This window comes from Cavia porcellus, unplaced genomic scaffold (assembly GCF_034190915.1).
Source record: "Cavia porcellus strain 051 isolate PalLab524CR breed Dunkin Hartley unplaced genomic scaffold, mCavPor4.1 scaffold_7, whole genome shotgun sequence".
In the NCBI taxonomy this organism is placed as follows: Eukaryota; Metazoa; Chordata; class Mammalia; order Rodentia; family Caviidae; genus Cavia; species Cavia porcellus.
The window spans coordinates 73337074-73625431 of NW_026947490.1; the positions used below are offsets into that span (position 1 = coordinate 73337074).

At 45.8% G+C, this 288358-nt stretch overlaps 2 protein-coding genes and 1 pseudogene across 7 annotated transcripts; 1 reads left to right on the top strand and 2 right to left on the bottom strand.

Annotated features, from left to right (window-relative positions):
* Positions 1–13549: 13549 nt before the first annotated feature.
* Fam120b (family with sequence similarity 120 member B) lies at positions 13550–119127 on the bottom strand. Of its 6 annotated transcripts, none has more exons than XR_010048918.1 (12): positions 103266–103369; positions 91137–92642; positions 84642–84822; positions 54522–54626; positions 41625–41797; positions 37916–38008; positions 24402–24556; positions 24238–24298; positions 22604–22712; positions 20016–21949; positions 19519–19611; positions 14375–14407 (listed from the first exon to the last, which is right to left on the bottom strand). XR_010048918.1 is itself a non-coding variant. In XM_013148966.2 (11 exons), the coding sequence occupies exons 1-11, from the start codon at positions 118969–118971 to the stop codon at positions 14367–14369; spliced, it is 2532 nt and encodes an 843-aa protein (XP_013004420.1). In that variant the 5' UTR covers positions 118972–119127; the 3' UTR covers positions 13550–14366. The 6 variants fall into 6 exon arrangements, 4 of the variants coding, with proteins under 4 accessions (XP_013004420.1, XP_013004422.1, XP_003466514.2 ...); XR_010048917.1 differs by lacking the exon at positions 103266–103369 and adding an exon at positions 103071–103259; XM_013148966.2 differs by lacking the exons at positions 20016–21949; positions 103266–103369 and adding an exon at positions 118957–119127 and having other exon boundaries at positions 13550–14407.
* A 613-nt stretch (positions 119128–119740) lies between these two features.
* Positions 119741–127492, top strand: Dll1 (delta like canonical Notch ligand 1). The gene is made up of 11 exons (XM_063253847.1): positions 119741–119906; positions 120013–120312; positions 120941–121001; positions 121230–121487; positions 123317–123377; positions 124181–124311; positions 124442–124611; positions 124723–124939; positions 125759–126560; positions 126649–126766; positions 126850–127492. Exons 1-11 carry the CDS (start codon positions 119853–119855, stop codon positions 126853–126855), a joined length of 2178 nt encoding a protein of 725 aa, XP_063109917.1. The 5' UTR covers positions 119741–119852; the 3' UTR covers positions 126856–127492.
* Positions 127493–134241: 6749 nt separating this feature from the next.
* On the bottom strand, positions 134242–145568 carry LOC111755826 (zinc finger CCHC domain-containing protein 8-like; annotated as a pseudogene).
* Between the last annotated feature and the right edge of the window lie 142790 nt (positions 145569–288358).

Here is a 288358-nt window from a genome sequence, read left to right on the forward strand (position 1 = left end):
CCTGGCCTCTGTCTTAGTCCCAGCTGCGGACAGGCTGGGCAATTGGACCACAGCTGCCGCAGCAGGGTGGCCTGGACCTTTGCCCGGGTGATAAAACACTAATGTGATCCCTGTGGTCACAGCTCCTCTGCTGCTCAGCTTCCATGTGGCCCTCACGCTGGCCCTTGGGGCAGCGCCTCACATGGATGGGCAGCCAGTGGGTGGGGGATACGCTGTGTGCACTCCGACAGTGCAGAACAAGAGGGGAAACAGAATCTAAACGGGGACGCTAGATTCCCAGGACTCGAAAGAGAAAAGAGCAAAGGGTTAGTCTGACCCGGCTCATGTCAAGGTCTCCATCCCATGCGGGGCTGACAGCAGCCAGAGGAGGTGGTTTCCAGGAAGCGCTTGCTCCTACCTCCTTCAGCCAAGCCCCAAGCCGGACACCGCCCAGAGCCACCTCTCTGCCACTGAAAACAACTGATGGATGCTTCCCAGCACAGTGGTGGAGAGCAGTTTATTTGTTCCTCTAGCCCAGCTCCAAACAGCATGGGGTTGGACAGATGTCCCTCCATGGGCGGGGTGCTGGATGCGAGAGGTTTGGGATGTCAGATACCTCCTGAGGTCGCCGAGAGGGCCCCTGGGTCAGGCCCGGTGCCTGGCTCCCAGATTCACCCGCTTCACCAGTACATGCCCGGCGTGGGTGTGGGTGTGGGGTCAGGGTCGAGGGGTGCGGAGGACGAGCAGGCTGGAGCGCTGAGGAAGGAAATGTGGAGGTGGAGGGGAAGACCCCTTCCAGCCGATCCCCAGCCCGGCCCGCAGCCCGCCCCTCCCCCAGCCCCATTCCAGAGCACAGATAAAAGTGAAACCTGAGTAGCAAATGTTTGTGCTGCAGCCGCCAATCAAGGGCCCATCTCCATGGGAACAGGCGCACTTCACAGCCCTGTGAACAGATGGCCAGTGAGCAACAGGCGGCATATGTTCCCGTGAGCCCTGACACGGGCACAGATGGAGGGTGGGTAGGAGGTGGGCCCAGGACATAACCTGACATTTCCTTCTCCCCCTTCCCATTAGGGGCTGCATTGTTGGCGCGCACAGAGATTAGGGGAGCCTGAATAGCCTGGGGGTGGCTGGGCGCCGATTACTAACACTCCAGTGCAGTTTTAGTCCTACTTACTTAACCATAGTGCAACATTAGCGACAGCCAGGAGCCGCACAGACCCTGGTAGCAGCCCTGCCCCCTGTGCCGTCTGTGTCCCAGGCCTCTGTTGTCTGTGGCTTTTACAGCAGAAGCCAAAACTCCCTGCGTGGTATCACGGGGGAAAGGGACGTCTCCAGGAGCACAGTCACAGGTGCAGGTGGGCAGAGACTAGAAAGTGGAGGAGGGGCCACGGCTCAAAGCTGGGAAATGCGTGGGCATCACCGCTGTCCCCATCTTGTGTGCCCAAGCCACTTCACCCCACCAGACTCAGATCGTCTCTGCATTTTGATTGTCCCTGAAATAATGGCTAGCCCTGCCACCAGCCTGAGGTGATGCTTTCTAAATTCTCCTGCTGGGTCAAATGCAGTAGAAGTCTACCTGCAAGCCCAGAGGAGCTGTCAGTAACCCTGCTTTCCCTAACAAAGCAGGTTAGACTGTGAAAGACACCCTTAGGGACCAGAGGAAGGAACGAACTCAGTCTGTACAAAACAAATGTCCTAGTTGCACTGGGGATTCCAGGGGGAAGAGAAAACTTCTGGGTAAGTTCAACTACCAGGTCCAATGCCATCAACAAACAAGATTCCTCACATGCCTGGGGATGGGTGCCATCTGAGAACGCGGGACTTCTTTACTCCTTTCTCATCCTCTGGTTTAACACACAGGTGTGCTCCTTCTCCTGAGGTAACCTCGTGTGGAGACTTTCATCTGCCTTTGCCACCCCCATGTGAAGGCAAGAATAGAAATCTGATCACTAATGCCTAATCCCAAGAAGCATCCAAAGAAGCACCCCATAAGCCATGTCTCCCCAGTGACAGGCAGGGAGCTGTTTGTAGGAATGTGTACGTTAATGACTGTTACAGACTGAGAACTCCAAGCAGGAGAAGGTTATGCTGGTTCAGTTTTAGAGGTTTCAATCTATAGTGGCTGGCTCCATGGCAGGGCAACCCAGCAGAGAAGTGTCACAGAGGAGAAAGAGTCCCTGACATGCCAAGCAAGAGGCAGCCAAGCAGCAGCACCTAGCCTCTCCCTTTCCCTTATTCAGTCATGCTACAAACCTATTGTTTGGTGCCACCCATTCCCAGGGGATCCTCCCCATTATCCACACCCAGAACTATGCTAACCCAATCAGTACACTGTCTTAGTTAACTATCACACACCTTAATCCATAGTTACACACCCAAATCAGCTACCTCCAAAAAGCCCTGCCTAGGAGGCAGCCTAGGAGGCTTTCAGGGTCATCTAGACACAAGCCATAACACAGATCTGGCCAACTCTGAAAAAACAAACTCGCTGGGCCTGGCCTCCCACCACAGAGGCTGGGTCCCCATGTCCTTCCTGCTCTGAGCTTAAACTTCTCGGGAGGTCGATGTCTGCCGAGCACCCTCTCCTCTGCTGTCTCCTGTGGCTGCCTCCCACCAGTCACTGGGAACCCTGAAGTACGGTTGTTTTGTAGCTGTTTTGTGGTTCACTCTTAGTCAACTCCCTTCAGAAATGATGCCTGATTAATGTGCTCTGGTACTGTGGCAGGTGCTGCACCGGATTTTTGCAACTACAGCCTGCAATGTGGAAAGAATCACTTTTGGAACAAAACCTCACATTATTTTTGCAGTTTACAATAGCTGTGGGCTTTTCTTGGGGCTAGCACTGCTGTCTGAAGCTTCTTTGGTCTCTGCCATGTGTTCCAGCAACTCTGTGTCCCACCAGGGCCTGCTTCTGCCTGTGTCCATCCACAGTGGCTCCCAGTGTGAGTGGAGCCGCCCTGGTCAGAGCATTTGTGCAGCTGTTAGCATGGCCAGGTACAGCCTGTGGCTGGGCTGGCACAGTACTGGGCTGCACTGGGCAGTGCAGAGTTGCCGGGGCCAAGTGGGAATGCAGGAGGGAAACATGAAGCAATCAGGAGGAGGGTGCCATCTGGGCCATCCACGGGAACACAGGGGTCATCGCTGCCCAGTCTGTGCCCAGCCTGCAATTGGCTTTCCCCACAGTCTCTGTCCAACGCATCCCCTTCCGTGCTGCACTGCCGCCATGGTGATGTCTTTACAGTCTGAGGAGACATGCTTTGAAAGCTCACAGTCTCAAAGGCCATGCTGTGCTGCAGCCACCTCTGCATCCTGGAGTCACAGGAAGGGGAGACCAGAAGGGTGCCTGGGCACTACCTAGGCACCACCATTGTGCCAGAAACCACTGCAACTGCCCTTGTGGTGGTGTCAGGAGCCCAGGAAGAGCCCAGCTCTTGAGCCGAATGTGTCTGCTCAGGCTACTGTCCCCAGGCTGCATCACCCTCCTCTGTCCAGCTGGCATTGGCTCAGGAAACATGAGCTAATTTTAAAGTTGGCCTAGAATAAACACTACTGGGGAACTGAATCCTCTACCAAGTAACCAAGCACATTCCAAAGTCAAACGTGGTGCTGACGGGAGGTATCCCCAGAGCGGCCACTGCCAAGACCACATGTTCTGGGCCTGTCAGCAGGACAGCGCTGGGCTCAGCTACACGTCAACACTGCGGAGGTATGAGAACAGGCTCCACAGTCCATCTAAATGGACAGTGGTGCTGTCTCAGGCCTGGAGAGCCAGGCCCACCATGTAGGACAGACTCTAGCCTGTGCTAAGAAAATGGAGGACTGTCCAAATTGCTCCCACTCGCCACGCCACGGTTGGTAATGCCACAGCAAAGTGGTTTGCAACACAGAGTGAGTGTGACAGGAAAGCACATGGGAGAGAGCCTCCGGGACTATAGGAGCCTGGTCCTCAATGGAGCGGTGACAGGAATGTTTGGCGATTGACCAAGGGTCCTGGAGAGAGCGTCAGCACAGACAGTAGACAGCCCATGGGGCCCACGGTCCCTCCCTCACCCACATGATCTGACTCAGTCTTGCTGCTTCAGTGTGGTTGTAACCCAGCCCTGAAGGGACACAGAGTATCTCTCTTTCTTGCACAGGAATAGCCCAAGCTGGCTTAGATCTACTCCACTGCCCAGGACCCACCTCTGCCTGGGACCTTTCTTTGATCCCAGGCAGAACTGCTTGAACTGCGCAGGGGCTAGAAGGGTGGTGGTCACTACTACAGTGAGCTCCAGGAAGGCGGTGGGAGAAGCCAGGCCCACACCTCCGGCAGCACCTGCCTCTAGCTCTTCCACACTGTGAGGGAGCCAGTGAGTTTATGAATGTCTAAGCTATGGCCTTGAGTGTTAAAAATTGTCTCCATTTAAGAAGTCAGGAAAATCAGTAATACCGGTTTTTGTATTACTGAGTTTTTTTTTTTTTTGGAAATATCCTTTACATCCAACAAGGTGATGACATTTTAATAAATGCGAGTCCTGTATTACTATCCGGAATGTTTCTGCCTATTGGGTCCCTCCTGCATTCCAGCCTCATAGATACCCTGCAGTGCTCCCCCTGGGTGCTAGAACCCCAGCCACGTCATGCGTCATTTCTGATACTGGTAATCTCTTTGTTCTCCACCAGTCTTGCTAATCTTTTCAAAGAACTAGTTTTCAGTTCCATCATAGGTACCTGTGTTTGCTGTGTTACTTCTTCCTTGTCAGGTGGACCCTCACATTTTCTTCTTTTTCTAGTGTAGGCTTTCAGGAATGTCTGCTCCCACTAAAGAATGGCTCATCTCTGTGTCTGTATCAGAAATGATGGAAAGCATGTGAAACTTCTGGCTATAGTTTATACCTATATGGCCCCTGCCCCGCCGAAGCCTCCTGTGCTCACATGTGGGATCTGGTAGAAGAGGTGGCCACACGGCAGGCTGTAGTTGGAAAAATCCGGTGCAGCATCTGCCACAGTACCAGAGCACATTAATCAGGCATCATTTCTGAAAGGGGTTGACTAAGAGCAAGCCACAGAACAACTACAAAACAACCGCACTTCAGGGTTCCCAGTGTCACCTGCCTGCGGTGACTGGTGGGAGGCAGCCACAGGAGACAGCAGAGGAGAGGGTGCTGGGCAGACATTGACCTCCCGAGAAGTTTAAGCTCAGAGCAGGAAGGACATGGGGACCCAGCCTCTGTGGTGGGAGGCCAGGCCCAGCGAGTTTGTTTTTTCAGATCTGTTGGCCAGATCTGTGTTATGGCTTGTGTCTAGATGACCCTGAAAGCCTCCTAGGCTGCCTCCTAGGCAGGGCTTTTTGGAGGTGGCTGATTTGGGTGTGTGACTATGGATTAAGGGTGCATGACAACTAAGACAGTGTATTGATTGGGTTAGTATAGTTCTGGGTGTGGATAATGGGGAGGATCCCCTGGGAATGGGTGGCACCAAACAATAGGTTTGTAGCATGACTGGAATAAAGGGAAAAGGAGGCAGGTGCTGCTGCTTGGCTGCCTCTTGCCTGGCATGCCAGGGACTGTTTCTCCTCTCTAACACTTCTTTGCTGTGTTGCCCTGCTGTGGATCCAGCCAACTTTTACAAACTGTGAGCTAAGATAGATTTTCCTCCTTTACCTTGTGGGTATCAGGTATTTTGTTCCAGCAACAAGAAAGTAACTAAGACAGTCTGAATGTGACAGTCTTAATTTTTTTCCTTCTTTTTTCCTGTTTTTGCTTATTCTTTTGTTACCTTTATCTAATTCCATTAATTTCATTTAACAACTTAATAAGATCCTCTGTCTCACTTGCCCCCTTCTCATCTTTGTTTGTTAAGTTTTCAAAATTTATTTTTTTCCCATTCACTACTCTATCTTTAATAGTATAAACATTAAGTTTTATTAATCTTCAGGTACTTAATTCTATGCTATTACTGTTGAATTCTTTTTTATTGTTAGTGAAAGCATAGTTGCTGCAATTAATAGGTATTTCTGTATGTCAAGTATTGACTGTATATCAATACTCAGTGTTTATAATTATAGATCTCTTTTCCATGGTTAAGAGTGGTACATTTTGGTTCTTATGTATGTCAATAGCCAGTCTGCTTTTGAGATTATTGTTTTTGATTTATTTGCTATTTCCAGAGTGACAGAGTTGTTGCTATTAGGTTTTCTCTGTGTGCTAACATCTGGATTGTGCTTGTGTTATTACCAATATTGTGGTTCTGGACAAGTGGGTGCTAGGCCAATTACACTGCATCCTCCAATGCCAAATTTGAGGTGGTTGGATCTTGGGATGCAGGCAAAGGCCTATATCCAGAAAGCAACACTGAAAAACAGACATTATCTAAAGAAATACCCAGATTACTCACAAAGTCTTTCCAGTATAAGTGCCTGAAAAAACAAGAGAAGAGAAAACAAACAAAACAATAAAGTAAAAACATGAGACAAGGGGAAAAAAATGCCTCCCAAAACACTCAACTCTCCCAAAGCTGATCCCTACGGTGGAAGAAGCATCAAAGTGGAGGAATTCAAAAGCTACTTAGTTGAACTCTTTAAAATAATAAAAGAAGACAAAGTAGACTTTAATCCAAAATTGATCAAAAGAGGCAAAAGTCACTATATTAAAAAATCAATAATGTGCTTGTTGAGTTCAAAGAAGATATAACTAAACAGATAGTGGATTTAATAAAAAATCAGGAAGTTTACAGAATATGCCAAAAAGAAACCCTCATGATCTACACAAAATGATGCAAAACATTAATGACCAATTTAACAAAGAATTTGAGTCCACAAAAATGTATGACACAGAAATCCAGGAGATTAACAACTCTGCTCAAAGAATGGGCAGCAGAAGTGACCAATGCAAGGAGAGTGTCAGAACCAGAAGTTAGGGCTGAGGGGGACCAATTACTCAGGAAAACCTTAAAAACAACAAGAGAACATTAAAAATGAATTAAATAGCTGCTGGATGATGCTAAGATGACTAATCTAAGATTAACTGGAATTAAGTAGAAAACCAGAAGATAGCACAAGTAGCATAAAAAACCTCTTATAGAAATAATACCAGAAAACCTCACAAATATGGGGAAAGAAATAAATATAAGTGAGACATACAAAGATCCAAATAGCCATGATCAGAAAAGAATGTCTCCATTACATTTTATTGTCCAAATCCCAGAAGTCCAAACAAAAACACAATCTTAAAAGTGGGTAGAGAAAAGCAAAAATGGATCACTTTTCCAGGCAAATCCATTGGAATTACAGCAGACTTCTCAACACAAACTTTAAAGGCCAGGAGAACTTGAAGCACTTTCAAGAAAACAATTTCCAACCCAGAAAGATACATCCTGCAAAACTATCTTTCAAAATTGATGGCAAAATGAGCTATTTCTATGACAAAGAACAGGTAAGAAATTCATGACCACCAAACTGCCATTCCAAAAAATTCTCAAAGAAATCCCAGAAAGAGATAATGTAGCTGACCATGCCAAATACACTAGTAGAATGAGTAGACCAAGGAGAACAAGCAGTTAAACAAGAAAGGAAAAAAGGGAATCAGCAACAGGAAAATAATAGATGACAGAAATAAGCCAATATGGTCTCAAGTCCCAGTCAAAAGCACAAACTGGCAAAATGTATCAAGAATGTGGTATACAAGAAACACATTAATCCAAAAGGAAATTTATAGACCAAAAAATCAAATGATGGGAAACAATATTCCATGCAATGGGATATGGAAAATACGTAAGAGTAGGTAACCTATTTTCAAACAAAGTGGACTTCAAGTCAAAATGCATCAGAAGAAGCAAAGGTCACTACATACTGGTTAAAAGAGCAATTAAATAGGAAGAGGTAACAATTATGAGCATATATGAGCCAAATACGTGCATATCCAACTTGATGAAAAAAACACAATTAGATTTTAAAAAAGAGCATGGGAACAACACAATTATAGTGAGGGGATCTCAGTAGCCCCCAGTGTCATAAACAGATCCACTAGACAAAAACAAAAAAATCAAAGAAATATCAGAGTTGAACCAAATCTTCAAAGAAGTGGGCTTAATAGGCAACCATATTATTCTCAGCACTCAGAAGCATGAGGGAGGAGGATCGTCCTGAGTTGAAGGTCAGCCTATATTACATAGTGGGACCCTATCTCAAAAAACCAAAACGGGGGCTGGAAATTTAGCTCAGCGGCATAAGTGCCTGCCTTGCAAGCAGGCAGTTGTGAGTTCGATCCCTGGTACCGATAAAAAGGAAAAAAAAAAAAAAAAACCCAAAATGAAACAAACAAAAAATAGATATCCTCAGAGTGTTGTACTCAACAGCAACAGAATATACATTCTTCTCAGCAGCACGAGACTTCCTCCAAATAGACCACTTACTAGCCCAGAAAACATGCTCAAATAAATGAAAAAGAGCCCTGAAATTATATCATGCATATTGTTGGCTCACAGTGCAATGAAACTAGAAATCAATAGCAAAAGAAACCATAGAATCTATGTAAACACATGGAAATTAAATATATACTTTTAAATAATCAATGGCCATAGAAGAAATCAGTTAATTCGTTGTACCCATGGATAACTCTTCAATGAACAACACAGGGGCTACACCAACTTCAACAAAGTATCACAAGTAAAGAGCTGTGACATCAAAATTCTACTGATGTTCATATATCAACAAATGGTCACAGGATACACACTGGGCCAACCACTGAGAAATACACAGGCAAGCAATTGCTTCTCACGCATCATGACATCAGGTAGCTGCCAGCAGACACAGCCCTGGAATTGTTTCAGACTCAGCCTGTCCCTTCCTTCCCCAAACACAGCTGTCCTAAAACAGTCCTGCTGACTAGAACACAGCTATGTGGAAGTTTATTCTTCTCTGAAAATACATTCCCCTGTGTGTCTATGCACTAATACATTGAACATGACCCCTGCACTTAGAAGTACAGCAACATGTGTGGGCAGAGTCGCTTCTGAAGGGCCCCTGACCAAGGTGTTGTGTCTGCAGCTCTGTATTTTGACTCCTTGTGCTTTCATGGCACTGGCCTTTCTCTTATGACTGCACATACAGGCAAAAACCATCTAACATGCACATGGCATCCAGCCTGCCATCCATGTATCAGCACTGAACAAGGTGTGCAACATGGCGCTTAGAGTCCATGTGCTGGACAGCATCTTTGGCCACCAGAGAGGCCACTCCCTACCATGACACGGCCATTTGAGTCCAAGTCATCTCGGGGACAAGTGAAAAAACTAGTCTCTTCTATAGTCCTGCTGAGGGGGAGGCACTGGGCACAGGGAGGCCAGCTTTGTACAGACCAAGCGCTAGATCAAGGGCGGCACTGCAGGCTGGTCTTGACTCCAGGTGGGTTCCAGGTGTCTGCATGTGTGCAGCTATAGAGCTACAGCCATGTGAAAGCAGATGCTGAGATGCACTGGGAGAGCTCAGGCTTTCACTGGATTGTGCCCTGCCTACTCTAGGACAAGCGTCTCCTGAGCCCTCAGGAGAGCTTAAGTGGAGAGCTGCAGCCACTGCTGAGGTCAATATAAAAATTACCTTAAAAAGTTTTGCCAAAGATGCATGTAACTCATAGAAAGAATATGAAGGGCCAATAAATATGGGGGGGGGAGGAAACCTCAGTAATATTCAGAGAAATGCAAAATAAATCGAACATGTTTTACTCCACGGGTAAAAATTAAGATGATGAAGTTCATGGACAGTGCAGTGACAGATACAAGTGGTCAGCACTCACGCAGGCCTGAGGCACTGCCACCATTTGAAAGGTGATTTCATAGCATCAGTCAAACAGGTAAACACACTATGTATTCAACTTCAGTGTTTGCCGTACATAATGCTCACATCTCTCATGGGGAGTTGGTACATGTACACACCTGTCTTAATGCTTGTATTTGTCCTCTTCCCTCCTTCACCCCTTATTCATCTTTTGTGAAAGATGTATCTGCCTATTTCTTACTAGCTATCTTTTGTTTTGCTCTTTATTTTTTGGGTATCTCATATAAAAGCCATGTGATGTTAAACTTGTGTGTCTGATTTATTACACTTAACATCATAAGCTCTAGGTAGACCCATTTCCCCACAAGTGAATCAAATTTATCTTTTTATAGCAGAATATTACTGTGTATAAATGCCACATTTTATCCATTCATCTGTTGAGACATAGGCAGGTTCCAAAATTTCGTTACCATGAATTGTGTTGCTATAACCATGGGTACACACATATCATTATACTATGACGTCTGTCACTCTTGGAGAAGGAATTAGAAGGGATCATCTGGGTCAAATGAAATGCCTTTTAGTTTTTGGAGGACTCTCCATACTCATTTCCGTATCTGCTGTACTAGTGTACATTCCCACCAATGTAGAAGGGCTCCTTTTTCCTCCTTTGCTTGTTAACTGATATCTTTTTTTTATACTGGGGATCGAACTCATGACCTTGTGCTTGCCAGCCAGGCACTTTTGCCCCTGAGCTAAAATTCCTGTTACCTGATTTCTTGGTGAGAGTCAGTCTTTCTACAGATAACTCTAGAAAGATGGTACCTCATTGTTGTTTCGATTTGCATTTCTCTGCTGGCTAGCAATGCTGACCATTCTCTCACGTACTTACTGGCCATATGTACTTCTGGAACTGTCTCTTCACTGCAGTTGCTGTTTTCAACTGGGTCTTTTATGTGGGGAGGGCTCTCATTTCTTTGAGTTCTTTATATATTCTAGCTATATTAAGTCCCTGACTTATGAACATTGGAGTTGCAAACTTCAACCAGATCTTGCTTTACAGACATTCGTAGATGTGCACACATCACAGAAGTAGGTCATGTGTCTCCAGACGCTGTCAGAATTGTTCCACGGTGTGCACACTGTACAGTGTGACTGTGCAGCAGGTGGTGCAGTAGCTGGGAACTTACTGCACTGTCTGGTTAATGCTTTACACTGCATATTTGCATCAAAGGTGTATAACTAGGCTTTGTCAGACTTAGGATTGGACCAGATTTACAAACAATTCATTTGTAAATTGAGGACTTGCTGTATTCCTTTCAGGAATAATTGGCAAAGTTTTTTCCCATTCTGTAATTTGTCTCTGCACTGTTGTTTCCTTTGCTGGGTGGAAGCTTTTTAATTTGACAGAATCCCATCTGCTGATTCTTGATGCTTTACCTGTGTAACTGAAGTTGCTTACAAAGTCCTTTGCCTACACCTAAATCTTTCTATATCTGCCAGTCTTACCTATTTTATGTTGCAGCAGACTGCTTCTGCTTTAACATTCAGATCTTTCATTCCTTCTAACTTTAACTCATGCTGACAGATAAGGGTCTAGATTCAACCTTCTGCATGTGGATCATCAGTTTTTCATAAGTAAATTTATATATGTATACTTTTCAATCAGTTTTTATTGGTATATTTTAGATACAAAGAATGACCACATTCATCAGAGAATTTATACCTGTACATAATACAACTTTTTTCCTATTCCTCTATCCTCCCTTCAACCCCAAATTCTGTCCCCATTTATAAGTTTTTCCATTTTTTCTTCTCGTTTTTCACTTTTTCCTTCCTTTCCTCTCTCCCCCCATTTGAACATTTCCTTCCTGACAAGTGTATTTTTGAATTAGTAATTGTATCTGTTTTTATCAATTTGCACAAATAGGCATATATTATAGATGTAGCATTAGGGAGTTCCGGTAATAACAGTGGACAAAGAAACATTTTCTATGTCTTTGGTCTCTCCAACAAGTTAACTTTATCCTGACTCTAAATATGTTCTTAAACAGCATAAATGCAGAAATGAAGTCTCCTGAAGCATTACCCAGCCTTCGAGACACAGTGAAGTCAGCTTGAAGCTACTGACTCTGCTGACCCAATGTCTGGGTAACTGCTGTGTCCCCAAGCAAAGACATCCAGGTGTCTTTCCTATCCCTGATGCTTTTTACAAAAATCCTGGTTCACTTGAAATGTCTTCCAAGTAATGAAAGAAATGTGAAATTAGAGTAATAAATGCATCTTTTCACATGTAAACTGATCAAGAGAAATTCTAACAGATTTGACTGCAGAGGTAACTTATAAGCAATATGAAACTTTTTGTTTTGGGTACCAGAAATTGAACTCAGTACCTTGTTCTTGCCAGGTAGGTGCTGAGCCACTGAGCTATATCCCTGTTTTTTTTTTTTTTTTTTTTTTTTTGGTGCTAGTAATACTGTGAAAAATTCAATGCACTGGACTTTCTAATGTAATACTGATAACATCAACACAATGCCTGCTTAAGTTTTAACTGAATAGAAATACTTTAGTCACTTTTTTTTTTGAGAGAAAAAGGGTCTCAATATGTAGTTCAGAGCCACCCTCTAACTATGCAGCCTAGGCTGGCCTCAAACTCATAGCAATCCTCCTGCCTCAGCCTCTGGAGTGCTGGGGTGATAGGTATGCACCGTGATGCCTGGTGAAGAGGCAAGACCACTATAGGAACTATGTTTATAGAGGAGTTGTCAGCCCACGCATTTTCCCAATCGCAGATATGCAAACTGGGCAGGACTATGTTTAGAGGCTTACTTTGATTTTAAAGTAGCAACAACTGGAAGGATAAAGCCTCTAGCAATCAGGAACAAGCATATCTTAACCTGGTAGCTTCAGAATGGCAGTGTGGCTCAGAAAAGACACCAGCAGGCACAGCCAACTCCCAAATGACAGACAGAGACAAGATGTTAGAGTAACAGGCAGCATACACACAGAACTCCAACACCCCCGGGCAAAAAAAAAAAAAAAAAAAAAAAAAGGGGATAGAGTAATGATCAAAGTATATTATGGGTATGTACAAACCTGACAAAATGAAACTCACTAATCTGTATATACAATGAGTCGGGGAAAAAAAGCTTCCAAATACATGCATAGCAAAATGCCTGGAGGACCCCTTCCTAAGATGTTCTTAGCGTTTGTCTTGCTGGGTGGGAGGTTGGGAGTGTAAGATACTTGTCTTCCTCTTTATACTTTCTTTTTAAGCAGTTTTATTTGCAATTAACAGTTTTTATAATAAAAAATTCTTGTCTTCTAAGCGAACCCCAGTACGTTTCCCATTATTAACACCCATAGGTACAGCTCAGTTTAATGTGAGGATTAAAGTTTCAACTCTTGGATTATCTGGAAATTGCTCCGTGGTAAGGATTACTCTGAACTTGGATTCATTTAAAATGTTTTTTAAGAAACAAATGCTCTTCAGTATTCACAGATAAAGAGCAGCAAATGTCCCATTCATTAGCAGCATTATAAATCAGGCTTCTTGGCAGCTCGGCTCCTGCCTCCTCTCAACATGTACGCTGCAGGCTTCCTGTCTGATCGCACTGAGAACTCTGGCCTTTTCACAGGGACTGCCATAAAGCACGGAGCCGAAACCTGGCAAAATAAAAGGGTGATACCACCAACAGGCCCACACTATATTCTGCCTCAGGCAGAACCAACCCTTCCACCGGGAAGGTGAGAACTCAGTTTCTGCTTATGTTTCTGTTCAAGCACTTAAGAGAACCAGAAGGAACAGTTGGAAACTTGGTTTTTGAGTAGAATCTTTAATGACAAAACTTATGAAATACTAAATGTGGTTATATCGTTCAATGATACGGGAAAACATCTTCACAATGCAGTGTTGAGTTTAAAACTATAGGACATAGTTAAGATTCCAATGTATTTTATTTCATTTATTTTTTGGTCCTCGTAATGGGACACAGTACCTCGTGCTTCTCAGGCAGGTATGAGGCTGCTGAGCTGTACCCCGGCCCTTCTAATTTATTTTTTTTTAAAAAAAATCAACAATGCCTCATACAAAGGGTACAAAGAACGAGATGACACACATGACATTAATACTGACTTTTCTGGGCAATGGACTCAGACACAACCCATGTAAACAGGCTTCACCTGACTCCAGGGCAAACCCAAGGCACAGGGCATTTCTTTTTCTTCTTTCCTGGCTGCTGGTTGCTGGCTGCTGTGGCGCTGCACATGGAATGAATTCAGAGAAAATGGATTCAGACAAAGCGAGCACACACAGATCCAGGTGATCCAGGGGTACATCCTGAGAGGAAGGACACAGGTTGAGCCCAGCCACTCTTCCCTTCCGGATGTGGAGAGGCAGCATCATTACGGACTCTTCTATGGAGGAGCCAGCAGCTAGGGCTGTGTCCAGCTGCCACGTTCTCCTTGCCACACTTCTTCTGGGCAGCAAACTGGTCTTCCACCAGGGTGAGTCCAGTGAGGAGGGTGCAGCATGTGACCCTGTTAGGACCTGCTCCTGGCGAAAGCCTCGGACCATACAAACGTCGTCTACTGGCTCTCCTGAAGACACAGGTGAGGGGCTCACTGCTAGATTCTAGTGCCTTTTCCATTGGTCATGCTCATGCTGTCTGCTCCCTGCACCAAACAGACAGGACAAGCGACATCAAGATTAACTCTTTCCAAATACTCAAACAAACCGGCGCACTTCTGGACTGCATGAACATGGCACATGGACTTGTGTACGGGAACAGAGCTTTGTTCTTTCAGCTGCGGCCACCTGCCATTAAAATTTCCTCTATAATTATTCCATTAAAGTGGAAGCAATTAATTAGGAGCTGGTGCTGTGAGTGGAAGGAAACTGTCAAAACTGTTCCTCTAACACCAGTTCCAACCATCTGCATGATATCTAGACATTTATTACTTGCTAATGATTTTGGAAATGGAAATTCATATGCAGATGGCTCACAAGAGATTTTCTACCAAGCATGGGGGAAAAGAAAAAAACCATGTGTGTGGCTTTTCCAGGGCTAAGCCAGACCTTCCTTCCCCGGTCCATGGCACGGTTGGCCATTTTCTGCCTTTCTGATAGACGGGGATATTGGGAAGACTCAGAGTATAGACATCCTCTTAGCAAAAAAAGGTGACAGTTTATCACACCTTAAAAAGAGCACTTGCACAACCTTTCTCAGCTCTTGTTTTCTACAGAGCATGGCCTTATGAAAGCACCATGCCTGATGACCCTCAGAGGTGTGAAGACTCAGGGCTCCAGCAGGAGGCAGATGGCCAGGACAAATTAGCATCGTGATTCCCACACCCGTGCTATCCCAGGTGATGAAAAGTAGCTCTCTGGCCTCTTCAGAATTACCATGGAGAGGGAGAATGTCAAGAATCCCAGGCAAGCTCACAGCTCCCAACTGTGGAATCTAACACATCATTCCTCCTGGCTTGGGAACAGCATTAAGGGCGAGGCCTTGGTGCCCAATTCTTCTTTGTGTGGCTGTCCCCTACTTCTTTGAAGCTGACCACCTCAGCAGTGTACTCCCAGGGAGGTCTCCCAGAGCTCCTGGTCCCCCCACCCTGGCCCACACGTGTCCAGGCTCTGGAACCTTGCCAACTCTGGCAGGAACAGAACACTTTCATCAGGAGGCACTTTTAAGTTTGCTACCAAGAATTCTGCCTTTTGATTGTACCTGGGAACACAAAATACAAACATAGGACTATGTTCACTGCAGGCAAAATACAGCAAAAAATGTGCTGCCTCAAGTCCAGCTGTAATAATCAACAGTGACAAAGTCAACTGTTGAACCTTGAAAACATCCCACTCCTTGGGAAAGACCACAGTACTTTACTAGAGGATCTAGATCAGAAAACTAGCACCACCCGCAGTGGCCTGTGGATTCCCCTCCACACAAGGCCAGCTGCAGTCACTGTGCACCCTGCTCGCCAGCACCTGGCAGGGGCACCACTGCCTGGGTCCCAGGACCCTCACCAACACCAGTCCAGCATGCCACAATCAGGCCAGCCTTTCACCTCCCGACCCTGGAGCCTCCCCGCGCCTGGACTATTAGGGTCGTCTGTGTTCCTATCCTGATCTGCCTCACAAAGCAGGGCTCTCCTGCTTTAGGAGATCTAGGTCCACAGTGAAGGGAAAACCTCTTAGCATATTTCAGGCTGTATTTGGGCAGCAGTTTTTTGCTTCCAAGTAACCAGGACAGCAGTGGTTAAGCACACCCCTGGCCTTGCAGCCAGCGAGACCCACACCTTACTGCAGGGCCCCAGATACTTCCTGAAATTCCAAGTGACCACGTATCAAGGGTTTGTAAGTGCAGCCTGGGCAGCCAGGAGTGAGGAAGAAATGCTGATGTGCTCCTGCAGGCTCACTTGCTTGCTAGGACCGACAGTCTGCAACCCATGTGCCCTGGCACCGGTGTGTTTATGACTCACTGGCCACGGTCCTGTCACTGTTCCTTTTGGGTCAGGAAGAAATGCATGCTGTTTTGGTTATCTGGCTGTTTATATACATACATGGTACCCTAAAGGAATACCAGGAATGAAATGCAAACTAACTGGCAGTTATGGATGAATGCAGTGGATTTAAAAGCAAAATGCTGGGGCTCACAGTAGAAAGCCTGGCACTGTCTACCTCATCACAGCATGTGGACCTGCTCAGGAATCATCTGATACCCACAAGAATGTGCACTGGTATTGGGAAACCCACAGCTATCCAGGCTGTACTCAGTGATTCCGTTTCATTAAGTTAGTAATTGCTTAGTTTCTGCAAGGGGTGGAACCACGACCAAGAATTCAGGCAGAACCAAGTGCTGAGGATAAAGCAACACTGCAGGCAGACTTGTCTCCACAGACTTGGCTAAGGCTCTGATCACTGATGCGCATGAGAGAGAACTGGAGAAGGGCTGGACTAAGGACTAGAGAATCAGGAGAGGCACAATGCGCGCAGACTCTGTGGAGTCTCAGATGTACACCGGGGATACAGCCAGCATCCCTGTGCATCAACCATGCCTGCCTGCGGGTAGGATCACTGGGAACCACAACCACTTGAGCACTGCAGAGCTGGAAGCACATGCACCAACTCTGCATCATGCTTCTAGCCTGGGCCTGGAGCCGTTTTTTCCTGATCTGACACTACATGCCTCAGGGCTAGATCTGTGGGAGGCCCGAAAGCTCTCGCCAACCAGCTGGTAAGACACTCCGGCTGGAGGCTCTTGGCCTGACATCACCTGCCACCCAAGTAGGGCCTTGGGCTGCTGGCCACGTTGTGCGTGGATAACCCAAGGAGTTCCAGCATCAGATATTTCTGCTCTGGTATGGAAGTGGGAATGATGTGAACACTGACTTCATGCTTTAGGGAGAGTCACGCTATTATTTAATCTGCACGGGAGAAATTTCTGGACAGTATCAATGTTTTCTAATAGAATTTGAGAAAACCAGCTTAAGCTTCCTGCCAAGCCGAGGAAAAGGGACTCTCCTCGTCTAATGTAAACCACTGCGACCCACCAAGGAAAAGCATGTGGTAATGAATGTTCAAGAGGTTCTTCCGGGCCTACAGGCCATGCTGTAACAAAAGGCTTCATGCTGACACAGAGAGCTCAAGGTCACGGCCAGGCCTCCATGTATTTTCTTATTTTACTTTATTTTTTAAAGATGCAATTGATAGTGTCTGCTTTTTGTGGTACTCAAGATTGAACCAGGGCCTTGTACATTCTACATAAGCTGTCCCCATACCCCTTCCACATTTCCATTTTGCGACAGGGTCTTGTGAAGTTGCCCACGCTTGCCTTGAATTTCAGACCCTCCTCCCTCAGTCTCCCAGGTTAATTGGGATTACAAACTTGCCTCACTGCACCCAGTGACACTGTTTTCTTTCTGACAAAAAACAAAACCAAAAAAACCCCCATATACACACACACACACACAAACTTCTATAAACACTCACATAAATAATAAGAAAAACGCTAGAATGCCAGGAGAGTAACATGAGTAAGCTCTGGTATGAAGATGCAACGAAGACCCTGGCTAGATACTGGTTCAGCACCAATTTAGTGCTGTAGGTACAGGACCAGAATGACCTGCGCGCAGGGAAGGAATGGGAGGTGGGGACTGGAGCCAAAGTCAGGCCTGCCTGTGGGAGCCCATGGAAGGTGCCAGAGTGTGGGAGAAGCCTGCAGTTCTCACTGTCTCATGTGGTTTCAAGGCCAGGTACCCACAGGCCCCACACTATTTAGCCTGAAAATAGGGTAAGGCTGGCCTCTTCCAGACGATGGTTTTGTCAACAGCAGCCTGGTTTGCTTACTTACCCTTAGGTATTGGTATTTATTACTGTCTACCATGACAAAACAGAGTTATGGAGCTAAGGGACACAGAGGTGGTCCAAGCCAGCTGCCTGGCACAGGGGAGGCAGCATGAGAGAAGTCCAGGAGGATGTCACTCTGGAGACTTGACCCAGTGCAGGTCAGTGCACCCCTCCAGCTGGGAAAGTGTCAGTGAGGTGTCCTCTTCTCTAGCTGAGGGTCAGGAGGCTCTCTCAGCTGCGTGACTCGGTGGCCAAGTCTGCAGAACTGCAGGCCTTCCTCACTCGGCTGGCCCCATCATCGCCCGGCCTCATCTCTGGTCTCCAGATGGAGGGAGGAAGGAACAATCTCGGGCCACAGAAGGTGAGCACAAGTCACCTTGCTCACAGCTGCAACCCCTGAGTGTGGGCACTGATGAAGGAGAAACCAGGGAGAAGCAGCCACTTCTCAGTGAGTAAGAATGGCTTCTGAGAGGAGCCACCTAACGCAAGAAAGGCTGCCAGCTCTCTCAGGTTGCTGGGAGCCAGGGGAGAGGAGGCTCAAACATGGCTAGTGTGGGATGGGCAGAAAGGTGGGGTGGCCCCTCGCCTCCCCGCAAGTGACCACTCCGAGTCAGACACCAGCTTGTATTTCATGCTATGTCAGGGGCCACAGCCAGCCTTGTAAGGAAAGTCTGGAGGCCTTCAGCACATTGATGGCCTCTGGTCACTATGGACAATCTCCCGCCTTCACCCTGGTCAAGGGTCTCTGTGGAGTCAACTCGGAGCTCCATGGTCTCCATCCCACCACAGCCCGGGCTGTCCGGCTGGTCTTTCCCACACACTTGGTGCTGCTCCCAGGCGTCAGTCTCCGTTTAAGCAGCACCGCATCACAGAGCCCTCAGACCCCTTCCTTCGAACAGCAGGAGGGAGGGAGGCCCCACTGTCAGACGTTGCCCCAGAAGACTTAAAAGGTGCCCCACACTGTTCCACCTGGCGGAGCGACCTCATCACATGGCTGCAGGGCACCCTCGGCTCCAAGGTGGCCTGTGGTCGCTGCCTCAGCGCCCTCACCAACCCGTCTGCCCTGGCCATCCCCCCTAGTTCCAGGCGACTCATGTCCTTCGGGTCATTTCTGGCCTGAATCCCAGAATACTCCTGTAGCGATGTCTTCATCAGAAGGAAGAACCTTCCACACAAAACCTTTATAAGAGCCTTCTGCTGAGCAAATTATAATCACTCGGTTTGGAGGAGATGACTGAACTGACAGAAAACACAGTGGCAAGGGGCAGATGAGCCGGAAGCAAGCAGGGAAACAAGGAAACACACCATGTAGGGAATGAGACACGCCAGCACGCCGCCTGCCCGCTCCACTGTGAACTCGGGACCTGCGTTTGAGGCGACAACAGGATACGCAGGAGTGCAAGTGAAGGGCCGGCAGTGCGCGGCAGCCTCTTACCTGGCCCCTGGTCTCTCCACGGCTGTCCCTGCCCGGAACGGCTGTAGGCAGAGCTCGTCCTGTGGGAGCCAGAACTCTGTCTCCCCCACCTCCCTGTGGGAATACGGCAAATGCCAGCAGACATTACTCACGTTACCCTGGATTTAAAAGCACAGCAGGTCCCACAGTACCAAGGCTCACGGTGGCATGGAGAGCTTGAGTGGGCCACAGCACAGGCTGGCTCTCAGAGGGAAATGCAAACCTGCACTTTCCACCTGAAGGGGAGAGTGCACCTTCGGCCCAGGGGCAGAGAAACAGAAGCCCTGCAGGCTGCTCTGCCATCGCTCATCAATTCTACCCTGGGGGAAATGGGTCAGAAGCCATTAACCTGGAAAGCAAGGAGGGGCCCCGCCTCTGGTCCCCTCAAGCCAACTCATCCCCCACCAGACTCCTGCTCTGAGCACACCCCTGGACTTCATGAGCTCCTCCCAATATCCTACAAACTCATTAACACAAACCTTTTGCACTGTAAAATTCTTGTAAATTTCTAAATGTATCCTCTGTCTCCACTGGAAGGCCGACTAAGCACTCATAGATGAATTGTTTTGTTTTGAAAAAAATCTTGGTATTTCCTGGTGCTTCCACAAAGAAAGCAGCCCTAGACGGATGAGCATCTGCCACTGGTGTACAGACACACAGGGTGGGTTGGCTTGGTAAAGTGGCTTCAGTCAGTGCTCCTAAAGGCAGGCGCACACACACCACGCTACCTCCTATGCAGTCTCTTCAGTCTGGAGCTCTGTGCAAAGCCAAGGGATAAGGACCCACCCAGCACGCACAGGCCACAGGAACTTTAGGGCTGAGGTGCCACTTTGTGCTGTGCTGAGCAAGCCCTGTACCTCCTCCCGGCTGCCGCTCACACAAGGCTCATGATGGCCTCTAGCTGTCCCCTGGCCCCACTTTCTTCCACTGTCTGTGCAGTCGCCATCCTCAGAGCAGGTTTCGGAGTACAGTGCCCCCAGTCTGCAGTGGACAGAATGATCAGTTTCTGCACCGAGTTCCCACCTCCCTTCCCTGGCTCTTCCTCCACCACAGCCCCTTCCCAGACCTAACTGATGGCTTCCTCCACCTGCTACACTTCCCTGCTGCGGCGCTCTCAGGTCCTTAGTGAAGCCCCTCTGTGACTGCTGCCCGCACAGCGGAGCTTCTACATGGTGGTGTCAATCATCAACAGCTGCCAGCACACGGCACTCACTGCGGTGCTGCAGGTTTCTGCCTGGGTAGATCAGTTCTGATGCCCGGCACATGAGCTACCTGCAACCCCATCCTGTGGGCAGCTGTAAATTCAGGTGTCTACTCCCTATGCGAACTCAGGGAGGGAGGGTGGCTTTGCCCAGCCTCCGCCAGCAGCCCACAGGAGCGGGCACCAGCAGTCAGCACTTGTGCAGCTCTGCTAAGTACTACAGGACACCTGCGAACGGTGTGCCCACAGGTGTCTGGGCACGCAGGTGCCAGTAATGATGGCCATCTCAGAACCACCTGCATGGAGCCATCGGCAAGCCCCTCACCATCAAGCAATCACGATGAGGGATGGGTGCAGAGGGCAGACACTGAGCCCCAGGTGCCAACCAGTGAGGTTAGCAGGCAATACGAGCAGCAGGTGGTTTGTTTGCTTTGTAAGGAATAAACCTTTGTTACTTAAAACTCTATCTGCAGTTGGTAGGAGAGAGTTACAATGGAGAAAAAGGTTGGGAACAGAGAAAAGAGTGTTTTCTGTCAGTCTGGGACCAGCTCCACACCCTAGCTGAGCTCTGATAACAGCCATGCACGTGGCCCAGCAGGACAGGCTCACCCATGGGGCCAGGAGGGGACATACACAAGGGGACTGCCTGGGGCTTCTGGAGATGGTCTGGTGGGTAGGAGTCTAAAGTCAGTTCTCTTAGCTATCAAGAAAAATAATGGGGTCACTTACAGCTATAAACTCTAACCAGAGGAGGACACGAAAAAATAATTACAAGATTCTCATTAGTAAAATAAGCATATCCACCTCCACAAAAAACAAACATTCAATCAGTGAAATACAATTTTTCATCTACCAAGTTAGCAAAAACAATTTGTTTTAAATTGAAGGCCATCAAGGTTATCATCAAACGGATTCTTACTGCTGGCAAAGGAAACAAGGACACGAAACAAGGATTTCAGAAAACAAGCTGGCAACATTTACTAAGTGATTACATTTTGATCTATAATTCTACAAACTACACAGGATATTTAGTTTAAGGAAATAATGCAGAAGAAAGAGATGAGAAAACTGTTTAGAGCTGCAGACGGCACAACAGGCTCCATGGTAAATCCGAGGGTCTGTCTAGCAGTGGGAGAGTCTGGCTACCATTGGAGAGCTTTCGCATAACTGTCACGGGCGGAAGTTCAGTGGGACCGGAAACAGGGTTCAGAACTGTATCGAGAACCAACCATGATATAAAACCACAAGAAAATACTCCAGGGGAGTAACAGGGGAAGTACATCCCCTGTTAGCACTTGTCACCTGTAGGCAACAGATTTATAGGCCATTTGTACTGCCTTTTTCATTATGTTCTTTGTACTCTAAAGCTGTCTAACATGACTTCCTTAGGAAAAACTAAACCCAACTTTCGTAAAGTTAACAAACACTGCCAGTGGCCTCTGCACTTTGGAGGACTGTAAGAAGTAGGTTATACACACAGAGAAAGAGCATAATTATTCAATAAATAATGTAATCTTCCCTGAAAGTCTGTTTCTAAATGGGACCGGGATTTAAAGTACTAGGTAGCACTCTACTATATTAATCCTTTCTTTCCATTTCATCACCTTCCTCTTGGAGTTTTTTCTTTTCCTTTTTATTTAGTCAGGGTCTTACTATGTAGTTCAGGCTGACCTTGAACTCACTATGTAGCCTAGGCTGCTCTTGAATGCACAGAAATCCTCCTGCCTCAGCCTCCCAAGGGCCGATACTGCATATGAGCCATCATGCCTGGCTCTTCTGGAATTCTTTACCAGGAAACCTCAGGAAAGACCTGGGTCTACCAAGAACACTGCGTGACCAGGAAGTGAGCTGTCTGGTCTTGCCCACCTGTGTGGTGTGAGTTCCAGTGCGTTCGGCCCACGATGCGGCGGTTCTCCTTCATGCAGGCCTTACAAACCACTGCCTTCAGATTGTGAAATCTGGTGAGCCACGATCTCTGCAAATAGATCGAATGCTAGTGAGAGGTGGCCACACATTCTGGGAAGAGCCGGCCAGCACGTGCCAAGCGGCGTCGGACAAGGAAGCGACGGGACACACACCATGATGGGTCTGCCCCCCCTTCTGTACCAGCTGAAAACACTGCACAGCACTGCTCCCTGTGATCACACGAGGGTCTCAGAAGACTTTCCTGAGTCTCCAGAAAAGCGTCTTTCAGCAAATATGCCTACCTTTCCTGTGGGTTAAGTGGTCACTGGTGAAAAACAACCTGTGTGACTGCCACATTACCTCCCTGTTACAAGCTATGTATCTTCTTATTGGCATTCCTGGTTATGTGATATACTGAGTCCACAAACAGTAGCAGAACCGGCCAGGGATGCAGCTCAGCGGCTCTGGTGCCTGCCTGGCAAGCGCAAGGTGCCGAGTTTGACTCCCAGTACAAAAAAAAAAGAAAAAACAAAAAGAACAAAATGAGTATGTGCCAGGTGTGGTGGCAAATACCTATAGTCTCAGCACATGGGAAGCTGCGGCAGGACTGCCATGTGCTCAAGCTCACCTTGACTATACAGTGAGTTCAAGGCCAGTCCGAACTATACAGTGGGACATTATCTCAAAAATAAAACCAACAAGAAATGAACAAAAACCCAGAACAAAACAAATGAAACAAAAAAACAAAACAGCAATAGACGGAGGGCCCTGGGGGCAGCAACCCTTTCCTGTCAGCTTCCTATTTTACTGGTGAATATTCTATCCTGTGAGCTTGCCTCTTTTGTTAATCTGTTATCACTGTGGTGCGCAGTAACGATCAGGCATGGAAGGAGAGAGGCCCACAAGGGCTCACAGCTGCGGCCTGACTGTGCTGTCTCCTTGAATCACTGCTGCAGTACCTGATCTGCAAAGTGCACTTACCTTACTCTTGCTGTCCGTGCAGAATTCAGACCTCTCCTGAGCTCTGAGCATGGAAGCCCTGTGACACCCTGGAGTGTTTTTCCTTTGTGAGAAATGGCTGTGGCAACACAGCACCAAATGTTGCCTGCTCGGAAAGTGTGGGTTGTTTTCTCTAACAGGCAGCAGGTTCTCTCGCAGGCACAGCCTTCTCATCCCCGTAGGTATAAACGCTCCAAATGAGCCTGGCCTGGGCCTTATTTGGAAATCTTCCAGGAACCATGTAGTGACTACACTGGGACACTGGAGCCACGGCCACACCCTCACAGACACAGGAAGCCTCCTGAACATTCTTAAGTGTCCCCTCAGTGGCCTGGGGTCTACAGCAGCCCTTCTGCAGCCAGGAGAACTCTCTCATCCCAGGCAGTGGGTCTGTGCCACACAAGGACACCACGGTGATACTACTGGTAACAGGGTCCTAATGTAACAGAGTTACTGGACCTTTTGTCAGGAAAATGATCGTGGGAGTAAAACTAATCTTAACAGTCGTGGTGTAGATATTTGAAGCCTAAGACAATGAAGGCAAGTGTTTGTCTTTGTAGAGCTAAGTGGCTGTTAGAACAGATGGTCCTGCTCACCTGATGTCCAGCCCAGAACTCTGCATTTTCAGATGTGCGACAGGTGCTGCCCAAACTGTTTCTGAAATGTGCAAAGCAAAACAAAATGAATAAAAAGAAACCCTGAGCTCACATTTTGCTCCAAAAGGGCCTCCACAGCATATCCCTTTTCAGACTGCAGATACTTCTGGTGAAACAGCTTCCCGTCAAACACGTTCCAGGGCATGAACTCATTTGTCTCCCAGGGGAAGCCGCATGCGCTGTTGACCAGAGCCAAAGTGGTGAGGCCTCGGACGAGGAGGGATCCAAGCTGCACAGCTCGGGGGTTGATGTATTCAAGCTGTGGAGACAGACACACACACAGAAATTACACAACAGTGTCTCTGTCCAGAACCTAGATACCATGCTGGCCTGAGGGATGCTGCGGGTGAGTTCGGCTGAGGGAGAGCGAGGGGACCTCTTGGAGAGCTGACAGAGGACAAGCTCGCCCAGGCCTGCTCTGCGGATGCAGTTGGCCTGTCCTTATGCTAATTTACAGGGCTGGAGTAACTTTCCTTCCCAGGACTGCTTCCAGCTTCACTGCACAGACCTGACGGTCAGCATTTCAGGGTCACTCAGGACACCTGACAGTGCCCCTGCATTTCCCCTGCACACTGGTTCTCAAGTGATTTGCATGTGTTTATCGCTGCTGCTCTTTCTCCCTGCCTCTAACACGGCCTGAAAATGGACTGACAATTTCAGTGCTCTGAAATCTCTTGAGGTTTGCTTTGCAACCCGCGCCACATTTGTCCCTGGCGAGCTCTTCACCAGCACCTGACAGTGTGCACACTCTGTTTGGTCACGCCTGCGGGTCACTCTCCAAGACCCAAGCTACAGTGATCGCTGCTTGCTCTTGTGAGGTTGTTCAAGCGAAGTGCTGTGGTTTGACAATTCATGCAGTTCAATGCCTAAAACTAGAGCAATCAAGAGGGTAGAAACTGAACTCCCAATGGTGTTTTGGGTCTTTGGGAGGTGATTAGATTAAGCCATTAGGGTGGACCTCTCCAAAGGAGCCCTGGAAGTTTTCTAAGAAGAAGGAGACACAGACTTAGAATACCCACACTCCTGCCAGGGGTCCTTACCAGAACCAGGCATTGCTGCATGTCTTTCAAAGTGTGAGCTTAACAAACCCTTTTTCTTCATAAAGTAGGCTGAATAAGGTATTTTGTTACAGTGACAAAAAGCTGACTTATACACAGGAGTCAGTGAACTTTTCTTTCAAAGCAAGACAGTGAACAGTTTAATTCAGTCTGTTACATATTACCTATTCTTCCTTTGACCAACACTTTAAAAACATAAAAGCCACCCTTAACTTACAGAGGGGCATTTTGCTGAGCCAAGCTAAAATCTCCCTGAAGGAATACAGAGGCACTTGTTCCTTTTTTTAGTTCTCTCATTTCATCAAATATTTTGAAGTTGTGGAGGCTGATCAGCATTGCAAAGCAACCCTCTTCCACATTGGCTTATTTGGCTTACTAGCTGGACAAATCTTTTTTGTCCCTATACTTCTAGCTTCCTGGAATTCTTAGACCTTACATGCATGTCTGATAGGCAGCATCTGGTTGGTGGCTGGTGTTTTACTTTGGACTTTTTAATTTGAAGTGATTAAGGATCCACGGGAATGTGCAGAGAATACAAAGGGTCCTGTGGACCCTCTGTCCTGTTTCCCCACGGGTAAATCTGGCACACTACAGCACAGTATCGAGGTGGCCAGGAGGCACAGGGGGGGCATGGCCCTTGAAGCAACCCCAAGACACAGCAGTTCGAGGCCCACAGGACCCGCTTCTGAGACCCGTGCCAGGTATTTCCAGTGTCGGTCTTCCTTCCTATTACTGAGTTTCCACTGCTGTGTTCTGCAGTGAGGATGTACAGTCTCTTTAAACCTTCACCCAAATGAAGATGTCTAGGCTGTTTCTAACTTTTGCTATTACGAATAAAGCTGCTATGAATATTCATGTGCGGGTTTTTCAATGAAACTAACTTTCCATTTCTCTGGGATAAACAAACGCTGAGAAATGTGACTGCTGGATCACAGGGTAAAGGTACGTCTAGCACTTTATGACTCTGCCAAACCTTTTTCAGAGCGACTGCACACATTTTATACTGCCACCAGCAAGGGATAAAGCTGAGTCTGAATCTCACATCCGTGCCAAAGTCAATCTCTTCAAATCTACCCCTTCCCTCCGTGGGGTGGCATTTTGTGATTTTCATTGCACAACTCTCCATGTGCTTATTTACCACCCACGTATCTGCTCTGGGGAAATGTCTGTCTCGGGATATCACTATACCACTGTTGAGGTTGAGATTGTATTTCAAGATAATAACTTTGTCAAGTGAGTGGTTTGCAACTACATCTTCCAGCAGTAGCTCACCTTTTTCTCATCTTGAATAAGAATGTTTAATTTTGCTGAGGTCCAAGTTATTCCTTTTATGATTGTGATTTGGTATGAAGTCTGAGAACTCTTTGCTAAGCCCTGAGCCTCAAAGATTTTCTAAGGTTTCCCAAAAGTGCTACATTGAATTCCACATTTTACTTGAGTTTGCTTTTGTACCAAGTATGGAGTCAAGGCTTTTGTCCTGGACGTCTGGCTGTTCCAGCACCACTTGCTAAAGCCTCTCCTTCCTCCAGTGAACCGCTCTTGCACCTGTCAATCAGCGATGAGCTTGCGAGTGGCTTCTGCACTCTGTCCCACTGGTCATGTGTTTTCCCTTTACCAACACAATTCTGCTTGATTACTGGATCCCTACAGGAAGCTATAGCACCAGTACAGAAATTTTCTTCCACTTTCTTCTTTAAACTGTTTAAAGCTACTTTTATTCTGCTGCCTTTCCTTAAAAAGAATAATCCTGTCCCACGTTTTCAAAAATCTTGCTAGCTTTTGCTAGACGCTGCATTAAAAGGGCACAATGAGCTAAACAGAACCAACCTCTTTACCAGCCCACAGTGTGGCATTCCATTCAGTGTTCTTTGGCTTCTCGCTCCCCTTTGATTTCAGCTTCCTCAGCTAACTACTCTGTTCTAAGGATTTCTCCGCTAACCCAGAGCTGGTTAGCAGAGGAACTGGAGGACAGGAAAGGCAGTACAGAGCATGTTCCCTGCTGACCTGGAGCTTTCCTTCCTGCCCAGGGGCTACCCATGCCCTGAGCCAAGCATGCAAATCTGGAACCTTGCCAAGCAGCTGGACCTCTGCACCCTGCTCACACTCCAGCCTAACTGCAGGTCACCTCGGGTCCCACCCAACAGACTGCAAGGTCTTCTGGTCAGTGCCCACTCACACTCCTGGCAATCCTCAGCCATGAGCAGGGACCTACCTAGCTTCAGGTCTATGTTTAAAGCTTTTCTTACACTTCTCTGAAATAGCTGACCCTCCCTAAGATGAGACATTCTCTGCCCCATAACTTCTAATGACACTGCGTTCGTGGTGTCTTCTGCACACCACCACCACCTGCACACTCCCTTTTCACACTCTCCTAGTGTCCTACGCATCACTGACCACCGTCTGTCTTCCGAATAACGCTGCCACTCCACTTAGTTTCTGCCCTGATTTTTCAGTAAAGGGATACCCTGGCCCAAATGTCACCCTTATCTATGGACAAACAGGCATGATCTTACGATTCCCACATTTATCTCCAGTGCCAACCCTTCTCCGAGGGCACAGACACGCATCTTCAAGTGTCTGGAGATGGCGATCCCACAGCGCCTTGCCAACTCAAAGGCATTGTCTTCGCCTCTCCTTGCTGCTTACCAACCCACAGATCTGAACAAGAGAAACAGGGTCCACCCCATGGCCCTCACCTCCATCTCTGTGCACCAGGTTTCATATGCCAAGCATCTCTTCTAGCTTTCCAATTCAGTCTACAGTTTCTCTAGCTAACCGCAGATTCTCATGGCCCCGTGCATGCCTACCCTGTGGCAGCCTCTGGTGATACATGCTACCACACAGCTGTCCTTGCAGCTCCCCACACCACAATGCTCTCTCTAGTCACCTACTGGTGGTTCCCCCATCTCTGCAGAATTTGCTTTCTTCTGCAACACTACTTTGACTCACTGGACACTTCCCAACTATCAGAAAGCCAAGCCAGGGTCATGTCCCCTTTACACTTCTGAGACACCTGGCTGCCAGCACGATCCCTTCCTGGCACCTGAGGGTGTACTCCTCACACATCACCTTCATTTTACCTGAGACCGGCTTCTTTGATGGTCCCTGCTTTCACCTTTGTAGACCCTGACAAGTCTGGCACACAGCAAGAATTCAGACTCAGCAGATTGAATCTGCTGAGTTCCAGAATGCAATCTAGCTCCTCAGTTCTCCATTAACTGCCGCAGCTCAGTCAGTGAACTGGCAAGAGGAGCTTTTTAGAGAAAAACCGTGAAATACGTTTTCTAATGTGGTACTTGTTCACAAGTACACTGTCTACTGTGTAACTCAAGCCAAGATCTTGGCCCATGGCTCATTCTATCAGCAAAAGCTGACCAAAGTGGCCCGCCACAAGATGCACGCCAGAAACTACAAGCCTGAGTGCTACACTTAGCTGACATTTCCACAGCAGAGGAGCCTGCACCTGTGCTGTGCGCTGCCACTGTCCCACCGGGCTCTGCTTTGGTGTGATGCCAAAACTGCACAGGCCACAACGCCGAGTCCAGCAACACCCACAGACCCCACCCCCTGCACTGTGACCCTGTGCCCAGACATAGCACCCAGTGTCACAGCAGGAGAGCCCGAGTTAGATGTACCACTCTGCAGTGCCCAGCCAACTGACCACAGGCAAGTCATACCACTTCCGAGGGTCTCTGTCACTGCGTCTGCGCACTGAGGATTGATTTGATTCCATTTATTACCGGTGCCAACAAGTTCCCTGTCCCCTGCTAAAGATTCAGGCCAGGTACTGAAGTGCACATTGTGTCCTTGAGGAAAGAAAATCTACTGGTAATAATCATCACTAGCATCTTCTTCAACTTTTCAATGTAAAGCTGAGTTTGAACTATAAGGTTGCTGTGCACTACAGCAAGGACAGGAAAAGGACAGTGGTATGGATACAGTTCACCTAGCAGACAACTCCTGGGCTAAAAACTAGACTGGCAACCCCTACGCATGTCACTAAACACTGGCAAGTTTGTTCTTGGAAATACCCCATGTGAATCTGGAGGTTAGACCGTCTCTGAACGTACGTGATATCAGCAATGGTTTAGAGAGATAAAGCCTCATCCCTCAACAACAAATGCCACACTGAGTGACTGTGTGACGGGTCACAGATCATGCATGAGAGGGAATTCTGAGAGGACAGAGCCATGGCTGGGACACAACAAGGGGCCCTTCCAGGTATCCGCTCTTCTGCAGACTCACTGTGACCTCAAATTCACAATTTATCCCTGTATCTCTCTGTTCTGAAGAATTAGCATAACATCTAATCCAAAACAGCCCAACCAGGCCCAGGACTGGGGGCCACCGGTGTGGGCAGCACAGCTTGCAACACTGCCCCCAGGGCAGCAAATGGGCCAGGTGGAAACATCAAAACTTCTATAAAACCTTTCATTTAAGAAGCTTTGTGTAGATGTTAATTCAATTTGCTAAATACAGTTTTGTTTTGGCCCTACTCTCCCCATAGGCAGGGCAGAAAACCCCAAGAACTGGGGGATAAACATGCCGCTCCTTTCTTCATCAGCACTCTGAACTATGCCCAGCACCTTCACCACTCCCTGCACGGCCTCTCATCTCTGAGACAGCGCCACGGCTGCGAAATGTTTACATTCCAGGATGTGTTTAAACGTGCTTCCCAGGCACATCTGTCCTGTGCTAGGGTGCATAAAATAGACTACACTTCTCCTCCTCCTTGGGGAATTGCTGAACCCAACTGCCTGAGAACAGGTGGTTGTGAAAAGTGGGATGGCTAAGACCAACTTCCAAATTACTCATCAAACAGAAACAACACTACTAATTTAGGCCAACAAGGGCTACATGGGGAGACGGCAGCACAGAAGGCCACAGAGCAATTCTGCTTTCCTCAAGGGCACCTGGCATTCAGGGGGAGTCCCGGAGCCCCAGGGCTGGCTGGACCCAAGGCTCAAAACATCTCCTTAGCGCCAAGCACTCAGTGTGATCCACAGATATGGTCCCTGGCTTGTCCAACTCAACAAATAAAATAAACAAAAGCAGCCTGTATTTGGAAAAAGGATTTAAGGTGCTTTGGAATGAAAAAGAAGGAAAAGCTGAGGTAACGGAACCTTGGTCCCCAGCACTGGGCAGAAACAGAAACCAGAAAAACTAGTCCTTGGTGTTCCAAGCACCTCACAGTAAATATTGAACAGTAAGCAGCTCCACTCTGGTGTTTGCACGCAAAGGCAGACCCATTTACTCAAGCCTGCTGGCAGTGATGCACCATGACCTTCCACAGAACAACACACTACTAGGTTGTGGTCACTGCTCTGTCCGTGTGCCCATCCTGCAGCAGTGTTAACACCACACATTCATGACCATTAGCAAACAAAACAGCAAACATAAACTTACTTTCTTTGGTCCCAAAGTCCTAGACTGCCTTTAGAGGTGCTATATTTAAACTGTTTCTCCTTCTCAGAAGTCTAATTAGAGTCTGGCATAATCTTACAAAACAATCCACAGAGGAGCTGCTCCAATGGGTACCAGGCAGCCTGTTTCCTGCCCTTCCTCATGTCTAGCCTCTGCACCTTCTTGCATCAGCACAAAGGGACATGGAAGTTGTTAAAAATGGTTCAGGACAGCAAAGACAACCTAAAACATGGTACTTCCTACCCAGGGCACTCCAGTCACCTGCCTCTAAAGGCTCCCTCGTCCCACCTGACACCTCACCTGTCCTTTGCCGTGTCTTCCTGGTCCGCTGTGAAAAGGAAGGTTTCACCTGCTCAAGAGCAAGGGTACGTGCGTATCTGGTGAGATGATCTTGCTGCTCCCTCATCAGGGTTTTAACCTTGGCTTAGAAAATACCACTGGCTTCCGGCAAACTCAAATCTTCCTCGGCACCCCATTGGCTCACTCATTTTAGCTTGTACACTGCTCACATTAACTAGTTTGTGCATCAAATACCGTATCCGGTGTGCTATCCTGTGAGGAAATATGACATCAGACAGAACTTGGACTCCTGGACAGAACTTGGCTCAGGGCAAGAGAGCTGTGCAAAGGAAGTTTCCTTGAAGGACATGGAAGGTGTCTCAGCATTGATAGTGACAACTACTGACAAGACACTAGTGCTGGTCCAAACGCCTGGGCAAGAGGGACGGAAATTAGTCAGTGGGCAGACAGCCTGCCACTGTGTAGAAGGTGAGAAGCCCGAACAGCAGGGCTCTGTAAGCAGACCAAGAAGATGCCTGTCTCTGTATGGCCGTCGAGCAGCAGAGTAAGCCGCCTCGATGTGCCTGAGAGAACACCACGGGCTGTGCCTTCAGTGTCAGGGAGCTGCTTCAGTGTCAGACCTAGCAAACAGCATTTCAAAAAGTTGGTGACCTTGGAAGTAAATAAATGAGCACCTTTCAAGGCTGCATGGAAAAACCTACCATTTTCTGGTCCTTTTCAGAGGGGAAAAAAGATGAACAGGGTGTGAGTTACCAACAAGAAATCCAGAGAGTACATTCTGAAACCCTTTATCTCTCATAAACCAAAGACGGCAGAGTGGGACTCGGGCCAAATGGGACACTATGAAAGTGAGTTTCAAAGCAGACTTTGCGATTCCTGTCCCCAGCAAGTTAAACATGAACAATATTTTTCCTTTACTTCTTACCCACAGGCAAGGAAGGACATCTTTTTATTTTACTTTTAAACCATGCACAAACTGACTTGTGTTGAAATACATCTCTAGAATTTTAACTGACACAAAGAACAAGAGCAACCTACTAGCAAGTGCGATTTGGCAAACCTCAGCAACTTGCATACCTGGATTTCGTATGACCTCTGGAGTATCACCTAAGTGTTCAAACAAACAGGTGGAAACAGAACATTTCCTGCACTGCAAACACAGGAAAACAATCCCTACCTGGGCAAAGACGGTGTGCTATCCAGCCTCTTGGGCTTCCCAGGCCTGGCCAATCATGCCAGTATCCCTGTGGGATGCTGGGCTCTTCAAGAGGGCATTCCTGGCTGAGGCAGCTTTCACAGCCCCAGTGACTTCCAACCAGACTCTCACCTATGTCTAAGGATAAAACTGATGGACAAAAATCCACTAGGAAAATAAATTCTCTTATATTTATTCAGACGACTTCTGGCAAGGACCCCAAAATAAAAAAATGAAGTGTGCCTTGGTATAAAATTAGCAAATGTGGGAGAATTCACATGGACAGAGGAGTAACAGCACATGGCATCTTTGGGGTCTGCTGGGTGGTGCCTTGCAGAGCTAGGCAACATCCCCTGTGGAACTGAGCATTAAAGTTCCCACCTACCCTTCTCCCAAGTCATCTCCCGGATGGCGCTGCATCCTTGTAGTGACTCCTGCAAGAAGTAGGGACACCGTAGGGCCAGACCTTCCTCTACAAGGCCAGGCTACCTCAGGAGCCAGGGTGGACATTCCAACAGGAAGGTTCAGAGAGCCCAGGCACAGAAAGTACTCCTTGTGTGCAGCTGCAGATACACAGATGCTCTTACTAACTCCAAAAAGTCTGGCTTTCAGGGATACTTAATAGTTTCACACACATGTGCAAGAGTAGCTTCACATACACACACGCAGAAGCATATGTGCGTGTCTGCTCAGCATCCCATTCTTTACCATTTTAGTTCTGTAGTAACAACTCATACAAAGGCACCAGAAAGAAAGAGAATGCAAATGAACAAGAAAATTAGAGTCATTCTTACTTATACAAAAGAGCAGCTACTATTATTGACTGAGTATTTTCTCAGGAAAGCCCTAGACTTTGGGATGCACTCTCCCAAATAACTTTTATGAACTCTCTCCCCCAAGTCCTCTTCCGATCCCTACTCCAGGGAGTCCTCTCCAAGGTATCCTGGGGCTTACCCTACATCCTCCAGTGGGCATACAATCCAGGGCTAGTCAGAGAAGCCCATCCTGGAAAGTGCTATCTGATTCAGCAGTGTCCTCCAGGGTACGCAGCAGTTATCCAAGAGCACTCTCGCCCCTATTACACCTGCAGAGTATTACCCCAGGATGAGGCGAGGACAAATGGCAGTCCCCTCGTCCTGTGTCTTTTGCCCCTAAACATGTAATTCTTTTCAAAAATTCAACTGGTGGGCAGTGTCTCTAAGAAGGGCCTGATCTCTATGATCTCTATGGCAGTGTCTCTATGGCCTGATTTTCCATCCAACTCCACCCAGACACTGGTGTCCTGGCTATTAAAAGTAAGACAACTGAGCCAGGTGTGGTGGCACACGCCTGTAATCCCATCACTTAGGAGGCTGAGGCAGGAGGACAACTGTAAGTTTGAGGCCAGTCTTGGCTATAAAGTGAGTTCAAGGCCAGCCTGAACTGCATGCTGAAACCCTGCCTCAAAAAGACCAAAAAAAAAAAGATAACTGCGAGCAAATGAATTTGTGATGCACTACACTGGTGCTCCCAGGGAGGGCCAATTAAACATGGGCGTGCCACCCACAAGGGTGGTGAAAACCACGAGCATGTTTACGGTTTACCTGACAGACAGGCAGGGCTCAAGAAACCTCGGTGTCAGCTCACAGCTCAACGCACTGCATGAGGCCCAGGCTCCAACCAACTTCCCGTGGAGCGTCAGCATTTCCCCTTAACAGGAACAGGGACAGAACGTACCCACGTTCGGCAGCCCAGCCCTTCAGCTTATCAGTGAACCAAGTCTTCCCAAACTACCCTAATTGCCTCCTATGTCTTGTTGGCAAAACTGAGCAGACACCCCTGACCTTCTAAGGAAAGGCGCAAGGGAGCGGCACAAGCGACAGCCTCCCCGCTGCCACAGTGGTGTCTCAGTGCAGGAACTCCGTTCTCTCACCACGGAACTGGACGGGAACTGAATTCAATTTCCCCACCAGGTCAACACTGAACCTAACCACTGAATTTCATTCAGTTCCCATCCAATCTGGTTTTCAACCAGAATCACGGAAAGAATAAAGTTAGTGAATCGAGATGTTAGATAGAACACTGTACTGAGTTACAACCGTCAGTCTGTCTATCCAACCATCTAATTCTAAAAATTGTCTCATATTCACCAAGCTGAAAAGATATTCAGGAAGACCTAGCCAGTGTTCAATTTAAACCATCTTTTAAACAATACAATCATTTAGAATAATTTAAAGCAGTCAAGTTGCTTTTGTTAGGAGCACTGAAAAACTAATCTTAGTGACTTCTGATAAAAGCTTAAATGTTCTTTCAAACAAGAATGTTATCATAATAAATAGTACTTGAATTAAGGCTGTCTTACCACTCTTGACAAATCCACTATAAGGAAATAGCATTCTTTAAAAATACCCGAAAAATGTTTGGTAAAACTGGCATAAACATTAAATTACGAACAGCCTCTTAACTATGCTCTTATTAAAATGATACAATATGCATATATATAAATGCATAATGTCTGCATTATTCCTAATAAAAAACTTTATTTCACTTACATCAGTAACTCCTTAAAAATAAATGAATAAACTTGAGAATCAACTAACTACCTAGCTCCACACTTATCTTCTCTTTCTTTAGTCTCTCTGCTCAACAGAAGGACCACAAGACAAGCTGGACTCTGCCCAGGGTCACACTGACCGGTCTCCCATCCCGACATTTTTCCCTGCTGCACTTTCCTGGCCTCCAGGCCCTTTCTCTCCCAGTGTCCACTATCTCCTGCTTCCTGGCCTGTGCAGTCAGCACTAACTGCAAGGCTCTTGACCGCAGTGACTTGCTGAGGCTACTGGATACTTCTTATTCTCCAAGTACTCTTTCTTGTATCATTTGTTTTTCTTTGCTTTGTATCATAAAGTAGAGAGCTTCATTCAGAGTGTTTTCGGTATATAATTCTTAATCTTCTAAACTTAATAATGATGATCCTTCTGGCACATGGGAACTGGTGACAGGGGAAGGTTTCCATCACTGACATCTGCAGGGAACTATGTTCCACATGCACAAGGTATTCCCTAAGCAGCCTTTCACATTTTTACCCACAGATGCTCTTGGTCTATTACTCACAGAGCTGAGAAGGAACAATAACCCAGCTGTCCATCAACTGACAGACAGCCAACCATGTGGTCTACTCACACTGGAGAGCAGGAAGTTCTGACATGCTGCAACATGCATGACCTAGTAAACAAGGTGCTGAAAGAAGCCCTACACAGAAGCCCACTAGTCATGTCACATCATTTATACGAAAAGTCAGAACAAAAGAATCTACACAAAAAGTAGATGAGGGTGAGGGAGTATGGGACAAGAGAGAAAAAGGAACAAGGGCTCTGAGTACACAATGTATGAAGGAAGGATTTTCCAGGGTGGTGAAAATGTTCCCAAGTTGAAAACTTTGAAGTTGTGTTGAGTGAACTGTACTGCACTGCACCCTTTAAATGGGTGAGCGGTACACAGAACTAGAGGAAGAAACCAAGCCTAGAACATCAAGGAAAACAAGACCCTGAAGGCATGAAGAGGTTCATCTTTACGAGGAAGCTATGGAGCAGTGGGTGTGAACTGCTACCTTCCCTTCATGCACTGTGCCAACCTTTGCCACCCAAGACAGTCACTGGCGGTGGCAGACACAGATCCTAGTGAAAAAAAAAACATAAAGAAAGCTCTCTATGGGGTGTTGAGGTGCACGGGACCTCCCCTGGTTCCCCCCGTCCAGTGTTTGGGAGGCCTGGGCTGACTGAACCTGGGGGTCTGGGGGACACCTCAGTGGTGAAGTCAGTGAAGCCCTGTACCACAAAGGGCCTCACAGCCTTTATCCCTAGCTATGTGAGGTCCTGTGATGAATTCTCTTGGTTTATAGAATGGGAGTTCAAAAAAAATAAAAATATTCTGTTTGGGAAAAGAAGGTGCATTTTTCATAAAACTGAAATTATATCCTGAGGTTTGCTTCTACTATTGGAAATTAAGCTATATATGAAAAATTTTTATTCATGAAGACAAAGTACATTCACTAGCACGATTGCCACAACGTGTACAGTACTATCAACAATGCAGGCTGGGGATTTAGCTCAGCAGCATGAGTCTTGCCTGGCAAGCACGTGCTTGTGAGTTCAATCCCTGGTACCAAGAAAACCTCCAAACAAACAAACAAACAAACAAAACAATGCAGCAAATTTCAGCCATATAAAGCAAATCCCTAACTACTTAATGAATATTTAAGAAAACTCACCCTGCACCCTCTGGGAACTAACCTCTCTGGAGTCCCAGGAATACCTCATTTCTAAAGCTTCTCCAGGTTTCCAGGAACCCTCCTCCTAGGAGCTAGATGGGGGCAGGGGTGGAAGCTGCATGTCCAGCCGCACAGGCGGCGGCTGTTCCAGCGATGCCACAGACTCCCATTCGCAGACGCCTGGGGCTCAGCAGTGGTTTTCATTTCTTTACCAAGAGGGGTCCTTCTAGTTCCTCTATTGATTCTCTCCACACTCTGCTCTCCGTTCTCTGTTTCGAGTTACCCACAGAGATCATACTTTCTATGATATAGAATGAATTTCTATTTATGTGCTTTATAATTCTAAATTTCCATTTAAGAGTTTATAGCTTCTCTTTCATTTCTGCTTAAGTGTATAAAACTTTTTGGCCAGAGGAAAAGGACAGAATGGTGTGAGCTCAGCTGGGTGGCTTCTCCTCATCGTTTCCTCCAGGTCCTGAACAGGACATAGCAGCCGGGGGAAGAAAGCCCCCTCACAGCACCTGCAGTGTCAGTAGTCAGGTGAGCATGGCCTGCAGCTCCCACCCAAACACAGGTCCACAGCCGACAGAATGAGGTATTACTTAGGAAATAGAAAAGAAAAAGAAAAAGGTCTGTACATGTTCAGCACAGATGCAATTTCAAAAAAAGCATTTTCAATTCATGATCAAATCTGTGGATGAAGAAACTATAGATGCAGAGGGCAACCATATCCATATATACACTATATTATACAGCATATATATGTACTATTAGCATGTACCTTCACATATAAATCTAGTCCCCTGAATCCTAAGTATGTATGGAAGTGCATATGCAGTATAAGGCTGAACTTGAGCTGCTGTATGTTCAATATCAGCAGCTTAAACAGTAGACCCAGAACCACTCACTGCCCAGGGCTTCCTCATTTGTACACAAAGGACAGAGTGATGAGACAACAGGCTTCAGTGTACATTTGAAATGCCGGGCAAGAATACAGGAAGGGTGTCAAGACTTTGACTTCTTGTGCACAGAGCAGGTGGGACAGGTGAGCACGGGATGAACTGCTAACACCTGAGAAGCCACTAGCTTCTCTGCCACCAACGAGGCTGATAGGGAATTAAATGATCTCTCCTCTTCCAATTGTCATACACTGAGAACAAGACCGAGAATCACTGGACTGCCTCAGAATTGAAACAGAGGCAGTGGTTGTCAACATCTGACCTGGTGCCTACCTGGAGCACTTTCAAAGACAAACTACCTCCTCATGAAGAGACCTCAAATAGACACACTTTCTTGATCCTTTCTGTGATATAACGACTATTGTGGAGGAAGGAAGGAAAAACACCTGACCCTTTATCACATTATGGCTGTACTAACTGCTCCTATCTGTACCTGTAAGTTCATGAGCTGTGCAGTTGATTTTCCTTGCAGGCACAAGGCCTGAGCAATAAATGCATGCAAATCCTCCAGGCAAAGGGTGTCCACCTGAAAGTGACAGAGAAAAAGTCAGAATTAGGCTACATTTAAAAACTTCATTACTTCTTATATCTTGCTGTAAGCTTCTAAACATGGACACACACATACATAGGAATCATGTGGGCACGCGCAGAGCTCAAGTGCACGCCATGCATGCACAGTGCATCAGACCTGGGGCAGTAGATGGCGTGCACAGGGAAAACGCCGAGCCTCTCCACTTGCCCTCCACAACTACTGGCTATGAAGCTCTCCTTGCTCCCTTTGGCTATGCATATAACTCACAGGCCAAGCTGGTCAGGGGGACTTGGGCTCCTATTAAAGTTCCTTGCTAGTAAGGGAGTCATTAAGAGGTGCCAACCAGGTCTGAGTCTTGGAGCAATATAGGCGATCACTGCTGGCATTAACTGTATGAAGCAGACGATTTCTAGACAAAGAGCACCCACAGCTAGGCTGGGATGGTCAGGGCTAGGAAACATTCACTTTCAACAACCTGGGATGACACTTGTATCCTTGTATTCCAGTTTAAAATAACTCAGGATTCTACAGAATGAGTCCCTCTTATCCTGTGTGAAATCCAAAGACTTAAGGAAGAAGTGGCTAAGAAACAAGGAGACGGAGGGGATGGCGATGGCGGGGGAACAGCTGGGTTTAAAATGAGTCATGGGCATGAGAAGCCTTACAGAGAAGACAGACTGCACACCCCTTGTCTCCACACTCCTGAGCTGCCCCTGTCCTTACTAAGCCACTACATTTGCCACCCAAATGGAATGGCTATGATGGCCACTTGCCAAGTAATCCCACTATCACACAAGAACACACAGCTCTTTAACAAGTAGAAGGAGCAAGCTATGGTGACAAAGGCGTAGAGAAAATAAACAAGAGAACAATGACAAATCTATCAGTATCAGTAACAGTTTCACCGCTCCATTCCAAGTAATAAAATGCTAGCATGTCTACCAGTGATAAAATGACCCACTATAATCAGAAATCCCATTTATTGTAGATCCTTCTGACCTCCACCTTGAATCCCTCTGGAAACATTTTGCGGAGTGCTTCAGACCTGACCTACCTCCCAGGGCCACTAAGCACTCCTACCTACCCATCACTACCTGCTGTGTGTTTATTTAAAAGGATAATGAATCTAACTGTGGGGGTGGGGGAGTGTATGGGATTCATGACCAAGGAAAAAGATCCTAATTACAGAAGGAGGACTGAGCATGAGTATGTTTTAAAATCTCTAACTACCACCGCTCTGCTTAGGCTGATGCCTGCTGGCACATAACTGTACTTCTTGCCATTAGCGACCTTTGAAGAGAGCTGATCTTACACCACCAGCCTAGCAGAAAAAGCACCATGTGTCAAGTTTCCTCACAGGTAACCAACATCACACTCGACCACTTCTGCAGTGGACAAATTCAAAACATACCAGAAGTTGCCAGAGACTCTTAGTAATGTTCAATTCTTTATATTTTTAAAAATGGCCATCAATATATATAAAATGTATCTATATATATAAAATACGTATCATTTCTATAATGTAAATTTATCCTTCCAAAGGGTTTTTTCATATTAGTACTACCTCTTTTGTTTGTAACTTAAATTTGGGTCTAATGAGAGTATTGAGTTTCCCTCATTTTCGTCCCACACTGCATATCTAAACATCTAATTTAATCTTAACTATATGAAATTATATATATTTGGGTGCTGAGAAATGAACCCCTCACCATGCACATACTAAATAAGTTCCCTAGCTCTTTTTAAAATTTATTCTTCATCTTTTTGAATTTTGGGACAGGGTCTTGCTAAGTTGTACAGACTGGTCTTGAGTTTGCAATCTGCCTCAGTCTCATGAGCAGCTGGTATTACAGGTGTGTGTCACCATATCCAGCATGAATCTATAGATTTCTCTTTCTAGCTATATTAATTCTGAGAATAATTATCTGTACGAATCAAGCACAGCACCTTCTCACCCTAACAGATACCACTGGCTCACTGACTTGATTTCTGTCTGTAGGACTGGCTTCTCATCTCCTTTGAACTCAAACCAGCGTATCTATTTGTGCCTGCTTACACCGAAGAGTTTCCATTTACTTTAATAAATGACAATCTCCTGCATGATGAACAAAGGAGTAGAAGAGCTACACCCAGTGATCATGGAGGGCTCTATAATTCATCTCCACTGTTGGAAAAAGCATTCACCATACATGCCTCAAGGGTGCTGAAAACAGCATTCCTATGGCTACATAGGGCACTAAGAGCAAAGCATTCATTTTTCTGGATGAGAAAACTTCACTTTCCAGCTAACCACCACTTCTCAATTCCCACCTTCAATCACAGGCATTCGGAGATTAATAAGCAATGGACAGAAAGACAATAATCGCTAATATATGCATGCATATTAAATATGTACTAGCAAAAGAAATATGGTCTAATATTTAAATATTACAATTCATGCTGTTCTATATTCACTTATATTTTGCTATACTAACCTACAGTTTGGTACAAATAAAGTAGTCTACTCAATACAGTAATGCAAAAACTACAGTTTATACCAGTCCACTGAAACCAATAATGAAGAACTATTTAACTGTACCCTATTTTTACCAAAGCAAAATGTAGAGTGGCTACAGCTGGCAGAGCCAAGCAGACACCTGGAAAGTCAGTATTCACATGGAATTCCGTAACAGGTGAGATTTCTCAGACAACCAGAAATGACATAATGATCTGTTTCAGGCAAATGAAAGCTGAATGGCCATGCCAGGGCAGACCCGTTCTGCGGAGGGAGGAGAGGAGAGGACAAGGAGACCTGCAAGGTCTAGTGGATGGGTGAGAAAACCTCAACAGGCCGTAGAAGAGATATGCAACAGCAATGAAACAAATGCAGCAGAACAGGAGTGGGAAGCAACAGGCAGAGAAAGAGGGCCTTTCACAATCCTTAGGATTTTGTTCTCTAAACAAACTGTAAATCTCACAAGGAAGGAACAGATCAGCTTGGTGAATGATCCAAAAGTGAAGAGTTTGGTGCTGCGATTGTGAGTGCACAGGCTCAGCAGGGTGGGCGGATGCTGGGGCAAGGGCAGGCACTTCGCCGAGCACCTCTGCACAGTACTTCACATGCTCCAGCATGTGGCTGACCAGTAACCTCGGAGCTGGCTGTCACCGGAACCTCACTTTCAGACTGCAAGCGGAGGCTCAGCGCTCAGGAAAATGCTTCTGGTGAAGGTGTGAATATGACTAGGATAGCTGAAGTGATCTGCCTAGAGGGTCAGAGCTACTGACAGAAAAGGATGAGGAGAGCCCAAGAGCCTGGGGAAGCTCAGCCTAAACAAGGCAGGTCCTACACCTGCACAATGCCCCAGCCTCTCTGCTGAGGCGCACTGAGACCAAAGATGGACAGATAAAGCTGTCAGCCATATGGTACCACAGCACCTCCACGCTTCTAGAATATCTTGAAGGACTAACACTGGCTACTGTTTTCTAGAAGCGTACTGTAACACAAGAAAGGGATGCTGGCCAGAGATGATCTGGAAATCAGCCTGCCTCTCCACCTATAGCATCCTAGGAAAGAAGGGGCCGGAAGCAAAGAATGTTTGCAGCCACAAGAACAGAGAGCTCAGTGTCACACCTGGATGAAGAGGTAGATCAAGAGGCAGCACAGAGCTCTCAGTGGGCTGTCCACGGCCTGCAGCTCTTCCCTTGAGGAGGAGAGATTGAAACAGGAGAGTAGTATATCCAGGCGCTGTGCCTGCACGGCCGGCTCCTCACTCAGCCACAGGATTTTCAAACTAGGTGTTCCTCCTAGTTAAAAAGGATAAAGAGGTTCATGCATTGTTATCCTTTACAATACAGGTATAATATGCTTCTAGGAAACAATAAACAAACAAATCCCTTCCCTTCCTGATATACTAGGGGCTTAAATCTTAAACTAGAATGCAAACATGAAAAATACTCCCTAGTTCAAAATATAAAAATCCCTAAAGGGCCAGCATGCCCATCTTACTGAAAACTTTCTTCTTGCTTCTTTGTAGAGCTGGCTGCAGAATCCAGGGTCTCATGCTTGGGAGCAAAGTGCTCTACCACTGAGCTATATCCACAGCCCAGCTCTTTGTACTTTGGAGATGGGGGTCTCACTGTGTTGTCCAAGCTGATCTACAATTCATCATCCTTCCATCTGTAGCCTACTGAGTAGCTGGAGTTACAGGTGTATACATCATACCCTACTCCTCTTTTTAATGGCTACATTTTGAGGGAAATTGGAGGCTTTGCTTCTACCCAAGTTTTGCTCTTTACTGTTTGGAAGATGTCTCAGTAGAGATATCAATATATCAGTAAAGAACCAGGCATGGGGACACGTGACTGTAAGCCTAGCACTCAGAGGCTGAGGCAGGAAGATCCCAAGGTCAAGATCAGCCGGGGCAACTTACCAATTTAGTGAGATTCTTCCTCAAAATTAAAAAGTATTTTTTTAAATGGCTGGGGATACAGCTCAGGGCAAAGACCCTGGGACCTCAGTACCAGGGAGGGTACACACACACATCCACACACACACCCCACACTCAAATGTACTCCTCTCTCCAAAACAGAGGACTGTTATGCTGGAAATGCAGTTCATTTAGCCCTTCCACAAAATCAGTGTTTTTTTTTAGACTTCTGTCTACAAATGAATCAGTCAGAGATCCAGATGCATTTTCCTGGAATCCATGTGAATCTTTGGATTCAGAGTGCTGTATACTGAAGTCTACATTTTAACAACCCTAAAACCATTTCCCTATAACTACAGTACTTGACAAAATGGAATCCTGAACAGTACTTCTTAGTATTTTATATATACATTTATGTGAACAAAGTCAAAAGAGAAACCTTACTTAGAGGAGAGAGTTTCTTAAACCAAGTAAAATGATGGGTAACTGGGCAGGACGCCACGTAGGCAAGGGTGGTCTGTTCTGAGCAATGGGAAGGTGCTGGAATGAGACCCTGGGTGTAACACCTCCTGCGACCAACAGCTGCCACTATCTGTCAGGTCACTGGCTGCATACCAACACCAAAGCACAGGGATGGTCCACATTCCCTGGAATGCAGGTCCTGCTAACCAAATGGTATGGGAACCCAGGAGCTCAGAATCTAAGAGTTCTTCGGCTTTCTCCTTTTGTTGCTGGTAATGTCTCTCACTACTCTCAGTGGAGCACTTCCCACCTTCAAAGTTAAACAACTCTGCAAGTAACTCACACTTCTAAAAAGTCCGCAGTGCTCCCTTCACAAGAAGAGCCTTTTCACTAGTGGAGAGAAAAAAATTTTCTTGAGAAAGAAATAAAATGCTAACCACAATTAAGATCTCTGTGGAGAAAGAAAAAAAAAAAAAAAACACCTGTAGGACTAGTGTTTAAGATACAGCTACTTTTCCAGAAAATTCAAGTGCTGGCAAGTACATGTCAGAAACACACTCCGAGGGAGACCACAGACCCACAGGGACCTGCTGCCTGCGAGCCAGAGCAAACCTGTTCCTATTTTAATCATTGTCATGATTTTAAGTCATTGGGAGAAAAAAGAAAATTCGCACTTCTTAATACAAGAAAATGATAGGAATTCACAATTTCAAGTCTTCCAAAGTTTTAGTGAAATGCTGCTGTGCTTATTTATGTTTGTATTGTTTATGGTTCCTTCCACATTTTTAAGACAGAGTAGTGAAAACTACAAGACTTGCAAAGCCTAATATACATATTTACTAACATATTATTTTTAAAGGAAAGGTTTGCTCATCTCTGATCTGAGAATCTTCCACTATCATAGTTATTTCAAATATAAAAAGTACTTAGGGTCTTCTGGTAAAGATGGCGGATAGATAAGAGCACATTACAGAGGCTCCCTGAGACAATCAACTTAGATGCCAAAATAACACAGCATGGGGAGTCCCGTACAGAGGGAGATGGATCCTCTCAATCCAGGAAGAAACTAAAGTAAAAGAACCAGTCAAACATGCAGTCCCAGGGCTACTGTTGGAACAGCTAAGATTCGGCGCTCCTGCTGCAGAGCTTGAACTCGCACGGCCACAACTCATCGAGGTGCCCGAATTCTCACCACTTTGACTCGCTGGCACCACAGTCATGCTGAAGTGCAGTTGCATTGAAGTCGGAGGTCGGCAAGCCCAATGGAGAACAGAGCTAGCAAGGGACCTGCATTGACCTGTGGTGAATGTGGGGAATAAAACCCTTCCAAGGAAAAGGGGCACCAACGAGATGATATTTTGGAGCTGGGCAGGACTGGCAAGAACAAGGAACAGCAGCAGTGACTTCAGTCAGTTGTTCCCTTCTCAGATGAGATTGGTGGGGTGTGCTTGGCCTGGGACATGGCCCTGACTGAGACCCAACAAGTTGTCCCAAACCAATTCCCTACATGTGGTGCACACTAATGCAGTGAAGGTCTTAGCAGACTGACTGACCCGAAGGGGAGGAGCCAGCATACGCCACCCCTGTTTGCACCTCAGTAACACATTGGAGTGGGCAGGATCACCTAGCCAACGCGCTTCAGAAGAACCATAACCAACAAGGAAAGGGACTGGGGACTGGGATCTCCTCTATGTGCCTGTATGGAAAAAAAATAAAAATATGAGAAGAGGAAGCAACAAGAAAAAGTCCCCAGCCCCCAAACCTGAGAACATTGATCCATGAAAGGTAAATACAAAAGAGATTGAGGCCAGCAAACATGCAGTATCAGACATGGCACCAGTGGACATAAAGAGATACTTTTGGGATCTCATAGACGAGTTCAAAAGTAAAATACTTAACCAAGTAAAGCAAGATATAAGTAGATTAATAAAAGAAATGCTAAGCACCTCTCAAGAAGACACAGACAGAAGAATGGAGGAGCACAAAAAAAGGAGAGAATCATTTGATGAAGAATATAAAGAAAACCCAGAATTGGGGGAATTTCGGAAGATGCCGGCTTGCTAGGTAGCTGGGTGGAGAGCCTCTCCGGGAAAAACAACTCAGATGCTGGAATTTGACAACATGGAGAGGGCCGGATGAGCGGAGAAGAACTCTCACAAACCCAGGAGGAAACTGAAGGAAAAGGAAAAATAGGAAGAGGAAGGAAAAACGTGGGTGGAGGGCTGGAGCCAGATGCATTCACTGAGATCCATCCTGTGCTGTGCTGGGAACACCGTGGGGTTGCACGATCCATGGTCGCACTGAAGCCGCCGATAACGGGAGTTGGTAAGTCCCAGGCCCTTGGCAGAAGGACGCTGCAGCTTGGAGTGGGACCAAGGTGGAGAGCTGCATTAATTCTTGGTGAGTCCTGGAAATTGGGTCCCATGGCAGGTGAGGCCAGCTGGAAGATATGTTGGAGTAGGGCAGAATCTGGCACCAAGGTGGCGTCAGCCAGCCACTCCTGGCCCAGAGAGGACTGGTGGGATCAGCTTGGGCTAAGCCACATCCCTGGTTGGGACCCAATAGCCAGGATGAAACTATCTTGACCCTGTGATGTCTGCCACAGCACAGCCTACGTTGCTGAAGGCACTCGCCAGCTGACTGGCTCAGAGAGGGGCCAGCTCACAGTCCTGTATGCACCTCAGATGACAGTAAACTGGAGAAGGCAACAAGCCCCCAGTCAGCACACTTCAGAAAAATCATAGGCAATACAGAAAGGGCCTAAGATCTGCACCACACACCTATCTGAAAGAAACCAGAAACATGACAAGAAAAGAAATAAGAGAAAACCTCCAGCTGCTGACCATGGGAAAATAAGCCCAGGAGAGGTAAATACAGAAGAGAACCAGTGCAGCAATCATACAGTATTGGCCACAGCATCAGCAGACATAAAGAAATACTTTCGTGACCTCATAGTTGAACTTAAAACTGAAATTCTAATCCAAGTGAGGCAAGATATAAAAAGATTATTTAAAGAAATGCTCGGCCCCTCTCAAGAAAACACAGATGGAAGAATGGAGGTAGGGCTGGGGATTTAGCTCAGTGGCATAAGTGTCTGCCTTGCAAGCAGGCAGTCGTGAGTTCGATCCTTGGTACCATAAAAACAAAAAAGACCAAAAAAACAAAACAAAACAGAATGGAGGAACCCAGAAAAGGAAGACAAACCTTTAGTGAAGAATATAAACAAAATCTAGAATACATGAAACAGATCCAAAGAGATTACCAGGAAACTAAAAACTCCATTGACAGCTAGCAAAATGTCTTGACAGAAACTAAAGTTAGACTTTCAAAACTTGAAGAGAGATTTACAATGTGTGATCCTGAAACAAAAGACTTCTTAAAAATAACAAGGAACCGGGAAGTAACAATACAAAGGCTAGAAGATGATAAGAGGATCTATAACTTAAGAATAAAAAATGTGAGCGAAGAAGCAGGAGTAACCACAAATGAATTACAAAAGCTATTCACAGAAATAATTAAAGAAAACTTCCCAAGCATAGGAAAAAGACATGATATCTAGATAAATGAGGCATACAGAACTCCAAGCAACTACAACCAAAACAGATCCACACCCAAGCATATAATAATCAAGATACCAGAAATTCACCATAAGAACAGAATATTAAAAGCAGCCAGAGAAAAGAAGCAGATCACCTACAAAGGAAAAATCATCAAAATAATGACAGACTTATCAATACAAACTATCAAATTGAGAAGAGCGTAGGGGGGAAATAGTCCAAGCCCTGAAAGAAAATAACTTCCAACCCAGATTGATGTACCTTGAAAAACTCTCTCTCAAAATTAATGGAGAAATAAGATATTTCCAAGACAAGGAGGAACTGCGGGAATTCATGGCCACCAATCCAACCCTACAAAAAATACTGAAGGACATTCTAGAGAGAGAGAGAGAAAAAAAAAATACCAAGATTCCAGCAACAGTGGCAGAGAGGCCTCAATGAATGGGGCAGACAGTGGAATGAAGGAGCAAAGTACACAGATAGGCTATAGTCTTTTTAATATAGATAGCCCGATACACTAACAAAAAGAAACACAGGCAGAGTAATTAGGAGGCAGGATCCATCGAGATGCTCTGAATAGGAAATACTCAACCTGAAAGAGGGTTAATAAACTGAAAGTCAAAGATGAGAAAACGATGCTCTATGACAGGGAACCAGAGAGAAAAATGGGTAACTCATCCAGCAGCCGCAGATAGGTTGGAAAGTTACGACACTTTTGTGTAGTGTAGAACTACACAGCTAGAAGGAAGGAAAACCTTGTGGCTTTAGTAAGTAAAGGAGTACAGCTCAAGATCCAGCTCAGGGGTAAAAAGGTTCAGCACCACTCAGACAGATAACGGGTTGACCCCCTAATCTAAAAACTAAAGGAGCTAGTAGTACCCAAAATTAACTTTCCAACTTATCTGCAGCTGCTGGACGAGTTGTCCCTATTTCTCTCTGATTCCCTGTCACACAGAACATCATTTTCTTATCTTTGACTTTCAGTTTATTAACCCTCTTTCAGGTTGAGTATATTTCCTATTAACTTCAACTTAATTTCCTATTAACTTAAACTGAAGCCCTGTATTACTAACATTGTCTTACTATGACTGATCTTACTTGAATCTGGTTTGTTAGACCACTGTTTTACCTTGACTGATTTTATTCGAATTTGGTATGCTTGATAGTATCAAGTCTAAGAGTAGAGGCAACTATTCTGAAGATGACAAGATATAATAAGATACTCATTCTGGTTTGATTATTAACTGCTTTTGAAGTCCTACAATGTCTCCAAAGTTGTGTTTTTATTAAAATAGCAATGTAATGCTATGTTCAATTATAGTATGTTTGATGATGTGGATAATTCTATTGAGAATAACAAGAGATAGCATAGTAACTACTGTAGATCACCTAATATTGTGATTTTATAGGTCTTTTTCATTTCATATTTTTCTAGGAATTTGTTATGTCTTGTTATGATCTGTCTTTCCCTATTATACAGAAAGGATAGATACACATGTCAAGATTCACACATGGGGAGAATTTCTAAACAGTTTACGGGAACAGATTGTATAATGCACAATGCAATGATCAGATACTCTGAATAAGAAGAGACACTAAGAAACCCAGTGCCAGTTCTATAGCATTATGATATAAAATCTAGCAATACTATTATTCACTGTTCAGAGTGATAGTCTAGTCTCTTACGTTCAATTTCAGCATACGTAAAGATAAGAACAGCTACTACGAAGAGAATGAGAGACATTATGGCAGCCATTGTTGACTTCCCCAATGTCAGGTCTTGAAGACCTAAAATGCCTTCATCATCCTATTATGACTAGATTAGTTCTATAAGGTTCAGTACATATTCAATGTATGTGAAGACAGGGACAACTATTTGGAAGAAAACTAGAGACAGTAAGATAGACAGTGAAGATCTCCAGTGGACTTGCTTTCAAATCTGTGTTTCTTAAAATTATTTCCTTATGATCTGTTTTGTTCTCTTTTGTTATGTTTTATCTTACCCTCTTTAAAATAAAATTTAAAAAAAGGAAAAAAAAAAAAAAGAAAACACAATACATGAAGCAGGTTCAAAGACATTACCAGGAAATAAAAAACTCTATTGAAAGCTGGAAAAACTTCTTGAAAGAAACTAAGGATAGATTATCCAAACTAGAGGACAGGTTTGCAATGTGGGATCACGAAAGGAAAAATTTCTTAAAAATAACAAGGAAAAAGACTAGAAGACGACAAGAGGATCTATAACTTAAGAATAAAGAATGTGGGGGCTGGAGATTTAGCTCACTGGCATAAGCACCTGCCTTGCAGGCAGGCAGTCGTGAGTTCGATCCCCAGTACCAATAAAAAGGAAAAAGACAAAAAAAAAAAAAAAAAGAAAGAAAGAAAGAAAGAATAAAGAATGTGAATGAAGAAGCAGGGGTACAAACAAAGGAACTACAAAGGCTATTCACAGAAATAATTAAGGAAAACTTCCCAAACATACGAAAAGGAAATGATATTCAGATGTATGAGGCATACAGACCTCCAGCTACCTACAACCAAGGCATATAATAATCAAGGTCCCAGAATTCCATATAAGAACAGAATATTAAAAGCCATCAGAGACAAGAAACCGATTACCTATAAAGGAAAACCCATCAAAATCACAGCAGACTTCTCGACTCAGATCATCAAATCAAGAAGAACCTTGGAGCGAAGTATTCTAAGCCCTGAAAGAAAATAACCTCCAGCCCAGATTGATGTACCCTGTAAAACTCTCTCTAGAAATTAATTGAGAAAAAGATGTTTCCAAGACAAGGAGGAACTGAGGGAATTCGCAACCACCAATCCAACTCTACAGAGAATACTGCAGGACATTCTAGAGAGAGAGAAAAGTACTAGGATTCCAGGAACAGTGGCAGAGAGGCCTCAATGAATGGAGCAGAAAGCAGAATGAAGAAGAAAAGCAGACAACTAATGGCAGAAAAAGAGCACAACAGAAATGAGGCAGAGAAGGTTAGCTATAATCTCTAATATAGATGGCCTTGATACACTAAAAGAAATAAAAAAGAGAAACAGGCAGAGTAGATCAGGAGGCAGGGTCCACCAAGATGCTCTTATAGGAAATATAATTAACCTGAAAAAGGGTTTATAGCCCAAAAATCAAATATGAGAAAACAATGCCCTATGTGACAGGGAACCAGAGAGTAATAGGGGCAACTAGACCAGTATTTATGGATAGGTTGGAAAGAGAGGCTTTAATAGGTAAAGGAACACAACTATAGATCAAGTCCAGGAGTGAGAAGGTTTGGAACCACTAAGGTAAACAGCAGGTTTCCCCCCACCAATCTAAAAACCGAGGGTGTTCATGAGACTCAAAAATGCACAGTGTACCCTGGGGGAGTGAAAGGGGAGGAACAGTCTTAAAAAAGATGACAGAAGATATTGTTAACAGTGTATCAGGATTTAAAACCCGTATTACTTACACCCCTCTGCTTAAGATAGATTTTATTCTGTCCCAGTTCGTCTACTTGCACTAGATCTGAGGGCACAGACAGCTATCCCAAAAATATGATATAGTACAGTAATCATCTTTAACTTCCTATTAACTTAATCTGAAGTCCTGTATAATTTCTACTGTTTTATCATGATTGATCTTAGTTAAATATGGTTTGATTGATTGCTGTTTGGTATCGACTATTAGGATGGATAGTATCAAGTCTGAGCATATAGGCAACTACACTGAAGATGACAAGATTCACTACGATACCCATTCTGGTTTGATTACTACCTGTTTTTGAAGTTTTACACTATCTACAAAGTTGTGTTTTTATTAACATTGTTATGTACTGATATATTCAAATATACTATGCCTGATGATATAGCCAATTCTATTGAAGATAACAAAAGAAAACACAGGAACCATGGTAGAACTTGTACAACGGTTTTATATGTCTTTTTTGTTTCATGTATTTATAGGAATATGTTTTGTTTTGTCTTGCTTTATTTTATTTCTCCTCTAATATAGAAAGCATAGAAATACATGTTAAGACTCATGCATGCGTAGAACTTATAAACAGTTTATGAGAACTGATCTTATGACACATGATGAAATGAACAAATATGGATTACTGCATGTATGTTTAAGTGTATACGATTGATAACCATATTACTAAGTTTTTGATAGATAGTTGAACAGAACTATGTGCAGTCTCGCTGTTTGAATCCCCACTTTGTATGTTTCACTTTTGTATCTTGAACAACTATTTGTAAGAGGACAATAAGTAATCATCACCTAGTGATTTCTTACTGTTTATTTTTTCTTTGAAAATATGTATTATTTCTACCCATTTTGTTTTGTGTAGTCTTTCTTTAAATAAAATTTTAAAAAACCTTCATAAACAAACAAACAAAAAAAAGTATTTAGAAAACTTTTTTTGGACTGCAAAAGTCATACATTGTAAAAAAAAAAAAAAAACCTCTAAAAACAGAAAAGCATAAAACAGAAAAAGAATTACCTCCTACTCAGTCATCGCCACAGTCTGGAACAAAGCTTCTACTCCCTTATCAGTACGTATAAAGCACCTGACAGCACGCTAAGAGTGCAGGTCTCAGCCAAGCACAAGACAGGTGGAGGGAAACATCACTGTGGCTCCATCTGCTTATACATGGAGGTGTGACATGAAAATGGAGGACAGTGAAGTACGTTCCGCCAAGTACTGCAGAGCAGGACAGCTGAGGTGGGGTCAGAGATGCTGCTAGTTACAGTCCCTGTATCCGTTCCCGTAGGGACGAAGATGCCCTTAGGTTTTCAGGTAAAGATTTAAGCATCTGCCTAATAATAAAAGAAAACTAGAAGGAAACACACAATCAAGCAATTGTTTACCAGCTTCTTTTCACCTCTTGTCCCAGAAGTTTCTATGAAGGCTAAGACCTGAGGACACCCTCACTTACTTCCAAGTACTAATTCTCCACCTCAGGAGCCTGCCTGCTCTGAGTGATCCACAGTGGGAGATAAACAGCACTGCCCTGGGAGGTTTTGCAGAAGAGAGGCACACAAACAGATAACAATTCAAGAATGCAAAGTTTCGCTGGAGGAACATTGAAGGTCACAGGGAATAATGAACAAATTGGGGCAGAGGCCCTGTGAGGGTTTTATGGAGAAACAGACACAGGAGGGGCTGGCTCTGCGGGCCGAAAGGCACTCAGGACTGAAAGGAACCAGGAAGTAATTCACAGGTGACACAAGCCTCCTGCCTTCCTCTCTGCTGTCCACCAACCAGTCATCCTATTCAACCTTTGTTTCTTCGGAGCTCCCAGTGCCAGACCCACAGCAGGTGCTAAAAATACGAGGAGGAATGAGGGAGGCTGAGGGTTGCCTTCAGAGAGCTCACAGTTTAGGGGAACGCAGGGAAGGAGCCCAACAGTCACGCTAATACAGCTGTGGTAAGAGCGTACCATGAGACGAGAGGCAAGCCAAAGTGGAAGAGAGGAACTAGCTAAGATGAAGGGGATATCTGGAGAAGGGAAAATTATCTGGAAGGTCTTTATCCAAAGAATAACAGGAAGAAGCAGAGGGTGAGCCTAAAGCAATGTCATGATCAAGTCTGTGCTCTGAAAGGGGACTCCAGATGTAGCGAGAACTGACCAGAGGAATACTGAAAAGCAAATGGCAAGAGGGCAGGTGAGAAGCAGCAGACTTGTCTCCAGAAGATAAAGAGAGGCTGAGGAGGCGTAAGACTGGATTTGCTGCACTTGGACCAAGAAGGTGGGAGGGCAGCGATATTCACCGCAATGGAAAACGGTGCCATTTCACAGCACAGTTCTGCAGCAGGGCCACTAGCTAAGACCCCAGCACGCAGGCAGCAGCACACAGACTGTCAATGCCCTGGGAAGGCAGACTGGCTTTTTGACTCTCAGCCCACAGAGGTTATGACACTTTAGTGACACATTTGTAAACAAAAGAGCTGGAAAACAACTGATGGAACTGACAGTTTTAGTTTTCTTTCCTTCATGTCTTTTATTAGACCAACTGCCACCATATCACTTGGAAACTTAGAACTACAAACCCTGGCCCCATCCCACCATCCCTGATCAGAAACTGTGGGGAGGGAGGCACAACTGTGTTTTAACACATGGACCGGGAGATTCTGATATTTACCAAATCGGAGGACCACTCAACATCCTTAAAGACAGGGTAAAAAGCACAAGGACAAAAAACAAGAGCTTACCAGTAATAAAGCAACTGGCCCCCTGCGAGGCCTAATGCTGTAACAGTTTACAGAGAACACACGTGTGAGAAACTACACCCTCATAAGTCTTTTCATAAGGGAAAACTGACCTCAAATGCAGTTGCTTAGTCAAGAAACAGAAGAAATGGGCACCTTCAGGTTCCTGGTAACAGAACGTGCCACATCCCAAGTTCTCGTCTCCTGACATTAAGGGGGAACACCCTGGGACCTGTGATGCCCCTGCTCACTCCACAGAAGGCCTTGTTGTAAGTCATTTTCTTTTCTAAATGCAGTAAAATGTCAGCTCCTCATGAATACAGAGATTTATTTCTCAGCTGACAGATTTCCAGTGACCTTCACCAACGTGAAGAACCATTTAGAGTGAGCACACTCTGAGAAAGTGTAGTCCCAACATGAAAACCAAGGCTGGCTGAGTCTACCAATGAGGAAACTGTCGGTAGTTCCAGGCTAAAAGAAACATTTTTTTTTTTTTGTCTTTTGATTTTTATCGGTACTGGGGATCGAACTCATGACCACCTGCTTGCAAGGCAGCTGCTTATGCTGCTGAGCTAAACCCCCAGCCCCTAAAAGAAACATTTTAACTGTAACTGAAAGGCAGACTAACTCAAGTACCTGACCTGGAAATGAACTATATGAACACAAGCTTATTCACACACACACACCTTCTCACCAAAACACTCATTCACACTCTTGTACATACACTCACACATTCACCAGTATGGCACACTCATGTTTGCATGCACATACACACACACACACACACACATACACACTTTCCCACGTGCAAGCATAATCACAATCATACGCACTCGTATACTCACGCTCAACCACACATAACCATTTTACTCACCCTCACACACACACAAACTTCTGTTTCATTTACCCATGTACACTCACATTCTGATAAACACTCATACATGTGTGCTCAAATGCTCACAGACACACTCGACTCCTTCTAATAGGCACACAGCCTCACACAAGTGCACAGGCAAACCTAAACCCCACTCTTGCACACATGCATGTACACTCACTCTTTCATACTCGCTTCTCACATTCTCTCCCCCACACTCAGGCATACATTTCCACTGCCATTTGTACAGTGCACAGCCTCACTCACTGACACAGGCACATACACACCCAGTGACACAACTCTCTCCCTTGGATACATAGTTGGTCTCAGCTAAGCTGTGGGAAACAAGAGACTGTCGACAAAGACCACAGCCTGTGTGGCTAACTGAGACATTTCAAACAAGCATTCAGAAACCCAACCGGGTGGTCTGCTAACCTATGCCCCATCTAAAAATCAGCTTCCAAACTCTGATTATGCAATCCGGTTACAGTCTGGTGAAGCCTATGGGGGCTCTTTGCTTTTTCTTTTTTCTTTGAGAAAGTATCTCACTATTAGTGTCTCTCTATGAGTACAGGATGGTCCCCAACTCCTTCTGCCTGTTTCCCACGTGCTGGGATTACAGATGTGTACCACCATGCCTGGTGCCTATGGGGCTTTTAAAGAGGAATGGAGCCCCAGAGGCCATCAAGGGGAATTACTGTCTTGAGATCCAACTGGAAGACTACCTGGTAGGGATATGGTGATGCTGAGGACATGCCTCAGTAACAAACCAATGCCCCATTCGTGTTTTTACAACTATAAACTAAAGTGAATAAATGAAGACATGCTAGATGGTAAGTCATGGTACTAGTACTTTTTATATGTAAGTATTTTAATAGTTTTGAAGTTATCTTCCGATTATTTTCTGTGCATACACCTACGTTGAAAAAAAACCAACAGAACCACCCAACTTGCCTCACTCCTGAGATGTATCCTATAATGAACAGATGGAGGCTGCTCTACCTGGGACAGTCATCTGCAGAGGCCTGACGAGGTCTGGGTGCCTCAGCGGGTTTCCAGGGTACACGAACCACTCCTTGACCACTGGGTAGGCTGTACTGGTACCATCTGAGGAAAGAGAGCAGGTCAGTAGGTGAGAGCTCTTGGTCCACGAGTGCTGGTCAGCCACTTGCATGCATACTTTCCCAAAAGACTGAAGTGACATGTTGTCTTGTTGCTTTCTGGTCACCAGGATAAAGTACCTGATAGGAACAAATGACTTTAAGAAGTTTACTCTGGCTCCTGGCTTAAGATGACTCAGTCCAGGTGAGTTGGCTCTAAGGCAGAAATGACCTTGTGGTAAGGTAGGACAGAGGGAAAAGTGTGGAGAACGTCAGAACTGAATTTTGGGGGAAAACTGCAGCTTCTAAGACAAGTCTTTTCCTTTCCAGGAAATTCATTCAAAACATAATTTCTAATGGTCTTTTAACAACACACTGTAAATTAGGGCTCTGGCCTTGTCCTTTTCACCTGTAAATTGTGCTTCCTTTATCCTCTAGCAGGAGCAACACTGGAAGACAATGTCTCTCAACTTCAGACACATGCAGATGGCTTGTACTGTAACCTGACAGAGAGCAAGAATACACAGCCTGGCTGACCTGCGGTCAAGACACTCCTTGAAATACGCTGTTTCATTCTTTGAGTACATTCTAAAATAAACCTTTTTTATGTTTCTTTTTTAGTGGCACATACTGAAAATTTCTTTTCCATTATTAGAACTTGATCAGCAAACCTGCAAACTTATTTAACCACTTAACAGACTATCATTTCAACCAGTTAATTTTTGTTTGCACAAAATACACTCATGTCTGTTTTGTATACTATTTCTTGCACTTTTTTAAATTTGGAATGCTGTATTCCCTTTTGATTTTGTTTCTAATGAAATCTAATAAGTTCTGGTTAATTTCTTTTTTTTTTTTTTTTTTTTTTTTTGTCTTTTTCATTTTTATCGGTACTGGGGATCGAACTCACGATCGCCTGCTTGCAAGGCAGGTACTTATGTCGCTGAGCTAAATCCCCAGCCCCTGGTTAATTTCTTTTACGAATTTGTGTTTATTTGTGAAAAATCATCTATAATTTTTTGCTAATCTATAAAAACTCTTATCGTAAGTATATTAGACTTTTTATATGTCTCCAGAACTCAGTGACATTCTTTTACAATACAAAACCGACGGACACGATTGTGCCACTACAACTGAATAGGAAGGTAGTGTCTAAAGAGCTGCACAAGTAGAAATTGAAAAAGGGGGAAAAGTCAGTGTGTCAGAGAACAAACTTAGGAATTGCACAGATAAAAAAGACATCTCTTTATTGTTAATTACTCATAACACAGAAATCACAGAATTTGCAAGAAGAAACAAAATAAAAATTCCAATAGTGGTCAATAATTGTAATAATTCTATAGGTGGTTCTGACAAAGTTGACCTCCATCTAACAAGCTACCCTATAATCAAAAAGCCAGAAAATATGTTACCATAAAATATTTGTGCACCTTCTAGACCAAACAGTATGGAACTTGTCTGTTACTTATTCAAAACAAAGGGGTTCAAAAAATCATTTACAACTTAGACTTAGGTCTAATAGACCAAATCATGAAAAAAATACGAGAGCGAAACGCCTATCAACATGCCCATCATCAACATCCTCACCGTTCTGTTTAGTGGGTAGGGATTTTACCGAAGTTATGCCACCCACAGAAAAAAAGGAATGGCCAACATGACAGTGTAAAGTGTGTTGTTCGTTGTTCGAGAAAGATAAAGTAGACGGCGGCCTTTTCCCATGAGTCAGCACCATTCGCGGACTGCAAGGGAAGAGAACAGGAAGTAAACAAGAAGCAAGCCCTCCTGTGAGTCGGCGCCATGAGCAGGCCACTAAGAGGAGAACCAGATGCCAGCCGATTCCAGCACGCAGGCTTGGAGACAAGAAGTGCCAACACACCACTACTACCACCACCCCCGCCATAAGCGATGACTGATCTGGAGAAACACAGGCTGCGATGATAGCTATTGAGGTAAAATACAACTTAATGCTTGTAGTGTTTAGTATTTCACTGATTTTGCAGTCTAAAGTCTGATCATCTGTTCAGATGATAACAATATGCCATCTAGCATATATAGGGGATCTCCTCCTGAAGGAGGTGGCTTTTGTTAATTCCCTGTTATCTTGTTTTGAAGTCCTGTATCATTTCATTGTTTTAATGGGTTGAGCTTTATTCTGTTTTGTATTGTTTGTTTTTTATCATATCCAATAGCATGGGCAGCTATTTCAAAGATAACAAGATATACTATGATAGACATTTTGGATTCACTATTATCTTGCTTTGAAGTTCTTTATTGCATTCATTGTTTTGTTTTTATTGGTTCTATTCTGTTCTGTTTTGTTTGATTTTTACTATGTCTAAGGGTATGAGTGGCTATTTTGGAGACAACAAGAGACATTATGGTGACTATTGTTGATTTCCTATTACTTTGTTCTGAAGTCCTACATCATTTACACGGTTTTGTTTTGACTGGCTTTATTCTTTTTTATTTTGCATGATTTTATTCTCTTTAAAATAAAAGATAATGCAAAAATAATTCACAAAGAGACTAGATACTACTGTCCAGTCTGTGACATTGCACTGTATACTGAATGTCTTAAGATGTGCCAGACACAGAAAAATTATTGAATAAATTTGATTAAATTATCATTTTTATACTTCCTGTAATTTTATAAAAAATTAACAAGAAAAATATACAATTTTTGATCATACTATATTTAAGTAATTGGACTGGTAAGTGGCTAAAAGGGTGAGACAGGTTCCTTATCTTAGTTTTGGGTACCTCACAGACCCAACCAGGTGACAGGGGAAGAACACGGGAGAAGAAAGCTCTTCACTCTAGAGGATCCAGGAAAGAGAGGCAGGGGAAAGGAGCTGTGGACAAGAATCTATGCACTGAGGTCATGCCTCCAGTGACCTACCTGTTCTGAGGAGCGTCCACCTCTGAACAGCACATTCAGCTATGAACTCAACAATGAATTTACCCAAAACCTCCACCACTGTCTGAAAACAGGCGAGTCCCGGGGAACACTGTAGATCTAAACTGTAACACACAATCATAAACTGTTTCTCTGAACCTCAGGGTGCAGAGTATTATTCAAGCCAATGAAGCTAACAACCAGAGCTGATTCAACAGAGGCTAGGATGCCTCATACTGCTACAGAAAATACTGAGAGAAAACTGCTAGGATATGAGACTCCATTCTGGTTTGGAGCTTACTATCCTAAACCATTATTAGCGCTGAGATCATTTGTGGTGGATTAACTAATGGTCATCTTGTAACACACAGCCGAACTAGAGACATGGGCCTGGAGCCCTAGGCAGTGCACCAGGGCATGGCTGGCATTTAGAGACTGGCAAGAGGAGATCAGCTCAGTCAAGAAAAGGGGACCAGGTAGAGTGGAGCCCAAGAAGGACATGGACATTTACAGGCAGAGGCCAGAGAGACTCCACAGTGTAACTGTAGGTATAGTAGGCCCAGCTGAGGACTGTTGCCAAGAACATAAAAAGAGAACTGGATGAGATGATGATTCTCTCCTGCGCTGGCTTTCCTGCTATGAACTTGGCTGTTCTCATCATCAGAGTTGCTGAGGACCTTGCTGTTGTTGAGGATGGCTGCAGTTCTTTTTAGGGAAGCCCTGGTCTTTATCTTGAGCGTTGCTTCCTGGATCCTGCTTCAGCCTGCTGGCACAGAGACTTCATCCTACTGGTGCACTTTCTAGCTTCTACCACTGACCTTCAGGCCTTCCCAGTGTACATCCTTGATATGGATTTGCTTGAGACATTGTTGTGGGCTCTAACCCTCCAGCTGGACTTGTAAAGGACACTGTCATGAGCTTGAGGTCTTCAGCTGGACTTGTGCAGGATGCTGCACGGGATCCAGGCCCTCAGTTGTACCCTTGCATCTCTAGAGTGTGGACAGATCTCGTGTGCTCTTCTGCATTTGACTTTTTGGGTGATTATAAAATAATCTTCTAAATTATGTGTCTTATATTAAAGTCTTGGACAGCTCTCTGTAACTACTGGCTGTAATCCTGTCTCCCGAGCCTCTTACCTTGGCTCCTCTGGGCTCAAGCTCCCCAGACCCAATACTTCTCTGTAGCCACTGCTTTTCTCCTGCCTTCAGTTCCCTGACAACTGCTTCCTTGCTTACTCCTTCAAATCCTTTATCTGGCTTCAGCCCACACTACTCCACCAGGATGGCACTGCCAGGACTGGCCACAGCCTCCTGTCCATGAAACCCAATGGATGCCACTAAGCCTGTCTTTCCGGCCTCTATCTGTGAATGTCCATGTGCCTCTTGGGCTCTACCCTACGTGGGGACACAGTGGCACTACAGTGATGGTGAGGCTATCTCCTGCCCAGACTGGTCAGATTCCTGATCATTCCTTGTCTACCATCAGGTTCCCAGTCAAGCCTATCTCTAAGGTAAATACTAGGAGGCTTTCTGTTCTTCAGTTTAGTTTGTTTTTGTTTGTTTTATTTTTCTTTGGAGATAGGGTCTCCCTATGCAGTTGAGGCTAGCTTTAAACTCACTATGCAGACCAGGAGGGCCTGAAACTTGCTGTGATCTTCCTGCCTTAGCCTCCCTAGACCAGAGATTATATATAGGCAAGCACCACCATACCCAGCCCTCTTTAGTTTTTTTTAAAAATCTGCTCCTTAGTTAAGACCTCTCAATAGCTGTGCAAGGCCCTCAAATATAAATGCAGGTCTGCCCTAGCAGCTCTCACAGCAGGCTGAAGGAGTCCCTAGAGGCTGTTTCGAGGCCCATTTCCAGCACTCCTGATTCCTAGGTCTGTGCCAGGGAAGGCATCTCTAAGCCATACCCAGGCAATATGACACTTCTGGTCTGGAGACCTCACTAAGAATATACCATGTGACTTCCAGGAGAACTTGGTGGATAGATAATAGCAGCTATGGAGGCTCTCTGAGATAGCTAGCTTAGATTTCAGGAATGGTGTGGTGTGGGGAATCCTAAGCAGGGGGAGATATACCCTGACAACCCAGGAATGAACTAAACTGAGAGAAACCAACTGGAAATCCAATCCCGGTGCTATGACTGGAACAGCTAAACTCTCAGTGCCAAAGGTGGAACCCATGCCTCTGGAAACTGCAGCTTGAATTTCCTGTTGCTGCTGCTGCATCTGAATCAGCACAGCAGGGATAGAGACACGAAAGCTCTGACAGCGGGAATTGACGAACTGAATTGAGAGCAGAGCTGGCAGGGAGCCCTGCATCGACCTACAGTGAGTGAGAGGAATGGGGACCCTTCCATAGTCTAGGAGGCTCCAACACAGGACATTCTGGGACCGGGCAGACTAGCCAGAACAGGATGCTGCAGTGACTTCAGTCACATATTCCCCTCTCAAGTGGGATTGGTGGGGAGCGCTTGACCTGGGTGACGCCGCGGACTAAGACCCAGTAGGCTAGCCCAAACCAGGTCCCTGCGCCTGGCAGTGCACCCTAATGCAGTGAAGCCTTTAGCAGGTTGACTGACCTGGAGGGGCAGGCCCAGCATAGGCTGCCCAGATCTGTGTCTCCTTAGTACACTGCAGTGGACGGGAACATCTAACCAGCACAATTCAAACAAACTGTAACCAACAAAGAAACTGGGTCTTCTATATATCCTTATATGGAAGGAACAAAAAGTATGGGAAGAGGGAGCAACAAGAAAAGGTCCTTAGTCCCCAATCCTGAGAACACTGATCCAGGAAAGGTAAATGCAAAGGAGAATGAGGACAGAAAACATGCAATATCAGGCATGGCACCAATAGACATAAAGTAGTATCTCCGAGACCTCACAGACGAGCTCAAAAGTGAAATATTTAACCAAGTAAAACAAGATATAAGTAGAATAGTTAAAGAAATGCTAAGCACCTCCCAAGAAAAAACAGATGGTGGAATGGAAGAACAGAAAAAAAGGGGAGAATTTTTTGATGGAGAAAATAGAGAAAACGAAGAATACATGAAGCAGGTTCAAAGTAATTACCAGGAAACTAAAAACTCTATTGAAAGCTGGCATAACAGCTTGAAAGAAACCAAGGATAGATTATCTAAACTGGAGGACAGATTTGTAATGTGGGAGCATGAAAGGAAAAACTTCTTAAAAGTAACAAGGAAAAAAGCAGTAACAATACAAAGGCTAGAAGATGATAAGAGGATCTATAACTTAAGAATTAAGAATGCAAAGGAAGAAGCAGGGATACAAACAAATGAACTGCAAAGGCTATTGTCATGGTTTATGTTTGTTCCCCAGGCCTCATGAGCTTGCACTGTGTATTTGTGATGGTTCACTGTCTAGTGCTTGGATTGATGGTGTCAGTGCTCCTCCCACATAGGGGTGGAGCCAGGATGTGATGTAATGGCAGGAAGAAGGTATGTCTTTCTCTTTGCTGGTTCGAGTTTGCTGTTTGCAGCCACCATGAAAGGCAGCCTAGCCATGCCTGCCTGTCTTGGAGCCAACTGAGTGTGGACTGAAATCTCCAAAAACTGTAAGGAATAAACCTTTCCTTTCCCAACTTTGGGCATCAGGTATTTTGTCTCAGTGACGAGCATAAAGTAACTAAGACAGCTATTCACAGAAATATTCAAGGAGAATCTCCCTAATATGGGAAAAGGTAAAGGTACTCAGATGTATGAGGCACACAGGACCCCAGCCACCTACAACCCAAACAGAACTACACCCAGGCATATAATAATCAAAATTCCTGAAATCCAATATAAGAACAGAATATTAAAAGCTGTCAGAGACAAGAAACAGATCACTTACAAGAGAACACCCATCAGAATTACAGCAGACTTCTTGGCACAAACCATCAAATCACAATGAGCATGGGGTGAAATAATCCAGGCTCTGAAAGACAATAACCTCCAGCCAAGATTGATATATTCTGCATAACTGTCCCTAGAAATTAATGGAGAAACAAGTGCTTCCTGGATAAAGAGGAACTAGGAGAATTTGCAACCACCAATTCAACTCTACAGAGAGTACTGCAGGACATTCTAAAAGAGAAAAATACCAAGATTCCAGAAACAGTGGCAGACAGGCCACAATGAATGGAGCAGAAAGTGAAATGAAGAAGACAAACTGACAACTAATGACAGAAAAAGAGCTCAACAGAAATGAGGCAGAGAAAGTTGGATGGTAGGAACAGCTATTCTGGAGAAAACAAGACATCATAATAGCTAGTGCTGATTTAATATCATCTTGTTTTGAAGTCCCATCAAGCTTTTGTTCTTCGGTCTTCATCGGTCTTAACATGTTGTATCTTATTGGATTTTATTATATTTGATAATATAAGCAAAACTTTTGTAGACAAGGAGATTATACAGAAACCATTGTTCATTTTCTGTTAGTTGGTTCTAAATACCCTGTAATACTGTCATTCTCTTGAATGGTTTTACATTGTCTTGATATGTTTGATGCTACAGTATATGAAGTTATACTCAAAGATTTCAAGGAAAGAGACACTATGGTAACTACTTTTATGTTGGGATATCTTGTGGTGAAACACTATTTTGCTTAAATGGTTATGTTTTGACCTGTGTGCTGTTTTGTTGTTATGTCCTCTTTTATCTCAATCTCCTTTTTTTATTATTTATTTTTTTATCTTTATCTTTTTAATTAAGGGAAAAAAGAAAAAATAGCAGAATATATTACAGTAACCCACTTTGATTTCCTATTAACTTGATTTGAAACCCTATATTGCTCTCATCATCTTGTTTTGACAGATTTTACTCTATTTTGTTTTGCTTGATAGTACCAAGTTTGAGCGTATAGGCAACAACTGTGAAGACAGATTCACTATGATGCCCATTCTGGTTTGACTGTTATCTCCTTTTGAAGTCCTATAATGTTTCCAATGTTTTGGTTTTATTGGTTTTGTTCTTTACTGTTTTGTTCAATTTTATTATAACTGATGTTATAGGCAATTCTTTTTGATAGCAAGAGGCATTATGGTAACCATTGTTGATCACCTTGTATTATGCTTTTACATTATGTACTATGTCCATCCTTTTGATTTGACTGACTCTGTTTTGTTATGTCACATTTGGTTTTATTCTCTTCAAAAAAAAAAAAAGTAGTAAGAACTGTGGGAGTACTAAAACCCAAAATGTGTAACTGTCATTGTAAAAAAGAGAGGAAAAAGAAAGTGCTCTAAAGGATATAACTGCATGTATATTTAAGCGTGTAAGATAGATAACCATATCACTGAGTTTTTGTTGGATCATTGAACAGAACTGTTTGCAGTCTCACTGTTTGAATGTCCACTTTATATGCTTTAATTTTGTAACTTGAACAACTATTTCTAAGATGGCAATATGTAATCCATTAACTAGTGATTTCCTACTGTTTTTTTTTTGAAATTCTGTATAACTTGTACCCTTTTTCTGTTTTTTTCTTTTTCTCCTTAAATAAAATTAAAAAAACAAACAAAAAAAAGAACATAACATGCTCCAGCCACAGGACCTTTAAACTCACAGTTGTCAACCTGGCCTCTATATCTGGTGAAAGAGTTTCTCTGGTTCAGAGCTACTATGACCTTGTTATGGATTAAGAACTGCTGATCAACTTAACACTAGCTGGATTACATCAGCATGAGGAAAGTTACCAGCATAAATAGAAACGTGGAGAAGCAGAAGAAAGGCGCTGAGGTGTTGAGGCATTGTGAGTTCTCTTATATGCTGCTGTTTGAGCCACTGGTTTTCCTGGAGAAGCTCTGGTCCTCACATCAAGCATTGCTTCCTGGCTCCAGAGAGGAAAACGTGTGCTGCTTAATCTCCATGTTGAACTTGTCATGCTAGCTTCCTGGCATGTACTTGATTGTGCTTATCGTGGGAAGAGCTCAAAGCTTCCACGTTGCTGAGGATGGCTGTGGTACTTTTCAGGACAGCCTTGGTCTTTGCTGTGTGACTTCTCAGCTCCAGCATAGAATCCTCAACCTACCAGCATTGCTCCTTCATCCTGCTGGCATAGACTTACTAGCTTCCACCACTGACCTTTGGGCCTTCCCAACATGGATCTGTAAAACAGACTGGTGTGAGTCCTTCTCGTGGGCTCTAGACCTCCACTGGAGTCGTAGGAGGCACAGTTATGGGCTCTGGGTCTTCATCTGGACTCATATAGGACATTGCTGTGGGATTTAGGCCCTTGGCTGAGTACCCTATGTCTTTAGTGTTGTGGACAGATTTCCTGCATTTTCTTGTGTTAACTCTGGGTGACCATCATAATGTCCTGATTCTAATTGTTTTCTTCACAACAGACCTGACTACAACAGACCTTCACTTGGCTGACTACAACTCTTCTTTTAAGTCTCCACCAGAAAGCAGTCCTCAAGGATGGTATTTTCTTAGCTTCCCCAACCTCAGGGCTCTGGTTGGCTGTGAAAATGCTGACTTATAACTTGGTATGATAGCACACACCTGTAATTTCAGTGCTCTGGCAGTACAAGGCAGAAGAATCACAAATTTGAGTACAGACTGTACAACTTCACAACTTAGTGAAATCCTATTTCAAAATAAAATTTAAAAGGGCCTCAGATATAGCAGTGTAAAGGCCCTGGGTTTAATGTCTAGTACAAAAGACAAAGCAAAGTAAAACAAAACAAAACAACTGACTCATGTACAGGACACCTATCCCAACTGTGAGCTCCTGCAAGCAAAGACCCTGTTTTTAGCAGAGGCCAGATAGGATGCTCACAAAGTGAACTCATTTAATGAACACATTCACTTTGGCCTAAATTTCACTTACTGGAGGAAAGGAGAAGGTTGCTTTTGACAGTCCCTGAACACATGATCTCCTAAACTAGTAATGGCTCTGCCAACTCACCTGGAAGGACACTGTCAAGTCTTCCCTTGGGAAAACGTTGTAACTAAAATACACTGTTGAGAATTCATTCTTAATTGCTACATGACATACAGACCTTTGCACAGGAGAAACTCCTAGTTTCCACATGCAAAATGATAAAAACTGAATTACACTGACCTGAGTTTTCATTGCCTTTATGACATTTCATCTGAAACTGTGGTAAATACCAGGGAAGGATACAGGGTAAGAACCAGATTAACAAATACAAAGAGATATTTAAAAAACTGTACTGGGGGGCAGGTAAAAGAGGCATTTTAATAAAAACCAGGAGCTACAGTGTCCTACAGATCCTGCATCCCCACCTCACCTTTGTGACTGCACAACAGGTGTGGCTGTATTTCTTTCTACCCAGAAGGCTGGAAAGGTCATTTCCAGTGTAGAAAGCATCTACACCCGTCCCAACTTGAATGCAACTCTAACAGACAGCTAAGTTAGGTAAAAACGTCATAGGCAGGGGCATAGTAGTTCTGAGTATTACTGGAGGCACAGCTGTCAAAGGTCAGGCATCAAGACAGAGACAGAATGACCAGGTCTACATGCCCCTCAAGGGATAAACAATAAATTAAAGATTACACTATAATTGGTGTCACCTTGTCCAGTGATATCTGGATAAACACCAGTCACCCAGGTGGGTGACAAAGACCTCCTGATCCATCCCTTCCAAAAAAGGTCTGTGTTCTTTCCATTTATTTTTGTTATATGACCTCTTCCCCACTGAATCAATATTACCTAAGCAGCTATAACTGGTATCTTACTGGTTGATCACAGTTTCAACCCATGTATGATTTTATGCCCACCTCATGATTCTGCTCTATCCTTTGGGAAATGGGCTCATTGGCAACCCACTTTCAGGTCCCCTCCTGTCTCTCAGGATCTATCTCAATAAATTTTTCTTATTCTTAACTTCTGTTGTTCCTTAAAATTCATTCCTCAATTTTGGGAAACATGAATTTGGCAAATCTGACATCTAACAAGTTGGGAGTTATATTATTTCCCCTATATCATACCTTCTCACCACTATCCCAAATTCTTGCTTCCAGACAGTCACATCTCTCCAGTACTCCTTTCAAAAGCCAGAAGCAGAGGCAAAGCATTACCCGAGACTTGCTTAGGGTAAGACTAGAACTTTCCTTCTGCTGGGCTCACCACCTGAGCTGCTGTGCAACCCTCTTGTGCGATCACATCTTAAAGGGCAAACAGAAAACATCATTAAGCTTGTTCTGTACTAATTCCAAAGGACAAACACATGTTTCCACTTTGAGAAATCTTTTCTATTCAACTAAGACTTGTTTTTACTGTAAAAAGAATCATGGAACCATTTCTACTACAAGCCTGTTGTCCCTAAACCTCTGTCTAGACCAAGTGAAGAAAACACAAACTCCAAATGCCACCTTCCTCCCTCACAGCAGGAGGAAACACTGATTTCACTCAAGGAAGGAAGCAGGACTAGGGATGGAGCACAGTGAAGGAGCAACAGAAATGCTGGTTTAACCCTTTCATTATGGGATATTCCAATTTGATAACACTCCTCCTGCTTTTTAAAAAATGTTTTTCCTGTGGTTCTACAATACTGTCTTATTTGTGGATTAGTCACAATCGTGTGATTTCAGTTCTTTCATTCCTTTTGGACACATTTGAAAACATAACCCATTAACACATTCATGACAGGGCCATAATCATGTCTTGCTGTCACTAGTGGTACATGCATGAATGTTCTGTCAACCGGCTTTTATATTAATGTTACTAGTAAAAAGATGGATAAAAGCTCTAGATCTGTTTGTACCACCAGTGGTATAAGCACCAAGAACAAGTTAAGCAGACACTCGGGGGGGCTTTGCTGAGCAGGCTGACGATGGCTAGCCTCATCACGGTGCTGCCTCCGAGTCTCCTTAAGTTCCAGTGAGGTAGGACGTCAAACAAGAAAGCACACAAAACTGTGCAAGTGCAACCGGACCAAGAAAAAGGATGGAAGTCATCACGTGCTTAGACTAGGAATAAGAACCGGGTGGCACTTGTTTTAAAAACTTGAGGGAGAAACAGATATGACCAGGCAAATTCCAAGTGTTCAGAAGAAAGGTCTAAGTCAGAAAAACAGGTTTTTTATTTGCCAGTATAGATTCCATTTATCGGGCACTGGCCAATGTGTGGAGGTCATCAGAAAACCAGAATCCTAGAGGAAGAGGATACACTGTAGCCCCAGAAACCACATCTGCATGACTCCAATCAACACGCAAATGTTTGCAAAGAGAGCAAAGGGCCTTAGTGAAGAAATGAGAACAGCAATGGACTTAGTGTGCGAGGAAAGTGAAAGTGAGCTTCGCTAGGGAGAAGGAGAAAGGAAACTTCTATATGAAAGAGTTGAGAGATGAGGTTAGTGAAATCTTCCCATGATGCAGAACAGAAAAACAAAACCAGAAATTAAAAGACAAAGAAGCCATATAAATCCAACTAGTTAACACTGACCTGTAACTATATGCCTAAATAAACATCTTTTCCTTTAAGTTATAGGTGCTGGCTATTCTGTTTCTGCAATAGGAAAGTGACTAAGACAACTCAAAACCAATGGTTTATTCTGCCTGGAAGGTTTCACAGGATTTAGTCTACATATGGTTGACTGATTCCAAGGCAGGAACAGTGGTGGAAGAGCATGGCAAAGGGAATCAGCTCGACCTATGGCAGCCAGGAAACAGCAAGGGAAGGAAAGGACAGAGACAAGAATATGCCCTTCCCGGTCATGTTCCCAGTGACCATGCTCCACTTCCTAACAGCACACATAGCTATGAACTCATCAATAGAGCCAATCACCCTCCAAAAGCTTCATCTGTGGACACATGAAACTTTTAGGAGACATTTTAGATCTAAACCATAACACTGGCTGAAGACAAAGCAGTCCAAGTGCAGAACACAACAACTACTGCAAGCTGACCGACCATTGCCAGGTGTACACAACCCGAGAACAGTGGTGTTCTCACCAGCCAAGACCTGGACACAGGTGACAGCCTAGGAAAGCCCTACCTGAAAAGTAGGACACAAGTTTCATAATAAAAGTGACAACAGGAGTGAAAGCTTAAAGATGAGGCTTGGAAGGACCAGGAAAATTAACTTGACACTTCTTAGTATCCAAATGATATAGCACATAATAAAAATAGTATGAGAAAAAAAGCGTGCATCCTTTATAAAGAGAAGTCAAAAAAGGCCCAGGAGAAGATGTGAAACGAACTGAGGCAGAAAAAGTCCTTGATGCAATACAGCTCAAATTACTTCAAAAATGACAGAAAATACCCACATAGCCAAGCAGTTTAAGAGATCCGCAAAGGAAGAGACAGCAATCTGCAGCAAAACTCAACCAAACCGTGACCAAAAGAAAATCTTACAGATTGCCAAGAAAAGATGCACGACATCTGGCAAATGATGGCAAAAAAACAAAACAAAACAAAAAAACCCCCAAAAAACAAAAAACAAAACCCACCATAAGAAAGACAAAAGCCAGAAGAAAACACAGTAACACCTTTAAAGTGCTCAACTACAAAACATACCTAAAATTCCCGCCCATCAAAATATCACAAAAATAAAGATGAAAAAAAGGCATTAGGCTTGGGGCTTTTAAACAGTTAGAAAAACAATGTGTTATGGAGCCTGGGATTTAGCTCAGCGGCATAAGCACCTGCCTGGCAAGTGCAAGCTTGTGAGTTCGATCCCAGGTACCAAAAATAAATAAATAATTAAAATAATACGTTACAACTCAAGTTCTGCCATGCGGGAAGCTACGTAAAGGCTCATCGGTGTACAGGCACACTCACTCAACGCTATCTGTGGCCACACTGTACACGACCACAGAGCAGAGCAGTGGTGACAGGCTGCAAGGACCTTCACCTGGTGGACCTTCACCTTCTGGTCTTACACAGAAAGCCTGCCAACTCCTAGTTTAAATGGGAAATGACAACCATGTAACAAGGAGTTGAAAGTGTGTGACCTAAAAGCCTACATTTTCCACGCTGCCATTTACCAAGTGTTCCCAACACCGACAGAAACAGCGGCAAACTAGAGCAGCACCTGCAGCACACAGGGAGCAACAGACAGCCGGAGGGTCTGCAGGAATTCTAACATGAAACAAAAAGGTCCCGCACGTAAAAATGGTTATGGATGACTGAAGTCTGCAGCCTGGTAGACGATACCACGCTGAGTCATCTCCCGTGCTGATGCTACACTACAGCCCCAGAATTCATCTGCAGGGGCACCTGTGTGACGGTATATGGAAATCCATGGGCTGTTTCTGCAACCTCCTATGAGTCTGTAATTATTTCAAATTAAACGGAGTTTTAACATACACATTAACCAATAGCAAAACTACTGAAAAGAATCAAAGTACACTGATAAAAGGTTTTTAAATTCCCGAAAATGTGGCATATTATGTGAAGATAAATTGTGATGTTAAGACCTGTATGTTAAGACCTACACACCTAGAGCAGTAGGGACAAACCTTTTAGAACTTTCAATGACACAGCCAGCTGAGGCACGCACCCCATAGATTTACCACCATCAGTCAGTAACACTCCAATTAAAAGCAGAGTTATTTTACATGTTTTTTCTTTTAAAGACATTGTTAGACTGGATATACAATTTAAGAACAGATGCATTTTTAAAAAGAGATAAAAGATTAAAATGAAAAGCAGAAAAACTAAACGCTATGCAAACACTAAGTGAGGATGCTGAAGCATATATTAGTGTCTGGACAAAACCAACCTCAGGACAAAGAGTATTCTAGAACTCTTAAAAAGGGAGTCTTGAGGACTAGGTCATGGCAGACAGCACTCAATAAGCAGCTCCAGGATAGTCACCCAAACCAAAAGGCATGCAGCTCTCTGAGGACGGAAGGAAACCACGGAAATGACTGCGCAGTCTGAGTGAGCAAGCAACCAGGCACAACCGAGACATGGACACTAGAAAGCAAACTACCACAAGTAAGGCACACTGACACTGAGTGGCAGCTCAGTGAGGGAGGGGAGCCTCCTCTGTAGGATGTGGAGAGAAAACCTCAGCTCCTGCTTGTGAATACTGAGTTTGCTACCAGTCAAATACACATCCCAAAGAGAGGTCACGGGAGCTCATCAATAATGACCAAGGCAGGAGTGACAATTCTCACTGTTTCCTTGCATTCAGATGCACTGTCAGGTATGGGAATCACCTCAGATGATTGCTCTGCCTCTGCCTTAGTAGACTGTGCAAAGGATAAACTTACACAGAACATGGGTGAAAAGCCATCCTAAGTAATTCTGCCTCAGCAGGCAGTGTAGAAAACAGAGAACCCCTACTTTTTTTTGTATGTCCAAGTCACAACCGCCATTTCCCTCCAGCTAGGCAGTGCCCAAGTAGTTTCGTTTATGATAACTGTGTGGAGAGAAATTCAGTCTCTAGGCTGCCCTACATGATTTCTCCTCTCCACACAAAGGCTGTGGAGAACTCTGCACTGAGAGATTTTCACATCCTTTTTTCAGGTAACATCCAACAGAAGTCTGGGGGGAACCAACTGTCTTCAGTGTAAATAACCCCACAGTGAAGACAGTGTGATTGTGCATACTAAGAATTAAATAATACTAAGGAGCTCTTGGACAACTCTAAAGGAACAAAATTAAAGCTTACTGGACTAGGCTGGGTATCATGGCACATGCCTGTAATTCCACTACTTGGGAGGCTGAGGCAAGAAGATCACTGTACATTCAAGGCCGTCTTGGACTACATAATGAGATCCTGTGTTATAGTCTGTATCTAGATGTCCCCCTAAAGACTCATATGCTCATAGATGAGACTTTTGGGTGGTTGGATCAACCCAAATGCTGCAATAGGGTGTATGATACTGGGATTAAACTTGTATGATACATAAGTTGGTTTAGCATAGATCTACAGGTGGCTAATAGGAAGGCCCATCTTACATGTAGTTGGAACCACCAAAAAGGCTTGTAGCCTGGATGGGATAAAAGGGAAAGGGGAGCTTGATGCTACTGCTTGCTACTTCCTGCCTGACTTCTCCGCCATGGACTGTTTCTCCTCTGCTATGCCATCTTGCCTTGGAGCCAGCTGACTATGGACTAAAACCTCTATAAACTATGAGCTGAATAAGCCTTTTCTTTTTAACTTGGGCTTTGAGGTATTTTGTCTCAGCAACAAAAAGACTAAGACACAGCTACGAATTTTGTCTAAATGTCCCCTTAAAGCCTCATGCAGTCAGATGGGGCTTTCTTAGAGGTGGCTGAACCTAGAGTGTAATGCTAGGATTAACAGTACTAGGGTTAAGGGTGGGTGTATTAGTCAGGGTTTAATTAGAGAAAACAGATATAATGCAAGATGTACAAAAGTATAAGAAATGCTAAGATTGGCTTATGATGGTCAGTCACCGAATCAGATGAGGAAGTTGCAGAGGGTGTCTGTACACTGGAGGCCTAAGGATTCAACCCAGGATATGGAGTTCACCCCAGTGTCCAGTGCAAGTCCACACAAGCAGGCTGATGGGTCTGTGAAAGAAGGCTGAAGGCTCTATAATGGAAAGCTGAAGAGTCTACACTGGAAGCCAGGAGACGACCTCCAAACCAAGGTGAAAACTGGAGCTTCTCCCAAGAATGGAATGCATTCATCCTTCCTCCCTCTCTTTTATACCATCCAGGGGATGAGCCACTCTAGGGTGGGTCTTCTTCTACACCCTTGGGTGTAGAGTTGCTAAACCCATTTAGTTAAGCTTCCAAATGTCTCAAGTTGACACAATCAATCCACCACTACAATCCACCCCTTATCAACCAGACACACCTCTTTAAACTAGTTCCCAGACATGCATATAATTGTGCCTAACATGTTATAACTGTCCTTTGTACAAATGGAAGTGCCCTAATTCCCCTACCAGAATAGAATGTAAGCTTTCTTTGGTTGATTCTTACTTCTATCAGTTTATAACTTTAACATTATAACACAGGTTTTAATAATTTCCAACAACCAGCTTTACATCTATCAACATTATATTACATTAGAACCACATTTGGGGAGAAATAGTAATTACAATCCTCATTTCTATAACTGATCACGGGATCACAACTGGTATTTAGAACTTCCTTCTTCCACTACCCATTCTGTATTCCCTTGGCCTTCAGTGAGCACCTCAGCAGGTCTCGATTTTTTCCCTGGTGGAGTGACCCACACTCTCATTCCTGAGGGCTCTGGACCACTTGTCACTCTGTCTGGATTAGGTTGTAATTTTCCACTGACCTTAACAATAGGGCATGGTAGTACTAAAAGGCGCCCTAAGGAATCTCATGCACTCCACGTGCATTCTTTCCTCCATTGCGGTGTAGTAGTCCAACTTCCCCTTGGTAGTCTGGGTCAATCACCCCTGACAACACTGTAACTCCCGTTTTAGCTTGTTTCTCAGAGGCATAAGGAGACCTAAATGACTAGGGGTGGACTGTTACGGATTGAAAACTGGTGGTCAACTTAACACCAGATGAATTAAATCAGCATGGTGCTGCATATAGATAGCCCACTTGAGGAAACTTGCCAGCATAAACAGACATGGAGAAGAAAAACAAGGTTTTGTGGGTTCTCCCAAGTGTTGCTGTTTCAAGCTGTTAGTTCTCCTGAAGGAGCTTATCATGGCTTGCTTCCTCAATATGAGTTCGACCATTATTATCAGAGGAGCTAGTTGGTGAGAGCAGTTATGGCTCACTTTGGGAGAGCTCTGGTCCTTACATCGAGCATCGCTTCCTGGAAGGGAAGATGTGTGCTGTTTAATCTCCAGAAGCTTGCCACACTGGCTTTCTGACATGTACTTGACTGTTCTTGTTAGAGGAGCTCAGGACTTCCATGTCGCTGAGGATGGCTGTGGTGCTTTTTAGGGCAGCCCTGGTCTTTATTTTGAGCGTGACTTCTTGGCTCCAGTACAGAACACTCAACCTACCAGCACAGCTCCTTCATCCTACTGGCATAAACTTTCTAGCTTCCACTGCTGACCTTTGGGCTTTCCCAGCACAGATCCATAGAACAGACTGGAGTGAGTCCTTCTCATGGGCTCTAGACCTCTACCTGGACTCATATGAGGCACTGTCTCAGGCTCTTGGTCTTCATCTGGACTCATGCAGGATACTGCTGTGGGCTTGGCTGAATATTCTGGCCCTTGGCTGAATATTCTGGGTCTTCGGTGTTGTGGACATATTTCCTGCATTTTCCTGTGTAACACTGGGTGACCATCATAAAATAATATAAATTCTGTGTCCTGATTTTAGTTGTTCTCCTCACAATCCCTGACTATGACAGTGGGTGATTACTAAATTGGTCCACTCATTAGTCTGGCCTTGCCCAAATCTTGGTAGCCTTTATACAACATACGGGACATGAAGAGGTTTGTCTTCTCCCTTTCTATTCTGTTTTGCTACATTCTGTCTGCCATGAACTGCTTCTCTTCTGTGAAGCCTATCTGCCACACAGGCCTTGGTAGTACAAAAGTGCCCTACGGAATCTCCTGTGCTCCACATATGTTCTTCCTTGGAGGCAGCTGATTATGGACTGAAACCTCTACAAACTGTTATTTATTTTTTATTTGGTACTAGGGATCGAACCCATGACCTTGCACCTGCCGGGCAGGAACTTTGCCTTTGAGCTAAATCTCCCGTCCTACAAGCTGTTATTTATAAATCTTCCTCTTTAACTTTGGATGTCAGGTATTTTATCTCAGCAGCAACGGATACCCTCTCTTGAAAGCTTAAACAAAAAAGTGGCAAAGCACCGGCTAATGGCACAGTAAATTTATTTTTTTTCTAAAAATACTTTAATGAGAAAGTCATCTTTCCATAAACATTGCATTATACCACAAATGAAACATTCAGATCCTTTACAGACCACCTCTGAAGTCTTAGAAATCAGAAAACACTGAAGCTTTTAAAGTAATTCTGAGTATTCAGACAGGCTAACCAATCCTTACATTACCCTTGCACATTAGCATGCTTTACTTACTACTTTGTGACATTAAACTCCCAGGAGACAGCACCAGTAGAAATATTTCAAATTTTGATTTATACTGAGCTCTCAAAACCAAGCCTATCTCTACATAGTCTCCTGACAAATTATTTATTGTACCACAAAGCAGTGGCCTACAAATGTAATGAAATTATCTTATGTTTGCCCCAAGCATTTCCAGCTTTCCTTATTGAAAATATATTTTTCAAAAATGACAACAGAACTACTTTAAATAAAATAATTTTATTTCACAAGTAAAACAGAACAGAAAGAATGCTCTTAAAAGAAAAAATGTTTCTGTGTTAGGAAATTTGATTTACTAAAACTGATTTATCTTTTTAAAGGCTTTGGCCTTACTAACACTGTATTCTATGTATAGAAATTCAGTTGTGGTAAAGTCAGCCTTTTACTGTTCTACAGAAACCAGTCATCTGAGTGTCCGCCATGTGTTACTTTATCATAAAAGTGAATTAAATCTCAATTTTTAATATGTCCTGTTGGAGCAGCAAAAATAGCCCTTATGAAGAATCAGCAACTAATACAAATAGTAACCAAGTAATTATCCTTTGGGAAAGACACCGTTTTATATAGGCCCATTCGTGTAATCAGGCCCTTACTGCTTCTCTTACATGCCAAAATGAACAAAACCAAAATTCACCCCATCAGTCCAAATTTCCTGTTTGTGACAGCTTACGAGACCACTTGAATGAAGACAATTTTTGTAATCTGTAATTGCATGAGTTCATTTGAAGATGTTTTTCCTAGTACAACTGGCAATGTAATGTTTTATAAGTCATGCTTATGATAGAAACAGTTTTCAAAGTTGAGGTTACTCTTTCTCTTACCAAAAACTGACTCTACCCTAAAGATAGTATGAGTTTTATTCATTAAAAAAAATGGGAAGGCCATTCCTCAGGAATTTTAAAAACTGCCTAAAGCTTAAATTATGTCAAACATGGTACCACTATACCTTTCAGCTTAGTAATTTTGCCAGTGTATCTACTAGAAAGACTCGTATTTTGAAGTATATAATACAGATTTTTATGGAAATAATGGTATCAAATATTACTGTAAGCTATAAACCTTATCCAATCAGAAACATTTAAGATGCTAGGAAAGACATTCCTACTAATTTAGGCAAGTAGGGTTCTTAGTCTCCATTTTGAGACCGGACTCACCTCTTCCAATTCGAGTTCAATATGGATAGTAAATTTCATACTCACTGAAATTATAGTCAAAGTTTCCCAGACCTGGGAAACAAAATGAGTATGCAGGTGCTGGAGGCATTCAGAATCCCCAGTAGACATGACCAAAAAGAACCTCTCCACAACATACCATGGTCAGATTGCCAAGAGTCCAAAATGAAGAATTTTTAAAGCTGTTAAGAGAAACACTAAATCATTTACAATGGCAACCCCATCAGAGTAACACATTTTCCAACAGAAATTCTAATGGCCAAGAGGGTGTGGAATAATATATTTCAAGCTCTGAAAGAAATTAATTCCCTATCTAGATTACTATCGTCTATTAGGCTGTCCTTTAAAATCAAAGGAAAGACTTCCGGGAGAACATGGCAGACAACAGCAACTACCGGAGGCTCTCTGAAAGGCTCAGCTCAGAGGCCAGGAATGATGCGGACTAAGGAGACATGAACCGGTAGAGATATGCTCTGCTGACTCAGGAATGAACTGGGCTGAGAGAAACCAACTTAGAATACAGTCCTGGCGCTAAAATAGGAACAGAAAAGACTCGGTGTTGAGGCTCGACCCCGCGCCATTGGAAACCGCGATTTGGGTTTCCTGCCGCCCGGCAGCTGGCTGCCTCCACAGCGGCTCGGCAAGGAGAGAGACGCGCGGAAGCTCTGGGAACGGGGAGGCTGCGAACGGAGTAGAAAACAGGACGGACAGGAAGGACAGGACAAGGAGGCGTACACTGACTGGTGGCGAGGTGAGTGAGAGAAACTGACCCCCTACCACAGTTTGACTCCAGCAGAGGACTTTCTGGGCTCGGGCAGTCCTGTAAGAGCAGGGCGCGGTGGCGACTCCAGCCACACATTCTCCTCTCGGACGGGATTGGTGAAAAGTGCCTGGCCTGCGTGACGCTGCGGGTGGACTCGGTAGGTTGGCCTAACCCAGATCCCAGAGCCTGATGGTGGCCCGGAGGAGCGACTGACTCCCGCGTAGGCTGCCTCCTCCGCAACTCCCTGGTGCACAGCGGTGGGCGGGAACACCTAGCCAGCGCAATTTGATCAGGCTGTGGCTGACAGGCAGGGAAGCCGGGCCTCCTATGTAAGATTGCATTTTATAAGGAACAGAAAATATGGGGAAGGGAAGCAACAAGAAAGGCTCCTCGGCCCCCAATCCTGAGAAACAGGCAATAGTGGACACCGCACCAATATACATTAAGCGCCATATAGAGAGCCTCATAGACCAATTCAGGAATGAAGTTATCAACGACCTGAAGCTAGAAGTATGCAGAATAGTTAGAGAAATGCTAAGCACAACCCAGGAAAAAACAGATGGTGGAATGGAAGAACAGAAAAAGAGGGGAGAATTGCTTGATGGAGAAAACAGAGAAAGCATTGAGTATGTGAAGCAGGTTCAAAGGGACTATCAAGAAATTAAGAAGTCTATCCAAGACTGGCATAACAGCTTGAAAGAAACTAAGGACAGACTATCTGAACTGGAGGGCAGACTTGTAATATGGAAGAATGAAATGAAAAACTTCTTAAAAATAACAAAGAAACAAACAGCAATAATACAAAGACAAGAAGATGATAAGAGGAGCCATAACTTAAGGATTAAGAACATAAAAGAAGAAGTAGGGACACAAACAAGTGAACTACAAAAGCTACTCACAGAAATAATCCAGGAGAATTTTCCTAATTTAGCAAAAGGTAAAGATACTCAGATGTACGAGGCATACAGGACCCCAGCTACCTACAACCCTAACAGAGAAACACCCAGGCATATAATAATAAAAATTCCAGAAATTCAATACAAGAACAGAATATTAAAAGCTGTAAGAGACAAGAAATAGACCACTTACAAGGGAACACCCATCAGAATTACAGCACATTTCTCTGCACAAACCATCAAATCACGAAGAGCATGGGGGGAAATAATTCAAGCTTTGAAAGATAATAATCTCCAGCCAAGATTGAGATATCCTGCACAACTGTCCCTGGAAATTGATGGAAAAACGAGGTGCTTCCAGGATAAAGAGGAACTGGGGGAATTTGCAACCACCAATTCAACCCTACAGAAAGTATTGCAGGATATTCTAAAAAAAGAAAAATACAAAGAACCCAGAAATAGTGGCGGGGAGACCACAACGAATGGAGCAGAGAACAAAATGAAGAAGACAAACTGACAGCTACTGACAGAAAAAGAGCTCAACAGAAATGAGACAGAGAAGATTGGATGATAAGAACAGCTATTTTGGAGAAAATGACATCTTAATAGGTAATACTGATTTAGTACCATCTTGTTTTGAAGTCTCATCTAGCTTTAGTTCTTCTGTCTCCAATGGTCTAAACAGGTTGTATCTTATTGGATTTTATTATGTACGATAGTATAAGCAAAAACCTTTTAAAGACAAGGAGATTATACAGAAATCATTGTTCATTTTCTGTTAGTCGATTCTAAATACTCTATAATGCTGTCATTCTCTTAAATGATTTTACATTGTTTTGATATACTTAATGCTACAGTATACGAAGTTGTACTCAAGGACTTCAAGGAAAGAGTCTATGTGGTAACTACTTTTGGGTCGGAATTATCTGGTGGTGAAACACTAGTCTGCTTAAATGGTTATGTTTTGATCTGCCCTATTTCGCTGTTATGCCCTCTTTTTTCTCAATCTCCACTCCATTATTTACTTTTTTATTTTTATCCGTTTAATTAAAGGGAAAAAAATAGCAGGATATAATATAATAACCCACTTTGACTTTCTATTATCTCGATTTGAAGCCCTGTATTACTCTCACCATCTTGTTTTTGACTGAGGTTCCTCTATTCTGTTTTGCTGGATAGTATCAGGTTTGAAAGTTTAGGCATCAGCTGAGAAGATAATGAGATTCATTATAACGCTCATTCTCGTTGACTTTTATCTACTTTTGAAGACCTACAATGTCTCCAATGTTTTGGTTTTGTCGGTTTTGTTCTTTACTGTTTTGTTCAATTGTATTACAACTAATGATATAGGCAATTCTATTAGAGATAGTGGGAGGCATTATGGTAACCATTGTTGATCACCTTGTATTATGTTTTTATATTATCTATTATGTCCACCCTTTTGACTTGACCGATTCTGTTCTGTTATGTCACATTTGGTTTTACTCTCTTCCAAAAAAGCAATAAGAACCGTGGGAGCAATGAAACCCAAAATGTGTAATAGTCATTGTACAAAAGAGAGGAAAAGAAAGTGCTCTAAACTATATAACTGCATGTATATTTAAGTGTATAAGATAGAAAATGATATCACAGAGTTTTATTGGATCATTGAACAGAACTGTTTGCAGTATCATTGTTGGAATGTCCACTCTACAAGCTTTAATTTTGTGACTTGAACAATTATTTCTAAGATGGCAATATGCAATCCATTAACTAGTGATTTCCTACTGCGCATTTTTTTCTTCTGTAAATCTGTATAACTTGTACCCCTTCACTGTTTTTTTTTTCTTTTCTCCTTAAATAAAAAATTAAAAAAAAAATCAAAGGAAAAATACAAGACCTTCCAAGATAAGTTTAAAGAAATTCATGACCACTAAAGCTAAAACCTACAGAAAATCTGTAAGGGAAGAATCTTATACACAGAATAATAAAACAATCAAAACCACAGGACCATGAGAAAGAATAAATCTCACTGGGAAGACAGTTAAATTACTAAGAATCAGGAGTGATTCAAATACTAAAGAAAGAAAGAAAGAAAGAAAGAAAGAAAGAAAGAAACAAAGAAAAGCACATACCTCTCATTAGTAACACTTTTAATATATAGCCATAATTCTCCAATTAAAAGACTAAAAATTTGTATCAAATAATAAGACTTAGCCATATGTCCCCAGTAAGAAACACACCCCATCTGCAAAGACAGATACGCATCTAAAGTAAAAGGATAGAAAATGATCTTCAAGCAGTTGGAAATCGAAAGCAAGCGGGAATACTACTTCTATGAGGTGTGATGTTAAAATACAGTGAATGCTTAAATGTAAAACATTTTTGTAACAGTAAAAGACACACTGCCACCCATGCCCTTCAAAGTATTCTCCACTGCTCTGAACACACTTACCGTCCTTGTTCTTGCTGCCTTGTGAGGTAGTTCTCAAAGTTCTCTTTCCAGTGTTTTGTTGCACTACTGTGGTTGGCTCCATGCCCTGGGGTGATTCCAAGCATTCACTTTTTTGTTTTGTTTGCTCATTTGCTTTCTTGAGACAAGGTTTCATTGTGCATTCAGGCTGGCCTTGAACCCACTCTGCCGTCTAGACTAGCCTTAAACTCTCAGCAATCCTCTAGCCTCAGTCTCCCAAGTGCTGGGACCACAGGTGTGCGCCACATGGCCAGCTCGTTTGTTTGTTGAGCCAAGGTCTAGCTATGTAGTCCAGGTTGGCCTTGAACTCACATGTACCTCAGCCTCAGCCTTCCAAATGCTGGGTTACAGGCATGTGCCAGCAGATCCAGCTAAACATTCACCTTTCATGGGAACAATTCACCAAGAGAAGGTAATGATTGTACATACATGTACACAAAATGTTGGTGTACCCAATTTCATAAAACAGACATTATCTGACATAAAAGATAGGTTTCAATATAATCCTGATAGAGGATTTCAATACCCTCCCCTCACAAACCAATCGACCAGATTTAAAGAAAAAAAAAAGAAACAAACAAACAAAACACCAGAACTAATCTGTTTAACACTGTTTCACCCAACAACAGCAGAATATACCTTCTTTTTAGGAGCCTACAAAACCTTCTCTAAAACAGACTAAACAGGCCAGAGATAGTGAACCTTTTAGAGCGTTCAATGATACAAACAACCCACTGCAGCATACATGCCCTAGGTTCCTCACCACTGATTTAGGCATAAACCAAATTTTGATGAATAGCAAAAAACTGAAATAATATCATACATCCTATCAGATAACAATGACATGAAACTAGAAGTCAGCAGCAACCGAAACTATATGGACACATGGAGACTAAATACAGTAACATTTCTAAGCAACCAGTGGGTTACTGAAGACATTAGGGAAGAAACTCAAACATTCATAAAAATAAACAATGGAAACACAACACACCAGAAGTAACGGGACACAATGAAAGCAATTCTAAGAAGTTTATAGCTATGAGTGGCATTAGAAAACACATTAATACCAAATAAATAATCTAGTGACACATCTCCAAAGTCCTAAAAAAAAAAAAAGAGAATCAAATCCAAAAAAAGCACTAGAAGGAAAGAATAATGATTGAAGCAAAACATAATGAAATAGTATCTAAAGAAAAATTCAAAGCATCAATGAATTAAAGACATGGTTCTCTGAAAAAGTATGGTTGACAAATCCTTAGGCAAACTTACCAGAAGAAAAGGATTCAAATTATAACTAGAGACAATAAAAGCAAAATTACAACAGATGCTACTGATATCCAGAGAATTAAAGAAACTGTCTTGAAAACTTTCATTCCAATAAATTGGAATGAATGAAATGGATGGCTTTCCAGACATGCCAAAAACTGTATCAAGGTGTTTAAAAAGCTAAGTATGTCTATTACAAGCAATGAGACTGAAACGGTAATGAAAATGCTCCCAAATAACAAAGGTCCAGGACCCAATGGATTTACTGTTGAGTTTTACCATGTAACAGAAAGGAAAATTTTGATTCTAATCTAATGCAATGTTGATTCGCTTAATACTAGTTCTTAAGGATCCTTAAACCTGTGTCACAATATTCAAGTTGTTAAATGCTAAGAATAGGCAAGCCTTTGTAATTAGAGGTCAGTTTAATGAAGTATGTCTGTTGCCAAGTGGACAAAGGGTGGACTGTTATGGCTGATACATTGTGTCAACTTGAGAAGTTTAGAAGTTTTTAACTAAAGGATTCAGCAGGGAGCCAGGCTTCTTACTTTGTAAGTATCCCCATGTTGTACAAGAGGAGGGCAAGAAGATTTTGTGAGTACACTGGCCCTGGAGCGCAGTGGTGTGTGCACAATATAAATGAGGAAAAGAGGCTTGCCCTTCCCGCCTTTTGCTCTGGCTGCTTTTCCTGTCTGCTGCTCTGAGTGTTGCCCCAGTGCCATGTGCCACTGATTGGAGCCAACTGACTACGGACTGAAACCTCCACAAATAGCGAGTTAAATAAACCTTTCCTTACTTCATGTTGGGTGTAGCGCATTATGTCTCAGCAAGGAGAGAAAAATAACCAAGATAGGAAAGGAACGCTTCCAAATTCATTCTACAAAGCCAGCATTACTATGATACGAAAAGAAAGAAGGAAAGAGAGGGAGGGGGAGAAAGAGAGCAAGCGAGCGAGTGAGTGGGACATCAACATCCAGAAAGAAAGAGATAAAGAGAAAGAAAGAAAAGCAAGGAAGACAGCAAGGAAGCAGGCCATCAATATCCTTAATAAACAAGGCATAATCAAGAAGCCAAACCATACCTTCCTGTGAACCAGATAAGGTATGCATCTTGTTTTGAAAACCCATATGGCTATTATTGTTTTTGTTGTTGTTTTGGCTTGCTTCTTGATTTTTTCTTTTTCTCTTTAAAAAAAAAAAAAATCCTCACAGCAGTTCCCATAAACAGCATTCAATACTACATTGCAAAGGTCACATGCCCGGGCCAGGGATATAGCTCAGTGGCACAGTATCTGTCTGCCAAGCATAAGGTCCTGAGTTCGATTTCCAGTACAAAATAACAAAACAAAAAGTCATGCTCTCTCACCACACTGGCTTAACCCCAGGGATCAAGGATAGTTCAATTTACATAAATCACTAAATGTAATATACAACATAAAAATAATTTTAAAAACCACAGGATCTTCTCAAAATATGCAGAAAACAAGAGAAAGAGAAAGTTGGCAAATTTCAACATCCTGCCAGGATAAGAACCCTGAAGGAAACAGGTATAGAAAGATCTTTCCTCAAACTGAAAAAAAGCCAGATACCACAAATTCACAATCTACACACTGACTAGGGAGAAGCTAAAGGCATTTCCTCTAAAATCAGAAACAAGACAAGGCTGTCCACTCTCACCACCATGTTCAATATACACTTGAAACTTTAGCTAGGGCAGTTAGGCAAGAGAAAGAAATTTAAAAAAAAATACAAACAGGAAAGGAAGAGGCAAATTATATTTTCTGACAATGACTTTTTTTTTTTAGAGACAGAGTCTCGCTATGCAGTTCAGGCCGGTGTTAGGCTCACTTTGTAGCTCAGGCTGGTCTCAAACTTGCAAAGATCCTTCTACTTCAGCCTCCCAAGTGTTGGTATTACAGGAGTAATAAACAAATCTAATAAACAGGTTCAGCAAAGTGCCAATACAAAAACCAATACATAAAAATTCTACTCAATGAAAATGAACTCATGAAAACAATCCCATTTGTATCAGCTATAAAAAATTAAATTAAAAACCTAGGAATCACCCTAACCAAGATGGTAAAAGACCTCTATAATGAAAATTACATAACAATGAAGAAATTGAAGACATTAGAAAACAGAAAGTCTTCCCATGTTCATGGATCAGTTGAACTAATAATATTGTTAAAATAGCCATATATGGCCAGGGATTTAGCTCAGTGGCGTAAGCGCCTGCCTGGCAAGCACAAAGTTCTAAGTTTGATTCCAGGTACCAAAAAAATAAAATAAAATAAAATAGCTATGCTACCAAACATGATCTATAGATTCAATGTAATCCTACTGAAGTAACAAATATTCTACACAGAATAGAAATGAATCCTAAAATTCAGAAGGAAGCACAAAAATCCAGAGGCTAAGGTCATCCTGAGTAAAAAGCGCAACGCTGAAGGTACGGTAATACCCAGTTTCAAACTACACTATAAACCATACCTAAGCTCACAGTGGGGAAACTCACAGAGGTAAACTTGGAAACAGCCACAGCACCTGTCAACAGGTGACTGGGTAGAGCAAATGTGATACATACACACAGCGGAGTCTTATTTGACCGTAAAAAACGGAATCATGACATCTGCAGGAAAGTGGGTGAACCAGAGTCAGGTTCAGAGAAGCGAGCCACATTCAGAAAGGGGAAAAGCCAGTGTTTTCTCTCCTGTGAACAACTAAAAACAAACAAGTAAACAAAATAAAGGAGCGATGACTAGAAATTAGAAGACTAAGAGTCAGAAAAGGGGAGAGGAGAAAACGGGGATGAAAAAAACAAACTATGACACATGAATGTATCACAAAATGTGTACCAGTAGTATGCACTAATTTTAAAGGAAATCTCATAATTCCAGTTTTTCTGAGGTCAAATAAGAAACTCAACCTCAATGTATATACACTGTACAACCGATGTTTAAAATAGCTGATGCAAAAGCTGATAAAACTGAAGGAAGAAACTGAAAAATTCACAGTCCTGGAGATTTTAACTCCTCTCAGCAACAAGACAGAAAATCAGTACACTGTTGATATTCGTGGAACACTGCACGACAACCAGAATACATAACACCTTCACATACACATGAATAATGAACTAAACCAAGCATGTAACACAGAATATGCTCCATTATTATCACCACAAATCAACCAAGAGCAAGGTTTTATTTGATATCCTAGTAACATAAACTTCCGGTTGAAAGTTACAAAGTTGAGGAACTAAAGATCAATTTTGAGGTAGGTTTCAATTTGAGTAATTTTTCTTATAGGTGTTTATCTAAAGAAGTTACCCATACAGCTGTAAATCAATTACATTAATAAAGTATCAAATTTAAGTTTATAAAGCTTAACCACATTTAAAGGAATAGTTTGAGAACAATTACAAGTAATTATTCCACAATGTAAATTTTTTTTCTGAAGAAGTATCTTTTTTCCAAGTTCTTACAGCCAAGGTACACTTATTCAAGTTAAGAAAGAACATGGTTAGAGAGCTGTGTAATAAATAGGAAAAAAATAGAAAAAGCAGAAAACATTTATTTAAATGTATAAACAGTAAACCAAAGTTTACCACACAGATTTTCATTTTTGTGTTTAAACCAAGATTAAACTCTTTCGGGTACGCAGTGTGTGTGGGAGGAAGATGTACAGACTGGGGTGCACCAGGAATCTACTAGACACCACATTCTGTGAACCCCAGCACCCCTAAAAGAATGGTAGCTTTTTAATCCAGTGATATCACCACCTCTAGGTTATAAGCGTTTACTTTCGGAAATAACAGACCAGTATTAATATACCAATATGCTTAGAAATAATAGTGCTTAATCAAATGAACCCCAGACCCTTTCACCAGTACTCAAGCTACTCTTAACCTGATCGTACCTTGCTGGACCACATTCTTACCAAGCCTGTCTCCAGTCTGGGAGAAGGGACCTCAACGGCGTCTGCCCAGTGTGAACAACACCTCACATGAGAAGTAACGAAGTGCGTTACATACACCACGTGGCTCTACTGAGGTTTGGAGTCTTCTCCACCAGCCTAGCAGCGAGTCATGAAGTCCTGGGTACCTGCACATGTGCGCCTCTTTGTTGACTGCTCGGAACACTGATGTCCCTTCCTCTATTCTTTGTGTTAAGTACACAATGAAAGCAATAAACTTAATTACCAAAACTCAAAAGGAAATTTTAACATGTGATGCATGCACTACATTTGGTAAAATTATTTTATGAACATCACATTTGAAGGTTGTCTACGGAGGCATTATCTTCATCTAATAATAAACACCCTAAACTCTGACACCAGTTTTCTCATTGCTTTAAAAAGCACAAATCCTAAAGCACAACAATATGACATTTCACATAGAAACAACACATTCCTCATTAATGACCTCTGCTTGACAGCTAGATATACAGACCCTGAAACTAATCCTTGATTTTCATAGATGTGAGTGGTATTCAGAACTACAGATCTTATGGAGAAAAAATCCATTTGTCTCCTGTCCTGAAAGAACACACGGTACTTCATGAATTCAACTCCAAAGGAACTGTCACAAAGAAAGACTGAGCGGCTCTCACCTTGGCAGCCCCTCAGTAAGACAGAATAGACGCGCTGGCGGACGGGGCGGTAGATGAAGGCCTGGCTGGGCAGGGCTTGGTCCAGCTCGTCTTCCAAGGTGTTGCTGCACTCGATCTCTCCACTGCTCATGATGTTGTACACCAGGTAGCTTTCTGCATGGACGTGATGGTTCCTCGCAATCTGTTCAAAGTGAAAATGCAGCGGGTTTTTGCCTTCAAACTCAGGATAGCAGTAGCGTTTGTGTTGCTCTTCCTCTGCTGCCTCCCTCCAGCCTACGAGTCTTGTCATATCCAACACTACAGCATCTCATCATTTGTCTGCTCGGGGCCTCTCAGTAGTGTGCTAGCTAATTCCACCAGGGCTGCCACCAGATGCTCCCACTGACTGCAGATCCAGTTTCTCCCTTCCCAGCTATCTTTCACCACCACCAAGCTGTCTTCTTGGAAACAGGTCCACTGCTTCCCTCCTTGAGATGTCTAAATGGCTACCATGAATTCTTCACTGTGATATTACAGTCCCCCATCTCCTATCTCCTTAGACTGTACCTCCCCATAGAAAACGCTGCACTGCAGTCTCAGCATGCTTCCTCAAAAGTTCCATGGAAACTTCCTAAAGTTTCCATGCTTCCTCAATAACAACACTCTTCTTCTTCCCCTTGCACTCCAGGAAGCTCCTCCATGATCCTCTTACATTTACCAAAAGTATCACTTGCTCCATGAAATTTCTACTCCTCTCCCATCTAGAACAACCCAACTGCCATCTTGTCTAACCTCTCCTGTCAAACTATGAAAGGCTAGAAATGATGCTGGATTCATTGGCTTGGTCAGTCAACAAGATCGCTTTGTAATAGGGGGCCTCACTGTTTCTAGGCCAGCCTTGAATTCCTGGCTCACCTGAGCACTCTGCCTCGCCCTCCCGAGAAGCTGAGATCGCAGGTGTACCATCACAACCAGCTCACTGGCTGTTCACTGAGCAAAAGCCACAAGCCAGCACATGTCCTTTTTCATGCCACACAGCAGAAAATAAGATGTGTGTTTAAATCAATTCTACTTCCTCATTAAATAAGCAGTTAAGATCACAGAATCTGTAATAATATACATATAGGTTTTATTTTCCTGTGGAGAACATACATTCTTATTACTTGGGAGTAAATTAACACATATAGTACTACTACTCAGAATTTAAATCCAAACAACCTCCCAAAAGCATTTAAACTGTGCTGTGAGGATAACTCCAGCTATCATTTATGTACACTTAAGGTGTTTTTGTTAAGAGGCTTCAGCCAATTTTTCCCACCATACTTTTCTTCATGTAAACCAGGGGTTTAGTGAAAAATGCCAGATCACAGGGTTACGTGAAGGTGAAAGAAATCAGTACTTGAAAAGCACGCAACAGGAAACTTGGAGTCCCACTCAATGGTCAGGAGCGAACCACTATTCAAGAGTGCCGAACGCCTGGCTCTCTCCAGAACCCAGACCGTGACATGATGCCTGCAGCACTGCCAGAAGGACTTCCAACTAAAGGAGACCTGCTAATGGCTTTCCTGCCAGCAAGCTGTTTTAAGAAAGGGAGGGATGCATTAAAAGAGGTGGTAATGCAGCCCCAAAGGTCCTTGCTCGATGCTCTGACCAGGTGACAATGGCACAACTGACCAATGCCTCTGGCACTTTCCATACAGACTATTTATGATGCTATGTATTTCACATATGTCAACTATGTATTTCACGATCCTTTCAGGGCAGAAATGTTTCCAAGTTGTTTCTGTTCCCCGCTCCACTTCTGCTTACTTTTATTTCAAAGAAGTTGACATTTTTACAGCAAGATGCACCAAGAAATATTTAATTTTGACACCCATGAAGGATTTGAGATGTTACATTGAACACTGGGGACACAGAGTGCTCAGTTAAGTTCTTCATAATTAATGATTTTTAATTCATCAGTTAGGTTAATATAATCTAAGTGCTTCTGTTTCTATCCTTCAATATTACACATACAAGCATATTACACTTGCAAAAATCGTATTCACTTTATCTAAAAACTCTAAAGCAAAATTAATGTAGCTGATCAAGCATTATGAAAACCTTATCATTTTCTCTCCAATTCTGTATTTCCAAAATGCTTTACAGAAAACACAGAGGTGTGATCAGGCATGGGGGTGCACGCCTATAATCCCAGTTCTTGGGAGGCTGAGACAGGTGGATTGCCATGAGTTCAAGGCCGGTCTGGGCTACATAGAGAGTTCAGGGCCAGCCTGACCTACAAAGTGAAATCCTGTTTCAAAAAAAAAACCAGAAAACACAGGGTGAGGCTGTGCACTGCTTTATACTGGGCCTTTCTAAGGCATCTGGAGTAACTGATGGGTCAACCACACAGGCTGAATTCTAGCTCCCTGTGAGACAAAGTTGTAACACTCCACTGCAAAAAAATTTTAATAAAGAGATGCGAGGGCAACTTAAGAAGCTTCAAAATTGCCTCCAATGATACAATTAAATTCAGTAAACGTGGACTGACCTAACTGACTTACGGTGTTACACAGCACCAACTACTGCCCACAGGTAGGCCTCCGAGGACCTTCGGAGGCTCATTCCCACTGACACCTCCTTAAGCCACTGGGAGGTTGGTTTAAGGCCTCTGCCCTCCACCTGGCTGCAGCACTGTCTAGCACCAAGGCTGCTGCACGCCCACCTGCCTGTCTAAGCCAGCCCAACTTCCTGGCCTCTGAATCCATAGCACTTATACTTCAAGGCCACTCTTCTCTTCTTGAAAGCTGCCTTCATGGGCTTTTGCTAGGGTCATTCTTTTCTCTTGGTTTCTTATGCCTCTATTACACATGCTCTTCTACCAGGATCCTGAGAGATGTAAAAGAACACTTCCCACACGCCTGGCTACTGCCAATAAAGTATTCTGAGGCCTCTATTTCACTGCACGGACATGTCAGAGTGCCACACACCCAACTCCCTTGAAGTGGGGTTCAGCTAACTGCCCTCCTCCTCCCTCAGCTAGTGAAACTACATTCCTGGTGCCCACAGAGGAGCTCCATTCAGTGACCCCTTACTGGCAGTTTTACTTCTGAAACACTGTGAGGCTGTTTGCTGGAATTTCCACCACCATTTTCCTAATTCTCGCTCTTTTGTCTTTCACCTGGGCTTCTGCAATTGTTGCTTTAAAGCCATCCCCTACAGTATAAACAACCAATGTTTCACGAAACATCTGGTCACATCACCCTGCTGAAAAACAGCCAATGCTTCCTTCATGCATACTGAAATGAGGCCAAAATTTTCCTGATTCCCAGGAAGCCCTCTGTGGTTTGACCCAATCTGTCAGGCCTCAGCTCCCCTGGAGGAACCAGGTGAGGTGAACATGAATGGGACCCATGAAGCAAGTGGAAGAGCAGTAGCACAGACCTCAACCAAAAAGAATGTGTGCAGAGCCACATGCAAATGAGATAGGAAGGAAAGTTAAGAAATGGAAAGAGAAGCCTGGCACGATGGTGCACATCTGTAATCCAAGCCCTCAAGAGACTGAGGCAGGAGGATCACCATTTAGTTCAAGGCAAGCATGGGTTATATAGTGAGTTCAAGACCAGCCTGGATTTCATAGTGGGGGTGGCCAGAGGGAAATGGGGACAAAAGAAAGCAGAGAGGGTGCAGGAAGACAAGCCAACACTTTCTCCCCACTGGATAACTCAGGGACCACGCAGCCCTGAGCTCTATCTCAGAAGTTACTTCTACAGCCAGGAATCTGTCCACATTCGTGCTTCTGGACCATGGCCAAACCATCTTCCCTTCCAAGGTGTCAATGAACTTCCACTCTAGCAGCAAAGGTAAACGTGACCTTGTTAAGAGTGTGATGGGCAAGGCTCAGGCTCAGATCCTGTCACTACTGAGTGCCACCTCTGTGACTACAGGTCATCGCTGGCCTTGACACATCTCTGCCATCACATGAGAAGGTAAGTATCAGTCGCCTCTTAACAGAACTTCGTGATGATGGAAGGGGTGCATCTGATAATTCCAAACCACAACACACACACCTCTAAGGACAATCATCTCTGTAGGGTCTATATTTAACAGTATTTCTGTATCCAGCCTGCATCAAAAGGCGGAATAAACTGAAGCAGTCAGATTCGGCTTTCCGCCCACTTTCCACACTTCTTGCCATGACAACATGGTTCACTGCCTCAAACGTCTCTTCTGCCTGTCAGCACCAGCTCTGTTTCCACGCTGTGACTCACAGCGCTCCTGCCTGCCAACGCTTCTGTCTTAAGGTCCAACTCGCCCTTCCTCCAATTTCTAGCCCAATTCTTTTTTCCTCCTTTGAAGTACTTATACAAATGCTTTCATGACATTTCCATTTGCAACTCTATTAAAAGGGGTTGTAGATCTCACTTGCAGTTACATTTGTGTTTTTTGTAAGTTCGTTTATCTGCTAAATGTAAGCAACACAGAAAGAGGTTAACAAGATCAATATGCAGCAGGAATGGAAGAAGTCACTAAGAGAATTTAGAAGTATGAGAAAAAGCAAGTAATTCAATCAATAAAATAGTTAATGAGCCACTCTAAGACATATTATGCTAGGCACAAAGGACACAGCATTGAGAAAATGAGACGAGACTGTCCTCAGCACTGACAGTCTAGCAATAAGGCATTTATCACATTGGAAAGTTCAGCTGGAGGGTGTGCTATGAACACCAGGTATACACAACACGTGTGGTGTTTAAATATAACTGTCAACTTGATTGGCTTAGGAACTTCCAAGGGATTTAGTAAAACACGTTCTGTTTGTCCAGGTGGGTCACAAAACCATGAGCTTGGTCTCTGGCCCCTTCATCTCCGGCACTGTTCCCCTGCTCTGCTTTTCCCAGCCTCCGTGAACTTAGCAGGTTTACCCCACCAAGCCTTTCTAACCATGACATTTCTGCTTTGCAGCCAGCTAACTCTGGAAAGTGAGCAAAAATAAACCCTTCCTCCTTTAAATTTTGTGTCAAGTATTCAGTTACAATGATGAAAAGCTGACTAATATACTACTGACCAGTGCTTCCCTGAGTGACTCCAACGCTATGTCAGAAAACACTAGTAAGTGTTGACTACAACAGTAGCAGGAGCTTTTCAGGAGGGAGGGCATGCACAAGGCTGTAAAATTGAGGGAAAAAATCAGTGACACAGAGGCCAGGTGCTAAAAGCCATGGCTACACTGAGACCATTGTTTTTGTACTACAAGTGATAAAATGCAAATAAAGAAGACTTTAATTTTGAATGCAGCATGAGAAGTGGATTGCAAGACAGCGAATTCTGCTCATGAAGTGTTCTTAGGGGGCTGGAGGTTTAGCTCAGTGGTATAAGTGCCTGCTTGGCAAATGCAAAGTCATGAGTTCGATCCACGGTACCAAAAAAAAAAAAAAAAAAGAAGTGTTCTTAGGGATCATGACCATCATCTAGACAAAACAGCAGGACTAGGATGGTAGAAATGGACATTGCACAAATTTGTAATTCATTTTATAAAAGCAGTAAGACCCACCAATATTGTTTATATAAATATGGGAAAGAATCCTTAGGACTATTGCTTGTATAACTAGATGAAACGTGTTCATACAACACTGTGAAATAAAAAGTCTGTAGGTAAGAACATACTTGATTCTGAACATGTGGAGATGTCACTAGACATTCATGTGGATATGAGCCTTACCTGCTAGGGTGTGACCCTAGCAGGGGCTAGGGTGGGACTTAGGTAATTTACTACGTACGACACCATGGTTGTGATCTGCAGTACTGCAGCAGGGGAAACCAAGGCAATACCTATCTTATAGTACTGTTGTGATCAAAGGAGCAAAGATAATCACTGTGCCTAACGCGGAATCTCATATAAATAGGTGCCTCATAGAGATCTTCCATCAAAACTCTTTAAAGGTTCTGGAACAGGCTTAAAATTATTCCTAACTCCTGGTATGACATTTAATAACCTTCACAATGTTCAGCATTCTACCGCTTTCAATTTCCTCCCCTAAAATTCCATGTTCCAACCTGAATGCTCCACGGTGACAGATTACAACTGGCACATGTTCAGGGTTCCCACCGCCCGAGCCTTTGCCTATGCAGAGCAAATGCTGGCACCATAAAGGTACAGCTCTGAAGCTACTTTTTTTTTTGGTACTGGGGATCAAACTCATGACCTTTCACTTGCCAGGCAGGAACTTTGCCGCTGAGCTATATCCCCAGTCTAAAGCTACTTCTTTGAGGAACTTCAAAGAAGTACCTTAACCCACAACTTTCTCTCTCCTTGGAATTCCTACTCATTTTACTCATTTGACAACACCAAATGTGGGTTCTACTATAATGTGTTTTCATATGCACAACACTATCCTAGACTTAAGAGGTTTTTACGCTATTATCCCCCACAGTCCCTTAACCATGACAGGCAGTAAATCTTCACTAACAAACCCATTAGTGGACATATTTTCAATTATGACATCTTAGATTGGGGTGGATACATCCACCTACCTTCAAGATTTCAGGATCTGAAACCATAGTTACTTGTTCTTTTATTTCAGGCCCCATAATCATGGGATCTTCTTGTGTAACTTCAGGGTGTACACACATGGGTGCTTCTAGATTACATTTAGGGTCTGTTCCTATAGGTAATTTATGGTTTACTTCAGGGTCTGCATGTATAGGAACTCCTTGCTTGGGTTCAGGATCCATATACATAAGAACTTCTTGCTTAGGTTCAGCATCCATGCACATGGGAACTTCATGCTTGGATTCAGGATTTATACACATGGGAACTTCTTTCTTAGATTCAGAATCTACACACATGGGAGTTTCTTGCTTAGATTCAAGGTCTGCACATATAGGAACTTCCTCCTTCAATTCAGGATCTGCACATAGGAGAACTTTCTCCTCTGAATCAGGACCAGCACACATGAGAACTTCTTGGTTGGATTCAGGCTCAGTACAAATGGGAATCTCTTGCTTGGATTCAGGGTCTGAACTCATGGATATTTCTTGCTTGTCCAACACTGTTACACCTTCAGGCTTTTGGAAGAACCATGGAGATTTCTGTCCTGGCAAGAGATACGATGTCACTCCCTTATAAAAAAGAGCTTTGTTTGGTCCCAAAGGTAACATCTCTTCTAATTTTTTCTCACCTTGATGCAAATGAAGAACTTTGGATATGTAGTCTGATACAGCTAAAATAACATTACCTTTTTTGTCGAAGTTCCTTTTCAAGGATGTATAGGAAGACAAGCATTTGTACCGAAAGCTTTCGAACATGCCCTCTGGGATGATATCATTGCCCAGCAGACAGGCCAACAGAGGCAGGTCAGCCACGCGGAGGCCCAAACTCTCGCAGAGCTTTTCTCGACACAGCATGACTGTGTCGAGACTCTCCAGACAGAGCTCACTAATAGAAAAGTAGGGACAAGTATCATAAATTAAGTAATCAGTGTCTTCCCCAAGAATCCCAAGACACTTATGCTGGAGACCATAGGAAGCCACCTCGTAGTCAGCCTCCTGTAATGAACACAAGGTTTCCTGACCCAGCGCCTTGAGAGCAAACCGTGTAAATATGGCCAGTCCAGAGGGGATAAAGAACATGTTTCTGCCTGGCTGCTCCCTGCGTGACTTTATGTAATGGAAAATCTTGGAAATCTCCCTGTTGTTCTTAAGCCTTCGTTTGATCCACTCATCTCTCTTATTCTGCTCCACCATGCCATCGAAAAAGAATATCAACTTGATGCCAACAGATTCAAAAGTTTTAACAAAATCTCGCAAAGCAGCAAAGTATTCTCGCCATTGGCCACCACAGATCCAAGACTCTGGAGTGTACCAGTACCGGAGACAGCACATGGCATCTACCACAATGGTCGGAGTGCAGTCTGGGTGCCTGCTGAGGTGGTGCTCCGCCATCTCTTTGAGGTTGACTACTGTACATACATGTGGGCAGGTACTTCTCACAAACCCCTGCAACCCTCTCACACCCATAACTGGTCTCTGGAAAGGAACCTGCAAAGAAAAATAAATCCATAGTTAGTAACTATGACCTTATTAGACGTATAGAACTTTCAAATCAAACATGATACAATAGCTAATATCCCAAAAAACTTACCCTGATAAGCTAACATAACATACGGGCTCCTAGAAATTTTCAATTAAAACACATGAAGCACTTTACTTAAGCATATATTAATTACTAGAGCTGCACTTTTCAAAGACAATAAGAGTATACAATCCTTTTAAGCTTCTCAGTGAAACTTATTTATTTCAAAAACACATTCAGCAACCGATTCAGAGTTTTCAAAAAATAATTGTTTTTCAACTGGGAATTTAAGTTAGAGTTATAATATACACTGAACCAAGCAAAAGGGATAATACTATAAATGCTTTTGCTGACTGAGAAAACCAGACCAAGAAAAAAAGAACACACATCAACTTGCTTGATAAAATTCTAGCTCATAGACAGATAAGCTAATCTGTTACCTACAAAAAGCAGGTAACTTGTATGTGGAACAAGGGAGGACAGACAGGATGGATCCCCGATGGATAATTTGGAGGTGAAAGATGTGTGCACTACTTTGATTTTGCTAATAGTTTAATGGGTGTGGGGTATGATAAAACTTACTATGCTGTACATGTAAACACATGTCAAGCATCCCTCAATAAAGGCATTGACAAAACTACATTAAAACTCACTATGTTACATTTGAGACAGTGACTAACCAAATGGAAAACTGCCCACTCTAAACATTTAAGATACAAGAAGCTCAAGAGTTAGAATTCAAAATTTGGGAAAAACATACAGCCAAGCTGGGAGGGGTCATGCACATGTATAATCCCAATATCTGAGAGCCTGAAGCTGGAAGATCACTGTGAGTTTGAGGCCTACCTGGGCTACATAGTGAGTTCAAGGCCAGCTTTAACTACAAAGTGAGACCCTGTCTCAAAAAACAAACCAACAGAAAACCATGGCCAGAAAACTCTACTTAATAAGATGTCCTTATACATAAAATGTTCTTCAGGCAAACTATAAGGTCCATCAATGATCAGAAAAAACTTCCTAAGTATATCTTGCAACCAGGCATGGTGGTGCACATCTGTAATTCCAGCACTCACAAGGCTAAGGCAGGAGGACAGCCTAGAGCTAGAGGCCAGCCTAAGCCACATAGTGAATTCAAAGCTAGCCTGAACTACATAGCAAGATCCTGTCTCAAACAAACAAAAGTTATCTTGTATTTCAGTAGTCCATTTTTTCACTATTGTTTTCTCTGTATCATCAGTGTGTCTTGACTAAAACATAACAAAAAAATCCTTAATATACAAATAGCAACACAAAACGAATCAGCCTTCCTAAGACACAGGGCAGAGGACCAGGCACATACATACATACACAATCTTTAATCTATTAAAACTCTGACAAGACTCTAGTTTAAAAAACAAAAAACAAACAAACAAAAAAAAAACAGAGGTCCCACTGTTCAAACAAAGAAACTGTAAATGAACTCTCAGGTTGAGAACAGACACTACTTTTTCAGTGCTGACGATCTAACCCAGAGATCTAACTCACACATACCAACGTAGCAGTTCTGCTGAGCTCACTCTCAGCCCCAAGGAGCTCAGCCTGTTTTTTCCTCTGTCTCTCTCTTATTTCTCAAGAATTTACCGACTGCAGTGGACCCTGCCCTCTTATGGTAACAATATGAAGGTGTTCATAATAGCCATTAATAATGAAAATATACAAAAGTTAGGCAGCTCTATTACATTTTATGTTGAAATTTAGAGAAGTTGCACTCACTGTTATTAAATGGACTATGCATACACATATCCCAAATCACCACTGTTATTACTGGTGTAAAGTTTACTATAGAAACACTGCCGAAGTACCCATTACTGCAGCAGAACTGGGATTCATAACACGATTACTTCAGCTACCAGGAGACTTGGTGAATTCCTGGGCACGGAGCCTACGTTTAGGAAGGTTACACTTTTTCCCCCCAATGCTGAAGACCTGACCCAGGGCTTCACATATGCCACGCAAGCAGGCCTACTACTGGGCTATACTTCCAGACTCAGGGAAGTTAGCCTCTTATTTCTGAAAGGGTGATTTTTGTCCCTTGATGTTAACACAAGTGGAAAGGGACAAGTTTTGGAAAGGGTATACCAGAGTATAAAGGTTGACTGGAAAGAGTAAGAAACAACACGTGGACTATCATTCTATAATTAGCACTGAATTAAGCAGGCCAAAGGTCAACCTGCCAAATCTGGCGACTCAGTTTCTATGTTCTCTCACAGCTCTTCCCTGGGTGCTGGGGTCCAAAAGAGCTCACAGCCAAGCCCTGTGGATCTGGTCTCTACAAGTTCTTAGGCACAGGCAGCTCCCAGGTGGACTGGCTGAACTGCTCATCACAGAAGCCAACATACACACAGGGCAACGGAGCAAGGTGGGTCAAAGCAAACCCCTGCCGTTCATCCCTGATAAACTTGACCAGCCTCAGGTGCCATCTTCTGCCATACTGGAGCGGGCTGCCTGCTTGCTAACAAAGAGGCTTATTTTGGTTTTTGTTTCAGGCACTTTCTACTGAAACTTCAAATGACAACAAAGAATTTCTCAAAATATTTTGTTTTTTACAAGAAGTCAGGCTCAGCCCTCTGCTTTAATTTTATTGGTATTTTTGCTGCTTTCTCATCTCAGTAGTGAAAATCTTTTAACTAAGGAGACCCTGGCTTTTCCTGCCAATTTTCTCACATCCTGAATCACAAATTATCTCAGGAATGTAGAAAGACAATGTGCTCTTCTGTGGCATTAAACAGTACTTACTTGGTATGATTAATGTGGTACGGAAGAAAATGTCCAGAAGATAGAAAACTGGGTATTACGTCAAATAATTATTCTTTTATGTTTTCCTTTTATTTCTGAGAGTACATATAGAACATTTCATTCTTTAAAGGTAATTATTATAGAATAAATGAAAAAATTAACTTTACCTATAAATTATACAGGAAATTTTCATATCTAAATAAATGTTATTAAAAAGAAAGCATAAGTTCATGTCCCATCAGTAGACATTTCACTGCCCAAAACATGGTCTGGGATGCTCTGGGTATCTACACTGTGAAGGTAAGGCTCTAAGACACCATCATCTGTCCTATCCCAATGCCCAGCACAGTGTCTCACATGTGAAAGGTCCAGTAAATATTTTAAAGAATAACTGAATGATCCAAGGATATCCTAGGCAACTTGTGAGACCCTGACAAACAAAAAGGGCTGAAACGTAGCTCAGTGGTAGAGCACTTCTCTAGCACACACAAGGCCCTGAGTACAATCCCTAGTATCACTAAGTAAGCAATAAATCAATTCAAGGCCAGGTCTATAAAGAGAATCAGGAAACCAGATGTTCATGAACCAAAAAGTATGACCAAAGATAAAGTACAAAATCTGAATCACTATCTTCCCAGCCACTTCTGATAGGGCTTGGGAAATAAACATCAACGTAGGAAATTCCAGGAAGGAGAGAAGGCATACAACATAGCAGGAGGCTACCGCACTTCTAAGCATGGCTCCACTCTACTCTGATAGAGTTCCACCAACTCAGTTACCAGCGGATAGGATGATGGGAAGGGGAGAGAAAAACGCAGGAGACCCTTTCTTCCTGTCTTTTAATTTACAAACCACTATAGAAAGTAACAGTGCAGTACCCCTCAGTCAAACAAACCATTCCTGATGCTGATGTCAAGGCCCAGGAACAATGGACAATCCACGTGAGCACCATCTCTGTACAAGGATGACAATATTTGGCAGCCCAACCTAATGACTACATCCACAAGGTAAACGTTCATGGAGTTCTTACTAAGTTCTACATCCCTGCTAGGACTATGGATAAAGCAACAAACAAGATCAAGTTCCTAATCACATGATGAATCTTGGAAGGAGATGATAAAGCCTCAGAGTACTGTGAAGTAAAAAGTCCAGAAGTGTACACATATATCAAAATGTGGCCAGGTAGATACCTTAATACGTGCAGTTTACTGGCAATCACTATTGGTGCTGTTCAGCCACTTTATCCAGTAAAGAACATAGCTGCTACTACTAGCATAACAGAGTATACTAGCAGAAGTCACATGCCCAAGGTCACAGACAATCACAGGACTGATGGGGTTAGACACTGGTGTCCTTCCAGCAGGACTCACCCCTCACTAGACACTGCTGCACTTGATGACCTATTCCCTGCACACAGGGAGGCCACAGCCTCCTTCCCATGGGTAACGCCCACTCATTCACCGGGTCCTTAATAGGATGATTGGGAGAGGAGGGTCTGTGATTTTTCCCAAGGGCTTTTTGGTGCCCTTGGTCTTCCCCTGCCAGTATAGAGAAAACATTACCACTATACCAGTGTAAAATCTTTTAGACGCTATGGAAATACATTATGAAAACTACAGTCACTGAACACAGTAAAAAAAAAAAATTATGCTGACACATTTATGTCTAACTTATCTAGAATTCAGGATAAAATCTGACATAAATCAGAGTTCACAAATTAAAGCTAAAAAGAAACCCCCTCCAGCTCTTAATGTCATCTATGAACTATTTTTCCTACTCAGTTTTCGTAATTAACTCATGAACTCAAGGTTTAAAAAGAAATATATGGAAAGGGCAGCTTTGGGGAGGTACATTGACAGTGCAAAGTGCTGACACGGAAAAACAAAACTCCAAAGGAACAAGGGAAACCACAGCACGTGCCTCTCAAGTCTAACATCACTGCTTGCATCTTCAAAAATTACAGTGGAAATGCTTAAGATCATGAATAACTGTTTAGATCACATTCAGCACACTGTACCTAACTCGGAAAAAATGTACTTCTAGGAAGTTGCCCATTCCAAGTTATCCTGACATCATGATAGGATGGTAAAACCTAAACTATCCTAAAAACTATTCAGATAGCTAACTTCTTGTCTGTGTTGTCATGTTTGCGAATGATTTTGTAATAATTTGCATGAATCTGTACTGAACTGCTCAAATGAGCTGCCACCTCAAGACAATACTGCCTACACCCACTATTACTGAACCTAGTGTGTGGATGTGGATGTGCGCAGATACACTTAAGGGTTCACTTGATATTAAATGCTTCATAATAAGAAACTTGGATTTCTCCTTCACTGAGTAGTATTTATTGATGCTTAGACTGTGGTCTATTCACTAATAAAGGTAGTGATTTACTGTATAAACAAAGGTGAATCATTTAACTTCTAGACTCCACTGATTTCTTTATTTGTGAAAATAAACAATTTAAAATTACAAATCCATGTCAAAGGGAACCTCCAGTACGTCATTAACACGTGGAAATTAAATAGCACACTTAGGAACAAACAATGGGTCACAGATTAAATTAAAGAAGAAATTATACAGCTTTTACAGTTGAATGATAATGACCATACAACATATCAGAACTTGTGAGACATAATGAAAGCAGTCTTAGGAAAATTTGTAGCAGTAAATATCCATATCAAGAAAACAGAGCAAGTGCATATAAATAACTTAATGCTGAACCTCAAATTTCTAAAAAAAAAAGAAGAGCAGGCTAAGCCAAAAGCTCCTAAAAGGGAGGAAGTTATAAAGAACAGAGCATAAATTAACACACTGGAGACTAAAAAAATATACAAATAATCAATGAATTGAAATGTTGGTTCTTTGAAAGATTAAATAAAATTGACAAACCCTTAGTCAACCTTATCTAAACAAAACAAACAAACAAAAGACTTAAATCCATGCAGTGAAGAATGAAAAGGGTGAAATCACAAGCCCTGCAAAAAATCATCTGCATCTACTTTGAAAACTTGTATTCTAATAAGATGATACAGAAGAAATGGACAGATTCCTAGGTACATATAAATTATCAAAGCTGAATCCAGAAGATACAAAAATCCTAAATAACCCAATATCAACAAATAAAATCAAATATGTAATTAAAAACCTATCAACAAAGAAAAGCCTAGGCCCTGACAGATTCATTGCTGAATTCTACAAAAAATTTAGAGAAAGGGTAACATCACCCTTCTCAAACTCTTAAATGAAATTGAAAGGGAATCAATACTTTCAAATCCATTGCTAGAGGAAGCATTACTCTGGTTCCAAAACCAGAGAAGGACCCAACTAGGAAAGATAAGTATAGGCCAATCTCCCTAGAGAACACTGATGAAAAAATCCTTCGTAAGATACCGGCAAACAGACTGCAGCAAATCGTCAAAGAGATTATACACCACAATCAAGTGAGATTCATTCTAGGAATACAGGAATGGTTCAACATATGAAAATCCATAAATGTAACACATGGTATTATACAGCCAACCACAAAAATCAAATGATCATCTCAACAGATACAGAAAAAGCTTTTGACAAAGTCCAGCACCCATTCATGATAAAAACCCTACAAAAAACTGGAATAGATGGTCTTTATCTCAATCTGATAAAAGCAACAACCTATGACAAAGCAAAAGTCAGCATCATACTAAATGGACAAAAACTGAAAGCTTTCATTCTAAAATTAGGAACAAAACAAGGATGTTCAATGTCTCCACTTTTATTCAACACAGTCCTACAACTACAGCTGGAAGAGAAAGAAGTAAAAGAAATAAAGATAGGAAAGAAAGATGTTAAACTATTGTTATGTGCAGATGACATGATATCCTACTTAGAAAACCCCAAAAACTCCACCAAAAGACTTCTAGATTTAATAAGCAAATTCAGTAATGCAGCTTGTTACAAAGTCAATACTCAAAAATCAATAGCCGGGCTGCCATAAGCGTCTGCCTGCCAAGCATGAGGTTGTGAGTTTGATCCCTGGTGCACACACACACACACACACACACACACACACAAAATCAATAGCCTTTGTATATACAAATAATAAACTCACTGAGAAATCAGAGAAACAATACCTTTTACAATAGCCTTCCCCCAAAATGAAACACCTATCAATCTAACGAAGGATGTAAAAGACCTCTACATTGAAAACTACAGTACTCTGGAAAAGGTAATTGAAGAGGATATGAGAAAATGGAGAGATATCCCATGCTTTTGATTGCGAAGAACCAATATAGTGAAAATGGCCATACTTCCAAAACTCTTATACAGGGTCAATGCAATTCCAATCAAAATTCCAATAGCATATCTCACAGAATTAGAAAAACAATCCTAAAATTCATCTGGAACCAGAAGAGACATAGAATAGGAAAGGCAATCCAAGGCAACAAAAATAATATGGGGCATCACAATCCCTGACTTGAAATTATGCTATAAAACTCCTGAGATAAATACAGTGTGACACTGGCAAAAACCCCCCAAAAAAACAACAACAACAACAAACCAGACTCAAAGATCAATGGAACAAATTAGAAGATGCAGAAACAACTCCAGACACTAAGCCACATTATCTTTGACAAAGGTGCTAAACATATTCACTGGAAGAAAGACAGCCTCTTTAATAAATGGTGCTGGAAAAATTGGCTCTACACATGCCCAAGATTAAAACTGGATGCTCATCTTTCACTACGTACTAAGCTAAAATCATAATGGACCAAAGATTTAAATATTAAAACAGAAACATTAAATCTGCTAGAAGATAGCATAGGTATAACTTGAACACAGTGGTGTAAGCAGACTTTATGAACAAAACCCAGATTGCAAATAGACTATCATAAAGAACCAATAACTGGAATCTCACCCTACTGAAAAGTTTTTAGCAAGAGAAACCACTAAAATAGTGGAGACAACTCACAACGTGGGAGAAAAATGTTTGCTAGCTGTACCTAAAACAAAGGATTACTATCAAGAACATATAAAGAACTCGAAAAAATCAGTCCTCCCAAATTTAAAGACCCAGTCCAAAAATGGGCACCTGAGATGAATACACACTTCTCAGATGAAGAAATACAAACGGCAAGTAAATATGTGAAAAATGTTCAACATCACTGGTCATTTGAAAGATACAAAGTAAAACAACACTGAGATTCCATTTCACTCCAGAAAGAATGGCTACTATTAAGAAATCAAGCAATTAAAAAAAAGAAATCAAGCAATAACAAACGTTGAAGGGGGCTGTGGGGAAAAAGGAACCCTTCTCCAGTGTTGATGGGAACGCAGACTGGTGCAACCAGTGTGGAAATCAGTGTGGAGATTCCTCAAAAAACTAGGATTGGAGGTCCTCTTCATTCCAGCTATTCTCCTTCAGGAAATCTTCCCAAAAGAGTTAAAAACATCATACCACAGGAATATACATGCACCCATGTTTATAGCAGCAGAGTTTGTAATAGCCAAATCTTGGAAACAATCTAAATGCCCATCAACTGAGGAATGGATAAAAAAGGTGTGGTACTTTTATGTCTTGTTTTGTTTTTTTTAAAATCAGTACCAGGGATCGAACTCATGACTGCCTACTTGCAAGGCAGGCGCTCATGCTGCTGAGCTAAATCCCCAGCCCTGATGTGGTATTTTTATACAATGGAGTACCACTCAGCCATAAAGAAGGATAAACTGGAGACTTTTATAGGTAAATGGATGTGACTTGAGAACATACACATTAGTGAGCTAAATAAGACACACATGTATAAACCACATTGTCTCATTATTAGTGTGAGAACCTGAAAGGAAAAAAGGTATGTATATGTATATGTACATAAAAAAGTTAAAATTTTTTTGAAAAAACAAGCAATTTACTTCTCAAATTTGATAGATTTTAAAGTTACTTGTAAAAAACTCATTTAGAAACACTTTATTTACATTTATGTAAATAACTTCAACTTTAGATGTCACGTTTTAAATCCCCATAGTACAAAAACGGCTGTCTGAAAGAGAATCAAAGTTATTTATACTTATTAAGCGTTATAAAAATAACTGCTAGTGCTGGTGAGAATGGCATCACTCAAGAGTCTGAGCCAGAAGGATCACCACGAGTTTGAGGCCACTCTGGACTACTCTCGAGACCTTGTCTCAAAACCCCTCCCAAAGAAAAGGGAGCAGCACAGCTGTCTCATTTTTAAAGTAATAAAAGAAAGGCTGCAATAGCCAGGTGTGGTGGCTCACATCGGTAATCCTAGCACTAGGGAAGGTGAGGTGGGAGGATCGTTGCGAGTTCGAGACCAGCCTGAGCTACAAAGTGAGCTCAAGGCCAGCCTGAACTGCATAGCGAGACCCCATCAAAAAAAGGGCTGCATTAAATTCTTTTGAACAGATTCCCATAACGTATAACTCTAGCTAAAAGTGGTTTTATGATTTCAAATCCTTCAGTGGACTATCTTGATCATCAATCTCTTCTCAAAGTGGTGGGGCCACTCAACAGTCAAATGACAACCAAGACAAGTGAGTTCAAGGCCAGCCTTAAGTGCATAGTGAGACGCTGTCTGGAGAAAAACAGACAGACATTTAAGCAAGTTAAAAGGCTCTGCCCAATGGGCTGAATTACCTCCTGATCAGCTCCCTTTGCTACAACAAGCACAGCTGGGAGAGGGAAAGGATGGTACAAAAACACGATCTCAAGATGGAAAGACAGGACTCCCATAGCTTGAAATACACAATCTGGGGCAGCATGTTTTTTTTGTTTTTGTTTTTGTTTTTTAAACACAAGTTATAAACACAAGACTAATGAGCTTCCAGTGCAGTGGTCAAGCGAGAAACCTAAAAGATCGGATTTCATGAACTTTTGGTAAATCTGCACATAAATGATACCTAAATTCAGACATAGAATTTGAACGCTGAAAACTGCCAGTGACTGCAGAGATGTTATTGTAGGTTTGTCAGTAGGCCAAAGCTTCAGTATGTTTGGAAGCTTAGATGCTTAGAAATTTTAAAACCTGGGAGGTAAGGGGTCAAGATGACTATCAAGGGGCTTGACACAACCAGGTTTTCGTTGCTTTCCAAGAATGCAACAGATGAGATGAGCGCAATGAGCAAAGGAGTGGGAACACCAGAGAAACACTAACAAGATCAAAGAGATGGGGGAAATAGGAAAATCGAGAGGCTGGGACGTGAAAGAGCTGTGAGCCGGTGGAGATGGGGGCTGATAACACGGCCCAGAGATGGGAAAGGGAGGGCGCAGTGTAAAAGAGTTAAAAACAAAAGGCTGACCGTGGATGAGGGCGCAGTGTAAAAGAGTTAAAAACAAAAGGCTGACCGTGGATGTACCGCGCGCTTCGCCACCCCGGCTGCCGGTCGCGCCTCTACGGCCACAGGCCCCGCGTCCCCACCAGCCCGCGCGCGCCGGCCCCAGCCCTCAGCCTCTGCCGCGCCCTCCCGGGGCGCGTCGGATCCCACTGCACGTCCCCGAGAGGACCGCCTCGGAGGACAGCATCTGCCGGGCAGCAGAGCGGCGCTCGCCGGCTCGAGGGCACACGTTGCGGGACCTGCGCGGAAAGAACGGGAAGGCGCGACCGCCAGGAATAACGGACCTGACCCTGGACGACACTCGGAACGGGCGCACCTCCAGGGAGCACCGCGGTCAGCACAGGCGGCCCGCTAGGCCTCAGCTCGGGCGCGGCAGCGAGGTAGTGGCCCACGACTGCCGAACCTAGGATGCACAGACACTCAATAGGGGCCGCCGCTGCCCCCTCAGCTCACCCCCGCCCCTGCCCAGCCGCGCTCACTTCCGCTTCTGCTCCCGGCCTTTCCGCCAGAGGCCCCGCCCCCGTTTGCGTCGGCGGCGGGGTGAAACCTAGGCGGCCGGGGCCGAAGAGGCGCTGAAAGAGGTGCGCTGTGCGCAGGCGCCCAGGAGAAGGTTTGAGTCGGGGGAAGTGTGTGGTGCGCACGCGCCGGGAAACGACGCTGGCCATTGTCTTGGCAACCGCGCGACCGCTGGGGAGACTAGACCAGCTGTCCCTTAGCGTCCTTTTTCATTCAGTGGGCACCGCCCTTGTTGTCTCTTTTGTCCCACGGACAAGCTCCTGAGGAGTTCAGTAGTAGCGAGGAGCCGGTACACGCTTGTCCTGGGCACTCTGGATATCCTGCTGTGGTTTCTCGGTCTGCGGCGGAGCGGGCAGACACAGACTGGCACCCGAAGTCCCCACCCGACTGACGGCAGTCCTTGCACCCTCTAGCCGCTCCCTTGTACAGGCAATCCGTGAGCCTCCTCCGTGGACGTCAGCGCGGGCACGGACCCTGAGAGCCTGAGTGGGTCCTCCTCGCTCGCTCTCGTTTTTTCCGCCGCCCAGCAGTGTGCAGAGCAAAGCTGGAGAAGGTGGCGCTTCCGAGCCGGAGTGGCCGCAGGCACACCGCTGTCCCCGCTCGCCACCTCGCGCGTGGAAGGCATGGGCTCTGCAGACCGAGCCGGCCCTTTCCCTGCGTGGGAGGTCACGCTCATCTGCAGTTCTGATCCTTTCTCTAGTTTTCATCCCACCTTATACAGCCACATTCTGATAGCCACATGGAAGATGGCAGAATAACTTTGAGACCGATGAGATTTATTTTTGGATGTAAATTATTGACACATTTCAATTATCAGTATACCACATTACAGTTCTTAAGATGCATCCCGAACCCATCTGAATGCCCGTTCCACCAGAGCTTTGGTATATGCTGATGGGCTATGAGGCTTCCATCAGGGAATTAAAGAACTCAAATACGGTTCTAGGGAAAACGTCCTGTTACTTCCTTCAAAATCTCTGACGAAGCACTTAACAGAGCACTCAAAATGCATTACCAGATTGAAGTGACCCCGCGGATGCAGGATGCATTGAAGGATTTGGAAAGAAATAAGTCCATTCAGTGTACAAGGGTTGCAGTTCCATGAACTTTTGGGGGTACTGGATCGAACTCAACCTTGCGCTTGCCAGGTGGGCGCTTTGCCGCTGAGTTATATCCCCAGCCCCTATAAACCTTTTTTAGTGGCCACTGCCTATTGCTGGTTGAGAGTTATGGGTTCCACCAAAAAGTATGTGAAATGGCCTCTCTTCCTGAGGGTGACATTGTGATTGCGGGACACTAGTATACACTAAGAAACAAGTGAAGCACAGGTTTGTCACCCCCACAAAATTCACATATTGAGATCTAATTCCCACAGGGAAGATATTTGAAAATAGGGCCTCTAGAAGATGATGGTCTTGAAAGCAGAGCTTTGGGAAATCTAATTAGTCCCCTTACAAGATAGGCTAGAAATGGTCAGGTGTGTTGGTGCATGGGCTGTGCATGGTGGCACATGCCTGTGATCCTAGCACTGGGGAGGCTGAGGCAAGGGAAGATTTGCTATAAATTTGAGGTCAGCTTGGCCTACAAAGTGAGTTCAAGGCCAGCCTGAACTTCATAGTGAAACCCTGCCTCTAAAGAAAAAAAAAATCTAGACTAGAAAACCCTCTTTCCACCATGTGAAGATTCAAGGAGAAGACAGCATGCAACTAAGAAAAAGGCCCTCAGCAAAACCCAAGCACATGGCACTCTGATTCCAGACTCCAGTCCCAGGACAAGGAGGACAAAGGAAAGATTTCCAGGCAGTAGGCACAGAATTAAGAAAGAGATGGGGGCGAAAACTCAGACGTTAGGATGGAGCACCCAAGAAAAAGGCACTCAGAACAAGTGTGGTGTGGAGAGGCAGTAGGTATGAGTACTGGATGGTGGAAGCTGGCAGGGTATGGCACCTGAGCAGCCTAGCAGCAGGTCCAATCATGTTCCACTCCCTGTGTGCCATACAGAGCGCCCAATAACATTTGCCTCCTAAACGAAAACAGAAACATTTGAGGAAGACAGAAAAAAGGAAAATCGAAGATACTAAGAAGAGGCTGGGGATGTAACTACTAAGAAGAAAAGGAGAAAAAACTTTTTAAAATCTTTATTATTTGCAGTATCCGAAGATAATATTACATCCATGAAAGAGAAAGGACAGTCACAGAATAAAAAAGAGCTCTTGAAAATTAAAACAATAAATGAAAGAAGAAAAATTTGATGATGACATCAAATGATAGGACAAAAAAAGCCATGTGGAAAAAAAAAAAAACCAGAAGATTCAGAGGTCTGACATCTGAGAAACAGGAACTATGAGATAATCGAATTTAAATATGGTAGCACACATCTGTAATCCCAGCACTCTGGGAAGCTGAGGCAGGAAGATCCTAAATTCCAGCCCAGTCTGGCAATTTAGCAACTTAGATTCTATCGGAGACCCTTCCACAGTGCCAGTTATCAGGCAGTCCTGCAGTGAGTCCTCAGTCACCTGGCGAGTGTTCTGCTGCATTGAGTGAAGAAGAAGAAAGAGGCACATTAGGTTTGCTGGCAGGGATCTGGGATGACTAGTGGATTTCAGGGAACAAAAGGCCACAGGTACTCAGAACCTCAGTATTTATTCATTACATCTGAGCTGAGGACAAGTAAAGGGCAGGGGGTGTTTCTGGGAATAGTAGTGGTGACTACAGTGGGCTAGGAAGAAGGACAAAGCCATCTTACAAGGACAGGGATGAGATGGGGGAGGGGCACTGAGGAAACTGTAGTTTCCCCTGGCACGTTATCCTCCTCGACAAGTCTTCTCTTGCCCTGTGAGGACCACAGCAGTCACTAGCCCGAGGCTTTCCTGCTGTGACCGGAAAAGAGTGGGGAGTTTCCTCATTCCAGTCTGACCCAAAGCGCAAAACAAGGATGAGCTTTGGACATCTCCTAGACTCCAATTATAATTTGTGGTCCCCAACATTTTGAAACACCTTTGTTTAATTGCAGAGTTTGATCAGAGTGAGTTGTGGGTGCAGAGCTTCTAAATGCTGGTTGGCTTGAGTTCATCTGCCACAGACTAAGAATAAATAAGACCAAAAAACATGAACAAATCACTATGAGTATAGCAACATAAAACCGTGAATGAGCCTTGAGATATTTAAAAGGATTCATCTGAAGGATGGCATCAGAAAATTTATCCTGCTGGGCGTGGTGGCTCACGCCTGTAATCTCAGCACTCGGGAGGCTGAGGTGGGAGGATCATTGGGAGTTCGAGACCAGCCTGGGCTACAAAGTGACCTCAAGGCCAGCCTGAACTGCATAGCGAGAGCCCGTCTCAAAAAAGAAAAAAAATTTACCCCAATGGTGTATTTGTTCATCAAAATTTTGAGTTTGTTGAGACATAGACAATACTACTTTTTGTAACTTCTCCTGCTTGAATGCAATGACTTAAGGTACGTTTTATACATGTAAAGGAAGTTTCATTCCAGACTATGGTTTGTTAAAAACAATGATTATGAATACATATTGAAGTTCTTTGGCTGTCACTCTGTTCAGACACCATAGTAACAGTGTCCTTAGTGGGGACATATTATGATCTCTCCAGTTTTTTGTGACAATATAGGGCTGAATAAGTTTCCAAAGAGTAATTTGTGTAGGTCCAGGCTGGCCATTAGTCAAAACCCGAGGGGTTGGTGTGCTAAATCCTGTACCCTCCCAGGTAAGTTCTCCTTCAGGAAGGGTCTGTATGGCTAACATGTTAACTTATTTCCAAAATGCCAATCAGAAATATTGTTAGCTCCTCCTTGTAGGGATCCTCTAGGTCCTCAGTTAAAAAAATTATATTGGCCCATAGACATTTTTTCATTCCTTTTTTCCTGTGCAAAGGTCCCAAGAGGAGGGGCACCTTTTGCATAATTATTCCAATAAGTATGATTTTCACAGAGAGGGACAATAGAGAAAAAAGGAATTGATTTCTTCACCCCTTTTATGGATTGAACGGAGGGTCAAAAGGATTTATTAATCATGATTATGCAAGAGCCGATTTTGGATATCACTGGGAAGGCAATAATTGTACCATACTGTCCTATGTTTTACTCACAATGGAAGGGGTAAGTGAAATGAGAGGTATAATTTATGACAGACTTTATCCTGCTTCTCTTACAATGATGAAGGACCAGGTATCCAATTGACTATGATAAGCTTTTGGTTTATGATAGATTTCAGGAGGAAAGATGACCCACGTGCTTGGTCTGAGCAGGGTAAATTAGGCGCCTATGCCCAATACTTCTGTCCTGTTATGGGGGTTGTACATCCAGTTCAGGCTATGATAACCATCATAGCAATGAATATATTTTCAGGGGCACATGGACAGCCCTGTGGTGTCACCAGCATCCTAGCATCTTGTGCTATCTTCCTCAGTTATCCCTTTGTTACTGGGCTCACATCTGGAGGAGCAGGCCATGGAGGGAGTGAAGTTGGGGCCTTCTCCAGCATGCTTGATGGTCACATGCATCAGGATGGCAACCTTAACACTTCTTCATTATCTAAGGAGATACAAGCAAACCCCTCTCCTCCACCCAGGTTATCAGCATGAGATCATTTCATTGACCTGTCTGAAAATCACACCATAGGACTCTGGGCCTATTGCCTTCCACTAAAAAGGAAAAAGAATATTGCCAGTGAAGCAATAAAGGATCTGGGAGATGGATTCAAGAAATTTAGAACACAAATTGCTAAATCTAGTTGTATCTGTGGTGACATCTGGATTATCTGGATTCCCCCTTTTTGTTTTATTATTTGTTGTTTTAAGGTTAAATGAGATCTTTCAATAATTGCTTACCCTGAGGATTGTAAAGAATTCTGGTCCTATGCTTAATTCCCTAAAGCTGAAAAAGAATTGTTGAGCAGACTTGTAGTGCCCCACGTTGGGCACCAGTTATCAGAGACCCTTTTCATGATGCCAGTTATGAGGAAGCTCTGCAGTGAGTCCCCAGTCTCCTGCCAAGTACTATGGTGTACGGTGGAAAGAAGCAGCAAGAGACAAAATAGAGATGCAGCGGGGGTGTGGGATGACCAGTTCATGGGAGCAAAAGGTCACAAGGTACCCAGAACCTTGGTATTTATTCATTACATCTGAGTCACAGACAATAGGAAGGGCAGTGGGTGTTTCTGGGTACAGTAATGGTGACTTGGTGGTCTAGGAAATATAAAGCATTCTTTCAGGACAGGGATGAATTGGGGGAGGGGCACTGAGGAAGTTGTAGTTTCCCCAGGTGCTTTATCCTCTTCAGCAAGTCATCTCTTCTCTGTGAGGACCACGGCAGTCACTAGCCCTAGGACTTCCTACTGTGACCAGAAAAGAGTGGAGAGTGGGAGTTTCCTCGTTCCAATCCAGCCCAAAAGGCAAAACAAGGAGGAGCTTTAGATGTCTTCTACATTCAACTTATACCTTGTGGTACCCAAGAAGCCCCTATTTCAAACTAAAAAACATATGCATGGGGCTGGGATGAAGCTCAGTGTGAAGGCACTAGATTCAATCCCCAGTACTGAAAAAGAAAAGAAATTTTTACTCAATATTCAACAAAATATCCCAGATCTAGAAAACATGTTCTTCTATTGGGAGTGCAAAAGTGCCTAGGCCCTAGCACAACAAACCTTCTAAAAAGAAGAACATGAATGCGCATCCCCACAAAGGCTCAAAACACTAGAGAACAAAGAAAAAAATATTTTGAAACTTTCCAGAAGGAGAAATGAAAAGTTCACATTTAAGGAGCTGGAAATGTGAATAACATGAAAATTCTCCATAGATTTCCAACAAGTTGAAATACAGTAGAACATTAACTTCAGACTTCCAAAGAAAATAATGCTAACAGAATTGGACCCCATCAAAATCTTAATTGTGAGTAGGATAAAGACATTTTCAGATGTGCAATTTCAAAGTTATTGTCTACCAAATGCCTTATTTTATTTTATTTTTTTTGTACCGGGGATTAAACTCACGACCATGCACTCGCCAACAGCACCAGGCAGGTGCTTATGCTGCTGAGCTAAATCCCCAGCTAAATGCCTTATTTTAGAAAGCTACTCTGGAGGATATTCTCCAACATTAAGAAGGGAGTCAACAACTGAAGTAAAGGAACAACTTAGTGCTTGTGCTGTTTGGCTGACCTCGCTTACCTGTGTCTGAAGGCTTAAGCATGTATTTAGAGGATACCAATGTGCATTATAATAACTACGGTTGATTTCTTACTGTCTTGTTTTTGAAACCCAGTATCATTCCCATTGTTTGGTTTGGTTTGGTTTTTTTGTTTTGTTTTATTTTATTCTCTTTAAAATAAAAAAAGTGAGTCAAGAAGAGGAATATTTGAAGACCATAGGAGTCAAACAACTAGAGGAAAGAAGGCCAGTCTTTTAGGGTCTTCTGTGTGATTCAGGCTGGCCTTGGGCTCACTTTGTAACCCAGGCTGGACTCCACTTGCAATAATTCTCTGACTTCAGTCTCCTGAGTGCCAGGATTACAGTAGTGTACCACCAAGCCTGGACTTTTCTTCCCTCCCCTCCTCTCCCCTGCCCCTCCCCTCCCCCTCCCCCTCTCTCCCCTCCCCCTCTCCCTCCCCCCTCCCCTCCCCCTCCCCCTCCCCTGCCCTCCCCTTCCCTTTCCCTCCCCTTTCCCTTTCTTTCTTTTCTTTCTTTCTTTTCTTTTCTTTTCTTTTCTTTCTTTCTTTCTTTCTTTCTTTCTTTCTTTCTTTCTTTCTTTTTTTGATGAAGGCAAGTCTTAGGGTAAAAGCTACAACTGTTACATTTTAGAAGACCCAGGCCTTAGCCGGGCGTAGTGGCTCATGCCTGTAATCCCAGCACTCGGGAGGCTGAGGTGGGAGGATCGCTGCGAGTTCGAGACCAGCCTGGGCTACACAGTGAGTTCAAGACCAGCCTGAACTGAACAGCAAGACCCTGTCTCAAAAAGACCAAAAAAAAAAACAAAAAAAAACAAAACAGTTTAGAGTGGGATTTAGCTCAGTGGCACAAACATCTGCCTGGCAAGTTTGAGGTCTTGATTTCGATCCCCGGTACCAAAAAAAAAAGTTATAAGACCCAGGCCTCAAGCAGAAAAACCTCCAGAAAACAGTGAGGCCCACAGCCACCTGTTTGAATATTAAAAGAGATATTTTCAGCTTGGTAATGATAAATAATAGCCACAAAGAAAGTCAATAAATTTGTCTACCTCACAATTTTTTAATCCAGTAAAGGCAACATAATGTCAAAAAAGAAAGAAAGAAATGTAATCATGGCCCATATCTCAACTGTGAATGAGCATTACATATTATCAGACATTATCATGTGAAGATTGATCAGTAATTTGCCATAACTTTTTGAAAAAGGAAGGTGACCCTATATGTGTGTTCCCACATGGAGCTCCAGGAAGCAAAGATTGGACAGCTGGAGCCGGGAGGTTCTGAGGTTCTGAGAAAAAGCACACGTCTAGCACAGAAAATACCTCTCTGAAATATGAACCAGCAGCTCTCAGATAAACCTGGAGGAAGGAACTGGAGTGGTAACCTGTGATGTGGGTGAAACATACTTTGGCTACAAACCTAAAAGTACTATTCATATTGTTAAATCTGTAAACGTATTACTTTAATAGAAGAAATTTAAGTTTTAAAGTGTGGTGGCATAACTAGAAAAGGGACAGTGAGTGGCACATTTACAGTATTACACTCCAACTTTTCTAAACTCTAAGGGCTTTTTAAAGCTTTTTAAACCATACACTTCTCTGCCATGCAGAAGGATAAGTGAGTCATTTGTAGAAAGTGGATGCCCCTTAGACAACAAGAAATAAAGGCTGCTGCTGCTGCTGATGATGATGATGATGATGATGATTTTGCAGTACTGAGAACCAAACTGAAAGATACTCTTCACTGATCTGTACCCCCAGGACTTTTTATTTTTAGACAGGCTCTAATTAAGTTGGCCAGGCTGGCCTCAAACTTGCTATCCCCCTGCCTCAGCCTCCTGAGTGCTAGGATTACAGGAGCAACACCATACAGACTGACTAGGATTCCCAAAAGAACAAATGGAGTAAGTCCTTTCTACCTAGATCAATAGAGGAAATCAAGTGAAGCAAAAGATTGGTTTCTCAATAAGATCCATAAAGGAGACACACCTTGACTACACTGATGGTGATGAGAGCCGTTCATCACTACCAATGTCATTTATATAAAAGCACAGGAATATTTTAGTAGCTTTAGATAAAAACAGAAATTCCTTAACCAATGCAAATTAATAGGCCTGACCAAAGAAGAAATAAAAAAAACACATAACTTCATCTGTCGAAGAAATTATAAGTTTAAATACAAAGTTGATCGTCTTCCGAATTCTGTCAAGCTTTTAAGGAAGATTGTTAATCTTTCACAAACCGTTTCAGGATACGGACTTGCAGGAGTGACTTCTCTGACTTACTTTAAATTTTGCATGGTGGCAGAGAGCAGGTTCAGTTTCAACTGGCTCCCCAGCCCTGCAATGGGTTAGAATGAATGAAGGAAGGTAGAAAGGAGTGAAAGAAATAATCCACTTCCCAGCATCTTTGGTCACCTCCTTACTCTGAGTCACTTGTGGTTTCCCATTTGCCTGGACATTGGCTGATTCCTTGGTGGCCCTGGCACTACATCTAGTCTCTGAGAATGAAGGACCACTTGTTGGCTTGTGACAGGGTGGTTCCTGCTAACACGCCAAGTGCCTGGGACGGGCACAGCTGGAGCCACATATCTCTCCTCAATTATCTAGCTAGCAGGAGCAGCACCCCTGAAACAGCTCATAGTTTGTGGCCATTTCTTGTAAAAGACCAGACCTGCCACCATATCCTATGTGCTACTGGTGCTACAGTGCATGCCCTCTGAAAGCACTGTGTGATCTTAGGCATGGTGACTGATAAACATGCCACCCTGTCCCTGCTTTCTTAAAGGGGAGGGGGCATATTGTACTTTGAAAACAAACGTTGATGGTGACCCAGTGTTGTTCCCCTTTTTCTGGAAGGAAGCAGGGGAGGGGAGGGGATGAAAAGTAAAAAGGAAGGAATCCGAAGCGCAGAGATGCAAAACTAGAAAGTGTGTTCTACATTTTGAAATTTCATGTATTGACTTGAAGGGGGGGGGGATAGCTACATTTGTCTCTTCCGTTTCCTCTCCAATACTTGGACTATTTATCGGGGTCCCTTTCTCCCCAGCCGTTTACTGCAGTGGGGCTTTGCAAAGCTGGTCTCCTAGCAGCCGCATGCAGAAGGCCCATTCATATGACAATAGATGGAAAGGAAAGAAAGCACTTGGTTTGTTTAAACTGCCTCTGTCTTCATTCACGGCCTGATGTCCATGTGCATTGTGACATCCACAATGGCACTAAAGGTCTCATTGTAGCTGGAAACAAATCAAGACAGAATACGGGGTGCTAAGATAAAAGAGTTGTGCAACACAACTGCTAAAAACAATCTAAGTCTTACATCTGAGATTTATGTTACCTTTTGGCTGTGTGGCCCCTCGACTAGTATTTATAATAACCAAGAGGGATTGATAAACAGAAAGATAAATGGGAACTTTATATGCGTTTTTAGAGGCACTCGCACAGGCTAAGTTTGCTGTGATGCTTCGGAAGCTGTTTAATAATTATTGTTCTTTGTTTGCACAACATTCGGGGCCACACTCCACATTGGTGTTTACTTTTCTCCTGGTAAGCACGCCCTTCCCGCCCGCATGGGGACCGCTCCCCACAGCCCCCTACTCACCCCCTCCCCCCACCCCGCCGGAACCCACATAGCTGTTGCGGCGACCCCGCCCAGTTCGGCAGGCAACAAGTGGAAAGTTGAATAACTTCACACGTTTTTTAGGGAGGGGGTGGGCTGGAGGGAAGGCTTTTGGGAGCCGATTTAAGGATTAGATCAGATGTTATTGCTAGTGAAAAATTAAACAGCCCGGTGCTCTGGGGAGTACAGATTAATATATTTAGTGACTCTCTGCACACAAAGGCCGCTCATTGTAGCCACGTCTGAATGCCTGTGAATAGGACCGAACATATGCAGCCTGTCACCGCAGGTGCCCACATCTGTTCTTCCCCGGGCAGATGCTCACAGAAAGGGGGAAACAGGGAGGCCAGGGGAGGACACCGCGCTCCAAAGCCTCCACGGTCGCCTGGTCCTGGATCCTCAGGAGTGGCCTTGGGAGGTGTGCATCCAGCGGGAACGCTAAGCTGGAACCTGGCACCCCACCTCCCGCCCTAAAGGCAGGGCGCGGTGGGGGGAGACTGGCGGGCACCTTGGGTCCTGGGCAACAGGTGCCAAGACCTCTCCAGGGTGGGGGCGCCTGGCCGAGGAGGACTCGGCCCGTCGGACCAATCGTCTCAACATTTTCCCTTGTCCCCGGTCCCTTTTGCCAAAGTCGTGCGAGGCCTCAGCCCGGGACAGAGCGGTGACAGGGTCCCCACAAGCCACGCCCCTCCGCGAGGGCGCCCAGGTTCCCACGGGTCACCAGACGGGGCACGGCCAGCGGGTTCCCACGACCCTCATGCAGACCCACACGGCAGGCCGCCGAGGCCCCCAGCTTCCTCACTCCCCACTGTCGCCCCCCAACCCGCAACCGGCTCGGCGCCGCCGCCGCCGCCTCCTCCGGGAAGCCCTCCGGGCTCCCGCCGCCCGCGGCGAGTCTCGGGCTCCTGCGCGCGCCGAGCTCAGCGCCGCCCCTCGCGGCCACGCCGCCCCACCCCCACGCCGGCGGGGCCCGCGCGATCGGCGGCGGAAAGTTCCGAGGGGCCGCGAGCAGCTGCCGCGGTAATCTGATCCAGGCACAAAGGCGCGCCCGCCGGTGCTGCGGCCGCAGGTAAACACGCGCTTTGTCATGGAGATGAACGCAGTACAGCCCTGAGCAGATGACCCGCGGTTCCGAGGGGAAGGCGGCGGGCGGGCGACCCGTCATCTGCGCCCTGGCCGCCAGCTGAGCCACGCGACTCGCCCTTTCTCATGCAAATCAGCACATGCCTTTGCAACTTCCCGCGGACCTGCCGCGTCCACCTCCGATCCACGCACCAGAGGCGAAGTGGCCCCCGCATACAGTGGCTCAGGGTCCCCACGGCCCCCAAACGGAACAGGAAACCATCGGGTGGGCGGGAGCAGGCTCGCCTTCACGTGGCCGCCCGTCCCATGAAAACGGAAAAGGTCTAGGAAGGACACGACGCCTCCTAACCCTGCAGCTCGGGGAAGTCGGGACTCCGGCCTCCGCGTGGGTCCGCGGGCGCGTCCGCAGGAAAGGCTAGTGGGAAACCCTGCCCGCGCCCAGGGGAGGCGCTGCGTGCAGTGCGGAGTACTCGAGTGTCCCTCACCTGGTGACTGCGAATTCCAAGAGCAAAGCTCTCACCTTGTAAACATTAGCCCAGAGCCGCGCTTCTTCCTCGGCTCTGCAGAAGTGGATGCCTCAGATGAGAAATAAAGGTCCAGGCAAACCACAATCAAGTGTGAACTCGTTTGTGTGCGCATTCGAGTGGGTCCTGCCGGTTAATGGAAGCCCAGAGGTGTGTATGTACCCAAAGATGGCCTTGAGCACCTAATCCGTCACAGCTAGCCAGACCCAGGGAGGCCAAGAGACCAGGGTGTCCCGGCTTCTCTTGCACAGCTAGCAGGGGATTCCTCTGCTATTGTAACTACTTTCGGATTCCAAAACTGTGATCTGCAGAGACTGGGAGTGTGGAGATGTGATACCAATACTAATTAATAAGCAGGCTTGCTGTCCCCCTCTTTTTCTTTGGCTTATTCTTTTTTCCTTTCCTTTCCTTCCCTTTCTTTCTTTTTGTTTTTGTTTTTGTTTTTGTTTTTCATGCAAGCTGGCATGTTTGATCAACACCAGATTTGCTGTCTGGAAGTTTTTCATTTTGTTGTTCCGAACAAGGACCCTAATTCTTCTTGGGAATAAGAGAACCTCTCTGTTGGGTATACAGTATTCAGTTGGTCTAAGAAAACACAGGCTCCACTCAAGTCTCCAAATTTGTTTACACAGAAACTGAACCTATGCCGGGCTGGAATCTGACCTGTTTTGGGTGCTGTTTACTGTGCTCTGCTGGGCCCTGCTGCCTACCACAGCCACCCACCATGACACACACACAGAATCGAGACTTTGGGTGGAATCAGTGTTAGCTTACATGCTGCAGAGGATGGGCCCATCTAAATGGAAAAGATGATAGCAGGAGCCATTATCATGGTGGGTGGCTGTGGTAGGCAGCAGGGCCCAGCAGAGTACAGTAAACAGGGTGGGGAAAATACTGGAGGTCTCTCACAGAGAACTCCAGGTGTGGTGTTTGTGGCCATGGTTCGGACTCTTGCACAACCTGAGCCAACCCTAACCACTAGAGTTACTCAGAGGATGGGTTGAGAATGCCTGGGGGGGGGGGGGAACACTACCGCCACTCCACCAGGCAGCAAATTCTTCCTTCTACACTTGTGTCTGATATATTGGGTGCCTTCTAAGCCTTAATGAGCCTCACTTTGTACAGTAAATTTGCTGAGACATCAAAAAGTATTTAAAAGAAAGTTTCCTGCTTTCTCCTAATGAGCAAGGTGAGGATTTATGGTGTCCCGGGAGGAGGGAATCTGGCAGCCAGGGCCAACAGTGAGGCTGATCTATTTAACATCTCTAGCTTAAGCTCCCTCCTGCATTTGGGGGGTTCAGAGTGCTTAGTTGTGGGAGTATAGAGACATGCAGTTAGGGAGTGAAAAAACGCCATTTGGTTTGGAGCAGATGGCTGGCTAGGGGGCTGATGGCGTCTAAAGGCGTGTCATCCCCCTCCAGCTCAAATCCCTAAGGGCTCCCCTTGTCTTCCCAATCAATGAAAATTAAAGTGCAAAGAAAGGATGAATAGTTGGACCTCGAGTCTCTCCTTTGTTCATCCCAGCTACTGGTGCGCAGGAGTTAAACTACAACAGGCTCCTATAGAAACGCTGAAGTTAAACAGTCTCCCCGTTAGCTCAGCTTTTGAAAGAGTGGAAGAGGAACTAACTTAGGGGTGGGAGATAGAAAAAGGGAAGAGAAGAGGAGGAGGAAGAGGAGAAGAGCAGGAGGAGAAGGGAAAGATGGGGGAGGAAAAGGAGAAGGAGGAGGAGGAGGAGGAGGAGGAGGAGGAGGAGGAGGAGGAGGAGGAGGAGGAGGGAGAAAAGGACTTTCTGCTTGATTTCCCCAATACAGAATCGCGTGGCATAAATTAAGTTGGAAAAGAATGAAGGCTTTGGGGAGGATTCTGATGGATTTTACGATGCCTTTCAGTTCCGCTTTGCCGCTGTAATCGAGAAATCTGTGCCATGTCAATTTAACAAATACTTGATACTAAGGGGGGTTTGTTAAAGATTTGGGGCAAGCCTTTTTCTACCCCGAGGTTTAAGCCCTTGCGCGTGGTACTTTTTATTTCCAGTTTTCTAAACAGGCATTCAAATGAGCCTGTTTCCCACTTCCATTTTCTAATTAAAAGGTTCCTGATATTTCATTTCTTCCTGAAACCTGCATGGTCTCAGGGACACTCAGGATTCTGCATTCTGACCTCACGTTCCTTTCTTCATTTGCATCTCCCTGTTCTGGGAACCCTCTCACTTCTCCACAGGGAACCGCATCTGAGTCACAGGGAGCAGAAACCCTGAGAAAGTGTCTTTGGGAGGAACCATCACCCTAGTGAAGAAAGGATGCCGACACTAGGTGGCAAGATTAAATTAGGATTTGAGCTGGCTGGGCCCTGTGGCAATGCAGCTAGTCCACGCTTGCAAAGGACAGGGACACTGGCTTTGACACTGTCCTACAGGGTGGCAGTACCTTCTGAAGTCTCCATTTGTTCTGCACAAAACAGTAGGGGGTTTCTAGTGGGTCCAAGCCTGCCTTTCCCACCTCAGTCTCAGGCACTGTGTGCACAGGGCTTTTGGCTAACTCTGGTTTTCCACCAGACGGCAATGGGACATTTAAATGCACATCTCTGCGATCCTGAGACTTTAAAGGTATTTGGGAGACGTGGTAGCAGCACACAGGTCGGATCACCTGAAAAGCAGCCATGGTATGGTGATCCCAGTTGTAGATAAACAGAGGGATCACCCCAGATGGCTTCTCAAGGTGATTGATCCTTTAAATTGACGCCCTCAGAGTGTTTGAGGGGTCCCCTCTTTCAGAAGAGCATCATAAACACTGATAGAGACACCAGCCTTGGATGATGGTGACATTCTATGCAGTTGTCTCCGGTAAAAGCTACTGCACTTACCGCAAGACGCTGCTAGAGGCCCTCTGGGGGCTGCGCTGGGCTCTCGCCTTGCATTCTAATGGAGCTTCTTAGGTGCTGGGGAGGCTGCAAGGACCAGTAGTAAGGGACAGGACAGACAGCAGAGTGCACGCCCTGTGAAAAGCTAGATGCCAAAGGAGGAAACTGCCTCGACTTACTACCCCCCGGCCTGTAGGCAGGAGAGCAGTCGAGGTATTCACTGTGGTGCATGTTCTCGCCCTCCCAATAAACTCATTTCCCATAAAAAATGAATACAAAAGTTCTAGTGTCTGCCGGACATGTAAACCCTAATAAGGTGACGGTTGTGCAAAGGTTGTGGGCTGGGGGGCCAGGCTGGAGGGGTCTTTGGAACATGTGCCGGACATTGTCGCAGAGGCCGCGGCGCGCGGAGGGGGCTTTTTCTCTCGGCATTGTGCGGTGAGCAGGTGCTGTCTGCATTACCATACAGCTGAGCGCACAAAGAGCCACTGATTCAGCCTCGCACAATAACAGACTGCCTTAATGACAGCCACGCGAACGACACACACCAAACTCACTTTTTACCAAGCGGAGGGAGGCCGAGGGGGCAATGCCCAGGAGAGAGGGGCCCGAGAACCAGGGAAGGTGGTGGCGGCCGAAAATGGTCCAGGGGAGGGTGTGCGTTTCTCGGGGAGGGGGTAGCTCAAGGCTTCTGGCTCTCCTAGCTCGGGGGATCCGCTGCTCAGACCCCGACCCTCACCCTAGTGGCCGAGGGCGACACAGGGTCACTTTGGGAGGAGGACGCCGGGGTCAGCCCCTGGCCCCGCGCGCCGGATCTGCGCTCTCCTAGGTTCAGTGGCCATCCGTGGCCGGGAGTATCCGGGTCCAACCTCCCCAAACTTCTCAAAACTGCCGCTGCGCACCAGCACCCCCCAACCCCCCTCCGCCCGCCCCTTCCTACCGCGCCCCCGCCCCGCCCCCTCTCAGAGCCTCCGCCTAAGGAAGCGCCCGCCGGGAGGAGGGGCGGCCGGCCGAGGGGGCGGCCGGGCCCCCAGCCCCTCCCTCCCTCCCCACGCCCCCGGGACGCGGCCCGGGCGAGGACCCCCGGAGGCGGGCGCCTGCCCGGAGCGTTCTGGAGGAGGGCGAGTCCGGCGCTGGGCCGCGGGAGGAAACGCAGGCCGCCCCGCGAGGCACGGAGGGTCTGCGGGTCTCAGGCCGGGGCCGAGGCTGCGGCACCAGCTCCGGGCGCAAAGGGACCCTTTCTGCGAACATTTTGCAGGCATGTAAATGAGTGCGTTCTGTGCGGTGCGGGAGGAAGGCGGAGGGGCTGGGGGCGGGGGCAGGCAGGACCGGGGGGCGGGGAGGTGGGGGCGGGGAGGAGGGTTGCACATTTTACAGCTCACTGACCATTTGGCGATCCATTGAGAGGAGGGTTTGGAAAAGTGGCTCCTTTGTGACAGCTCTCGCCAGATTGGGGGGCCGTTCATTTGCATCTCATTAGGCATGCGGCCGGCCCGCGGAATATAAGGGCGGCGGGCGCCGGCCTTCGCCAGATCCTCGGCGCGCACCCGCGGAGCCCTGGCCTGCTGAGGGCAGTCGCCCGGGAGGACAGGCGGCCGCGCGGAGCTTCTCGGCCCGGGCCTCGGGTCCAGTGCGGGCTGACTCGAATGGCATTGGCCAGATTCGTCGAGAAGACGCGAGGCTTGGCGCTGGCGCAGCAGCCGCGGCCGCGGAGCGCTCCCGGAGCGGAGGCCGAAGAGTGACACCCGGCTGCCAGTGACACCGGCCGCGAGCGCAGGGCGCGCGCCGCACACTCCCCGCGCGCCCGCCGTCCCCTCCGCGCCCCGCGCGGCCCCGGATTATCGCCTCGCCCGTGGGATACCCAGACCACCGCGTTCCGATCGGCCTCCGCAGGAAGCCTCCGACGCTCTCTTGGGAATTAAACTGAATCTCTGGACGCTTGCGCGCTCTCGCTCTTTCTGTCTCCATCTCTATCTCTGTCTCTGTATCTCTGTCTCTATCTCGAAGACGCTTCCAACAAAACCAGGAAGCAGACGACCCTCACCTGCTCTTGGCTTGGAAGAAAGGAGAAAACCGCAAATTGCGTCCCCGCGCAGCCAGAGCGAGCCCTTTCTCTCGCGCATCGCGGAACGCGGCTCCCCGAGGCGGATCCATAGGACCGAGGCCCCCGAGAGGGGCCGAGACCACCCGGGGCAGGAGTCCGGGTCACCCCACCTGCCCACACCCGGCGCCCCCGCCCCAGAGGAGGCCCGGGAGGCCCAGAGGGCGCGCGCCGCGGGACCATGGGCCGTCGGAGCGCGCTGGCCCTCGCAGTCGTCTCGGCCCTGCTGTGCCAGGTAGGGGCCCCGCGGGCGGCGCGGCGGAGGGCGGGGGCGCGCAGCTGTCCGCGGAAAGCGGATCCCGCGAGCGACGGCCCGCGCCCTCACGCCCTTCCCCGTGCAGGTCTGGAGCTCTGGTGTGTTCGAGCTGAAGCTGCAGGAGTTCGTTAACAAGAAGGGGCTGTTGGGGAACCGCAACTGCTGCCGCGGGGGCGCGGGCCCGCCGTGCGCCTGCAGGACCTTCTTCCGTGTGTGCCTCAAGCACTACCAGGCCAGCGTGTCCCCCGAGCCGCCCTGCACCTATGGCAGCACTGTCACACCAGTGCTGGGCGTTGACTCCTTCAGCCTGCCGGATGGCGACGGCGCGGGCGCCGACTCTGCCTTCAGCAACCCCATCCGCTTCCCTTTTGGCTTCACCTGGCCGGTGAGTGCCTCGCCTGCATTTTCCTCGGGCCAGGGATATGGGTGGGGGCTTGCAGACGAAGTCTTAGGGCACATGAAGGACTGGAGATCCTGAGACAGATCGTGGGCCTGCCTGCTGCCTCAACTTCTGAAAAGGCCCTGTGGGCACTGAAGGGTGACACTGGCAGTGGTGAGGAGGCAGGCAGGACCTGAACCTGTTCCAAGTCCAGGACATATCACGTGCGTCTCTGTACTTGTCCCTTCAGCCAGACCCCTGACGCTGGAAAGTTGTTCTCAGTTCCTAGGCCCTGGCCAAGTCCCATCCCGGAGGGCTAAAGACAGCTGCCCACCATCCTCTTCCACCACCTCACCCTGACTGCTTGAGCTCTTCAGCTCTCTCTGTCTCCCACTCCATGATATCCTGTACTAACAGGCTGAAAAAAACGCACCAGGAAACCAATCTTTTAAAGTTCTTCTAATTCCTTAACCAAAGTGATACCAGGGAGAGATGTTCAGACCCTCCTGGACACCCTGGGCCAGCAGGCCTTGGTCCTGACTTGCTTGTTTCAAAAGTCTTTGACTTTTTTTTTTTTTTTTTTTTTTTACAAATACCCATTTCTGGTTTGTCTTATGTCCACTCTTCTCTCCAGGGCACCTTCTCTCTGATCATCGAGGCCCTGCACACAGACTCTCCTGATGACCTTGCAACAGGTAACCACAAATTACACCCCGAGACTGGGCAGACAGCTTCCTTACCTAACATGTATCTGACTTTACCTCCATCAAACTCTGATGGCTTTCATGATGCATATGTGTGCAGGTAGTTCTGGGTCCAGGGTGCTTGGCCTTCTTCCCATGCAGTAGGCATGCCCATTACCTTCCCCTTGGTCCTCCAGCTCTGTTTCCTGGTCAGAGCTAACTGGAGCATCTTCCCTTCAGAAAACCCAGAAAGGCTCATAAGCCGCTTGGCGACACAGAGGCACCTGACGGTGGGTGAAGAGTGGTCCCAGGACCTCCACAGCAGCGGCCGCACGGACCTCAAGTACTCCTACCGCTTTGTGTGTGATGAGCACTACTATGGGGAGGGCTGCTCCGTGTTCTGCCGTCCCCGGGATGATGCCTTTGGCCACTTCACCTGCGGGGAGAGAGGCGAGAAGGTGTGCAACCCGGGCTGGAAAGGCCAGTACTGCACAGAACGTGAGTCCTGGGGGAAGGCTGCTTCCTCCTGTTGCTGCACTTGGTGGTGGTATTGGGGCTGCTAAGGAGGCCCAGGGTTATGAGCTTTAGTGCAGGAGGCAATCTCAGAGCTGTTCTGTTGGGGAAACTGATGCCCAAAGCTCAGGGGTGCCTTTCTGAGATGTTACAGCCAGTGGCAGGGTCAGGGTCAACTTGGGCATTTTCACATCCAAGACAGTGTTTACTCACTATAGGAAACTGCCTTTCTTCATCAGGGAGGAGTTCAGAGACAAGGCCAGGGGTCAGGAAGCAAGGCTGTGCTACCCCCAGGGTGTGTGCATGTGGAGGGAGGAGAGGAAGGAAGGGAGGAACAGAGTCACAGATCGGGTTGTGCAGGGCACGCTTTCCGCCGTCCTGCCTGTGACGTCTCATCTCTTCTCTTCCCTGATTTTGGGTTGCTTGACCTGACCACAGAAGAAGATTCCCTGTAGTGCACACTGTTTATGCTGTCCGGGGGGGAGGTCTTTACTCCTGTGGATCTGTGCTATGGACAGGAGGAGTGAGTGCGTTGAGGCCATGAGGGTCACGCCTTCCCCTGTCAGGTCTGAACGCTTCTGGCACCTTGCCTTCAAACGAGGATACTGATGTAATGGCCTGGCAGGCAGGGAGCTCCTGGCTCTGCTGTGGTTCACCTGGCCCTCAGGGAGCCTCTCTGCAGCTCTCTGAGGCCTTCCCTGAAGGCTGGCCACCCTTGCCCAATGGCACAGCATTTCCCCACAGTCAAGGGTTGGTGTGCTGCCCGAAAACACCCCCACCCCCACTGCACCCTGAACTTTCATTCTCCTGCCCTGGAGCAGGTGAACTTTGGACTCTGTGAGGCCTACAACCTCTGTGGGGGGATGGGAGTGGCTTTTCTCAGCTCTGATTCCTGGGTGGAGGTGAGAGGGGCTTCTTGTTCTAGGAAGGGCTAGTGTCATTGCTGGTTAGTTTCCATAAGGGCTCCAGGGAGGTCCACTGAAGCTCCACCCTGGCCCAAGCTGGTTCTGTTTTCTTAAGAACTGGCAGAGCTGCTCCTTAGTGAGTTTCATAACTGGGAAAGTCAGCCAGCTTGAAACCTCAGCCAGCGTCCCCCCACCCCTTGGATACCCCTGACCTCCCAGACTGCCTCCTACCCGAACTTTCCTCTCTCTTCATCCATGGTTCTGGGGTAGCCAGAAACTCCAACTTTTTTCTTATTCAAACACCTAGTCTCTTCCTGCCCAGCTCGCGCGTGCCATAGATTAGATCTCCCTGAGGATAGGCGGTGGGTATGCCGCCTGCTCCCATCTGCAAAGTGTGTGTCTGTGCGAGTGTGTGTGTGTCCGCACACATACACACATGCTAGGGCTGTGGGGGGAGCATGGGGGGCGGCATTGTTGCGCTGGGGCAGCTGCCGGGAGGGAAGAGACAATGGAGCAGCTGTCCTGCCCTGGCACCCTGCACACCAGCTGTCCACTCTTATCTGCACACACACTTTCTGGGATATTAAGAGGTGGGGCTTTGTGCATAGAATTGGGAAGTGGGGGAGGAGGAGGGGGAAGACTTCTGACCCTCTCTTAGAAGAAAAGGGGATGGGGTGGGGGTGGGGGCTTCCGAGAGCCCTTTTGTCCGGGAGCCACTGTATTAAGAAGAATGCTCATTCTAAGCTAAGTGAAGTCCAGAGCTCCCAGCCAGTGTGGGCTAGTGCTCCACAGCCAGGGTGTGCTCAGCTGGGACCTGCAGACTGGGTTCGGTTAGCTTTGACCCATTCCCACCTGGAGATTCGAGGGAAGCCCTGGGGTAGAGCTCAACCCGTGTTTATCTGCCTGCAGCAATCTGCCTGCCTGGGTGTGATGAACAGCATGGATTTTGTGACAAGCCTGGGGAATGCAAGTAAGTCTCTAAGTCGTTTTGCATTTTGTTTTCTGCCTTTTCTTGTTATCATTTTACACCTGGAGTACTGTATTTGTAACCATCCCATGCTTTACAATCATCAGTTGGAAAACTGCTAAAACGAATTGAGTGAGGGGAGCGTTATCTTGGTGTTTTTGCTTAGTGAAGGCTTGCATATGTACAGTGGTACTTTGGTTCACAAATTTAATTTGTTCTATGATTTGGGGAAAAAAGGACATGTTTGTGTTTGTGTTTATGCTGGGAGATGGCTGCACTCATGTTGGTCACCTAATGCAGAGTTTGCAGACAAAAATAAAATTTTGACAAATGCTTCTATTTGGGAACCAAACTGTTTGCAAACAAAAGCTGAGACACCACTGTATATGGGCATGGGTCTCCATTCAGCTAATGTAATGATTATGAAGATGTATATGCAGCAGGGTAAAAAGAATTGTTACAAGGGCCAGGAATATAGCTCAGTCGCACAATGCCTGCCTGGCAAGCACAAGGTCCTGATTCAATTTTTGGTACAAAAAAAAAAAAAAAAAAAAGAACTGTTACAGAAAGTGTGTACATCCATGATTCTCAAACCTTGCTCATGTTATAACCATGTAAAGAGCTTTAAAATGTCTATTGTCAGAACCTCTGAGGTGGAATGCACTTGGATATTTAAGCTTTCTAACGTGATCTAGTGTTCGGCACAGTGTGTATTGCTGGTACTGCCAGAGATGTAACGTGCAAAGTGTCAGTATGAATCCAGGAATGGGCAGCAGCCATCTGATTATGTGCTTCTTTTTCCCAAGGTGTAGAGTGGGCTGGCAGGGCCGGTACTGTGACGAATGCATCCGATACCCTGGCTGTCTCCATGGCACCTGCCAGCAGCCCTGGCAGTGTAACTGCCAGGAAGGCTGGGGGGGCCTTTTCTGTAACCAAGGTAAGCCCCGTGACCCCAAAACTGCCCCTCCAGAGAAGCCTGGGGCTTACCTGTCTCTTCGACTGCTAGAAAAATAAAAGGCTTCCTGCATTTCATTTGTTTCCCTCCTTTTCTGTCTCCACCCCAACAGACTTGAACTACTGCACACACCACACACCCTGCAGGAATGGGGCCACCTGCACTAACACAGGGCAGGGGAGCTACACCTGTTCCTGTCGGCCTGGGTACACAGGTGCCAACTGTGAACTGGAGACTGATGAATGTGCCCCTAGTCCCTGCCGGAATGGGGGGAGCTGCACGGTAAGTGGGTAGCACCAGGGTCTCACCAAAGCAGGAGCCTTGTTCTGAAAGAGAGAGTGAGAATTCCCGGGAACACCTTTGGAAAACCTCTTTGCCTCCTTCCCCACACAGGACCTTGAGAACAGCTACACCTGCACCTGCCCACCCGGCTTCTATGGCAGGGTGTGTGAGCTGAGTGCCATGACCTGCGCAGATGGCCCCTGCTTCAACGGTGGGCGATGTACAGACAACCCCGAGGGAGGCTACACCTGCCGCTGCCCCGTGGGCTACTCTGGCTTCAACTGTGAGAAGAAGATGGATCACTGCAGCTCTGCACCCTGTTCCAGCGGTGAGAGCAGCTGCGGTTGTTCAGGCACTGGCCTGGGCACTAGGAAGCATGCATATCCCGTCTCAGTCAATGTGGAGCCACATGAGCCTCCTTGAACTTTTGGAGCCTTCATCTGTGTGTCATGGTAGAGACTTTGTCCTTGAGTCTGGAAATGCCAAGAAGGAAGAGGGCAGCCTGGAGCTTCCCCTGTGCATCCATTCCTCAGGGCCACTTGTGGTCCAGTGTGCTCAGGGGTCAGGGTTTCTCGAAGGCCCTCCATAGTCCAGCAGGGCAGGTCCAGATAGCAACACAGCCTCAGGGTTTCCTGAGGGGATTTAGCTGTCCTGTCACCCAACGTCATCGGGGGTAACCCTACGTGAGGAGGCGTGTTCTGTGGACTTACTGCTGGAACATGACAGGTGGGGTGCCTGAAACAGCCTCCCAGGGAAGGCTGAGCCAGACAGCTCCCCTCCCTCCTGTTTCAGTCCCCTCCTCTCATTAACAGTGTGGCTGTGGGGCAGGGTTGCACCCCTTTTTAAACCTTTATTGCTCTTCTGTAACTCAAGTCTAGTAGTAACGCAGTAACCAGGCAAAGCATTTTGCGTGATACCTGTCAAAACATACTGGCCAAGAAATACCAGTCCTTAGGGCTGATGCTAGTGCGCAGGACCAAGTGTGGTCTCCCCATGGCTGCCATTTAGGGCCTTGGACTATGTGGCCCTATGTGGGCCACAGGCTGGCCTGGGGTCTCTGGTGACCCCCAGGGGCCAAGTCAGGGTATCTGTGAGGTGAACGTACCTCATATGGATACACATTGACCGCTCCTGTCCTGTGTTCCAGGTGCCAGATGTGTGGACCTTGGTGACGCCTACCTGTGCCGGTGTCAGGCTGGCTTCTCTGGAAGGCACTGTGAGGACAATGTGGACGACTGTGCCTCCTCCCCGTGTGCCAACGGGGGCACCTGCCGGGACGGCGTGAATGACTACTCCTGCACCTGCCCACCTGGCTACACAGGCAGGAACTGCAGTGCGCCTGTCAGGAGGTGCGAGCACGCGCCCTGCCACAACGGGGCTACCTGCCACGAGAGGGGCCTGCGGTACGCATGCGAGTGTGCCAGGGGCTATGGGGGCCCCAACTGCCAGTTCCTGCTCCCCGAGCCGCCCGGCCCCGTGGTGGTGGACCTTACAGAGAAGTACGTGGAGGGCCAGGGTGGGCCGTTCCCCTGGGTGGCCGTGTGTGCTGGAGCAGTCCTAGTCCTGGTACTACTGCTGGGCTGTGCCGCCTTGGGGGTCTGCGTCCGGCTCAAGCTGCAGAAGCACCGGCCAGCAGCAGAGCCCTCCTGCCGGGGTGAGACAGAAACCATGAACAACTTGGCCAGCTGCCAGCGTGAGAAGGACGTCTCGGTCAGTGTGATTGGGGCCACGCAGATCAAGAACACCAACAAGAAGGCTGACTTCCATGGGGATCAAGGGGCTGACAAGAATGCTTTCAAGGCCCGCTACACAGCAGTGGACTGTAACCTGGTACAGGACCTCAAGGGTGATGAAGGTGCCATCAGGGACACCCACAGCAAGTGTGACACCAAGTGCCAGCCCCAGAGCAATGCAGGGGAGGAGAAGGGCAGCGCAGCCACACTCCGGGGGTATGTGCCATGGTGGGTGGGCAGGTGGAGGCCCGGGCATGTCAAGTGTGTCCCTGCGCTTAGCCTGCTTCTCTGTCTTCCCTTTCAGTGGAGAAGCGCTGGAGAGGAAAAGGCCAGAGTCCATCCACTCCACCTCTAAGGACACCAAGTACCAGTCGGTGTACGTCATCTCTGACGAGAGGGACGAGTGTGTCATTGCCACTGAGGTCAGTTGTGGCACCCAGGGAGAAGGGGGCAAGGCGGCTGTCTCTGTCTGCAGCTCACCTGCCGTCTGTCTTTGGGCCTCTAGGTGTGACACGGAAACGGAATGGCACAATGCCTGGTGCCCCTAAGATGAGTGAAATTCCAAGGATCTATGCCCCCACGAATGCTGCTGAAGAGGAAAGGGAGCCCGGGACTGCTGCTGAAACAGCTCGGGCGAGCTGGTCTCCTCCCGAGCAGCGCGCCGGCCGCGGCCGCGCTGCCCTGCCTGCCAGGCGCCCATTGCACTATGGACAGTTGCTGTCAGAGTATCTATTTAGCGTGGACCTGAGCACTGCAGAGAAGCACTCCTTACCCGGCGTGTGGATCTTGGGTTCTTACGAGCCAGTCTTCTTGAACTAGAAACACAACTGCCTTCATTGTCCTTTTGATACTGAAACGTGTTTTTTTTTTTTTTTTTTAGATGAAAAAATGTGTGTTATTTTTTTGGATTTGTAAAAATATTTTTCACGATATCTGTAAAGCTTGAGTATTTTGTGATGTTCATTTTTTTATAATTTAAATTTTGGTAAATATGTACAAAGGCACTTCGGGTCTATGTGACTATATTTTTTGTATATAAATGTATTTATGGAATATTGTGCAAATGTTATTTGAGTTTTTTACTGTTTTTGTTAATGAACAAATTCCTTTTTAAAGTATTTTTCCAAAATAAATATTATGAATGACAACCAGCAGTGTGGTTCTTTGTTACTGCCTCTCGGGCAGAGGTAGGCCCCACGTAGCCACTGCAAGGTCTTTGGGGCATTCAAGGCTTTCCCCTGGCCTCACCTGACGCATTTAGGGTGTCCCTTGGTCTCTTGTGTCCAGGTCCCAGGTGTGTCAGTGAGGCAGCCACATTCTCGTGGCGCCACCGCACATGCTTCTCGAGGTACTGAGAAGGACTGGCAAACCAACCACCGCCTCTGAACCTTAGTATTTTTGGAAGGCTGCACAGAACCTCATATGGGGTCAAGGAGGCACTTTCTCATCAACATTGCAATGGCTTTTTATCTTAGAGCGATACTGGTTTGTAAGCTTAGTTTAAATTCAGAAAGTTAGTTGGTTTGTGTTTCCTGCACAGATAACAGCAACACACGCTCAACTGAGTGGATGCTGTGTGCTGGGCCCTGTCGACTGTGTTATAACCACCACTCTTCGGTCCTGCTGCCTGTGGTGAGGTTGTCATTCCTCCTTACAGGTGCACACCAAGGGTTCGAGGTCGGTGGTCTCAGGTTCATAAGTGGGAGTGACCACATTCAAATCGAGGCGGCCTGCCTTAGCCCTTAGTGCGGGCATTAACTGGCATTTGTCAGGAACTCAGCTGCTTCTTGGTAAAGGACCTGGCAATTTAATAGAACCCATCGCCGGTGTCATTTGGTGGCTCAGGACAGTGTAGATGATCTGTTAGCAGAGAACAAGTCCATGTGGGGAAGTAGGGCTGATTCTGTGGTCCAAAGCTGGCAGGTACAGGGGTGAGGTCTCCTTGGCATGACTGAAGAGGCAGGTGGGCACACTGCCCTGTTTCTCGGTGTGGTAGAGGCCCACAAAATCCAGGGCCAGAAAGGACGGAACACTGCTCAAGGAGCCCCAGTGTCCCAAGGGCACTTCTGTCTCTTAGGATGCTCAGTGCTGTTCTGGACCCCATGACTAACCTAGGCTGTTAATTTGGACTAATGCTTACCAGCAAAGAACTTTGAAAATTAATTTCTCACACCCAGAGAACAGTGGCAGGGCAGCCCCTCTCCCTCCTGGGTTCTTCTCTTGCTCACTTTAGAGTATGGTCCTGTTGTAGGGGAGTGGAGGAAGGCTGCCACACTCCCAGTGTCTGGGAACCTGGTGAGGATTAGGGTGACCTGATGCATTGTCTGCTCAGAAAGGACTCGTCCACTCTTACTGAGGGATGGTTACTAGTTCCACTGTCCCTTCCATAAGGGCTCAAATTGGTTCCAATCAAATGACCTACCAAATTTTAGGAATTTGTAGCATTATGGGATCTGTGACCCTCAGGGCACAAAAGACCTTAAAGTGCCCCCAGATTATCTCCTTTTCCTCTTCCCAATCTTCTGTTAAAATCGGGGAATGAAGTTGGGTGTGGTGGTGCACACATGTAATGCCAGAACTCTTGGAGGCTGAGGCAGGAGGATGAGGAGTTTGAAGCGAGCTTGGACATGACAATTTAGCGAGACCTGTCTCAAAAAATAAAAAAGGGCTATGTATGTAGCTCAGTGCCAAAGCCCACTGGTTAGAGACAGGCAAGTCAGCATGGCTACACACAGGTCAGTGATAGCAAAGCACACTGAACAATGTCCAGCCCCAGTCAGCTTCTGGGTAACACTCCCCAAGACCTATGCTGCTTTTCTCTCCAAGAATGCCATAAGGCACAAGGAAGGAAAGAACAATGAATTCACTTCGAATGAGGAGGTAAAATAGCACGTTGTCTCAAGGGAAAGACATTTGGCTAGACCTCGCCACTTGCCAAATCTGAGAAGTACCAGAGTGTGCCAACACAGGCCTCGAGAAAGAACTGTCCTGACTCAAGCCACGGCAGAGACAGGAGGTCCACAGACCTTCAGTCATCAGATTGTCACTCCTGGAGCCGGAGTCTCTAAATCAGCAAGGCTGTTCACCAGTGAGAAGGTCAGGAGCACATATTCCCTTCTGCTTCTTTTCCTTTGGACATAATTTTGTACATCCAGAAGTGGTGCAAGAATAGTACAAAGAATCTCATTATTAAAACAGTTTTTGGGGTGAATTTATAATTCCATTAGCCATCCATGTATACCACTCGGCTTTCCACAGTAAAGATGAGAGTGTTCCCATCTTAGCAGCTCCTTCAGAGCAGTGCAGACTCCTGGGTAGCTGTCCTCTGGAGAGGTGACAGTTACTATTGTCACTGTCTTGATGTTCAGGAGTTACAGAGCTGGCAGTGGGAGCTGTGAGGGACTCATCTCCAGGCCCGTGTTCTCTGAGCACTATCCGAGACCCAGGTTTATTGTGTGTTCTTGGATACCTGTCTTTCCCCAGCAAGCCCTGCTCCTTTGGGTGGAGTAATGGGAAGCGCACAGTAGGCTGTGCAGATCATCCTCGGAAGTACTCAGTGCATACACTTATTAACCACCAGCTAGGACTCCTCAGGAGAGCTACAGTCTGTGCCTTAACTGAAGGTGCATTCTGCACAGCTCACTAACAACAGCATCGAAGTATTTTTGCCTCCCAAACAGAACTTGTAGCTGATCATGGCTCTTAACCTTGTTACTGGTTCTGGGGACATGATTGAGAACATCTTCAAGGATACCAGATTCCTTGGGAAGCTTTGCAGGTCAGATAAACTGCCAGGTAAGCTAGGAGAGAGATGGAGGAACCTGTAGATTAACATATGATGTATTGACTGATTGCAATGCTCAGGCCTCCTTCCTGTTTCAAACAGTTTAAAAATACATGAACCAGCTGGAGAAATTTAAAATTTAAAAGGATATCTTGCCAAAGGTTTTAGATGTGATATTATATTTATTACTATTGCATTAAACAAACAAACAAATGAAAAAGCCCTTATCACTTAGAGAAAAGTTTTGGAGCATTTATGCATGAGGTCGTAGGAGCTGTAGAACTTATCATCCTCTACCCCCATTGGCTGGCAAGTGGGCTGAGGCAGGCAAGGCAGGGGCGGCACAGAGCGCTGAGTGGGCAGTGCTTGGGACAGCTGCTGACCTCTCTTCTTCTTTTGGGAGCATTCCGTTAAGACGAACAGCACCATGAGCACCCAGGCACAAGCGCTCCTGGGGATGAGTTGCTATGACCTGTAATAGCGTAGATGAGCTCTGCCAGGAGGGCACACATGTGGGCACATGCACTCACACACATACACACACACGCACATCGTGGCATGATGTACGGTGATCTGTGATGATGTCTACCCCGTGGGACATGGGGTGGCAGATTTGCAGGGGGGTGCATCCTATCACGGCATAGCACATTTCAGATGAGAAGTTCTTAAGACTCCAACAAGTGAATTAAGCAGAGGTAGAGCAGCTCAGACAAAACTTTGTCACCGGAGAGCGTTGAGTACAGTTCGAGGCTCTATTATGTGCTAGCTTCGCATTGGTGACAGCCCACACTGCTGAGCCTATTATAGAAAAAGAGCATAGCACGGATCTGGTAGGCTGAAGGAGGCTCCCTCTGTCCATTGTCCCCACTAGGTACTTTTCCAAACATTCATTTGAGCATGTTTCTCAACTGACACTAACTAATGGCTTCCGAGTGCTTTTAGCACAAAGTTTAAAATCCTTAACTTGGTCTCTCAGGCCCTTGCGTAATCGGCTCCTGACATCCTTGCAGCTGATTCTATGTTATTCTCTCTCTTGACCCTTTAGCTCTTGGCTCCCACCACACTGGCTGCTGGCAGCATGGCTTTCTGCCCGCTCCTCAGTTCTGGGACTTTGCAATAATCCATCTCCCCAGATGCTGTGTTCTGTTGTCACTCTGGTCAATTCCACCATGAAAAGGCTTCGTGGCTTGCAGTCAGGAAGCCTTCTCTGGACACTGGATCATGGTCCATGTTGGTAACCGTCATACGACTCCACACACACAGATTATCTCAGCAGATGTTATACTATTTTGTTTTTATTCTAACTAGTTTCCAGACACAGTCCACAAGTATGGGTGCATGTTTGCTTGGTATGTGGTTAGCGCACTTTAGTTTCTGAACTTTATTGAAAGGGCAGGGAAGGTCAATGGTTTTCCCCAGGTGTAGCCGTGCCTAGAACTGTCCAGTAGCATGCATTAACTGAACACATAGAGCTGGAGTGCCAGAAACCCGCTGTGCTGGGGCAGTGTCTCCTGCCACAAGTATGAGAAGCAAAAAATGCTTTGAAATTCCAGGCATTTGTCATTTGAAAGCAATTGAGGGGTAGCTGTTTAAAGAGGATATGTGTCAGTGCAGTCATTATCATATTTTCCCAGAAAAATTTTGATTTACATTTATTTGTTCAAACAAGTGAATGTTTCGATTTTGAAGAAAACTGGCCTGCCTCACTTTGCTGATTGGTGGGGAGCAGAGAGGCATCATTGTCTGTTCCTGTTAATAAGCCTTGAAAAGGCTTAATAAGCTCTTTCTTAGTTTTCCTGTGTGTTAGGGAACATCACTGCTCTGCACTGATCCATTTTCTAGAGATTGCAGTTTTGGTGGGAATTAGAGGGGCCAACAGAAGCAACTGGAAAGCAGGCCAGAATTTTTTCTTCAGGGAGGACCATCAGGATTCAACCACAAACTACATGAAAAGGATATCAAGATCAGTCTGAGAGAAAATAGGGCAGAACACAGGCAGGTTGGACTTCCAGCTGAGAAGGATGGAGATGGTCCATGATCATCAAAAGGCTAGATCTTCTGTCCATGACCCTCAGAAGGACAGAGGTGCTGTCCCTGATTGTCAGATGGGCAGTTCTTATGTTTTCTGTGACCATAGGAAGTCATAAATTCTGGCACAGAGCAGAGATGTTCCATGGAAGGAATGGTGGGCTAGGGTGGGCTTTCAGAATTTCTGGGCTCTCTGTATCCACAGACCACAGCGTCTACCTCTGCACATTGATTCTCACATTGACCAAACTTTGGTTATTGTTAAAGATTAACTTAAGCTGGGTGTGGTGGTGAAAGTATTTAAGAGGTGAGTTCAAGGCCAGCCTGGGCCACATAATAACTTCAAGGTCTGCCTGAACTACAAGGAAGACCCTGTCTCAGAACACAAAACAGAAAAAAATGAAGCAAATCAAATGATAACTTGAGCTTTTAATGCTTGAGTTTTGGATACTTTATGAAACCTTGAGGATTTAGTGACCCTGCTTACTACTGGGTGTTGCACATTTGACTAATAAAACTGCTTTTCAGAGAAAGAGCAGAATTGTGACTTTCCAGTCCTTGGCTGCCGATCTGGCCCTGGGTGACACCAGTATGGACACTGCAGGTCCTGAGCAGAGCAGACGTGCTTTGCACCCTGATGTCCAGGGATGCGCTCATTTTATTTTGTATTTTATTATTTATTTGTTGAATATGAAAACTCATTTATTAAACCTCTGTACATGAAGGTGAGCATATCTGCACAGTAAACTGATATAAATTAAGTTTCAAAAAGTGCTATTAAAATCAACACATGTAAGTCTCACAAAAATACTGCAAATGTGATAGAGCTGCTCATCCCTGGTTTTTCACCTTTGGTTGTCAGAGTTAAGATATAAGTTTAAAATGGCTACAGTTTTTAAAAAGTGATATATCCTGAGTGTGATGACCCATGCTTATATCTCTCCCCTGGAGGCCGAGACAAGAGGATTGCCATGAGTTCAAGAGCAGCTTGAACTACACATATACCCTGTCTCAAAAAAAAAAAAAAAAGATATATTAAGTTCCTATACAGGATAATTAATAAAATTTAGAAAAGGAAAGTAATGTACAAAAGACAGACAAAAACATCAGTCTTGAGGAATAAATCACAGTCTAAATATAGTCTGAATCTTATCAAAGTACTTTGTCTTTGAACCAGCCCATATGCCCCTGACCAGCCTCAGGTTTCTGTCAATAAGAATGAAAGCAGCAAACTAGTGAGCCTGGTCTTCCCATCCTTTAAAATGGGAGACTACTATTAAACCTTGAATAGTTTTAAATGTAGGAGGGGCAAACAGGATAAAAACTTGATCAGTCCAGTTGGTACCGAGGAGCTAACACAGTGCTGTTGATGATTAAGTAGCTGTCAGTGCAGTGCCAAGTAATTATTCAGAAGCAGTTTTGTGTTTCTGAGGGTTTCAAGGAGAGTTCTTTAGCACGTTTCTGATCCTGAGGTACATTCCAGGTGATTCTGTCATATTCTCTGATTCCAAGGTGAGATTCCATGTGCAAGTTTGTACATTCGGGGACAGGGAGTAAAGTTCGGGGTCATAAGGGCCTGGTGTCCACCTGAGGGAGCATCTAGCTGCCTCTGCTCCTTCTGCCATGGTTTGTCCCAACACTGCCCTTCCTGAGAAAGGTACCTCTGTGGTCTGCCTGTCTAGACGCTTCTTTCTGAGAAACGAGGGAGGACTCGTGGCTGGACTTCAAGGCTATTCTCCTTCTGCTGGCTTTGTGTGAATGTCTGCATCTTAGGCCTTTCCACTACTGGTTTTTGGTGTTTTCTCTCTGGGACAAGGTCATCTGCATATGGTGATGTTTACAAGGTGACAGGGTTTGCAGTTAGAGGCGTGTCTACGGCAAGCCCCAGTTGCTGTTGATAGGCTACCTGTCCCCCACCACCCAGGTCCACCTTAACTGCCTTTCGAGCTCCGTTAGAATCTGTGTGTCTTTGTCCACCGCTGTGACTGTGGCCTGGGTCTAGGGCCAGTCATGGAGGTCAGTGGTGGGTAGCCCCTGGGGAGCAGAGTTTAAAGATGAGCAGAAAGGGGTCTCTGGGGTAGGGTGTCAGGGGCCACTGGAAAGTTCCTCCTCTGAGAACCATGGGCGTGTCCACACACGAATGCAGTGCCGCGCTGGACTACCAGAACTGGACTGTGGTGAAGATTGCTCACTTCTGGACTTTACCCTCAGCACTTGGGAGTTAGACTTGAGCTAGCTGGCAATCAGGTCCTTCAGCTGACATGCCTTCACTGGTGTGTAACAAGACATCTTCACTCATTTGGAGCTCCTCTGGGAGGAGGTAGGTTAGAACCGGGATAGTTTACCAGTTTCCAGAGACTGTAACACTTTTTGTTTTTCATTTACAAGTGGCACTTTTATTCTGTTACATTTCTCCAGCTCCTGTTTCTCCATCAGCATTATCTTTTCTATCAGAGAATAAAAGCCCAGATTCTCCACTTCAGCTCTTTGAGCTACGCTGGTAGGTATCCCAGCTGGCATACCAAATAGATAAAGGGGGAAAGATTCTTTATAACACCCAGTGTGTCTTGACGTTCTTCACTTGGCTTGAACCTTCAAACTCTTTCTTCTACTTCTCCTGTATCGGACCACTGCTGCAAATTCTGACTGCTGGTTTCATTGCAGGTCTCCACATACTATTTTCTCTTTTTTACTTATTTGAGCAGCATCTGGGGGCTTTGGGCCACCTCTCATCTGATGTTCTTCAGACCCACAAGTGAAACAGTGAGGCTTCAACATTTATGCCTTTACTAGTATTTCCTACTTTTCTAGAGAAGCAATGTGGGTAAAGATTTGCTGGTACTTGGGTGTTTGGTAAGCTGAGAGTTCTACTTTACTAGTGGTTACTCTTCTTCTTCAAGGCAAAAATTAGCAAAATATAGGACACTTCCTACAACACTAAACTCTCCTTTGCTCTTCTAATGGTGCAGGACTATTAAACTTTATGATTCTTTTCTAACACCATACAGGATGGCAGAGGCAAATAATTAGAGGAAGTCTTTCACAACAATTTCTGCTGTTTCTCTTATCTTTTTACCAAATTTGATACAAATACTTCTATTTCTTTATGATCTTGTTTTGAAATAATGTTCACAAATAGAATTGATAAACCAGCAGTGGCGGTGCTCACCTGTAATTCCAGCACTGTTAGGCTGAGGCAGGAGGTTCACTGTGAGTTCATGGTCAGCCTGGATTACGTGGTAAGGTGAAGACAAGTTTGAACTATGTAGTGAGACTTTGTCTCAGAATCAAAGCAAAACCAAAACCGAAACAAAAACACAAAGCCTGAAGCAAAGCAAAATAAAACATCCCCCAAAACAAACAAACAAAAAGGAAAAAGAAAACAAAACAAAAATCTACAGTCAAGTCAGTCTTCGGTTTTCTTGGTGAGATGTTACGTGATGGTTTTCCTGCACTGCCGAATCCACTCTGGCATCTCTGGCATCCTTGCAGTAGATGTAAACATGTCTTGGGGGCAACTCCTTGGGAATCCAATTCCTTGGACAGCTCCAGCTTACAAGAATCCACTTTTGCTGCCATTTTGGGCTGTGGGAAAGATTTGAGGAGCACTTTCACTTGAAAGGAAGTGAGCTGAGACATCCCATTTTTGATGGGATTAGCGGTGTTTCCAGAGGTGCTTCTCTCTTTGCTGTCCTGAGGAGTGAGAAGGGAAGAAGATCCACTCAGTCCTTTCCATCTCTGGTTCTCCCGCCCCTCATTTCTGAGGCAGTGCCTGATGGCTTCACTGGCAGGTGGTGACCGCTTTCAGACGTGTATCGATTGTGTGTGCGCACACATGTATGTGGTGTGTGTCTCTGTGTGTGAGTCCACATGAGTGCATGGGGTATATGTGTGCTTGTATTTGTTCAACACTTCCCGTAGTGACCTATAGGATTCGTGAGACCTGTGCCTGTCCTGAAGAGGGGTGAGGATGTGTATACTACTGATGACCGCAGGGTCAGCTCTCCTCCCTTGGAAGCACAGAGGGCTTCACATAATCCTCTGACTTTCCTGACCAAGATCAGAAAACTCAGGTTAGAGCACAATGTGTTCTGGGCTCTCTTCACCCACCTGAAAACTCTGGCATTTCCTTTGATCTTTTGCCTTGGCCTACATCAAGCCCTACAAAAAGACCCTGACTTTAAAATTTGCCATTCAAATCAACAAAAATAAATAGAATGGCTCAATATTTATAATGCTGCTGGCAAAAATCTCAGTTGGAGAAAGATTGTTAATAAGCTATTCTTTAACTGTATCCCAACAAATTTTTCCATCTCCCTATTCAACATTTAGATTATTTCCAAAGATTGCCAATCTAACAATTGAACATACATGTAGTTGCATTAATTATCTCTTACTTTTCATTGTAACAAGTTTTTAGAAGGGCAGTCACTTTATCAAAAGAAATAAACATTTTAAAGATTCGTGATCTACAATAATGAACCCCTGACAGGAAATTTGTATCAATTTATATCTTCTCAGCTGTTCTTCATCATTCTGTGATTTAAAAATTCATTTGCCAATTTCATAAGTCAAAGTTGTCTTAATTCTGTTTGACAGAATGGAGACCTTTCTGTCTGTTTAGCTGGTGTCTTCCCAAGGGTTCCCTAGAGGAACAGATTTAATATTATATACTGTCTTGGTTACTTTTCACTCATTGCTGAGACAAAATATCTAATGCCCAAAATGAAGGAAAGAAAGGTGTATTTAGCTTACAGTTTTTGTAGGTTTCGGTCCACACACAGCTGGCTCCAAGGCATGAGAGTGTGATGAAGGGGCAGCCGTTCATGGTGGCAGCAAGCAATGAGTGAAAAGAACAAAAAGGGTGAATCACGTCCCTTTCCCTCCCTTACACTGTATGCCAGCACCCACCCCAGGGCAGGTGCAGCACTCACACTGCCAATCTCAGCACTAGATAATAAATCAATCACAAATGCTAGACTCAGCAGCCCTAGATAGGTCCACCTCCCATGACTGCATGAGGCTTTGGGGGGACATTTAAACAAACTACAACATATAGAATGTATATACGGGCTTACAGTGGCCATCTATGGAACCAGGGGTGGGGGAATTCAAAATGGCTGTCTGTGCACTGGAGAGCTGGAGGGTCCAGTCAAGAGTTAGAGGCTTGGAGCTCACTGCAGGGCCTAGTCTGAATCTATCTCAAGAAGCCAAAGAGTCTGTGTCGGGAAGCTAAGGAGTCTGTACTGGAAGCCAGAAGGAACTGGGGACCAGTGTCCAAAGGCAAGGGGGAAGATCAGAGCTCTTCTGAAGAAGCAAGGGGGAGAGTCCTTCTTTCTCTTTTTATTTCGTTGAGGCTGCTGGTGTGTTGGCTGGCACCACCTGAACTTAGGTGGGTCTTTCTTCCTCAGCTATTGGTCCACATGTTAATCATCCAGAGACACATCTTGAACTATTCTCCACTAATCCATTCAAGCTGACATATCACAATTAATGACCACAAGTTTATAATGCACTTGGATCAGTGTAAATGATTTCCTTCTTAGGAGGCACAGAAAGACTGTATCTTTGCATGCTTAGGTAAAGGCTTGGTCTTGTTAGAGCTCTGTTCCTGCTCCCAAGAGCTGAAGAGCAGCTACCCAGAAGACAGACTATCCCTTCATATCCCCTCCACAACCCCCTCAAGCTATTTGAAGAACACTGTTTTGGGATTTCTTCATTTCTAGTTTTGTTTTTATTTTTGAAATCAATGCTATTTGAGGCATGATTTATTTACAGTAAGATGCACAGATGGTAAGTGCTTGGAGGGATGGATTTGGGGAAATTCGTAGACTTGTGAGACCTGCTCCTCCATCAGGGCAGCTGAAATCATGCTTGAGGCTCTGGACAATCTCCTACTGCCCATGTGATCACAGATGTAATCTCCACAGCCAACAGTACAGGCTCGCATGTGTGGCAGGATTGTCCTATGAACTCCAAAGAGCAGGACAGGTGACAGGGACTCTCCCACCTCATCTCTGCCCATTTGGGAAGATGGGACCTAGTCCACACAGTATATCTCCTGTCTATTTTGAAGGCTGATTCAGCTTCCGCTGGAGAAATCCCCACTGCAGAAGCTACTGGCTTCCATTATTTTCTTCCAGCTCTTTCTTCCTGAGCCCTGAAGCCTACATTTTCACTTTTATTGGACTCTTCTCCCCTTTAAGGCTGTGTGTAATGGTAGACAGTCCACAGCCACCTGCTGGTGTGCAGGCTCCCACTTGGTTGAAAGCAGGAGGCCAGGGCTGGTGGAGCTGGGAGTCACTCCCCAACAGCTTCTAAGAAGACCAGAAAGCAGTCCCTTGGGCCCTCCTCACCCACTGCTACTTATTTGTGAAGTAGCAGTGATGAAACTGTCACCATGGGCTGACACCTAGGATGGAGAGTATGGGTGAATAGGGACCAGATGGGGGGAAGACGCAGATACTGAGGACATGGCTTAGGCTCAGTGGCCACCGACATGTGACCATAGTGATACAGAGGACCGTGTGTATAAACTTGTTCCTGTCCTATCTATCTTCAAAATACAGATGCTAGACAAAAAATATGAAGTAACTTACCTCAGCACTAATCAGTATTTATTCTGGGCACAGTTTCTAGCATTTCCTCTTCGCCTCACTGCCCTTCCCTTCCCCGCCTGCTTACCCACACCCCCACCCCTCTATGTGAGTCAGAAAGACCATCTGGCTGGAGGAAGTGCTGGGACCTGACTCATTTCACCTTGGTTATGTTTAGATCCCAGCCACCATGCCCACTCCTGCTGGAGGGTGGTGCTTGTTGCAGTGAGCACCTCGAAGTGGGCATTAGTGTTATGGAAAGGCCAGGAGGCTGGACACCTTGGTGGGAATGCTGGTGGTCAATTGGCATCCCTGCAGCTCATGATAGTGGTTGTACTGTGAGCTCAGGCTGAGGCTCCGTCTTCTCCCCCGAGGCTCCCAGAAACTAGCCTCGTTTCTCGTGGAGACACACCCGCACAGTGTCAGCCCTGGCTGAAGGACCCCCATGCCCCATGCTCAGCGCTTCTCACCTGCATGACCAGCCTGTATCTCCACCAAAAGCCAGGCTTCAGGTCCACTTGAGCTCAGCCTGAAGCATGCAAAGTCATGGCTGAGAGAGGAAGCTGAACAGACAGAGAAGTCTCCTGGACGTGACCATCAGTGTCTGCAGACAATTAGAGGCAGCACTGCACACTGTTACCAGCCAGCAAATCGGGACAGGTGTGTCCCCAGCAGACTAGGGATGCAGCTTGGTCAGCAGTTACCTGTGATGCAGACCATCACTTGTTCTTGCAGACAGAGGGAGGGGAACTTGTGGAGCCATCCTCACTGCCGTCGTGGACAGAAGAGGTGGCTGCATTTCCTCCTGTGCTTAGCAGGAGCTGGCAGGGCTTCAGGTGGGGCTGAGGCATCCATACCCCATGAAGGCATCGATGACCTGTGTGGCCAGCACTGTTGCATTGCTCACCTCCAGGTAGGAGCTGACAACATCTCACAGGGGCCACAACTTCAGGTCCATCTACAGAGACTGACCCAGGTCTGGGCCATCCCACTTAGTAATGTTGGTGCCCCAAACTGAACACCTGCTCCTATGCTATTTCCACCAGACAAGAGGGACGACAATGACAGCCTGTCAGAAATCTCCACAAAGAGATTTTAATTGTGACCGCATGCTAGTTCCACAGACTCTCTATGCTTTTGGAGCTCTTGTTGCAAGCGAGGGGGCATCTCGTCAATGGTGCTGCTCAGGCCAGGCCTCGGATTGTGCACCTCCATGTGTTTAGCTTCCCTGCCTCTGCTTTGCTTGTTTCCCAGCCCTCGGGAGGGTTTCCGAGCCTCGAAGGCAGACTGATGTGTCAGCCTCTCATTGCATCCACACGCCTGGAGAGACCCATGGGTGTTGAGCATCATGCGGCTTCATGGTCATCTGCCCTCTCCCAGCCATGAACCCTGTGCTGCCCTTTAGTAGGGCCAGCAGTTGTGGAGGGGCAGAGGACAGGCACTGAGGTCCACGCACCCTCTGCTGCCTGCTGCTGGTCTTCCTGTTGCCTGCAGCAGCATGGTCACCACCTCGCCTGCACTGACCTTCATGTGCCCCAGCTGGGCACCTGCAGGTGCGTCTCTGCCAGCCCTTCTTTCCAGCGTGTAAGCCACGTGGGTCTAGCAGGGACTTAGTTCATTCATCGCACAAGAGGCCGCTGTGATTCGTACAGAGAACTTCAAGACTCCTGTTGAACTGGTTTGGTCTTTTTTGTTACTATAATTATAGAAAAATCTGTGGCAGAGTAAATTTATTAAACAAAAAGAGAGATTTATATTGATTCATAGTTTTGGAGGTCAAGGTCAGGGTCATATTTCATGATGGAAGTATTGCTTTTCTTTTTGAATCAGTGTCTCCTTAAGTGGTTCAGGTTGGCCTCAAACTCGTGATGATACTCCTGCTTCAGCCTCCTGAGTGCTGGGGTTACAGGTGTGTACCACAACACCTGGCACTTCTCTTCCCCCCTCCCCTTTTCTCCCCTCCCCCCTCTTTTTTTTTTTCTTTTCTTGGCGTGTGTTTATTTTTTGAGACAGGTTGGCCTTGAATTCCTAATTCTACTGCCTAGCCGCCTCCTGAGTTCTTGGCTTACAGGCATGCTTCATTACGCCCTCCTGACAGCAGTACTTTAAGTATGGCCTGAGTGTTCCCCAAGGGTTCGTGTACCTTTGTTTCACTGCCTCCGCATGGTGACTTCCCCTGCTCTGAGCTGGGCCTGTACCTTCTCAGTCCTCAGCACAGTGTGTCAGGTTAGTAAACCCTTCTCCAAGCCTACTGTAGAGCACATTGCAGGAAAAATACGGCTGAGAGGGACTCCCCATCCCACCCATTGTGCACAGTTCTGAAAGACTGTAACCTAGTAAAGGGGTGAGGAAGGGGTGATGGGACAAGATGGCAGGAATGACTCCATTTTGAGGAAATTAGCAAAACTGCACGCTGCTCGATGGCATGTAGAGAGATGCCTACACCGTACCGCTTGAGCTGTTGAACAAGTTCCTGTGGTTAGCAACAGCACTTGGCAGGTATTATGAAATTGAGGACCTTGAGATGAGGGCCTCCCCTGGTCCTCCTGGTGGCCCAGCACAGTCACATAGGACCGGGTGGCACAAGGGCCAGAGTGGGAGATCGAGGCATGAGGACAGAATCAGGGCCAGTATGCAGAGGCAGGAGGGGCTTGAAGTGAGTTAAGGCGCAGAGCCAACGGCAGTGGAAGGCAGAGGCCCTGCCCTGGCGCCGGTGGGCTTCGAAGCCAGGAGGCCTGTGGAGTTCCTGGCCTGCGGAACTCTTGCCCCAGGGCTTCGCATTGCTTGGTGCCACAGTTGTGGTGATGGGTCATAGTGGCATGGTACTGACAGAGATGGCAGGCAGGGACTTCGGGTGCTGAACAGAGAGAGGCCTGCCAGGCTGGCCCTCACCCAGCGTGTTGCTGATGTCAATGCTTGGCTGTGGACCTGTGCTTTCGGTGCCTTGAACATGCTGATTCCAGATCTCTCAACTAGAAAATGCATTGAGGCTCAGCACGGGCCCTGCTGATGCCTTTTCTTTTCTAAGTGGTCTAGGGGTGCTGGTTGGTGGCATTCTGGGGGCCAGTACTGCTGGGGAGTCCTGTGTCCCTTCATCTCCTTCAACTGCACCTGAATCCCAGGCATTTCTCAGGAAAACTGTGTGACTTTCTCCAAAATGGCAGGGGAAATAGCTAACAGGTGCAGGGAGCAGCTGCGGCTGATTCACAGCTCTCCTTCTGTCAGATATGTTTTCTGTGGGGAAACCAAGGATTTTCAGAAGTATTTCGCTTTGCGATATCAGTGGTTCTTTTTTTAGCTTTGCTTGTTGCAGGAATAGCTTTGGAGTTTGACAGCTGAGTCCAGGGCCCACAGAGCTGATCCGCGGCAAAGCAGAGGGAAAACTGTAGCCACCCACCCCTGTAGCGGCTTTAAGTAGCATCTGGTCCCTGCTGGCATCATCACTGTGGGATGCGTTGTAGGCTCCTCTGCAACCTGGGCTGGGACAGGCTCTCAGGGGAGTGTAAATTGTACAAACCTCACATGGCATCCCATGGGGTGGATAAGGGTCAAGGTGGAGGTCCAGACTCTGATGGGTGACCTTGGCTCCTAACCTGCTCTCAGATGGCATTCCCAGCATCACTGGGGGCCATGCTCTGAGCAAGCCGTGACACACGGCAGCTCCTGGGTTGGTCGCGGTGCTCACCTCACTCACTCCACAAATATTTATTGAATTACTTGGGCTGGGCCCGTGCTTGCTCACCGCGGAGCGGTTATGGCTCACAGACAGGTGTGCAGTGTGCCGATTCCCTCAACGCGAGATAAAACCAGGCTCTGTGTTTGCAAATTGCAATCTGTACCATCAGCAGGGTTCTGGGGCCCCACACCACTCAGATGTGAGCTGCCAAACACCAAGAACTTGTGCTCTTGATTTTCACTTATGCTTTGCACCTGCTGAAATGTCTGACTTAAGTCGGAGAAGCTGTTTCTCCAGTGAGAGGGTGACAGACATGTTCACCTACCATAGGCAGCTGTGCTCAGGTACAGGCCCTGGGATGTGCGTGCCAGTGGAAGGCCAGCCTTGTTTTTTCAGCGCTGTAAGAACAAGTGCCGAAGGACCGACTGCGGGAGGGCCATGCAGGACCACAAGGGTCCAAAATGGTCACAGGCATTTTGAAGACCCCAAAACATATTACCTTCATGGAATAAGAGCTTGCTTTCTGGAAGTCTGCCTGTCACACCCCTAATCTCAGCTATAATCTCTATTGGCCTTCTCTTTATGCAGACTACCAGCAGGGTGGTCTTTATGTCCTGCAGCCAATAGTGGGCCAGTTCTCCAACTGTGAATTCTCCTGGCTTCTTGTCTTTTCCTGCTGTTCACTCACTTGAAGTGAGGTGAGAAATTTTCCAGTTAATTCAAACAACCAGAACTGGGTCTGCCCAAGGACACATGTGACCTCAGGAACCCACTGGGTAGGGGCTGGGACAGTGGAAATTCATTCTCCCATCATTCTAGAGACTAGACCCCTGAGGTCAGGAGTGGGCAAGGCTGGCTCTGAGGCCAGGAGAGGATCTGTCCCATGGAGGCTAAATCTTGGTCTTTCTTGGCTTGTGGATGCACTGCCTCGTCTTCTGCCTCCACCTCCATGGGGTTCTTCTGCGTCTCTTCTCTTTTTATAGGGCTACTTGATGGATTTAGGGCCCAGGCTAGTCCAGTGTAGCTTCCTTTCCCTCCTTAAAACTAATTGCAAAGACCCTGTTTCCAATGAGGTGCCCGACGAGTCACAGGATGGTGTGATGTTTGGGTGACACAATACAACCCACATTGGCCCTTTTGCCATCAGTCAGATGGACCTTTCAAAGCACGTGTGAGGCAGGTTCTCCTTTAGCCAGTGTTTCCCAAGGCCTGCTTTGCTCACAGCACAGGAATGAGGTTGAAGGTGGTACTCCTAAGCCAGGCTGCAACACTGCTCCTGGGACCAGTGGACATTCCAGGACAGTTAGTGTGGGAGGACACAAAGGCTTCAGACAAGAATCCAGTTGTGCCCCATTATGCAGGGGTCACAGGTTTTGCTGGTATCGTGCTGACTGACACATAAACTTTTCCTCTACTGTGCCTCTGAGGGCCAGGGGAACCTGAAGCCTACCTGGCAGAGCTGGCATTGTGCCTCAAACCCTGTCCCCAGGACTGAAGCAGTCGGGGAGAGGGGGTGTCACCTGCCTCCCGGTGTAGAAAAATCCAGTCCACAATTTTCCCCATCCCTGATCGACAAACAGGATTTTAAATCCCTTTATCTGGGGACAAACAGAAAGTGTGTGCTTGTGGTGAATAATTTAAGCTGATATTCTAGACAGCTGTTAAGGGACACATGCAAAAAAAAAAAAAATCGGTGACATCTGGTTGGCATTGATGTTTTGTGACAGAAGCATTTTTTTTCCTAGGGTGTTTTCCAAGAAACTGCATCCCAGGGTCCCTGGTCTCCTCATCTCAATTCCTTTGGCCTCCAGCCTCCAACCTCTGTCCTTTTTGAAAAACAGAAAGGAAAATTACCACAGTGTCCAGAGCAACTGGAGCCCAGATCACAGTCCCCCAACTGGACAGAGTGGCATCATGTCTCTCCAAAAGACCTGGCAGGCAGCAGACCCAATTCCAACTCTGCAGGCCAGCACTGAGCTGGAAAATGCTCCGCCCTGCCACCTGTGGCCCAGGCTCCTCTTCCTTCCCAGCCCCCTGGGCTCTGGGCTGCTAGGGTTTGACCCTTACCTGAGTAAACAGCATAAATGTGTGTGTTTTCTCTGTTCAGCCTTTCTTGTCTGATTTGTCTGAGAACTCCAACACAATAAGTTTGTTTAGGAGGGAAGTTGAGGCAGACACTTTTTTTCCAGACTGGGCTGCTCTACCACTGGCTCGCTAGAGAGGCTTTTCTTGAGGGTACAGAGGACTTCCAGGAGCCCCATTGGTGCCTATTCAATCTGCACAAAGGCGCCCCTCACAGTAGGAGAGGGCCCTGATTGGATGTGAGGGGGAAAACTGAAGCCACGTTCTTTTTCATCAGGTCTCCTGGTCACCCTGGCCACCTGGTCAGCTGTGTTTCTCCTGTATGGAGCTGGGCGTCCCTGCAGGTCTACGTCGAGGACCTGGGTAGCAAGCTGTGTGGAGGGAGTCCTCCTACTTGCTCAGGCTCAGCTCACAGCCAGTTCTGTAGATAACCCAGCGCCTAGAATGGAAGCACAGGAAATAGGCTCTTCCCTGAGGTCAGCGTGGGGCTGACCAAGTCCCAGAGGCCTGATTTCAAGGAAGGGCAAGGCCAGCCTGTTCTGATACTTCTTATGTGTGGACCCGTGCCTGGAGCTCAGTGGCAGCACTGTGACACTATCCAGGACCCCAAAGGCAGGTACCTCACTGTGTGGCCATGGGAGGACTGCCGTGAAGGCGAGGAAATGGCTTCCTCACTGGAGCGCCTCCTGTGGGGGACCGAGGTGAAGGGGTCCACATGGCTGAACTCCCTGAGGCTCCTGTCATGCTGGCACTCTGGACTTCACAGATGTAACACACTGTCACTTCTTGTGCAGGTTCCCTTCCAGCGTCCTGATGAGGTTCTGAGACAGGAAAGCCACTTTGTGTGGATGAGTGTGGCATGATTGGGTTTAGATCCCTGAGAAAAGCCCCAATTCTTCCTCACAACAGGGCATCCAGGTGTTTAGGAAGATTAAAATGTGCAAGCAGCTGAGGCTCAGAAAGGTTGTGGGCCTGGTTTAAGATCACACAGCAGCTGTGGCACTGGGACTCACACTTGGGCCCTCCAGCTGTTCCTCGAAAGTGTTTACAGGAGACATCGCCAGACATTTGGGTGAAGACAGGCTTCAGTGGGGTGGTCTCATGGGCTCCCTCCATGCTGCAGGGACCACTGTGTACCTGCTGGCGGCCACAGTTCTGTGTCTCTGCTGGTCTTTGCCATGTGCATCACTTGGTTCTCACTTCTGTCTGAAGTCTGCTGCTGTCAGTGCTGTGGGTTTGGGATACACTGCTGATTCAAAACTGCTGTAAATATGTGGCAGACAGGCCTGCAGGACAGAGGATGAGGCCCATGCTCAGGAGGACTGGGTGGGCTTCAAGTTGAACCGGGAGAAATGTCTCCTTTTCAGGAAAAGGAAGCCACGGGTGCTCAAGTCTGCGGCCACTTCCTCTGTGGAGGGCAGTGTGTGCACACTGCTACATGCAGGGATGGTTTGGGGCTGTCCTTGCCCTTTCTTACCTCCGGCCCTCGGGACTCAGGCGTTGCTTGGAGGTGTGTGGCCTGGTCCTGAGCCCAGCTCCTGCTGCTGTGTGCTGACCGCAGGCATCTCGAGATGCTGTGCCATGGGCTGTGGCAGTGTGGACCCCTGGGCTGCCTTCTGGATGCCTGAGCTGTGCAAATGCAGCATTCAGCATCACCCTGATGCACCAGGGCTCTTGAGAATCTGATTCAGATGAGTCAAAATCATGTGGGTTTTGGGGCCCTCTGAAGCCATCCCTTAAAACTACCGAGAGGAAAAGCTTGAACTCTTCTTTGCTTGTAAAAAGAATTTTAGTTTTAAGTTCCAAGTGGATCAAGCCGTGCTAATGCGTGTAAAAATACAATATCAATTCTACCATTTTAACTAATGCCATTCACCGTGTCTCTTGCATTTTGCTTTCCTGTGTACCTTTTATACAAAATTGTAACCATACTGTATGAACATTTATTCTGCTTTTGAAAAACTCAATGTTATTTGTAATTGCTCTGTTGCTATATAGTTTAGAAATCATAATTTTAAAAAGTTGCTTTGAAGGGTGCAATATACTTTAAAAAGTCTCAATACTATAAAAGATAATGGGATCAGCAACATCCCAGATACCTCCTTCTCCCAGAATGCCATATGGATTATGGAGTTTAAGGGCATGAACATGACTCTGCTCTCTGACATACTTTTACCCCAAACTGAGCCAATTTCAGCATCACCAGTACATAACCTGTTTCGTCACTACTCACTATGAAGATTTCTGTAACATTCTAGAGTAAGGAATTATTTTAAATACACTGTTTGATTGTGAGCAAGTTTAAGGAATTCTTTCTTGGTTATTGTCTTGTTGTTCAGACAAAATACTTGACACCCACGAGTTAAAGAAGGAAAGTTTATTTTGGCTCACAGTTTGTAAAGCTTTGAGTTCATAGTTGGTGGCTCCAAGGCAAGAAGGCAGAGGGGCATCACAGAGGAGAAGCAGTCCATGGCAGGCAGGCGGAAAATAGCAGCATCTCGGCTACAAGCCTTTTGGGGTCACTTGCTCCCAGGGTGGGTCTTCCCATTCTCCAAATCAGAACTCTGCTAAACAAATTAGTGGACTAATTATTTATCACACATCCATGATCCAGCCACTCCCAAAATCTCCACCTGGAAGCACATGAATCTTCGGGGAACATCTTCGTTATAAACTATAATACACTTTTTTAGGTTCAGAATTTCTCGTTTACCTTTAATAGACTGTGGACAGTTTCCCATCTATTTGTTTGATCTTGTTACTAATAATCTCTTTCCAATATAGTGAAGTTTCTCTTTAACTCTCCAGGTTTATCAGAATGCATCAAGAATATAAAGGCCTTGTGTGTTGTTTTCCTCATAGAAACTTATTTTTACATTAAAATGTTTTACTGTTTTGTGAATCGGGACAAGTTTAGCTGCTGCAGGGAGCAGCTTTTGAGGATTATCAGGCGAAGGCACCAGTTAGATTCAGGACTTGGTCAACCAGGCTCTGTGCAAAAGGCTGCCTGACCACGGGGGTTTCCCACCACGGGCGGCTGGAGCAAGGACGGGGGAGCACCAAGCCTCTTTGGTTTTGGGGCATTTATGCAGGGTCTGGTCTTCAGCAGTCAGAGGTTTTTTTCTCATAGTTCTTGGGCTTGGACACATAGGCACCTCCATGTGCATCTTGATGGAGCATGTCGGGCTGGGGCCCTGTAAGCCGAGACTGGGTGTCTCTGGACTCCCACCACCTGTGTTCTGATGGACTCCACTGCTCATTCCTCAGTTAGATGATTTAGTGTTGCCATGAAGGACATAGGAAATAAACACATGTAAAGCACTTAATAGAGACATGCCCAGGATCTGTTCTCACTGATCGCATTCATGTTGCCCAAAAAACGTGTTATTTTTGAGTCAAGCTTTATCTATTTTTTATGGCTATGATCAAATCATATCAGTGAATGAGTTTATGGGAAGCCCAGACAGCGGCTCCTCCTCTCTGGTGAGACCTTTGAGTGATCGTGGTCTGCTCCAGTGAAGGTCTTCCAGGGCAGGATCCCTATGCCAGACATCTAGAGGAATGTCGGTAGCATTTCCACAGAGATACTTGCGTGTTGGCTCATTGGCATGGCTAACAACTTCAGCCCTGAGGCTGCCTTTTGGGCAGAGATCACACACGACACGAACATGTTAGCCCTTCCTAGGGTCGGCTAGGACAGGATCCAGGGCTCTGAGCACCTCAACTAACTTAAGATAAGTCTTCGTGTGGCAGCAATGCACCAAAAAAAGAAATTCTATTTATTATTGGCATGAAGTTTTATTTTTGTCCCACAGTAATGACAAAGTCGGCTGTGCTGACTACAGCCCTGGGGAGGCCCCGGGCTGGGCCTCATCCTTGGGACCAGCAGGAGCAGCTGGCTGCAGATAGGACTTCAATTTCTGGTGCCTGGAAGCATGCCAGAATGCATGTCCTGGCTTCCATTTGGAGTTAGCATCCTTGTCTTCTTGCAGGTGACTAAAGAAAAGACTCTGCCCACATCCTCAGTGGGAGCCTGGCTGACGTGTGTCACATCTTGCACGTGGTTTTCTGTGAAGATAAATGTAAGAGAAGGAAGAAGTAAAGGGAGAAGAAAGAGTTACGAGAATGAGGAATGAGATGTGACTCCTGCTTCTTGTTTTTCTCATCTTGTGTTCTTGAGTTTTGTGTAGTTTTCCTGGCTGGGGCTGAAAGTTCTTTAGTAATTTTTTTTTTTTTTTGTCTTTTTCCTTTTTATTGGTACCGGGGATCAAACTCACGACTGCCTGCTTTCAAGGCAGGCGCTTACGCCACTGAGCTAAACCCCCAGCCCCTGAAAGTTCTAAAAGATCATGGATTCACGATCCCAGCTCCTGACCTAGACCCCAGGCACAAAATACCCCACAGTACCCTTCAGCAACACAGGCATTGTGCCCAGGTGGCTCTTGTGCTCTTGGTTGAGAAGCCCTGCTGTGGGCCAGCTGATCTCAATCCAACTGTGAATCGAGTCAGGGCTGGCCGGAGAGTGACACACTGTGACCCTAGGAAAGTCCCATTCATCCTTGAGCCCCAGTGCCTCCTCCTAACAGGAAGTGCATATTCCGTGGTGCAGTTGGAGGCTAATGCCTCTTCACCAGGACTGCTGACATGCTTGTCTCTTCTTCACACTGAGCCCACCAGGCCCATGTGACATCTTTAACCTGTTTCCTCTGAGTCTTTGGTGTACGCTTGGCACTCACTGGATGTGTGGGAAGCTGATTTAAAAGTTGGGAAACATTAAATTACACTGTTAGGATTTTCTCTATTAGATTTATCAGATCCCTGCCCTCCATCATGCACAAATGAATGAATTGTTAAAATGCATACTGCCTCCCTTCCCCCACCCAGCTTTCAGAGGCTGAGATTTCACACTGTCATGAGCTTAGCCTGTCTTTCCATGAGTTATTATCCTGGTTGCTCAGCTAAACTGCGGGCCCACCTGGCTCTCAGTGGTATCTGTCCTGCCACAGACAAATGAGTGGCAGATTCCCGTGACTTTTCAAGGGTAATTATGTGCTGCTGACTTGCCTTTGCTGGCCAGTGGCGCTCATGGCTGGAGACCAAGGGCAGTAGCGGGGGTTCTGAAGTTCACAGCTCACATAGCATTATGGCTGTGTAGCTTCTTACACCGTGTTTTAGATTCAGTACCCAGAAAGGTGACATTTGGCTCTAGTTTACTTGGAAATTTCAGCTAAGAATCCAAATTTGTTTTTCAAGGCGCATACTGGGTCGCAGATTTAGATTCATGCTTTTGAGATACAGTAATGGCGGAGTCACATTGCTTGGATGTCAGGGCACGTTGGCCTCTGGTTTCTGACTGCTTGCCAGGGGCCCATCTCTGATCTGTACCATCAGAGATGTACTGCCCATAACAGCAGAAAGCACAGGACATGTAATATATAATATTACTTATGGATTGCTTCGGGCAGCAATAGTCTTGGCCTAATAGATTTTTCAGTGTGATCATTGTTCACTGCACCCTAGGTACAGATGGTTTCCATGCTGTGGTGGCGTCTCCCTGCTATTTCCTGGTTAGGGCACTCTGTGTAGGTGAGGTGGGAGATCAAGCTGGGAGGTATCTGCGTCTCTAACCCAGCTGAGGAGCACCCATCAATGCTCAGGAAGGCTGAGCTTCCACAAGATGTCATAACCTTGGGGATTCTAAGCTAAGCTTGGATATGGCAGGAACAGCTCACAAAGCTGAAGGACACACAGAGTTTTTAGGGAAACCCAGTTTCCAATTGACCCACAGTAAGGTTTCAACATTGGCCTGGGACTTTAATATTCAGGATCTGAATATGTGTTGGACATTCTGGAGCCACAGGAAAACAAGTAGGAGACCTACGTGGTCCCCACCAGCCTTCTGCTGCTGGAGAGGAGCCACGGTTGACCTTGGCCCTGAGCTTTTTGAGCCGGCTTTGGGCACAATCTCTGAAGTACTCTGGGCTTCCCAAGAATGGTTCCCCAGTTGTGATCAACAGCAAACCACCGACTTGTTCCTTTCTTCCTTTGTTCAAAGTTTCTCCTGCTGCCATGTGAGTGCCTTGCTATCCACACAGGTGCACATGTGTTGCAAATCTAAGCTCCAGGTAAGTCAACTTATACCTAATTCCTCGTTGGTATAGTGCTCACTTACGATGCCAAGTTTGCTGTAGACCAGACAATAGGTAGAGAAAGGCCATCTTTCGATGTGTGTCTTAAAGTCATTTAGATAATCTATGAGGCTGCACCCAGCTCTGTGCAAAGCAGTTTTGGTGAAGGAAGGGCCAGGTCCCAGTGTGCACTGCCTTTGAAACTGTGTGAATCTAGCTGCACATTCCTACTGTGACAGGAACCAAGACATCTCCGGACATGGTTTCATGAAGATCACAGAACATAGTGGTATAGAGTGCTAGGCCCAGGCTCAGTGCAGGAGGATGAGAGAAGGGCCCTTGTGGTCCCTGTGGCTTCAGTAAAGATACCCTTGCATCATGTCCCTGGAATTTAAGGCCTGGAGGAGAGGTAATGCTGCAAGCTGGTGATTTGTGTCATGTAGCTTCCAGTTGCTGTGTTCTGTGGCCACCCAGTCCCAGGACTCCTGAGTACCTCTTCCATGTTGGGGCCATTGTGTACCGTCATCCTTAGGACACTCACTTCCTTAGGAGACAGCCTTCCCACCAGTCCCAAAGCAGGTGGATCTGTCAAGGTCACTCAGCTTAGTGGCAGAAGGAGGCATGGCAGAGGTGGCACTGTGGCTTGGTAGAAGCATCACAGTTTCCAGGCTGCTCAGATGGCTTTCCAGGGAAGGCAGCGAGAACATTTTGGGACTCTGGTGCTTCTGAGTTCTGGATCTGCAACTGGCTGGGTGCCAGGAGCACGTCACTTGTAGGAGGAGGTCCCAGTGGCTGGAAAGGGTGACTTGATGTCTGCCATAGTGACAGAGCCACAGCACTTCTGTAATGTTGCAGAGCTAAGTGCACACTGATGTTCCTCCCTTCAGCGGGCATCTAGCCCTCTGGGTTGGAGCTGCATCCCCCAGTGGAGAGGACTGCATCCTGTCTGTGGAGGTGGGTGGGGCTGTCAGGAGCATCAGGTAGGGGACCTTGCTTGTTCCTTTGTAATGTGGACGTTTATCTCCAGACACTTGGCATGCAGCCTTGGTTCTGCCACCTGAGAAAGGTCAGGCAAGCAATGTCCTCTGTGTTCTGCCCCAACAAACACTGTTACTCCATTTTCCAAGCATCTCCTGAGCATTTGAAAAGCATCTCAGGCCCAGTGGGCCACAGGGAGACCCTCTGCAAGGCATCTGGGCCAGGCTGGCAGGGCCTTCTGTGTACATTAGCCTCAGCAGTGTTTCTATTTTCCCTGAAACAAGGGGACCATCATTTCTGGGTCCCCTATACCATCCTCATAGTTAAAAGTCCCCTATACCATCCTCATAGTTAAAAGGTACTGCCGAGCAAGGGCAGCCCACCCTGCTCCTGTCTGAGGTCCAGAATTATTTTGGGGGCTGTCTTTTGGGTTTCAGGGATCAGTGTTTTCCTCAGGTCTCCCCCTTAGCAGCACTCAGTATTTCTCTCTTTTCTTTCCTACCTTGGACTTTTCAGCTCATCAAGTCAATTGTCTGAGCTAACAGCCTCTGTTTGGAAGGACATGTCCTCTCTTGTCATGGAATGCTGGAGCCAGGACTTGCTGGCATCAGAGCAGCCGAGGTTTCCTAATTAAAAAACAGCATGCGCAGAAACGAAAGTGCCAGGTCTCACAGGAACCAAACCTTTTCTTCCAAAGTCAGTTTTGTGACTTTCCATCAGGCCTTCAGAGGCGTCTTTGCCTGTGCCTCAGTTACTCCACTCAAACACTGGTTTTGCAAAACTACTTCCTTCCCCACCCCCTGGAAGGCACAAAGGTGAATCAGGCCACTTTACAAGCAGTGCAAAGTGAAGCTGGAAAGGCGTCTGCTGCTGTGTGCCCAGCACTGCCACTTCCCCAGCTCAGACACCACAGTGGCCCAACCTCTGCAGGTTGTGACAGGAACATGTGGAACCCTGTGGCCAACTCTGAGCCTTGGACTTACAACTCTCCAACCATTCTTTTTAAAGCAAAGTATGCCCAGCAGGAAGTTTTGAAAAATTATATAAGTGAAAGTTTTTTTAAAGATGAAGTTTGGAAATCCTTAAGGAGCATTAGCAAGCTCTGTGCCTGGGGCTAGGCCAGCAGTCTGATGCGGTAGTGACCTCTTGCTCTGTACAGAAGCTGGTCCTCACGCTGCTGGTCTTCTTTGGGCTGGAGAGACTCATTGCTCCCTACTGCCTGACATTTCCACGTGTGCAAACAGGGTGAGACCATGAGCAGATGGCATTTGGGTTTTGGATTCCAAGTGGCTAAGGACGAAGGTGCTGTGACAGTTTGCCCTGTGGCAGAGTTGCTGTTGCAGGGTGTACATTTCCACAGAGACGAACATTTTTAGGAACTCCTGTTTCAGGTGTTTCCTAAAATACAAAAAGGAGAGGCAAGGAGAAACTTACCAGTACCAAATCCCTCCTGATCTTAGAGTTCTACTCTCTTTCCACAGCTTGGATTGAAGGCTAGTTTCTGAGTCTGGCTGTGGGTTTGGTCAGTACTTTCCTGGTTAGCTTGAAGGGCTGGACCCTGACCCTGAGCTGAGGTCTCCTGTTGTGGTCACCTGTCCTACCTTGGGGACTTCTGTGGTGTCAGGGCGAGGACTAACGGAAATGTAGGTCACATCCTGTTCCACTGGGGAAGTGTGGACAAGAGAGAGGGATGTCTGTGAAATCCAAGATGGGCCTGCTGGCGGTGGTGGACCTGCTGTGGGGCCTGAGCAGAGACAGAGGAGGAAGAGGAGCTGACCCATCCTCAACGTGGGGAGATGTGCGAGAATGTGAGAGACTGCAAGACAGTGAGTGTCAGTGAGTGTGACAGTGTGTGTGAGTGAGAAAGTGTGAGTGCAAGTGTGAGAGGATGAGAGTGTAAGAAGGGAGGGGAGTGTGAGAGCGTGAACATGAGAGTGACTGGGTGAGAGTGGCCTGAGTGTGACAGTGTGGGGTGTGTCACAGTGAACCAGAACTGAGCCAGTGTGGCTGTTAGAGGGTGAGAGGCTGACCACGTGATTGTGTGGATGTGAGGGTGGGAGAGGTGCTTGTGAGTGTGACAGGGTGGGCATGAGTGTGAGAATGAGGGTGTGAATGTGAGGGTGTGTGAGTGTGAGTGTGGGTAACAGCATCTGCACCTGGAGGGGGAGGCCCCACAGGACGAGCTTGGTTCTGGGCCGTCACACTAGTCCAGGCTGCCTTTCCCTGTGCAGGCTCCAAGGCAACCCACGTGTCTCATTGTGTACTAACGAGAAATAAAAATGAATCAAAAATCTAAACATTGTAACACAGGTGCACCTCTCAAAGACCTAGGCGTAGGCAAGGACTTTTTGAATAGAATCTTGATGGCATAAAGAACAGTACCCAGAATCAATAAATGGGATTATATCAAATTAAAAAGTTTTGCATAGCAAAAGAAACAACTAACAGATCGACAAGACAATTTAAAGAATGGAAAAACAATGCCATATATTCCTCAGATGGAAGACTAATATCAAGAATATATAAAGGACTAAAAAAAAGTTAGAGCCCCAAAATAAACAACCTGAAATGAACAGACATTTCTCAGAAGTACAAACAGCCAGTAAACATGAAAAAACACTCACCATCTGTGGGCCATCATGTACTAGGAGAGCTCTTTCTACCTGGGCTGAGCAGAGGATGAGTGCCTGCGATCCGTTGCAGACCCAACATCCGGGTGCATGGGTGGTCGTGACCACCATCTGCTGGTAGCCTAGTTGCCTGGTGTGTTCTGGACCCACCACCAGGTCCTTTTGTGCATCCGACAGCATATCTTCCCATGGCATTTTCTGCCCTGGATGCTGCAGTGCTGGCTGAGGAGGGGGCCAGGGAAGCAGCTGCCCAGGGAAGCAGCTGTCCAGTTCCTGGATAAGGGCAGTGCCCAGTCCCCTCTTGCCCACTCTCACAGGCTTCTGGAGTGGAACCCGGAGGAGTATGTGAGCTGAGGCTGTACACAAGAATAACAGTAGCTTCAAGAACCCCACACAGCTAGCACGCTTGGGCGCTAGAGCTGGGAGATGGTGAAGAGGGGCAGAGACTACGGGTTGCAGAGTGCAAATTGTTCTGGCTTCACTATTCCAAGGTTCCTGTAACAATTCCCAAGCACTGGCAGGGCAGCACTCATGCCCAAGCTCCATTAGGTGGAGGGGCCGCCTCACTTGAATGTCATCTTTTTTTGTGGCTCAGATCTGTCCTGAAAGCCACATTCTGTTTGTTAGCCATATGATTTACAAGTGGCAAAGGGGATCCTTGCAGAAGGTCGAGCAGTTTGAGCACCAGAGACCAGAGTGTCTTTTCCTCAGGACCTTCAAGTTGGGGGCAACGGTGAGACATGAGTCCACTGCCACCACTGTGCATTTCCTACAGCAGTCACATGTCTACTGGGACTGGGCACACCGTGAATAATGATACATAGGGTTGCCATATGGGCTGGTTTCCCAGGCAGACAACTCAAAAGCATAGCTCATTGCCCATGGCCTCACAGGAAGAGCTGCAGTGAAATCTGAAGAGGACCTCTGCTGTGCAAGAGGCCTTGGTTGGCATGAGATTTGGTTGTGTGATCAGAGGACTTCACAGAGGTGACCATGGGTAGGAATCACCTCTGGGAAACAGCACTGTGGCACTTCAGCCAGCATGCTTACTGTCCTGTGCGCATGCTTCCCTGAAGAGAGATGTGACATGCATGCTGCTTGATAGGGCTAAGCCCTGCAGGTGAGATAGTTAACCATGATTCCATCTCTGTGTTTCCAGGGTCTGTTTTTCATTCTTGTTTTGTGATTGCAGGTTTGGAGCAGGGCTTGGGCTAGGGATGGGGGCTGTTCTATGCTGAGACTGCATTTGCAGCTCATGTGCAGGCTCCAGGTGAGTGGATGGGGATTTAATTATCCCTGTGTTGGGTATTCAGTAAGTGTTCTTGCTCAACGGATTGCCTGCGATGTGTAAGTCCAGAAATCCACAATTCTGAGAATGTGATATGTGATTATTTATGACTATTATACATATTTTTTAGTTTAAGAAAATATTTTCTTCCTTAATACTTACTTTATACTTTATCATTGTCTGTAAAGCACCTAAGTGACCTTGGAGCCTCAGATCTAAAAGCTGCCACACACATGTAGACAGGAATATCTGGGCAGCCACAACCTTGTTCTTACATCACCCATGTCCTGTCTTGCAGAGACGGAGCTCAGGGCTTTTTGGACTCAGATCTGTCCCAGAGCAAGGGGGCATCGGGACCTGGAGTGCAGCCAGGGGCCATCCTCACGCCTGGCCGTTTGTCTGAGACATTTGCCCCTGCAAGTTATTAGGTGACATTCCCGAGGCTCCCCGTAGCTGACCTCTGCCCTCTCTTTTGCCTCTACAGTCTTCTCATCTATGCGGTGAGAAGCAGCTTCCAGGAGGAAGGGCAGATGCAAGCGCTAGAAGCTCCCACCAGAAGCTCCTGAATGTGTGGGCCGACAGCAATGGTGGCAGCTTGCATACTGCAGGCATCACCACCAGCTAGGTGGCACCCAGGTGGCAGTGTTTAGTGATCAGACTCTTGAGTAATGGCATTCACACATGAGCTTTGTGATGGTGCTTGATGGCCAGGTCAAGAATCTGGAGAAAAACAGTATCTTTTTAATAACATTTTACATTGAAATATAAGAGATCCAGAAAAGTATGTCCCTGCTGAGCCCATGTCTACCTCTCTGGAAGTGAGTTCTGTCCAGGAGGACAGCCATGGTGGGCGCTGCCTTTAGAACTGCCCTGAGCCTCCGGGCACCCTGGAGCAGGCACCTGGCCCAGCAGACAGCCTCGCCAGGCTTGCCTCTCCCGGGAGCTTCATTGAGTGTCCTGATGCATAGGGAAGAGGCTAATGGCCTAACTCAATCATACAGAATCTAGGGTTACAGACAGTCAGCACGCCAACCCCGGCAGCACGGCAGGCAGCGAGCGGCCGTGGGAACAGGCGGCGGACAATGATGGGATTGATGTGCGTGCGGACGGGCCACCTTTGGGAGAAATCGTATCTCACAGCATGCTGGGGGAAGGCGAGAAATAGTAGCAGATGCTGCTGGACCGTGAGCAACAGATGCCTTCTGGCTGGGCCAAGCAGCCAACCAGAGCGCGTGCAGCCCCACCCTTTGTTGGAGGGAGACAGCAAATACAAATATTGCAGAGGAATTAAAAACAGCAGATGGTGGCAGCAGGGTTTGATGAGGTCAGGGTTAGGTGTAGGCACACATTTGGTGGTGGCATTAATCACCCCTTCCTCTGGGGGCTGAGAGTTCAGGCCTGCAGAGCAGCGTGAAGCAAGCCACCTTCTGTGTCCTGCTGCGGCCGCCCCACGGCCCCATCTCCCTGCCTCAGACCTGGTGCGTCAGCTTTTAGAGGTCTCCTCGGATTTAGCAGCGTTTAAAGAGAACATATGCTGAATATTTTGTTAATTCAATTTGTGTTTAAATAACTGATGTCAACTAATGCCAAGTGTGAAATTCTGAAAGCCTTGATGCTTGCTTTGATATAGTATCTACCATCCAATGTGCGGAGTCGGCAGGTTTCATCAGACGACAAACACTGGGGCCTTTTAGTGTAAGTTAGAGCTGCTTCATTCTTTTCACTGCTGGTCTTTGTAAGGGGCATCAGCTGAGAACTGTGTGTTTATGTCAACATCCGTGTCCAGAAGGAAGTTCCTGTATGCTGCCCAGATTCCTGAAAGCAGTCAGTGGACAGAGAATAGGATCTAACTCTTCATGACATTTAGGGACTGGGAGCTCAACTTGGGAGACTTTCTTAAGATACCTCCTTATTTCAATTGAAAGGACCAAAGGAGACCGCAGTCGAACACGGCTGTGTGTGTCTGGGTGTGTCAGTGTGCCTCGGCGTGTGAATGTGACTGGGTGTGTTGATGTGTTAGGAGTGCCTGTGTCTTTACATGTATGTGGGCTGATTTGAAGTACTGAGTGTGAACTTGTGGTGTGTGTCATGTGAGCCCCCCAGATACCCTTCAGTGGTGAATCTCCCTCCTGCAAGGGCTTCCACAGGGCCGATGTCTTATGTCCTCCTCTGGGTCTGCCCAGTCCTCAGCTGAGGGGCGCCACAGCGCTGCGGGCTCAGGAGCAGCCTTGCTGGGTGCAGGCCCAGCTCAGCGCACCTTCAACAGTACAGTAGGAGCAGCCGTGAGGGATCTGAGGTCTTTGACTTTAAAGAAAACATTTCTCTCCTAGAGGTGGCAGGAAATCTAGACACGATTTTTGTACTCATGAACCAAACTTACCATTGGTTCCAGTTAAAAGCTGTTCATCCTGGAAAGGCCAGAAACAGACACCAGTGAGAAACCTGCGGTCTTCCCGCCTAGGTCTTCTTGCATTTGCCAGTGCATAACATGGTTGCTGTTAGGGCGAAGGATTATGTGTCAGTTACCATGTTTTGCTTCATATTGTGTGCGTGTTTCTATTTCTCCCAAGCATTATCTTGTGGCTACAATATGCTAGTGACTTGATATACCCTCTACTCAACATCTGTTCCCTTTTTAATATTTAGTTGAATATTTGAAGTAGTAAAACACTTTTACGGATAATGCTGAGGTGAGCTCGTTTTGAAATATTTTCTTCTGGAGTCAAGTTAGTTTTATTAAACTAGCTTTCCAGGAGTATAGTACAGGAGCACAGATGTAGAATGTAGTGTTACACTACTGTTGCTGTGTAAAGCAACACATCGTGGAAAGGTCTGGAAAAGAGACACCACAGAAGGTGCGAAAGACAGGAAAAAGCAGCAGTCACACTGTGCGCAATGCCACGTTCATTTATTATTATTGCTAAAATGATTCTGAGCGGTCTAACCCAAATCTCTCATCCCTTTTTATTTTTTACTTTTGAGGCAGGGTCTTGCTAAGTTGCCCAACTAGGTTGACTGTGGACTTTTGATCCTCTTGCCTCAGCCTCCCAAGTGGTCGGGATTCCAGGTATGCTTCTCTGTACTCTGTTTATTTGTTATTACTGTCAAATAAAACTTTAATGAGTGTCTTGACATAATAATTGTTTAATTATTTAAAATGAGGTTTGGGAAACAGAATTATTGGTTAAAACAACAAGCAACATGAAACTTTTCAAGGTTTTTTATTGCTGTTTTGCAGTGCTGAGGATCAGACACAGGGCTTCCTAAATGCTAATCCAGGGCTCTACCGCTGGGTCACACCCCAGCCCTCGAATTCTTGATTATATGTTCACTGTCCTCTAAACATGAATACATGTGTGTCTCCCCAGTACTGTAAGACTCTGCATGTTTCCTACATGCTTGGTAATACTCTGCTAAGTGTAGACAGCTTAATGTTTTTATAGACTTGATGGATCGTATTAATTGACGTTTTTGATTGCACGTGAAGCTGAAGTGTAGAACACACGTTCACTACTTGCTGGGGTTCTCCTGTGAACCACCAGGAGGTCCTAAAGCCTCCTTATGACCTTGAGACTGGCGACAGTGACCAGCTATGCCGGAGCTACTTCCTCTGTGGTGGAGCCCACTGCAGACTTCAGCAAACAAGCTTCATGGGCATTGTGTCTCCCTCAGCAATGGAGTCATTGTCTCTGCCTGATTGGTGCTTTGGACTCTCCCTTCCTTACTTAAGTGAGGGTCAAGGGATCTTTTCTCCTCTGTTCACGTATTAAAGGACTGAATGTCCAGTAGGGAATTCTTTGTGTCCTGTGCTCTCCAGACTCCAGGCCCTTTGTGCCTCCCCAGGGGCCAGAGGATTAGACCACTCATAGCTCCATCATCCGGACTGAGGCCTGGGGAGACCCAAGTGTGGGGATCATGATCAGTGTCTGGGAAGAAAAGCGGCTTGGCTTTGGGCTAGTGTCACCCCTGATGGCCAGATGGGCTGAGGCTCAGGAGCCTTTGTCTGTGCTTCTGTCTGGACAGGGACCCAGGAGCACTGAGAGTGTATTAGGGTTAGGTTGATCCTGGGCAAGGTGCTGCGTGTTTGAGTGCTGCTAGGTGCATTTCTTTTCCTGGCTTGTCCCAAGGCTCATGTCTCTCAGATCACTACTTTTCACCCTAAAACAGTGATAGTAAAACTTTTAGAGATTGAATGTGAAACCACAAGCCAGCACTCACTTACTTATCGCCAGGTGCCAACACTGTGATTAAACACGAACACTGAGGTTTTAGTTTAGGAAAAAACCTCATACATTAACATCTTTTGTCTTAAAAGACAAGCACAATAGCACATATGCCATAGATTTGCCACTGCTGGTCTAGACGGAAAAAGGGATGGAGATATCAGGAATGTTTTGAGACAGAGGCTGTTTAGTTACAACACAGAAAATCCACAGAGGCTATGCCCCTCGGGCAGGGTGTGCTGTCTGTTTCCAACAGCGGCTCTTCTTGTTCAGCTGGGCCAATGGGCAGCGGCGAGCAGGGTTGATGTCTGAAGGGCGTGTTGTCTGCATGAACCCTGGGGTTACTCAGCCAGCCCTGGTCAGTTGGGCATTTATGTTCTCTCTGTATTTTGTGATCATCAACTTATATTTTTGTGGCTCTTTCCATGCCTTCCTCTTCTGGCTGTGTCTATCTGCCTGACACTCACATTTGCAGGCAGTCTATACCTACCTGGCTTTCCTTCTCTCCACCCCAGCATCTGAGGCTGCTTTGGGGAGAATCACAGGGGCTTGATGTTCTGAGGTGGTCCTGCTACCCAGTGAAGCATGCCACTCTGCCTCCGGGGAGGGCGCACAGCTCCGCAGACCTCACCAAGGACTTTTCTGGTCTTGTCTCATTGCTTTAAGGCTGCATAGAAAAAGTGTTCCTGGCCCTGTGGACAGCCCTGGTGCCTCCTACACCAAGTCCTTCGGGTGCTTCCACTGTGCACTTGCGTGTCTGGGACCAGCTTGGGGGCCCTGGGAATCAAGTAGCATCTGGGAGATGTGCACATCTCACCCAGGATGACTCTGGAGAGGCTGGCAAGGTGGGACTAGGGCTCCAGAGCTGTCAGCAAGTAGTGTGGTAGCAGGTGGCTTCCGTGGCAAAGTGCACCTGGCTGGCACCTGGACAGCCACTGGCCCCTGCCTTCCACTGCCTCTCACAGGGCAGAAGCCAATGTGACCTCTTACTGTATGTTCCCAGGTGGTGTCTGTGAGCCCCATCTTTCTGCAGGTCACCTTCACTGATGAGACAATGGACATCCCCGGCAGGGTGACTCTGTCCTGTTGTGAGTTAGCCTGCTGCAGTCTTCCCCAAAGCACAGACTGTTTCCCATGAAGACATGGGGGGACTACAGTGAGGCCTTCCTTCAGGGGTCCTTCATGAGCCTCTTGGTGTCACGTCTGTCTCTTTCTGCTGGACCAGATGCTCTGTCACCCAGGCCAGGTGATGGGAGCTGGGCATCCTGGACTGAAGGATGGAGGCAGGAAGGAGGGACGAAAAATATGTGGTGAGAAACACCAGCTCCAGAGTAACATCTACTAATGAACATCCCACTAAGGGGACAGGTGTCCCACGATGCGAGGCCGTCCTTAGGTGGAATGGGTTCCTGAGGAGGAAAGCCAGCCTCCAGTTTTTGTGATCTTTCTTTCTCACTGTTACGGGTTTTCCATGCTCGGTGCTAACTGCGTGGGTTTTAATGTGTGCCCAGTTCTGTGATACCCAGGTGTTCCCAGGCCCCCTCTCCTACCCACAGAGACTTGTGCCTGTTTGGGACCCCTTGGGACCCTCTGATCCTACAGCCTGAACTAATGTCACATTCCTGGGTGTTGCTTCCGCTGTCTTTGCTCATTGGTTCTTTGGCTGAGGCAAAGGAATCCAAGGGTTTTCTTTTGGTCCACTCTGGCTGGCGGCAGAGTAGGGAGGAGCTGAAGAGAGGGAAGGAGCGATGGGCAGGCTCTGCACCCCATTTCCTGCCTAAGCCACACGGAGCTGTGGGCAGAGAACCAGTGGGGCCCAAGACAGGTGCGAAACTTAGGTTCCTGTGGAAAGAGCTTTCAGCATCTACCCTGCTCCTCTCCTCTGTCACTATTCTCCCATCTTCAGGCCTTGTGCTGCCTTCAGAGCATCCACTCTGTTGATTTTATCTGGAAACCAAAGGGCTCTCTACTGACCAGGGAAGGGGTCACTGGGGAGAGAGACGCTCCCCGGATGTGGTTTTAAGGGTCAGTGTAAGACACTGTTTGATGGCAAATGATTTTTCTGAGCTTGTCAACAACCCAACAGAAACAGCTGCATGTTGATTCCTGCTGGACTCTGCTCGCCTGCATCTAGGAGGACGCCTCTTTGTTTCAGTGTTCCCTGTCCAGGAGCCAGTTAACCACAGCTTCTTTAAGCACATGGATCCAGATGCCAACCACCGGCTTCCACCAACCCCTGTCTTTGTGAATAGGAAATTAATCAGCACCATTAGGGGAAAAACTCCCTCTCAGACACAGAGCCCTTTCTCTGGGGGCCTGATGGTGATTTCATACCTTTCATGTTAGGCAGACTTCAGAGCCTTCACCTATTTAAGGAATTTTTCAATTAACATTTCTTTCCCTCAAGAGAGTCCAGGGCCTTTGGTTCTCCACAAAAGGCTGGCTTTACTTTTCCTATAACAAATGTGTTCAGCTCATTCCCTCTGGGCTGAAGGCCTATTATTTGGCATTGATGATTTAGTTTAACCCCCCCTCCCCCTAATCAATAGCTGATCAGTGCACAGCAGGGAAGCCCCTGCTTTCAATCTGTGCTCTCAAACTGAAATGGTCTCTTTTGAATAAAAAGATGCCTAGGTTGAATTTTAAATCCATCTAATTGGCAGTGTGTGTGAATACGTGTGTGCGTGTGTGTTTGTGTGTTTTAACAGAATAGAAAAGAGATATAAAGAAAATGCAACAAAAGCTTGGATAGATTCTGATGGATGATACTTCAACTTTTTCTGGTATTCTGTGTTTGCTTTCAGACGTATATTTTTATTTCCACAATTTTTTCACTGTTTTATTAACTGATTAATCATTTTAAAGGAGTCATCATATACTTCAGATAAAACCCCACCATATCAATCTTTTATGGATTTCAGAATCTATCAGTCTATCAAATCTTCTGGTGAAGATCTGATACGAACAGCATCTAGTCTGACAAGGAACTTCACCGGGAAGTCCAACAGATTGTGCTGAAGCGTCAGTTGGGCTGCTTTCAGGGTGAAGTGTCTTTGATTAGTTTGGTCAGAGCCAGCAGATTGGTGAGAGCCATTACACAGAAACCGAAGGGCCTGTGGGAGAGTCAAGGGGTCCAGGGAGCTGCCGGAGTGATTGGTGCTCCTCAGGAAGATGGGGGTGGAATGAGGTGTGGGGTGGGGTGACGCTGGTGGTGATGATGGGATGGTGATGACGGGGCACAGCAACATGGTGGGTGGAGGTGGCTGCGACAAACCCCAGCGACGCTCTGCAAGTCCCAGCAGAAAGGAGCGCAGCCTGCTATGTGAGGGCAGCAAAACTTGATGCTCAAATACAGGTGCTTCTGCATATTAGGGACTTGTACAGCCTTACATGAAGTCAGTTTGATTTTTGGAAATTGATCAAGCAGTGAGCTGTCTTCCTGGGAGTTTAGGGTTCTGCTGATGGTCATGGAAATGCTGGCTCCTTGGTTGTAAAGAAAGGCACAGAGCTTTTGCACATGGCAAAGAACCTGCTTTTGTGCGACCTTGGAGCCCACTCAAGATGACAGTGAGCTGACCTGCCATTCCATTCCAGTTCACTTTGGTTTCTGTGACATGTGAGCGGTTGGTGTGCGTGGTCATGCAGGGAGTGTGTAAGGTGAGTGGTGTGCACTGGGATTCCTGTAGTGCCCATCGCTGGGACTCACAGGGGATTCTGTAAAGCTGCTATTTTAGCATGAGACTGTAAAAATGAGGGCAAAGTGTCCTGCCATGGGCCAAGGAATATCCACAGAAAAACCCAAATTGTCAGTGAACACAGATCTTTGACCTCTCATCGTCAGGGTCTGCTACGTTCTGGAGGAGCCCTGGACTTCTTCCCATGTCTGACCTCTTCCACGGGAACCTTGCCTTGGTGTTTTTCATTTCTAGAACCACAAAGAAAATTGCTTTAACTGTCTTTGAGCAGGTTGTAAGATGGACCACCTTTTTTTTTTTAAAAAAAATTATTTTTAGGAATGCATGCGTGTAGTACATAGATAGTACATTCATTGTGGGGGGGTTGCTGTATCTACATAGCACATCTTTTTTTCTTTTGGAAGATGAGTCCCTTTTGTGTGCAAAACACCAACGTCCAGGGAGGGAGGGTCTGTTGGTTCCCCGTTGAGCCTGGTGGTCTCTGAACCTGGGTTCATCTTCTCTATAGGTCAGCTCCACTAACGTTTCAGGTATCTGCTAATCTTTCCTGTCAGATTTTTGAAGGCCCTGTCATGCCCTTGCCAATGTCATATTACCCCAGATGGGGAGGTGGCCCTGAGCCCACGTGTCAGAGAGAAGGTTGCAGCAAGGATCCACCAGGCATGCCCCCATCTGACTCATGAGTCAGAGAGGCTGTGGAGCAGCACCTGGCCGATCCTCACGATGGGGAGCACATCTTTCCATCCGTACAGACGGAAATCTTGGGTCGGGAATGAAAGACCAAGGGCAGCTCCCGGCGAGTGCATATGGACTGACGCACACCAGAGGAGCGCAGAACATAAGAGCTGACTCAGACACTTGGAATGTCAGGTGTGCAAGACTGGGTCAAATGATGAAGCAAGGGTTGCATCAGTCAGCTGGATGATGACAACAGTTTTGTAGGGTGCACATTTGTGAAAGTGTCACAAACTGCAATCTCAGGGCCCCACCCAGCCCCTGCCACTATCTGGGGTTAGTGGGAGGGGAGACTGTCCACAGGCTGAGGGATGACTGATTCTGTGGCTCGCACCCAAGCAGATGCACCCCTCCCTTCTGCTCAGAGGAAGGAGGGGCTGCTAGCTAAGTGGACAGGTAACCCTACATTGGATGTGATCTCAGTGGCTACATAGCTAGGTTCCTAAATCCAGAGGATGCTGCTGTGGTAGTGGTCAGCCTCCTGCCAATTTCAGGTAGCCATTGCCTGAGTCTGGGCATTCTCTGGTTCATAACTCTCCCACTCCCTGCCCTATGGCAAGCTCAGAGCTTTCAGGGAAAGCTAGTCAATCTGGCAGTCACCAGACTTCAGTCAACAGGTGCACAAAAAGGATTTTGCAAGCAGACATAGTGTTCTGGGGTGCTGGGAGGAGCAGAGGGGCCAGTGTGGTCTTTCTGATCACTGCCTGTGACTGGAGGGTGACGTGGGGCTCTGATGATCTCGGTTGCTTTGGGACAAGGAGCTGGGTAGATGGAGCCTCATGCTAGGGTTTCACAATGTTGTTTCCAGAAGAATTAGAGTGTCTTCCTTTAGGAATGGGTGAGTACCACAGATTAGCAAGGGACCCCAACTGTTTTTATTTTTTATTTCCTAAAGACCTATTACTTGGCAGAAGTACCAGCCAACAGCTTATTGGCCAAGTGGGATTAAAATTCTGTTTCTTTTTCCTGGGCAAAGTGGGATATATTATTTAGCTTTGTTTCACCATGACAGAATACCTGGGAAAGTCAACTTAGAGGTGGAAAGATTTATTTTGGCTCATGGTTTCAGTCCATAGTCAGCTGGCTCCAAGGCTTTTAGGCCTGATGAAGTTTGAGTCCTCAGGACCCCATCCAGAAGTTCCAACTTCTGAATACATGAGACTTTGGGGATATTTTAGATTGAAATCATAAGTGGGGATCATGTGGAGGCTGGATATTTGACTTCAAAATAAGGGGAAAGAACTAAGACCCAGTAAATACAGGCAAGTAGCAAGAAGTCATCTTCTAATCACATGAGCTTCTACATGAAGCTTTAGGGAGTTGCTTGCCAAACAGAAAGTGAATCCTGTTTTTCTCTACCTCTTTCTCCTTTAGGAGCACCCTCTGCCTCCAAACACTGGAGACATTTCATCTGGATTCTATGAGTGGTTTCAGATGGGGCTGAAATGGTCCCAAGAAGACTGTCAGTTCTCCCTGAACCAGAATCCGGGGTGGCTGGAGGACCTGCAACTTTGGTAAAGCAGACAGAAGCACATATAGTCACATTGTGTCCAAACACAACACTTTGCTGTTATCTAGAATTTGCAAATCTTCCATTATTCCAAACTCGGATCTCCCACCCTGGAATGACCAGGGCCATCTGACATGGGTTGAACTTTGTCTCTCCTCATGGAGGTCCTCACTAGACAGCTCAGTACTCTCAGCCCTTTGGGGAAATTTATTGTGCACCACTGCAACCTGAGCACAAACTATTTATTCCAGACACGCAAACTCTTCCTGGTGGTAAACGTGCCAATTTCTCCTCTGCCTGGTTTGCAGGTAGGAGGAGCTGTATGGCCCCCATCAGGCCCCGAGCTATCTGCAGCTCAGTGCACCCCGTTAAGGGTGCCCAGTGCGTGAAATGCAAATACCTCTGACAAAGCAGCATTCAGGCATTTGCCTTTGCATTGTGCTTCATTTCTGTGCAAAATACTGTCTGCGTTCCTGCAGTCCCTTGCAGGCTATACGGCCCCACATGGCAGGTACAAGACTCAGTCTGGAGTTGAGACACTAATCTTGGCCAGGACTGCCTGCTTTCTGGGGTCAGACTGCAGTCCACACCTGCACACTCGTGTAGCAACCAGCACAAGGCCATGGGGTTAGCTCAGTTCTTGTGGCAGCCACCAGCTACAGAGCTCAGGTTGTGCCTGTAACAGTCTTAATAGTGACTTCTGTCAGAAATCAGCCACCTGGCAGCATCAGGTGACCTACCATGGACTCCTACTGCTTCTGGGTGCTGTACCCCCAAGGCTATTCGCTCTCTTTCAGAGTTAGTGGACGAGGCTGCCAGGGGACGGTACCTGTGGGGCAGAACCCAGGAGGACCCACCTGTCCTTGGTGGGCCGGTGAAGATCTCGAATTCTGTCAGTGTGGGCTGCTGCTCGCAGCTGAGTTCTCCAAGACCAGCGCTGTTAGCCTGCAGGCTGTGGACATTTCTCGTCCAATCAGTGGAAGGCCTCATAAAGTCTTGTAGGGTCTCCACTGTATCAGGCATTTGGCTCCTGAACAGAATTCATGGGGGAAATCACCACTGTAAACTCAAACCTCAGCCATTTCCTCAGGGTTCCTTTTGTGTGTGCATGTCATCTCTAGTGACAAAAATAATATGCCCGGCACTGAATCGGAGAAGCACTGGGAGTGTCAGTGGCCACCCTCCGTACCCAGATGCCTAAATGATAGACTGAGTAGCATGGGAAACCCATGCACAAGTGTGCCTGATTTTTCTCTGTCTTTTCTGGTTCTCACTGGACCAGAAGTAGGATCCCTAGTGCTATAAGTTACCATGGTTGTGAGGTTTTCAGTCTCTTCCCTTGATGTGGTAAATTTTTAGATCTGAGATGACATTGAGAACTTGGAGCAGTGATGATTAGAGATTCATGGGTGCTGATCTGAGATCCAGTGTGGCAAGAAGGGGTGGCAGGGACCCAGCACAGCTTGCAGCAGGGAAGCGTAAACAGGACATGTGAACGAACCTGACAATGCACTGCACTTAACAAGCTTTTATTTCCCGAGGGAGTCTTTGGCTTCTAAAGAGCCCCTGCCATCTTCTGTTTTGATATAAGCACCAGGACTTGCACCTCAGCTGTGGTCTGCAGTGCCTCCCCCCCAAGGGCATATGTCTAAGGCTTGGGTCCAGCTTGTGGCACTGAGAGGTGACAGATCCCCTAGTGGGTGGGGCCCTCTGAGAGAGTGTGAGGTCACTGAGGCGTTGTCTTTGAAGTGGGCATTGGGATTCCAGTCCCCTTCCTTGCTTCTGTCTGCAACCCAGATGCCACGAGCTGAGCAGCCTCCTTCCAGGTCCTTCTGTCCTGATATTCTGCCTCTGCACAATGGAGCCAGCTGATCACAGACTGAAAGCTTGGAAACCGTGAGCCAAAACAAACCTTACTGACTTTTAACTGGTTTTCTTGGGTATTTTATCACAGTGACAGAAAGGTGACTAATACACAGGTGTTCAAAGGACAATAACTAAAGGATGCAAAAATGCTTCTCTGGCACTTGCTGGAAGGTTAGTGGCTCCTCTGGCAGTGGACTCCACAGTGTCATGGGTCTGCAGACCGTCTCCTTACTGACTTCTCCTTCAACGATGATCGATGAGGAAGTTTCTTTACTTTTTAATCGGCTCTGGAAATATGTGACAGTGAACACCCACCGTGACCTCTCTTCCTTTCCCTTGTGAGCGTGTGCTTTACAAATGGGGCAGGGGATCATTTCATGTTTTCCTCTGCATCACTGAAAGTTGTGTTCCTATGTTGGTGGCACTCTAGAACAAGCTCTAGTTTTTGTGATTGTGAGTTCTGTGTCTTTAATGAAGTGAGGACACCCAGAGTTGCCCTCTTAGGGGGTCCTGTGGGCAGAGGTACATCAGGCTGTGAGGGTGTGGTCAATCTTGAGTCATGGTTTTCTCCGAGTGTGTCCAAGCAAGGTTTGGGCCACCTGTACCCTGGTGTGGACATTCAAGGAAAAGCCAGTGGTCTCTTTTCAGCTTGACTCTTCTTAGCAACTTGTTAGCTCCATGTTAGAAATAAAAGAGGAATCTGCCAGGTCGGAGCAGTGAAGAGAACGTGAGCCCACTGCTGCCACCATTGGCCCAAGCTTCCAGGTGGCTCAAGCAGGTGGAAAACCAGCTCAGTGGGCGTCCTGTCAGGGTCACGGGATGGAGAGGTGCATATGGCAGTGATCCTGCTCCAGCCTGCAGAGAACAGTTTCTTTCTGCTTTTGTCCATATTTTTCAGGGTTTTTTTGGAGACCATTCCTTGGGCCTTACATCCTCTCTGTTTTCTTCTTTGCATAATAATTTCCCCATCTTTCACCCTTTGGCAGTGTCTTGCCTTCCTTCTCTTCTGTGATTTTTTGCCTGTTATTCTGAAATCCCCGTGGCCATCTGCTTTCCATTCTTCCACTGCCCTGGCACCTGACTCCTCAGCCACTGCTGTGCAGATGTGTGTACACGCATAAGCACATGTACATGTGTGTGCCTGAGTGTGTGCACATTTCCCCAAAATATTGATTTTCTCTCCATCCAAGATCAGAGTAGTTGTAGGAGTGAACTTTAGCCAGACCCTCCCCAGGGTCCCTGCCACCGGCGCCAGCGCTCTTGAAATGAGCTGGCAGCAGTTGTCTGATGCCCAGATGGCCGTGTGCCCTGCGAGCCAGCACCAGGCATTGTTATGTCCTGCCCTGGAAACTGGCTGAGTTGGCATCTTCTCACCCTTTGGGATGGCGTGCCAGCTAGCACCCTCTGGGGAAGAAGGCGACAATGGACCTGTGGGGATGCCAGCTGGCCAGGCGGGCTCCTGTCCCATATGCCCAGGCCAGGCCCTGCACTGACACCCAGGATATAACCGGGCCCAGAATCCCAGCAGGTGCTGACCTGAAGTGGGGGACAATTAGTGGTGACACTTAAGGAGGAGCTTGGCCCTTTCTGTGGCCCGCTGCCTCTCTGTCATTCCCCTGTGGTTACATCTGAGGAATGCAGAAGGCAGACCTGTGGCATCCTCTTTTCTCTCCTTGACCTGCTGACGATATTTTATACGCAAATGAAAGTCAGCTTCCTGAAGAGGGAGGGGCCGCCGTGAAGGAAAGAAGTCCTCATCTTTGTCCTTATGCCTTCCTCGAAAATCCACACGCCTCAGCCCTTTCCTCTATTTTCCCCTGTCCTTTGCTAAAAATTGCTTGTAAGTTAAAAAAAAAAAAGGTTTTATGTTGTAAAAATTGTTTGCTGCAGGAAAAGTTAAAGGAATTTATTTGGGGGGGTTGGAGTGTGACCGAGGGTCTGGGTTTGCCCTGCTGAGGCACCGCGAACGACCGGATGCTGGCTTTCTGTCCGGTACCAGGGAAAGCCTTGGGAAAGTCAGCATGTTGGTGACCCCAGATTGGGGTCAAACATGGGCAGGAAGTAGCAGGCAGGATGCTTTGGACAATCAGATTCTCACTGTCAGTCCTCCACTGCTGATAGTTTGGCGAAAGTGTTTCTTGTAAATCGAAAGTAAAGACCTCTTTGGGTTCTACTCAAAAAATGTAATTGTCACTCTAGGAGGCTGAGCCAGGAAGAGTGTAAATTAGAGCCCTACTTAGGGAACTTATTGACTTAATCAGACCCTACCTCAGAATGAAACATTAAAAAGGTTGAGAGTAGTTCTGTGCAAAGGCCCTGGGTTCAATACCCAGTACAAAAGAGAAAAACAAAACAAAACAAAACACCCCAACCCAAACATCAACTGGATACTACTACTGGAAACATGGGGATAGAGGATTTGGGGATGGAGCATATTGTGGGGTAGCAGGTGTGAGAGGGAAGGATTAGAGCTGTGTCCTAAACCATCTCAGACCTGTTATGAGACATAGGGCACCCATCTCCGTGAATTTGGCAAACACAACTTCTACCAATTCTGTCTTTCAGGGCGCTGACCTCAGGCTGCAACTCCTTTCCCGACAGAGGGCACAGGTAGCCGACCTGCACGCGCTTCTCATGGTGGTATTTCCAGGGCTCTGTGGGTGCCAGGCGCAGTGATGGTCTGGCAGGAAGTTTCCAATGGCATGTGCAAGCTTGTTTAGGGTGTAGAAGGAAAGGTTATGAAATACGTGAGATTCTGATTTTAAGATCCACCCCCACGCCTGAGCCAGGCGCTTTCTCCTGTGGACCGGCTCTCACTGGTGTGCCATGGGCAGGCTGGACACCACAATTAGCGAGTGCAGCCCCTGGTGGAGGCCCACCTCTGGTTTGCTCAGCAGGGGTGCAGGGAGAGGAGCATGGTCCTCTGATCACAGAGGCGATACTCACCCCATGCGTGTGGCCACCCAGGGCCTTTCTGGCTCCAAAGCCTGCATTTTAGTGATTGAACACAGTGGCTTCTGGCACTGAGGACCTGGGCATGGGAGCCAGGTGACACTAGTAAACAGTGTCTGGTGAGAAAAGCATGATTTAGATGGCCCTATTTTTTTTTTTTTTTTTTGTATTCAAGACCTCATGTTTGGCAGGCAGGTGCTTGTGCTGCTGAGCTAACCCCCCCCCCCCCCCCCGTCCTGGATGGTTCTATTTGTGTGACTGGACAAAAACCTAAATTAAAAAGCAAACTATGTTTATGAAGCTCTCATTGTATTGGGTTCAGAAGTTCAAAAGCTGCATAGGAATCCCCTCAGGAGTCCCTGCCAGGCTGCCGGGTGCCCGTTGCATTCAGGGTTGGTGGGTGCGGGTCCCTGGGCTGCGTGTGGTGGGAGGACTGGTCAGGCTGGATGCTCCGCAGGGCTGTCGTGTGTGGGCGAACATTAGCGAGCCCCAGGGCTGGGCGTGACCTGCACGGTGACTCCTCTTGTTCTGGCAGCAGTCCCCACCCCACCCCCAACGTGGTGATTTTGCAGCTGGTCCTCTTGCACAGCTACATCATTTCATGTCATTTTGAGCCTGCCCAGAAGACAACGTTCCTGCCAAGTGACAGCACTCCTCAGGCCCATCTGGCAGCTCCAGAGTTGAGGTCTGTGGCACACACTTGGGGACACACTCCAGACCTGGCGATTGACTAAGGGACAACCATGTCCCACCAAGTCCCTGTGCCTCCATCTTGGACAGGAGCCTGCAAGCAATGAATTCTTTCTCATTTGGTTTCAGAGCAGGGCATCATTGCTCTCTTGGGTCCAGAAATCAAAGGTCTTCAGCCCAGAGACTTCCCTGTTCTGAGTCACAGCCTGTGTGCCATCTACCTGGTGAGCAAGGGGACTCATGCTGGTCCCTGCAGGCCCTCAGGCTCAGGCTGCAACAGGTGGCAAGAGTGAATTCCTGAGCAGCATGCATCCTGCCTCCAGGACGGCAGGAATTCGGGGCTACAGGCCAGGACCAGGAATGCAGGGCAGAGGGAAGCGGCGAGCAGAAGGAGAGGCGGGCATGGGCTTGTGTCAGCCCTGTCCCTGCGGGCCAGGAGGAGGTGTGGTCAGCAAGCCGTGGGCTGCCCGTGACCTGGGCTGACGGGTAGCAGCCTGTCTGCTTGCAAGCTGGCTACAGCTTGCTTCTGCCTGGGGCGGGGGGTCATTGCTGAGTGTAGGACAGGAGTCTGCAAGAAACTTTTTCAGAAACGGCTGCATGGGGAGGCCCAGACCCTGGGCTCAGACTGACGGCAGACAGGCTGCCCATCTGCCAGAGTCCTTGCCAATCTCCACACTGGCTGTGGGGTGCCGAGACCAGCAACCCAGGAGCTGGTCCTCAAGTGGCCAATAGGCCCATTGTGTGGAGCTCCAGCACCTGAATGATGCAGTCACACAGACTGGACCACGATGGCCGTGGGCCCTTGGCCTTGGCCCAGGGAGAAACAGGGGGAGAGAGACCAGCTGCAGTGTTTAGCTTGGGGACAGAAAGGGGGTGCAGCAGGAGGGCACCATGAAAAGAGCAAGGCACAGAGAAAACCTAGCGTCACAAAGCAACCTTGGGGCACTGTGCTTAGCACCACCAGGACCAGCCAGAGCTACTCCGAGGCCTAGCCTGGAAGTTCTGAGTTTGGGTCCTAACCCACTGCTTCTGCATTCCCAAAAAGGGTTTTGCCACTCCATGGCTGCTCTGTTAAAGGGGACCCTGCAGTGTTAATTACAATACATTTTCACATCATTAAAATCTGTGTGTCCCTAAGAGTGCCATTGACACAGGCTCTGCTCACCCAGAGCTCCCCCAAATCCTGCATTTGGTGACCCTGGGGCCCTGGCTTCCTGTGTACCTCATGGCCCGTTTGTGAGCAGGGTCTCTAAGCTACTTCCCAGTCTCAGCTCCTTGCTGGCATGCTGGGAAAATGCCTATTCACAGGTCCCCCTTTGCTGATAGCAATGCCCATCCTTTTGTGGTTTTCTGGGGATGCAAAAGCAGTGAGCTGGGACCCAAACTCAGAACTTCGGGGCTAGAGCTCAGGATAGCTCTGGCTGGTGCTGGTGGTGCTAAGCACAGTGAGTGCCCCAGGGCTGCTTTGTGACGCTGGATTTTCTCTGGCCTTGCTCTTCTTATGGTGCACAAAGCGCTCCTGCTGCACCCCCTTTCTGTCCCTATGCTAAACACTGCAGCAGGTCTCTCCCTGGGCACGGCCCTCACACTGAGTTTCCTGTCGCGAACTTACTTTCTCCTTGTTGAGACACAATGCCCGACCCCACAACTGTAAGGTGGGGTTTGCTTTTTCCGTTCACAGTCAGCTGATTCTGAGGCAGGGTGGCATAGCAGAGGGGTATGGGAGAGGAAAAAGGACTCATGGTGTTGTGGTGGGAAGCAGAGAGATCAAAGGAGAGGGAGAGAAATAGACCCTGCTGTTGTCAGGTAATTCCTTTTAGAAATGGCTCACCAATTAAAGGCTTTTTGGGGTGCTTTCCTCTTAGTTTCCAGGTCTTTCTTGGCTCTTACAAAGAATTGAAAAAAAAAAAAAAACCAAGCAAAAGACAAAAAAGAAATGATACCAAAGGTTATTTGCAACATGCTGGTAATCCCAGCACATGGGAGGCTGAGGCAGGAGAGCTGTGAGTTCGAGGCCAGCCTATGTTACATGATGAGTTTAAGATTAGTCTGAACTACATGGTGAGACCCTGCCTCAAAAAAAGAAAAAAACAAAAGTGAAGAGTAAAGGAGAAACCAGCTCTGCAGAGTTGAACTTGGGCCAAACAAAAGAGAAGAAAAATCAAAAGGGAAAACGAAAGTACACCCTGGGGGACACAGGGTGGCTACTGAGAAGGGACAGGTAGTGCGCTCTTCCTGGTGAACCATGTATTGTCTCTCCCACGCACTGTGGGAGCCTTCAGGAGGCCCATACATGGGGCCTTGGGGATTATTTGGTGCGTGAAGCCCAGAATCTGGTCACATGTACTTCCCCAACCAGCTTCGGCTCCCCCACCTTTCTGCCTCACTGCTGGGTCACACTCCAGAGAGCCCCCTCCTCGACCAGGCTTCACCTCTCAATGCTGCAGTTAGCTATAAACTCACCCCAGTCACCTTCCCGAGCCCTACCAGTGGACATCCAGATACAAACCATGATGGCTGCAGGCTGGGCTTGAGCTTGCAACCCCCCTGCCTCAGCCTCCCAGAGTGCTGGAATGACCAGCATGCACCACCACGTCTGGCTTTGTAAGATTTTATTTTTCTGAATCCTAAAAAAGTCCCTGAGAAGTGAGGAACAGAGACCGTTACATGTGGTTCAGACATATAACAGACAAGACAGACCTGCTTCTGCTTTCCTTGGCTGTTCCTGACACAGGACAGGCTGTCCCTCTTGGTGTGGAGTTCTCCATGCTTTTGTCTAAAACACGCTGAGCAGAATTTGTGCTCTGCATTCAACACCTCTCTGTCTGTGTTATCCTCAGTCTCTTGGTTAGAACTCTGAGAAGTCATGAGTGCCAGTGTAGCCCTGGCCTGCACCTCTCCACCCTGCGTCCCCTCTGTGGCCACAGCTTTGGGGTTGCTCACACCCCTTACAGTCCCCAGCTGGCCCAGCCTGACTCTCCATGGCTGTCCTGCAGCTGGAGCCCAAAAGCATGGACCGTCCGTCAGCCGGTAAGCCCAGGAATGCAGGCTGCAACAGCATTTCACCGATCACTCCCCATAGGGTCCTGGGGGCTTCCCTTCCTCTGGCTGCCTGCCTGAAGTCCCTGTTCCCTTCCGCCCTGGCCAGTCTCTGTGCCCCGAGCGGTGCTATTCCAGGCTGAGGGGATGTGTCGCTACCCCTCTGGTCTGCTTCCTGCGGTGTCCCAGCCCCTCGTCAGATCCACATGTGGCCTCCATGCCCCATGTGGAGGCTCTGGGTTGTATTGCGGGCTGCTCAAGAGCCAGACCTCCCTCACACTCCTGTTGCTGGGTGGATGTCCCCACTATGTGCAGCCACACTGACCTGGTCTGAGCTGGGCTCCTCTTCCCTTGGAGTAACCTCCTTCGCAGCTTTGCAATTCCTGCCAGGGAGCAGCATCCTACACCCCCAGTCTCACAATGCGTACTCAGTCTGTAATGTTTATTAAGTGCTTTGCTGTGTGAGTCTCCAGCCTAGGCTGGGGGCCAAACCCAAGCATTGAGGCAATGGAGCTTGCAGCATCCAGGAGAGGTAGGTGTTGGCTAGGCGATGGCATGGAAGCACACTGACGCTCTGGGGACACTTGGTGCCCTGGGGCCTCCCTATGGGAGCTGAGCTATGGTGCAGGGAGAAGGCTGGTGCCCTAGGGCTGTGCCAGTGTGTTCAAAGGCCTGTGGCAATGACGACACAGGTGGAACATGAGTAAATGTCCAGCAGGGGGACAAAGTGGGCGAGAGAGAGGGCAGCCATGATGAGCTAGTAAGGTGGCGAACATGAAGGTGTCATCAGAGTTAGGCTGGTGCTGCACCAGCCCTCCCGCCTTGATGACAGCATCTCCTCACGGAGCCCTCCTCCTGTGTGGCCTGGATTCTGCCTTGGGGACAACCTATGGGCATAGAATGAGCATAGCAGATGCTTCTGACACCATGTGACCAACAGAAGCAACTTGTATAACATTGCCTGGCCAGGCTGGAGACCATCCTACGGCAGGTGCTGGGGTGGGGACAGTGTCTCTGGTGCTGACTCTCTTCAGTGAGCCTTGGTGTCTTCACAGGGCTAAGAGGGACATCAGTACTGTGCACGTGGACTGCCAGTGCAGACTCCTCACAGGAACCCTAAGTGCAGGGCCGCCCACCCTACCTAGCAAGTCCAGCTTCTCTGCTGTTCAGGACACTACACTACACTTGTGGAGCTGGTGACACAGATCCCACTTCTCCACAGCTGCAGTCCTCTGGCTGGTGCCCACTTGCCCAAGGCCCTTCCTCTGTCTGGAGAGCTCCGTCTGTTCCTATCACCTTCTTCAGATCCTGACCAAGAAGACTCTCCTGGGGAGCTGCTCCTGGTGCATGTGATCCATACTGAATGCTTCTCCAAGGAGACACTCAGGATGAAAGTCAAACTCTGCTCACAGCTTAGGCTCCCCTGTGCTGGGCAGAAGGAAGGACCTTTGCTAATGCTTGTGCTGTGTTATGAATGGAGAGCAATGTCCAGGTGGTGCTCAAGTCTACTGGGAGAAACAGTGTCCGTGACAACATGAGACAGAAATTGCAGATCCTTGCAGGGACCAGTGAGGGTGGCAGGAGCAGAGGAGACAGCAGCCTGTGCCTTAAAGCCTGCTCATTTAAGTCTCCTGGCCAGTTAGGGGGATCAGGAGCAGCTTTGCCCTGCTGTAGTCACTGACACTAGGAAAGGCCCTGGCTTGATAACTAGTATCAATGATAAGTTCCCACCTCGAAGAGTAGCCTGAGTTGTGTGAGCTTATAGTAAAGTTTTGAGTCTTTAGTGGATGAGAGACTTTGGCTTATTTGGGGAAAGGCTCCCTGTCTCCCACACCCACTCCCCAGTGTGAGGCACCCTGCCCGACCAGCCTGTTCGCCTCAGTGATGCTGAAGTCTGTCCTGTATCTTACTTTCTCACTGCCAACGATTTAGTTATGCTGATCCCACTGGACACTTCCTGTGGCCCTGAACGTCCAGGAGCAGAAGGCAGTTGTCCTTCCCCCATTCCATCCTTCAGTCTCCTTCCCCAGCTGCTTGGGTTCTGGGCCTCGGGATTTCCTCACCACGGCAGCTCTTTGGGGCCTTTCCCCTGATGCAGCCTCTTCCAGAGTGGAGAAGCCCAGGTGTCTGCTCACCTGCCTGCCAGTATATGCGGGAGCTGCCTCTGCCACACGCTTCCTGGGCACCAAGTAGCACACCGTGGATGTGGACCTGTTCAGGGTTCGCTGCAAGGCTCACGTGATCGGCTACTCCATGTTTAGTCATTTAGGCATGAGGAGGCTCAGATGTGTCTCAAGTCAACGGTCTCTGCACTGCCTTGTTCTCTGTCCCTCTGGACTGCAGTTTGCAGTCTAGGCTGCTTCACTGTCCAGCACTCATCTCTGCTCCCTGGACAGCACACAGGAGTCCACAGGACCCAGAGGGACCCCCTGGAAAGTCTGCTTCCTGCCAGCCCCAGTGCTGTCCAATTGGGTCTTTCAGCCTGCGTGAGGGCAGGGCCTGGCCCAGTACTAAGAGGAGAACAAGTACCCCCAGAGCCACTGGTGATGACGTCCCTAACGGACAGTGCCCGCAGGTCTGTCTCTGCGGTCTATGAGCTGTGCTTACGTCGGGATCTTGCCGAGGGTCCCCAGAGTCGAGGTGCTGTGTTCATGGGAGACAATCCTGTAAGTGTCTACAGGCCCAATCACGTGAAGAAATGCTCCTGGTACCAGTGAGGGGCTGGGGTCACCAACATGGAGGGTCATAATCCCTTTCCTGATGGTGGGGACCGGATGAGAGAACACTCAGTTTTTCCCCAAATGTTAACAAAATCTTGTCTCCAGGGAGAGACTGGATTTCAATGTTTCCACTTTCTTACCAGGAACAAAAGCCACAGGAAACCCGAGTGAAGGGTGCTGTGTCCCGCGGGTGGCTGTTGGGAGGCGGGTCTATCTTGATTTGTTTTCAGTGTGACCTGGGATCTTTCTGGAAAAAGTGATCTGTTTGATCTTAGTGGCGGTCATCATGGGGTCCTGTTACAGGAGAGGTAACTGAGCCATCGCCAGGGACACGTGGGGTCAGACATTCACCTACAAATGGGGCACTTTGGCAATGACTCCCGTGATCCCCACCCTCCTGAGGCACAGGAAGGAGCCCTTGGAAACCAGAGAAGGCACCTTGAAGACACTGAATTCCCTGGGCTGAGCCTGAGTCCTGGCTGCTCAGATTTCCAGGTCAGGAATTTGGCCCTGACCCCTCTGAGGAGGGTGTGGCTTTGGGGATGGTGGAGACGGACACTGCAGGTCCAGTTCTCCTGATGACAGTTGTCCCCACACGTAGCATGTGTGCCTGCTGCTCCATCAGCATAGAGTTGGGTCACATACAGGCAAAAGGAAGAGGTGCAGCTTGCTTTGGTGGATATATTCGGGACAAATTTGCTTTCCAAGGCTGCCAAGAAAGTGACTCCAGGGTGAGTGTCCACAGATCAATATGCTGCAGGTTCCAGGGCTGGGTGGGGATACACATGCCATGGCCTCAAAGACACCAGGGCAGACAGGGTCCTCAGACCCCTCTCTGAACCCTCTAGGCCTGTGACCCCTACTGGGACCAAGTCTGGCATGGGCAGAAGGTCTTTACCCACCCACTGTGGTCTGGCAAGGAAGTCCTGTTGATCCTTTGGCTCCAGGCTAATTGGCTTAAGTCAGAAAAATCCCAAGAACTTTGCAGATGCCACCAAATGTATGTGGGCCATGTGTCCATACCTGTGCAGCCTATGGCTTCCTCATAGTGAGGACCCATGGTTGGCCTTTAGCAAGGACAGATGAAAGCCCAAACCAAGAGGACAAAGAAAGGTATTGTTTGGTATCACAGCCAGCAGGGGGTGAGGAGAATGATCCACACCATGCACATCTGAAATTTCCAAAACCAGGATGCATGTGAACCATCACACAGCATCCATACATGCCTGTGTGTGTTCACACACACATGCTTACATGCTGAGATGTGCTAATGTATGTGATCACCCCAAACACGTATTTCCACTGTGTGATCATGTACTTACACACTCCCTGTACCCCCACACATACACATACTTTCACAGTCTTATGTAGTCACTCACATGTGCACACACGTATGCTTAAATGTGTGTGCACACAAACACACTCTCACACATACTCACATGCAGTCACACCCTCATACTTACAGGATCACACACATGCTCACACAATTATGTTCACTCTCACACTTGCTGAAATGCAGTCACACACTCACTTACATAGTCATACACACCCAACACTAATGATCACAATATGTGATCACATGTGTGCACATCCATATTTTCACTAACACACACAATTATGCCTGCATGACTTCACACAAGGTCACGTCATGGCAGACATTTTCACACATCACTCTCAAGATGATAGTGTTTGGGTGATTCCAGGGAATCTTAGTAACCTCTCCCTCTTCCCTTAGTGATTTGTCCCTCTACTCTTAAGTCAGTGCCTGCAGAGGACTTCTCCCAAACCTCTCAAAGTGAGCTCAGTATGAGTGCCCAGAGTGGGGCCAACAGACTTTTGTGGGTTGCATAGAATGAAGGTGGTGTTGATCACAGGTGGTGGGTGCTGAGGCACGAGGCCTGTGTGTATGTGGGTGTGGACACCGTGTATAGATGTGTGTAGAATGCATGGGTATACACGGATGTGCCAGCAATGAAGGAGGTGGGTCTCCCCATGGATCTTTGTTTGCTTGCCCCCAACAGAGCTCCCTGCATCCCCCAGAACAGCCAAACTATAGGGTTGGTGAGGATCTGAAGGTTTGGTTTAACCTCAAATTATTTGGTGCATTGTGTGGAGCTGATAGCTGCCACCTGGGACAAGCCCACATGATAACTCAGATGGGATTTAAAACTGATTTTACCTCACTTTTGTCAGTGTCTAGGGCTATGGAAATAACACAGTTTAAACTGCCTTCTCATGATTTCTTCTTTTAGTTGAGCTGTTTGGGAATTGGTTTGGCATCTTCTCATGTGAAAGTCCATGACTGTTTTCTCCCAGTGGGCCTTGTTAGGGTTTATATCTACATGTCCACCAAAGTTCATGTGCTCAATCATGGCAGGGCTTTTGGGATAGATGATTGCAATAGATGATTGGATCATGAAACCAGTGGATTAGTCTTTTGATGAATTTTTAGTTAACCGTGACACTGGGAGGTGAAAGCCGGTCATAGGAGGTGGGTTACTGTGGGCATGGCTTGGAAAGGTCTGTCTCCCTCTCTCCTCTCTTGATTGTTCTCTGCTTCTTGCTGCAATGCTATGAGCTGTTTTTCCTTACCATATTCCTCTGCCATGTTGTCCTGTTTTGGAGCCAGCTGAAACTGCTGCAACTGTGAGCCAACTTCTCTTCCTTTCACTTATGGATATTGTATGTCTGTGATGAGAAAATAACAAGACAGATTTTGGTACCAGGAGTGGGGTCATCACTGTGATGCTACATAACCATGTGGTTCAGAAGCCTTTGGCCCTGGCTCATGGGAGAAGTTTGGAAAGGCTTGGAGGTGGTGGCAGCAGAAGCAGCCCTAGAATCTCTGAGTCAAGCTTCATGGAATATTTTGATCAGCACTCAGAAGACCAGAATGTTGGCATTAGGGCTGCTGGGAAAGACCAGGCTCAAGAGGTTTCAGGTGGGAAGAAGGACTGCATTGGCAGTTGGACACTCAGTCACGTGTGCCTGCACTTTTTTCATGTCCTGTGGCTTTGAAGCAGATTGAGATTAAGTGTGACAGAGTAATTCATCTGGCAGGGGCAACTTTGAGGCAACCTAATATTGAGGTTGTGCCATGGGTACTGCTGGGAACTTTTAGCCTGATCTATAATGGGACTCAAAAGCAAATGACCCAGCAGAGTCATTTGAAAAGTTTTGCATTAGGCCCAATGGGAAACTGTGGTGCAGTTGGGGCCTGCGGAAGGTGGTGCAGAAAACAGTTTAGTTGCTAAAAATATTAGCAATAAAAGGGGATCGAGTACTTTTTTTTCTTTTCCAATTCATTTTATTTCAAGGAGAAAAATTTAAAAAAAGAAGAAAAAACTCCAAAATTTCAAAGCATATCAACGGGGGGCAACAATGGTACATACATTGCACACTGTCATCCCAAAATCATTCACCCAGAGCACAAGACATCTACATTGAATTGTGCAAACAATATCAGTGAAAATTTTTCTCTTCAGTGAACTCAGAGAACTCAATAGCAGAACTGTCTTAATTATTTTTTATATACACATACATATACATATTAAGCTTGTCACACTAATGAAACAATATGATGTTTACACATGTGTGTCTTATTTATTTCACTAATCAGTATGGTTGCATCCATTTACTTATGAAAGTCTCCAGTTTATCCTTCTTTATGGTTGAGTAATAATCCATTGTATAAAAATATCATATCTTTTTTTATCCATTCCTCAGTTGATGGGCATTTAAGTTGTTTCCAAAATCTGAATATTACAAATTTTGCTACTGTAAACATGGGGGCACATATATTGTTGGGATATGATGTTTATAATTCTTTTGGGAAGATACCCAGAAGGGAAATAGCTGGGTGGAATGGAACCTCTAATCCTAGTTTTTTGAGGAATCTCCACACTAATTTCCAAAGTGGTTGTACCAGTCTACAATTTAACCAACAGCAGAGGAGCATTCCTTTTTCCCCACAGACTTTCCAGCATTTGTAGAAATGATGATAACTATTTTTGATGATAGATATTTTTTCTGGGGAAATCCCAGTGTTTTCTGAGGAATCCCATTGTTGTTTAATTTTTATCTCTCGAATGACCAGTGATGTTGAACATTTTTCACATATTTATCTGCTGTTTGTATTTCTTCATCTGAGAAGTGTGTATTCATCTCAGATGCCCATTTTTGGGTTGGGTCTTCAAATCTGAGAGAACCAATTTTTTCTAGTTCTTTATGTGTTCTCGATAGTGATCCTTTGTCTGAGGCACAGCTGGCAAACATTTTCTCCCATGTCGTGGGTTGTCTCTTCACTCTGTTGGTGATTCCTATTGCTGTGCAAAAGTTTTCATTATGATGGGATTTCAGCTGTTGATTCTTTGAGATAGTTCCTATACAATTTGGGTTTTGTTCATAAAGTCTTTGCCTACACCAGTGTCTTCAAGAATTTTTTCTACTCTATCTTCCACAGATTTAATGTTTCTGTTTCAATATTTAGATCTTTGGTCATTCTGATTTTAGCTTAGTACATGGTGAAAGACAAGCATCCAGTTTTATTCTTGGGCATGTGTAGAGCTATTCTTTTTCTTTTATTTTTGTACTGGGGATTGAACTCATGATCTCATGCTTGCCAGGCAGACACTTATAACACTGAGCTAAATCCCCAGCCCACGAGCCAGTGTTTTCAGCACTATTTATTAAAGAGGCCATCTTTCTTCTGGTGAATGTGTTTGGCATCCTTGTCAAAGATAAGGTAGCTAGATGTATCTGGAGGTGTTTCTGCATCTTCTAATCTGTTCCATTGATCTTCAGATCTTTTTAAAAATTTTTTTGCCAGTACCCCACTGTATTATCACAGTAGCTTTACAATATAACTTCAAGTTAGGGATTGTGATGCCCCTGTCTTATCTTTGTTGCCCTCGATTGCCTTTACTATTCTAGGTCTCTTCTGGTTCCAGATGAATTTTAGTATTTTTTTCTGTAATTCTGTAAGATATGCTATTGGAATTTTGATTGGAATTGCATTGAATCTGTATAAGAATTTTGAAAGTATGGACATTTTCACTATATTGGTTCTTCCTAACCAAGAGCATGGGATATCTCTCCATTTTCTCATATCCTCTTCAAACTCCTTTTTCAGAGTACTGTAGTTTTCAATGTAGAGTACTGTAGTTTTCTTTTACATCCTTTGTTAGATTGAGTCCTAGGTGTTTCATTTTTTGGATGTTACTGTGTTAAGATATTGTTTCTCTGACTGCTCTCTCAGTGAATTTATTATTCATGTATAGGAAGGTTATTGATTTTTGAGTGTTGACTTTGTATTCAGCTACATGGCTGAATTTATTAACTCCATTTATTAACTCTTTTGATGGGGTTTTTGGAGTCTTCTGTGTAGAGTATAATGTCATCTGTAAATAGTGATAATTTAACTTCTTCCTTTCCTATCTTTATTCCTTTTATTTTTCTCTCTTGTCTGATTGCTCTGGCTAATAGTTCCAGAACTATATTGAATAAGAGTGGTGACATCCTTGTCTTGTTCTTAATTTTAGAGTGGAAGCTTTCAGTTTTTGTCCATTTAGTATAACATTGGCTGGTGGTTTGTCATAGATGGCCTTTGTCAGATTGAGGTATTTACCATCTCTTCTGAGTTTCTGTAGGATTTTTATATAAACAAGTGTTGGACTTTATCCAAAGCTTTTTCTGCATCTATTGAGATAATCATTTGATTTTTGTCTTTTGCTCTATGTATATTAAAGCATCACTGCATCCCTGGGATAAATCCCACTTGGCCATGATGTATAAATTTCTTGATTTGCTGCATTCCATTTAGCAATATTTTGTTGAGAATCTTTGCATCAATGTTCATTAGTGAGACTGGCCAATAATTCTCTTTTTTGGGTGGGTCTTTCTCTGGTTTTGGTATCAGAGTAATACTTGCCCCCAGGCATGAATTAGGGAGGATTACTTCCCTTTCAATTTCATTGAAGGATTTGAGGAATATTAGCATCAAATCTTCTCTAAATTTCTTGTAGAATTCAGCTGTGGAGGGGCTGGAGGTTTAGCTCAGCGGCATAAGCACCTGCCTTGCAAGCAGGCGGTCGTGAGTTCGATCCCCGGTACCGATAAAAATGAAAAAAGACAAAAAAAAAAAAAAAAAAAAAAAAAAAAAGAATTCAGCTGTGGATCCATCAGGACCTGGGCTTTTCTTTGTTGATAAGTTTTTAATCACATTTTTTATTTCAGTAGGTGATACTGGATTATTCAAAATTGTTACATCTTCTTGATTGAGCTTTGATACTTTACACACTTCTAGAAATCTATCCATTTCTTCTGTGTTTTCCACTCTATGTGAGTAGAGATTTTCAAAGTAGGTATTCATGATCTTTTGAGTTTCCATGGGATCTGTAGCAGTTTCACTCTTTACAGTCCTTATTGCATGAATTTGAGTTTTTTCTTGATAAGGTTGGCTAGAGGTTTATCGAGTTTGTTTATTCTTCCAAAAAACCAGCTCTTCGATTCATTAATTCTTTGTATTGTTTTTTAATCTCAAATGTATTAATTTTTGCTCTGATCTTTATAATTTCTTCTCTTCTATGAGCTTTGGGTTTGACTTGCTCTTCTTTCATTAGAAGTTTTAGAGCCTGTTGTGCTGCCGCACCTGGCCATCGGTGTGCAGAGGAGGAGCTGGGCAGATCTGGGGTTCCCTCATCGGCCTCTCTGCGTGTCTGGAGGACTCTGTTTTAGATGTAGCATTAGGTTGTTTATTTGTGTTTATTCTGTTTTCTTGATATGACAATTTGTTGTTATCTGTCTCCCTCTTAGGACTGCTTTTATTGTGTTCCACAAGTTTTGGTGTGTTGTACTTGCATTTTCATTGAGTTGTAGGTATTGCTTAATTTCTTCTTTAATTTCACCTGTAACCCATTGATTGTTCAAGATGTTGTTATTTAATTTCCATGTATTTATGCTGGTTTGCAATTTCTTTTGTCATTTACTTCCAATTTAAGTGCACTATGGTCTGATAATATGCATGGGATAATTTCAACCCCTTTACATTTATTTAAGAATGTTTTATTGGCTAATATATAGTCTATTTTGGAGACTGTCCCATGTGTATCTGAGAAAAATGTGTGTTGTGTGATGTGGTTGGTATGGAAACATCTAAGTCCATTTGCTTACAGGATTGGTTGAGTTCTGTTTTTTCTTTGCTGACCTTTTGTCTAGTTGATCTATCTCTTTGTGACAATAGGGTATTAAAGTCTATTAAAATTGTGTTCTTGTGTATTTGGTTTTTCATGTCCATTAGTATTTGTCTTTTTTGTTATTTAAATAACGAAGAAAAAATAAAGCAAAACAGAAAAAAGGGTAGAAATAATGCAGAATTAAAAAAATATTAACACTATGGAATTACTAGTTGATAAATTACATATTGTCCTCTTAGAAATAGTTGTTCAAGTTACAAAATCAAAGCATAGAATAGAAAGTGGACAGACAGTCAGACATTGACAGTTAAATTATCAGTTAAACCATTCTGTTAAATTATCCAATGAAAACTTAGTAGCATGGTTATCTAGCTTACACACTTAGACATACATACAGTTATATTCTTTAGAGCATTTTCTTTCCCTTTCATTTTTATAATATCTATTATGCATTTTGGATCTTATTACTCCTTCAGTTTTTATTATTTTTTACACAAGAGAGACAATACAATATGTACAAATGTAAGTCTGATTTATTTCACTTAGGAGGATAGTCTCAAATTGCCTCCATTTATCTATAAAGGCTTCAAGATCATCTTTTTTTCAGTATTTGTCTTATATAGTTGGGTGCTCCTGTATTTGGTGCATATATATTTATATTTGTTAGTTCTTTCTCTTCAATTTTCCCACTAACAAGCACGTAGTGACCTTCTGGATCTCTTTTGATCATTTTTGCTTTGAAGTTCATATTGTCTACAAATAGAATAGGTACCCATGCTTTTTTCTAGGTTCCTGTTGCATGGAATACTGTTTTCCATCCTTTGATTTTTTTCATGATCTAAGTGAGATGTTTTATTATTTTGCTTATCTTCTACAGTCTCATACTCAGAATCAGTAGGAAAGACCTTCTATTGGACAGGTCAATTCAACTTTAACTGTTCACATTGTGATTGTCATAATTTTCTTTTTCCTTTATTTTAAAGAGATTAAGACAAAAGAGGACAGAACAAAGCAGATCAGAACAGAACAATGTAAGCAACACAGCACTTTACCATAAGACAACCAGATATTAACAGTAGCTACCATAAAGTCTCTTTCTTTGAAATAGTTGAGCATACCTTCACATACAATAACATCAAACATAACAATATAGTATAAAGCCACTCAAGAGAATGAAAGTATTACAGGGCATTCAGAACAAAATAACAGAAAATAAACAATGGCAACTATCTTATCTCATTTTCCATAAAAATTTGTTTATACTATCACATATATTAAAATCCAATAAGACACAACGTGATAGAACCAATGGAAACAGAAAAACAAAAGCATGGTAGGACTTCAAAGTAAGATGACATTAAATCAGCAATGGCTGCCATAATGTCTTGTTTTCTTCAAAATAGCTGTTTATATCATCACACATAATAAAATCAAACAAAACAGAATAAAACCATTTCAACTAATGAATGAAAACATTATAAGGCTTCAAAGCAATGTAATGAGGAATCATGATTACCATAAAATCTTATGTACTTTTACCATTTCTTACACTAGGGAGACTATACGGTATTTATACATGTGAGTTTGATTTATTTTGCTTATGAGTATGGTCTCAAGTTGCATCCATTTATTTATAAATATCTCACTGTGATCATTATTTATAGCTGAGTAGTACTCCATTGTATAAAAATACCACAACTTTTTTGTTCATTTCTCAGTTGATGGACACTTAGGTTGTTTCCAAGATCTGGCTATTAAAAATTGTGCTGCTATAGACATGGGTGCACATATATCACAGTGGTATGCTTTCAGTTCTTCTGGGAATATGCCTAGAAATGAAATAGCTGGGTCAAATGGGATTTCCAATCCCAGGTTTTTGATGAATTTCCAGACTGACCTCCACAGTGGTTGTACCAGTCTACACTCCCACCAACAGTGCAGAAGAGTTCCTTATTCCCCACAGCCTCTCCAGCATTTGTTGTTGGTAGTTTTCTTGATCCTGGCCATTCTTTCTGGAGTGAGATGAAATCTCAATGTTGTTTTAATTTGCATTTCTCTAATGACTAATGATGATGAACATTTTTTCATGTACTCATTTGCTATTTGTATTTCTTCATCTGAGAACGATGTATTCATCTCAAATGTCCATTTTTGGATTGGGTCTTTGAATTTCAGGGTCCTGACATTTTTAAATTCTTTATGTTTTAGACAGAAGTCCTTTGTCTGAGGGACAGTTCGCTAAGATTTTTTTCCCCCAGTTTGTGGGTTTTCTTTTCACTATGCTGGAGATTTCTTTCAACATGCAGAAACTCTAATAAGATGTGATCCCAGTTTATCGATTCTGGGAATTCTTTCCCGTGTGGTTTGATTCCTGTTCATGAATTGTCTACCTACCCTTATGTCTGCAAGATTTTTACCTAATTTGTCTTCCAACAGATTTAGTATTTCTGTTTTAATATTTAGATCTTTGATCCATTTAGATTTTAGTTAATACATGGTGATAGGCGTGGGTCTAGTTTTAGTTTTTGGCATATGGGGAGTCAGCTTTTCCAGCAACATTTATTAAGGAGTCTGTTGTTCTTCCAGTGAACATGTTGGATTCCTTTATCAAAGATAAGGTGGTTGAGTGTGTTGATAGTTGTGGTTGTATCTTCTAATCTATTCCATTGATCTTCAGATCTGTTTTTATTCCAGTACCATGTTGACTTTATTACAGTAGCTTTGTAGTATAATAATTTCAAATCAGGGATTGTGATGCTTCCTGTCTTGCCTTTACTGCTTAGAATTGCCTTTGCTATTCTAGGTCTCTTCTGGTTCCAGATGAATTTTAGGAGTGATTTGTCTAGATCTGCGAAGTATGTTAGTGGTATTTTCATTGGGATTGCATTGAATCTGTATAACATTTTTGGGATAATGGCCATTTTCACAATATTTATTCTTCCTATCCATGAACAAAGGTTGTTTTTCCATTTTCCGAGATCCCCTTCAATTTCTTTTTCAGGGCATTATAATTTTCCCTGTATAGATTCTTACTTCTTTTATGAGATTAATTCCTAAGTATTTCATTTTTTGGATGCTAGTGTAAATGGTGTGGCTTCTCTTATTTCTCTCTCAGTGATTTTGTTGTTAGTGTATAGGAATGCTATTGATTTTTGAGTATTGACTTTGTACCCAGCTAGATTGCTCAATTTATTTATTATATCTAGTGGAGTTTTGGGGGTCTTCCATGGAGAGTATCATGTTGTGTGCAAATAATGATAATCTAACTTCCTATTTTCCTATCTTTATTCCTTTTATTTCTCTCTCTTGTCTAATTGCTCTGGCTAGTATTTCTAGTATTATGTTGAATAGGAGCAGTGATAAAGGACGTCCTTGTCTTGTGCTTGATTTTAAGGTACAGGACTTCAGTTTTTGGCCATTTAATATGATTCTGGCTGTTGGCTTGTCATAGATGGCCTTTATCATATTGAGTAAAGACTGTCTATTCCAATTTTCTGTAAGGTTCTTATCATGAATGAGTGTTGGGCCTTATCAAAAGCTTTTTCTGCATCTATAGAAATGATTAGGTGAGTCTTACTTTTGGCTCTATTAATGTGGTGGATTAAATTTATTGATTTACGTATGTTAAACCATCCCTGCATGCCTGGAATGAATCCCACTTGGTCATGGTGTATAATCTTCTTGATGATTTGCTGCATCCTGTTTGCCAATATTTTATTGAGAATTTCTGCATCTAGGTTCATTAGGGAGATTGGCCTATAGTTCTCTTTTTTAGTTGGGTCTTTCTCAGGTTTTGGTACTAGAATAATATTTGCTTCCAGGAATGACTTAGGATGAATTGCTTCCCTTTCAATTTTACTGAAGAGTTTGAGGAGTGTTGGTATTAAGTCTTCTTTGTACTTCTTGTAGAATTCTGCAGTGCATCCATCTGAGCCTAGGCTCTTTTTTGTTGGTAAGGACTTAATTACAATTTCAATTTCATTAATAGAAATTGGTTTATTCAGCAGTTTTACATCTTATTGACCCAGCTTTGGTAGTATACATATGTTTCTGCCCATTTTTTCTGTGTTGTCAAACCTATGAGAGTAGAGGTTTTTGAAACAGGTCTTGATGATCTTCTGTATTTCCAGAGTCTGTAGTGATTTCACCTTTTTCATTTCTTATTGCATGAATTTGAGGTTTTTTTTTTTCCTTTTTAAAATAAGGTTGGATAGGGGCTTATCAATTTTATTTATTCTTTCAAAGAACCAACTCTTTGATTCATTGATTCTTTGATTGTTTTCTTAGTCTCTATTGCATTAATTTCTCTCTGCTCTGAATTTTATAATTTCCTCCCTTCTTTTGGTTTTGGGCTTGACTTGCTCTTCTTTTTCTAGATGTTTGAGGTGTAGCATCAGGTTGTTTATTTGTGTTCATTCTGTTTGCCTGATGTGGGAACTCAGTGCAATAAATTTTCCTCTGAGGACCACTTTCATTGCATCCCACAGATTCTGGTAAATTGTATTTGTATTTTCATTTGCTTGTAGATATTGTTTAATTTCCTCTGTGACCCACTGATTGCAAAAGAGTGTATTATTCAGTTTCCATGTTTTTGTGGGGTTTTTGCAGTTTCTTTTATCATTAATTTCTAGTTTCATAGCACTGTGAACTGATAACATGCATGGGATAATTTCAGTTTTTTTGCATTTACTTAAGTATGTTTTGTGGTCTAGTATATCGTCTGTTTTAGAGAATGTCCCATGTACTGCTGAGAAGAATGTATATTCTGATGTTGTTGGGTGGAACACTCTGTATACATCTGTCAAGTCCATTTGTCCACGGGTATGATTCAGTTTTGTTATTATTATTATTATTTATTTTGCTGATTTTCTGTCTGGGTGATCTGTCTCTTTGTGTTAATGATGTGTTAAGGTCTCCTGTTATAATTGTGTTATTGCTTATTTGATTTTTCATTTCTGTTAATACTTGCTTTGTATAGCTGGGTGCTCTGGAACTTGGTGCATATATATTTAAGATTGTTATCTCTTTGTCTTGAAGTTTTCCCCTAACTAGTATGTAACTTCTTTATCTCTTCAGATCATTCTTGGTTTGAAATTCACATGGTCTGAAAACAGAATAGCTACCCCGGGGGTTCCTGTTGCATGAAGTATTGTTTTCCATCCTTTGATTTTCTATGAGTTTCCTTTTGGGTTAGATGGGTTTCTCGTAAACAGTATATGATTGGATGTTGTTTCTTGATCCATTCTGCCAGTCTTTTTCTTTTAATTGGTGAATTGAGACCATTTACATTAGTGGTTATAACTGTTATATATTACTTTATTGTTGACATGTTATCTTTCTGCTGTTTATCTTTTACTTTTCCTTTCTGTTTAATTGTCTGCCTTGCTTAGTGTTTTTTTCCTATGTTTATCTAGAATGTCTTTCAGTATTCTTTGCAGGGTTGGTTTGGTGATCATGAAATTCTTCAGCTGTTCTTGGTCATGGAAGTATCTTATTTCTCCATCCATTTTGAAGGACAGTTTTGCTGGGTACATCAACCTGTGTTGGAAGTTGTTTTCCTTTAGGATCTGAAATACTTCCCTCCATGCTCTTCTTGACCTTATTGTTTGTGTTGAGAAGTCTGCTGTGATTCTGATAAATTTTCCTTTATAGGTAATTTGTATTTTCTAACAGCTTTTAATATTCTGTTCTTATGTTGGATTTCTGGGATGGTGATTATTATATGTCTGGGTGTAGTTTTATTTTGGTTATGCTTATTTGGGGTTCTATATGCTTCACTAATCCACATATCAGTTTCCATTCTCATGTTTGGGAGATTTTCAGCTATTACTTCTGTAAATAGCCTCTTGATATCATTTGTGTTGTCCCTTTCTTTTTCCTTATCCCTATCAATCTTATGTTGTTTTTCTTGGCATCATCTTGCAGCTGTTGAATTGTTATTTCCTGATTCCTTGTTATTTTAAAAAGATCTTTCTTTTCCTGGTCACTAGCTGTAATCTTGTCTTCGAGATCTGAAATTCTATTTTCAGTTTTGTTGAGGTGGTTTTGACAACTTTCAATGGAATTTTTGATTTCCTGTCTATCTCTTTGAATCTGCTTCATGTATTGTTTGTTTCTTACATTGTTCATCCAGGGATTCTATCTTTTTCCACTGTTCCTTTAATTTTTTAACCGAATCTTCTTTAGATGTGTTCAGCATTTCTTTCATAACATTTATAATTTATTCTTTACCTGGGAAATTATTTCTAATTTGAGTTCCTTCATAGCTTCCTAGAGGTTCAGGTGTATGGCTTATATTTTCTTCTACGTACATGGCTCCTAGGCTTTCTTGGGATGGGCTGGAGTTTTGAGATTGCATTTTGGTCTTTCATCTTGTCATTTTCCTATATTTCTGTGTTTCCAGCAATGTTCTAAAGCTTCCCCTGTGCATGTTGGAAACCACTTTCTAAGCCCTCGGCTCCTGGGACTGAATGGAGTTTGCTGAGTGTGGCCCAGTCAGGCCTGAAGGACCTCCTGTGTCATCTCAGGTGTTCCAGGAAGCTGAGTGGGCTCCTAATCAATGTGGGTGATGGTCCAAAGCTCTCCCTGGGCTAGCACTGATGCATTGGAACTCACCTCATATGCCCTCAGCTCCCTGGATTGAACGAAGGTCACTGGTTGTGGTCTAGTCAGGCCTGCGAAACCTCCTGAGCCTAGTCCAGTGTGCCTGGAAGCTGAGTGGGCATTTAACCACTGGGAGCAATGGTATTAAACTCTCTCCAGACCCATGCCATTGCACTGAAACTCTCATCCTTTGACTTTTAATCTGTGAGTTTACTTTTGAGTCAGATGTGTCTCTTGTATGCAGCATATTGTGGGATCCTGTTAGTTGATCCATTCTGTCAATCTATTTCTTTTAATAGTGAATTAATTCCATATACATTGATAGATATAACTGACATGTACTGGCTCAGCTTTGCCATGTTATGTTCCTGTTGTTTGTTTTCTGTTTTTCCTCCTTGTTTAATTGCCTGCCTTGTCTGGTGATTTCTTTCTGTTGTTGTTCTGGAAATTGTGATCATTTTTATCTCTGTCTAGTATGTCTTTCAGTACTCTTTCTAGGATTGACTTGGTGAATGTGAATTTCAGTTGTTCTTTGTCATGGAAACATCTTGTTTCTCCATTAAATTTGAATGAAAGTTTTTCTGGGCACATCAGTCTGGGTTCAAAGTTGTTTTCTTTCAGGGCTTGAAATACTTCATTCCGAGCTCATCTTGACTTGAGGGTTTTTGCTGAAAAGTCTGCTGTGATTCTAAAGGGCTTTCCTTGATAGGTGAGTTGTGTCTTTTCTCTAACAGCTTTTAGTATTCTGTTTTTATGCTGTATGTCTGAGATCTCAATTATTATATGCCTGGGTGTAGGTGTATGTTGGTGTGACTGTTTGGCATTCTATATGCCTCACTTATCTGCATACCAGTTTTTCCTCCCATGTTTGGGAAATTTTCTTCTGTTACTTCTGTGAATAGTTTATTGATGTGATTTGCATTGACTCCTGCATCTTCACTGATGCCTATTAGTCTTATATTATTTCTCTTAGCATCATCTTGAAGCTGCTGAATTGTCATTTCATTCTGCTTTGTTATTTTTAAAAGTTCTATCCTTTCATCATTACTAGCCATGATCCTATCCTCAATGTCTGAAATTCTATCCTCAGCTTCATTTAAACAGTTTTGCCAGCTTTCAGTAGAATTTTTTATGTTTTGGTTATCTCTTTGAATTTATTTCATGCATTCTACTTGTTTTATATATTGTTCATTCAAGGTTTCAATCAGTTTGCCATGATCCTGTAATTTTTTGTCTATTTCTTCTCTAGCTATGCTGAGCAACTCCTTTTTTAAGGTTGTTGTTTCTGTCTTTATGTGAGAAACTATTTCTAATTTGATTTGCTCTATAGTCTCATAGATTTGTTTCTTTATTTCTTTATTTCCCTTGCTATCTTTTCAGAGATTTCATTTTATGACTATTAAAGTCCTCTATTTCAATGTCTCCTGTGGACTAGATGTTTGAGATTGCATTTTACTTTTTTGTTTTGTCATTTTCACGTTTTGGGCTAATATTTTGTCTTTCAATCCCACTAGTCTCAACTTCAGTAGTGTGTATCATAGGGTCCTACTGTGTGGTTGATGTTTGCCTAATTCTGGGTATCACAATGAAGAGGAGGGTCAGTCACTGGGTGAATCCTATATTCCTCCCATGCTGAGTAGCCTAGGAGTACTGATGTAAGTCAACTCTTAGTTCCCACTGTTACTATGTCTTCAGGTTGTCGCAGGCCACCAGATCTCCCTGTTTATAATGTTTGTCTCAGCTGGGACCCTGCTGTGTCACTGGGTATCTCATAAGCCCTTTTGATTTCCTCCAGGTTGGGGGAGGCCTTATTGGCACACTTCTCGCCTGATGTTCTCTGTATGGAGGAAGGACTCACCCACACTCTTGCCAAATTCGCCAAGGCCCTAAGCTGGATGGAACTTCACTACTGCTCCTGTTTACCCACTGAAGACCTCTATTGTAGGGGCAAACTCACCACACTGACAGCAGCCTGCTGAGGTCCTCAGTTTGGATGAGGGGTTACTGAGTCTCCCATCAACCCAGCAAGGTTAATCCACTGCAGTCCAACGTTCTGGGAGAAGGAGGGGCAGCTGAAGATCAACAGTAATACTTGGTCCTCGGGTGGGGGGTCCCCGAAGGCTGGGTGGGAGGGTGGGCATGGAAACCACCTGCCTCCAGGTTGGAAGTCTGGGATCCAAAGGCTGGGGGGGGGGTGGATGGGTGCAGAAGTGGCCTGCCCTCCAGGCTCTGTGGATAGGTTTTTAATTACATCTTTGATTTCATTTATTGATATTGGGTTAGTTAGGATTTTTATATCATATTGATTCAGCTTTGGTAATTCATATGTATCTAGGAATCTGTCCACTTCTCTGTATTCCATCTTATTAGAATACAAGTTTGCAAAATAGGTATAGATGATTTTTCTGGATTTCTGCAGGGTCTGTTGTCTTTTTACCCTTGGTGTGCCTAATTTTATGGATTTGAGTCTTTTCTTTCATTTTTGTTGATGAGGTTGTCTAAGGGTTTGTCAGTTTTATTTAATCTTTCAAAGAACCAACTCTTCAACTCATTGATTTTTTGTATATTATTTTGGTCTCCAGTGTGGTAACTTTTGCTCTGCTCTTTAAATTTCTTCCCTTTTATGAGCTTTTGGTTTAGCCTGCTCTTCTTTTTCTAGAAGTTTGAGGTTCAACAGTAAGTTGTTTATATGTTCTTGCTCTGTTTTCTTGATATTGGTATTTGCTGCTATAAATTTTCCTCTTAAGATAGATTTCATTGTGTCCCACAAGTTCTGGTATGTTGTATTGTCATTATCATTCAACTGTAAAAACTGTCTAATTTTTTCTTTAATTTCATGTGTGATCCATTGGTTGTTCAGTAGAGTGCTATTTAATTTTCATTTTTAGGAAGTTCTTGTGGTTTTCTTTGGCATGAATTTCCAATTTCATTGCCCTGTGGTCTGATAGCATGCATGGAATAATTTCAATTCCTTCATGTTTACTTAAGCATGTTCTGTGACTCAGTGTATGGTCTATTTTGGAGAATTTCTTGTGTGCTGCTGAGAAGAATGTGTATTCTGATGTTGTGGTGTAGAACACTCTATAGACACCTGCTCATTCCATTTGTTCTGAAGTTTAATTTATTTAATTATTGATTTTTGTCTAGTTTATCTGTCTTTTTGTGCCAGTGGGGTATTGAGATCTCCCAGTACAACTGTATTAGGGCTTATTTGATTTTCCATTTGTTAGTAATTATTTTATATAGTTGGGTGCACTGGTATTTGTTGCATATATATTTATGATTGTTATCTCTTACTTTTGGATTGTGCCCTTTAGAGGATGTAGTTTATCTCTCTTAATCAGTCTTGGCTTGAAATTCATTTTGTCTGCAAGTAGAAGAACTACCCCTACTTTTTTCCAATTTCTTGTCATATGAAGTATGGTTTCCCATCCTTTGACTTTCAGTCTATGTATTTCTTTTTGAATTAAATGTGTTTCTTTGGTGCACTGTATTGTTGGATCTTAGCCTTTGTTCCATTCTGCCAGTCTATGTCCTTTGACTGGTGCATTATAACCATTAACACTGGTGGTTATAACTGATATGCATTGATTCATCCTTGTCATTTTTTTTACTCTTGTTGGCTCTCTCACAATTGTTTGCCTTCCTTGGTGGATTCATTCTATTAGGGTTCATGGAACTGTAATCCTTACTGTCTCTTTCTGGAATGACCTTCAGAACATTTTGGAATGCTAGTTTGGTGGTCATAAATTTCCTCACATGTTCTTTGCCATGGAATTATCTTATTTCTCCATCAATTTTGAAAGATAGTTTTGTGGTGTACACCAATCTGTGTTAAAAGTTGTTTTCCTTTAGTACTTGGAGTACTTCACTCCAGCCTTTCCTTGACTTGAGGGTTTGTGCTGAGAAGTCAGCTGTGATTCTGATGGGCTTTCCTTTATAGGTGACTTGTTTCTTTCCCCCAACAGCTTTAAGATTCTATTCTTGTGTTGAATTTCTGAAATCTTGACTGTGTTATGCCTGGTTTAGATTTTTTTGAACATTGCTAAGTGGAGTTCTATAAGCCTTGTTAATCTGAATATCAAATTCTTTTTTCTCTACCAGGAAAGTTTTCTGTCATGATGTCTGAACATTTTCTAAATGTCATTTGTATCTTTTGCTTGTTCGTTGCCTACAATTAATCTTAAGTTATTCTTTTTTGTCTCATCTAGCAGCTACTGTATTGATTTCTCATGATCCCTAGCTATTTTTGAGAAATGTTTCTTTTTCTGGTCACTAACTGTAAGCCTGTCTTTAATATCTGAAATCCTGTCCTCACATTGGTCTGCTCTGTTTTGAATACTTTCAGTGGAGTTTTTAACTATCCTGGATATCTGCTTGAATATGCCTTATGGATTCCATTTTTTTTCCTATGCTGAGCTTCCATAATGTTTTTCAGCTTGCCTATATTTTTGTCTGTGTCTGCTCTAACATTGCTAAGCATGGTGTGTATTCTGGTAATCTATGCAGTTATCTAGGAGATTATTTCTGATTTATTTTTTTTCCAGAGCCTCATTTAATTGCTTTGTTGTTTCCACTTCAGAGAGACCTGGCAGGGGCTTTGAGATTGTCCCACTTCATTGTCCCCTGAATTTGCCTTTGTTAAACTGGATGTCTGGGGTTGCATTTTGCTTAAGTATGTTCTCATTTTGTTTTCTCTGTTTTTTTAGTTTAATTTTTGGGGTGATGCTTATAAGTTACCTATGGTGGGTTGCTTTATTGGGAGTTTTAGGACCCTTAGATGATGATTGCCTCTCTGAGGTGTCTTCAAAGTGTAGCTGATTTTTGGGTTTTGAGTCTGTTGGAAGTTCTTACTTCTTGAGTTTGTTGGTGATGAGAAGCTGTTGCTTGTTTGGCCTAGTCCCTGGCTCTTTGGCACTGTGCCACCATATTTTCTGTGACCTTTAGTCAATCTCAGTCATGGAATGCCAGGACCAACAGCTGTTTAGAACAATTATGTCAGTTTTGGCTATAGTGGCTATAGCATGAAACACAGCCTAAAAAACAACAAACTGAGCTGACCAGTAACTTGCAACTTTTAATCATATGAACTAGATTCATGACTATATAAAAAATGTGAAACAAATTAGGTAATTGTATGTAATATACAAGTCTCTAATGTGTCAGCTTTGCCCTCAGGGTTCAAAATTAAAATGGATTAAGGAGAAAATAGAGAAGTGGAAACAGAGAAAGAGATTAAAAGGAAGGTTGGAGGACAAAGAGGATCATGCCAACTTGGGGAAAGTGGTGCTAAAGACTGAAGGAAAAGAGAGGTAGAAGAGACAAAAGGAAGAACAGAACAGAAACACACCACAAAGAGAATAGGAACTCTTCACACTCATGTAAAAACAATGAAGTTGAAAGAGAAAAAATAATGAAAAAGAAAGGGAAAAACAAACAGCCCACTTCCAGAATCTTTCTGGTTTCACCAGTAGACAACCTGTGAAGACAGAATCCCAAAGACAGAATCATGCTGATGTATCTCAGCAAGCCAGCAGTTGCTTTATGGCAGAGTGGTGGATAATCTCAGCGGGCCTGCCCTGAGAGCAAATACATCAGGCTTGCCACAGTCCAAGCAGTCTCCATGGGTCTGCTCCCAGCTGAGAGCTGGTAGACAGAGCTGGCGGCAGTTCTGGGTTCTGAGCTTAGCTGACCCATCTCCAAAATGTCCCCCAGGCAATTGCTCTCACCTTGCAGGAGTCCTCTGCACTCACTGCCAGGCAGTGTAGTCTTCCACATTGGCTGATCCCCCCACTGCTGTGTCTCTCTGCAGAGAGGCCTCCAAGGTCACAAGCTATCATTGTCCCTGTGACTGTGTGTCTCCAGGTTCATACAGCTCTTTTCCCACAGTGAGTCCCATCTCTGGGCGAAGGTGCCACCAGCTACCACCTTCTTCTTTGAAGTCTTTTTCACTCTTTTTAATAGGCTTCATTTACCCTTCAGATTCTTCCTGGGTCCAGGGAACTCACTTCCTTCCTTCTTGTCTTCCAGCATCTGGACTATGACTCCCAGAGAGGCTGTTCTGTGCTATTTAGCACTTTGTCATCTACCCAGAAGTCCTAAAAAAGGAGTCAAGTACTTTGTATTTGGAAAATATAAAAAATACCTTGAGGGAATGTGAAGAGCTGGCAGTGTCCTACCTATACAGGCTCAAAATTGCTAAGGTGAAAGACTTTCCTTTCAGAAGAGAACCCTAGGGCACCATGCTGGAGTAGTGTTAGCCTATCAACTGGGAATTGATTACCCAGGATTCAGTTTACCATTCTCAGCAGGCAGGCAGGGGCCTCTGCAAACACTGACAAAATATAAAAGGGTTCAGCTACTGCTCCTGCTGGCAGCAGATCTTGGTGTCATCCATGTGGTGCTGGTTTTATGGACATGCAGAATAAGAATTGTGGGGTCAGGAAGACTTCCATGCAGATTTCAGAAGAAGGGAGGCCAGGCAATGGCCCCTAAGAAGGCAGTATGTGAAGCTCTGAATGTGAAGCTGAAGCTGAAGTGGAGACTGCAGAAGGTTGGAGAAGTCGGGAACATGGAACATCTGATGAAAAACTCAAGGTGTGAGTAAAGCCAGCCCACGACAGAAGCCAGCAGAAGCCGACAGAAGCTTGCAACACTGGCAGTGCTGTAAGAGGGAACATGCGCATGGTTTGGAGTTCATACGTCTCCAGGTTCAGCCTGTTGTCACAGTCTGTTCTTTTTCAAGGTTAAAGAGTGTTCCATTTGCTGCATGTGTACCACATTTCTTTAATCACTCGTCTGCTAAAAACACATGGGTTAGTTTTGTGTTTTGGCAGGCAGGGAGAGAACTGCAAGAATGTGAGAGTGAAGGTGTCTGCAACAAACAGATTTCAGTCCTTGGATAAACAGCCTGAAGATGGTTTCCTGGCAGGAAACATAACCCTAACCTTAACTCTAGCACATTGCCAGTGGGTGAGTGTTGTACCCACTCTCCGGGTAGGGTTTGCACACAATCCCCAGACAGGATGTGCACACAGGCTCCCATGTTGGGTGCCACACAGCTCTTCCCAGCCTTCACATCTGTGGACTTTCTACTCCACTGGCATCTACTTTCCACCCCTGTACGCCCAGAGACAATCTTGAAATTTTGTGTTTTCATCATACGGTGCCTGTAGGATGAGCTTGCTCCTGGCGATGTTCATAGGTGTTCTCATAATTAAAGACTGGGCAATAAATACAGAAAAAAAGACAAATTCAGAAAGTAGATTTTTCTGCACAGATCTGCCTAGGTCCTTGATGAATCCGTGTCTGGCACCTTTCCCCAAAAAATTTAGATATGGAGACTTCTCATTCATGAGCTCTGATCAATATGTCAAAGGCTGCTGTTATGTCAGCAAACCCAGTGAGGGGAATCACTGAAGCCACTAGTTGGGGTGATCGCATTTGTTCATAAGTGCAAAGTTCCAGCCCATGGGCACTCATGATCCCTGGGTTGTGAGTGTAGCTGTAGCCATAACAGGACTTAGCATGTACGGCCCACAGAAGGGTCTATCCACATCACCACCGGTGCGTCTTCAGCATACCTGGCCAGGTCTCAGACTTCTACCAGGTCTAGAAGCAACAAAAGGGAGTACAGACACATAACAGAAAACAGTTTATATTTCCATGCATGTGAAATGCTGTTATCAACAGCAGCATTTAGTTTTTATGGGGCACAAGGCTGAGGCAAAGTTTAACTGCCATTGCTACGAGCACTAGTGTGTGCAGACATCTTTCAGTCTTCTCCCCCTCGCTTGGGACAGGAAAATCCCTTCGAAGGCTGGCAATGCCTGTGTCCATCACACACAGGTGTAGCTTCCCCAGACCTCTTCTCCACCAACAACACCTCGTACTGTCACCACACCGGTGATGACCAGAAAAGGTCCTCATTTTGTTTTCTGAGGCAGTCACTGTGTGCAGTAGGACTCCCCAGGCTTCAGGGAAGTGGGGTCACCAGTCAGCTTGGGAAGAACCAGCTTCCTGAGTACTGAACTGCGCGACCTCCAGTGTGCTGTATTGAAGTGCGAAGTGACTGCCAGTGATGCTTTATAAATGTTTCTTCTGAGGGTCATTCCTACTTCATGCTGGACTTGGTCTTAGTTTTCTTCCTCTCTTTTTGAAGACTTTGTTGCTTCTGTGGATCATTTTTCTATTATGTCTATACCCTCTGTCTCCAGCTTATCTCCTGAGTCTGTAGGGCTCATTGTGAGGACCCATAATCCATCTGCAGGCTCGTGGGACTGAGTGTAGACTGTCAGTATGGTCAAGACCCTGGGCTCCGAGCCATCCTTCCCCTGGCCGGACTCTGGCGCAAACGTCTGTGGGTGCAACTGTGGTGTCTCAGCACTGTTTTGCCTCTCAGCTCCTGATTGTTCCTGCTCTTTTTAAATTTTTACTGTTCAATGTTAATTTTTAAAAACACATTCTAATTTGAGATAAATGTATTAAATATTTATTTCCTCTTCCCACAAATAACAAGTTTGGATGACCAGTACCTCTTCTTCCAAATTGTTATTATTGGCTAGATGTTTACCTTAACTTTATTAGAACAAAAGATATATTTTTATAAATAATTTTTTAAAACTTATATTAATGACTTAAATAATCAAATTCCTTGTACAACCTAATTTCTCTGCCTTTCCTCCAGTTCAGAATAGCTGGCACTTTTTCTTTTTAGTGAAAATATGTGGTTTGTTAAATGCTCTTAGTCTTTGAGGATCCACAGTGTCTTTATTTTTCCATGACTCTTAAATGACAGATATAAATCTCCTAGGTAAGATATTCCGTCTTAGACTTGGAAGGTGGTACCCTGGTACCCTTGGTCCCTTTCCTTGATGATGAGACTTCTGCCATAAGTAGTCCCTTCGGAGGTAAATGTTTTTTCCTCTGAAAACTTCTGTCGTCTACTTGCCTGGACCCCACAAATCATCTTGTTCTGTGCTCAGGGTAGGCTAGTGTTAATCACTGTTATGTGTGAGAGTGTGTGTTTGCCATAAGGGTCAATGTCCTTCCACTCTGGTGGAATCTTTTCAAATACTAACTCTCTGCTATTTCTATTTTTAAAGAGCTTAATAATTTATTGATGCTATTTAGGTATATACAATAATCATGTGCATCATACTCTCCTTTTCTCCTTCCTTCTTTTCCCTTCCTCATCTTCCCTCTTCTTTTGTGCCTGTGCAGGGCATGAAAATCTTGTGATACTCAGCAAGCGCTCTACCCTTCTGGGTTGTTTCCTGGGGGGAGTTAACAGAGTCGGGAGGTGTCCTTGGCTCAGTGGTGTCAGGCTGTCTCCATGATGCAGACAGTTGCTGGCTTCAGTCCTAGAGAAGCTGAGGAGGAGGTGGCACCTGGGGTGTGGCAGCAGTGACCCCACAGTGTGTGCTTCAGCTCTGCTCTCCTTTGGGTCCCCCCAGTACATGAGGCCACTGCCATCTTCCAAAGTGGCAAGACTTGCATGTCATGCTCTGGGTAGGTGGGGATCAATTGGATCCCAGCTTTCCTGGACCATCAGAGCACCAGACCAGGGAGAGCAGCACATGAGACACCAACCTTGTCAGAAGAACGACAGGTTCCATTAGCCCACTGCCTGCATCCTACCTATTGGTGGCAGATGATATGTTTCACAGAGTTCCTCAGATTTATGGAGATACCATCTGGTCTGACTTCTGCACAATCAGATGGCTATTTTTGGCCTAAGACTATTCTATTTCTTATGCAAAAGAAAGCACAAAGAGGGCTGTTGAAAACGCAATATTTTCTATAAAACAATACCTTATTCTGCCAATGCTCACAAGCCTCTACTGAGTCTATTTTTCAGTTTCCACTTCCATATTTCTAAACAGATATATGAATCTACTTCCCATTACAAGCTTTCAAGGAGATCAGCACCTCAATTATCCCTTGAGGGCAAACAGAAAACCAGGCTCGCTCTAAGTCACGGTGTTCTCTCCCTGCTTCACTTGCTGGGAATTTAATCTCATGTTATTGTTTTGAAAGATCATTTTACTTTATTTAAACCAAACCTACTGAAATATTTTAAAAGACAACATTATTTAGGGAACGATAATTTTAACAATTTTTTGTTAACCATTGCTTTGCGTTGGATTTATTTTTCTTGTTGAGAATACTTCCAGGTTCACCACTGCAGCTCTGCAAAGTGCTTTCCCCTTCTCTAACCATCGCTGGGATGGTCCATTGGCCAGATTCTGAATTCTAGATCCAAAATAGTCTTCCTTCAGTTTAGCACTTTGAAAATCACACTCCACATTTCTTCATATACTTAGGGATGCAATCGTAATGTGGTTTTTGTATTTTTGGGAAAATTTTTACTTATGTTGCTCCACATTTTAGGGCACTAGGAGAGGAGTTCTGCCTTTGATGACGATGTCTTTCTTTGTTTTCCTCTGAAGGGGTTGAAGTGAGCGTGTGAAATAAACTAGTGTTTCACCCTTCCAGAGTGATCCTGCAGCTTGATCTTGGAGTTCATTTAGTGACACTTCTGTTCTGTTCATTCTAAAGCTCAAAGCATAATTTACATTTTAAAATTTCAACAAACAGTTCTTAATTTCCAGAATATCTAGTTGGTTTTTTTGTAGTCAAGGGTAATGCTGAGAACGATTAGAATCAGGACATGGAGTTTATATTATTCATGATGGTCACCCAGAGTTAACACAAGAAAATGCAGGAAATCTGTCCACAACACTAAAGACATAGAATATTCAGCCAACGGCCTGAATCCCACAGCAATGTCCCACATGAGTCCAGATGAAAACCTAGCGCTCATGACGATGCCTCCCATGAGTCCAACTGGAGGTCTAGAGCCCACAAGAAGGACTCATGCCAGTCTTTTTTATGGATCTGTGCTCGGAAGGCCCAAAGGTCATTAGTAGAAGCTAGGGAGTCTATACCAGTGGGGTGAAGGAGCTGTGCTGGTGGGATAAGGGTTCTACACTGGAGCTGAGAGGTTACAACAAAGATCAGTGCTGTCCTGAAAAACACGACAGCCATCCTCAGCAACACAGAGGCCCTGAGCTGCTCTGACGATAAGCACAGTTGAGTACATGCCAGGAAACCAGCATGACGAGTTCATCCTGGAGACCAAGCGGCACACATCTTCCCCTCTGGAGCCAGAAGCAATGCTTGATGTGAGGACCAGAGCTTCTCCAAGAGAACCAATGGCTCAGACAGCAACATGGAAGCGAACCCACAAGGCCTCAACACCTCAGTGCCTCAATGCCTTAACACCTTCCTTCTTCTTCACATCTGTACTTATGCTGGCAACTTTCCTCAGGTGGAGCATCCACGCTCAGCACCATGCTGATGTAATCCAGCTGGTGTTAAGTTGGCCATGAGTTTTTAATCCATAACAGTTCTTTTTTATAACTCCCACCCTGCTTCGAGGTGCTGTCTGTTTACTGTACCTGTCTGTGGCTCTGTCTCGCCTTGCTTTGGTTATGCAACTTTTGGTCTTTCCATGGTGCATACCTGACTACTTCGGGCTGACAAGCTCCTCCTAGGAACACAGAGTACGTGTGAGGCTTCACTGGAGTGTGTCCTTTGGTTTATTCTAGGGAGGGACAATGGGTGGCCTGAGGTTTTGTTCTTCACATACCTGCTCCTCCCTGGCATAGCCCTTTGGCCAGTCCCACTTGGATCTGGAATTTCCCACCAGGTTTCTGCCCTGGCCTGAGGGATCCTAGGGTTTAGATGGTCGGGATCCTTCCTGTGGGATCCCAGGGAAGACCCCACTTACTTCCTCCCCTGGGACGGGGCCTCCCCATTGTGCTGGGTTCCTCTGGACTCTGGATCAATGTTGGTTGCAATTACATCTTTAATCAGACCTTTCTAGGTTTGCTGCTATCTGTGGATTTTTCTAGAACCAATGCTCCTTGCTCTTCACCACGACCACATCTCTCCTTTCATTTACTTTTTTTTTCTTTTGTTCTCTCTTTCCTTGCGCTTCCTTTCTTTTTTCCCACCCTCCTCCCTTCCTTCCTTTTTGAGGTACTAGGAATTGAACCCAAGGCCTTCACACTGAGCTACACCCTCAGCCCTCTTTTATTTCAAGACATTTCTCACTAAGTTGCTGAGGTGTCCGGGTTACAATCCTTCTGCCCCAGCTTCACAGAGTTCAGAGATACAGGAGAAGAATATGATTGCCAGCAAGATTTACAGACGGGAGAGACTCAGCATATGCTTACCTTTCAGTCTTAAGAGTAGAAGCATCTCTAATGCTTTAAATGTAAGTGCAAAGCTGTGCTCTCTAAAGAGGGACATGCCCTGTAAAAATGGCTTTAGCTCTCTTTACTTTGGAGGCATTGATTCTGGGGTTGTCTGAGGCCAATCATCTAATTTATGTCCTTAGAAGGAGATACACTCGTATTGTGATAGCAAGTTGAACATAAAATTGTCTTTTCCTTGAAAGAGGATCTTTTGGAGGAAGAGAGAGATCCCTGGAGAGTGATTCATAATTGCTATTTGTGAGGAACCTGGCTGGGTTCTGCGTTTCTTGACATTTTTCTCTAATTGTGTTACACTTTAGTAATTCTGGTGATTTGGTTGCTTAAGGGATTTAATAAAAAGAGAAAAACAGAAACAATTGGGTGAAATGCCATGCCAACATTTTAACTAGTGCCAAGCACAAATATTTGTCTAGTGAGCGAGCAAGACACACTTGGGAAGGGCTCTAGCTTGGTCACTGAGGCGGTTCAGATGTACCTTTGCACTTTTCTCCGGCTGTTAACTTAGGTGGCAGAGTGGTGATCCGGGGACTGACCTGTGTCTCACCTGGCCAGCACCGCACTGTGCGTGCTGCCCTGCGCGTGCTGCCCTGGGCTGCACCCTGGCGGGGTGTGCCCCTCCCACTTCCACATAGACCTCGCGTGGCAGCGCTTGGCAAGCTGCCAGCCCTGCTTGTGTAGGGGAAGAGTGTGGAGACATGGCCCCTGGAGCACACACACGCTGGGTCTCCCGTCCCAGTTATTCCTGTCATGTCAAGCCCCCTTGTTTCCTTCATTTTGAGTCTCTGTAATTACGCCTCTGTTGCTCTCTGATCAGTTGATCACTGTTTACAGCAGGGCAGGGTGTGGCAGCTGAGTGGGCGGCCCGTGCTGCCTGGAGCTGTTGCTGCTCAGGGCTGGGAGAGGACCATGCTCTGTGGGCACCACAGTTTCTGCCAATTCCATGCCCCTCAGTGGACTCCCCCTCTGAGATCACTTAGAGCCCTAAGCTTCTAGGTCTGTGCCCGCTTCTTGCCAATGATGGCTTCTTGTTAGAGTTGTCAGGCAGAGTCCCAGGCACAGCCCTCCTGTTCTGAGCTGGGACCCAGTGAGGTGCTGAGCTTCAGTGTCCTGTGTGGGGCTTGGGGACATTGGCTAGCCCCTCCTCCCCTGGTCAGCTCTGCCTCAGGGCTGAAGCTGCCGGAAGGGCCCACAGTGGAGCGCCTTTCTCACCCTTGTGTCAGGGTGCCACCTTGGCGGCAGCTGCTGAGGACCGCTGGGCCTCCTGCCGGGGTTTGGCATGCCCCTAGCTTGCCCTGGGGCCTAGCCAGGCTTCCCTCTGACCATGCCCCCTTGCTCGCTCTCAGCCAATTTCCTCAGGGAGAGAATGTGTGTGCTGACACTGCAGGTGTGCGTTACTCCTCGTGCGGTGGCCACCAACGCTAGCTGTACAAGAAGGCCCCTGCCTCCTAGGTCTCGTGGTTTCCAGTGATTGCCGGGGGACTTCGGTGTGACAACTGGGCCAAGTGTCATTGGACCATCCCCCACTTCCTCTTGATAGTTTCCAGCCAGCGTGTGTAGGACTTAAGTTCCCCACGTTTCCCTCTTTCTCCTCTTCCTCTTCTTCCTCACCCCTCCATTTCCTCCTTTTCTGTAATTTTCATTTTCTAAGTACAAATACTTCTTGAAGAAGAAAAGTACAGCAAAGAAAACAGAGCTCCATGTAGAAACGATCTTTGCTAGCGTGGGCTTGTGCCTGGAGGTTCCTGGCTCTGCACACTTGTGTCCCCGCAGCTTCCTGGGGCCTGAGGGCCTCTGCCCTGTCCTCCCTGGTGTCATGCCGGCTCAGGGCTCAGCTCCTTCTTTGGGTCTCCTCCTCCTCTAGGCTCACATTTTGAGGTCCCATTCTGTTTCCTGCCTCAAACACCTGCCGTGCTGACCCACGCTGACCCCATTCTGAACGTCCACTTCTAGCAGCACCTTGTGTGCTCAGCTGCCTTCTGGACATGTCCACTGGGGCAGCAGAAATGTGCAAGTGCTGAAACGGCCCCCAGAATTGGACTCCTACTTGCACATCCACAGGGTGCTTCCCGTGGACTCTTCCCTCACACCAGCTCCTCCTGACCTCCTGAAGTGTGAAACCCCTCCTCTGGCTTTTGTGTTCTGTCTCTTCCAGCTCGCCCTCATCAGCACCACAGCTGGAGCTGCCTTCTATGCCTGCATAGATCAGATGGTCCTTCAGAGCCCTTTGGGAATCCTTGTGACCTTTAGAGCCATGGCCAGTGTCTCTGTGATCGGGTAAGCCCATGTGCTCCTCTGACCAGCCCCACTGACCATTTCATCAGGAGCCTCTGTTCTGTCCAGTTCTCTCCACGGGACTTTTGCACTTGCTTTTCTTACTGGAATACCCATACCCTCAACATCTGCACCCACAAAGGCCTGGCTCCACACAGGGAGTCCCCAGCCCCCTCCATATTCCCGGTATTTCTTTACAGTGATGAGCCACAATGTCCCACCCTGGTGTTTGTTGATTAGCTGTGTGACCTGCAATGAAAGAGGGCAGGCATATTTGGTGTTGTGCTCCCGGCCCTCTTGGGATCCTCTGAGAATTTCTGAGAGGGAACCCGTCACTGCCCCAGGATGCACAGATACTGAGATATGAACTCATGAGTGAATGTGAAGTTAACTGCCAGAGACACAGCAGGCTGGATAGTCTCTAGCTGTGGATGAGATGGGGCAGCAGGACATGCTTGAAGATGTTGGACTCTGGGGCTTGAGGAAGGGATGGCGAAGTCCACTGATTCCATCAGCTCATTTAGCATCTTCCATGGGGCCAAGGATATTAGTTGTATCCACCTGCTGCTCCCCAGAGCCACCTAGAACTTAGGGCTGAAAGAGCCTGTGTCCTGCAGGAGCTAAGCTGCAGACTCCAGCACCCAAGGCAGAGCTGTGCCCTTAAGAAAAGGTCTGAACCTGCATGTGAAGTCTGAGAGGTGCCAGTCCCTCGGCCTGTCTAGGAAACACTTGTGTTGCAGCTCGTTTATCCACCAAGAAGTCCTAAGGTCACGAAGCCTTCCAGGAAGTCACTGGGAGCGGTTGGCAAGACAATGAATACAGTGTGGGCAGGGCTAACTCCATCTTCCAGAGTCCTGTGCTCTGAGAGCTCAGGGAGCCCCTCAATGCTGGCTGACCAATGCGGATGAGGTCACAGGGGTCCTGATCTAGTTCCGCTGTAAACAAGGTTATACAGTCACCTTCGGCCAGTCTGACTCTTACCCCTTTTGTGGCAGGGGACTGTCAGCTTCATTGGTCTGGGAGTCACCTAGGAGATTAGGAAAGGACACTTCTGAATTTGCTATGGAGACATGGCCTTAGGGGTCTATGTCTGGTCCTTGGCCCCATCCTCTCTGCTGCTGTCCGCCATGCATCCCACATCTATAAACTCAGAAGCTTTTCTCCACCATAGCTTTCCACCATGAAGCATCTGTCTTGGAGTCACCCAATCAAGGACTGAACCCTCTGAACATGTAAGCCAAATTAAAGCTCTCTTCCCTTGGGCTTGCATATTTGGTGTTTAGTCCCAGCAATACAAATCTGACTAATACATGGAGTCATGGGGTGGCCTGGCCTTCATCCAGGTGCCACGGTTGTCCCCATAGGTGGGGTCACAGAATGGCCCTTGTCCAGTGCAACTAGTATCTCTATGGAAGGAGAATTTGGACAGACTCACTGAGAGAGAGAGAGAAGATGAACCTAGCAGGTCTGGAGAGGGGCTGAGATATCTTTCCTGGCATGGTGGGCAGGCTGGCACAATGGGGTACCCCGGTTTAGCAGTTCAACTCTGGAGCTGGAAGCATGAGGAGAATCAGCTCTGCATATTTGCCAGTCCTGGGGGCCCAGTCTACCACCCCACACACGCCAAGCAAATATCTGTCTACATACAGACTCTTTAACGTTTATTTATCTCTCAGGCTCAGGAAATTCCTGTAAATGTCAATGGTTATATAAACTACATTAGCGTGCTCTGTGTGAGTTCCTCCTGGGTGGGACCAGGACATCAGTCCACACCTCTTTCTAGTTTTCTCACCTCAAACCCTGGCCCCACACAGGGGTGGAGTCCTTGGAACATGACCTGAATCCTGTGGCTGGCCAAGCTCAGTGGTCTGTGGAGCCATAGTCCTTCTTTTCCCCTGGTCAGTGTAGGCTGCACATGACTAAACCTAGAGGGGCCAGCAAGATGCAATGGGCCAGTCTGACCATGTGCTGTGATATCATTGACAATGTCCCCCTGCAGGAACTTGAGCATGCCTCAGTCCTCCTGGCCAATCCCCTGCCCACTTCCTGCCATCCCTCCAGCCCTGTGTCCACTGCTGACCATATCGCCCTGTTTCCAGGAAGTGTAACGTGGATTGCAGTATGATGGCAAGCCATCTTTGAATTTAAATCACCTCCTTAAATATTCATGGAAACCATGACATCCCATGGCCATCAGGGGCCAGGGCTGTGAGCAACCTTGGAGTAGAGATAGGGTTCAGATTTGAGGCCCTTGGACACCCAACAAACCCAACTCTCTCTTCTTTCTTCCTGCTTGACCCTCCTGATGGCCTCCTGACCCTGGGATACTCTCTAAGGAAAGGGAATGCAGCCATCCAAGCCTGGGAATGAGCATTTCATGGGAAAGCAAAAACAGTCAGTAAAAAAATAAACAGCTTGCATCACAGAAAGGAAGAAAGGACGGTTGCACGTTAGCAGTCAGCAGACGTCCTTGGAAGACAGGAAGACTTGGTTTTGGAGACTCACTTAGGATGCTGCATGCTGCCTGTGGGGGCATTATGTTAGGAGGGGGCAGTGGCTACTGTGAGTATCCAAGTCCTCCTGGAGGGACACCAGGACTGAGAAAGCTCATTTTGTCCTTGGAGCACTGACACCCGCAGCTGTGATGGGTCCACATGGTCTGTCTCCCCTGGGTTCCACAGTCTTTACTGTTTTGAACTTGTAAATTTTTATGAGTACGGGTTTGCAGTGCACAAAAATTACATCCACCAAGAGGAGTTTGTTGGTGAGTCTTTACGTTCTGTCTCCCTCAAGATGTGGTGAGTCCCAGGGTCTGTCTCCTCCCAGCCGGGAGGGATCCGCGAGCTCTCTGTGCCCCAGCTGTGAGTGTATCCTGCTCTGCCTTCCCCCAGACTGAGCAGTCCTGGTGGCCTGTGCTTTTCACTTGTTCTGAGTCCTCATGTTCTGTTTCCTGGGCGGTGAGAGGTCCTTACAAACCCCTCTAACCCCCATGTGGTGTAACCCTAGGGTCTGTCTTCAGCTGAGAGAGATTCTTGCAGTCAGGTGTGATGGGTCGCCATGGTCTCTATCTTCCCCAGTTGTTAGGGATCCTCATGGTATCTGTTTCCTAATCCCTAACTTCCTGAACTCATTTTTTGTCCCATCCTCACGTCTTTGATAATCTCCTTTCCAGTTCCAGTGATATTAACTGGAAGGATATCGGTTCTGCCCAGAATAAGCTTTAGTCATTTCTTCAGAAAGCTCAGGAAAAAAGTAAGGAGGCCAGAAGGTCACTGAGGAGGGAGGAGACCAGTGAGTTATGAAGAGTTCTGTGAGGACATGGAGAGACAACGAAGTTCCAGCGGGGAGAGTGAGGACAGAGCGGGGCAGAGAGCAGCCGGTCTCTTGGCTCGGGATCCGTCCAGTGGTAGATGGTAGAACTTCCGGGGTGAGTCTCTGATGCAGGGCAGCCTTGTTCCCTGAGAGCTCTTAGTTTCAAGAGGCTGGCCCCAGGCAGCAGGACAGCACTGGGTCTCGGCTGTGTTTCTCATAGGTGGCAGGAGATGTAGAGGCTGGAACCTGGACGACACAACTTCCTGTGTGCAGGTGTCAGGACGGTCTGAGCTCATTCAGGACTTGTCAGTGCGATTGCTGCAGAGAAGATACATTGCACAGCACCCCTTGTCATGAGCAGGACAGAGGCTGCCCTTTGCTGCTTATTACTCCTCCCTGTCCACACAGAGGGCAGTAATTTTCCTCATTGCTCATTGACTGACTGCTTTCACTTATATCCAGAATTTCTCTCCTGAAAGGCTACCTGACCTTGGGATCTTGAACTTGTCAAAAGAAGTTTCCAAATTTTCAGGCACTGTGAGAATGAAGATAATGTATCAGTAAATGTTACCTGAGACTGTGCTGCACTGGCTGGACCTCCTCCTACCTGTGTTCGTGTCACGTCTCCTGTGGCCCTCGTTGCCCCGCCTTCCTGAACTCCTGAGCAAAGGTTGTGGTGTGTGTGCCTGACACGGAGCTGCGGTTTTTTGGAACTACATTTCTGTCCTCTCCTGCTGCTGCCGGGATCACTCTGTAGCCAGTTCACACCAGAGCTGTAGCTGCCGATGGTCCCAGGTGATACAGGACTGTAAAGGTCCTAGCCGGCAACCCAGGCAGGGCCCACCTTTGAGTCCCTGATCTACAAGCAAGCCTGGCTTGCAGCCCAGTGCCCCTTGCACTGGTGGCTTCAAATTCCCTCAAGGAAGAAAGAGGAACAGGTCTTGGTGATGGGATGTTCTGGGAGCAGGGGGGTGAGGAGAACAGCCCCTCCACCAGCCACACACAATGTTTTGGGGGCCTCCTGGGAAGCTTAGGAGACCGTTCTAGGTGAAAGCAATACACATGAAATCTGGGGAGGAGCTCAGGTAAATGCTTTTGGTTTTGTTTCCTGGAGATTTTCTGGGGCCATCTTGAAAGAAACCAGGACATGGAGGGCTGTGACCAGAAGGCCTGGCTTTCCTAGGCCTCCTGAGTGGGTCACATGGAGTCTGCTCCTGTCAGCACTGCAATCAGCCATATTTCTGAGGCTGCACTGGGGCTCCTTCCTGGGACTTCTGGGAATCCAAGGCCTGGGAACCCAGGGGTAGGCTTGACCATTGTCCTTTGGCCATGTGATCTTCTCCTTGCCAGTTACTCTCCCAGGTTGGCCTTTTCTGCACAGCTGGAGACAGAGCTGTGGCTGACACTGTTGTCAGAATAAAACTGATGTCTGCTAGTGCTGAGCAGAGCCCGGCCTGGCACAAAGCCCCTGATGTGCTGTCCCGTTGTCTCTCTGCACCTGAAAGCCATCCTGCACCATGCTGCTTGCACTCTGGAGGGAGGAGGAAGGCCCTAAGTCCCTGTGTTCTGGGGTTTGGTAGGAGGTGCCCATAGCAGTTGGTCAGTGCCTTGACACAGTGGTTCTGTATCTGCTCACTCCTCAACTGTCCAGCCATTGGCTGTGAGCTTTGGAGGTGTATATACTCCTCTGGTGACACATCAGGAATGGACTTGGAGTTTACAGCACGTGGGATTAGTAAACACCGAAACATAAACACAGGATGTGAGTGTTTTCCCGGCCCTCTGCACAATCTTCTGCAAAACAGCTGGACTCTAGCTGAGTGTTTGCTAGGATGAGGTTCAGTGTGGCGTGTGTGTGCATATGCCCTTTGTATGTGCAGAAGCACAAGTGCGTGTGTGTCTACATAGGTGCACATGTGAGTGTGCCTGTTTGTGTTTGCAAAACCCGGCTGAGGATGTCCATCTGAGGTGGGGACTTCCGGTTTGCAGAGAATTTCCGCGGGGAAGGGGCAGTAGAGGGAGGCAGGAGGCACAACAGCATTGGCGCTTTCGTGTGCCTTTCTCCCATTTTCTCTCACCAGTCCTGTGGTTCCCTTGGAGAAGCCCACAGAGCTAGAGCAGGCAGGAGACCATGAGCCTGAGAGACTGCCTGTCTGCCCATCAGGAGCAGCACTGCATCTAGAAAGAGAAAGGCTGCATGGCCTCATCGCTGGGACCCACTCAGCTGCAGGGCAGCATGTCAGGTGCAGCCACAAGCATGTCCTTGCAGGACTCGGACCTCCTCCTGCAGCATACTGGAGCGAGGTCCCTGCCTCTTACCCCAGGAAAGGATATCTAAGGTGCTCCTAGAAATTCCTCAGTCTCACTGGCTCTTCATAAACCCTCTTTCGTGATGCATTCATCCAGTTCTGAGCTTGTTTTGATTGGGCCTCAGCTGACTGAAGGAAGGTGCTGGTGAGGCTGACTCCAAGGAGAGCTCATCCCCTCCTTCAGCTGTAGGAGGTGACACATTCCATGGCTCATGGTTTATCCTGTTTCAGAGCTGGAAGCAATGGCTGAGTCTCCAAGCACAGTGTTCTGGCTGTCTTCCAACTCCTTTGTTTACTTTTAAGGATCCTGTGAGCACCGTGGCCCCTAGGACACTCTTTCCATCTCAGGTGGGCAACTCGCAACTTCCCTCAGAACCTGACGTCCTTTTGAGCAGTGGCATAGTCATAGAGTTCACAGGGGAGCACTGGATATCCATGGGATGCTATTGTACTCCACGTGTGGGGGATGGTCTGTGCCACCACAGTCACAGTCATTAGGAAATACACATGTGCAACGTGAAGACCAGAGTGCACCATGTGTACATGTGTGGGTGTGTGTAAAGTGTATGCATGTGCAAAGTGTCCCATTTGCACACATGTTCAGGTGCCCTCTGTGTGCAAAGTTTCTTATGTATACATGTGTAGCAATCCCCTTTGCATATTCAAAGTATTCCATGTACAGAAATCACCTGTAGGCAGGTATATGGTGTACATGAACACATTTATTGTCTACTTGTGCAGGCATGTAGTTTTTGTAAATATGCACATATGTATTGGGTGGATGTGCTTGGAGGTATGCATGTAGAAAGCATAATGCACATGTTGTGTGCACATGTGCTCACGTTTCTGTGTCCGTGTGTTGTGTGCATGTGTGTATACTCATTCTTTTTTTTAAATTTTATTTAAGGAGAAAAAAGGAAAAAAAGGGTATAAGTTATACAGAATTTCAGAAAAAATAAACAGTAGGAAATCACTAGTTAATTACATATTGTCATTACAAAATTAAAGCATATAGAGGGGACTTTCAAACAGTGAGACTGGAAACAGTTTTGTTCAATGATCCAACAAAACTCAGTAATATAGTTATCTATCTTATACACTTAAATATATATGCAGTTATATCTTTTAGAGAACTTTCTTTTCCTTTCTTTTGTACAATGACAATTACACATTTGGGGTTTTATTACTCCCACAGTTCTTATTACTTTTTTTTTTGAAGAAAGTAAAACCAAATGTGATATACCAGGACAGAGTCAGTCAAATCAAAAGGATGGACACAATACACAATGTAAAAACAAAATACAAAGTGATCAACAATGGTTACCATAATGCCTCTTGTTATCTTAAAAAGAACTGCCTATATCATCAGTTATAATAAAATTGAACAAAACAGTAAAGAATAAGACCAATAAAACCAAAGCACTGGAGACATTAGAGGACTTCAAAAGAAGATAATAGTCAACCAGAATGGGCATCACAATGAATCTTATTGTCTTCATAGTTGTTGCCTATACTTTCAAACTTGGTACTATCAAGCATAACAGAATAGAGGAAAGTCAGTCAAAACAAGATTGTGAGAGCAATAACGAGTTTCAAATCAAGTTAATAGGAAATCAAAGTGGGTTACTATAATATATCCTGCTATTTCTTATTTATTTTTCCCTTAATTAAAAGGATAAAAATGAAAAAGTAGATAATAAAAAGGAGATTGAGATAAAAAAGAGGGCATAAAAACAAAACAGCACAGGTCAAAACATAGCCATTTAAGCAAAATAGTGTTTCACCATAAGATAATCTCGACATAATAGTAGTTACCATAGTGTCTCTTCTCTTAAAATCTTTGGGCATAACTTTGTACACTGTAGCATCAAACATATCAAGACAATGTAAAACTGTTCAAGAGAATGACAGTATTACAGGGTATTTAGAATCAACTAACAAAAATGAACAATGGTTTCTGTATAATCTCCTTGTCTATGAAAATTTTTGTTTATATTATCACATATAATAAAATCCAATAAGATACAACACGTTAAAACTGATGGAGACAGAAGAACAAAAGCTTGATGGGACTTCAAAACAAGAGGATATTAAATCAGCACTACCTATTATGATGTCTTGTTTTCTCCAAAATGGCTGTTCCTACCATCCAACCTTCTCTGCCTCATTTCTGTGGAGCTTTTTTTCTGTCATTAGTTGTCAGTTTGTCCTCTTCATTTCGCTTTCTGCTTCATTCATTGTGGCTGCTCTGCCACTGTTTCTGGAATCTTGGTATTTTTCATTTTTAGAATATCCTGTAGTAATCTCTGTAGAGTTGAATTGGTGGTTGCAAGTTCCCCTAGTTCCTCTTTATCCTGGAAGCACCTTGTTTTTCCATCAATTTCTAGGGACAGTTGTGCAGGATGTGTCACTCTTGGCTGGAGGTTATTATCTTTCAAAGCTTGAATTATTTCCCCCCACGCTCTTTGTGATTTGATGGTTTGTGCCGAGAAGTCTGCTGTAATTCTAATGGGTGTTCCCTTGTAAGTGATCTGCTTCTTGTCTTTGATGGCTTTTTAATATTCTGTTCTTATACTGGATTTCTGGAATTTTGATTATTATATGCCTGGGTGTAGCTCTGTTTGGGTTGCAGGTGGTTGGGTCCTGTATGCCTCATACATCTGAGTATCTTTACCTTTTGCTAAATTAGGGAAATTCTCCTGGATTATTTCTGTGAATAGCTTTTGTAGTTTATTTGTTTGAGTCCCTACTTCTTCTTTTATGCTCTTAATTCTTAAGTCATAGATCCTCTTATCATCTTCTAGTCTTTGTATTATTGCTGTTTGTTTTCTTGTTATTTTTAAGAAGTTTTTCATTTCATGCTCCCACCTTACAAATCTGTCCTCCAGTTCTGATAATCTATCCTTAGTTTCTTTCAAGCTGTTATGCCAGCTTTCAATAGAGTTTTTAGTTTCCTGGTAATCTCTTTGAACCCGCTTCACGTATTCCATGTTTTCTCTATTTTTTCCATCAAACAATTCTCCCCTTTTTTTCTGTTCTTCCATTCCACCATCTGTGTTTTCTTGGGCGGTGCTTAGCATTTCTCTAACTATTCTACTTATTTCTTGCTTTATTTCATTAAATACTTCATTTTTGAACTCGTCTATGAGGCTCCGGAGATACTGCTTTATGTCTATAGGTGATGTGTTTGATATTGCATGTTTTCTGTCTTCATTCTCTTTTGCATTTACCTTTCCTGGATTGGGGACTGAGGACCCTTTCTTGTTGCTCCCTTTTCCCATACTTTTTGTTCCTTCCATACAAGTATATGTAGGAGGCCCAGTTTTTTTTTTTTTTTTTCTCTTTGTCTGTTACAGTTTGTTTGAATCTGCTGGCTAGGTGTTCCTGCCCACTGCAGTGTACTAGGGAGACACAGACCTGGGCAGCCTCTGCTGGGCCCGCCCCTCCAGGTCAACCTACTGAAGGCTTCACTGCTAGGGTGCACTGCCAGGCGCAGGGACCTGATTTGGGCTAGCCTACTGGATCTTAGTCCATGACGTCACCAGGCCAAGCGCTCCCCACCACTCCCGCTTGAGAGGGGAATATGCGATTAAAGTCACTGTAGGGCCCTGTTCTGGCTAGTCTGCTTGTTCCCAGATGTCCTCTGTTGGAGCCTCCTAGTCTATGAAAGGGTCCCCATTTCTCTCACTTACTGCAGGTCGATGCAGGGCTCCCTGCCAGTCCTGCTCTCAACGCCGTTTGGTTCGCCGATTCCAGCTCTCAGAGCTTTCGCTCGTCTCTCTCCCTGCCGTGCGGATTGGGACGCAGTATCGGCAGCAGGAAACTCAAATCGCGGCTTCCAATGGCGCAGGATCCAGCTTCCGCACTGAGATTTTATCTGTTCCTGTTATAGCATCAGGATTGCATTTCCAGTTGGTTTCTCTCAGCTTAGTTCGTTCCTGGGTTGGTAGGGTACATCTCCCCTCACGTAGGACTCCTCACACGGCACTGCTCCTGGATTCTAAACTGGTAATCTTCATGGCTGCTGTTATTTGTCCGCCATGTTCTCCCCTATACTCATTCTTACGGGTGCACATGTGTTCTGTATGTAAGCATCTTCATCCAGAGTGCATAGAAGAGGAAGCCAAGTGGACTCCTGCTGTGTTGGGTGGGTGCCTTAGGAGTGATGGTCCACCTCGAAGCACCATCTAAGTTTCTCTGCCAACATAGCATAGATGGAGCAGACTCCTCATAGTCTCTGGGCATCAGCCTGTGTCCCTTTAGTCATTTTTCTTAGGAGGGGCTTCACATCTCCCTCAATGCCAGCTTGGTACTGCTCTTTTTTTTAACCCACTGAAGGAATGTGGCTACCAAAATGGAAATGTGTCAAAGATGATATCTAATGCCATTCTTGTAGTGGGGAGCAGATGTAGGATTGAGACAAGTAATGCCAGGGTGTGAATTCATATTCCAAGGCCTCGATGTGCCTCGTGAGTAGCTACCACCATTAGTCACCTTCATGTTGCTGAGACTAAACACCTGCCACACTGCCTAAAGATGAAGAGGTGTATTTCGGCTCACTGTTTTAGAGGGCTCAGTTCATGGCTGGCATGGCTGGCTGACTCCAAGGCAGGGGCGAACGGCTCAATCCATTGTCACTAGGAAACAGAGAAAGCACAAAAAGATACACACACAGATAGATAGGGAGATGAGAATATACTTTTCTAGTGACCTATCTCCTTCAATCAGCCCTACTTCCACACAGTACCTTCATGAATGAACTCATGAGTGGGTTAATTCACTGATGAATATAGTGTCCTCATGCTCTAATCACCTTCCAAAGGCCCCACCTCTAAGTCCTTTTGGGAGGCTTTTGGGAGATATTCTAGATTTAAGAGAAAACACTTGGGAGGGAGTTAGTGGCCTGAAAGGCAATGAAGGACATTTTTGTGTAGCCCGGGTGTTTGTGTGGCTTGGGAAGGCACATCCCATGAGCTACCTTGCTTGAGATAGGTGCTCATGAAATGCTGATGGAATAGTCATGGTTGTTATGGTAACAGAAAACAGACAAAGGCCACAGTTTGTAAACATAGAGGTTAATCATTGGACCAGAATAAGTACAAAAGGGAGCAAGTGAGGAAAGGCTTGGTGATGGGCACGTCAGTCGTCACAGCAAACTGGGGCGGTGCCTTCAGCAGTCCCCAACATCTTGGGCCTCAGCATTGTCACCAGTGAATCAAAGACAATATTAATTTCAGTGGGTTGCCATGAGGGTCAAATCAAATAACTGAAGGTATTTATAGTTCTTCATACAGTGTCTGGTCTAAATTATTGTCATTACCAATGGCTGCTGTCATTTGTTGAGGGTGCAGGGTGCCACGTGCTGGTGAACCTCTGCCCACTTAGAACTGCTGGATCTGGCTGTGTGTTAGCATGGTCTCACTGCACTGAAATCCTGCTGCCCAGGACTCTGACCCAGCCTCAGCCCACTCATGTTGGTGGGAGTGGAACCAGCTGCTGGGTTTTCCAAGGCTTCCCGGGACTCCAGTATGTGGCCAAGGTCAGACCACGGGACTGGAATGCAGGCCCAGATTTGTTCTCTTCCTACTGGAAGGATGTGGACAAGACCCCCGGCCGTGATGCATGCAAAGTGCTCACTGGCCAGCATGGTGAGTCTCAGCCCAGGACCAAACTCAGCTTTCAGAGTTCACCTCTCAGTCACCCTGTGGCCTGGGCAGGTTTCCTCTGGGGCCAGGACCATCTGCACTAGTCCTTCTCGGGTAGAGCAGGGGCCTGGACACCCCTGGCTGTGCTCAGTTCCCACAGGCTCATGAGCACAGGTTCCTGGATATAGGAGGAGCTCAGAAAATCTCACATCGATTAGCTGTTCTCCTCGATGCACCACCTTTCTCAGTTCCCAAGAGTGAGTCTCCTGGCAGGCAGGTAGAGTGGAGGAAGGTTGGCTGGGGTCAGGAGTCCACATTGCTCTGCCTGGAACTGGTCATCTTGAGTGGCTCACTTTGCACCCCACTTACAATACAGCCATTGTCTGTGCCTGCTGCATTAGAGTCATGTGGTACTGGTAGCAGATCTCTGCATGTTACTCAGGGTGGCAGCCTCTGTACTTTTTGGGCTTCTTAGAAGAATTTCTTGACTCCGAGCATCTGGTGCAGGCATCTGCTTGAGGGACCTTTGCGCCACTCCAGGGCTGCATCCTGCTAGCACCTGTGAACTTGCTCCCTGCTTCTGCTTCCCTCTTGGAGTACTGTATTCATTGTCCTCCTTGGTACCCTGACACCCTGTATCCTCACTCAACCCTTGCTCAAGGCCCTGGTGGTGATGGCCTGGAGCCCTGACACAGGCACACTTTGTCCATCTGGAGAGTTAATCTGTACCAGAGCTACCAACAGGCCTGTGCTCCACTGGAGGCTCCCAAGGACCACGTGGTCCATGAGGTGAGCAGGCTCCCTGCCTTCCTGGATAGGCCAGGTTCCAGGCCAAACGTGCCGAGATCTCTGAGCCCTCCTGAAGAAAGAAAAGAGCGAACTTTCCTGTGAGGTGGACTTTGGGGGCTTGACAGGGCTCTCATGAGCATGAAGCAAGTCTCAGAGCCCTGGGACCATACTTCTTGCCCACCCATGCCCTGTTGCCGGAAGAACCCCAACAGAATGTCTTCTGGCTTGGCTCCATGGCTAGAAAATGCCTATTGAAATGAAAATTAATTTCTGGAAGGCAGACACAGGAACCCACAAATAGTGTCAGGAAGGACCCACAACCTCAGGAAGTGCTTTCCCATTCTGTGGGCAGGAGTGGGGCAGGGAAAGACAGTCAGGCCTGCCCCTGCCAGGCTACAGTGCCTGCTCCAGGAGGCCATGCTGATCCTTCCCGTGGCACAGCACTCAGACAAGACCTGGGCCTGGGGTGACTCTGCCAGGCCCAGATCCAGGTGTGCTCTCTTAGAACATAGATATCTGTTTCCGTCAAGTGCTAATTCTTTGACTTCCCCAATTCTGCATTTGAGATGGTGTGACCATTAATTCTGATACTTTGTCTTCACTGGCTCCCAAAAACATCTAGCAGATTCCTAGAGCACGCTTCTGGGGCATCTGAGTGGGTCATGGGCGCGTGACTTTGGGTATTAGTTCTGGTCCCTCACACGTGTGGTTCTCTGCTCAACTTCCTGGTCACTGTGGATAAGTAGTTTTGCTCTGCACTGTGCTTCTGCCATGAGGCTTTGCTTTAGGGCCACTCAACCATGTACCAAATATCCTGAAGTCGTGAGCTACGTTAAACTGCTTTTTCTTTATACTGGGGTGTTGGGGCTTCTTGTGTCTCAGTGATAAGAAAGCTGACTAGCACAGGGCTTCTGGCTCACTTTCCACTTTCAGGGAATCGTGACAAATGTTGATGGCCCCTTCTGCAGGCAAGTTTGTGCACAGCCCGATGACACACACTTCCCGCATGCCTGTGTGTGCTGGAGAGAGGTATGCACCCGCTCTCCTCCACTGACAATGCACAGGAAAGACCAAGGGGAGGAAGCAGGGGCCAGGGTTGTGCCTCAAAGCACATGCCAGCATGCACAATGCTGCTTCTCCATCCGCAGTCTTCGGGCTTTTCTCCAGGAACACCTTCTCCAGAAAGGTCCAAGGAGACGGGACATGTTATCTCAAAACAACTTGCTGGACTAGAGACGGGACATGGATTTACAGTCTTACCTCGACTCTCCACTGCTTTGAAACTTGCCAAATCGGTACTTGATGCATTTTGTTGGAAAATCTTGTTCCTGTTCTTGTGGCTTGTTTGGTGCTTGACACACGAGCTAGAACTCGTCAGTGTCAACTGTCTCTAATTCACAGCCCTTTCCAGCCAGACAACTGGTTCACTTCGTGTTGTTTTCACAGTCTTCAAGCCTCTCAGAGCCAATCACCAAGTGCTGAGATACCACTGAAGTACTTTTCATCTCAAAGATGTTACCTGACACTCAGGTGGTTCTGTGGCAGGGTATTGTGGCCAAGAGATGTTCAGGTTAATGGGCTTATCTTGACCCCTCACATCCAGGAAGACTCTATTATATCCATAGATCCTGAGAGTAGAACAGTGTATCAGTCAGGGCTCATTTAAGGCACAGATGTATCCTATATTTTACAAGGCAAGCTTACAGTGGCCACTTCCAGAGGCAAGTGTGGAAGAAAGCAAAAGGGCTGTCTGTGTGCTGGGAGCTGAGCGATCCATTTGCAAAGGTGGAAGACATGAGCTCACTGCAAGGGTTCTGTTGGGAGCTGAAGGGTCTGAGCTGGAAGCCTGGAAACCGATTCCCTTAGGCAAGGCAAAGACTAAAGTAATCAAAACAGGCCTTCCTTCTTCTGGTTCCTTTTTATCTATTCTGGCTATAAGCCTGTTGGCTGGTACCACTCATGTCCACAGAGTGGGTCTTCTGTCTGGGTAATTCCACCCAGCCACACCCAGAACTGTGCTGATCCAGTCTGCGGACCTTTGTTTCCTATTCAAGTTGACATAATCAGCTAATTATCGCAAATGGCAATATGTCTTTTTGGGAGCCATCATTCACCTGGTAACCAAACCTTCTGCTAGAGCCCCCAGATAAAAGCCCAACCTGACCATGCCTGGGCACTGATAGCCTGAAACCTTTGACTTTTGCCTGTGAACTGTAGGAAAGTAAGTCTGGGCCCTTTTATGGTGGCAGAGCACAGAGTACTTGTAGCAGTGAAGGTGGGTGGGGCCCAGACCTCCTCCTGCAGCCCTTAGTCCGAGCTCTGCTACCCACAGCTGGAAAAGTGGGAGCGAGCCCCTGGCTTGGCTGCTGCTGGCTTCCTCCCTGTGGTCATGGAGTATGTGCCTTCTGTGGTCATGTGTGCTTTCCCAGGGGAACTGGCCCACCTGGGGGCAGCAAGGCATGGTGGGCTTGAGGAAGAGGGCCGGGAGGCTGTGCCTGGTGGCAGGCCCTGAGGGGTGCCCACAGGGAGGAGGAGGGCTCCTGCAGGCTTGCATGTTTCCCACCCCAATAGGAGGGGATCTGGAAAACAAATGTACACTCTATCATCCATCACCCAGTTAATCAATTAGGGCTCGATAATGGGCGGAGGGCGGCCAACACACGGCCCAGGCCTGGCCACGACCTCGTAATCAGAGGCAGGGAAGGGGGTGGGGGCAGCCTGCCCACGGCTGAGGGATCGCCTGCACCCAAGGAGAAGATGGCCAGGCCTTGCACATGAGCCTCCAGCTTGCCCAGCTCCTGCAGGCTGCGTCTTTGTTCTCTGCACAAGGTTGTTCTGTGTATAAGAGTTTTCTGGGTGTCCACGTAGAGTGCCGTAAGAGTTGGTTTCAGGCTACTCACCCTATTCTCTTACTTCTAAGCCTGGGAGAGAGAACCAGATCTAGTTCAGAATGCAGTCTCAGCTTTCATCACTAGAGACGACCCTGCTGAGGTCATCTGCAGACTCAGACACGTTGCCTGTGATTCTGGAGAAAGGGTCAGGCCCTTGCTAAGCTGTGGACTATCTATAACCCGACAGTTGCATCTACACAGACGTTTGAGGCCCAAAAGATAGAGCCATAGAGCACACCTTAATGTGCCGTGAAAACTGTAAATCAGGATGTAAACACTGACTCACAGCTACCAGCCCTTTCCGCTTCTGACACATTGCAGACACAACTTACCAAGCCACAGCTTTGCAGACTCTGATGATATTTTCTCAAATTCAGCATGAAGTTTGTGTCATCTGTCTTGTCCCATAGGCTTTGCATTCTTCCCTCAGGGCCACTGCTGATCCTTCTGGAGGGTCCAGGGGAGAATCTTGGCCTATTTCCTGCACTTTCCCAGCCTCTAGGGGCCACATTCCCTGCTTACAATCCATCCTCTACATCTCAGGCCCAGCGACGCTGGCAGACTGAGTCATTGTCCTGTCATGTGGCATTTTCCAGCTCTCTCCTGCCCCATCTCCCACCTCTGAGAGCAGCCACTGTGTGACCCAGACAGACCAAACGGCCGTGGGGTCTGGGCCCTTCCTGGTAAGACAGATGCAGGGCTCCTGAGGTCAGGCTCCCTTCTGGACCTGCTAAGCAGGAGAGAGAAAAACTGAAGTCTTTGGGGCTGGCTGAGACCAGTGCTCTGACGCCTGGGGCCTGGGCCAGCGGGACCCTCTGCAGCTCCAGGCATCACTGTGATGAGCAGCAGAGTTCTGAGCAGGGCCTTCCACTCAACCTCGCTCCTCCCTCCATCTCCCTCTGGCTGCAGGTCCCTCCAGTGCCACACCAGATTTCTTGCCTCAGCAGTAAATGTGTCTTGTACCCATCCTGAGTGCAGTCACCTGTCACTAAGGAAACGACAACATCCTTGCCCATCAATCAGACCTTGGGCTGGGCATATCCTGAGCATTCTGGGCCCACGTCCTTCCTTGAAAAGTAGAGCTGTTGCGCTAATCAGAGATCTTAGTAAACTTGCAATCCCAGAAACCTTTGTTTAATCAAAATCCTACTCTGGAACCAATAAAAGTGAGCTGGGTCAGTCTCCTCACTGAAGCATAGGCTGGGGCCAGTGCTGAGCGCAGTGGTTCTTGGGATGTCCTGTCGTCTTCAGAAGGAGATGTGCTGGCCTTTCAGGAATTAGGATCCCGTGAATGCAGGGCTTGTTTTAAAGCATCACACAGACTGCACTGGCCTCCTTTTTCTTCCTAAAAGTGGGTCTGACCGGGCCACCGTCTGAGAGCAAAGCTGTCTTGGAGCCACATCCTGCACTGCCTTCCTGCTGGTCAGCAAGCCTCCCCCTCCCCAGTGCACACAGGAGCTGGTCCTGGGGGTCACAGGGCCTGGGCCCCACAGAGTCCGCAGAGAGACACTGTGGATGAGGAAAGAAAGGGGCGACAGTGGCTGCTGAGCTCGGCACTGCAAACACCCGTGGAGACAGAAAGGCGGGGAGGGACACTCGGCTATTTCGAGACCCAGGGGCTTATAACCACAACTGTGGATCAGACGGCTAATTCAGAGCGTGCGGGCTGGCTGGAAAACTCACTCAAGTGTGGGATCCACTTCTAATCAAGATGCAGGATCAGAGACACAGGGTCTGGCCCCTCGGGAGCATAAGACCATATTTGGGGGAACAATTATATGCTTGGGATGGAATCTTAAACCCAAAGAATGAGAAACCAACTTGTAGGCCTTGACAAAGCGGGGGCTAATTTGGTCCCAACTTTCGGAACTTGGGTATTCATTTCAGAAGAAAATCCTCCCCTCAGTGATCCTGTGAAAAGCCTTGTTCCCATCCAGAATGGCTGGCAGCTGATCTGAACCAGGGACGCTGCTGTGGGGGTGTGGGAGGGTCCCCACGTCCTCGGCGTGCTGACCTCAAGGGAGCCTAGAGGACATGGGTATACAGCCCTAACAGGTGCTGGGAAGGGTCCCTAGGCTCCTCTGTCCAGGCTTTCCCGACTCACCCACAGCTGAGCCCCTGACTCTGGGCCAAGACCTCCCGCCTGGCCCTCAGCCCTGAGGAACCAAGGGAAGCCGAGCAGTGCCTGAGACGGGGGAACCTCTGGAGATGCCCAGAGCATCAAAACAGGAGCATCACAGGCTGGTGACAGAGAGACAGCTCTGCCTCATGGCAAGACTCCAGCAAGGGAAGCAGGATCTGTCTTCCGGCCATGGTCCCTCCAGGATGGGCTTGGTCATCTGGGCTGATCGTCTCAGACTGAGGCTGAACTCCAGCCAGGGAAAGGATTCAGTGGGTGTTACAGATTAAAAACTGGTAGTCAACTTAATACCAGCTGGATTAAATCAGCATGGCGCTGAGCTTAGATGCTCCACCTGAGGAGAGTTACCAGCATAAATAGAGACGTAGAGAAGGAGAACTGAGGCATTGTGGGTTCTCCTATGTGTTGCTGTTTGAGCCATTAGTTCTCCTGGAAGGGCTCGTCATGATTAACTTCCCCAATGTGAGTTTGACCACTATCATCAAAGGAGCTCGGGATCTTGTTGATGAGAGTGGCTGTGGTTCACTTTGGGGGAGCTCTGGTCCTTACACTGAGCATCACTTCCTGGCTCTGGAGGGGAAGACGTGCCATTTAATCTCCAGGATGAACTCGTCACGCTGGCTTCCTGGCATGTACTCAACTGTGCTTATCGTCAGAGGAGCTTGGGGCCTCCATGTTGCTGAGGATGGCTGTGGTGCTTTGCAGGACAGCCCTGGTCTTTGTTTTGAGCATGATTTCTTGGCTCCAGTGTAGAACCTCAACCTATCAGCACAGCTCCTTCACCCCACTGGCATTGATTTTGTAGCTTCTACTGCTGACCTTTGGGCCTTTCCAGCACGGATCCATAAAACAGACTGATGGGAGTCCTTCTGTGGGCTCTAGACCTCCAGTTGGACTTGTGGGAGGCATTGTCATGGGTTCTGGGTCTTCATCTGGACTCATGTGGGACATTGCTGTGGGACCCAGGCCCTTGGCTGAATATTCTATGTCTTTAGTGTTGTGGATAGATTTCCTGCACTTTCTTGTGTTAATTCTGGGTGACCATCATAAATATTATTATAAATTCCGTGTCCTGACTCTAATTGTTCTCTGTACAACCCCTGACTACAACAATGGTTCAGTAAAATATGACCATTTTTGGATTGAGCCTGGCTCCATCCCTGGCCCTTTTTATTTTGAGATGAGATCTTATTAAATCACTAAGTTTCCCAGGCTGGGCTTGAACTTGCAATCCTCCTGCTTCAGCCTCCCAGAGTGTTTGGACTGCAGGTCTGTGCTACCATGCTCCAATTACCTTTTCAAATTAAAAATGCATTAGGCCCCTTTTTGGCCCCTCTTCCCCTGCCTCCCCCGTGCGCCTTGGCCAACACCAAGGAGAAGAGAGGCAGGTGCTGCTTCTGAGAACATGACCCCTGCCCCCCAGGGGCTGCGCTTAGTGGAGGCAGTGTTCACAGTGTGCTGCTTCCACTGTGACCGGCCTATCCCTGTGCTGACCTTAGCCCAAAACAGGCCCAAACAAAGGGGGCTCCTGCCTACAGACAATGGACAGGAAGTGAATGTGCGGGGCTCTAAGACGACAATGATGGGAATTTAATCCAAATGGAGCATTTCTGAGGGAAGGTCCCCGCCTGTTGATCAGGGAGGAATGGGGCTCCTGGGGCCTTTGCTCCCTCCTGCTGAGGCTCTCTCACCATGCACCGAGCTCTGCACACTGTCTGTGTGTAAATGACATCTCGGTCAAAAGTATGAAGCACAAAGCCAGTTGCGGGTTAGCAGGGGAGGCCGTGGGGTGCTCAGCGTGGCCTGTGTCGGAGCCGGTGGGCGCAGTGCTTCCCTAGGGGCTGTGCTGAGTCTGGGGGAACAGTACCTGCATTCTGGCTTGTGGTGGGGTACAGGCCCGCTTCCGTTCCAGGTTAGGAAGAGCACACTGTCCTGTAGAGTGTGGACTTGCAGGGCTGATCCAAATGTTTACCTGCTGCAGGCTGCACAGTGACCAGCAGGAAAAAAGAGGCTCCGGAAGGTCAGGGACATAGGAGTCTCAGGAGAGCAGGCTTTCAGGAGTAACAGGCGGGAACGGGACATTGGCTACAGGGATGGAGGTGGCTTCTGGCTGGAATGTCCTTGGCTGGGAGAGCTGGGCAGCACTGTAAGGAAGGCCAGGGGCACTTGGATATCTGAGATGTGTACTACTCCATGTGCATGCGGATCTTAGCTGAGGGCGGCCCTTCAGACACGCTGGGGTTTGGGTGAAGCTGTGTTTGGGTGGTAGCTGAATAAGCTGGTGGGCACGCTGGCTTTTCAATGTTTATTTATTCATTTTATTATACATGTGTGAGGTACAAAATGATTACACTCATTGGGGGAGTAGGTACACATAGGTAGCTTTTATTCCCTTTCCTTTCCGTCTCCTGATTCCCTTTTTACTTACCAGAGATCCCTCTTTCCTATTGTGTATCTTTTGTTTTGCTCTTTATTTATACCCTGGGTTTCTCATATAAGAGAGTTATGTCTGGCTATGGTCTCTTCTGGCTAAGTACTTCAGTAAGGGAAACCAAGCCCTTTCTCACCTGGAGACAGGTAAGCAAGGTAAGCAACTTCGACAGCAGGAATACCTACCCAAGAAATCCCAGCTGTGCCCTGCAGCAGGTGATGAGGAGAGGGTATGGGGCACCCCATGGTCTCATTCCAGACAGGAAGCCACACAGGATGCGCAGGTTCGAGGCATGTCTGATCCGCACAGCCTCTTCTCCTTCTCCCCCAGGACGTCTCTTATCTGGATCCCAGTTGTCTCCTGCCTGCCTGGAACTGTCCACCAGGTCTAGACTTTTCCCCTTCCCAGCCACACTGCGAATGGCCCCGGTTTTCTCTCCTGCCTGCCCAGAACATTTTGCACACTGTAACCTTTCGGGCAGTGATTGGGCAATCTGTTCTCTGGGGCAAGGTTGCATTGTAAGTCATCTGCTTCCTGCTACTCACAGGGTGCCCTGTTTAGCTGGGAAGTGGCTTTGCCTTAGGGGAATTTGTCACCCTTGGAATTTTTCTTAAGTATTTTTTTTTTGGGGGGGGGGGAGCTTCCAGGCTTCTTCTGTTAATTTCACAATTCAGGCCCCACAGAGAAAAGTGAATTGTTAGACTGGCAATGTGAAATACACATGAAAAACCACCCATGTATGGTCAGTAAGGGGAGGCTACAGTGAACATCCCAGACCCACAGGGAAGTAGGGACAGGGAGCTCTGAGCTCCCTTCCTAGTGGACATTTCTGACTCACCTGTATTGTGTGCACTTCGCTACTAACTGTTCACAGTGAGACAGAAGGTCACAGCAGTTCCACAGCAGTGTATTTTGCTTTTGTGGTTAGTGTTCCATACAAAATGGTTTGACATCTCCATGCCCTAATTCCCTGTGCCATCTCTTCCGTATTGAGCAGTGGCCGGGAGGTGACTCTGGTTGTCAGATGGGGAATCACTGGAGGCAGGGCCCAATCCCCACCCTCACCTGCCCACTAGTCTTCCCGTCTGTCTTCACTGCATGCTCAAGATTATGGAGATGATGTCATGGAACATTCTGGAGGTCCCCAGCTCCTCGCCAGAGGGGTACAGACGCTCCGTGTGGTATTTATTGCAGACTGGACTTCTCATCCAACAGCTGCTTCCCACCTGCCCTCTCCACACACTGGCCCTTGGGAGCAGCCTGAGGACAGCAAGAGGGATCCTCCTGGCCCAATGCCCCTGGCTCAGGGTGAGTGAATTATGTCTGCAAGGTGACTGAGTTTCCTATGATGGCTTAAGGTGAGTGAGATTCCATTGGCATTGGGTCAAGGTTAGTGAGTTTTTTATACTGATGCTTGCTGAGTGATTTTCTATTTACACTGGTTAGTGGTGAGTGAATCTCATCTCCTCTGGCTTGGGGTGAGAGAGTAGAACTTGGAGACGCAGGGTCCAGGCTTTGGTGGGTGGCTGCTGGGCTCGTGCCTTTGCCCTCTGTGGCCCCTGGAGGTGATTGTGGCCCTGCTCTTCACCTGATATTTAAATGAAAGGAAGCCTCGCAGGTGTGGCCAAGGTGAGCTGTGTTGGTGGGAGCCGGCCCTTACACCTGCCCTGCCAAGTTTTCCTAGCACTTTGGGTATATCCAGTGACAGAGTGGCCATGGTGGTTTATGGTTGGGCCCCCAAAACTGAGTGGAGGTGGTGGCTGCACTAATGTTTCCATGAGGGCTGAAATTATTTCTGCTCCTCTATATACAAAGACTCCTGTTTTCATCCTGGCCACACACAAAGACAGCCACATGGTCTGATTATCAGAGCAGAATATTAAGGACTCCTCCCCTAGTTGGTTGTGATTTTACAGGCCAATGCTCAGTTCTTTTCTGGGGTGTCCTGGGAGTAGACGGGGAACCAGTTACCAGGCAGGTGGGTATGTGGAGGGTTGTTGGCCGGCCTTGGAACCTTGAGGAGAGAGAGATGTCAGGGCCGGCACGGGCCCTTGTTGCTGAGCATCTGTCCACCTTCCTCAGGGCAGCCTGCCCATCTCAGTGCCTGCCTACTCCAGTCCACAGGAGCTCTGTGCAAGGGTGGGCAGCGTGGGACATCAGGTGCCAGCCGGGAGCAGGCTTCTCTTCCTGGTAGGGTCTTCTTCACTGCAGGAACCAGGCCACAGTTCCTCAGAGGGCACACTGCCAGTCTCCCTGATTCCACCTCCCTGATGCTGGGTGGCTTAGGACCCTGTCCTGAGCTCCAAAGAAAACGGGTTGCCCAGGTCACAGGAGCCTGGAAAGCTTCTCTGTGGATAGGGTGCAGACAGCAAATTCTTACTGCTGGAGATTCCACGGCTCATGAATTCTCCCCTCCCCACCCTGGTGTGTTCCTTCTGCCTTTCCCAAGTTAGTTTGAATTTAGAAACAAAATAGAAATAAGAAAACAAAATCACTGGCTCCCCAGAAAGACAGCCCTTTGGGATGCACAACTCCGCCATGCGAGCCCGGGCTGGCGTCGGCACGTCTGGTCAGGGCCTGTGTCCTTGGCCTCCATTCCCACCAAGTCTGGTCCAGAATCCTGTTTGTGGAGCGATGGGGCCTTTTCATCTGGAGGAAGCACTTTGTTGCCTTCTCCCAAAATAGCTGCTGCAGGAATTGGCTGTATTTTTAGGACACGGGAAGTGTTCGGGATGGGCCGTGTACTTTTTTTTTTTTTTTTTAAAAGGTCTGTTGGTTTCCTATTGCTTCTCAGAAGCAGGCCTTATGTTGTAGTGTGAGAGAGAAAGTGACCAACCACCTAGGATAAGAGTTTGTATGGGCAGGACACTCCTGGTAGGATGCTGTCTGTCCTTCTGAGACATCCTCCTCCATCATTTGGGGGATTCACGACCATGGGTTACCTTGCTATCTTCACCTCCAGTCATGGGCATAGCAATATCAAACATATTAAAAAATTAGAAAAGGAGCTTGTTCTATGACAAATCTCAAGTGAGAACAGTAAGTTATCATCACTAGGGAGAGACTCAGAAGGTTCAGGTTGTGAAGAACGTGGTGGTGCATCCATAAGAACCAGGGCCCGTGCATCAGATGGAGAGGGCTAGAACTCAGGGCTGTGCCCTCCCCCACGTGCTGAGCACCAAAGAACCGGTTCCAACAGTGACTGCTCTTCTGTGCTGGGTCCTGAGCAGCACCTAAAGGTGCTGTTGCCCACCAGGTGTCTTGCCTGTTCTCTAGCACCCACTGTGACCAACCAGCATGTGGTCCATGGTGGGGACGTCATGTTGATGTGGTCGACCAGGAGTCCTCTGGCACCTTTGTGTGGTATACTGTGAGGGCAGTGTTGGTGTCAACGTGCTTCAGCTGCTTGTGTGCCAAGCCAAACACCTACAGCTGCTGCCTTTCCATTGTTGTGGCCTGTACTTAGACGTCCCCCCAAATCCTCACATGATTGTAGAAGGGACTTTTTGAAGGTGACTGGATCCAGAATATGTGGATATGGAGTGAGGGTGTTATATTGGGATTGGGGTGTGTGGTACTAGATTAGCCCACTAATTGGTTTATCATAGTTCCGGGTGTGGATAATGGGAAACCCCATCCTGGTTGTGGGTGGCACCACCCAAAAGGCTTGATTCTTGGATAGCATAAAGAGGAATGAGAGGTTTGCTTCACTGCTTGCAGCCTCCTGCCTGCCCTGCCATGGACGATTTCTCTTGTAATATCAAGTTACCATGCTTGGAGCCAGCTGATTATGGACTGAAACCTTTACAAACTGTGAACTGAAATAAACCTTTCCTCTTCTAACTGTGGGTGTTGGATATTTTATCGTAGCAACGAGAAAAGTAACTAAAATACTCCTGCTCACTGAGCAATCATAGATGTGAGCTTCTCAGACCTCAGAACACAGTGAATCCAGGTACCTTGTTAGAAATAGCTTCTCATTTGGGAAGGGGAGGAATCGTGGCTCTGTGCTTCTCACTGACCCCCATGTCATGCTGCAACTAGTCTGAGATAGTGGATTTTAAAGCCAGAGTCACATAAGACTTGATTCCTCCTCTCAGGACCTTGTGGTCTAATCAAGGAAGCTGGGCAGTGGGAGGGTGGGTTAGTTGGCTCCCTGGTATGTTTGAAAGCCTGCTTTGTGCCTAGTGCTCTGTGTGCACTGGAAACATGATGAGCATGGCAAAATTCCCTGGTCCTCTGGGGTGTGCTCGCCAGACACAGAACAGGACATAGGAGTGAGGCAGAGTGCTGGCTTGGGGTGTAGCACACACACCTGTGACACATTGAGACATCGAGAGAAGAAAGTGTTGTGTCAATCCGGTGCTTGGGAGTCATTGGTTTGCCTTGGTGATGGGTTTCTCCCAGAGAAGTCCAATCTGGACATGGACCCTGGTGTTAACCTCCAAAAGAGAAAAGTTTCGGCAGATGGGGTGGACAGGGAATGGGTTGCCCAGAAGGCAAGTCATCTGCTCCACCTGGCATGTGATGAGGTCAGTGAAGACTCCAGCAAAAGCCTGTTCCATAGGCTTGCCCAGATCCCAAGGATGAACGGGTGGGTCTCAATTCCCTTGAAGGTAGTCATTTCCTGTCACTGAGCAGAAGCTCCCTGTGCACTGATGCCAATTCTCCTTGTCACCATAGGGTGGACTTCTTCCTTGTGAGGTTTCTTCTGGGCCCCTGCTGACCACAACCCTGTCCAGTGCTTTCAGGACAGAGGGAAATTCAGGCAACTTTCTTTGGTGTATTTGGGGTCTCCCGTGCTCAGAAGTTGCCCAGCTTCTCTAAGAGAAGACATGGGAGGTTCCGGTCTGAGCAGACAAGTGGCACCAAGTCAGGTGTGATCAAAAAGTCAGGACAGAAGGCAGTTTCTGGCAGGACACCGAGGCATTGTTTGGGGCTGGGGGATACCTGCCTCCCCTGAAGATCGACAAAGAAAATGTCTACTTAGACCTGAGATCTTAAGATCTCAGGAGAATGTTATTTTCATTAGATAGGAGGGGAGAGCATCCTTCCATATCAGGGATCAGCAAATGAAGACCCTAGAACTGAATTACTTTACAGCAAATTTTGTAAATGATGTTTTATTGGAGTGTGGTCTAGCTTGGTGTTTCATATGGTATATGCCTCACCCATGTTGCAAAAGCTGAGCTGGATAATTGTGGGAGGTTGGGGGTGGGGGTGGGGGTGGGGCAAAGTTTAAAATACTCTCCATCCAGCTTTCTGCAGAAAATATTTGCAGAGCCCAAATCTAGATCCAGGAGAAATAAAAGGAGCATATTCACGAACATACTGCATCTGTATCTGGGCACTTGGGTTTTGTTAGCGTTGTTGAAAACGGGCACTGGCAAAGGACACGGAGAGGCAGGGTGCTGTGTATACAGGGGGGAAGCCATGGTCTCCCACAGGGCAGATGTCCTCAAATTAGGCTTCCAGCACTCCCAGCGGATGGGACCTGGGTCACAGAGTAAGTGGGGTAGACACTCCGCGCTTTGTAGGCTTGCAAAGCTCCGAGGGATGCAGAGGTAATCGTCTTGGTGGTAGCACTCTGGGAGTCATTGGCCTTGAGCAGAGTTGTTTGTCTCTTGTCTGGTGATAGCTGCTGGTGGGGCAGGCAGTGCCAGGCACATTTTCACATACACCTGAGCTGAGCTGTTGAGACTGCTCATCCTGCCAGATGCAGTTGGGGGAAAGCCACCTTGCACAAGTGTGTCTCTGTCGTCCATGCCATGGTGCCACAAGGCATGATGGCCTGAAAGGCAACCTCAGGGTAGAGCATTCTGGAAGAGGATGGTGGTGGCTCTGTCTGACTTCCCAACTTGCTGGGTGCCACCAGGCAGCAGGACTCTCAGATGTGTAGCTTCCCAAGGGTCTCAGTTGGGAATGCTGAAGAATTCCTGTCCTGTTGCCAGCTTAGTTCAGCAGCCAGGTAATTGCACTTAGTATAGGACCAGTAGCCAGGGCATTGGCCCAACAGATTGCTCTTTCCTGATTCTAATGGTCCCCCAGGGGCCAGTTTTTGTTCCCTCTCATATGGCCCATGTCCATGCAACACTGGCCCTGCCCAGCCAAGATCAAAACTATGGCTTCACTCAGAGGCCTGGATTTAGGCCACCACTTTGATTTTGTGACCTTGGACTACTTGCTTTTATGACTCCCAGTTTCCTGTCTTTAAGATGGATCTGAGGCAGCATTTGCCTCTTGGTACCCGTGGGAGCCATCTCTGGCAGATGCTTGGCCACCGTCCTGAGGGACAGACATTAGCTATGTCGGTTATCACTGAGGCCCCTTGCTCCCCGGCAGTGATGAAAGGCTCATTTAAATTTCCTCAAGCTTCACTTTTGATCAGCTTCACCACCTCCTCAGAAGGACGGTATGCAGTGGCACGGTTTCGCTACAGGCTCTGACTTATTCTGTGCACTGTGGTCTCCCATTACCTCATTTGTCCCTCGGGATGCTGTTTCCTGAGGTCAGCGTCCTGCTTCTCTTTAATGCATCCGGGCTATTTTTCTTAGACAATGGCAGCATGCTGCCCCTTCCCCCATGAGGCTGCAGTGTATTATGTTGCATTGGGATTGGGTCCCAGGTAGCTGGGAGCACTGATTACCATTCTATAGACAGGCATTAGAGGGGGATTTGGTGGCTCATACTTTGCAGGTGGCCTGCCTGAGCCACCTCCGGTTCCCTGTATGTCTCATTTTTAATTTTTTAAGTGAAATCTGGGTTTTCTTTTGCAAGACTAATTTTGTTTTCAGTTCTCCTGGTCTTTATTGCTTAGGGAAGCTTTTATGTAGGTTTAGGGCCAAACTGAGAATTCAAGTCTTGGCTTAGAAGAAGTAGGTAGGACCTGAAAGCCCAGTTATGAAGATAGATGGGAGGTAAGGGCTAGGTCTATCCTGCTCCCTGACTGGAGGTGGACAGTGGCCACTAGATTTTGTCCTGTGTGGAGAAGATGACTCTTCTCACCTGTTGACCTCTTGGTCATGTCACTGGCTGTTAGAGGTGACTGAGCTAGTGATTGTTCACACATGGGGAGCTGAGAGCATGAAGTGCCCAAGGAATGCCCTGCGGGTATAAAGACTGCCAGGCAATTCTCACCCCAAGAATATGGGAGGTTAGGGAGGTAAGTTGTTAGGCAAAGGGGTTTCACCTGACATCAAGTTCCTAAATGTATAAATAAATGCACTGTAGTGGTTGAGCAGTTCTGTCCCTCCCACCAGGAGAGAGGGTTCCACCTGACCTCAGCTTTGTGTATATTGTCTCTTATTTTTACTTCTCCTGGGAAACTTCCCCTCCTGGGAACTCTGAGAGCTGCACAGGATGTGGTATTGGTGCCTTAACATAAGATCAGGGTAAGAAGAAACAGTGGGTGAGGGAACACTTCTCATTGTGTGCATAAAACTGGGAGAAGTGCACTGGTAGTATCAGTATTGATTACAGAGATGTATTGATATTGATATCATCAGATACAATACATAGGACAAACAGTTCTCAAAGAACATTTATATAGAACTAATGTATATAGATGTATACGGAAATACTTGTTGCCTTATTGATTTCTGTATTTGTTTTCTTTTTGTGGAGAAGCCAAAGAGAGAAATGGCCTCTTCCTTACCCCCCAGACCTGGGATGGCTGTGGATTGTGGACTGCCCTGCTTCCTTGCCCCCCAGAACTAGGGCAGTGTCAGATCGTGGCTGCCTTTCCTCATCCCCTGGACCTAGGATGGCCATGAGTCATCAGCTGCCCTTCTCTTTGTGCCCCAAACCTAGGGCAGCTGCAAATCATTGGCCACCCCTTTCCCTTGCCCCCTGGACCTAGGGCAGCTACAGACTGTCAGCTACCCCTTCTCCTTTCTCCCTAGACCTAGGGCAGCTACAAATCATTGGCTGCCCCTCCTCTTCGTCCCCTGGACCTGGGACAGCAGCAGACTGTAGATCACCCTTCCCCCCACCCAAAATATTGAAACAACTCCCTCCACCACCTGCAGAACCTTGCTGGGCCGATAGGAGACTCAGCAACCTCTCTTCCACACAGAGGACCTCAGTGGGCTTGTAACAGTGTGGTGAGTTCCCCCTTAAATAAGGGACCTCAATCAGTAAACAGGAGCAGTAGCAAAGTCTCCACCCACCTGGCTGTGGGACATTGGCAAGCCTGACAAGAATGTGGGTGAGTCCTACCTCCATTCAGAGAATACCAGGTGGTTTGAGGAGAGTGCAGATAAGGCTCATCCCACCCTGGAGGAAATAAAAAGGGCTTATGAGACACCCAGTGACACAGTAGGGTCCCAGCTGAGGTGAACACTATAGCCAGATAGATCTGGTGGCCTGAAACAACCTGAAGACATAGTAACAGCAGGAACTAAGAGTTGATTTACATCAATACTCTTAGGCTAGTCAGCTTAGGAAGAATATAGGATTCACCCAACGAGTGCTGCAGGAGGAATTCAGATGACTGGCCCTTCTATCCATTGTGGGACCCAGCAGTTGGACAAATACCAACCACACAGTAGAACCCTAAGACACACACTTCAGACAATTGAGACTAGTGGGACTGAAAGATCAAATATTAGGCTAAGAAGTGAAAATGACAAAATAAAAAATCAAAATGCAATCTCAAGCATCTAGTCCATCAGGAACAAGTATAGGAGACAGTGAAATAGAGGTCATTAAAAGTCATATACCTGAAATTTCTGGAAAGATAGAAAGTGAAATAAAGAAACAAATCCACGAGGCTATAGAGGAAATCAGGTTAGAAATTATCACATAAAGAAAGAAATGACAACCTTAATAAAGGAGTTACTCAGCATAGCTATAGACTAAATAGATAAAAAAGTACAGCAGCATGGGGAAAATGATGGAAACTTTGAGTGAATAATACAGAAAAGAAGTAGAATGCATGAAACAAATTCAAAGAGATATCCAAGAAATAAAAAAATTCTATTGAAATCTGGCAAAACCATTTGAATGAAGCTGAGGGTAGAATTGCAGCTAATGATCAGGAAAAGAACTTTTAAAAATGACAAGGCACCATGAAATGACAATTCCACAGCTTCAATATGACACAAAGAGAAATAATATAAGATTGGTAGGCATCAATGAAGATGCAGGAATCAATGCAAATGACATAGGAAAACTTTACAGAAGCAATAGCAGAAAGTTTCCCAAACATAGGAAAAGAATATGATACATAGATAACTGAATCATATAAATACCAAACAGTTGTGACAAAATAAATCTATACCCAGACATATAATAATTAACATCCCATACATACAGCATAAAAACAGAATACTAAAAACTGTTAGAGAAGAGACACAACTCACCTATCAAGGAAAGTCCATTAGAATCACAGCAGATTTTCAGCACAAACCCCCAAGTTGAGATGAGCTTGGAGTGAAATATTTCAAGTCCTGAAAGAGAACAACTTTCATCCCAGATTGATGTACCCTGCAAAACTATCTTTGAAATTTAATGGAGAACTAGGATACTTCCATGACAAAGAACAACTGAAGAAATTCACGTCCACCAAATCAACTCTAGAAAGAATACTGAAAGATGAGAGAGAGAGAGAGAGAGAGAGAGAGAGAGAGAGAGAGAGGGCTATAATTCCCAGAAAAAGAACAGAAAGAAGCCAACAGACAGGGAAAGCATCAAACAAGGGGGAAAAGCAGAAAACCAACAGCAGGAAAATAACATGACAAAATTGAGCCAGTACAAGTCAGTTATATATATCAATGTAAATGGCCTCAATTCACCTATTAAAAGAAATAGATTGACAGAATGGATCAAGAAACAGGATCCCACAATATGCTGCATTCAAGAAACATGTCTCACTTAAAAGTATACTCACACATTAAAAGTCAAAGGATAGAAAACAATATTCCATGTTATAGGAGTCCAGAAAAAAGCAGGGGTAGCTATTCTGTTTGCAGACAATGTAAATTTCAAACCAGAATGATCTAAAGAGATCAAGAAAGTCACTACATACTTGTTGGTGGAAAAATTCAAGAGGAAGAGCTTAACAATCATAAACATACACGCACAAAATACAAGAGTGCCCAACTATATAAGACACTAATAGATATGAAAAATCAAATAAGCAACAACACAGTTGTAATAGGGGGCCTCAATATTCCATTGCTACAAAGGGATAGATCAGCTAGATAAAAAGTTGGCAAAGAAATGACAGAACTGAATCAAACCTGTGAGCAAATGAACTTAGTATATGTTTACAGAGTGTTTCACCCAACCATATCAGAATATACATTCTTCTAAGCCGTGCATGGGACAGTCTCCAAAACAGGCCATATATTAGCCCATAGAACATTCTTAAGTAAATGTGAAGGGTTTGAAATTATCCTATGCAGATTATTTGACTATAGTATACTGACACTGGAAAATAATGGCAAAAGAAGTTACAAACCAGCATAAATACATGGAAATTAAATAATAACCACTTAACAATCAATGGGTTACAGGTGAAATTAAAGAAGAAATTAAGCAATACCTACAATTCAATGAAAATGCAGATACAACATATCTAAAACTGTGGGACACAATGAGAGAGGTTCTAAGAGGGAAATATGTAGCAATAAATTGTCACATGAAGAAAAATAAGCATAAATAAACAAATTAATGCTACACTTCAAGTTTTAGAAAAAGAAGAGCAAGTCAAATCTAAATCTCATATGAGAGAGAAAAGCATAAAAATCAGAGTGGAAATTAATGGAATTGAGACTAAAAAAGAATACACAGAATTAATAAATGAAAGAGCTGGGGTTTTTTTTTTTTTTTTGAGAGAATAAACAAAACCGATAAACCTCTAGCCAACCTTATCAAGAAAAAGAAAAACTCCAATTCTTGTAATAAGGAATGAAAAGAGAGAAATTACTACAGATCCCATGGAAATTCATAAGATCATGAATACCTACTTTGAAAATCTTTACTCACATAGGGTGGAAAACACAGAGGAAATGGGTGGATTTCTAGAAATGTATGAATTACCAAAGCTCACTCAAGAAGATATAACAACTTTGAATAACTCAATATCACCTACTGAAATGGAAAACGTGATTAAAAACTGACTAACAAAGAAAAGCTCAAGTCCTGATGGAGTCGTGACTGATTCTACAAGAAATGTAGAGAATATTTAATGCCAACACTACTCAAAGTCTTCAATGAAATTGAAAGGGAAGCAATCCTCCCTAACTCATTCCTGGAGGCAAGCATGACTTTGATACCAAAACCAGAGAAAGACACAACCATAAAGGAGAATTATAGGCCAGTCTCACTAATGAACACCAATGAAAAGATTCTCAGTAAAATACTGAAAAATAGAATTCAGGAAATCATCAAGAAGATTATACACATGACCAAGTGAGATTGGTCTAACATACACAAATCAATAATACCGTATCAACAGAGCCAAAGACCAAAATCACATGATAATCTCAATAGATGCAGGAAAAGCTTTTGATAAAGTCCAACACTTTTTCTTTGGTACTGGGGATCAAATTCATGACCTTGCACTTGCCAGGTATGTGCTTATGCCACTGAGCTAAATCCCTGGCCAAGTCCAACACTTGTTCATGATAAAGCCCTATAGAAACTTGGAATAGATGGTATCTACCTCAATCTGAGAAAGGCCATCTATAACAAACCAACAGCCAACATTATACTAAATGGACAAAAACTGAAAGCTTTCTCTCTAAAATCAGAAACAAGACAAAGATGGCCATTATCACCACTCCTATTCAATATAGTTCTGGAAACACTAAATAGAGCAATCAGACAAGATAGAGAAATGGAATAAGGATAGGAAAAGAAGAAGTTAATTTATCACTATTTGCAGATGACATGATACTCTACATAAAAGATTCTAAAAACTCCATCAAAAGAGTAGAGTTAATTAAAAAAAAAGTCAGCTATGTAGCTGGATACAAAATCAACACTCAAAACCCAATAGCATTCCTGTACACAAAAAACTCACAGAGAGAGAAATTATGAAAATATCGCCTTTTACAATAGCATCACAAAAAAGAAAAAAGAAAAAATTAGGACTCAATCTAACCAACAATGTAAAAGACCTATATGCTGAAAATTATACTACTCTTAAAAAAGAGATTAAAGAGGATATTAGAAAATGGAAAGATATCCCTTCCTCTTGGTTAGGAAGAACCAACGTTATGAAAATGGCTATACTCCCAAAACTGTTATACAGATTTAATGCAATCTCAATCAAAATACAATTAACATGCCTCACAGATCTAGAAAAAATATTCCTAAAATTCATTTGGAAACAGAAGAAACCTAGAATAGCAAAGGCAATTCTGGGCAACAAAGGCAAGGTAGGAGGCATTTCAATTCCTGATTTGAAACTATATTACAAAGCTACAGTGATAAAATCATCAACGTGCTAGCAAAGAAATAGATCTGAGGATCAATGGAACAGATTAGAAGATGTAAACACAACTACAAAGACAGTCAGCCACCTTATATTTGACAAAGGGGCTAAACATGTTCCCTGGAAGCAGGATAACCTCTTTAATAAATGTGCTGGAAAAATTGGCTTTCCACATACTGAAGACTGAAACTAGACCCATGTCTGTCACCATGCACTAAAGTAAAAACGGATCAAAGATCTAAATACAAAAACCAAAACATTAAATCTACTCAAAGACAAGGAAGGTATAAATCTTGAAGACATAGGGATAGGCAAAAATTCATGAACAAAACACAAATCACATGGGAAGTACTTAAAAAAACCAACAACTGGTATCTTATCTCATTAAAAAGTTTTTGTACTTCAAAAGAAATCACCAACAGAGTGAAAGGAAAACCCACAGAATGGAAAGAATTTTAGGCAGCAGTTCCTCTGGCAAAGGACTTATATCCAGAAAATAAAAAGAGTTGAAAAACCTCAAGCCCCCAAATTTAAAGATCCTCTTCAAAAATGGGCCCCTGAGATGAACACACATTTCTTAGATGAAGATATACAAATGTCAAATAAATACAAGAAGAAATGCTCACCATCACTGGTTATCCAAGGAATGCAAATTAAAACAGTATTGAGATTTCATGTCTCTTCAGAAAGAATGGCTGCCATCAAGAAATCAACAGATAACAAACATTGGCCAGGCTGTGGGGAAAAAGGAACACTGCTCCACTGTTGGTGGGAGTGTAGACTGGTGCAGTCACTGTGGTAATCAGTGTGGAGCTTCTTCCAAAAACTAGGGTTTTCCAATTCAATCCAGCCATTCTCTTCCTGGGTATTTTCCCAGAAAAATTGAAAAGATCATGTCTCAGCGATATATGTGCACCTATGTTTATAGCATCACAATTTGTAATAGCTAAATCTTGGAAACAACCAAAATGCCCATCAACTGCAGAATGGATAAAAAAAGATTATGGTATTTTTATACAATGGAATGTTACTCAGCTATAAAAAGGATGATCTTGAGGCCTTTATAGGTAAATGGAGGCAACTTGGGGCTATTCTCATAAGTGAAATAAATCAGACTCACATTTGTAAATATTGTATTGTCTCCCTAGTGTAAAAAAGTAAGTAATAATAATAATAAACTGAAAAACTAGTAAGATCCAAAAGTACAATAGATATTATAATAATGAAAGGGAAAGAAAGTGTTTAAAAGGAAAGAGCAACTTGTGGGTATACACATATAACTTTATGTATAAGTGTGCAAGATAAATAACCATACACTAATTCTCTGTTCATCAAAAGAATAGTTTGTACTGTTATTGTTTGTCTGTTCATTTTTTATGCTTAGATTTTGTAACTTGAGTAACGAGTACTTCTAAGATAACAATATGTAATATATTAACTAATGCTGATTTGTTACTGCTATTTCTTGAAATTCTGTATTATTTCTGCCCTTTTTTCTGTTTTGATTTTTAAAAAACAAAAATAAACAAATAACTAAAAGCAAAACAAACAAACAAACAAAAGAGAGAGAGAGAGAGAGAGAGAGAGAGAGAGAGAGAGAAACAGGCTTACTGGGATCAAAGGAGAAAAACAGGCTCACGATAAACAAAAGGGAGACAGGCATTTTGACTTTACCAGTAGTTAAACATGAAGTAAGTCAGTTCTCAAGAACTATGAATGTTTATACAAATCCTCACTCTATTATGGATTCCTATGCTTAATTTTTTTTGTGGACTTGGATTACTTGTTGAGATGACCACAGAGGATTTGGCTCAGAGCAGTATTTAAAAATGAACCCCGGGTGGGAAAACACTGGTGGCCATGGCTGTAGAGGTGATGACTGCTAAGTCTCCTTGAGGTGGGAGCACCAGAGATGAAGCCCATCCCCAGTGGTGAGGCAGGAGCTGCAGCCAGAGGTGAGAGTGGTGAGCAAGAGCCCTGGCATCTGAATCCAGGATACGAGTTTTTTTTCCTGCACTTAAGACTGACAGTGCCTCAGCCTATCCAAGTGCTGCTTGCCAAATGTTTTGTGAAACTTTTCCTATTTCCCTTACCATGGGAATTTCTTATAAGCCTTAAGCTCAAAGAATTGTTGAATGTACTCACCATACACTCGAAACTCAATAACAAAAATAAAAGGGGGAATTCTTCCTCACAAAATTTACACTTCATAGTAGACTTCACTTGGCAGGGTACACTACTAACTGTTTAAATCCTACTAGGCATGGAATGAAGGAGCAGAAAGACAATTGAATCAGGTAAAGGAAAAAAGGAAGTGTCCTTTGGAAAGATCTTCATGCTGAATAACAGAAAGGACCCATCTCACTACTCACTTGGGGTCAAGGGTGTGCTTGTGTTTTTCCAGAGAATGCTGAATGGCTTATCCAGGTACCAGAGCCTGCTGTCCAGGTACACCATGGGTTCAGACCCAGAAAAGGAGCTGATTCTATGTTTCAAGAAGCTGATGCTCAGTCCTATGACAGTGATGCCTCAGGGACCGTGCCACAACCAACAGACAAGGATGGGGCTAGACTGTCCTGGGGCCAATGAAAGGAACTGAGCCAGGATACCCAGAAGGCATTAATCAAAAATAAGAATCAAAGGTTTAATAGGTGAGAGTGTGTAGAGAGATAACTGGGCTGAAAGTACGTGAAAGAAAGGGACAAAAATTTATTAGTATTCTATAATATTATTACATTATTAATATTCTATTTTATTAGACAAAATAAAATACAAAACTATATATTAATCATAGGTAAAAGGTTTTGTTCCTTCCAAATTCTTCTTGCAAGTGATCTCTGCTAATTGGCCTACAAAAAAATTGACTAGTCTATTTATAGTTTTCATAAAATTGTAAAAGAGTTACTATAATTCAATTTGATAAAAATTATTTGAAAAGTGCTCAAAAGAAAGAACAACTGGGATAGAGGAAAGGAGAGAAGGAAGAAGAGAAAAGATTATATGTATATAGGCATATATATATACTATATGCTATATATATTAACTAGCTATATTAGCTAGCTATGTTATATACATATATATATATATATATTAGCTAGCTATGCTACTAATCTCTGTTAGTTCATCCAAAAGAACAGTTTGTGCTTTCATTGTTTAGTTTATCTTTTTTTATGCCTAACTCTTGTAGCCTGAATAACTACTTCTAAGATAACAATATGCAATATATTAATTAGTATTAATTTCCTACTATTTTTAGAAATTCTATATTGTTTCTATCCTTTTTTCTGTTGATTTTTTAAAATAAAAATGTACTTGAGTGCATTCTGATTTTGGAAGATGTTTGTGTGTTTGTCTAAATCTGTTAAACTGTGTACTTGTTTCTTTTTGTGTCAATATCTGTGAACAGTTGTTTTTATTTGAACTCAGCAAGCTTTCCTCTCTTCTTTTTCTTTTGCATTTTTGGAGCATTTGTTAAAAATTTAATTTGGGTTATAGATTTAAAAGCATGCTTCCACCTAGGTGACCAGCTGGTCAATTTGATATCAAAATGAGTTTTTTGGAGGTCATCAGAAATTGAAGGTAACTAAGGGGGTCTTTTGGACTTGGGGAATTACTGGTTAAAGTTAAGGAGGAGCTGCCAGGGAAAAATTATCCCAGCCAGTGTTCATTAACAGGAAGCTTCAGTGATCTTTGTAGCCTTATGGAAGACACCCCAATAAACGTTAATGTATATATATATATATATATATATATATATATACATATATATATATATATATATATATAGTGGACTTGGATCACTTGTTGAGATGACCACAGAGGATTATTGTAATATGTTTTTGTTACTCATTTATCAAAGGATGACGTTTCCTAGACAATAAGATTTTTTTTAATTTAAAGACATTCTTGTACAGAAGTTTCCATAGAGCTACGACAATTGATTATTATTGTTTTTGTAGTGTATTGAATGTATTCATGCCTGCTGATGTGGAGGTCTTTCCAAGTGTGGAACGAAGACTGTTTATAGTGACAGAATTTTCTTTCAGTTTCAGACATCTGCCTTTAACAAAACTTAAGTGATGTACATCCAATTAAAGGATAAGTTAGGTAAAAAGTTTCTTATGTGTTAGAAAGATGATAGATTTTAAAGGTTATTCTATGTCAAAATGAAAATTTAAGTGTATTACAAAATGTCATGATTGCCATACTGCAATCTTCTGTATGGCTTTTGATTTCTAATTTTCTGTATTAATCCATACCTGCTATCTGTTAATATTTTAGAGGGAATTTTTCCCTATAGGGATTTAAATACTAGCACATCCATGGTTGGTAGAATTCTATTTTACATAACATTAAGCTCATTGATCCCATTATAATGTAATCCATTCATCTTCTCTTCTGGATGTTCAACAATGACAGGTTGGAGAACAAAAAATTAGAAAGATAGACAGTCTAAGATGATAACCTGCATTTTGGCCTCAGCTCTTGGAGGTCAGTAAGTACCCGGGATATAAGAGAACCTCTGCTATGACATCCTGTAACATGGTAAGTCCCTGGTCTTACCAAGAAAGGAATGCGAATGCATCCCCTGGAAGTGCCTGACATTTGGGACTCAGAGAATCCAGGGCAGTGGTGGCTGGGGACAGGACCATCATGGTGGCAAGGTGAATTGAGAGGCTGGTGTGCTCTGTTATGCCTACTTTTTGGATTAAGCAATGCTAGCAGAGTAGAAACACACTTCCTGGAGTGTGTTTGGATGGGTTATGGAGGCATAACCGTGGGCCCTTTACACCTTCCTCTCTGACACTGCTATGAACTAAGCAGCTTTCCTCTGCCCCCTTCTGCCATGATGTTTTTGCCTTGGAGCCAGCTGACCAGGACTGAATCTCCTGAAACCAAGATGGCTTAAACCTTTCCTCCTGTATGTGGTGAGTGTCTAGTATTGTGTCTCAGTGATATGCAAGCTGGCTGATGCAGCTGGTATCAGATGCCAGCCCCTTTTCTCTTGGCACTGAGTCTGTCTGATTTCCATGCTGTCGGGGAAACAAAGTCACCTCAATCAGATCAGGCCAGGGAGGTACCAATTTTGGGTCCCAAGGCAGCAACTGAGTGGGGAAGGTAGAAGAAAACATCCTCTAGGACACCAGGTAAGGACAGGTGTGGCTAGACTAAGGCACCCATGTGAGGCTGAGGTCCAGCAACAATCAGGGGTTGGGGCGTCTGTGAAACTGGGGTGCTGTGAGCCAGGCTCAGGATCCTGGGCTGTGGTGACTGTTCAGGTGCCCCATGCCAATCTGAGTGCCCAGACCTGCTTTGCTCTCTAGAAGGTCATCACAACTTCTGCCAAGCCCGGGAAACCTTCAAATGTTGCTGGTCTGTGTCTTTGGAAGCTGGCCCTGTCCGGAGCTCTGGTGTGGTTAGGATACATGCATTTTGGTCCTTTGTGTGACACACATTTCTGAAAGGCCAGCTGCTTCCTCTACAGCTGGACTCCTGGAGAGCTACTTCACTGGGCATTAAGCCTGTATGCTCAGCTCTGGCTGAGGGTAAGTGCCCACTCAGGGATCCCTCAGGGTTTTTGCTTTTGTTTTCTGAAGCAGGCATATGTGTCCCAGCAGCCCAGGGAATTGTTACCATGTCTTTGCAACTTGCATTGTCCAGGACCTGTCACCAGCACGTGTTACTGTGACCTTGCATGTCCCACAGCAAACTACTGGACTAAGCACAGGCAGGGGCACAAGGACATGGGCATTCATGGTCACTGTTCAGGCGGGCCCTCTGGGACCTGTGATAATCAATGGCATCAGCTTTTCTAGGAGCAATGATGAGGCAGGAGGAGAGGGAGGCAAAGGTCTGTCTGCAGAGGGAACGGGTTCCACGCGCCGAGATCCTGGGCAGGCTGCCAGTGCTTCTCACCGAGCAGGTGGCCCCAAGCCAGGCTGGCCCTCCAGGCTGGAGCCAGAGCGCACTCACTGGTCTGCAGCCCTGCACAGCTGGCTGCTGGAAATAGAAAGCGGCATTCAGAGAGGCTGCTGTAGCCTCCCAGAGTGTGGATCAGAGGCAGGCAGGGTCCGTGCAGGAGGACCATGGTGCACAGCCATCTTGGCTTCCAGAGCCTTCTGCAGAGCATCCTGGCAGGATGAGTCAGGACAGGAGCAAGGCAGTGTTTCCATGCTGCCCATTTCACAGACGAGGAAGCTGAGATGGGACGGTGCAGAGCTTTCTGCAGGCACAAGCAGACACTGTTCCCAGTAGCCTAAAAGGTGTGTGTGTGGCGGGTAGACCAGGCACTGCCTTGCTCTGGCCTCAGGATGCTCAGCATTTTCCCAAGTGAGCCCAGATGCCAGGATTCCAATCTTCCCTGGAGAAGTCTAGGACATGGAGCAGCCTCCCAGCTTGTGTCCTCCTGACTGCATTGTCTGTCCTCAGAGGGTTGCAAAGGCGTTGTTGGCATTGCTTGGGGAAAAGCGTACTGGCCTTCCCGAGCCAATTGCTTCTGCTGCCACTTGTCCCTCGCAGAAAGGCAGCACCACGTGTTCTTCTTTGCGTTTCTAAACTGTGTGGTCTCAGGGGTGTCTCTGAACCTCCCTGGGCCTCAGGCTCTGCTTTTCAGTGACACTTCCAGAGACCCCTCATGGTGACAAGTAAGGCTAGAAGGCTGGAAGGGACGAGGCCCCTTACACTCCTGGTGTGGGTGGTTTTTGTCATAGCCCACTTGGGTGGGTGACAGGCTGTGTCCCAAGGTGGCCCCCTGGGGAAATCTGTCCTCTGCTGAGCTCAGTCATTGGGCTCCACACTTGTGCCCAGTGCAAGTGACTCTGGCCTAAGGGGAGGGGATTACCACTGCCCTGACAATGAGGACTGAAAGGACCCCAGAGTAGGATATCCAGTCTTAGGGGTGTGTCCAGAAGGCATTTGAGGTCCTCAGATGCGCCCACTTCACACAGTGGCTCAGGGCAAGCAGCCAGCGTGCCACACTTGTGGCCAGGTCTTTTGGTGAGTGCTGAATTATAAATCGAGTCTAGGGAACCTCCAAAGCCTGTCCTTGTTTTGCCCTTTGGGTCAGATTGGAATATGGAGACTTCCTGCTCTTTGCTGGTCACAGCTGGAAGCCCTAGGGCTATGACTGTTGTGCTCACAGGGCAAGGTAAGTCCTGCTAATGACGATAAGGTACCTGGGGAAGGTAGGTTTCCTCATTGCCCCCCTGTCTTGTCCTTGAGACAATGGTTTAGTCTTCTTCCTAGCCCACGGGTAGTCTGGCCATTACTGTTCCTGGAAACATCCACTGCCCTTCACTCACTGACCTTGACTCAGATGTAATGAACCAATACCAAGGTTGTAGTTGCCACTTGGCCTTTTGTTTCTTGAGAACAACTGGTCATCAGGGATCACCAGACCCCTGCTGTACCTCTATTTCATCTCTTTCTCTTTCTGCCCTGCTGTGAGCCATAACTTTGGGCAGGAGCTTGGGGACTCACTGCAGGGCTCCCTGATAACTGGTATCGTGGAAAGGGCTCCTCACCATGGGCAGGGCCCTGAAAGCAGTGTGGGCATATGTTACTGGCCAGTGAGACTGGCCAGTGTGACTCAGGCCCAGGTCTCACCAGGGCCACCCTTCAGGATCCAAAGTGTGGCCTCCCAGCCTGGCTCCTTCTGTGGGTCTGTCCATGGCATGCAACCCTCTCCCTCTATGGGTACTTCTCTTCCTTGGTCCTGGGAGGAGATGCCCAGAGCTCCCACCCATAGTTGCTTCCTTTCTCCTCTTTGGCAGTTAACGCCTGCCCATGTTTTCTGCTGAATGTGTCAGCTCAGCAGTGCAAATCTCCACTGCCCAGGGGAGTATGCACTGGGTGTGCACAACCAATCCTGCATTATACACACTGTGCCACAGCCACAAAGGTCTGTTTATAACCCAGGGGAGTACTTTGGGCTGGAGTGCTGTCAGAGAAGAAGAGGTCCTTTTCTATCCATCCCAATGAGAATATCTCCATTGAGCTAACTGGAAAAATGTATATCCTGCAATATAAATTACCCACTCATTTGAATAGAAAGGCAATGATGAGAAATTTAGGTCTCTTAAGATGCAACTATCTGAGTATCAGGGTTTTCGATATAAATTTCTTATGACACCATTACAAAAAATTCAAACACCACTCTGAAACTTACCCTAGGGAAAGAATTCTCAAATATTTCAGAACTTTTAATGAGTATTCACATATGAATTAAATAGCATGATAAATGGAAAGCTATTTATTATAAATGATATCATTTGTATATTTTATTCTATAATCTGCTTGCTTCTGTACTTTTCTGACTGTAGAAACATCTTGTAAGATGTTTAAACTACTCTGAAAGAAAAAAACTTAAAGCACCAAGGCATCATTGTCCCATCCCTCAAAACAATCACTGTGATTAGTTTGATATGTAATCTTCTGGGAGTTTTGTCTATGTGCAGTGTTGTGGTTCATACATTGGGTCATGTTGAGAAGTCTAGAAGCTTAACTAAGAGATTCAGCAGCTCTGCATCTTGGGGTGCAGAGGACAAGCCTACCATTCTAGGGTATTGTTCATTGTGTCAGTTTGAGAAGGTGAGAAGTGTAAGTGACTCAGCAGGGGGCTGGGGTCCTTAGTTTGTAACATTTTCAGCCTTGCCAGAGGAGCTCACACAGATGGTGAGAGTGCTACACCCATCACCCTATGCATACAATAAAAGGCAAATGAGGAGGGACCGATGGCTGGTTCTTCCGGGAGCTCTAGTCTTTGCCTTTAGCTTGGACACGGTCTCCTAGCTTCTGGCACAGACTGTTTCACCTGGAACTCTTCAGCCTTCTAAACTCTTCAGCCTCCCATCATAGCGGGAGGCTGAAGTGTTCCATCATAGATACAGCCTTGCACAGAACACTGCAGTGAGCTCCAGCCCTTGGGCCGGACCCTTCAGCCTCTAGCGTGCAGACACTCTCTGCACCCTCCCTCATCTGACTCTGGGCTGACCATTGTAAACTGAGCTTGTCATTTCTTAAATATTTACGTATCTTGTGCTATATCTCTTTCTCCAGTAAACCCTGACTGGTACATGTAGTAAAACCTTGGTTTGTGAGCATAATTTATTCCAGAAACATGCCTACAATCGAAAGCACTTTTGTATCAAAGGGAATTTCCTCATAAGAAGTAATGGAAACTCCGATGATTCATTCCACCACCCAAAAATATTTCTATAAAAATAATTATAATACTGTACCATAACATAAAATAAAGAAAATACAAAATATAAACAAAAGGAAACAAATTAGCCTGCACTTACCTTTGAAAACCTTCATGGCTGGTTGAGGGAGAAAAGAGGAAGGAGGGTAATTATGTAGGTCAGCTTTCACTGTCGCTAATGGAATCACTGCTGTCCGTTGGCCCAGTGGGATCCTTTTCTTTTTTTGCCTCCTTCTGAGGATTTTGTGGAAATGTGACATTGCACTGTCATTCAACAGATTCATTGCCTGCACTGTTGCAGCCTTACTTGGATGGTGCTTTTCTACAGAAGTTTGCACTGTTTCCCACATTTTACACATCTCCCTAATCTCATTTAAAGAGAGGGATTCCTCTGCCTCCTCCTCTTCTTCTGCAGATGAGATCTCTTTTGCTATTGGGAGATGATTATACACAATCCTGCAGGGAAGGGAAGGGGGAAAGAGAGGTAGAGGGAGAATAATTGATTCTGTTTTGATTAAGTGATGTTTGGCATCATAAACCACTCATATTGCAAGACATCACTCATTGGTCAAGTTAAAATTTATTAGAAATGTTTGCGCTTCTTGCAGAATACTCACAGAATTAATTTCTTGCAATCCAAGCTTTTGCTATAGAACGACACACATTATTTATTTTACTAAAATGATTTTACGTTAAGCATTCCTTTACTGAACTGGCTTTTCTGGTAAGGTTTCATACACATCTTTGAATACTGTAACACATAGTTTTAGTTAATTCTTGTGCCTGCACTGTGTTTCACTTTATAGATGTTGAATTGCTTCCATTTTTAATAATTATGAATAATATTGCACAGATATTCTTTTTATATATGCATGCTCAATTTGTGCATATATTTCAGTAGCATAAATCTCTAGAAGTGGAATTGCTAGATCCAAAGCAATGAGCATGAAGTATTTTGGAAGTTGTTAAATAGATCTTCACAGGAGAGCTCAATGTGCAGATGACTCCTGGGTCTTCAGCCTCGACTCGATCTCTGATGGATCTCTGATACTATGATGTAGGGAAAGGTTGAACACTCCATGCATCTCTGTTGCTGCAGAACAATGAGTTCAGGGCATAAGGAAAAGCAGCATCCTATTCTGCGTGTCTTAGTCCTGAGGGCTGGGTTTAACTGGGCAATGGCCCAGATTTCTGCAGGACTGCAGGGACTGGTGGTCTTCAGGGGTCTTGGGTGAGAAGGTGTGGCTCTGCTGACAAGGCCCTCATCTTCCAGGGGTGGATCCACTGCACACATGTTCTTGCATTGCTTTTGCTGAGGATGCATTTGGAGCCAGTTGCAGCAGGAGTGAGGTCAGGGAGACCTGGCCCTCAGGATATGTTATTCTAGCATTGCCATCAATCACAGTGTATTAAATTGCATCTACTCATTACTGGTGAGTTTGTAGCAATTTCTGCATGATTATCACCTTTCCAGTGGCAGTTGATTATTGCACTGCCTCTTAGCAATATGCCCGAGCCCTTTGTGTTTCCACACGTTCTGTGCTAGGAGTCACACTCTGCTGTGCAACCCCCTCCAGTCACACAGCCCCAGTCAGCAGGGCAGCTCTGTACAGGGTGTGGGCAGGGCAGGGACATTGGGTGCCTCTGCAGTTGGTCACCACAGACAGGCTGCAACACTGACTGCTTCCTCCTGTGTAATTTATTGTCAACCTTTAACAGGTCATTTCCTGAAGATCTTTCTTTTCTTTTCTTTATTCTTCTTTTTAAAAATCTGTAGTCTTTCTTTATTGTTCGGAGAAAAATTCCTGGGAACATTTGAGAACAGGCATCAGAGAAGCATTTTCTGAGTTTCCTTTGTTATACTTGAGTAGTGATTACAGGTTTCCAGATAGTGTTCTCAGGCATCATTTCACTTTATGTGTAGAGCAAACCCACACGGTGAGAGAGTTTGACCGTACCAGACTGGGGAACCTGAACCTCAGGGGAAACAGTGATTCACACAAGCCCATGAAATGAGGGAACCCTTGTACTGTAATCGTTTCACAAATTGCCTGTTGACCATTTGGATTTGGAGCTAAGCCCTCCATTCTCCTGACTGGCCCAGGGTCTTCTCTCTTCTCCTTCAGGCATCCTCTCAAGAACTACCCTAGCTTGGGCATCCAGGGCTCTGGCACACAATGCCCCACAGCCAACTCCAGTGAGCCTTCCCTGCAGACCTGGTATCATTGGTCCCTGGCCAGCAGGAGCACATGCCTGGGAGGCAGAGGAGCGATCTACTCTGGGTCTTACAGCAGACACACACAAGCTCTTACTCATTTCAGTTGTGCATTAATTTGACATCAGCATGATGTCCCATGTTCCAAAAGGAGCCAGGCTGTGCATTGCTGCTATGGCCTCAGATCAGGTGCTGCTATTTCTACTAATGCCACAGGATGCAGACACTGAGAACCTCTGAGCCTGTTTTACTCTGCAGCTGGGGCCAGACGTAGGGAGTTTGCAGCCTCTGAATGGTAGATTGGCCATAAAGCCAAATGTCCAAAGCTCAGGCTGCAGAGGAATTTTATGTTCACCATGTGGGATCGATCTTCTTTACAAGGAAGCTTCCATACTATGTGAGATTTGAAACAATCTCTGCTTTTGAATGAGAAAAATCACCTTAGATTTTTTTGTCATGTGATTTCTTCTGCCAGCTAGTGCCCTGAGTTGAGAAGGCAAATAGTTACTAAATTCCTATCTTGTTTGTTAATTTTAGTCATTTGGTTTATTGTAAACCCAAGTACTGAGTGTTGTAATCCAAGTATTGTAATCCCTTTTTCAGTCTTCCTCACAATCCAAAAAGTTATATTTATAATCTCATTGAGGTGCTATTGGAATGCCAGCAAGTTAATTCCAATCTATCACCTCCAGTGCAAACCACAGTGAGGGTAAAGGCATCAAGACATGTTCCAGGTTAAGGACAGTCAAGGGGTCCTAAGTCCAATATCCATGAGGATATGTGGACAAAGGCCCTGACCCAAGGCCTCTCCCAGAACTTATTATCTTGTGAAGAAGGGGGTGGCTGGAGGATGAGTGACAGTAAGGATGGTGGGAACTACATGAGTAACTTGAGCTGGCTGGCCAGGTGGGGAGAAAAATATCTTTGCAAAATGCAAATGACATGGAGAAGAATCAGTCTGCATAATACAATTAAGGTAGCATTTGAAGGGTTTTAGGAGGCTGTTGCTTCAGTTTCTGACATGTAAACTTTTGTGCCCTGGAGAGTCATATCCTCTTGTTTTGAGACTCCCACCTACCTGACATTCCCAGTGCTGAGTGGCTCTACAATCCTGCTGTGCTCATTTTACAGAGAGGAAACAAGAGACTGTCTGATAGCTTTAGAGATTACATACTGGTTACTTCCTTATTTGCAATGCTTAGAGCCAACTGAAGAGAGAAGGAAATACCATAGCCAGCTCTGTACATATCAGCATATGGAGATAAGACTTGATATAAGCAATGGTACAGCAAAGGTTCTGAATTTGAAGGGAGTCACTCAGATTGTCTCCTACATGGTTGGCCCTGTCTGGAGAGTAGAGTTGAGAGTATTCTGAAGGGTGTGTGATCTGCAAGGGACAGATCAGAGGTGGACTGTCCATGTGTGCCCTGGGAAGCAAGAGGGAGAGAAGAGATGGACTGGGAAGGGCTGAGAGGAGTGAAACAGAAGGGGCTCTAGTTCTGGCTCACACAAAGGTCAGCTGGAGGGTACAGACTGTATGTCTTTCTTCTTCTTTCCTGTGCTACAGTGGCATTGGAGTTAGAGGAGCCCACCAGATCTGATGACAGGACTGTCCCGTGATCCAGGGCCATGGCCCAAAGAGGGTATACGAACAGCTGCTTTGTTTTTGCCTGATCTGTGAGGCAGCATGGTAGAGGCCAGCGCTGGGCTTGGTGAGAACCAAACCTCCTATCTTGGGGACAAATGAGGGTCCGGGCCCGGGAGCACACAGTGAGGCAGAGCAGAAGAGTGAATGGCTGCCTGAGATTGTCCTGACTCAGGCACATCCCATGCAGCGCAGCACAGGGGTGGGTCCGGCCCTAAGAAGCCTACACAGACCTGGAAAATACGAGTGGGATAGAAAGCTCCAGTGCTGGGCATAATGTAAAGGCTAAATCTGTGTGCTGAATATCTGAGCTTCAGAGGAGGGAGGGCAAGGTTGAAAGACAAATCCAGAGAAATGGTAAATCATTGAAAAACTCAGAGGCTTAAAACAACACTGCTTGTTATTTTGTTTTCTGGGTCAGAAACTGGGTCTGGCTCAGTAGGATTTTCTTTATTGGGTCCCACATGGTTGAAATCACTGTGTTGATTAAGCAGCGGCCCCACCTGCAGCTTGAGGTGCTCAGTTCTGTAGCTTGTTGGATTGGAAGGCCAGTTGAGGCACACTGAATATGAAGAGAGTGAAGATAGCCATGGGAAACAGGATTCTGGTTTGATAATCAGGGCTGAGACTACAATATGGTAGCCACAATGGTAGATGTAAGTCAGAAGACAGAAATCATCTCACTTGTCGTTTGGGAGGTATAATGGGTACTACATGTCAAGCATGCTGTAGGAAAGAGCAGCTAGACCAACAGAGCTGAATAATGCTTGTGGAATCTGCAATTTGGCCCAGTCCAAGGCCAGCTCAGTGTGCATTTGGGCAGGCATGTCTGCATGGTGCAGAGGTCAGCCGTGGATGCTTGGGTCTGAGGTCAGAGTTCACTGTGCCTCCCAACTCTGCCTTTACAGCCCCAGCCAGTGCTGCTCCTGTTCTATGCTCCTGTCTGGCATGCTGAGGCACAGGCCTCCCCTGGCCCGGGAAGTGAGCCCTGGACTGTTCTTGGAGAGGCTCTACCATCCTGGCACATAGCACTAGACTGACTGGTGAATAAGCTTAAGAAGGAAGGAAGGATCTAGGGATCACTTCACCATTCTATCTGCCATAGAAATTGTGGGTGACCCATGAAGTTGTGCAAAAGACAGAAATCTGAACATTTCAGAAGTGAACCCAAACATAGTAAACTCTAGTCCAGGCCAAGATACATCATAATTAAACTTCTAAAAACTAAAGAGAAAAAGATGGTGAAGGCGTCTGTAGAACACATTTTTCCCTGAGCAGAATGGTGAGAGGAATGATGTATTCTTACCAGCAACTGGAGGCCAGAAGGAGAAGCATGTACCTTTCAGATGCTCAGACTTACTAACAAAAAAGTATATATTGAGAGAAAGTGCCCTTCAGAGATGAAGGTAAAAAATAAGATTTTTGCCATATATCTTGCTTAAAAGAATCTCTGAAGGAAGTGTTTCACACTGAAGGTACCTGCAGGAAACTAGAACTTTTATTATTAAGGAAGAGCAGCAGAAATGGTGACTCTCTGAGGAAATATAACAGATCATTCTCCGGAATTCTTTAATGTATGTTTTATGAATGCAGATATTTTGACTCCTCCTCCTGAGGTTCTAGCGTGTGTGGATACTGCAGCATGGAGGCTCACACAAGGCAAGATTTCCACCCTACAGGCAGGTATCAAATCTAAGCAGACTACAGAGAGGTCAGTACCTGCACTGTAATCGCTAGCATAACTACTACTAATATCAACCAAAGAGTTATAGTACAACAAAAGAAATAAGTCAAGATGACAATATAGAACATCTTGAAAGAAAGAAGGCAGGAGAGGAAAAGCGGATGAACAGCCAAGGAACCAACAGAAAACATAATAAACTGGTAAGACTAAATCTAAAGGTTAACACTTTGCTAAATGTGAATGATCAAAATACATCAGCTGGAAGACAGAGATTAATAGAAGAGCAAAAGTACAAACAAATGACATGTTGCTTTCTAGAAACTTCCTTCAGATTCAATTATATAGATAGATTAAAAATTAAATAATAGAAAAATGTATAATGCAAACACCCAGAAGAAAGTCTGAGTGGCTATACTAATATTAGACAAAGTAGACTTACTAGCAAAGGAAACTTCTAGTAATAGGGAATATCACACAATATTAAAAGGATTAATTAACCAAAAAGAAATAACAATACTAAATACATGTGTACCTAACTACAGAGTTTCAAAATACATGAAATAAAATTGCAGCACTCAAAGAGAAATACTCAAATTCCAATTGTAACTGGTGACTTTACTTTCCCATCAACAATTTGTAAAACCAGTAAATAAAAACTAACATTCATAACTAGCACTCCACTGAACAACAGAAAGCTCATTATGTTTAAGCACACATGGGACATTAGCTAAAATGGCTATAATCTGAATGAAGAACAACTCTTAAAACATGGAAAATGAAATTCTGCCAAATATATTACTTGGCCCTATGCTGTAAACTAGATATTAATAACAAAGAGATACATGCAAATCAATAGCTTTTTGCTAGTCACTTTCCTGTTGCTGAAATATAATATCTGACAACCACAACCTAAAGGAGGAGAGGTCTACCTTGACTCACACTTGAGGGAATTCAGTTCCCTGAGTTGACATAGTAGAAAGACATGGTGGAGAAAAGTGCTTATCTCATTGCATCCAGGAAGCAGAGAGAGCTAGAGGCTGAGGGGAGATTCTGAGTTGTTCTTTGGACACTAGCTGGGCACTGAAAGGTGTATGAGTGGAAAAAAAGAAGCAACCCTCTCATTTCTCGTGCATAACCTGATCCTCCATAATCAAAATCCCAAGAAGCAAAAAAATCTCTAGAACTAACATGTCAGTTTAGTAACTTTGTAGAACACAAGGCCAACATATAAAAATCAGTCCCATATAATAAAATAAAAATCAGGTCTACATAATGGTAATAAGCAATGGGCAATGGAAATTAAAATAATATATATAATACATAATACCACCAAAAAGAATAGACTGGGATATAAGTCTAACAATATCATCATAGTATCTATATTTGAAAATTATAAAATGCTGATGAAATCAGGAAAAACCCAAGTCAGTCAACAGACATGCTACTTTCATCACTGGAAAACATAACCATAAAGGTGCCAATTCTCTCCAAATTAACCCATGTAATTAAATAAATTCCAATAAAAATCCCTGTCAGGTTTTTAATATAGAATCTGACTCTAAAATTTATATGGAAGAGAAAAAATATATCATAGCCAAAAGACAATTTTAGAAAAGAATACAAGTTGAAATCATACTATCCAATTGTAAAGGCTATAGTCATTAAGACAGCCTGATAGTTGCACAGAGCAGAATAGGTTGCCCAGAACTGGACCCACAGACAGGGCCAACTAACTTGAGACAGAGTTCAAAGGCACTTCAGGGAATAATGACTATTTTTTTTAAATAAGATTTTCAGAATAACTGGACAATGTTTTGCAAAAATATGAATGTTGACTTAAATCTTAAGCCTTTTTTATTTTTTGTCTTTTTGAGACAAGGTCTCGCCATGCAGTTCAGGCTGGCCTTGCTCTCATTTTGTAGCCCAGGCTGATCTCAAACTTGCAAACAGTTCTCCTGCCTCAGCCTCCCAAGTGCTGGGATTACAGGAGGGCACCACCACACCCGGTTTTTATCTTGAGCCTTTTAAAAATACTAATGCAAAGTATATCGTAGATCATAATATATGTAAACCTTCAGAAGAAAGTGAAAGATAAACTTCAACATCTGGTATTTTTTTTTAATTTTGAAAGTATACAACAGAACAAGTCAGAATAAAGCCAACTAAGATCCTATAGTGAAATTGGTACAGAACTTCATAGCAAGTTAACAGGATAATAGTAATAGGTATCACAGTATATTTTGTTATCTTTATAATAGTTGTTCTTTCAATCACGTATATCAAAATGAGATGAAATACAGAACACTATAGAACTTATCAAAACAGAATATTGAATAGAGCAGTACCATTTATCAGAAAAGAGTGAAACAGTAATAAAAATATTTGCCTTCAAAGAAATGGTAGAAGGAAGTCCCCCTTATTTGCTATGGTCAACTTCCCAGGAGATGCTCAGATTTCTGGTTCCCATTTGCTAATGGGCAGTGTGGGGGGGGCGGGGGGAGAAGGAGGATCAGGGAAGTGGGATATCTGACTCTAGGCCATGTAGCAGTAGGTTCACTATTGCTAAGCAGGGAGGCAGGATGGTCATTTGTTTTCACAGCGTCCTCAGTTCCAACATGGCGTGAATCTCAGGAGTTGCTGCTGGTTCTCCCCCAAGAAGGGCTGTAGTCTGCCACCCTCCCCCGCTTACCAGGGAGGAGAGGTGCTTGCTTGGCTTCCCAGAGTCCTAAGTTCCAACATGGTGTGGATCTCAGGAGACACTGCTGGTTCCCCCCCTGGAAGGGCTGCAGTCTGTCACCCAGCCTCACTTACCAGGGAGGGGAGGTACTTGCTTGGCTTCCCAGAGTCCTAAGTTCCAACATGGCGTGGATCTCAGGAGACACTGCTGGTTCTCCCCCTGGAAGGGCTGCAGTCTGCCACCCAGTCTGCTTACCAGGGAGGGGCTCAACATCTGGTATTAATCAACTAATTCTTAAAACACACATCAAAACTATAATCTATAAAAGCACTGATAAGTTAAACTTCATTAAATGGGAAAATTTTGTGAAAGAAAATGAAAAGACAAGTTATAGGCTTGGAGAAAAAATTCGCAAATCACATAGCCATCAAAAGACTGATATCGAACATGTAACAACAATCAAAACTCAGTAATAAGGCAAGAGCTCAGTTAAACAATGGGAAAAATATTTCTGCACACTCTTATTTGCCAAGAAGCTGTAAAGATGGCAGATGAGCACATGGGAAGATGTTTTCCATCATTTGCCCATCGGGAAATGCAAATGGAACCCACAACGAGATATAGATACCCGCTATGGAAAACAGCTCAGGGTCTCCTTTACATCTAGACGTGCCCATGTGCCTCCATACTTACTGTGGGAAATAAAAACTTATGCTCACTGGGACACCTGCATCCAAATATTTGCAGCAGCTGTATTCATAATGGGCAAAACCTGGAAAGAACTCAACTGCTCTTCAGGAGATGAATGGCTAAATACACAGGCACACCTGTGCCGCGGGGCGCCACTCGGTGGACAGGAGAAACCCAATGGATCGAGCTCCAGGTATTTTGCTGAAGCAAAGAAGGCAGACTCCGGGTTCCACCGATAGCATTCCATCTACAGAGCATCCCCTGGAGACAACACAGAGAAAGAAGGTGGGTGGGACAAAGAGAAATTATGCTTGGCACACAGAGTTGGATGCTCTGTGACCCAGCTCTGCTTGCGGTTGCTCAGGTCTGCACACGTTAAGGTTAACAAAACTGCACTAAGAAAGGCCAATCCACTGTCAACAGCAACCCTACTCTGCAGCTGTTCTATGACTACTGCCAGGATAGAACCTGCTCTGCATTAGGGAGCTCCGAGGGAGAAGCGTAGGGGAGGGGACTGGGCAGCGCTGAAGGGGGTGCACTTGGCCCCCGCAGATACCCCTTAGTGGCAGAGTCTGGCTGAAGGAAGGGCTCCAGATAAACGGCTGCTGGCCCAACTGTTCTGGGCTCATTCCCAAGGCACAAGAGGTCACAGAGGTGCTGGGCTCTTCTTCATGGAAAGCAGCTCTCTGTGCTCTGTGGAGGAGGGAAAGTGGGCTGGGGTCCACTGTCTTGGAACACTTGTCCTTAGCCAGCTGGCCTGCCCACCCCAGCCAGGGTTCTGGACTCAGAAATCTTCAAGTCCTACAGCTGCAAGGGGGTGCCCAGCAGGTTGAGGGCAGCTCATTATGGGTTGTTAAACAGGGGAAACATTAGGTTAACTTGACAGAAATGTTCTCTGCAGGGGAATTCTCTGGAAACCTGCAGTCAGTAGCCATAGAGGAGCTGCAGCCAAGAACAGGGGCTTCTTCACTGACCCAGACCTGGCCTATAGGGTGACCAGGAAGCACAGCGGACCTTGCGCAGGGCCCCTAGGAGGCTGTCCCTTGCAGGAAAAGCACCTGGGTGTTGCAGGTGCTGATTTGCATACTGTTTTGTGCTCATTTACTGAATTGAGAGACTTCCTGGAAATCCCCAGTCATCTTCCCTTCATTCTCTGTCCTCAGGAACCTCAGCCGCTGCCCTAGGATACAGCTCTCTGGGCCCTGCAAGCTAAGGAGGGGTCGCACAGCCATCGACAGTACTGAACGACAGTTCTGACATCTTGCTTGGCCAAAGCAGCCTACTCAGGAACAGAACAGACACTAACTGCGGCATCCATGTGACCTAACCGCCCCACTACAGAACAGCACAGGCCTCCTTTTGGTGATGTCTGCATAAACAGAGCTGACCCGCAGTGAACCAAGCAAGCATCAGTTTAAGGGAGAGAAGCAAATTACAGGTGGTCCCTTTCCTCATCACTGTTGAACTTGGGAGCACAAGGCACCCACTTCAGCGAGGCTGGTGTCAAGTGTGAGCCTGCATTATGCACGGCACAGCTCACACATCTTAAATGCTTAATGATGCTGATTGTGGTTGCCTCGCAAAGGTACCCTAGACAGCACTGGGATTTCTAGACGGAGTCCCATGAAGAAGATATTAAGAATCCGTGATTTTGTAATATCAGCCTCATTAGGCATTAACATGCCTCAGGCAAACAGTCTTAGTGGTCTCTCCTGTGGCTGCATAGACACTGGAACGTGTTCCTCCAAGAGGCCCTTGGACACAGTACAGGTTCTTTGGCTTGAGTTCATTCTCCTTAAAACCAAGCATGGTGTTTACAAAACAGAAGATTTTCCCCTCCATTTCCTGTTCCTCCAGTTCATGGCCTCTTGCCCGGGACCCTGATGCCCTGAGGCCGGCAGGCCCTCAGCCAGGGCTTACTGCAGAGTCAATGTTCCAGATGCCCTGCTGGCTGGGGAGGAGACCCAAAGGAGCTGCCAGGCTGACTCCCAGGGTGCCAAGGGGTGGCCTGTTCCCCTGCCTTCTCTTTTTCCTCCTCCTCAGCATTCAGGGTTCTGGGGGCTTGTGGTCCAGGAAAGGGGCCTGAACCAGAGTAACTGGTGCAGTGGTGGCCCACAGTCTGGGATCCACTGCCACAAGAAGCAATGCTGAATTGGCTGCAGGTTTCAGGAGCACAGCCTCTATCTCCTTACCAGCACAAAGGCATGTGCCCTCTGGGATGGCATGAATTTCCAGGTGTTTGCGGTAACAAAAATTTTAGGGTGGGGCTAGGGATTTAGCTCAGCAGCATTAGTGCCTGCCTGGCAAGTGTGAAGTTGTGAGTTAGATCCCTGGTATCAAGAAAAAGCTTCTTTTAGGGCAGACATTACGTTAACTTATCAGGTAAATTGTGAGTCCTAGGACTTTGATGTTTTGCACCAATGAATGAGAATAAAGTTATCTATCTGTGTACTGGTAGCTGTTTCTGTATCAGTCACCTTGTCTATTGCTGATGCATCACTGGCACCCACAACTGCAAGGAGGAGAGCTTTGACTTGGTTCATGTTTTAAGGACATCAGTTCATGGTCACTGGCTCCAAGTCAGTAACATCGTGGTGAAAGGGTGTGGTGATTCGAAGAAGCTTAGTTCAGCTGGGAAGCCGGAAAGAACAGTGCTCGGAAGGGCCCAGGGACTAGACAGCCCCCAAGGCCATACCTCCATACTGGATCCAACTGGATCCACCAGGTCAGATCTCAAAGTCAATCAAGTTGACACTCCACCATAACTGGTTCTGCTGAAGGGTTCCTACCTTGCACAAGATCTGTGTCTGTGTTTGTGTCTGCAGGTGTGCTTGCATCTGTATCTCTATCTGCGCCTGTATCTGTACTTCATCTCTATCTACACTTGTGTTTAATTTTTTGTCCACCTGTATCTGCATCACCATCCCTATTTTACATAGACTTTACTTCCGGTGATTGCGATGGAGATCTAGTCTCAGCTTCATAAGTGCCTGTGATGCTTATCTGCTGTCGAGGTGTGCGGGATATACAACAGTGGTCTAGTCTGGGGAGTTCATCTTGGTCTTCTCTCCCATCTGTGGGCTCCCTGTTGCTCACTTGCAGATGCTTTTAGAAACTTGAACCTTGGGACAGAGTCCACATAACAAGAAGGTCAGGTAGACCCTGCCCTCTGCCAGTATGATCTTAGAGAATCCATGTTAGCTGAACTGCTCTACCACACTGCTGGGATTCCAGAGAGAAGTAGAGAGGAATGGTCCTATAGAGTGGTTCCCACATCACAAAGGCACATGTGGTGTCTTATCTTGATTGGAAGAAACAAAAATTCAATTTCTCTAGCAAAACAAGGTTCCACTCAACAGATTTGTCCATTTAGAGGTTTTAGAAATCTCCGGGAGTCAGGGAAGAGGTGGAAGACTTTCCTCCCCGCCTTCCCTGTACTCAGGAAAGCCAGTGAGCAGGGGTGGGACCATAGAGCACCCTGAGAGTGAGACTCATTTCTCCCACATGGCACAGTCATCCTGGAGGTGGGGCGGGAGGCCAAACTACTCCCAAATTACATTTCCTACCATGAGATCATCAAGAGGTGGCCTTTGTTGGCACTGGGTCTACCAGCCATTAGGCACCCAGCACAGCTGCCACTGCAAGTCTTCCAGCTGTGGCTGCCCAGGTGCCAGCCTTCCTGAAGGGCTGCTCTTCCACACTTGGGGTCTGCGTAGGGACTGCTGCCCTGACTCCTTTCAGGCCAGTCAGCCTCACTGCTGTACAGGAAGCAGAGGTGTTTTGCAGAGCAGGATGTGGGAGCTGGACGCTGGTATTTCCCAAATATCAAGAAGAGTGAGAATCTGCACCTGAGAATCTGCTCCAGTATGGAGTGAGGATCTGCTCCAGTATGGAGTTCACTTGATCCACAGTGCCTTTGTAAGTCAAAGCATGGGGACAAGGCCATTGGGCCCTAGGTTTGCCTGCCGGCTCTCATGGCAGGAGGGATCCTATCTCCAGTCTTCTTGGGACAGCATAGTAACACCATTCTCTCCTGCCTACTGCTCAGGAACACTTCCTGGACAGATGGCTTGCAAGTGTTACCCTGGGCAATAAGAAACTATCATTACAGCTGCCCTAGTGTGTGTATGGGTATAAAAGAGTTCAAGGGTTAAACCCACATCCCCACGTCCCTGCATGCCCTCTAATAGCAGGAGACTCAGGACCATGTGGGGCTGTTTGGACTAAGAGTGTACGTTCAAGGCACTAGGACAGTCGGTTTCTGAAGAAAATGGTGAGTGACAGTCTGGTGGCTGATCTGTGCATGTCTTCCTGTTATTGGTGCAATCATGGTACGCACATCTGTGTGCCCAGTGTTTCGTCAGTCTGACACTGGTTAGAAAGCCTTGGCACAACCCTGGGTCCTCCTCCTTAGGGCCTCCTGTGGTGCCACGCCCCTTCCGGTGACGCACACATTCCTATGGTGAGCGGGCAGCCCCCTCCTTGGAGGTTGCTCTGTTGGTATTGGTGCTGTCCTAGAAGGCAGGAGAGGAGGCCAGGCTCCAGAGCTTCTTCCCACACCTGTGTGAGCCAGCTTGTGAGGGAAGCACACCTCTGTAGGTGCCTCCTGCCTTTAGGGAGATGGAGGATTTGTGCTACACTCTCACCAGTGGCTCCTGGTCCACAGAACAGCTCAGCTGACAGCTTGTCTAGGTTGAAATAAGCCTATTTGCTCGTTTTTCAAAACATTATTTTCAATCCTTTAGGCAGACTGAGTGGTATTTTTAATGTACTAACAGGAAACCAACGTGAATCTGTGCCTCGTAATTCTTGGGCCAACCCTTAGTAGGGTGCTGATATTCTTATTTATTTCAGTACTTATGACCTGAGTTCTGGTCTTGCTTTTGCTATTTGCTTGCTCTGTGACTTTAGGCTCTAGCGTCCTGACTTGCAGGATGATACTGCCTGGTAACCCAGCTGAGCTGGCTGCAGAGGAATGAGGGGAGGTTTCAGCTGGAAAAAGTCTTAATGGGCAAAGAAATGTCAGATGTTTCTGTTGACCGCAGAGGTCAGGTTCAGAGGCCAAATTAGAGGTCAAGATCACCCATTTGAATAAAAATAACCTTGAAGTTCCCTGTTTCTCGATGAGGTAAGAGTCCCTGTGGAGCAGTGGTGGGATGGGTGGTGGCCAGATTCTCTTCCTGTGGCTGCAGAAAGGCAGTCCAGGGCTCCAGCTGACCCCTCTGTTCTTGCAGCATGACAAAGCTGTCTCCAGTGATCCTCATGCTATGGGAAACGCGTTTGCATTGAAGGGATGCACACCAAGGTAGTGAACACTTGGCCAAGGTAGGCAATACTGGGCAGCAGGGTGGCTTCTTGTTCTCAGAAGTACAGTGCAGCTGGTCCCTGCTTGCTCTGAACCCACTGAGCCTGGGCCTCATGCAGATGAGGGTGCTTATCCAAATCTTTCTCCCTGTAAGTCTTCACTGCAGTGTTCTTCAGAGGGCCAGTGCCTTGGGCCTTTGTCTGGGGCCTTGGCTGAGGTTCTGAGTCCATCCAGGAGCACTGAGCTGAGCACTGTGAGGACGGGTCACACCCAGCTCCCATCTGCAAGCATCGGCACAGCAGTGATGCAGCTGAGAAGCTGGGGTTTGGAGGGCTGAGGGAAGACAGAATGCAGGTTCCCACTTGCTCCTCCGTGGGCTCCTCAGTGGATATCCTGGCTGTGCACTTGGTAGGAGCGCTGGGATGAGCTTGGGGCCAGTATATGCAGAAGACCTTTAGTCTAAGGACTCTGGAAGACTCATGTGAGGCTCCCAGCAACAGGCAGACATTCTGGCAGAAAATGTGACTCCTGTGCTGGCTGCCAGCATCTGAGTGCCCTTCCTGGGTGACTCCACAGGGATCCTGTGCATTGTCTTGTGGATCAGGCCTGAAGAGACCTCCGAGAAGGCCCTGGGCACGGATGCCACTACCTTGGCTTATTCAGACCCTGAGACACAGGACAGGTTAAAGTCCTGTTATGGTTTAGGCCTGGATGTTCTCAAGAACCTCATTGTGCTCATAGGTGGGGCTTTTGAACGCTGATTGGACCATGGGGCTTATAAGAGGTCAGGGCTGCTCAGCAGAGGGGGGTCACTAGGAGTGCTGCCTGGAAGGGTTTATCTCCCTGCGAGGCCACTCCTACCCCTCGATCTGCCCCCTTCCACCATGCCATGAGCTCCTCTCCTCTACCATGCTGCTCTGTCATGTCATCCTGCCCTGTAGCCAGCTGTCCATGGCCCACGATAGAGGCCAAAATAAACTTCTTCTCCGTTTAGACTCTCAGCACTGAGAAAGTGATTAAAACAAGACCCCACTGCTGAAAACTTCCTTATTACCTAAGGATAGGCGTTGCCATTTTCACTGTTCTTTTGGCCCTCTGGGCTTTTAGTCTGGACTCTTGCCACTAGGTAAATACTGCTATCTGGTTCATGGCTGTATTGCTCAAATTGCTAGAGTTCCTGATAAAAGGCCTTTTGAAAAATAATAAAAAATTGAATGTTCATTAGAGAATACTTAGTAAGACAATATTCACAGGTGTGGATTAATGAAGTACAAATTCATAAATGTTAATGATGAGATTCTTTGTTAAATTTAGCAGTTACAAATTACTTTTTAATTTACTTATGGGCTTTCTATACTACTTTTTTTATCCTGTGTTCACAGGTTCAATATTTTCAGGAAAACTTTGATTCTTCTTCTGGAGCCCAGGAGTAGGCCCCCTTTTGGACAAAGAGAGGGACAGTGTCTGAGCTCGTTTCCTGTTTCTGTGGAGGGTCTAGGGCACTTGAGACCTTCCTGTCTAATATATATGGAAAGTGAGATGGAGGATATAGACTAATAGTTAATCATCATATGAAAATGTGAGTAATGGAAGAGAGAGGTTGTCATTTCACATGTTATATTTCTTCAGATTTGCTTCTTGAAAGTTATTTCCTAATTACTCAAAATACACAGTAAGGGATGTGTGTGAGCCCCTCGGCTTCTTGTGTGAAAGAACAGAGCTCAACCACAAATCAGTAAAAGGAAATAATGTTATAAAAGCATAACCAGTGCCTGTGTTTTCCTGGGCTATCTCCTCAGGCCTGTATGAGGCTGGGTCCTCCGAACAAGCAGATCCATAACTTGGGGAAGCAGAGATTGGAACAGGGACCCTGGGGTAGGGGTAGAGGGACGTGGCAGATAAAGATGGAGGATGGAGTCCTAGTTAGGGGACTTTGGAACCTTGCCCTATGCAGCACAGCCTAGAAGCATGCACAACACATTCTTATATGCCAGTGAAATAGCCTTGAAGATAAGCATGCATTAGACAAAGAAGCTTAAATATTATATGGTTTCTCATATATGAGAAACCCAAAGTACAAGTTAATTAAAGAGCAAAGTGAAAGGCACATACTAGGAGACAGGGAGATAGCTATTTTGTAAATAAGAAGAGGATTAAGAGAAGGGGGAGGAGGGAGGAGGAGGAAGGGATATAAAAGAATTAACACATGTTAATGTACATCTATTGACTCTACACAATGAATATAATCATTATCTACTGCAGACATGGGCCAATAAAAATAGAAAGAGAAAAACATCCCATATATATCTACTCTCCATAATGATTATAATTGATATGTACTACAAATGCACTAATAAAAAACAAATTAAGAAAAACATCCAAGAAATTATCAGAAAGTATGATGTTGGGTTGGAATAACGTGTAAGGAAGGGGATGCATGCTGAAAGTCAGAAGTTCAGGGGTACAGGGGAGGCTGTGACTCAGTGCCCTGAAAGGAAGAGTGCCTGGCTCTTGCAGAGTAACTAGGGACTTTTCTCTGCCTATCATGAGACACTGTTCAGTGCTTGGAAAGCAAGATAAGTTGGTAGGTGACAGCCAGAGGGATCTCTGTGAGGGTCAGATGAGCAGCCATATATAACTTATGGTTTAAGGGAAGCATCCAAAGCTTAAAAGCTAGACAACAAACAGAAGTTGAAAACAATCAAGCAAAAGAGGAAAGATTCCCATCCCACACTGCATGGCAGCATCGTACCTCTGCATAGCTTTTACGATCCAGTTCTTTCATGAGACCACTTGCCCTGCAGGTCCAAGTGGAACCCTTCCTTGTGGGCATGGGAATCCTATGTGGAGGGGTAAAAGCCTTGAGCTGTTGGTGACCATTCATTATTACACAGAAAAGACTGACATGCAAAAGAGGATGAAGCTGACGTGGAAGACTGAATGGATGGGTGGTCCCTGTTTGTAATAAAATGTCCCAGTCAGTCCAAGATGCTGCAGCCTGGTGATTCTGCTAAAATATCTCCTGTAAGGCCCAAGGAGCACTCGTTTCTCTTGTGCCCAGGTGCCATGTATCTGAGGTACAAACTTAAGGCTTGTTTCCCTTCTCCAGGGGCCTGAGCCAGAGTGTCTCTTTCACTCTTGCCACCTAAGCTGCTTTAAATTGGTTCTCTGTAGGTACAAGCAAAACATTTCTACTAAGCAAATACCTGTAACAAATGCACATCATCCACACACACTACCTATTTGCTGATCTGAAACACTGTGGGATTCCTGGATAAATCAGTATTTGTGGCCATTAGCTGTAGATGGAGGCCCTGTTGTAGATCTTTTTCTTGAATGTACTACAATGAGTTGCATCAAACCTACATTTATTAAATGTAAATTCAAATAACAGGTTTGAAACTGAGGGTAGGGAAACAATCACTGTGGACAGAATGGCAGCCTTTCTCCTTCCACAGCTAGGAGGACATGAGATAGCGTGAGAGTTGGTTTTTGGCTGGTCTTCATTTCTGTCTTTGAGGGGTGAGCTGGGTGTGCACACTGGGTTGTGGGGTTGGATCCAGGGTTTCTGTAGACAAGATGGTTCCCAGCATGCTTGGCTGTCAACTCCAGCAGTAACCTGAGGACCACAGATGGAAGAGAGAAGTGTGTCTCTGAGCCTTGGACAGGCCCTGCGTAGGCGCCCAGCTAAGGGCTGGCCAGGGGAGGTAGCAGCTGGAGGAAGTCTTGGAGATTTTTCTTTTCCTCTGCTTCTTCTCAAGGACCAGCAGCCTCAGCACCTGATCTTCCCTCTATTGGTACCTCTTTGGCGAGTCCAGTGAGGGATAAATCCTTTTGCCTTGTTCTTCAGACGCCAGCTCTTCTCCAGGAAGTTCCCTGGTAGTTCCTGGAAATACTCTGTAGTCCCAGTGTGCCCAGTTCTGTGCCTGGCTCACTCCTTGCATGGTTTTCAGCTCCATTCTGGGAACTCAGTCTAGGCTTGGCAGTGGCGGACATGACCCAGCAGAGAGTGGGCCGCATCCTCAACAGAACATAGGAGCACAGGACCATGGGACTGGAGCCCACCAAGTACAGACTGCATGGGCACTGGGAGCCAGGTGGGCATAATTTCCAGAAGAGGCTGCGGGACTGTGACTAAATCCCACTGAATCTCCCCAAGGTGGGGAGCCATAAAGATAACCAGCTACAATCATGAGGGGTGAAATAACAGTGGTGAGTGAGGAGACAGCGAGGGGAAAAACAGCCAGGTAAATACTTGTAAAGGAAAAGGTAATGGGGCGGGAGACAGAGTGGGGAGACCCTTCGGCAAGGCAGCACAGGTGGGCACAGAGATAGGAGTAAGACTGAGAGGGAGAGAGAGGGAGGAGAAGAAAGAGAAAGAGAGGGAGAGAGGGAGAGAAAAGGCAGACAGAGAGCACAGGGAGGCAGATGGAGCTGAGGCCCACATACGTGTTTAGAGCACAGATAAAGCCATACTTAGGAATGTTTTGTCTTACATGTATGAAAAATAGGAAAGTTAGAAAATACAAACAGGACTCAAGAACTTTAAAAAATAATTAGTAGAGCAAACAAGAAGGCAAGCAGAAACAGGCACAGGAGAGATAATGAGGGGAACATCACAGCAAGAAAACAAAGGAGACAGAAGAATAGCGACGACTGAGGACAGGGCAGCGGTGGCCTTTGAAGGGCATCTGGAAAGACTTGGGTGTAGCTAAACACAAATTGCAATGCGGAGAACGTCAGCCTGGAAAGGAGAGGCAGAATAACCTTAGGACAGTTACATAGGGATCCAGCTACAGGAGAAATAGCAGATTAACAATAGAATATCACAAACAGCTGTACTTAACATATTTTGAAATGTAGAGAAAGTGGATGCATTTCTGGAAAATTACAAAATGCCAAATTGGTTCCAAACTAGGAAACATGGTTACTGGGATGGGCCCTGAAGAAAGTGAAATGGGTCTGAACTGCTCTTCTCTCAGATCCAGTGTAGATTTAATTCTTACATAGTATGATTGGTCTGGAAAACAGTCCAACCGTGAAAATGTGTCCACCTTAGTTTGCTATACAAATCTAAATTCAGAAATCAGGTAAGAATAGTATGTGAAAAAAATTTCAGGTTTATTTTGCTTATGAATTATAGATAATGGAATGTAACTTTGTGTTTAAAAAGCAATGTGATGTGGGCAGGTGGGTTGATCTTGGGAATGCAAGGATGGTTCAACATCAGAAAAATCTTTCAGTACAACATTGATGGGCTTGGAGAAAAATCATGATTATACTGATGTAGAAAAAAATTACTAAGTTTTTATTCTGTTTCACATCAGTTATAATAAAGACTTGAAAACAGGGATAGAAGAAAGCTTTACCTTTATGAGCCACTGTGCCTAATTCTACAGCAAATTGTATCTTGATGAGAAAAACTTTCCTTCTAAGATAGGAAACAATACTAGGGTGTCCTCTATGATTGTTTAAATGGTGTAAACATTCCCACAGATGCTATGGAGCCAGAAAAAAAGAGCTTAAAAACTGGAATGAAATGATAAATATTTGTTTGCCTGAAATAAAGCCATTTAAAAAAAACACTCAGACTCAACAGAAAAATGAATTAGAATTGACTCAGGCGTGAGTCCTCTGGAGACCAAGGGAACTTAGTGAAAGACCATTTAAAAAACTCCAAGCTCGTGAAAAAAGGACTTAAGAGGGAGAGAAACCACGAATACTAGGATTTGTTTCAAAGATGGCAATTCTCACCAACTCCTATGAATTCAGTGTAATTTCAAAGAAAAAGTAAAAGCCAGAATGAGTCAGTACCTCAAATCACTTCAAACACAGTGAAAACATAGCTGGCAGATAGGAGAATATTTCAAATTTAAGCCAGGGACAGGAGGAGGTGGAGTGGTGAGGGGAGAAAGGGACGGGATGGATAAACACCTGAATGTTTTAAAAGTTTACATGTGAGGCTCAGCTTTTTTCTAAATAATTATTTTTCATATAAAAATGTGTGTTTAATAAAGGACAGTAGCTTTGAGGTGGGAAGACAAGGCTTGGCAAAGCTGGTTGGGGAGTAAAAAGGACCAGACCCCAGGATACATGCTTGCCACAATTCTCAGGACTCCTTAGGTGGACTTCTTGTGAGAACCCATCATGTGGGGAATGAACAAAAAGAAACAGTTGCCATTAAGCAGCCCCTGTGGTAGCTTTCCTCACAATAGCTGCTCTGTGGCCCAGCATGTACATTTTTATTTTTATTTTGGTTTTCACTTTTCCTTGCTTTTATTCAGCCCAAGCTCACTCTGAAGAGCCAGCTTCTCCCTTACCCTTTATTTGTAGTTTTTCTGTACCCCTTTAATTTTTCCTACCTCAAGTAAATGTGAGACTTTACCACCATTTGGCTTGTTTTGTTCAATTCTGTGTTCAAGACAGAAAGAATTTAGAAACCACCTCCAGAAGGAGACTCTAGAGCCCTAAAACCTGGTAGGAAATTCTTGCATAACAGTATATTAGCTGACAAAGAGCAGTTTTCTGTGTATTTTTGAAGGATAATTTTAACTGTATCTGATTTTTGCCTTCTTTGATGACTTTAGTACAAATCGTATTTTTAATGAAACAAAGACAGTAAAAAAAAATCAGCAGAGGAAAACGTGTACCAAAATGTGCTTATCAACAGTCAGGCAGAGAAAAGTCATGACAACCAGCTGCCCTCTTTACCTCTGCTAGAGCAGAGACCAGACTTGCTCGTTGAAGGGCTGCCATGTGCTAGAGGCCTGTCCCAGTCCCAAGGTAAACAGTTGTCATTAACCAATGGGTGACACGGTGACAGCTGCCTGCACGTGTCACAAGGAGAAGAGTATAGTTTCTAGATCTATCTTGGAGCTGCAGCCCATCATGGTGGAGAAAGGTGAAGAATCTTGGCATCCACACAATTTAAAGGAAGGAATCATGGGACTCATGGGCACACACAGGCACCTACGACAACAGGCTTGTACCATGACACTAGCCCAGGTTCCAGTGCCTATGGAAAGCAAGATGCCGGTGACATCACACATTGGCTGTGCTGGAGTGTGAACCCAGTGAGGGGACCATGCAGTGGCAGTGGCGAACCTGGCATGCTTGAAGGCAAGATACTGCACCCCACGTCTGTTTGCTGCTCAAGAACACTGTGCTAAAAGACAGGCAGTGCTGTGGGAAGCCTCCCAGCTATGATGCTTGGGGAGCCTTGCTTCAGCCTTGCAGTGGAATAATGGAAACATGCAGGGAGCTGTTTGTACAGGTACAGGAAGCAAATGGCTTGAGTAATGAGCTTCTAAGAGATTGCCAGCATTTCTTTTGCATTCCCACATTATACACATGTAAAGTATAACCACATGCATTATTTTTGGAAGAAGTAGAGGAGTTATTGTCCTTGAAGACAGAACTGTCAGCTTCCTGTGCGTATTCCCTTGTGTTGCCTGACTGACAGATCCCAAGGTCAACCCTGTTGAAACAGTTTCATGGAGATGATTGCCATGGTCAGACATGCTGCAGTTGCTGGGAAATCCTGCTCCTCCCACTCTTCTTTCAGCCTCTAAAGTCATCACTGAGGTGTCTTTACCTCCAAGAAGCAGACCACTCCTGGCCTGGAGCTACACTTCGGAAGAAAGCCGGTGTCTCTGGTGAACAGCCCTCCTCCGTGATCCCACAGATGGGGACAAAATCATACCATCTGATGGTTTTTCCTTCCATTCTCTTCTTGTCCATGGACAAAAGCTTGAGTTAGTCTCAGAACCACAGGCACAGGATTCAGAGAAAATTTCTCTGAAGTCAGAGGGGAAAAACAGGACTTAACTGAGACAGTGTTGAAATTCCTGTGCAGAGACTGACCCAGGGGAGTGTCTGACGTGGTGACTGCCCCCTGCCATACTGGTCTGTGAGAAGTTTGAGGACAGAGGGAAGAAGGGAGGAAGAGGGTAGGAGGGTAGGAGGAGAAGAGTATGCAGTGCTCTTCCCTACTGGCATTTTGGTGGGTATCCACTGTCTGAGTTGGTCACTGGTTGGTGAGGATGGCCCACTTTGGGACTCTAAAGCATGGCTGCCCATCAATGAGCCAGGGTCTATGTCCCTGCTCATGTGTGGGAGAAGAAGGCTCCTGGCTCTCATGTTAATGCTCAGGACTATGAGCAGACTGGCCAACTATGACCACTCAGTGAGCTGCTGTGTGCTGCTGGGAGTTGCACTGGCTTCTGGTCCCCTTCCCATCCCCTCCAGGATCTTGTACCTGGGAGGCCCCTGGTTGAGTGGGTCCCAGTCCAGAGACACTTCTGCTGGATGACAGATCAAGGGCAGTGCCCACAAGTCATCCTGTGCCAGGAAGCTTCAAAGTCAGCTTGCAGGCAGTTCACAGCTTGAGACTTTCTACTCCAAGTGAGCCTTCCATGGTCTCCTGTGAAGGATGATGCTGGACTCAGGAAGAAAATGCATGGAGGAGGAGGAGGTTCTTGTCCTTTAGAAACTTTAGTGAAGTCCCTTGCCCAGGAGGAAGCTGCCTGCCCTGGCTGTATTTCCTGGTGTCCTTGTGGGGAGTATAGTCCCTCTCTAATCCCACCCAGAGCTACCCATCTCTGTCTGAGCCTGACAGGGAAGGACCTCAGAGAATGTACTGCACAGGGCTGGGAGACCCAGCACAGTAGAGGTAGGAGAACCTCATTTGGCACGTGGGAGAGCTGAGGCCTAGCACGTCTGGAGACTTTTCACGCTCCTGTCACCTTCAGCCTGCCTTCCCCCAAAAAAGTGAGCACTCAGCAGCCTTTGTGACTTAGGGCCCAGCTCTATGGTGTTGCCCTCCCTAGGCCTTGGCAGACAGAAGTGGGTCAGCGAACAGCCAGGAAGGGACAGCAGAGGCTCCACTGCAGGCCACAGCCTCCTCCCAGGGGCAACAGGGTCTCGCGCAGCCCTGTGTTTTCTGTTCTAAATACGGACTAAGGAAGACAGTTATTTTTAGGAGGCAAATGGTAATGATTAGAGTTGTTAAGATTTAAGTATTCATTTAGTCATAAAAGCTGAATTCACAGGCTACAGAAAAACAGTCTTTTCCTTTCTTGATGACAGGGTCCTTTCAAGGATGCCATTGTTCATCTTCTCATGAATGTCATTAGGTCTCCACCCTTGGCCCTTTTGAGAACAGGAAGGCAACTGAGATCACCCATCCTGCTTGGAGGAAGCAGTCACTCTGTGGTCAAGGGCATGATGCCCCCTCAGGAATCACCTCAAGATGACCACAGCCTCTTTAAAATCCACCTCACTGTGGTCACTGCCCTTCAGGATCCATCTCTCCATGATCCCTGTGGCTCTAGGACATACCTTGCCACAGTACCTGTAGCTCTAGGACATACTGTGGCTACCACACCCTCTCCAGACTCTGCCTCGACATAGTCAGTGCACCTTCTAGGACCGACCTCACTGTGCTAGCATCTATGATAAAGACCTAGTGGTGTCTGAGACCTCTCCATTGTGAGCACAGCTGTGTTCCTCTAACTGTAAGCCACATCACCTCCCATAAAATAGGCTGTCTGTTCAGGTGGCCTTTGTGATCAGTCAAAAGGTTAAGCTTAGGCTCCCTGATAAAAGTGCTGTCAGTTCAGGAGCTGAAAAAATTAGTCCAAAGAACTGTGGAGTAGGAGGTAAGAAGGAGCACAGGCAGCTCAGATGGAGCAGCCTGCTTAGCAGTGTGCTGGCGTTTGTAATTACACGCACCAAAGCTCTTGGAGCGGTGTCCAGACACCAGTGAGACTAAGACAGAGGGAGTAGGATCTGCAGTGATGGGAGGTTGTGGGGCTCCTGGAAGGGGCTTGGCCCTAATGCCCAGACAGGCTCTGAACTCACCTCTCACTGGACAGGATTTATTCCTGCTCATGTGTTGCATCTCTCACAAACCCACATGGAAATGCCTTTCTTATCAACACAAAAGCCATTTTCCAATAAGTGATGTGCTAAGAGTTACAGTAATTCAGGGAGACTCAGGCCATCTTAGGAAAGTGTCATCAAGGGATAGATGGCCAGGTCAGCTGTGAGCCCATTCTACTCCACCAAACATCTCATTCCAGGGCTGCAGCATAGAGAATAAAATTGTGACCCAACCACCTATGTATTAAGCTGTTCCCTGGCTCCAGTTGTGGTTCTCTTCCAGGCCAAGCCTATGTGTGCAGGTGGGGCTGGACTGGACCCTGAGGCAGGTCAGCTGTGACAGGACATAAGCAGGCCTGGAGAAACTCAATGTCAAGGGAGAGAGGAAGTTCCTGAACTCCACCCAGGTCAGTGAGCTCTGGCTGGAGTTTGTAGGGGTTTCAGCCCATGGTTGGCTGACTCCAAGGCAGGGTAGCATGGCAGAGGGGCATCACAGGGGAAAAACAGCTTGTGACATGCAGACAGCAACTAAGTGATGGAGTAGCAAGCTGCAAGTGACTTCAGTCAGGGGACTAATTTAAAAATCACATACCCTTGAACTCAATATCACACCCTTAATCCCAGCATCACGCACTGTAGATTCAGCCACCTCTGCAAATCCCCACCTATGAGCACATAAAGCTTTGAGGGGCTTCTAGACACAAACCATAACATTAAACTTATCAAGATTCTTGGAAAAACTACTAAAAGTTTCTTTACCCTGTGCCATGTCTATCACTGAGAAGAGAACATATGCTCTGATCACTTTCACCTTACCCCACCTTACACTTCCTATAATGGGAACAGAATCCCCTGAGTAAAGTGGGGTGCTTGTTTGTTTCTTGATCTCAATCTCATGGGGGGTGAAATTGATGGGTAGGTGTTGGTAGGAATGAAGGTGAGGGGTTCTCAGCCTTGGGTATGGGAGAAATGTAATAGTGGGTGAGAGTTCTATCATTGGCTCATGATGCATTAAATGTGGTCCAGCATCAGGTACTGCTTGGCCCCATACTAGATATAGAAGAGGTGCAGATACATATCAGTGAGGTGCTGGGAAACAGGTCCATTAGGGTATCTATGTCAGGTCCTGTGGGTCTACAGGAATTGCAGTAAAAAGTAAAAAATAAAAATAATCCAACAAGAGGTCCCAAGCCTGGGGTCTCAGTACAATGTCACACAGACCTGAATGTAAGGAGTATCTCTTAGCACTTCCTTTCTATTGTACAAAATAGAGCTGGCTGCGGAATGGTATAATTCAGGGACCCATTGTTTGGCTAGCATTCTTGGTTTCCCAACTTATAATGAGGCCATGCTGTGTTACAAAAGAAAATTAGCTTCTTTTTATTTAAATAATCTTCATTAATTTTTCCCCAATTAGCCAAAAGACATCCTAGCTGTGAGACCCTTAGGATACTGTGTGTGGTTCCTATGTTTGGTAGGATTTTTGTCAGTCAAAACTTTCTGTCTTTTGGCTATTACTTGGGCTAAAAGAGCTACAGTAATGTAAGTACCAAAAACAAGAGCTCCTTCATCTAATACATCTTCTAACACCATCTAATACACCTAATACGTAAGGAAATTAACAACACTAGGTAGAATCATAAGAAAGAAAAACACATTGGATTAGACCACAACTATAGTCTATAAAATGAAAATCTCAAGATCAATGTTTTCCCAGACATGTACACAATTAAAGTAAGTTACAAATCAGTTTGCACAGATACAAAAGTGATACAGAGGAGACAGTAGGGTCAATCAAACACAAGAAGTCTGAAAACTCAGAACCCTATTCAGAAAATATGTTTTCCACAGTGAAGGGCCCAGTGCTCCCTCAGAACCAGCAAACTAATACAGTCCTTGAGCACACATGCCCAACTAAGCTACAGAATTCCTACCACAAGAACCAACTCCTGGTGACCAAGCCGGATCCAGCATGGTCCCGACCCACCCTTCTGCAACTGCTCTATTGATGATGACAAAACGCAGTTCATGGGCTTCCTCTGCCCTGCCAGCAGCTATGTGGACGTGTGAACAGGGCCAGAAGCTTCAGCACATCCTGCCGTTGGTATCTTGTGTGCCAGTACACTCAGAGAGGGAATCTCCCTCTGGGAGGGGATAATTCCCTCCAAAGTGCAATTCCAAATCAATACTCAGAATGCACAGTTATGAAACCAATTAATCCCAGCTGGGCACTAAGTGGAGGGACTTTTACAATACTAGGAGTTCTTTACAGAAAAGATGTCATGTGAGACAGAAAAAGGAGGTAAAGACAGAAGCACAAATCAGGTTAGAACAGAAAATGGAGTGGACATGTTAGAACCATTAGGTGGGGAGGGTTACACAGCCAGGGATGGCCAGGAAGGGTCTTATCGACTGTGGCTGGTGCTGAGGTCTTGGAGTAGAGTGGAGGAGGGTGAGGCAAAGGTCACGGCAGCTACTTGCCATCCACAGGAAGGGTCATGCTGTCCATCCTCTTCCAGTAGACGCTGAAACAGGAGGTATCCTAATCAGGCCTCCAAAATGCTAACACCAGTTGAAGGTTCTTTACCTCTCTTCAGAGGGATATTAAGCAAAGGGTCACTGTGCTGGCAGCCCCAACATCACCAGGAGGTACCAGATAATGCTGGTTGCCGACAGCTGACACAGCTGGGTACAGGTCTCTGAAACCTATTTTTGTTGTCTGCTGGTCTCTGGAGTTCTTCAGGGAAAACAGTCCCTGGTGTTTATTACTCTTTCTTTTGAGACAGTCAAAATTATAGAAGTTTTGGAACCCACACTACCCAAGAAATGAATCACCAGCAGGCTTACAGGACCACCAAAGTGAGTCTTTAACAGGGCTGTGCTGCAGTCCAGGGAGGGCAGAACCCCGAAGGGGCGCTCCTAGACTAACCCGCAGAGGGTGTGGGGAGTGCTGCTTATGGAGCAGCTGTGGCTCTGCGATTGGGCCCAGTACAGTTCTGTGATTGGTCGAAGTGCATGTAGGAATCCAGGACCACTATGGCCATGGCTGGAGTTCAGTGAGGGAGCAGGGCCGAGAGCAGGGAATCTTCTGGAAGGCTAGTCATGGGACATTGAGGATGTCAACAGTGGGCCCTTCCCTGAACTTATCCACGCCAGGCTGCCCCATTCAACTTCAAAAAGGGAGCAAAAGTCCACAGTGACCGGAGCAAGAAATCGTGCTAACCGTTGAGCTACCCTCCTGTTGGTGTGGAGTGGAGTTGACTAAGGTGACTTTAGGTGGCTGTGGAGGATCCCAAAGCTATCGGTCCCAGCCCACGGGGCTAGGGGTGGAGAGGACCAAAGGGCAGCAAGAGGAACGGGTGAGACATTTGCCAACCAAGCCATGGCCCCCCGGCAAGCACTAGGAAAACAGGACAGCCAAGAACTTCTCAGCCTGAGAGCTGAATTAAGTCAAAGCCACAGCTAAGGCCATCTGAGACCCACCCCACCCCAGAGCCTGAGCTTTGCACTCATCTGTGAAACATGGCTGCTGACACTGCCATTTAATGTGTGCCCGGAAGATGCGTGATTGACAGCTAGCAGAGATGGAGGCGCCTTCACTGTCCAGCGCTCAGGAACTGGGGCCGTCCTTGGTGAAGACTCAGCATGACCCTGTGTCCCCTCTCATGCCTAGAGTTTTATTGGAATCCTGGGAAACTGTTTGCCAGCTGTGGCACATTTCTGCTTACCTGGAGATGACTTGCAAGCGTTTGTCCAGCCAAGACCCAGAGTTTCTAGGGCCTGCAGCCCTGGTGGCAAATGGCCTCCAGACCAGCTTCCCGGGGCTCCAGTGTGTGACTGGGCAGAAAAGGAAGAGACAGGGAAGGGCAGGGACCCCCTCCATGACTGGTTTCTCAGGCGGATTCAGCTGGGCCAATGCCAAGGAAGTGGGTGCCGTGTCCCAGCACCCACCATAAGGGAGGATCCACTTAGGATTCTCAGAGCAAGCATCCTCACCCCTGGTGTGCAGGACTTCCCCATGGCACAGAGGACATCAGAAGGTGCTGTGCCATCTGGGATCAGACACTGCACTTCTTGTGATGTTGGACGAAGATCAGGGGAATACAGGACTTCTTTCTCATTCTTCTCTTGAAACCCCAAGAAGCACTTGGAGACAGCAAGTCAAGCAGCTGGGGTCATTCAGCTTCTTGGCCGGGTAGCTATAGGGAGGGTGGACAGGTCCTCAGATGCATGCTTCCAGAGCACAGGGCACAGCCAGCTCCTCAGCCTGACTGCCACCAGCTTTTTGCACACCACAGCTCCACAGCAGGGGAATCCAGATGGTGCTCTAAACAGCAGGTGGTAGGGTGCATCTCAGAGGACCCAGGGCAGCTGGGCACAGCTCAGCTTGGTGGCTACCCACAGCAGTCACAGCCACAGAGAAGCACGGATGACTCATGTGATCCAAAGCGTGAGCTGAGCCAGGCTTGGTGGTGAATGCCTGTAATCCCAGCACTCTGGGAGGCTGAGGCAGGATGCTTGTAAGTTTGACCCCAGTCTGAGTCATTTAGCAACTGTAGTGAAAACTTGCTAAAGTAAAAAATAAAAATAAAGGTTGTCGGAGATCTAGCTCAGTGTGATGGTCCTGAGGTCAATCTCTAGTAAGACAAAAAGAAACGAACACAGGGAGATGCTGAGCAGGGCCTGGAGTCTACACTGGTAGATGTGGGCTTTGGGCCCTGGTCACTGCTGGGGGCACTGACAGCAGGTGAAGTGTTGGGAGACATCTGGGCTCAGCACCATGGCACTGCCTTCAATGGGACGAGGTGGAAACCCCAAACCTCCCTGAGCCTCAGGGTTTGGAGCTGTAAAATGAGACTACAGTCCCCCCAGTCCACCAGAAGAGTCAAAGAGACAAGAGTGCGGGCTCAGTACCATTCCTGGAACTGAGTCGGGGCTCGAAGGTCCCAGGAGCATCTGTGAGGATCACACTCATTCAGTTTACTCTGCCAAGGGCGTGTGAGAAGAAAGTATGGCATGCGGGGGAAGGGAAGTCCAGGGCTACAGGGAGGGAGGCTCAGAAACCAGCCATCACATTCCCACCATGCAGCACAAACTGGCAGATAAATAAAATATAAATTAGTAAGGACAGCAGCCACCGTTCCACAGTGATCCCTTCAGATCACAGTGACATCTGATCTCAGCTGCCGCTGCCACCCCAGTCACATGCACGCTGAGGGAGGGCTGGCCCCTTGGAGGGCGTGTCTGTCCTGGAGCTGCCTGGACTGCAGAGGGCTCGGCCACCCATCTCTCCCACACTGCTGTCATTGCTCTGCATCCAGCCTCCCTCAGCTGGGTGTGCAGAAGCCCAGCACAGACGCACCACCTAACCCGAAGAAGAGCTGCTTATTCTAGGACTCCTTTACTTCCTCCAGCCAGCATCGGGTGCTGGGAAGCAAAGGAGTGAGGGGAGTGTCAGGCACACCCCCAAAATGACAGAGAGCCCAGAAGCAGCTGTTCTCACAGTTGGAGTAGATGTATTGGGGTGGGGTGGGAAGTGGAGGAGGCGGGTTTTCCACATTGTCTGTCTTGAAGCCTGCAGTAAGCTTTGTGGAGTGAGAGGAGCAGTGGTGGGTGCTGTGGAGAAGAAAAGCCTGCCTGGGGCAGTCAGGTGGAGTTGGAAAGCCAGGGCGGAGGGCAGTGGGCAGAGAGGCCCAAGGGGCATCCAAGGAAGCTGCCACTCAATGGCCAGGGGCTGGCCAGGGAGCCGGTGAATGCCAAGGCTAGAACAGGTGGGAGAGAGCAGGAGGGAAGTCTCAGGCCGGGCAGAGTGTGTCCTGGAGTCCAGGCCAGGGGTGGCAGTGCCTGGCAAGAGCAGAGGTACAAAGGGCTGGATCCTTGGTGGAGAATTTTTAGCACACCCTGGAAAGCTTTGGCGTTTCTGCTGAGATACCTACACATGACAAAAATTAACACCAAAGACCATTATGACCCCCACAGGCTGAGTATGTCCTGGAGCTGCTGTCCAGAGACCATAGGGGCCCAGCCTTGCCCCAGATCTGCCCTGTCTGAGCTCCTGGCTCCAGCTGGCACGGCCTCCTCATCTGGCCTCCTGCATGTGGCCCCATGTGACCCCTTCTTTTGCATGACTCCACCTCCTCCTCAACCTAGAGCTGGGGTTGTGCATGTGACATGGGACACACATGGCCAACGGGCAGCCTGCTCCCTTCAGACAGTTCTCCGGGAAGCACAAGCCTTTCTGGGATTCCCCTGCAGGAGCAGCCAGAAGCCTGGTCTCCCATGGCAGGGAAATGGCTTTGTCACTCCTGAGAAGCTGAAAGCGGGCACGTCATACTGCACCCCGGCAGGCATGGAGAAGGGGGCCAGCCAGGCCACACCAGACCCTGCCTGCACTGGCCCTGGGTACAGAGTTGTCACCCTGAGATGGAAAACTCTTACAGCATGACTTTTGCTGTGGCTACCCCAAAAGGACCTTAATTTGCATTACACACCCCTTTGTGCTCCTGTCTTTCTTGACCCTTTGTAGTAATTGTGTATTAAACAATGCCATTTGCAAAATGTCCATAGGTGATATCAGTAAGTAATTTAATTAATGCAGGACCTTGTTTTTCTTCATGATGTCTTAGAGCTTTGCTCTGGCTTCCCACTACCTAAATGCTCACCCCAAGGTGAAAAGCCCTCTTCTTGGCCATCTGCCCTCAGACTGGGCACCGGCTCCTGACAGCTAGTCCCTAAGGGGAATTCAGGCTTCTAGGTCGGTAGGTCAGGGCTTTGCCTTACATGGCCACAATCTATAGGTCTGAATCTGTGTAGGCTGGATAGGCCCCATACCAGCCAGAGGTCGACTTTGACCTGTAAGGAGGAAGTTTGTGGCACTTACAGGTGAGTGTCAACTTGGTGGCTTGCGATCTGCCCCCTCAGGTGGGTAGACCGCACTTCTGGGTGTGTCTGTATGAGTCCTGGAGGCATGGGGTCTATGCTGGTTCCTGGCCCATTCTGCTCAGACACTGTTCCCCCGCTCTGCTTTCAGGCTGCCATGAAATAAGCACATGTGCTCCACCCCACTCTGGCCATGCCTCGGCCTTGGAGGAGCCAACCATGGGCTGAGATCTCAAGCAAATTAAACCTCTCCTCATTTAAACCATGGGTGTTGGGTATCGTGCTTCATCTATGAAGTGTCTAAGACAGAGACAGAGCCTAGGCATGTAGTTCTCTTCATAGTGGTGAGGAAGAGGCACTTCTGACAGTGGAAAAGAAAAACACACAGATATGAAGAAAATGACCAAAGAAATAGGGGCAATTTACAGATGCAGAAATGCAAATGAGTGGTAAACATTTAATTATTCAGTCTCTTGAGAAACCAAATCTGCAGGAAAAACATCTCACATTCTGGACTGCAGGAAGTGAAATTCTTCATCGTCAGGTGTTGGCCTGGTGTATAGCTGGTTCCTTTCAAAGACTGTGGAGGCTGAGTCATCTAGGATTGTGATCTAAAGGGCAGTGCATCCGTGCTGCCTAAATTATGCCTCTTCTGTGATAAAAGGCTGTTTTCTTTAGCATTCACCCATCTAGACATGAACAAGGCGCTTTGATAGCCAGCCACCGAGGCACAGCAGGGTCACCTCTCAGCCCGGACTGTGCTGTCCTAGACCCCCTTCAAGATATCAGACTCTTTCCTGGTGTTAGGGGAAGCCTGTTCTCAGTTTGACCCCCGGAAGAGAGGTCCTGCGAATGTAGTCATCCGTAGGAGGGATCTGTCTCGGCCAACACATGCCAGAGGACAGGTTGGGGCTGCGACACAGGCTGGTGGGCCTCTCCAGGTGTCCAGCAGGGTCTTTGGGTACCAGGACATTTCCAACTTGTGTTCTCCAGTTTCTGCCCCACCCCCCACCCCCAGTCCCTTCTCTTGTGTTACCTACTGCATGGCTCAGGAGTCCAGGAGTTTCCGAGCCTCACCTTTGGCTTTACCTGACTGAGTGCCATGACCTCCGCCCAGTCATCACCCCCTTGGCCTTTGAACCTTTGCCTCACTCAACCTTTCCTCGGCCTTGCTGTCTCCCATCCTCCTCTTTCCTCACAGCCTGCAGCCCAGAAGATTCCTGTCCCAGGACAAAGGATGTCAATTCCTTTCTGCCACTGCTTTCTCCTGCCTTTGCAGCCAGACTCACAGCTTTCAGGGAAGACCCTGGGTTTGCAGGTTTTTGGGTGATACCATAGAGCCTGCAGCAGATCCAGGTCTGCCTAATTGTCTCTGGGGACAAAGGCCAAACAGGGACTTTTGATTGAGTTGGGTTGAAAAGCTCCTTTCTTCCAACAGGTTGGCAAGGTCAGAGTGGACCAATGTCTCTTACTGAAAAGGATGGCAAATATTTCTTGTCTTATCCAAAGTCCCCATTTCTCCTGAACTCTGGTTTCCCGCTTAGGTCCTGTCCTCTCTGGACTGGTGCCCCACCCCAATTCTTGGCTTTCCCTTGTGATGGACAGGCCTCGAGTTGTTCCATGGGAAGCAACCACCTTCTTGGTGTCCTCTTCAGCCGGGCAGAGGCCACCCTCACTGAAGTACTCTAGGTGGATGAATAGAAGCCTCCAGCACACAGACATTTGGAAACACTTACTTGAGAGAGGCAGTGAGATGAACAATGGTCCCATCACTAGGGATTTTCTAGTTTTGTTTAAGCAGTGTCCTATTTTCAGAAATGGAAAGAAAGGCCCACTGCCTTGTGCCACCATGGCCTCCGGAAGCTGTGGGCCTGACAAGGAAAGTAGGTCACTGAGGCCTCGGACAGTGATCTCACAAGAGGCCCAGGATGGAAAATTCAAGAAACATGCTAACCCAGATTCCTTTTATTCTTGATGTTCTAAAAAAAGTTGTCATAAAAGGAGGCAGCGAGAAGCCAGGGCTTAATTTTCTTGTTTCTTGCAAACCTGTGGGATGTGCGGGCTGGGCCCATCTTGCCCACCCAGCTTAGCTCAGAAGAAACCATCCTGTTGTCGAGGGCGGAAGTGAAGGATGGGGAAAATGCGTACCACGTTACCAGGGAAATAGGGGAAATTCTGAACTAGGATAGAAAGATGGGCTCTGAGAAGTGGGGGAGCCCAGCTGGGTTCTCACAGACACAGGCTGCTTGGGGGCAGCCTGGCTGCCATGTCTCTTGCCTGCGGACTCTGGGGTAGGCATTCTGCAGACTCTGAGTATCCAAGAAGACCCTGAGCCTTGAGTCCCCCAGCTCCTATCTCATCCCCATCACAGGACCTTGCTCCTGGGGTGCACACAGCAATGATGGCTCCACTCCAGAGCCATTATGGTGGTGTTACCCCAGATCCTCCCCGAAAGGAGAGGTGCTCTGCAGAGCATTCACCAATGTAGGTGGGGTCTGTCCTCCATCCTCGACTCTGAGGAGACTGTCCCGCAAAGGGTAGAGCCCTTCAGTGGTATGTAATCCTTACTCAGGACTTCAGGGACTACTGGACAACAAAAGTAAGTTATTTTAGGACATATAATTAGCTGAAAATACTACACAGTACACACACCAGCATGTAAATCTGGGATTTTCTTTGAACAGTGAGAATTTGGAGTTACTTGGTCTGCTTACCACAGCTGACTGATTTCCGCTCTGTCTTCCTTCTGGGAGTATGGGTTTCTGGGTGCATTTCCTTTGGGTCAGATATTTGTTCCCACAGCCACTTGTGCATGAGTGGCTGTGCTTTCATGCCAGCCACAACCCAGCCTAGTTACCCCTCCCTATTTTGTCTGAGACAGTCTGAGTGGCCTCCCTCGGGGGCAGCCTGGCTTCCCCTTTTGGTATGTTGCTTTTTCTAGTTCTTGGAGGGTCCTGCATGGCACCCATCGCTCCCTGATTTCTCAGTTGTTCCCAGGGCTCTGTGGTACCTATGCTTCCTGTTCACTGCACTATACTGACCCAGGCAAAGCAACCCTCTGTCCTGGAGAGGTTGGCAGGCCAAGGCCAGACTTCCAGATCTGAGCCTCCTCTACCTGCAGTGGAGATGTGGCTGAGAAGCTTCTTTATCTCCATGTGCCTTCCCTCCCTGGGCAGACGCTGCTTCTGCTTTCAGAGCCCTGGTGCTTAGGAGCCTTAACAGGTAACAAGTTGTCAGTTCTTGGCACAGGGGCTGGGATGATCGGCCATCTACAGTGAGTTTCTCAGTGCACTAACTAGTTGGATAAGAAAAGGCTGCTGGACATGAGCATCAGGTGTTGAATTCTGTCCTCTGCTTTCTTATGCCAGTGGCCATAGGCTGAAGGCATTATTGCAGAGTTCAGCCAAGTCCAAGTGCTGATTTCTGAGCAAGAGCTCAGAAAAAGGCTTTTCTTGTGGTGTGCACTCAGCTTGCCAGATCCCTCTCTTGTGACACCTCCATCTCAGTCGCTGAGGCCTGTGTTCAGCTGTAGAGAGCGCCCTTAGGATTCTAGTATCTTTTCTTAAGCCATGCAATTCTTACCCATTCCTGAGAGAACTCTGCCAGCTGCCAATGTGCCAGGCTGTAAGGGAACCCCTCCCTGTCATGGGTCCATGGCACCCTCCACTTTCTAGAAACTAAAAGTGAGAAACCTGTTAAATCAGTGTGCTCAACCAGAAATCCACCTGAAGTTTATATCAAATACCCGCATAACAAAACCACAAGTCATGGCATATGTGTTCAACTGTTAAAGTATCACAGGAAACTTCCTGTTCTTGTAAAGAAAACTGTTCTTGGGCCTTGAACACTCTGAGGCAGGTCTGGGGCGGAAGAAGCTGACCCGTCAGGTGGGTGGGTCTGAGGTCTTGTTTACAGGTGTCCTGATGGCCTCACCTGCAAGCGTGTTTCTGTAAACATGGGCAGGGAAGGAAGAACGCAAATGGAGTGTATCTGTGGGTCTAATGCCTTAAGAAGGGGAAAGATACTCAGTGAAAATGCCCAGGGGATGCCTGTGTCTCCCTGCAGCAGATTTAATCCTCTGGCGGGGAACTCAGGCTGGTCTGGGCAAGGTTCTTTGCTCCTTCTCGTGTCATCTGACAATCCCAGGGAGTGGTGGACATGTTCTACAGGACATCAGGAAGGGCCTTGTGTTCCCCTCCCAAGCTCCCTTGCGTGTTGGTTCTGACAGCCAGAGGCCCACGTCTGTCTGCAGTCCGCTTTCCAGCCACAGGGCTGACCACTAGTGGGGGATTTGCTGGATTCCAGTGAGTTCATCTTCCCCTTGAGGTATTACGGGCAGTGTCAATGCCAGCAGCATAGTGGTTTCCTGACTGCCTGGAGCAGGGCTTTTATGCAGAAGAAGACAATTTCCTGGGCCTCAGATTTTGGGAGCCTAAGGGTATCAACCTTTGTGGTGACCTGCCTGCTCCTCAGTGGATCTGAAATCACTTTCTCCTGGGAGAACTGAGCAAAAAGCCTTCCAAAGGCCACCCGAGGCCAGGGCCCACCTCCTGCTGGAGGTCACAAGAGAAAATGCTCAAGGCTTGGAATGCTTCCTTAATGGGGGCTCCCCCAGCCTGTTGGCACAGAAGGGTGCAGCTCCTTGTGAAATCACCTTCTGGCGAAGAATGTCTTGGTTTTGAAGGTGGACAATGGCTGGATGATCAGCCGGAGAGAGGGAGTGCCAGGCTGCTCGTGGCCTCCAGAACAAGGGTGGCGACAGAGCTTCGAAACTCTGAAGCTCACTGGCAGCTGGAGGCCTGAGCTCAGGCACCGCCTATTGGCAAGTGCGTGGCAAGGTAGCCCTCATGAGATACTCACAAGGGTGAGTCCAAAGTGAGCCAGGCAACCTGTTTCCCACCAGCACCTCACTCTCACTTTAGGAAATGCTCCTCAAATTGAGGTGAGTTCTACAGCTTTGCTTTCAATTCTGGGATGTGACAAGTGTGCTTTCCTGTCCTCCTCACTGCTGAGTGGGAAACCAGAAGGGAGCTATCCTGCCTGCATGGTGGCTGTCCTCTGTCCAAAGGCAGTCCAGCATTTGCTCTATAGAGCTTCTCTCCTCCCAGCTTCTCTTTTATGTGACATTCTCTTTGTGAACAGGTGTGAGGGCTGAGCTTTGAAACTCGAGCTTCCAGCCTGGCCCCTGGAGCAGGAGAATCAGGGCTGGGCCAGCAGCAGCTGCCGGCCTCCTCCCCTTTTTCCCCCTCCTCCTCCCTTACTCCTCCCCTCTTCTCCTCCTCTCTTTCCTCCTCCCTCCCTCCCTCCCTCTCCTCTTCCCCATTTTCCCCAGCTCCTCATCCTCCTGCTCATCCTCCCCTCCTCCTCTTATCCTCGTCCTCTCTTCCTAGCTCTGCATCCTTCTCCTCATCCTCCTCTGTTGCTCCTGGAGCTGAGCACCAGCTCGGGGAGAGGCCACGAGCAAGCGCATGAGGCCGGGCTGCAGAGCCCGCTGTGCTAGAGGAACAACTCTGAAGACCCGTCTGGCCCAGAGGTCAGGAGGTCGCTACAGGCGGGCGGGGCCGAGCAGCAGATTGGGAGCCCCTGCCCCTGCAGCCTCGCTTAGACAAACAAGCAGATGGCAGGTGTCAATGGGGACAAAGAGCCATCTGTGCAGCGAGGCTGCCCCGCCGCCTCTCACAAGGGCTTCACCGAGCCCCACGCCAGACACTGTGCCCCAGCCTGAGCCAGCAGGGCCCTCCAGAGAGGAGGCAGCCAGAGGCTCTGAGCTTGGCCCAGCCCTGCGCCTGCCAGGCTGCTGGACACCGCCACAAGGCCCTGGCCTGTGCTGTTCACCACAGGACTCCTGTTTGCTTAAAGAGGCTCCCTGGACAGCGAGGGCTCCTGGCTGTCAACAGAGGCAGGATTGCAAGTTTGAGGGAATTTATTATCAGTCCCCTGCCCCAGCACCCACTGTCACTTGAATTGTATAGTCCCGTGTGCTCACGTCCACTGAGGGGATCCTGAGCAGTGGCTCTGCCCACCTGGGCTGTACAGAACTGCCTGGGCTGGCAGTTCTGTAGACCTGGGCAGAGGTCTACACTTCCACTAGAGGTTTGGTTCACATAGACTTGTACATGGAACAAAAGTGACCTGATCATCTTGAAACTCTTGGCATTTGCCCACGTCCCAGTTGAAACTGCTGGGAGCCAGACTAGATGAGAATTTCCCCCTCCAGCTCTCACCTTAGCCAGTCATCTCCCCATTAAGGGTCAAAAATCTGGGTTGAGGAGGTGTCTTGTAGAACTGTCAGCTGGAGAATGCCCTTAGCATTCTTCCCAGGAGTCAGGTGCCAGAGCTGTCCTGCACATCTCTCTGGCTATCAGTTTTGCAATGAGAAGGCCATTTCACATGTTGTAGGAGATTCCTACTCCATCATACATGTCCTGTGTCCTGAGACTCTAGACAGACCTTTGTGCCCACTCGTTCAACTCCAACCTCTTTTGGCAAACAGATTGTCTTCCTTGTCTTAGGGGTCCCTTTGAGCGGTTTGTTACCTGAAACTAAGGACTCTTGGTGATGAAGATTCCTTGAATGAAGATTTCCTGCTGAAAAATCCAGTCACCTGTTCAATCCTTGGTGATGAAGAACACTTGGTAATGAAGAAATCTTGATGATGAAGAACTCCTGGTAGTTAAAAAAAACTGTTGGTGATGAGGGACTCTTGGTTTTGAGTGATTCCTGGTGATAAATGATGCTTGGCACTGAAGGACTTTTCATGATCAAGGACTCTTAATGATGATGATTTCTTGGAGATGAAGGACTCAGTGGTGAAGGACTATTGGCCTTACAGATTACTTGCTGATGAAGGACCCTTGACGTTGAAGAACCTTTGAGCATTTCAGTCTTCTGTGCATGAACTTTTCATAAAATATGACAAGTTTAGTTATTAAATATATGGTTGTTTAAAATGCAAAAACTTGGACAGTCATTGTAGCTCAACATTGGAACACTTGCTTAGGATGTATAAGGCTTTGAATTTGATTTACAGTCTTGGAAAAAAGGCAAAAACCCAGGAGTCAAATTAATTTTTATATTTGAGTCAAAATAAATTACACATTCAACAGTGATAAAATAAGTAAAATTGGATCAAAGAAAAATAGGAAAATAAGAATCAATTACATGAGCTGTTATGAATAAAATTCAGTGAAAATGGGCATAATTGGGTGTGTATTGTGGAGAATTGTTATTTCACTGCTTCAATCTGAGTTGTTCTCTCTTCCCCTGTCTTAGTTACTTTTCTCTTTGCTGAAACAAAATATCTGACACTCAAAGTTAAAAGAGGAAAAGTTTATTTCTGTTCATAGTTTGTAGAGGTTTCAGTCCATAATCAACTGGCAGGGTATTATGGCAGAAGGCATCACAGAAGAAAGGAGTCCATGGCAGGAATAAGGTAGCAGAAGCAGTGAAAGAGGAAACAACAAGCAACAAGTGACAAGAAGAAACCCTCTTTCTGTCCCTTATCCCTTAGGATGGGCAGCACTTAATTCTAGCATTGCACCATGAATATATGCCAGTATCACCTCCTTAATCCCAGCATCACACAGCCTAGATTCAGTCATCTCAAAAGCCCCACCAATGATGAGATAAAGCTTGGAAGGGACAGCTAGATACAAGCCATTCCGTTCTGTCCCAGACCCCTAAAGACTCATGCACACTCCTTTATGTAAAAAGGTTTTATTCCATCTCTAAGAGGTACAAAGTTTCAGCAGTTTCAGCACTGCTAAAAACACCAAGTTCTAAGTCTCCTCTGAGATTTAAGACAAACTCTAGGCTGTGGGCCCCGTACAACAGAAAAAAACATTAAACACTTCCAACATTCAATGGCACAGGATACACATTTCCATTCCAAAGGGTAAATATAGACAAATATAAAAGAATGGAGCCACAGCAAGTGCAAAATCAAGCAGGGCTAACATTAAGCACTGTAGTTCTATGTGCAGCATCTGAAGCAATCTGTATCAAGATGTGAACTCCAAAGGGCTTGAGTGGCTCTGTCCCTATGGTACTTTTGGTGGTGGTAGCTCCCTTGGTTTTTCTCCTGGGCTAGCTCTGTTCCCTCCTTGCAGTTTTGCTCAGAGTATCCACATTCCTAGCTTCTCCAAACTTCTGGGGGCTCCAATGCACCTTCACCTCTGCACTCACAGAACCACACATTGCCCTCCCAGAGGACTGCTGCCTGGTTTCCCAGTCCTTCTTCTGAATCTGAGTGGAAGACTTTATGACCCCACAACTCTTGCATTCTGCATACACCTAAAACCAGGATCTGCTGCCAGCTGGAGCAGTAGCCAGGCTTTTCTGTCTTGTGATTGTATAGCTTCGGGTACTCTGAACTCATCTTGAGGAACAAATTTTCTAGGCTATTGTTATTTTGGAATATGGTGCTTTGGGGTTCTCTTCTCAAAGAAAAGCCTTTCACCTTTGCAACTGTGAGGTTGCAAAGGCTGGAGTCCTGCTGTTTGTGTAGTCTTCAGAACATCTTTTTTATTGTCTTCTTAAAAATACTTGTCTTTTTGTTGCTAGTCTTTTCAGTGATCAGTTTTTTCTCTGTTCTATCTTTGCAGGTCATAACTTTACTGGAGCTTCCTTTTTGGCCAAACTCACAACATTTTGAATCATTCTGATGGACTCTTTGCTCAGTATATATTTGGCTAACCCCCCCCCAACAGTAGCTATGCCCAGCCTCAATTGTAGCCTTAAAATTTCCTCTGCCATATTAATTAGTTTACTATCCTTAGTCTCAGTCTCAGGCAAAGTTTCTGGTAATGGGCAAAAAACTTTCTATCAGGACATGGCACATGTGTTCTGGCATCCAACAGCTAACATAGTCTTTCTTCCCAGCTCTTGAGCCCTGTCTTTACTAGGAGGGTTTCTATCATCATTCTGGTCTTCTGTGCTCTGATCAGAATTTCTCATGAAATACAGCTTAAGGAATTCTGGGGATGCTTTTGCAGCCAGCATGTCCAAATCTTTCCAAACTTTTCCCATAAGCCAGCTCCAAAGGCTCCTGAACCACAGGATTAAGTATGATCACAGCAATCCCACTCCTGGTACCAAATTTTGTTTGGGTTACTTAACTCATTGCTGACACAAAATAATCAACACTCAAAATTAAAGAAAGAAGTTTTATTTTGGCTCATAGTTTTTAGAGGTTTTGGTTCATGGTTGCCTGTTTCCATGTCAGGAGGGCATGGCAGAGATGCATCACAGAGGAGAACAATTCATGGCTGCTCTTTAGAGAAATGAAGGCTGTGATGAATCTTGTTCCTGACCTCTCCTTCACCCTGCTCACTGAGATATGTAGAGCTGGCTATACTGAAACAAATGTTCTTGGCAATAAAGGTGCCAGCCATGCATACATCAAACCTATCTGTGCCTTGCTAATTGGAGGCTTCTGTACCTGATACTGCTGCAAAGTTTCTTTTCGCTATGCATTTTGCTGTGACCACCTCCCCGATCAATTCCAATAAAAGCATGAGCTTTTGGAATCAAGGCCTTTTACTCCACAGAGAATATTGGGTTATCCCAAGGCCCCTCTACAGCAGAATTTTTTCTCTTTGTCTTTCTTTTGTGTCCTCATGTCATATTGCCAAGTAAGTTGGGCAGAGACCCTCTGTGGGGGTTTCAGTAATAGGCAAAAGATGGCAAAAGCAGGGAAATAGCAAGCACCAAGCAGAAACCTTCTTCTATTCCTTATATTTTATCACGCTCCCCACCCTTAGAGTGCATAGCACTCACACTCAGAGTGGGGCAGCCTTAATCCTAGTGACACTCCATGAATCAGTGTCTGCTTTATATCCATCTTAGATCCTACATCCAGTGCTTCTGGCTTTGACGGGGGCAGGCATCTAGACTCAAGTCACACATCCCACACTCATATCTTGAAGTGCCCATCCCCAGTGAGATAATGGCTCTTCAGAAGGTATTTGAGGTACGGTGTCATGCAAGTGGGGCCCCAATGGAGATAATACCTACACACACCAAGAGCTCTCACTCTCTACCATGGGAGGACATGGTAAGAAGGGGACAGTGTGCAGGCCAAGAAGTGGTTTGGGAAATGAAAAGTTTGGCCCTTGAACTTGGACTTTTAGCTTATGGAATTGTGAGAAATTTCTTTTGTCTAAGCTGCCCTTTACACACACTCAATTCTTGGCCTCTCTCACAATTATAGCTAAATATAAATGAGGAATGGCAATTCCTGATTAAATGCTTTTATGAGAAAACTCCCGTGCCATGTTTGTTAATATTTATTATCTTTAATGTGATGTGTTAGTTTGCTTTTTGCTTCTCTGTCTCATTTCAACTGGACTGATGGTATTGGTAGGGTTCTAAGAATATTCATTGAGAAGCCAGTATCATAACGGGTCTTAAATCAATGGAAAGAAATGTTTTAAAGTCAGTTTTAGCAAGCTCAGTATACTCCACTTAACATTTACCTAAAATGAAGCACTAGACTTTCAAAATTTGTCTTCAATGCTTCATCAGTAACCCAGTCCACCAAATTTATATTTAAGCTGTTAAACTTTAATTTAGTGACTACCAAATGCAGGTGTCATGTGGGTTTTACTACACCCAGTGTCCTTGGTGTCCAGCCTTATGGAGCGATGCTTTATTCATACCCCATGGTCCCTGTGGCTTGGCATGTGTCTGGCCACATGCCCGGAAGACACAGCCATGGCAGATTGCTGTCAACACCCACAGAACTCACCTCTCTCCACCTTGCTGTGGATGTGAAGTAGTCCCCAGCCACATTCTGAGGTGTTTTGAATCCTCCTGCCTTGCTCTTGTTCCCACTGGGTCAGGGGATGAGGGAAGGGATGAGAATGGGCAGCCCTGGAGCCTAGGCCTGGGCAGCAGACAAGAAAG

Bases quoted from the DNA above. Each gene is read 5' to 3' on its own strand.
- Fam120b (XM_013148966.2), bottom strand. The intron at 41,798-54,521 runs GTAGAGCAGCCT...CTTTTTAACTAG, and splicing joins TCTGCAGATGACTGTCCCAG to GAGGAACACCTAGTTTGAAA. The intron at 19,612-22,603 runs GTGGGCAAGACC...GTATTCCCACAG, and splicing joins CTGGAACTCACACCACACAG to GGAGGTGGGGGAGACAGAGT.
- Dll1 (XM_063253847.1), top strand. From the start codon at position 119,853: ATGGGCCGTCGGAGCGCGCTGGCCCTCGCAGTCGTCTCGGCCCTGCTG. The intron at 124,612-124,722 runs GTAAGTGGGTAG...TTCCCCACACAG, and splicing joins GGAATGGGGGGAGCTGCACG to GACCTTGAGAACAGCTACAC. The intron at 124,940-125,758 runs GTGAGAGCAGCT...CCTGTGTTCCAG, and splicing joins CTCTGCACCCTGTTCCAGCG to GTGCCAGATGTGTGGACCTT.